Raw genomic sequence first — 235538 nt, 5'->3', positions numbered from 1 at the left:
TGCACTCTGGGTAGCTATCCCACAGTGCACGTAGCCAAGTGGAATTTTGGATTGGGCTTGCAGTGCCTTATGGGACCAAAACATTGGCACGGGTGGTTATGGGAAAATGGTGTTAGCCTCCCATAATGCACTTACCTCCCTCCTGTCCTCCCTCCCTGAAATCAACAGCAAACAAACCAAGCCTTTTTCGCACCTCTTTTCATAAGCCTGGGTTATCCATGCGGATGCCACAGCATGATAAGCATGGAGCCCGCTTAGCTGTACATTGTTGTTGTGAGCATTACAAACACCTCGCACCTTATCCTGCAGTATTTACACCACCAATACAGGAGCCGCTACACCGAACATTGTGATGCCACGCAGGCAGCCCTGCAGGAAGACATAGAGCGAAGCAGTTCGCAGTTGCTGGTGACAATCATGCATCATCTTGACACAGTTGAGCACCGTTTCTGGGCCTGGGAAACAAGCACTGACCAATGGGACTGCATCATTATGCAGCTATGGGATGACGAGCGGTGGCTGAAGAACTTTCAGATGTGTATGGCCACTTTCTAGGAACTGTGTGAAGAGCTTTCTCCAGCGCTGAAGTGCAGCAATACAGAAATGAGAGCTGCTCTGACAGTGGAGAAGCGAGTGGCGATAGCTCTTTGGGAGCTTGCAACGCCAGACTGCTACCGGTCAGTGGGGCATCGGGTTGGAGTGGGTAAATCTACCATGGGATCTGTTGTGATCCAAGTTTGCAGGGTCATCAACAGACTTCTGCTAAGAAGGGTAGTGACTCTGGGCAATGTGCAGGACATAGTGGATGGTTTTGCCACGATGGGATTCCCTAACTGCAGTGGGGCAATAGACGGAACGCATATCCCTATCTCGGCACCAGACCACCTTGCCAAAGGGTACATAAACCGAAAGGGGTACTTCTCAATGGTGTTGCAAACACTGGTGGATCACAGGGGCCGTTTCACCGACATCAATGTGGGATGGTCGGGAAAGGTACATGACGCACACATCTTTAGGAACTCTGGTTTGTTCAGAAAGCTGCAAGAAGGGACTTTCTTTCCAGACTGCAAAATAACCATTGGTGATGTTGAAATGCCAATCGTGATCCTGGTAGGCCCAGCCTTTCCCTTGCTCCCATGGCTCAAGAAGCCCGTACACGGGCAGTCTGGACAGCAGTAAGGAGTGGGTCAGCCATAGGCTGAGCAAGGGCAGAATGGTGGTGGAATGTGCCTCTTCCTCATCAACAATGTCCTCCTTGTTGTTGCTCGAGGTCACCTGAGGCTCCTGGAAGGTACCCACGGAGTGTTTTGCGGCAGTGAGCGGTCGCCACCAAGAATCGCATGCAGCGCCTCATAAAAGCAGCATGTCTGTGGGGCAGAACCCGAATGACTGTTCGCCTCCCTTGTTTTCTGGTACGCTTGCCGAAGTGCCTTTATTTTCACACGGCACCGCTGTGTGTCCCTGCTGTAGCCTTTCTCTCCCATGCTCCGCACAATCCTGGCATAGATGTCAGCGTTTCTTCTGCTGGATCGGAGCTCTGCCTGCACAGACTTTTCTCTCCACACAGCAGTAAGATCCACCACCTCCTGTGTACTCCACACTGGAGCGTGTTTGTGGCCTTGAGTCTCCATGATCAGCTGTGCTGGCGAGCACTCCAGGCTGATCAAACAGGAAATGAACATTCAAAAGTTCCCGGGGCTTTAAAAGGGGAGCGGCTGTTTCCTGTGTACCTGGCTGACGTGCATTGGAGTTGTGAGTGCTCTCCAGAGTGGCCACAGCAGAGCACGGTGGGAATCCTCCTGGAGGCCAATTCATTCAAATTACACAATGCAGTGTCTACACTGGGAGTAGACAACCTATGGCGCGCGTGCCAAAGGCGGCACGTGAGCTGATTTTCAGTGGCACTCACACTGCCCGGGTCCTGGCCACCAGTCCGGGGGGCTCTGCATTTTAATTTAATTTTAAATGAAGCTTCTTAAACATTTTAAAAACCTTATTTACTTTATATACAACAATAGTTTAGTTATATATTATAGACTTATAGAAAGAGACCTTCTTAAAATGTTAAAATGTATGACTGGCACGCGAAACCTTAAATCAGAGTGAATAAATGAAGACTCGGCACAGCACTTCTTGCTGACCCCTGGTCTACACTATCCCCATGCTGACCCGTGGATGTCGAATCAAGTGCTACACCTCTCGTGGAGGTGGACTACGGAAGTCGACTTTACAGGCCACTTAGGTCGGCGGAAGGGACTCGGTAGTGTAGACACACACATTATTAGATCATCTTAACGTGGCTTGTGTCGACCTATGTTTGTAGTGTATCCTAGGCCTTAGAGTCTGCAGGTGCAGATGCTACTTACCACTGGTGTAGGTAGTTGAAAGGGCAGCAGTGGGGAGCTCCTTTACCACATGTGCTGAATATCGCTGTTGTGCAGTCTACCTACACGCAGTCACTGTATTCCACAACCCTTGAGGGTTAGCATGGATGCTGGAGCTCATGTCAAAGTGACAGCTGGAAAAACCATTTGACAAACTGACACAGACACAAAGCAACAACCTTCCAAGATCGAAGTAGGCGAGGTTGCTTTTCCTCTACTAACAGGCAGTAAAATGATCAACTACACCCTGCTTTCAGTGCTAACTAACCCCTGTGAAGAGGCCTACAGTGCAAGGATTCAAGGATTAACATGTCAGCATCATTAACACATGCTGGGTTAAATTCACACCTGATGTAACATTAAATCAGTGGAGCTACACGAGAGGTGAATCTGGCCCAATATAACCAGGGTTTCCTTTCTTTTCAAGCATTCTAAGTGAACATCAGCTGTTTTATGTATCTCTGAATCCAAGGAGGCATAAAACCTACGAGGGATATTGATGACTCCAAGCATCTTAGGAACTGATTACAACCAGCTTTATCAGGAATCTATCAATCTATAACAGGACATTCTGCAGCCAGGCCTGCACAGTGTGTTTTGTGTCCTGGCTAGAACTCCCTTGATTTTTAAAGAAAGCCAGGGAGGATAATACATTGCAACCTTTTCTCTTTTTTCTTTTTTTTCTTAGCTAGACTGAATCGAACTCTCGCTGTGCATGGTGCCTACTCAGTTTTGATTATAATTCTATGTTTGTAATCTGCTTCAGTTTGGGTTTTCTGTGTTACAGCCTGGCAATCTAGCCCAAGCCGCTTTTTAATCAGGGTGCAGCATGCATGAATGATGCAGCCCAGTAGATGACTGTTTGTTTTTAAAAATGTGTTCTAATACACATCAGTTTTAAGCACAGACATATTAGTGTGCCTTCTCAATTGCCTGGCTACTAGTTCTGGCTGTAATATATATATATATATATATTAAAATCCCCATCCTTGTACCGTTTTATTTGGGCTCTAACAAGGGAATTATTTGGACTAAGCAGGTATCTTTGGACGTTTTTTCCCTCCCTGCATCATTCTGTTTATAAACTTTGGGTGGGGAGGGAAAGGGAAATGGCCTATGAAGTTGAATTGGTAACATCTGTCAAGCTATGCAAGTTTTTCACATTCCTTTTACGTACCGGGTGTGATGTTGCAGCTGGAGATTCCTGTTTTATAGCACCTTTCTTTTGAGGATCTTTTAAGCACGACGTATTAGCCCCATTTCACAGAGCAGTTAAATGATGGACTCAAGGTCATGTATCGAGTCAGTGGCAGCTTTGGGGATAGAACCCATTAAAAGTTGCACGTAAGCCCTTTAGTGGCACTCTGTCTTTGTTGAGAACTTTTCCAGAGCAGGCGTGTGCGTAAGTAGCAAGACTCTGTGTATTCTGTCTAGCTGATAGCCACAGTTATTTAACCCCACAGTGTAAAAAGCAAACACAACACTGCCCAGCCCCCACACCAATACGCTCTTCCTCCAGCCCAGGGCTGCTCCTCAGCCAGCCCTGCCAAAGGCTCTTCTTCCGTCCTCAATGGACTCCTTGAGCTTCTGCCTACTAGTACCTGGTGAATAGGCTCCTGCAGCACAGTCTGTTCTCAGTTACTCTGGATTTGCACCAGTGTGGCTGAGAGCAGCTTTTGGCCTTTGTTTTTTTGTGGTTAATGGATTTAGAAGAAGTTCAGTTTGGCCCCTGGGGATTGTGGGGGTATAAGATACGTGTGTGTGGTAGTCGTTTATTATACATCTTTCTGTTGCTTTTTCTGCTGTATCCCTTTTCCCTTACTCTCCCGTGGTGAGGAAAGAACACTTATTTGCACAGCCGCTGAATGCCAGATCAGTGCGGATTATGCTACTCTCCCACTTAAACCTATTTCAATGCGTGTAAATATTGGTGTTGCCACTAGATGTGGCCCAGGGACATCCATAAGTGTTTGCACCCACGCGCTCCAGTCTGATTTGTCCCTAGATATAATCCTTGGAATCACTTTGCCACCATTGGAGTGCAGCCACCTCTGGGGTGAAACATGGCCGCTGTTCAACACTATGCAGCAATGCTGCCACTCTTCATGACAGGAGGTGAAAAATTCCATACCCACCTGAAACTATAGAAGGAATTGAGTACAGCAAGCAGAATGTAATTAGATGAGATGGAGTTTGGCCAGCACATTGGGACTGACACCTCTACAAAGATTAAAAAGAGTTGACTACAAAATAAAAACAACCCCTGTATTTTGAATATGCAGAATTATGTTTTTTTACTTGTATAAAATAGGATTTTGATATCAGCCTGTGAAGATATGGAAATAAAGAGGTTTTTTTTCTTTTACTGCTTTGGCTTATGCTTCCCCCTGATCATTTTAAATCTTAAGTAATATCTCTTCTTGATGCTAATGATCTGATATAGGAACTCGCGCTCTGCAAATGTGAGTTCCACAGTGTATCTATTTTACTGTATGGCTTAATGTCTGTATAGGGAAAAGAGTAATTCCCTCATTTGGCAAAGCACAGCATAGCAAAGAGCTTCGACAACTTTTACTCTCCTCTGTAGGGAAAATAAATATATTTAGCTGGTGAAACATCTGCCCTGCTCCCCTTATCTGTTTTTTTCTCCCTCAGGCTCTTCTGGCCTCACTGAAACAACTTGAAATTCTGCTTACACTGGAAATCTCTGGTTCGAGTGCTCTTCCTACTTAACTCGACAGCATCCATGCAAAACATCTGAAGCATTTACTCTAATCGATACTCTGGCAGTTTGAGATCACTAAAAGAAAGAGGCTGCTATCATCTGAGCTGTGAAATACTCTGGAACTGTATATTAATCTTAATATAATTGCCCAAAGGGCACCGGCTGACCTGCATTGCCCTGCAGCAGAAGTTACTGTAAAGTTGACAAATGATTGTAACAGAGCTTTAGTGGTCACCTGAGGACAGTCACTATATAGCACTGTACCCTGGTATTTTAACTGCAGTGTAGGGTTTAAATGACTTTTAAGAAGTGCTGCTTTTTCCCTAAGATGTACTCTGGAATGGAAATATTAAGTCATCCCTTTTGATTGCCCCAAGGTACCTTGATTTCTTTTGGCATATATCATAGCAGTCGAGTTCAAAGCCATTAAGATTTAAGGGAAATAAGCTTTGCAGTTGAAGGGGGCGGAAAAATCTCTTTCTCTGAAAGATGGAGCTCATTGCATTGCAAAGGTGCAAGTACAGTGAGGCCGATGATCTCTCATTTACAGTATCTAGCGCCTTTCATCCCAGGTTAGTGCAACCCTCAACACCCCCATGGAGCTGGTTCAATGTTCCTTTGCTCCACTCAGGTGGCACAAAGGGACCTTAGAAGGGGCTGAAGTTGGCTTCATTGGACTTGCTCCTGAGTTATGGCACTGTGAGATTAAAATCAGGTACATAGACAGTAACACCAACTTCTTAAGGACAAGGGAGGGTGACCAGATAGCAAGTGTGAAAAATCGGGAGGTTTTTTTTGGAGTGGGGGCGGGGAGAAGATAAATAGTTGCCACTAATAGTGGGACGGTCTGGATAATATTGGGATGGCTACCCACCCTAGGGCAGGGAGACTAATCCCGGTCCCCCTAAATGGCATTTTAACATTAACACTAGTAAGACACAGATTTGACCCAAGGTTTTCAGATTTTGCCGTGTCCTGCTGAAAAACCAAGACTGCCTGTGTTGCAAAGTATGTAGGAACATAAGAATGGGCATACGGGGTCAGCCCAGTATCCTGTCTTCTGACAGTGGCTGGTGCCAGATGCTTCAGAGGGAATGAACAGAACATGGCAGTTATGGAATGATCCATCCTGTTGTTCAGTCCCAGCTTCTAGCAGAGGTTTAGGGACACCCAGAGCATGGGGTTGCATCCCGGACTATCTTGGCTAATAGATATTGGTAGACCTGTCCTCCATGAACAAATTCTTTTTTGAACTCAGTTAGACTTTTGACCTTCACAACATCCCCTGGCAACGAGTTTCTGAGGTTGACTGTGTGCAGAGATGAAAGTAAGCCAGGACGCTGTGCCGGACTGGACCAGCTTCCCCGGGGGCGCTTTAAACGGCCCAGGGCTCCAGCTGCTGAGGGGAGCCCCGGGCCCTTTAAAGCACCACCAGAGCTCCAGCAGCGGGGCTTGGGTGGCGCTTTAAAGGGCCAGGGGCTCCCCACAGTGGCCCAAGCTCTGGGCCCTTTAAATCCCTGCCCCAGCAGCAGTGGGGCAGCATTAAAGGGCCCGGGGCTCCCCGCAGTGGCAGGAGCACCAGGCCTTTTAAATCCCTGCCGGAGCCCTGCTGCCCTGGGGTAGCGGCGGAAGGGTTCCCGCGGTGATTTAAAGGGCCCAGAGCACTGCAGTGACCGGAGTCCTGGGCCCTTTAATTCACCCCTGAGCCCCGGGGCTCCCAGCCACCTCTGCAGCTGGGAGCTCCAGGGTGATTTAAAGACCCTGGGACTCCCAGCCTCTTCCGGTTGAGGCCATGCCTCAGGACTCCAGCATAATGATAAGTCCTTTAAATTACTTTCACCCCTGTGTGTTGGGTGAAGAAGTACTTCCTTATGTTTGTTTTAATCCTGCTGCCTGTTAATTTCATTAGGTGACCCTTGGTTCTTGTATTAAGTTATATGAAGGAGTAAATAACACTTCCTTATTCACTTTCTCCACACCATTCAAGATTGTATAGACCTCTCAAACTCTTTCATGTCCATACAGAGACCTGCCACTCCCTCTGACTTCAGTTGGAGTTCTGGGTGCTCAGCACTTCCAAAAAATCAGACCCAGGCTGTATGAAATGGGACCACCCCAAAATTGCAGCATCCAGATTCACCAGTCGCTTCTAAAAACGTTGGCCTTAGTGACGAAGAATCTTGCAGTCTACTGTATTTCTTGGAGAGAAAGAAATAATGCCATTTCCATTAATTCCTCCATGCAGTTTCCCCTGCTATGTACCAGGTTTTGCACAACTTCTGCATTGTTGTTTTATATTTCCTCGGGCACGGGACAACTTGGAGCTGTTGAGACACTGTCTTTCATCATATTTAAGCAAGGCTCCTCTTGTTACGAAAGCTCTTTGTCTGATTTCTCCAAAACCAGAATTTTGTAGAAGAGGAAGAGATTTTTATCTCAGCTGTTGAGTGACTTTTTTTCTTTTGCTTGTGAAATTGATAAGCCCGCTCAGGGGTGCTGGAACAATTTGTATAGTGGGGGGTGCTGAGAGCCGTTGAACGAAACTGTAAACCCTGTATATGATGGAAACCACTTCAAGCCAGGGGGTGTAGCAGCCCCCCCGCAGCTCCCCTAGTTCCAGCACCTGTGAGCCCACTCGGGGGAGACAGTAGGAGGGGTTGTTTTGTTTTTTGTTTCCTTTTATATCATGCAAATGTCTCTGTGTTCTGCTAGAAGAAAATGTCAATTTATATTTTTAGTGAGACTTGTACTGCATATCCCTGGACTTGAGTCTAAATTCAGACTATGGATTTATTCTATGTACCAAAGGTAGAGTGCAGGCATGTTAGCTCATGATAGTGTTGTGATGCTCTCCTCAGGGCAGCCCAGAAACTGAAGCCACTGTTACCTCTCTGCCTTAGCAAGATTGAGCTTTCTTGGAGATTAGACTGAGTGGCAGCTTCCTGCTACAGCCATCTGTCCACATTACCAGCAAACTCCTCGAGACTCTGCCAATCTAAACCTTGCCTTGCAGGTAACAATCAGTGAACCCCGGTTCCCAAGTTCTCCAGAGACGTCTCTCTGTAGTGTCTAGTCCCTCTCACTGTGACACTCACAGAAATTATTAAATTTGCTGCCTCCAAAGAGACAGCATGCACACCAGTGTGTCAGGTTATCTGGGGACTCACACTATACTTCGATATAAGACCACTAAGGTGGTTTGTAGTAACACTAAGAATACGTTTATTAATAAAGAACAGAGGTGTAAGTGATACTAAGATTGAGAAAATGAGAAAGGCCTTGTTACAAACAAAACAAAACATGCTTTCTAGTGACTAAAACTTAATTTTAGCAAGTTACGAACTTTGCCTAAGCGCTTTTCTCACTTACATCAGGATCCCAGCATCTCTAGCCCTCCAGGTTAAAGGATCACAGAATCAGAAGGTGCCAAACCCTTTGTTCCCTAGGTGATGGATAACTAGAATGTCTTTTTGCTCCCCTTACATTTCCCCAAAGTCCATTGTCTGCCTCAGGAGTCAGGAAGACTTCCTGCGGGGCAGATTCTGTCCCCCAATGTGCTCAGTTATTAACATGTAATTAGGCCACAAATTTGCATTACCTAAGACCCCCCTAATCACAGATTTGAGGGGGAGGGATAGCTCAGTGGTTTGAGCATTGGCCTGTTAAACCCAGGGTTGTGAGTTCAATCCTTGATGGGGTCATTTAGGGATCTGGGGCAAAAATCTGTCTGGGGATTGGTCCTGCTTTGAGCAGGGGGTTGGACTAGATGACCTCCTGAGGTCCCTTCCCACCCTGATATTCTATGATTGCTTTATTTACCTTATATGTAAATGTACTTTCATTATCTTCCACCTGTAATCAAGTCAGTTAGCCAGGTAAATCCACAATCCTTTTCTAGGGCAGACTTGAATTTTACACTGCCTCCAAAACACATTTTAAGAACATATTCCCAGCACAAATACCTAATTCTTTATACACAACCCGTATATCCATCACGCAACAATATTCCTGACGGCTGCGCTCCCAGTTTATATATACCTCACATGATATCTTTTGGATACATATTATGACAATAGAGCCTTGGGGTTAGTGAGTGTGTCAGTGAGGGGTTAGTGAGTTACAGTACAGGGCGTCCTCTGCAGTGGGCATTAAGGGGCTCTTAGGGTCACGGATACTCCTTAATTCACAGGTTCTGGTCTCATATATACTGCTTTCTGTTCTGTGAGTTGTCAATCTTTCAGACCCACTGGGCAAGATCCTCGGGAATGAAGATGCACTGATTTACATCAGCCCGTTGGTTTTCCCCTCTCTGCACATACAGCAAAGCATTTATTTCCCAGTCTACATGGTTTTTATGTCAGGTTAAGAAGAACCACAAAGAAACAATGAATATAAGGTACCTATGGGAAGAGAGAGAACACAGTGACTCATTCTGTAATATTCTTTAGCTAAAATACAACCTCAGGGCTGCTCCTCATGACTGGCAAAATGCTGTAGGAACGTAAAGGTGCCATACAGAGAACACCAAGTTATAACAGTTATATAACTACATACAAACTAAATGAATGACCAGCATATTTCTTGTAAGGGCCAGTTCTTTAGTTGGGTAGCTGCCTCAGGGCTCTAAATGCCAACCGTATTTCAATAACTTTGTTGGCATGACTATGTATCTCCCGTTGCCAAAGTTAATGCATCAAATATCCATCCAGGTGCCTTCTACTCTCTCAGTGGGTATAAACTTTCAGGGCTTGTCTTTCTAGTGAAACAGAGTGATCTTTCTCCTTCCCAGGGTGTCTGGATCTCAGTATTGTGGAAATCTTTGGCTGTGGTTTGCAGATACACCTCTGTCTAAATGGGTTGATTTCTTTATCCAGTTCCCAACCAGATCAAATTATGGACTCCATTTGAGATAACTGGGATGGACTGGACGGCCTATATCCCTCATCTAGGACGCTATACAAATATAGCCCTTCTACATTGGGTGGGAAGAAAAAGACACATTAGAGCTTCATGAAGGAGAAGACAGCTAAGTGGGTATGGTCCCCTCTGCAGCGGCTGGGCTACAGGAGAAAAGGAACATGAACTGGGAAGAGGATAGAAGCTGGGGAGCAATATGAATCCTTAATTCCCAGCAGGCGCTCAGCATCTCAGATGGCTGGCCCCCAAAGCTGAACCACAACAAAGTAGGCTGAACACCAACACAAAGAGAGAGAAATCTTTTAACATTGCACTGAAAAATGGCACCTCTTTCTGTCAGCCACGGTGGTGAGTGTCCTTTTAGAGGTAAAGGATGTTTTTTTTTTGAGGTGGCATTTCTGCCTGTTCTTTGTTGTCGTTACCTCTACATTGCAATTAATATCTGAACACTAGGTGTCTGGTTTACAGCGAGTTTTAACAAGGAGTCCTTCCTCGTCGTTGTTGCTGATGCAGACTAACACCGCTACCACTCTGAAACCAGAGAGTTGTAAGTATGTGCTTAAATCTAGTATCCCTTCCTTCCAGATGAAACAGGATTGTTTTGACAATACCAACAACAACACAACTAAAATTGTCTGACAGCACTACAACTCCTCTATTCCATCTGCCTTCTATAGCCTCTTCTTGCTGTTGTGCCTGGAAATCATAGGTTTTTAGGCGTTCTAAGACAGAGAGAGGGCTTATTGTCTACAAGCCAGAATGATATTCCAGCACAAGAGACATATCCTACCTACTCCTGCAGCTAAGACGGAAGTGCTTTCTAGAGTGAGAGAAAAATTCAGTCTTCTTTAAAAGATACGCTGGAGGCGCTACAAATAAACTTAATTATCCTGCCAAACTATTTTGCCGTGAGTACTATCCATCACACTCTAGTTTTCCTTCTATAACTGTAGATATTAAATTCTATTTTTCTAGTGGCCATAAAAGAGTAATTTTCTTTAAATTATTACTTCCAGTCTTGCTAAAAATAAGAATTATAATCCAACTGGACCCCATCTTTACAATAATTACACTTCTGCCTTATAACTCCTTCAATGCCAATTTCTCAAGTTTAGGCTGACTAGGCCTTGATTGAATTACGGCTGTGTACAGAGGCTGGGTTCTCTGTGTTGCTACGTGTGCTAAATTGTTTTAGAAATGTAATTAAACACTTACCTTGAAGGCAGTGCTCTGCCTTGAAAACCAAAAACAAAAAGCAGCAGATCTTAATTTAACCTAATTTTAAAAAAGAAGAACCCTTCAACTTCTCTGGTGTTATTGTTGTATAAAATGGAGAACTTAGCATGTCACATCTGTTTTGTGTTGCAGATGGGTGTTTTATTGCCTTTTCTGCTGTTCCCAAATCATCAAGCAAGGGTGTCCAGGTCCAGCCTTTTCAGCTGAAGGGGCAAACATAAAAAAGGCCAACGGGCCACAGTTGCTACCTTGGGGCACTTTCTGCGGTTTCATTCCCTTTGCAGCTTTCAGGCTGCAACAAAAGGACGGGAAACCATCCACAAGACCCTGGCTGGGAAGGATCTTGCGGGAGACAACAGTGGGTTTAGAACTGGCATAGCCAGCTCCACCTCCCAACCCAGGGGGATGTTTAGTGCATGGAGGAGGAGGTGTGGATGGCTATCCACAGGGCTCTGGCTATCCTCCTGCTGGGGCATGGTCCACAAGGGACTGTTGCCCAACTAGCAGAAGTTAGAGCAGTGCCCAGCTGGGCTGGAGCACAAAATGAAGGAGCTGTAAATAGTTGCTGGTTCTCAACTTCTTCTTTTTCCCTCTCCTGGGTACCCTCCACAGGCAGAGCCTGTTGAACTCATTTCCTGCTCTCTCTGGGGCTCCCACAGCCTGGTGGAAAAGCAGGCAATTGAGCTGCCCGAAATACTCCCTCTCCCCTGCCATGCAGCCAGAAGCCAGCTGCAGCAGGGAAGGGAGAGCAGCTGCTCAGAATGCTCTTGGCTCACACCAGAGCTGCCCCTGAGGCTTCAGCGGAAACAGTGGGAGGCAGTTGGGGAAATGGTGCTCCTATCTCTCCGGGTAGTGACGGGACTGAATCAGATGTTCCTGGAGGTACAGGTAATTAATAATAAAATGCAAATTTTCTTCTTAACACGGTCATCACTGAGGGCCAGAGAGTGGACACCACTGGTCTAAAACATGGCTCCTGTTTTTTAACTGGGTGAAATGCTGGTTAGGAGCAGGATTGCAGCCACTAGGTAGGTATTGTGAGGGAGAAAGCAGAATGGCCAAGTGTCTCCTGAGCCCTAATCTCAGGGATGCCTCACTTAACCTCTCTGTCTCATTACCCTTTTTGACCCAACTGGTTAGCCAAAATTCAGGGTCTTGCAGGTTGTTTCTGTTAGAGGGAAGAAACTGATCACAGAGTCAGGTATTTCTTTGATGCAGTCTTGTTTATTTACCAGGAATGTATGCAGGTAAACGGGATTTTGAACACAGTAGGAGTCAAAGTTTCTTTGTCCACAGTTCCAAGCCCCTTCCAGCTAGCACTTAGCCCAAAAGCTCTTTCTCTCTTATTTTTTTTTTGTCAGAACCACACTACCAGTCCTTTTGTGGCTGCGTTTGGTGCTTCATTGATGTCTTCTCTGTCCCCTCACACAAAGCTCCAAAATAAACAATACCCAGTGCCCCAAATAGATCAGTTGCTGCCCATCTGTGCAAGGCCTGTGTTTTGGATAGTGGCTTCTATTGTTTCAGGGATATAATCTATGAAGGAGCTTGATTATTTCTTACGTTTGTCCCGAATGAAAAGTGATGGTTATCCCAACCAGCTTTTACAAGGTTTAACCCAATCCCCAGCATAACCATAATATTTACCTATCTCAGCAAGGTGTAGAGAGAATGCATTAATATTTGCATGGTCCTTTGACGACAAAAAGGGCTTAATAATTTTTTTAAAAAACACCAAGCATTTGGAAGGGATATAAACCCCTGTGCTTTAAGATATAAGCCAACACCATCTGATGGAAATTAGGAAGAAACTTTCTATGGCAGAGTTTCTTGCATATTTTTGTGAAGTAGCTAGTACTGTCTATTGTCATAGACAAGATATTGGATTAGATAGCCCATTGCTGTGATCCAGTGTGGGAATTCCCTTGTTCCAAAGTATATTGCAGGCAGGGTATAGAAATATATAAGAGCTCAAATTTGTGTATTTTTTTTACTGTCTTTGAAAGATGAAGCTGAGGAGTCCAAAGCTGGAAAGCTCCCTCTCCATTCCATCTCTGCAGGCAGCTCTGGATCATGATTAAAAGCATTGCATGTTGCACCATTCCTAGGCTCCATTGAGGCAGGTCAGCTCATAATAAAGTATGGTGTTAGGGAACCAGATGTTGTCATGGGGGGGTCCAAATGAATGATTCATGCATGGACCTTCACATCTTTCCATCACCACTTAGATTGGGACAGAGTGACATGGGAGCCACTTAGAACAGAGCAATGCAGAGACTTCTTATTTCCATAGAAGCTGCTCAGACCCGAATGTTGCATGGTAGGAGCTGCCATCCCCTGGGGGCATTCTGAGTACCATAGAATCATAGAATCTCAGGGTTGGAAGGGACCTCAGGAGGTATCTAGTCCAATCTCCTGCTCAAAGCAGGACCAATCCCCAACTAAATCATCCCAGCCAGGGCTTTGTCAAGCCTGACCTTAAAAAACTCTAAGGAAGGAGATTCTACCACCTCCCTAAATAACCCATTCCAGTGCTTCACCACCCTCCTAGTGAAAAAGTTTTTCCTAATATCCAACCTAAACCTCCCCCACTGCAACTTGAGACCATTACTCCTTGTTCTGTCACCTGGTACCACTGAGAACAGTCTAGATCCATCCTCTTTGGAACCCCCTTTCAGGTAGTTGAAAGCAGCTATCAAATCCCCACTCATTCTTCTCTTCTGCAGACTAAACAATCCCAGTTCCCTCAGCCTCTCCTCATAAGTCATGTGCTCCAGCCCCCCTAATCATTTTTGTTGCCCTCTGCTGGACTCTTTCCAATTTCTCCACATCCTTCTTGTGGTGTGGGGCCCAAAACTGGACACAGTACTCCAGAGGAGGCCTCCCCAATGTCAAATAGAGGGGAATGATCATGTCCCTCGATCTGCTGGCAATGCCCCTACTTTATACAGCCCAAAATGCCGTGAGCCTTCTTGGCAACAAGGGCACACTGTTGACTCATATCCAGCTTCTCGTTCACTATAACCCCTAGGTCCTTTTCTGCAGAATTGCTGCCTAGCCACTCGGTCCCTAGTCTGTAGCAATGCATGGGATTCTTCTGCACTTGTCCTTGTTGAACCTCATCAGGTTTCTTTTGGCCCAATCCTCTAATTTGTCTAGGTCCCTCTGTATCCTATCCCTAACCTCCAACGTATCTACCACTCCTCCCAGTTTAGTGTCATCTGCAAACTTGCGGAGAGAGCAGTCCACACCATCCTCCAGATCATTAATGAAGATATTGAACAAAACCGTCCCCAGGACCTATCCTTAGGGCACTCTGCTTGATACCGGCTGCCAACTAGACATGGAGCCATTGACCACTACCCGTTGAGCCCGATGATCTAGCCAGCTTTCTATCCACCTTATAGTCCATTCATCCAGCCCATACTTCTTTAACTTGCCAGCAAGAATACAGTGGGAGACCTTATCAAAAGCTTTGCTAAAGTCAAGGAATAACACATCCACTGCTTTCCCCTCATCCACAGACCCAGTTATCTCCTCATAAAAGGCAATTAGGTTAGTCAGGCATGACTTGCCCTTGGTGAATCTATGCTGACTGTTCCTGATCACTTTCCTCTCCTCTAAGTGCTTCAGAATTGATTCCTTGAGGACCTGCTCCATGATTTTTCCAGGGACTGAGGTGAGGCTGACTGGCCTGTAGTTTCCCCGGATCCTCCTCCTTCCCTTTTTTAAAGATGGGCACTACATTAGCCTTTTTCCAGTCATCCGGGACCTCCCCCGATTGCCATGAGTTTTCAGAGATAATGGCCAATGGCTCTGCAATCACATCCACCAACTCCTTTAGTGCAGTGGATCCGGCTCCATGGACTCGTGCTCGTCCAGTTTTTCTAAATAGTCCCGAACCACTTCTTTCTCCACAGAGGACTGCATAGAGTAGGATGAAGCATTGAATGCTTGGAAGGTCCATCTCCTAAGGCATTCAGAGCCAAATGAAGTGATGCGTGCTGGGAGCTCAAGATAAGAAAAAGACCAGGCAAAGAGGAAGTGTTACAGTTTGAAACATGCCTTTCCCTTAAGGCATAGTCGGGGCAGCCTGGAGCAGTGCATGTGGGCAAGGGCCATCCCCATGACATAGGGTGGAATGTTGCATGGTGGGAGATGCCATCCCCATTTGGTGCTTGGGAGTGGGATGGATAGAACACTGCATGCTGGGAGCTACTGTGCTTGTGGGGATGCTGGAAGATACTACACCCTCAGGGTACCTAAGATGGGGTGGAATGTTGAACGCTAGGAGGTGCTGTATCTTGGGGTGCAATGCATGCTGGGAGCTGCGCATCCCATTGGCATGAGTCAGGTGTTGCGTGGTTTGAGGGACTCGAGAGCAATGGTGTGTTGCATGCTGGGTATTGCCATGCCCTGAGGCGGTGGGGGCAGGCTAGAACATTGCATGGGCGCTGGGACAAAGGTACACCCTGACTTGGGCCCTCACCCTTTTAAGTTCCCTGAGCTCACTCCATTTAAAGTAGCTGAGGCTTCTCAGCCAATCACAATGGAGCTGAGGCACTTTAACAGCCAATGGAATGCTTGCTGGAGCAACAGCCTCTCCCCCAGATGGAGCCGGGCTCTGTGGTAAACAAGTGGGAGGTGCTACCCGCCTGCCTGATGCATAGAGTAGCCAATAGACAGGGCAGACTCAACCAAAGACCCAATGACAAGTGAGGGAGGAGATCAGGGGCGGAGCTAGTCATTGCCGTGCGTATAACGGTTGGCTGCGATTGGTTTATGACACCTCCTCCCACTCCTGTAGTGACGGTTGGGCTGCCGCGGCGACCGTTGAGGCAAGGGGGCGTGGCCCGAGGGAGGCGGGTGTGCGGGGCGTGGTCTGTTTAGGGGGCGCGTCCTGCGGGGGGGCGGGGCCAAGTGGAGAGCTGTCGCAGTGAGCGCGGAGCCGTGGTGGAGGCAACAGCAGCTGCAGCCGGTGTGTGTGTTGGGGGATCGGCTGCAGCCTGGCAGCAGGGGCGGGGGGTTTTGGAAAAAGGGGATGTGGGGGGGTCGATGCATTAGGCTAATAAAATGCAATTGCATTGAACCTCTGGTTGTTTGATGGCCAGAGAAGGGGGGGTGAAGAGGGCTGCCTCCCCTGGAGAATGTAGCTGCCAGCAACCCTTTCTCTTAATTTAAGTGCATTGGGAGCAGCAAAGGGTATAAACACCCTGTGCTTCTATAGGCCCAGGTTGGGGTGACCAGACAGCAAGTGTGAAAAATCTGGACGGGGTGGGGTGGGGGTAATAGGAGCCCATATATAAAAAAGCCCCAAATATTGGGAGTGTCCTTATAAAGTCAGGACATCTGGCCACCCTAGCCCGGGTAATAGTGAGCGCTGAGAGGAGACTGCGATTTCTGAGGACCCCCGTGTCCGGGATCGGTCAGAAGGGTTGAGTGACTGGGGTCGGGAGCGCTGAACTGAATTGCACCAAGCGGATTGTGTTTGAGGCATTGCATTTCATAGCTACAGAGACAGCTACCGGGCTGCTCTTTTAACGGTCGCGTGGCTTGCACCGAGCTGAAAGTTGTGCCTCTCTCTTCTCTCTAGGGCAGAAAAGAAAAAACGACTGGAAGGGGGGGAACCCCACTGAGGATGAAATTTACCAGCAAGTGGAAATTAACTAGGATAGTTTTAGCAGGAGCAAGCGCTCTGGTTTCGCGAGGAAACTTCTTGTGTGGAAAGACTGGGGCGGGCTGGACGGTCTGCAGCCTGGAGCCCGTCGCCTGAGCAAAAGGCGATTCCTGCTTAGCAGGGGAGGAAGGGAGCAGCCCCTCCTCGTTTGCTTGCTCTTGGCCACTGTTCTTCCTGTGTTTTGTCTCAGTTGCTCCTCAGGCTGTGGAGCCTTCACCGCCCTCCTTGAAGGGGGCTTTCCGGCTACCCGAAGAGCCCGGGGAGGATGTGAAAGGTCGAGGAGCCAGGGAGGTGGCGCAGGGCCAGGGAGCTGCTCACAAAAGAGAGACTTGAGGGGGAAAGGAGCTCAATGGGAGCCGGGAGACGTGAGGCGGCTGCCAGGGGGGCTGCGGACGCGCTCTGGGACAAAGGCAAGGAGCGTCCTGCGTGCAACAGCATTGCCTCGTGCTGAACGAGCCGCGGGTCCCCTCCCGCGGAAATGCTGCAGCGTGAATCCCTCTTCGTCTACCGAGCAGGGATCGCACCTCTCCGGACTCCTGTCTAGTCCCGGAGCCAGCCTGCAACCGCCCCCTCCCGGCCTGGGATAGGCGCAGAGCGCGGCCGGGGAGCTCACCCCATCCCCGCACTCCGCAGCGGTCCAGAGCGATGGATTTGCCGGCACCTTCATGCCAGAACGGGCGACTCTGACTCGCTGCCCAGCGCCCTGCCGACAGACGCCTGTGCGCGGGGAAGGGACGGGGCCGGCCGCGGCCGAGCATCCCAGCCTGCCAACTCCGCTCCCAGCCCCTGGAGCCTGGCGGCGGCGGCAGAGCCCAAGCGGCGGGCGGGTGACGCTCCTGTTGCCCCCTCTGCCTCTGCCCTGAGCGATCCACGTGTCAGCCCGTCTCGCTGCCGCCCCGGGAGAGTGGGGAGCCCCCGGGCAGCGCCGGGGCCAGTGTCCAGCCCGCTGCACTGACTCCGCTGGACCCCGGGGCGCCTCTCCTGCCTTTGCCGGGCACCCCCGGTGCCTGCAGCGCCTCCCCCCCGAGCTGGTGCCCCCTCCCCCGGCCGTGCCCATGCTGCTGCTGCGGAAGCTGCCGGGCATGCCGGGCTGGCCGGCGGCGCTGGGGCTGCGGCTGCCGCAGAAGTTCCTCTTTCTGCTCTTCCTCTCGGGCCTGCTCACCCTCTGCTTCGGGGCCCTCTTCCTGCTGCCCGACTCCTCCCGCTTCAAGCGCCTCTTCCTGCCCCGCCGCGCCGCCGCCGCCGGGGACTCCGACCTGCCCCGCAGCCCCCCGGCCGCCGCCGCCGAGCCCCGCCATGCCAGCCCCGCCGCCCCCCGCCGCCTCCGGGACAAGCTCCGCGCCGCGGCCCGGCTGGGCGCCCCCCCGGCCCACACCTCCGCCGGGGGCAGCAGGCAGCAGGTGCAGCCCGGGGAAGGGGGCGCCGAGGCGGGGACGGACTCGGCGCCCGCCGCCCCCCGCCAGACCCGAGCCCCGTTCCGCTTCGACTACGACAGATTCCGCAGCCGCCTTCGCCACCCGGTGCTGGGCAGACGCGGCGGCGACGAGCCCGAGACCCGCGCCCGCAGGCTGAAGATCAAAGAGGTAAAAAGGCTCCGCGGCTGCTCCTCGTCTCCTCCTGCTGGTTCGGCTCCTCTCTCCTCCTGCCAGTCTCCATCACTGGCCAGTCACTCCCTCACCCCCGCCCCCCGTGAGCCCCCAGTTCTCCGACCCCGGTGCTGCGTTTCCCTAGGTGGTCCCCTTCCACCCCCGTGTCCCCTCACTGACCCCTGCCATGTCTCTCCGCGATGATTCCACCAGCCCTTTGCAAGCGACCCTGTCTCCTCTCAGTTATTGTTTGTGTTATCCTAGCCTCTCTGCATGCTCCCTTTATCACCCAGGGCTCTTGGCTTTTCCACCCCCAGCCCTGCCAGCTCTGTACCTCTCTCCCAATCCCTAAGGTTAGTGCGGACTCACAATGCCCCTTTCAACGGGGTGGTGTCTTTTTACCGTGCCCCCAAAGGCGTGTGTTACTTATAATGTGACACAAGGCACATGTCTCTGCATTTCTACACACTCAACAGAGGAAATGCGTTGGGGTAGCCCAATAGGTCTGACTAGGAGCTGTGAGATGAAATAATACAAAGGGAAATTTCAGGTTGGCTATTTGGAAAAAACTTCCTAACGGTGGGGTGTATTATAACATTGTGGAATAGTCTCACCCCTGGGAAATAGTGGAAACCTGGTCCCTTAAGATATTTAAAACGTGGAGTGGATAAAGCATTAGAAAATAATTATCAAACTTAGACTAGCCTGCGGGATGGACTGGCTGTGACCTACCAGGTCTTTCTGTCCCACCGACTTCTAGGTCCTCTGCATCTGTGAATCACTCTGGCATCTAGCTTAGGGAAGCAGGGATTCAGGACTTTTTACCTGGAAACAAAGGACCAAATTCTGGCCTTGAGTTAGCCCCATACAGTACTGGTGATATCAGCAGGGTTACCCGGGTGTAACTGAGGGTAGAATTTGGCTTAATGCCTACAGTTTGTGCATAAAGCCTGGCTGCCTTGCAAACACTGCAGTGTAATCTGTGACCTAGTTAACCAAGGGCTATGGAATCAATGTAATATTAGATTGAATGTATCCCGTCTTTTGCCACGACTGATAAACTTGGAGCAAATCTTAGTAGATCAAAAATGCCAATAAATAAAACACACAGATTTAATGATGCAGAGTATTAATTTCCTGGTTTTGTTCCTTAGTAAAGCTGTAGGCATTTAGCAGGTACTTAAACAGCCCCAAGTTGAACAGAGAGGGAAATGAAAGGATAATGGGATAATATCAAGGTTGATGGAACCTACGGTTTAAAAATATACTTTTTTTTTTTAAGCTCTCCTTTTGGTTCTGAGTGTGCTGTCCTCAAAACAAAGGCTGCAGTACTGGTAAAATTCCAACTTCTCTGCCAGGCAGCCAGACACAACACACCCAGGGGTGCTAGGTTTCTTTATGATCCCAGGCATGACTGAACCATCCTTTCACTCTGCCTGCCTGCTGCACTGTTGTTAGCCAGCAGGGTATCAAAATATCCCAGCATCTTGCTCTTTGAGGTAAGGATTCTTGTATATTTTGGTACCTTGTGGGCTCCCAGTGCCAAAGTACACTAGGACAACATGATGCACGCATGCAAAGCTAACATCAGTTGTTTTTAAAATAATTAGATGTGGCACTAGACCATTTATCTGTGTTTAATTTTTAATACAGGATTAATATTTAGCAGCCTGAACATATTCAGGCCTGAGTGCTTAGAATGTATTCATAATTAGTGCGCGATGGCAAAGTTAGGTATTCACGGGGTCAGAATTCATGAATGCAAGTTTCATGCCCAAGGATACTTTGAACAGCAGGGTACTTAATCATGAAAAGTGCTTGAACTAATTTTTCCCCCCTCTGTCCAAAAATGGAGCTAGAAGACAAAAGTGACTATACAAAACAGGAAGGGGATATTGCACGGACTTGTTAAGAAAAGGTTTTTTTTAATTTTCAATAGAAGAGACACAAGGAAGGAAATGAAAAGGGGCGAAGAAAAAAAATTATATATAAAAAGGAAAGGAGAAAGGGTAATAAATGGTAACGCGGAAACCAGCAAAGTCATGACACAGCATTTAGATTGTCAAAATACATTTCATTTGTACATTTCGTGGAAATGTGGGGTATAGGTGAGTGGTGATAGCGGTGGCATTCTGCAGGGATGAATGATCAAATTACTGCACATTCAGATGTATATGTTAGCTACAGGGCCCTGGATTTGACTGAGACATCATCTCTGGTCCTTGATGATGTCCCAGTCCCCTCTCTTTCTCCCAGAATTTCAGGCTACGCAATTTGCTAAAATCTGCTCCAGATTGTTCTAGTTGTTCAATTCTTTTTTTCCCAGCTTCTTTTTACAGTGCACTGGGTGCATTCTCCAGAACACAGGGAGGATAGGCTTGAAAAAATTTTTGGACACTGGTGAGCTGGAGGCCACGTGGCAGATGAGACAGAGAATTGGGACATCATCAAGGACTAGCAATGATGTCACAGTCAAATCCAGGACCTTCCCTTTCCTAGCATTGAAGGAAGGAGTGAAAGGCCTGCCAGGTTCTGTTCCTGGAACTCTGCTCAGGGGCTCCATCTTCTATTTCAGCTTTTATTATCATGATCTAGATTTAAATCTGGTCATCTTTCAGGCCACTTTGGCTGCTGGCAGTTAGAGTTGTCTCCTTCCTCACACCTCAGAGCCTCTTGACAGTTGGGTGAGTCCTCAGCTTCTCAGCTGTTGCGAGGGTGATTGTGCGTGCGTGTGTTCTACTCATGTCTTTCCAGCCTCTTCCCACTGTAAATGTATTACTGGCCACAGGGTAAAACTGCCGACATCGGTGTCATTTTAACTGTGCTGCTGTTTGGGAAAACTCTGAGCAGCAGCAGGGGCACTGAAGCTGTTTGCAGATCCAGGAGTCACACCAGCAGTGAATCTAGTTCACTGTCTTGCAGTATTTGAATCATGTGCACAGTGTATCTTGCTTGCTGATATTTTGACTCTCAACTTGGAATACAAGGGAGACTGCTGTTGGTGTTACTAATTAGAAGTAATTGCAGTATTGCAATGAACTTAGTTGGCTAGCATTTTTTCCCAATTAACGCCAAGCTGTAAACCTTAGCATAGTGCGCACGTTACAAAGGTTCTAATTTCTTCTTTTAATCCCAAAGTCAGTGAGCATCTCGTTCTTCAAAAAGAAAGCACCTGAATTGCACAGGCTTTTTACTGCAAAAGGTCAGTGTCACCTGGAAAATTGCCTAGGATGTACTGCTGTGTGTTGCTTTTGACAGTTGAGTACAACAGGAGTTCTGCCCTTTGGAGAAAATTGCGATAAAACCAAATCATAGATTCCCAGTGCTACAGGTTAAGAAATCTAAAGAGCCTGGAATAATTCATCTCCTAAACTGAGCTCTGAAAAACATTAGTTGTATAACTGATCAATCATGCATGGTTTCAGGGAATAGTTAATTTTTAACATGTGCCACATACTGATTAATGTTCAAAGTCAAAATGTGGTTATAGTCAGAAAGTTACTGTAAAAACAACTCTGTGGGATTCCATATGTATTCTCTCTCAACAATTTTCAGATCAAGTTGCCTCAATTACAAGTCAGAATGATTCTCCCTCTCCCCTAACTCCCCAGCTGCCATCACTGAAAATTCAGCCTGGGATCTGGAAAAATCAGGCTGTGTGGTTTCTGCCTCTTGCATCATAAATGTTTTGCAATTTGAGTTTAGCTGACAGTTTTGCTGATGATGCATGAGGCAAAATAGAATGCCGCTTGCTCTCCTGTTGCTGCATTGGCTCTGCAGGTCTAAATTGAGGGGGGACTTGGTGGGGCCTGAGAACAATGGAAAAGATATAGCTTTACCCTGAAGCATCTTCAACCCAACCAAAGCAGCCATGTGCTAGCGCTTGAGACTGGGTACCAATAACTAACTAGAAACTGGCCATAAACAAAAATGAAACTGACTAGCCTGCTTTCTCTCTCAAAGCTGTGAAAAATCCAAACAGTAAACAAGCAGCATAAATAAAGGAAACTTACAGCGTCTTCAGGTTTAATAAACAAAGGCATTAATAGTAACTTAAGTAAGGAAATGTGTCTTGACCTCATATAAGAGAATGTGATCTTAACCTGACAATGTCCTTGTACCTGAGTTTTCAAGGCGTGCAGAGGGAATGTGTCAGAGCCAGGATCACAACCCAGGAGTTCCTTGCTCTTAATTCTGTACCTCTCTGATATATATTCAGTTTCTTTTTATTCTTTTTATTTTTATTTTTTTTTATCTTTCTTTTTATTTTCTTTTATTTATTAAAATGTATTTGCTTTATATTGTAGCTCTTTTCATCATAGTTACTCCTTCTTTTCCCTCCTACTCACATTTACCTCACCTGACCTTCAGTTTGTCCTTTTTAACATAGTTCTAAATATGTATTTAATTTGACAGTTTTCTCCCATCCAGGTTCTTATTTTCAAGAGGCCATCCATATGGGTTCCCCCAGTTCCTCCAAACAAAGTCTTGCCATCACTGAAAATATTCTTTTTTTAATCGTTGTGACTAACAGTGAGACCATCACCAAGTCACACCACTACAATACTGTATTTTCAGTTGTTGTAGTAATCATTTTCAGATATAACATATGGCTGAACAGCAGACAGCTATCAAGGTAGATCCATTTTTAAACAGCTATTTTGGCAGTTTACTTCTAGCGGCTGATTTACAAGAAACATTAGATTACATGCTCAACTTCCATGGAAAGTCAGTGGTGTTGGGTGCCTAATTCCCTTAGATGCTTTTGAAAATCCTACCCAGTATTCCATTTGTGGATAAAATACAACGGGTGTATTACAGGTAGCTGCCCAGTAAGTGTCCTGTCTGAAAAAGTGCCTCAACACTGACCCCTGGTGGGAGAGGAGAGTTCAGTTCACATGTTCACTCAGTCCTTGGTGGCTCTGCAGACATGACCAGTGAGGCCCGTAATAGTAATGATGGTATTTGATGTATACTGAGCCACTAAGAACTGGACTGAGACCACCAACTTGAGTAACACAGAGCTCCTCACAGTTGTTGGTTTTAGCTTACAACTGGCCTGACAGTGAAATGCTCCATATCCCATGATCAGTTCTGGAGACAATTCCTCTGCCAATCCTGAATGTCTCAGCCCCTCTCTCTCCATATTCTTCTGTGTGGTGCAATTACTTCTTCCTAAATCTGAGGGCAGCCCTAAAACTAAATGCCATGTACTGTCCGTTCTAGTGCTTTCATAGTGCCAATAGCAACTCCAGATGGAAATGTACTTTTCTGAACCCATCTGTCTAGCTTGAACTCAGATAATTTAGTTCTTTGTGGTGGTCAACCGTTAGTCAAGTACCTTGTAAGAGAGGGACACGGGAAACTGATTAAAGAGAAAACTGCTGTAGTAAAACTCTTGATAGTGAAATAGAATGAAGATTCCAAACTGTTTCAGTATATTGTGATCAAATCATAATTCCAGCTGTAGAGGAAAAATAGCTTTGCTATGAGAGGATCCTGCCGTGTTTTGGAATTCTAGCTGGGTCAAGGTCTGCTGAGATGTTCCTTTATATTGCGTTCTCTTTTCTCATGCCTTATTTACTGAACCTTTCAAAAGGCACTGTACTGAGAATTCCCCAAATGGTGCGTACAGTATATTTTGTGCTTCACTAGTCTCTGGTGGATTCGTGCAAACAAAATTTAGCCCTAACCTGTGTATGATGAGACTGTGAATTCCTCATTCAGTGCAAATGGTGTATGGTTAACTGTATTAAACATATATTTGCACCATTGGTGCGTATGGTTAATTGACTAACAATATTTGTCCTATTGATGTGATGTATGAATACAGAAAATATTTTTACCTCTGTAACCCATTCTACAGTACAGTATTCTTCAAGATCCTAATGGTATAGGAGTACCCACTAGTGTTGCTACAGTTAAGGTTATTTCTGCATTTCAGGGGATTATAGCTGTCAGTAAATGTCTGCTCTTGGCTACAGAATCAAACACTGAGAGCTCTTTTTACGAAACAACTACATTTGATGTAAAGCTGATTTGTAAACTGCTGCTTAAAGACAGTAGTGCCCTGTTCGTACACAAGCAAAATTGCTAGAGCGTGGACCTCTCCAGACAGATTACAGATAATGACTGAACACAAGCTCTGGACGTGGTTAAACAGGTTTCCAGGATGCATACAAGTCTGTTATGCACAGGGCCCTACATTGCTGAATTAGTTCAGTAAACACATGGAAACTCATTGGGTTGCCTCAAATACAAAGACAAGAAGGATGGAGCAGTATAGTTAGATAATGGCTTCGCCTCATCTGTAACACTTTACCATATATTTAATCACTTAAATCTTCTCAATAATTGTGTGTCACAAATATTTGCTCAAACATGAGATCTTATCCAACTTGACTCATTCCCTGTGCAAAATATTTATAGGTTCTTGATTAATCTTGTAATCAACAATTAAATCTGCTCCCTTACTGGGAGGATTATTTCCGTTTGTTCTTTCATTTTGCTTCTTTGCAAGAGTTTACAGGAAACACTTTTCTTACTCTTTACATTTTAAATATGTATCTAATCCTTAAAATTAGCTTGTTCTTAAATTAAACGGAATGAAGGATGGGAAGAAAATACATTTTATAATCTTAGACGGGTCTGCGCTTTTGCTTCTAAACCTAACATTTACATGCAGTTGTCTAAATAATGTGAACTATTCACTGTTTTATTGTAGGGAGAAGGGAAATCTTGTATTTTGAATTTTATTGTATTTTTAAACTTAAAAAAGCAATGACTGTATAGATCCAACAAGTACCTTAGCATTGTAGACGACTTTTTTGTGTGTGGAGTTGACATGCATCCATAATTGTTGCCTGAGCTTATATAGTTTTATTGTATGATACAATATTCTGGAAGGGCTCCAAAGGCGCTGTCATGGCGTGTTGTATCATTGATCTTACATAATGGGTATATTGTGCATGATGGACCTAACACAAACTCAGGGAAGGAAGCACAGTGGGAACAGAGGAGGATTGGATAATGTTAATTATTAGACCTTCACATATTTATTGGAGACACACATCATGTCCTATTAAGGACAACAGAACACTGGGCTCTGGGTTCCATTTGTGGCTACAGATTCACTTTGTGGGCTTAGGCAAGTAATAAAAGGACATTATTGGATTAAATATGGCCTCAAATTTAGATTTTGGTTTTTTTGGTAAAAATAAGCTTTTAATAAACTTTTACATAACCTGTTATGCTAGATATTTCTATTTTTAAATGTCGAATGTAAACACTACCAAAACATTTCCCTTGTAGTTTTTAACCCAAACAATGCAAATATTGTTCTAATATAACAGAACCAAAAGGTGAAATTTACTAAAAATAGGAGTGAAATGGACTACGTCATCTTCATTGTCCACCCTGAAAGACATGGCAAAAGGAAACGGCAGAAATGGTGAAAAGTAGTTTAAAAAAATATTTCAGTGTTAACCTGAACAACCTGTGGCATTAGCTGCATAAAGAATCAAATCTTTAAAAATATATTATTTTACTCTTAATTTCTCTAGCTTAGGATGTCCGTCTATGAAATGGGTATTACTGTACTTACCTAATTTAGCTAGTGTGAGGCATAACTAATGCTTCCAAAGCACTTCGAGTTCCTTGGGGAGCTTTATAAGTGCAAATTATTTTTAGAGACTGTTCTAAACCAAAAAGTTCTTTACTGCTTTCCCTCTGCATACATTTATCTTGAAAGCTGAAACAAGGAGTCCCTTGCATTGTAACCAAGCTGTGTACTTGAGTCAGTGGAGAGGACTAAAGGGGATTAAAAAGAAAAGCAAACAGAAGTCCCACTAAAAATAATTCTTAGTTGCTTATTTGAGTTAATTGTTTTTTTTTCTGTGTGAGATTGACTGGGAGCCAGGAATTCATTAGTTCTAATCCTGCCTCTGACATTTCCACTCTCTGGTCTTGGATGCGTCACTTAACCTTTCTGTTCTTCAGATCATTATATGGTAGAATGGGGATAATCATAAGAGCATTGTGAAGAATAATTTATGCAGAAGGCGTGGAAAATGCTATAGCAGCACAACTGAGCGTGCTTTACATTTTCAGAGTGCTGTACAAACGCTAACTTGCTATAACAACGTTATCTTCGGTATTCTGTAGGAAATGTCAGGTTTTTAAGTACCCTGTCTTGCTTCAATTGAAGTCAATGAAAAACTCCCGTTGACTCCGTTGGGGGCAGGTGAGGTCCTAAATGCTTGTCAGTACTGAGAATTGAAGCCATGTTTAGTATCTTTCTAGAGTGCAGTGTTTTAAAACAGCGATCTTGCTATAATTGTGTTAACATGATTTCCCTGGGCAGTGAAGAAAGTGCATAGCTGTGTACTTTAGAAAGTAACAAAAAGACAATTATAATGCTGTAGTGCCTGCTCAGACTTATTTCTACCTTAATGCCACATGTATAAGTCAGCCCAGCTAGCTGATAAAAAGTCTCCAATAGAAGTACTGGGGTGTTTTCAATTCTCCAGTTCCTCATCAGAAGCCCCCATCTCAAATTTTAGTGCTGGCAGTCCTGAGTTGAGGAACAAATTCTTCTGGAGTTCTGAAAATAGAAATTTACGCTTCACAGCTATTTTAAGATGCGCTAGCTATACCCAGGCAAATCCCCAGCTAACTTTTCTGATGCTGCTTAACCATCTCAAAAGCCTTCCTCCAGCAATGAAACCAGGACGTGATTCTCCAATTCCTAAACATCGTGGTTGCTTTGCACCATGCACCCATCAGACCTCTGTGCTGGGTGGAATTACATGTAACCAGCATGTTGCTCCTCTGATATATATATTCTTCCATTCTCTATGGTGGATTGGTTCAAACTATATATTTTTGAAAGGGTTATTGATCTCCAATAAATCCTCCATAAGATGCAGGAAAAAGTCCTAGAGACCTTCTCTTCTTCCCATTCCTTACTCTCTGGTTTTCCAAAATGTAAGGACAGGAAAAATTTAAGCTGAATATTAGGAGGGAAATTCCTAAAAGTTAGATTTGAAATAGATTTCCACCCCTTCTTTTGGGAATCTGTTGACTGGGTTGTTTAAAACAAGAATAGAAAGAGCATTCGAAAATGTATTGTGGGAGACAATTCTACTGGCAGGGACATGGACTCACTGACCTAAAGGTCGCTTCTGTCTCTGATTTCTATGAATCCTTATGTTTGTTTGCCTTAGTTTATTACCCGTGTAATCTAACTTGCTTTTCATAGCTTTCGTCTTTCAGAAGTTCATTAATCATTGTAGTGTGATGACCGTCTAATGCAGTGTTGGAATGATGCCAGGGCCAACCCTTGGTACCTCTCATGATGGGAGGTCAGACTGAATGAAAGCAAGTCCCCTTAGTTCTGGCAGCTGAATTCTAACACTGTTCTAACATCCACTCCACGTGCTTTATTTTTTATTAAAGATCCAGTATTTGAAAGCCGATTTCTCTGATTTATTGTTGACCGAGAGACTCCTGGAGGAGTTTATCAGCCTCTGGCTAATACATTTGTTACTGTGCTCCAAGTATTTCTTAACACTTTCCTTGAGTGACAACTCAAACACTGGACTCTGGGACGGCTGCAGGATAACTTACTTGTATTCTTTGTGGGATCATTTTCTTGTATCTGTTACTGACTAGTACCTGTGATAAACTGTCAGATTACTCCTTGCTGACTGGTTAATGCTTGAGAATTGCTCCTTCCCCCTCTTCAGAAGTTCAAATCACAACCAACTCTTGAAAGGGAGGGGACAGCAATGCTCCAGTCAATGCCTTCAAGCAAAAACTATAAAAACAGATGGGCTAGCAGGTGAACCAGCAAGAAATCATTAAACTAAAGCTCATCCTCCAGATCACTCATATTAAGTATTTAGGATCTGGCTGAAGCACACGGGGGATACACCTGACTGTTTCAGGCCCATACTGGGTCAAAAGTCATGGGCTGTTCTGGGTTCTTCTCGCCCCACACTCCAGCATTTGGACTGGAGGCCAGGTGACTTCACCTCAGATGTTCCCTCCCTCCTTCTCCTTATACCGAACAGGAGCAGAGAGGAGGCAACTTGTTGCCTGTATTTTCCCTTCTTTCCTTCCCCTCAAATATCTCACCTGCTTGCACCTCTGTGTGTTTTGAGGCCATTGTTGATCCCATCCAAGAGCCAGAAGCAATTAACTTTTTCCCACTGATGGGGAAAGGGAAAATTAAGATGCCCAGTTCTAAAACAAAAGGGATGATCAACATAGATCATCAAACAGTTGGCTAATAAATATAATAATTAGTCCTGCGTTTACAGGCTAAGACCATGTTCTTAGTACCAGAAGCACTCAGTGTAAAGGAACAGGAGTACTCGTGGCACCTTAGAGACTAACAAATTTATTTCAGCATTTATTTCAGTGTCAAGGAAGATTCTGGGTCTCCTGCTTCCATGGGTTTCGTGGAGGGAACATGTCTAGCGTTGCAGAACGTTAACCCTCTGAGTGACCTGTAGGCCAGTTACAAGTCTGTTGAGCATGCTTTTCAGGACAGTCTCAGGTACTTCAGGGGCCCTGGGCTGTTCCATCCAGTATCGTCCTAACTGTCGTTCAAGAAGGAACTCCTTCCCTGTAATTTATAGCTCTAGTTCTAATCCGTGTACCTCCAGTGCTTACTGTTGGAAACCCTGTGATAAACTAGGACTCTCCTGTGGTTATTCCAGGCGGTGGGCTTAATTTCCTGAACCAAGCAGCCCAGACAGCAATTTTTTGTTTCATTCAATAGCAGTGCCCTAAGCAATGCTGCAGTGAGAGGACCATAGCTCTCTGGTTGCATGTTACGTTACTGTGATCTGGTTTAGTTAAAGCTAGAGAGGCCTGTCAGGACTCATCTGGTCTGAGGCCAGACAGACATTACTTACTTGCCTCAGGATGGCTCGATGACAGACTTGTGCATGGAGGCTCCAAGGGCCATGCTCTGTCTCTTCTTCACCACTTATGTTCAGTACCGTGGGAGTGTTCCTGCTGGGATTCTGCGGCTGAGGCAAAAGACCACAGTCTCCTGCTCCCTCTGTGTTGTTTCTTTAGGATGTTTCTTCTGTGTCTTATACACAGGTGTTAAGTAGTTAGGCCTGAAGAGTTTTAGGAGGCATAATTTCCCCTACCCATTTTTTGTTTTTAAAGGAAGAAAAAATTCCTCGGCATTTGCCTTTTCTTGTATCCTGCTGCTTTGTCCTTCAGGACATCTCCGGGGCTTCTTCCTCTCCAAAAGTGAAACTCCTCAGAGATGTCTTTAGGGAAGGGGAAATTTCTTACCTTGTAATAATGCATTTCTGAAAAAAAAATCATCCTGCAAGATACTCATCCACCTTTGCTAGATTTTTAATGTGGTTTGATGAGGAGGTGAAGTATTCTGGGCTTACCCCCTAAGTGATTGTCTGTTGCTCATCTGGGGTGTTGGTCGCGTTAGAGAAAGAACATTTGGTATTTTTGGTGTGTAGCTAGAGACTTAAGTGCAGAGCAAGAAGTCTTCTTAAGTCAGAGTCTTTAAGGAAGCCTATAGGTACATCACGGGGCCAAATATCTTAAAGCTGTGGGAATTTCCAGAATGACTTATGCTTCAGGCACAATACCCAGGAGTGATATACTCTTGCACGATGCTTTCAGCAAAGCACAATTACAAGGTAAGTAATTTCCTCTCTTTATTTTGTTCAAAGCATGTGGGAATACCAATGACTAGTAGCTAAGGGCTAGCACCAAGCTAAACAATTCATAGTTAAAAGCATTTGACAAATCTAAATAATAAAGCAGTCTCTGAAGTTTATCACTGCCTCTTGAGTCTGTCTCAGATCCCCGGCGTGTGCAGCCCCCCCTTCTGCACCCCGTCTCAATAGCTGTAAAAAGGGTTATTTTATGGAGCCGCAGTATTTTGCAAACATCTTCTAATTTGCAACTATGCCAGTAAAAAGAATAGGAGGACTTGTGGCACCTTAGAGACTAACAAATTTATTTCAGCATAAGCTTTCGTGGGCTACAGCCCACTTCTTCGGATGCGAGGTATAGCCCACGAAAGCTTATGCTGAAATAAATTTGTTAGTCTCTAAGGTGCCACAAGTCCTCCTGTTCTTTTTGCGGATACAGACTAACACGGCTGCTACTCTGAAACCTGTCATTATGCCAGTAAAATTAGTTTTTAAAAAGTGAAAGTCCTCTGTAAAATTTGGGCTGTTCGGTTAATGATTTGAACCGTTCTGCAGATATAGGGGGAAGGAACTTCTGTACATTTCAAAGTGCTTTATAAACTGCAGCTGATGTAGGGGCTCTTGAATGGTGAAGTAGAGCACTGTTGGGAGTAGCTCTGTCCAATATCGGGTGTGCTGGGTTTTTGTTGACTCTGCAGTGTGTGTGTGTGTACACGCACAACAGCCTCTTCAAGCATCTTTACCATGTTATACAGATGCATTTACAACCGTAAGGCCAATTTAGCAAAATGTATTTTTTGGGGAGTTGGGGGGGATAATTTCTGTACACTTCCTAAATGCATATGAGTGACCCCAAATCCGTGAGAATCCAGCACGTTTGGTTCAAATTCTGTGCTAAAGTAAGTATGTTGTGTGTGGTTGTGTGAAGGCAGCATTCGGCAAGCAACAAAAACCAAAATCAACATTCTTTTATAATGTCTTCATAACATAGTGGTTGCTGAAAGGGATACTTATCCAACCTTTCAGTAACTATAACCGAGGAACTAATCACCCTGGTGGTTTTTAATTTTTTTCTTATGAAGGAATAGGCAGAGAAGTTTCTCCTTGTCCTGAGTTTCTCTTGTCTTCTCCCAGTCATTCATATTCTGCATGTTGTTTGGCAAGAAATTTTCAGCTTCATCTGCATCACAGAAGCTATAGTTAGGTCTGATCTTAGCAGCTGACCCTAATTTTTGCAGCGGGCTGAATTACCATTTGAGCACCAGTCTGCGAAAGAAATCAGTCCTCCAGTTTAATAGGATCACTTCTTCCAGGCCTGTGCAAATTGGGAACACGTAAAGCCTCTTGTGAAAGTTCTCTAAACCTTATGACAGCAAGTACAAGTACCTGAAGAGGTAATAAGCAAAGGAAAGGAAGGACCATTGCTTTTATTCCTGCTGCTTTTGTGCTGAAACAGTGTTGGTCATGGAATCTGGTATGCTTGATCAGAAGCTTGAAACAAATAAGGTTTCCTTCTTCCTTTTGCTGTCCTGGAGAGACCTAGAACACAAATACTTTTACACCACTGCCTCGATATAACGCGACCCGCTATAACACGAATTCGGATATAACGCAGTAAAGCAGCGCTCCGGTGGATCAAAGCAAGTTCGATATAACGTGGCTTCATCTATAACACGTTAAGATTTTTTGGCTCCCGAGGACAGCGTTATATCGAGATAGAGATGTACTTCTAATAGAATCCTTCGTAAGCTTCAGATGGAGTAAGCGAGGGAGACCCTTAATGTAGCTCTCCCCCTCCTCAAGGATTAACGTACTCAGTTTGCCCTAGACTCAGCTTCATTCTCAAAAATCCATTGTCATCCTTTTGCAACCTGCTGTTTCATTAAGAAACTTTAACTGCAAAATCAACCACTGTTGCTGAGATGTTTCCTAATATAGAAGCAGCAGGACCCAGTGGGACTTAATGCCCCATCTAAAGATTTTTTTTTCCTTTTGATACAGTTAAACCCAGTTGTGTTTGGAATTTAATTAGGAGTTAGTTTAATTGTGTTTTGAGAAGTGTTCTCTTCCTTTTCAGCTTTCCTCGCAGGGGACGGTGAGTCAGGAGGACTCCTGGGTTCTGTTTCTGGCTTTGTTACTGACTTGGTACATGACATTGGGCAACTGAACGGTGTAGGCTTCTGTTTCCCTGTTTGTAAAATGGGAAGAATACTTGTCTCTCTCTCATGAATGAGGTAGGGCTTAGTTTAAATATCTGCAAAGTCCCTTTTAAGATATGTGCTGAGTATTATTACCCCTCTGCACCTAGTCTTCTCCTTTGTGCCTGGAGATATTTGCCTGTCTCAGTAGAAGTAGGGGAGTGGTGGTGAAGCTGAGTTTAATGGTTTGTAAAGTGCTTTGAGGTCCTCAGTTGAAAGGTGCTCTAAAGTTAAGGTTTCATAGCAAATCTGGAGCTACCTGGGGCTTCATTATATCGTGTGTATCAGCCAGTCAGAATATGACAGCAGCAGGAGGGATAGAATTTGGATCTTTCTGCGGCAGAAGTGCAACCCCTATCATCTAAACGAAAGGAGAACCTCAATTAGCAGTTAGAGCTGTATAGGACATAGGATACAGTTGATCATTTGAAACAGTCCAGGGTAGACATTCACCTCAGCTAGTTCATGATGGTGGAATTGTTGTTAAATTGGTTTATCTTACGTGTGAAACCAAACTCAAGAACTTGGTATCAGCCCTTGTCATGATGCATGTTCACCACTGGAGCGCCCCTTGGCATCAGGGGTCTGAGTCTCTTGCGGGTCACCTGCCTTTCTGCACAACTCAGCCTTCCAGTTGAGAAGCAGCTAAATCCTATCTGTCAGGCAACAGAAACTCACCCTAATGTCTAAAAGTCTCTCAACCAGTCTGCCCTTCTTCTGGGCTCCATCTTCAGTTTTCCTCTTTGCCGCTCTGTAACCTTCTCCGCAGATCCAGCCTTGAACTCTGGCCCCTCAGACTGCATCTGTCTAGGGTGCATGTTTTCCTGCGGCTTCTGGCTCAGGTCACCTCTGGTTCCTCCCTTCAGAGTGAATGCTCTCCCCTTTTATAAGGGCCAGATGTCCATTAAGTTATCACCTGATGCCTCCCAGTCCTGCCCCTCTGGCTGAGAAGCAACTCATTAGGTACATCTGTTGTACCTGTGTTGTAATTAACTGGCTATTAACCCCTGTCTGGCCCACGATCTCACCCCCTCACAGCCCTGCTTTTGCTTATGCAAAGTTAACTCTCTAATGAATTCATCTGGTGCTTCCAGTTGTAGATTTTTCCAGTTGTAGAGTCCAGCTGCAATTTTTGCCTTGCTTGTGTTTCCTATTCAGTAGAGATGAAAATGGTGGAAAAAATCTCTAATATAAGTAGCTTGACGATGCACCCTAAAGACACTGCAACAAAAGTCCTAGGCAGAAAGCTCTTCACTGACATTATTGTATTTATTTTATAGGTAATAAAGGTACATGTAGCAAACGATTTACAGTATCTACTTAATGTCTGCTAATAAATTAAAGTATCTGCTGGTGTATTTACACTTCAGCGGCAGATTTGGCAAAGTGTCAAGTTTCAGCTTTAAAACCCATTTCAAAGCACTCAAGGGCATGGGAATGGCTCAAGATTCTGGGCATGGCTATGTGATTTCGTGCTCAGTGATTGAGGAAGAATCAGCCGGATCATTCCAGAAGTGTCTATAAAATACTTGAGGCTTTCCCAAACATTGGGTGTCTTTCCAAAAAATACCTTGCAGATTCAGTCACCGGGTACTGGGCTTCATGTAGGAATTTGTGGGGTGAAATTCCATGGCTTATGTTATGCAGGAGGCTGGATAGATAATTGCAGTGGTGCCTTCTTTCCTTAACATATGTGAACAAATGCTATAATCCCAGGTGTTAACTTGTCGTAGATAAACTATTTGACTAGGGGTGTATCACTCTCTTGATATGATAGCATAATAATCCATACATTACCAATCAAGGACCCCATTATGCTAAGCACCTGTCTCTGCATTGACTCCCAGTGGAGTCCAGCTGCATCTGAATTAAGTTTTGAGCTGTAATCCTGACTCTGCCACTGACTTCTTGAGTAATGTTGGACAAGGTCCCTTCCCTCTCTGCCTGCTTTTTCCTCACCTGTAAAAGCTTTGAGATGATGATTTTTACTTTGTTGAATATTGAGAATTAATTCCTTTCGTGTTACTTACATTTGAACATGCAGAATGCTATTCAAATTCAGTTTAATAGTAGTAGTTCATTTTTATTTGTTATACTTCAACACCCCTGTGAAATAATGATTAGCTCTGTGTTTTAGATAGGTAAACTGAGGCACAGAGGAGCTAGAGTTAGTGGAAGAGTCGAGAATGGATTTTTCCACTGACATCAGTGGCAACAAGATTTCCCATCAGGAGTTCAAACTTCCATTCCCAGTTCTAATCCCGGGTACTCACCTCCTCAGTGCCAATAAAGATGAATGCAGTTTTTGTTAAAGTTAGTTAAATAAGAAAAGATCCAACTAATGACTAGAGAAATGACACACATTATGCTTGTCAGGAGCTCAAAGGCCTATTAAATGAAAATATCCATTCTCTTTGTGTTTTATTCAAGATTAGAAGCTAACATGACTGCTTTAAAACAGGTTAGCCAGGGTGTCTCTAAATTGCTCATGTTCCTGTTGGGATCTATTGGATTTACAGTAATCTTTAATTATAAAATGTAATTACTTTAGAATGGATTATCAGTGTTGCTGTCCATTTCTGCATGTTGCCTAGTAACTTCTTCGTGTGCTGTAGCAGTGTCTGTTCTGCTAGTTACAGGCTTTTATAATCACGAAATAAAGGCCTGTGGTTATTAGTGCCTGGTTAAATGAAACCTGGTAGCCAAGTGCCAAAACATTTAGCAATAAAAATATTATGTAGAATGACTTTTAAGCAGGGCTGGTGCAAGGATGTTTCACGACTCTAGGAAACTTCCTGTGCTCCCCCCCCCCCCCCCCCTCCCTGCTGCTGTGTCCCCCTCCCCCCCCCCCTCCCCTCCGCCCCTCCCACCCCCCCAGCCCCCAGCTCCCACTTGCCCCTGCCCCACCCCACCCCCACTCACCTGCCCTGCTCCTCTCTGAGCCGCCCGCCGCTGCTTCCCTTCTCCGCGCCTCCCACTTCTTGCGCCAATCAGCCTGGGCCAAGCCTGGGAGAAGGAGAAGAGCCGCAGCCTGCGCGCTCAGGAGAAGTGGGCAGGTGGGAGAGGGCGGGCCCGGGTGTGCTTCATCTCCCTTTCTGGGCTGCAGGCCCCCCTCCCCCGCCCCTCCCCCTACCCACTCCCATGCCCGTGGCCCCTGGGGGTGGCCAAGGGGTGGCGCTGCTGCGGAATGCCTGCCCGCCCCCCAAATGCATGCCCCCCCGATGCCCAGCCGCCCTAGCCTGCCTAAATGGCTGCACTGGCTGCACTTGCCCTGGTAGGAAGCTTTTTAATTTGAGTCCATCACTGAATTCATCTCTGGGGTTTGTGTGTATATATAACTGAGGGCCTGATACTAATCTTGCACTAGTTTACACTGGTACAGCTCACTTTGGTGAAATTACTCCTGCTTTACACCAGTGTAAACAAGTGAGATTAGGATAAGGTCTCACCCCTATCTTTTACGCTTACTGTGAGACACTGACAGCAAGTTACACCTTTTAGTACATAGTTTTGTCAGGAAAACTATTTGTTGCAGGGTGGGAAAAATATACCGCAATGTACTGCAGGTAAGAAATCTGCAATAGGAACGGGAGCTAATTTCAGTGACCTAAAAGGTTGGCGGCAGAAAAAGTCAGGTTTTGTCTGATGTGATCTACCAGGCTAGAGGCAGAAAAGGTCAGGTCCTATCTGATACTGCCACTGATCTTCACCAAAAAGACAAAGAGGGAAAAACCTACCAGTTTTGAGTAGCAAAACAGTGGGAAGCTTCTGTTAATAATAATTTAAAAAACAAGCACCAACAAAAAGAATTGCTGTTGGAAAATCCCAACTTGGAATTTTGTAGGTAGTGTGATCGTTTAAATGTTTTACAGGGCGCTGATGGGTAAGGATTTTTTTAACAGCAAAGGAGCCATGAAAGTGGTTATCTTGTAAAGATAATTGCTTTGTATAATGTTCATGGGAAGCTCTTGAAATGGACTGATTGGTTGGCATATTTAAATTTCATCTCTTAGGCATTTACTAATTATCCTAGCCTAGATGGATAAAACTAATCAAATAGCTGTTTGGAAATGCTCTGCATTTCAAAATCATACAGGGCTGACATGAGGAGGCAAATGCGAGTTTGATTTCTCGCTGATCCTCTCTGCTTTTACAAGCAGGTTTAACCCAGGGTTTTTAATTAGTTAAATACTGCATATATTACATCACATCTGAAGTATTGGGCATGCCCATTGCCATGGTAGAATATTTCTTTGGTAAAACATTTCTTTGGTGAAGTTTTTATCTTGGACCCTGTTTCTTCATCATATACCCTGAGGGTTCTGCTTCTGCATGTTAGCAAGCTGCCTAGCTCACACAACTGGCCGATTGCTTTTATTGTATAAAGTTCTGGTTATTGGCCGCCTTCTTTCCCTGCCACGATACCATTTGGAAGCCAGAGCCTGACTTTTCACGTATGTTGAGTGCCCTCAACTGCATTTGAAGTCGGCGAACCTACACTCTCAACAGTTCTGAAAATCAAGCTTCCTAATACTTAGGGAATCGCAAATGACACTTGTCCAGTGTGTTCTGTGGTATCCAGTCCTGGACTGGAGCCATAAAAGCACTGCTAGAGCAAGGAACCAATGAAAGCTTGACCTGGTAGGATTTTTAATAGAACTTCATTGTTAATTTGAGTGGGGCAGTGCTGGGGTGGGGGCTTGCAAGGGCTATAGCCACCCCAAAATTTGCCTTAGGCCTCCTAGCCCCCCCCCCCCGTAGCCACCTCATAGCAGAAGTAAGCCTGGGCAGTGGGTTGGGGTGCCCAAGAACAGCCCCCAGCCCATGTCCCCACCCACTGGGGCGGTGGAGGGTCTGGGGCTCCCCACAGCAGCCTGGACTGACTCACTCCAGCCCGGGTTCCTGGGCCCCACCTCCAGCGGTTGCATGCTGCTCCCCAAGGGCTCTGCCAGCGCCAGAGCTGGGGCCTCCCACCTGGGCAGCTCTTACCAGCTGCGAGCAGTCAGCCCCACACTGCCTGGCTCCAGCTTCCGGCCTCTGACGTGGCAACGGGGCGTGGCCACGGAGGGGATGGAACCATGGAGGTGTGGGGCCTTGTGTCAAGGGGGGGCACAGCCCCCCCAATTTTCTGTCTGGTCAATCTTGCCCACCCCCCACCGGTTGGCACTACCCCTGAATTTGATTCACTAAATAAACAGGCACAAAGTGCTGTGTTGGTTAAACTTTTCCAATCACTGCTTCTTGACCAGTGATCAGAGGGAGGAAATCCTGATCCTGGAGTCTGAGATAGAGCCACATTGTGGATCTTATCACAGAAATATACCAGAGTTTAAAAACTGCAAGTGAAATTTTTCTCACACAAAGGAGATGACGGAAGTCCTTCAATATATCTAGGCAGCATGCCGAATCTAGTCCATCCTCTGTCTGATTATCAGCCCAGAACATAACAGCAAAAGAAAGTTTCAGGCATTGCAGCCAGCAGGAAATCATTTTATACTGAGGCTCTTCAGAACTGCATGACAAATTTAACTTCATTTGCCTGGTCAACCATTTTGAAGGAGAAAAGAACCAATCTAGCCTAATGAGTGAGAGAGCTGGCTCCATAAACAGCATTTTGGTGTGGCATGTTAAAGTGAGCAAACCTTGGAGATTATTCCTGAAGTCCTCTGGCTTTACTTGTATGAAATGTCTGGTGGTGGAAGGGAGGGGGGGTGTCTCCTATAAAATTCTGCCACCAAATTGAAGGAGAGGTAATTGGGGCAATTTCCTTTTCTCTGCTGGCAGAATTCACCCTCTCTGGCTACTGTTAATCAATGTGCACCAGGGAGGACAGATCCTGGGGCTCCAACATACTTTGAAAAACAAAATTTCGCCTCTTGGAATGGATCAGAGAGACCTAGTAGCAGGTATTTAAAAATCCAGGGAAGGATACCCACTCTGCCCCCTCTCTGATTTTCATCCCAATCTTAGTTATGCACGTTGCAGAATATTCGTTATAACCATCAGTTGGCTCAGTTGTAGTTGGCTCAGTTTTCAGCAACAAAGCAGAAACGTTCCAGTGAAGTGGAACTTGCGTGTGTTTGCCAAGTGGGTGTTCCCTTCCTCTTTGGTTATGATTTAAAAGGGGAAACAAAAGGTCCTCAATCTCTCACCTCCCTTGTCTGCAAGCTCCTGCCCCTCTGATGTATGGGTTTTATCACTAGCAACAGGAAAAAAAATGTTATGGGAACCTGGCCCCTGGTAAAGGTTCTGGAAAAACATCCCTCTCTCCAGTGGAGTACAGGATCATACCCTTATTAGAAGAGGATAAAGGTGCTTTGCTTAGTATCATCTGGGAAATTATAGAATATCAAGGTTGGAAGGGAGGACCTCAGGAAGTCATCTAGTCCAAACCCCTGCTCAAAGCAGGACCAGTCCCCAGACAGATTTTTGCCCCAAATCCCTAAATGTCCCTCTCAAGGATTGAACGCACAATCCTGGGTTTAGCAGGCCAATGTTCAAACCACTGAGCTATCCCTCCCTCCCGGCTTTCCCCAAAAGCGTTACTACAAAAATAGTAAAATAATGAAACCCCCCAATTAAAATAATACTGTCACTGGAAAACAGCATCGACCTAGAAAAAATGAAAACCCTGAGTCATATGATTGATGCATACTCAAGTGCCTTTTACAGGAGGTTGTTGCTTCGTTGGTCGTTAAGTCTTAGCTTCCCAGAATCAATGAGCTCTAGTGACTAATTCATCCCACACAGAATTTATAAAGCCAAAATGGCTTCACTTATTCATCCAAAATTCCTCCTTCTGGCGGTGCTGGAGCCTGAATGTTATCAGTCAGCTCTGCGAATGTTTATCCTCATTCGTATGACCAGCCTTTTGAAACTTTACTTTGGAAGCTGGATGTTTAAAAAAGAAAAAAAAAACATTGGTGATGTGGCTTTTTGTGTGTGTGTGCTAATGAAGGCAGATGCTCGCTATGCTGGGTTTGAGAAATGTACAGCTGGAGAGGGATGGACAACAAGGGAATCAAAACAGCTGGAAGAATATTAGACTAATGGAGCCTGTATATTTGGGCAATAAATAGTCCAAGGATCCCTAATCTGGACAGATAGACATTGGCCACTGTTACATAGGCGGGACTGTTTTAATTGCTCCTTCTCCACAATTCACCTACAGTCTTTAAATCCCTCACTCTAACAAGAACAATCGTATCTGAGTTGGGCAGAGATAGAGATTACTGTTGAGCTTCCAAAGCCACCTTCAGATCCACCATATGACTTCACTCCAGGGCTGGAGTTAAAGAAAAGCATAGGTTTTAGACCAATCTGGCTGGAACGGTGTGGGTTTATAAAGGGAGGCATTGTTTAAGTGCCTGCTTAGAACCTGACAAAAGTCCTGCTTCTTCCCTGTCTGAAGGGAGGATACTTGTCAGTTTATTTTCCCTGCCAGCTAGAGCAAAAAGGGCAAGTGGAAGGAAGAAACTATGTTTGCATGTATGTATTGGAATCATACCAAACCCAGTGCGCTAGAATCCTCCCAGGAAGGCAAATTCAATGGCCTCTAGGAGGTTCTTCCCAACACAGGCAGCTCTGTGTCAGAGAATTGTTTGACTTGGACGGGATCTCTCAGACATCCGTCGTCCTGGGCTCCCACAAAACCATCTTGAGAAGATGCTATTGAGTCTTGTTTGGAAGATTTCAAAATGACATGGATTCCATCCTCTTCCTCAAAAGCATGGAGATCTGCTATTAGTAAAAATGAAGGTTCAGCTTGAACATTAGGGAAAGTTTGAAACTTTAAACTTTACCGTTTATTTTAAGATAAGATCAGCTTCTTCTCTTGCTCACTTCAGTATTCTTACGTGCATGATACACCCCAATCCTGCTTCCTTTTCAGTGTTGTATATATTTATATATCTGCGTTTGGCGAATGGTCAGGTGGGATTTTAACACTATTGTACCTGATGAATGGTTCGCTATCAATATCATAAGGAGATGTTAAAACTCAAAATGTGTAATATCTTTTGGAGAATTAATTTTGGACCCAGCAAGCTTAGCATTTATATTTTATCCATTTGTAATTAGCATTATGAAATCTTAGGAAGTTCTTGGCTGAAACGGGATAATTCAAATAATTTGATGTTCAGACCAAACTTTGACAACAAAGTGTTGGCTATTAAGTTAGAATCTGGCACCTACTATGTTATCACAATCCCAAATTATGCCCCATAACTGATGGGTCCATCCTGTCAAACTTGAAATACTGAAGGATAATAAAAGTATGGTACTGAATGTGAATTTCAAGCAGGAGTCTTATGTATTTAGAGCAGTGTATAGAGACTTTCATAATTAGTGGGTCACCGCGAGATGCAGGACTCCGCACTGATCGGGATCAAGCCCTGCATTAAATCTGAAATTTAGTTCTCTTGAATAGTCTTACTAATTACCCCTCCCCCCATTTCTTTGTAGATGATGAAGTTTGCTTGGGATAACTACAAACGATATGCATTCGGGAAAAATGAACTTCGACCGCTCACTAAGAATGGACACATTGGTAACATGTTTGGTAAGTTCCCGCCACCGTGTAAGTGCAAAGCAGTAATAATGCGGCAAACTCCCATTTCTTCTCCTTTCCCCTTGTTGCAGGGAAGAAGCCTGCGTAACCTCAACCTCCTTCCCCTTTCCGTTTTAACAAAATGGGTAGCTGGGATTTTCAAAGGAGCCTCTGGGAGGTAGGTGCCCAACTCTCATCGGTATTCTACTGAAGCTGGGCCAGAGGCAGATTATGGTTTTGTGGGGCCCTGGGCCAGGGTAAGTGGGGGCCCCTCCCCACCCCTTCTGCCTGTGGGTCCCCACTGCCCCCCCTTCTCCCCCCCCCGGTGCTCTTACTGGGGAGCAGGGTTGGGGCGCGGGAGTTTCCCCCGCCCACCCAGTGCTCCTGCCAGGGGGAGCAAGGTTGGCCCCGTTCTACCAGCCTGGCGCTCGTGCCGGGGAACAGGGTCATGGCATGGGGGCTTCCCCTGCCCGCCCAGTGCTCCTGCCGGGGCAGTGGGGTCAGGGTGCAGGGACTTGCCCCACTCCACCTGCCTGGCACTCCTGGTGGGGAGCAAGGTTGGGTTGTGGGGGGCTTCCCCTGCTCCCCAGTAGGAGCACTGGGCAGAGTGGGGCAAGCCCACGCACCCCGACCCCACTTCCCTCCAGGAGTGCCAAGCAGGGCATGGGGTGCCCATTTTTCCAGGGCCCCCCAATTGGCCAGGGTCCCTGGGCATGGGCCCCATTGTCCCAGTGGCTAATCCACCACTGAGCTGGGCATCTAACTCCCTTCAGCTCCTTGGAAAATCCCAGCCTTGATCACTTTTACTACATTCAGCACAAAGTGTGTCTTGGAGAGATGCAGCGCGATTACAAAACCTACCATTTCTGCACTAAAACATGAAGTTAATTTCAGCCTGAAAACGTTACTGTTTGTCTCAACTTGTAAATGTCAGGATCTGACCAACTTCTGTTTTCTCTCTTACTGCTCCACTGTTGAGTGGGGACGTAGACTTCGTGAAATATTGAAGAAGGGAATCAATATTAAAGACTCTTTACACTGTGTGTTTACTGGCTTGTATAATTTTTCTCTTTAGCAGATTAGATTTTTGAGGGGGGGGGAGTGGTAACTTGCATAATTTCAGTGCTAAGATATAGTGATAGAGCTGTGGGGGGATCTCAGTACTGCAGAAGCAGATGGTAGGAGTGGAAAGGATGGTCTTGTAGCTTCATTGCAGGACTGGAAGTCAGGAGATCTATTTGCAGTGCTGCCACAAAGTCCTTATGTCATCTTAGGCAAGGCACTTTGCTTTAGAGATAATACTTCTGTCAGGAGAGTACGGGAAGGGTTACTTCATTAATATTAGTGAAGTTCTTTAAATTTCTTGGGTGAAAGCCAGGGATGAACTGACAGAGCAGCTTGGAGATGCTTGCATTGTGCTTCATTCGTCCAGTCATTGCTATCCCAATCTCATTTTTCAGAAGCACCGATTTCACCCACCGCTCCCCCTTCCTCCCATTTCTCCAGCAATACCAAGAACATCCTGCCACAGCTTGGTTTTTAGTTTAGAATTTGCATTAGCTGCATCACTTAGTTTGGCATTTTATAACTTTTCCATTCTGATGAACTTGTCGGAATTCCTTAAGGAATGCAGCTGTAAACAGACAAAGGATATTGAAAGGTTTTAAATGTTTTTATCATGCTAAAACAATTGGTGGTGCTTATGCCTGCTTGTAACGGGTCTGTGAGGTCTCTCAAGGAAAACACTCTCTGGAGCAGAAGGGTTTGCAGACAATCACTGAAGAGATGCTGCCTTTCATACTGTTAATACGCTTTTTTTTTCTCCTCCTTTCTAACTGCTGCTTAGTAAAGAAATAAGCACTAAACAGTCCCTTGCCAGAGTGTGGCATCTCGGTCGTATTAAAATGCATTTAGAAATTAGGGGAAGACTGATTTTTCTCATACAATGCTTTTTTATTCCAAACCACAGATGTACCGTAGGCAATCCTGGTATTCTCCTGACCTGAGGTGTCAACATTCAGCTGAGATTTTTGCTGCAGCTGCTTGCTTCTGTGTGGGAGGAAGGACACCTTTTGGGGGCTATTTTAGAATATGTTTGTGTGACTGAAAAATATTCAAGTTCTTTAAGGGTGATAGATTTTCCCCTGTTCTGTACGTGATGCTCACTTACAGCTGAACCGTCAGAGAGCAGCAGCTTCACCCTGAGAAAAGCGGGGGAACTGTTTTTCATCAAATATGTTCTTGCAAGTCAAAATAGAAATACAAACTGAACAGTCACCTTCTGATGATTCTGTTTCTGTTATGGTAGAACAGCGATGTGTTTACATCTGCCTGACCAGCCACACAGCCAGTAATGAGCAGAGCAGAACTCTTCCTCTGCCGTCTCCAAACCTGTTACTTTCTTTCCTTCCCCTACAAACCAGCTTTGTTTAGGAGGGGGACGGTCAGGACTGTGAAAGGTTCTCTGCCCATTCCATATGATCCTTCTTCATGCATGGGGATCAGGGAGAGAGAGACTCCTTCCTGACCTCTAGAATTACACCAGTGGCCAGGTTTGGTGGTGGGGTTATCTTCTCTGAAGCATGCGTGGCATAGACATGGAGACAGGGTCCCAATCTTATTTAACCAATGGTCTGATCAGACATGGCAAATTATTCTTACACTTTTACATGGGTAGATAATGCACCAGATCCTTCTCTTATAATCAGCTTGTACCAGGGCTTTCCAATTTTCTGTGTACAGCTCATTTGTACAAATAATACCCCCATTGCAATAACTTATGATCGAGACCACTAGCCAGGGGCTATTGGTAAAGACTCTTTTTTGCTCTCCCAACCTTCCATGCGCACCTGGGGTGGGGAGGGGGTGAACTCATTTTAGAACATACTGACATACACTTGGTGGTATCACTGCCAGCGAATGCCATCAGAATTGCCGAATCACACAGCTGAGAGCGTGGAGAATGTTCTGTGGTGAAGGAATAAATCCCATGTCATGTTAAATTTCCTGCACTCTAATTTTTTTCTACAACTTCAGGTTTTTCATTATTCTCTGTAGTTTTTTCTCCATTCTTAAAGACCCTGAACTGCAGGTTACTAGCACCTCTCAGGATCAGACCCAAAGCATATTTGTTTAGAAAAAATGTCTGTGTAAGTATGGCTGGGCAAGAGGACGTAGCTAAGGCTACAAATCGATAGGGACAGGGATGTATTCTGTTCCCAACTGTGGCTTAGACCTGTGTGATCTAGTTACTTAACCCCTCTTTGTCTCAATTTCCCGGTGTTCCTCTCTTTGGTGTTACGAGTCCGAACTAATCACTATCTGTAAAGCATGTTGAGATCCTTGGAGTAAAAGTGCTGGAGAAGGGCAAAGTTACTATCTAGCGAGGCATTTCTGATGCACCTGTCACTGTAATAACTAGCATTAAATAACAGAATTATTATTCTGTCTGCTCCTGTGTCTGTCATACCTGCTTATTTTTTTGGACAAAATGTTCTTAAATCCTGTTAGTCTTGCAGAGTTTATATAACTGTGGAAAACAAGCTGGATTCCGTTTCTGCTCGTGCATCAACTTGAATTGTCAGTTAAGTTTTAATTGCAGAATCTTTATTACAGTGATAAGTTAGGAAGTTTGATTTTTAGATATTTCATGGTGTATACACTAGAAAAATGCCCTGAAATCACAGAAAGGAAATAAATGTGGAATCTCACAATCCTGTTAAACAGCCACTTTTCAGAATCTAACAGCATTTTAATATGCTAGTTTTGGTGCAAAAATAGCCATCTCTAACTCCATCTTTTTTCTCTAACTGGATATTGCATTTAGCACCTAAAATTGTCTTGTTAAGGCTTCTGCTGCTTTCAGCATCTCCTGAATTTGTGCATCTTTGTGAATCTGTGCAAGTTTCTCTGATGTGAATGTATGTGACAACTGTCGCATTGAGGACACGGTCAGGTCAGCAGTACTAGAAGGCAAGGATCTGACAGCAGCTAGGTCTAAATGATGTAAAACTTTCAGAGTTCATCCTTGAGGATTGCAGACAGCCCTGGGATTGCTCCATGTCCAACTGTTTGGCGACAGACTACAACAGCAAACCAGATACTGTATCAACAATTCTTGGAAAATGAGCGGCTGCATAGGCTCAGCTCATTTGTTTGGCTTGGAGGTTTGAGAGCTTCCTGAACTGTATTGACGGTTTGTTTTGCAGATGGGATGTTATCAGTCTCAGCTGCTCGGAAATGGTGCTGTTTCAAATCCCTGGGTTGAGCGGGGTTGTAATGACATGGGGGAGGGGAGAGGGTGATTGAAAAAAAATAGATTTTATTTAATTTAGTGCTTTAGAATGGTGCCCAAAAGAAGGTTCTGGAGACTGAAGTCCTCTAGATTTTGACATAATTACAGCATGGTCAGTGCCAGGGCAAGCTTTCTAACCCTGCCTTCTAGCATGCCTCAGCCCTAACCTGGATAGATTGATCACCTGGAGAGGTGACGGGGCTGCCTTTTGATCCTTGGTTCCTCTGAGACTGCCGGCTAAAGGATCAATGAATGCCAGTTTTATTGTGGGGGCCTGGGTGTTATATGGACCCTTCTCCACTGGCCTAAGACCACCAAACTCGTTCCACATGGACTCCTGAACAGTCGTGGAACGTAGCAACTTTTGGTCACCACCAACTTGAACTGCTGAATTCACACAGGTTACTTAGATATAAAAGGCTCCGTATTCCACTGTCACTTGATCCATCTTTTCTCCCCCTGACTGAACCACACATTTTTCTAATAGTTGCATATCTTGTTGTTTTGCAGTGTTGTTATAGCCTTGTTGGTCCCAGGATATTAGAGAGACAAGGTGGGGGAGTTAATATCTTTTATTGGACCAACTTCTGTTGGTGAAAGAGACAAGCTTTGGAGCTCACCCGGAGCATGTTTTGTTGTCAGTGACTTTTGCAGGAGACAGGAAGGGAGCAATCAGCCAATCAGATGCAATAGGCATTCAGGTATATGTATTTAATGCAGGAAAGGTAATTGGATGAAAATATTAACTAGAGACATTCGAGCGACAAGAAGAGAAATGCAAGCTCTCTCTGTGGAGTTGTTTTTGGCTCGAGTAGGTGCCTCTTTCCCTGTGATCACAAAAGTGCAAAACCCTGGAGTGTCATTTTATGTGATTAAAAAAATAATAGTTCTCTGAGTTTGCATCCAGAATTATTCCCTCTGACTATCACATTATGCAGTTTGCTTCGTGTGCTTTTTAAGGAGAGAAATATTCCACCACCACCCCCCTGCAGTGCTAATGAAGATGTTTCCGCTCTTCTGGAACACTGTTAGCCTCTTTTTTTTTAAGTAGCACATTACTCAGTTGAATGTTGTTTTTTAAGGAAGGACATTTTGTATTTACACTATTTTTGCTGCCACTGAAATCCGTAGCAACAAACCTATTTCCTGTCAGTATGAAGCAGTGATTCAGGATATCCATCCAAACAACAGAGTCGGTGGGTATTTGTTAATGATTCATATTGGAACTGACATTTATCCCTGTGTCTCTCCCCTCGCCCCCCAACCTGCCAGAGATTGCTCCTTCCAGATAAACAAGGCACATCTTTAACCTTCCAGCAGCCGCATACGGGCATCTCTCTTCTCCAGATTGTGGTGAGGGTGGTGGTTCCCTCAAACACACAAATGCCTTTTAAAAGCCCTGAATGTGCTCATTAGCTGATCAGCGTCCCACTGCCTCACAACGGGCTACAATCCTTGCTTTTGTGGCGCGTCCTGATGGTCCAGGGAGTAAAAGATCAGGCCTTCTTTGCTGTTCTGCGGTACATTGTAACTAAAATACCCACACACACACCTTTAAAACCAGTTCATATTCTGACATTGTGATCAGACCTTGTCCTTCTTTGGTAGTCAAAGGCCTTGAGACTCTCAATGCTCTGAAGGCTTCCCAGCACGATATGTGCCATGGCTCATTATACTGCTTAATTATCAAAGCGGTAAAGATCCATGTGAGGACAGTGCATAAATCAACTTGAATTGTTAATTTGTTTGTTATGGGACTTTTTATGCATATAAAGGCCATAAAATACTTCAATGCAAAAATATGCTGCGATAAACACAAACCAGTATCCAAAGCCACCCTGGCAAGCTTACCAATTGTCCCAGTATGGTGCTAACGTCACGTACAATCTTAGGGCCTGATCTGAAGCCTGGTAAGTCAAAGCTCCAGTTGACTCCAGTGGGCTTTGCATCAGACCCAGTGCAATTCTGTATTACAGGCAGTTGTGCAAACATTGGATCTGAATCGTGTGTCCTTCCCTCCCCTGAATTTAGCTTTGAATTTCAGGTTCAGACAAACCCCCAAAACCCAGATTCCTAAGATTTTGGCCCACAATGGAAAGTTCAGATGCAAATTCCAAAGTTCGTGCATGCTTGGCTCTAGAGCCAGGGTCGGCAGCCTTTCAGAAGTGCTGTGTCGAGTCTTCATTTATTCACTCGAATTTAAGGTTTCGCGTGCCATAATACGTTTTAAGGTTTTTAGAAGGTCTCTTTCTATAAGTCTATAATATACAACGAAACTATTGTTGTATGTAAAGTAAATAAGGCTTTAAAAATGTTTAAGAAGCTTAATTTAAAATTAAATTAAAATGCAGAGCCCCCCAGACCGGTGGCCAGGACCCCGGCAGTGTGAGTGCCACTGAAAATCAGCTCATATGCCACCTTTGGCACGCGTGCCATATGTTGCCTAACCCTGCTCTGGAGTGTTAGTTCAGCCCTTTAGATACAGTGGACAGCTAAGAAGTGTTGACTGCAGGATTTTGATAGTAGGAAACCAGGCAACAAAAACATCAGCATAAAACCATTAATCATCCCATGTTTCCTCAAGAGCTTTATGAACTATCCAATGACCCTGGGCTGAGTTTTCAATTTAATGAAGCCAAAACCCAGGAAAGTATCTTCAAATTCGCTGAAAACATTCTGCACAGAAAAAAAACCCTCAGAAAAACAGCTAGTAAGAACATAAGACAGGCCATACTGGGTCAGACCAATGGTCCATCCAGCCTAGTCTCCTGTCTTCCAACAGTGGCCGATGCCAGATGCTTCAGATGGAATGAACAGAACAGGGCAATTTATCTAGTGATCATCCCCTATCATCCAGTCCTAGCTTCTGGCAGTTGGAGGTTTAGGGAGCATGGGGTTACAACCTTAACCATCTTGGCTAATAGCCATTAACGGACCTGTCTTCCATGAACTTACCTAATATTTTTTATTCCAGTTATACTTTTGACTTTCACAACATCCCCCTGGCAACAAGTTCCACAGGCTGATTGTACACTGTGTGAAGAAATACTTCCTTTTGTTTGTTTTGAACCTGCTGCCTATTAATTTCACTGGGTGACCCCCTAATTCTTGTGTTATGTGGAGAGGTAGATAACATTTCCTTATTCACTTTCTCCACACCATTCATGGTTTTATAGACCTCGATCATATCCCCCTCCCTTAATTGTCTCTTTTTTTTAAGCTGAACAATCCCAGTCTTTTTAATCTCTCCTCATATGGAAACTGTTCCATCACCCTAATCATTTTTGTTCCCTTCTCTGCACCTTTTCCAATTCTAATACATCTTTTTGAGGTGGGGCGACTAGAACTTCACATAGTCTTCAAGGTGTGAGCGTACTATGGTTGTATATAGTGACATCAAATTGTCTGTCTTAATATAAACTTGCAGATAAAAGCCTCTCAAGGAAGAAATTCCTGTTCAAAGATTGCGACTAGAGAGTAGTATCCAGTCTCTTTTCTAGATGGCTGGGACATACTAAACAGAAGAACGTATACTAGTATGCAAGAAAGGAGCAGTGTTATAGCAGCCCTGCACTCTTGTAGACAAGGATATTAACCAATGCTGGGCTGTAATTATCTGTTTTTCTTTGTCTCAGCCCTAAAAGGCTTATTTAAAATGCAGTGAACCTGTTTTTAAAAAATATTTAAAGAAAAACTATCCTTTTATGTCTGTTTTGGGCCTCGTTCTGGACTCTAATTATGTAGAAATAATTGTCCAGTCTTCACCGATCTCAAGCCTGTGATTACAAGGTGTCCATCCGATAATGGGGATGGTTGGACTACGGACTGATTCTTTTCAGTATTATGGAGATGATGGTAGCGATTCTGGCAGCATTGAGATTTGCAACATCAGCGCCAGTCATATATACAGCACACCAAAGGCTGACTTAATTTTAATGCAGGATTTACAGAACTGAATGGCAAATGTAGAACAGTCACTGACAGCATAGATCACCCATCCATAGATTACCAGATCTCTTTTTTAAATGTTTAGGCAAACTTACCTTCCAGTCACTATGTGCAATCAGATGCCATACATCCCTAACTTACACAGACACAAACACACACAGTGTAGCTTAGGCAAGTCATAACAACCCTATATTAATCATAAAACACCACAGGCCTATAATTAGTGAACGTCAGAGTTTAGGCTGTACGATAATTGCTCAGCTTGGGGGCTGTGGGTAGTTGGTAGGGAGACAGTTGAGGTTGAAAAGAAGAACTGACGGGTGGATCAGGGTGTCTGGATCGGGTGGAGTGGATCGGGGTGTCTGCTTTTTACACATTGCATTGGTGGGCTAGGCACTTTGGCTGCCCTAATTCAGTGAATTAATATATTTTGTGTGGGGAAAAAGGAGTGTATGTTGTGTTATTCCACACCTGTAATTTGGGCCAGCCCTGGACCATGCACAGCTGGCTGTGCCAGGAATATGAGTGATCCCAGTGGGGGAAGGTACATAGACAGCTGATGATTCCAATGCAGTAAAACCAGTGGCATCTGTCCTGACCCATAAACCTTTCCCTGAAACTCTCCTGTGTGGTTTAGTCCTGGGAGGAGCTATGAAGTGTGAGCTCTTTGAATATTAGAGGAGCCATAACAAGTGTACTAACTGTTATACTCTGCTTATGCCTGCTGCCTTTCTCACTTGTGCGCACAAGAACCAGAACGTGGCCTCTGTGTGTGTGCATTTCCTCAGCAGGGACTGTATTTTTCATTATCTCTTGTACATTTCACTCTATAAACCCTAATCTGCAGTTGAATGTGCATGGATGGGCCTTTGCAGACTCTCAATGAAGTCACCAGGACTCACGTAGATCATTATTTATTATTTCTATTACTATAGTGGCTGGGAGCCCCTGTCACAGAGTAGGACCATATGGTGCTAGGCTCTGTACAAACACACAACAAAAAAAGACAGCCCCAAGGAGCTTACATGGAAGGAATGGTCCGTCCTGTGCAGATCTGACTGCATGAATGGAGCTGTAGCTTATGTGACGTCTGAGTTCCTGAAGATGAATTATGTCCCGAATGGTATTTTTAGAAATATGGGCATTGTGTGGTGCTCTCTTCTGCCTCCTCCCCTCCCAGAAAAGATGAAGAACACCAGAAACTCGGCAGAGAATTAGAACAAATTTAGGACATTATTATTTATGTGTGTGTGTGTGTGTGTGTGTATATATATATAATCTCGGAAATATCTTGTGGTCTCTGGCATTACAGCTTTTATTTATTCATTTTTAATTCTGCATTTGACTTCCCCTTGTCTACTGATAAAGAAGAGGTTGATATAAATTATGTAGCAGGAAGCCCATCTCTCCTCTTTATATTTAATTCACTGCTATCCGTCTTTTTTTCAAAAATGAACTTCTAAGAGACTAGGTAGGGTCAGAACTGATCTTGCTATGTTAGCTTTTAATTTTAGGGCTTAGCTCCTTTATCGTGTTTTTGGTGGTGCTACCTAAGTGCCTTAAACTTTAATTATTTTTCTCATAGAATATTCATCTAGATTAGTGCGAGACTTCGCCTGTTTTTCATTCACCCCCCAGGTGATCCCATGTAGAACTGCTTCTTTTACAGCATTGTGTTCTGTGTAATTTCTCTAGGTATCCTCCTTCATTCCCTGTATTCTCTCATCTTTCTGAAACGTGCCTTCTTTTGGCATGAAAGAGCTGAAAATCACTTGTCCTGTTTAATACCTATTTAGCATCATCCCATAGGACATCAACTTTCATATCTGATTTGTCAATGATTTCAAAGTTAGCTTCACGTGGCAGGCACTTTAATTCTAAGACCCTCACGAGTTCTTAAAAATATTCTCTTTCGAGATTAAACTTCTCTGGTGTGTTCTCTCCCCAAAAGATAAAAAGGAAAAAAAAATTTTTTGCGGAAGTTTGAAGAAAATCCCTTCAGCCTTTTCCTGAGTTGTCAGCATGGTTTTTTTGTTCTTAGTAAAATTGTTTAGACATTTTGTGGTACTTTGTTCTCAAAAGTTCTAATGTACCATAATGCATGCTGCATGTGATTCCCCAGTGGAAAAGCGGATTGTGCTGGACTTGAGTTAAAAATTGATTGAGGAAAATCAAGATGGTGTAAATGAAAATGATGTCATAAGGGCATGATTCGTTTTCCATACCAGTTGCGATGTATAGTGCATATGGTTGCTGAGATTTACAAACATGCAGTTAAAAGCACATAAATATATTTTCATTTTTTGCCACAGTGCTTTTATTTGAACATATGATCACATGTGGCTGTATTTTCTTCTGGGAGACATACTATGTGATTACAACATTCTGGTTGAAACTTTGTGCTCACTAAATTCCAAGTGATGGTGCTCACAGAAGCCATAACTCGGCCATATTGCACATATGAATCCCTAAAAGCCGTGTACATGGTGTTTTCTGCATGTGATAGCAAATAATTCAGGGATGTAGGAACTAAGAATTGAGTTTTCCTCTTGGCTAAGAGTCGAAGGGCTTCCATTGATTTCACTGAAGCTCTATCTATGTATCTGAGGACAAAATTTAGCCTGTAGGCATTAACATTAGCATCTTATAATAGCATAAAGTGTTTCTTATGCCAGGCGGGCTGAGTTCTGGTTGCTGTGGGAATCAGTATTTTGAATTTCCTGATGCCTCTGCACAACCAAAATTCTAATTCTAACATACTGCTTGTTAATGTAGCTTTTTGGTTTTGCAATTAGTATGTCCGAGCAGTCAGAAAGCCGTTTAAATAGAAGTTCCTTCTCTCCCCCTCACTCTAGTCCATCTCTAAGAGTCTGATCCTGTGAAATGCTTGTTGGCATGCCATGATTCCCATTGGCTTCGCTGAGTTATGAGGGTATTTGGAACCTTGCAGGGTGGGGCCCAAAGAACCATTTCTAATACTGCCAGATTTAGCCAGAAAGAAGCAGCTCATCTTTAAAGTGTCTCGCGTCTCCAGCAGGGCTGGCTCCAGCCTTTTTGCCGCCCCAAGTGGCAAAGGAAAAAACAAAAAGGAAAACCCGATTGAGCTGCCACCGAAGAAGAAGAAAGGGAGTGAAGGACCTGCCACTGGAGTGCCGCCCCTTTCTATTACCGCCCCAGGCACCTGCTTCCTTCACTGGTGCCTGGAGCCGGCCCTGGTCTCCAGACACTGCACCTCCCATTCAGCTGTACACGGAACAACAGAATTATTTGTATTTGAGGGGAGAGAGAAGCTTTATCCCTGCACCAGATGGTCTCTGTTCATTTATAAACCCATCACAAGGGTTGAGTTCTCAGGGCCCCTGGGTTACAGAGCATCACATAGGTACTTTTCCTCTCCCAAACTAAAATGCTCTCTCTGCTCTAAGAAGCGCCTCCAAATGAATCTTCTGTATCATTCACTGAGGGAGACATCTTGTCTAGAGTTACAAGTGGCTTCTCTCCTTTCCTGTCATAACACATCTGCCTCTGCCTTTTGGAAAATGTCTTTGGAAGTTGGAAGGGCACCTTCTTTTTGATTATTTTAGCAAAGTCTCTCTCTCTTGAATAATAAGATGAATTAGCAGCCTCTGCTCATTAACTGCTAGCTATGTCTCTTGAAGTCCATGGATAATTGTTTTAGATAGGATGTGTGTGTTCACTTGAATAGGCCTGCTGAGGCCGCTCTCATTAACTGATGCAGTCCCTCAGGGTGGCATATGAAGAAAAAATAAAAAGATAGACTCCTATTACCTTTAACCAGTCTAAAAGTAATTTCAAACAGACAGAAGAGAAACTAGAAGCTTTTCACTCCAATTGTATGTGCGTTGTCCCCTATCCCTTAACCTGTCTGAACCAGTGTATCCAGCCTTACTCCTCGCTGGTTATCAAATAACCTAACTTTGCAAGAAAGAATCATGTCAGTTTCACTGACATCCAAGCACTGTTGCAGAAATGAAACAGAAAACCTCTCTCCCAAAGGAGTATTTGTATCAATAATGCTTTCAATTTCTCGCTGAGCTCTCCATTGCAGATGTGCACTAGGCCCTTAACGTCCAATACAGCCAGTTTCTCCCTTCAGCAGCTCTCGAATAGAAAGTAGCTCAATTTGATCTCCAGGAATTTTGGAGTGATTTGATAATACTTTACACAACACACAATGCCTGTCAGCAGAAGATCTCCACACACCCGAAGATGAGTCTTACAGATGAAGAAACTGAGGCACAGAGGATTAAACTTTGGGATCAGACACCACTAGCACTGTCAAGCCATGCCTGGTAATAAAGGTACTGTTACTATGCTGTGCATTTAACTTTCCTATTGAGTGCCTCCCCTTTTCAGTGCACAATAAGAATCTTGTCAAATAGCTTTGGTCACCCGGACTTCCCATTTGTAGTTTACCTTGCCATAGTCAGCTTTTTAAATTAACTGAATATCTTTCTTTCTATTCCTCCCTGGCACCCAACCGCCCTTGTTCAGAGAGAGACAGCAGACAATTCTTTTGAACAACAGACTTAATTCTTTGGGGAAGATTGAGATTTGAAAACCATGAATGGTTTTTAATACAAAAAACCGATTTCCTCCCCAGCTGGATGAATCCACTTCCAGTTACCTTATTGAATTTGACCTTAGCAACCAAATAGCTAAATCTCATGGGGCTCTTCTGTATTTGGTGCCAGGTTTACCTGGTAACTGTGTAGCACATATGCTGACACACATTGTACAGTACAGGTGGCATTGTGATTCATTAACACTTCCTGTGAATTCAGAGGATCGACTCGTGTTAACAAAGAAAAACAGATTGAGATGTCTTGTGGCCAGATGTTTGGACAGATCTTATTAATGTGGTCTTTAGAATTCTTCTTATTCCAATGGGAAGTGGCGTATCCTCATTTGGCAAACAGCTGTCTCAAAGTTCTGCCGACATTCTGTAGCTCTGTACAATAAGACATCCCATTCCCAAGCCTCGTACAATAGGATTATCTACCCTCATGTTCTTTATGAGTGTTGGCAGGAAATGATCAGTGCTTTTATTTTTCTTCACTTTGGGCAAGAATAACATAATTATTTCAGAAGTGTGTATCCTTATCTCTTAGTTCTCCCCTTGATATAGGTGTGCACTGTTTGGGGCAGTGGTCACTTTTGCAATGTCTTGAGTGCATACTCTGTCTGGAGTGAAGCGGATGGATTTCTGATGAATCTGTTAGATAATTGTCAAGTAGTTGCAAGAAAATTAATATCCGCTGCTGTCACTGCAAATGTTCATCTATCTGATTGTATTTTTAGCATGTGGATAAGGAACTGGTTAAAGGGGAGTCTTCAACAGGTCATACTGAAAGGTGAATTGTCAGGCTGGAGGGAGGTTACTAGTGGAGTTCCTCAGGGATTGGTTTTGGGACCAATCTTATTTAATCTTTTTATTACTGACCTTGGCACAAAAATTGGGAATGTGCTAATAAAGTTTGCAGATGACACAAAGCTAGGAGGTATTGCCAATACAGAGAAGGACTGGGATATCCTACAGGAAGATCTGGATGACCGTGTAAACTGGAGTAATAGTAATAGGATGAAATTTAATAGTGAAAAGTGCAAGGTCATGCATTTAGGGATTAATAACAAGAACTATTGTTATAAGCTAGGGAGGCATCAGTTGGAAGTAACAGAGGAGGAGAAGGACCTCGGAGTATTGGTTGATCACAGGATGACTATGAGCCGCCAATGTGAAATGGCCATGAAAAAAAGCTAATGCTGTCTGGGGATGCATCAGGTGAGGTATTTCCAGTAGAGATAAGGAGGTGTTAGTACCGTTATACAAGGCACTGGTGAGACCTCATCTGGAATACTGTGTGCAGTTCTGGTCTCCCATGTTTAAGAAGGATGAATTCAAACTGGAACAGGTTCAGAGAAGGGCTACTAGGATGATCTGAGGAATGGATCATGTCTTATGAAAGGAGACTCAAAGAGCTTGGCTTGTTTAGCGTAACCAAAAGAAGGCTGAGGGGAGATATGATTGCTCTCTATAATATATCAGAGGAATAAATACCAGGAAGGGAGAGGAATTATTTAAGCTCAGTACCAGTGTGGACACAAGAACAAATGGATATAAACTGGCTATCAGGAAGTTTAGACTTGAAATTAGATGAAGATTTCTAGCCATTAAAGGAGTGAAGTTCTGGAACAGCCTTCCAAGGGGAGCAGTGGGGGCAAAAGACAGATCTGGCTTCAAGACTAAGCTTGATAAGTTTATGGAGGGGATGGTACGATGGGATAGCTTAATTTTGGCAATTAATTTGTCTTTGACTATTAGCAGTAAATATGCCCAGTGGCCTGTGATGGGATGTTAGATGGGGTGGGATGTGAGTTACTACAGAGAATTCTTTCCTGGGTGTCTGGCTGGTGAGTCTTGCCCACATGCTCAGGGTTTAGCTGATCGCCATATTTGGGGTCGGGAAGGAATTTTCCTCCAGGGCAGATTGGCAGAGGCCCTGGGAGGTTTTCGCCTTCCTCTGCAGCGTTGGGGCATGGGTCACTTGCCAGAAGATTCTCTGCACCTTGAAGTCTTTAAACCACGATTTGAGGACTTCAATGGCTCAGACACAGGTTTGATACAGGAGTGGGTGGGTGAGATTCTGTGGCAGGAGGTCAGACTAGATGATGATTATGGTCCGTTCTGACTTAAAGTCTATGATTCTATATTAAATATTTTGGGGTGGTATGTTTTGACTTATGCACAAAATATAGAGCAAGGAGGATCAATGTAGAGGGGACAGAAACATTCTGAATATGAGGTGTCTTATAACTCCAGCAGTGGTGTATATTTGGATTGGTTTATTTGGAAAGCAAAAACAAATGAAGTTACTCAAAAGCAAATAGATTTTTAGTTTGCCGAAGAATGTGCTGATAAGAATGGAATGGATCTTTTCTAGTTCTTAGACTAATTGTTGTCTCCTTTATCTCTTTGTAGTGGTATTTCATTGCTCTGATGTAGTTTGTGCTAGTGGCCCCATTCACATACCAAGCCTCTGAGTGTGACCCCCCCCTTACAAATAAAAAACACTTTTTTATATATTTAACACTATTATAAATGCTGGAGGCAAAGCAGGGTTTGGGGTGGAGGCTGACAGCTCGCGACCTCCCATGTAAGAACCTCGCGACCCCGTCAGGGGTCCCGACCCCCAGTTTTAAGGTAACGTAAACTGAACAAGGTTACGCAGTGTTAGATCTTTTAAATTCACAGACAAAACCACAATAGAAAATAAATTTGAGTTAAGGCATTAACTGTGATCTATTGTCATTGGGATTGTAGAATTTATGTGGTATGTAATATTGTTGCTGATGTGGTAGAAACAGTTATAGACTGCTGAAATAGTAGGATGTAAAGGGACAATTTTATAAGGCCTTAATTCAGAATTTCAGTTTATAAAGTCCTGTAAACCTTTTTGCTGCATTTACTTAGCTTTTCTGCTTAATTTACATTAGCTGAACTAGCACTGTGCCTCTGTTCAAGAAAGCTGGTGGTGGGGGAGAAATCCATTAGCAACTGATTTGATCCTTCTGATTATTGGATCACAAACTTATTTTCTCTTGCCCCACCTCTTTCAATTTTGGAATCTGCTCTAGAATCAGATTATATCACTCAACAATGGTTTATCGAAAAAAGTTTCCATATTAGAGGGTAATTAGCAGAGTGGAAAAGTTAAACTTGAAACAATGGAACCGTTGGACTGTAAAGCAAAGTTAAAACTGAAGGCTACAGAGTGTTTTATTTTAGCCAATATATGCCAGCATGGGGCGGGGCGGGGATGAGTAACTAATTTGCCAATCTTGAGGAGTTTGAGACGAGTAGAGTGAAGATTAGCCAGTTCAGATGACTGAGGAGTAAAGATGAGGAACTTGCTACTACGGTTGACCAGATTTTGGTAGCAAGCCAATACAAGAAGAGTTGTTTGGTGAGGGTCATGGCTGGTATTGTTCTGTGACTCCCATATACTGTTGAGCCTTATTTGTTGTGTTTTTGTAGCCAAAATTGAGTTTTAGTACCGTAATTATAATGATCAGAGAGCTACAGGCTCTTCCAAGGCCTCTTTGACCTGAGTTGACAGTCCCCAGGGTTCCTAGCAATACCTTCATCAGTGATTTAAAGACTAGCATAGAGAATACACTTACAAAGTTTGCGGATGATACCAAGCTGGGAAGGGTTGCAGATGCTTAGGCGGATCGGATTAAAATTCCAAATGATCTGGACAATCTGGAGAAATGGTCTGAAGTAAATAGGATGAAATTTATTAGGAAGGAACAATCAGTTGCACACATACAAAATGGGAAATGACTGCCTAGGAAGGAGCACTGCAGAAAGGGATCTGGGTCATAGTGAATTACAAGCTAAATATGAGTGAACAGTGTCACACTGTTGCAAAAACAAACAAACAAAAAACACATACATCATTCTGGGATGTATTAGCAGAAGTGTTGTAAGCAAGACTCAAGCAGTAATTCTTCTGCTGTACTCTGCTCTGATAAGGCTTCAACTGAATGAAGTGTTGTGTCCAGTTCTGGGTGCCACATTTCAGGAAAGATGTGGACAAATTGGAGAAAGTCCAGAGAAGAGCAACAAAAAGAATCAAAGATCTAGAAAACATGACCTGTGAGGGAAGATTGGAGAAGAGGAGACTGAGGAGACATGATAACAGTTTTCAAGAACATAAAAGGTTGTTACAAGGAGGAGGGAGAAAAATTATTCTCCTTAACCTGTGAGGATAGGACAAGAAACAATGGGCTTAAATTGCAGCAAGGGAGGTTTAGGTTGGACATTAGGAAAAACTTCCTAACTCTCAGGGTGATTAAGCACTGGTATAAATTGCCTAGGGAGGTTGTGGAATCTCCATCATTGGAAATTTATAAGAGCAGGTTAGACAAACACCTGTCAGGGATGGTCTAGATTAGAATAATACTTAGTCCTGCCACAAGAGCAGGGGACCTCTCAAGGTCCCGTCCAAGCCTACGATTCTATGATTCTGTGATTGTGCAGTGAGCTTTTGCAGAATTGCTCAAGGCCTAACAATCGTCACAGTTTGATTTGTTGCCAAAATAATCTTGAACGGAGTAAAACCATCTGTGGAGACCCTCCTCTTCTGAGTTCTGTAATGTGCTGCTACCACCTGTAGGCCATCTCCTGACATGATCTCAGGCAGCTACCAAAGCATTTTCCTGAGTCACTGGGCAAAAAGGTCAGAAGTTCAATGTGGTCTCAGAGCAATATTAATAAGCAAAACCAACGTAATGGCGTCTTTTCTAGATTTTATTCTATCAAGGCATTGATTTTAATCAAAACCAACTCAATCTTTTGAAGCCTCCAGTAGCTACAATTACCAGAAGAAAGGACGCTGGTGTATCAGTCTTTGGTTTCTGCCCTTTGTAGTGCTGCAGCACCCCAAGAAGTAAAGCTAAATAATGTTTCATGAGTGAATTCTTCTGTGACTAAGCAGTTAACAAGCTCATCATGTTCCATGGAAACAGCATCCTAATTTTTATTCCAAACAAGGTTTCGGTACTAATTTTTGTTTTGACAAATATGATTTGACATAAGAATAGTGGGAGTCAGGGCCTTTCATTTTTGATCTAGGTTTACATTGCTATGATCTGAATTCCTCTCCCTCTCTCTTGTTCCTTTCAGTTGTAAGCTTGGTTATTAAAGTTAGCAAGAAGCCATTTGAAAACTCTTTGCTCTATAGCATTTAAACAGCCCTGCTATATGCAAGACTAAGTATGATAGCTTTTTAATGACTTGTGCTGTTTGCTTTGAGCATTGACACAATGGATTACCGTGGGGGGCTTGGGGTTTTTGTTTTTTAAAGAGCCTTGCTGAAAACAAAAGATTCAGTTTCTGTTCAGTGAGAAACTTCAGAAGAGAATGTTGACTAGGAATTGAGTCAGGATTCTGGGTTTTATTCCCAGCTCTGCTGCTCATTCGGTGTATGAGATTGGTACAAGTCTCTCAAACTCTCTGCTTCCTCTCTTTTAGAAAGGAAGCAGTAGGCACTTGTCTCCAAGGGGTGCTGTGAATCTTAATTAACGGCTTTACCCATCATAAGAAGCTGCAGATTCAAGTCATCAGTATGCTGATGATTTCAGTGTTATGCATCTCTCTTAGCAGATGCGGCAAGGTGCTATAAAAACCTGCTAGATGTGGCAGCTAGATGTCACAATGCCTGCAAGAGAGAAACGGATGGCTGAAGCACACGTGGCTGCAGCTAAACTCAGACAAGACAGAGGTAGAGCTAATTGATAAAGGGAAGCGCTTCCAGGAGCTGGCTAAGATGCCATCCCATGCCTGGCCCTGAGGGCAAGCATGCCCCCTTCTCCACATTACAAAGGCAGTACGTAGTCTCAGCACTGCCCCTTCCACACAGATAGCAATGCTAGGAGAAACAGGCCATGCCCACTCCGGTCTGATGAAGATCTGATAACTGTCTTACCATGTCATCACTTTCTCTATGTTGAAGGAGATGATGCGACTCTGAAGTACAAGGGTGAGGCTGTTGAGAACTGGAGGCAGGGCATTTTTGGAGGAGGATCCTAGACGGTGAAACATCTGACCAGAAGAAATCAGGCCGAGCCCAAGTCTATTAGTGCCGAGGGCAAAATGCAAGATTAATTGTGGGAAGCTCGTGGCAAAATCGTGCAAGGCTGAAGAGAGCTAGCGCAGGGGAAGAAGAGTCTCACTTTGCATATACAAGTGCATGAGCACGTTCTTCATGTCCTCAGGAACAGCAGCCTGCTGGGCAGAGCACGGTGTTCCTGTTGGAGTGTCCTTGTGCTCTTTAACTATCTGCAGTGGCCCCAGTTTAGCAGGGTATTATAGCACCTTCATTAGTCACTAGATCAAATTGATACTCTCAGTGCCTCTCCAACACCCTTGAGGCAAGTGATCCTGCAGTCCATGTTCTGAGAACTTCCATGGAGGAGGAGTGGTGACCCCCAGCAGATCTGACCATGTATTTGCAACTACAGCAGACCTCTATTTAAATGTGAAATGCTCCGTTTTTCTGTACCCAGACACAAGCTCACATTAAGTAGCACAAGACAGAGAACACCTTGCTGAAACTAAGAGTAGCGGCCTTTGGAGTTGCCCCGTGGTGGCAATTCTTGGGGTCGTAAACCTGTTGTTCATCATGGTGATCTAATTCCTGGCATCAGCATCAAGTGCGGGAGCCAGCTGGAGTCTTTGGAAATGGCAGCTTCTCCTTCTTTGGCTAATAAGCGAGTCCTTTTCAGCTACACGTTTGCTGAAAGCCTCACTTGTAGATCTCCCCTAATGAATCTTGAGGGATAGACTCATAGTTGAGAGTCTCTCAATTCTGGCCTTTGTTGTCATTTGCTATAAGGAGCTAGTGGAGGACAGATCAGTTGGTTGTTAGCACCTGTGAGGATTGCATATGAAAAATAGGCAGGTTTCCAGGGAAGATAAATGGTTCAGATTGTGTGGCAGATATGAGGTATTTCCCTCTGTAAAGGGTCCCTGACAGCAGAACTGCTAAAATGAGGGGTCTTTTCCTGGTGGGCTGTTACTTTGCATCCCCGCCTAATTCAAACCTTCGGTGACAAAGGGGAAAGTGAACTTCAAGCTGTGTTGTGAACATATGACCTACTCTGTGTGCTCTCTTCTTGGCTAGCCAATGTCTTGTGCTCTTTCTTTTCCCAGTAAGGCAGGCACCATGTTAGACTAGCCAGCAAGGCCCAGGGAATTGGACTTGCTGTAGAGCACAAGCCAACCTCTCCCTACCGTGCAAGGGGTTTGTTTCGAATGCAGCCAAGGGGTTGGAAATCCTGCATCTGGCTGCACTGAAAGGCACCGCTCAGGAAAAACCAAAGGTTGTTTGCCTGAGCTATGGGCTGTGCCTTTTAACCGTTGGATCTGATAAGAAAGCTCCAGAGCAGGAGACAGCAGCCCTTTGGGTGCCACAAACACATAATACATTTTCTGGAAGCCTTGTGGGGCCAGGGGAATGTGTTAACGATCTCACAAGCACAAAAGGTTCTCTGTATTTCTCCCCTTTATCCCTTCATGTTCTCGCACCTTCCCGTCTTTCCTAGTTTGGTCCCTTCCTTCCACTCCTGCTCACTTCCCAGCCACATCCCTGCAAGTAAAGCAGCAAAGGGAAATCCACCTGTTACTGTAAATTACATCTTGCTGATCTGTCTGCATGTGGAGCATTGGAAGTAAGAAGCAGAGGTGCTTTGCATGGCCACCTTCTGACACTTGTGCCGAAGGTTGCTGAGCCTTGATCCAGAAGATAAAACAACAGTGCTCTGAAGGCTTGAGGCTGTCTTCGTGTTGTGTCTGCCTCGCTGTATGTCAGCTCCCAGAGAGATGGCAGAAGTGCTAAGCCAAGGGGATTGGCAAAATGTCTGGGAAAAGGGAGATGCTTTTGGGAAAGATTTTCTTCTTTTCTTTGATACGTTTTTAAAACTAGGACAGTTTCACTTTGCCACGGGGCTCTTTATAACCAGGGCAACCAACCAATTCATGGGAACACCATCAGAATGGATGTTCTAGCACAACAGGCTCTTGTGATAGCACCTTGTAATTCCTAGCGAGGTCCTGATTATAAACCTAAGCACATGCAGAGCAGTTTGAGTTTGCAGCGGTTGAATATCAGACCTGAACTTTGTGGTTATAAAAGCTGCTGTGACTGAGAAGTAAACCCCTAGTACGCGACATTATATTCAAACTAGAGGCTGCCTGGTGTGTGTGCCTGGAGCTGATGGTCTTGGCCTGCCCGTTTTTGTTAAAGTGGTGGGTTTTTGGTTTTTTGTTTGCTTGCTGATGATAGGTAGTGGAAAGGAGACTCAAGATGCAGTACAGGGTGTGATTGTTGCTATAGTTATCTTAGTTCAAAGGGCTTTTCAAGCCTTAATTAGTTCTAACACTGCTGGCAGGTGGCTGGCATACCTTGGGCAAGACACTTAACCTCAGCAGGCCAATTTAATTGCTGGTGTTGCTGCTTTAACATCAGTAGAGTTACACTAGGGATGAAGTTGCTAACGTGCGTGTCTAAGCCCAGGTCTACACTAGCGGGGGGGTCGACCTAAGATACGCAACTACGTTGCGTAGCTGAAGTCAGCATATCTTAGGTCAATTTACCTGGCCGTGAGGACGGCGGCGAGTCGACCACTGCCGCTCCCCCGTCGACTCCATTTCCGCCTCTCATGAGCTGGAGTTCCGGAGTCGATGGGGAGCACGATTGGGGATCGATTTTATTGCGTCTATACTAGATGTGATAAATCGACCCCCAATAGATCGATCCCTACCTGCCGATCCGGGTAGTGAAGACCTGCCCTGAGTCTGGCAGAGCCAGAAATAGCCTGGTTCCCAGGCCCAAGCTCGTTCCAGCTGCCTGTTTTTATACTGTACATTGCAAATAAAGCTGCTGTGTTCACTTCTCTTCTTAGCATTTATTTGCTGGGACCCCAAAGAAGAGCATGTTAGCAGCCCATGTACCAACAGTTGAGGCATGTCTGTACCAGGCAATCCCAGCTGCTGTTTCTGTTCTCCTTATATTTCACTTGGGTGAATGGAGCCTGTTTTTTTTCTTTTCTGCTTTGATTATTAGCATTTATCTTGCTATTAGGACGACACATCTGTTGCGTATTGGCCTACGTCCATGGGCTTATATGGGAATATAATCAATGCAAATCTCTGTCTTAGCATAAAAGTAAACCTTAGGCTTCACTGTTAAGCAACGGAAGTAAGAAAAAATATTGATTGTGTTCAGATACTGTTGCCTGTACCCCAGAGCACCCTGGTCAGTGGTTACTTAGGCCTGGTCTGCAGTAGAAAATGGAGGTTGATTTAACTACATCTAATAGGGTGTGAAAAACCCACACCCCAAGCAATGTAGTTAAGCCAACTTAAATCCCCATATACACAGCACTAGGTAAAGAAGAAGTCTTCAGTCAGCCTAGCTGCCACCTCTCGGGGAGGTGGATTACCTATGCCAATGGTAGAATCCTTCCCGCCAGGGTAGGTAGTGTCTACCCTGAGGTGCTGCAGTGGTGCCGCTGGAGCGTTTGAAGTGTAGACAATCCCTTAGAAGTTTAATGCTGTAGTTACATGACAGACATTTTAATTTGTTAGTGTCTTTGAATGCGCTGTTTGACATGTGTCTTCCACAGCATTCTCCATATGGCCTAAAGGCTACGTGCTAAACCTCCTAATGAGCCCTTGGCAGTGTATTCAGACCATCACCACTGCTGGCACTAACTGACACCTTTCTCGACAGCCTCAGGAGAGGCCAGCAGTTAAAGACAGTGAAACTGAGGGTGAAGAAGACCCATTAACTCGTCCAGTTCATACCCCTGCTGGGGCAGGACTGTTCTTATGGTATCGCTTACCAGGGCCTTGTCTAGTGTCATTTTAAATGTTTTTAAAGCGGGGGCTTCCAGCAAGTCCCATGAAGACTCTTCCACGATTGACTAGCCATGGAGATTCCACCCTCTTGTCCCTGGATTTGATTCCTCCAGGCTAGTTCTGAGGCATGTTAGCTTTGGGTGTTGCAGTGACTTTTGTACTGTTACTGCCTGGTGTGTACAATACTGGATCCTGTTTCCAGAGCTGTCCATTCAGCACCTGTCACAATCGTTGCATTAACTTAATATTTGTTGGTGATTTTTGCAACTGAATTAGCAAACTTAGATGAATGATTTGCTCTCTGGGTGGGTAAAAATAGAAACAGAGCTGCCTTGTTGCCTTCCTGGATGTCTCCATTCTTCTCTCTTAAAAGATTAAACACACTTGAGGCTTAGAACGGGGTGGTACAAGCTCTCCCTGGAAGTGATGAGCTGGAGAGTTGAAGCTTTGTATTACGACTGCACAGTACTTCTTCTGGACTGCTGTTTGTCTTCTCTCAGATGAAAACTTCAAACAGAGACTCTTGTAGTCATGAAAATGGCCGTGGCCTCTTCAGTGAGCATCAACTCAATTATTCTAGCCAAATTCGCTTGCATTCTACCTACGTAAAAATTCTGCCCATCATTTTCGTTGGAAGTGGTGTACTTTTTCACGTCAGTCCTGCACCTAAACTCTGTTGTGTGCTATTAGCAGTATTAAGTAGTTGTCACATTTCACCCCCCAGGTAGCTGCATTTCTCTCTGTGTGTGCGTGAGGGGGGGAAGATGTCAAATAGTTATAATTAAATTTTCATTCAATACTAAATATTAACCGTTGGTTAATAGGTGGCCACACCTTCACAAGCAATAGCAGTGCACAGCAACTGGACATTGATGATGGCTGTGGGGGAAAGAGGCAGCTGCAAGTAGCAGAAGGAATCTGCCTCAGGCCAACATTTAGCCCATTGGCTACCGACTAGTCCAGTCTATAGTCCACACCTATCTCTGGAGAGAGCCAAATTCCTCTTGCTGGAGGGAGAAGCCAGCTGGCCCCAAACACCTTCCCTTTCACTGTCCTGCGTGGAGCTGGATCTAGCCATTCTCAAGAGGATTTCTGGGTCAGAGGGCAGAGAGAGAGTCCACTAATGTCTTTTCCCCTCCTCCCTCTAACAGGAGAGGGAGTGCCTCAGTGTCTCCCCACGCTTTCCCAAAGAAGTGGTGGCTTGTTGCGTTGCATGCGGGCCGGATAAAGCACAACAACCAATATGATTGCAAGCTGAATCATTTATTATTTACAATGCATCATATTATATAGGCTTCTCCATATTAGCAAACGTCAGACACACCAACATTACATTGCTGATGGGTTCTTTGTCTACACACACTTCACACATGCATGGCCCTTTTTTGGGTTTTTTTTTTTTCCCATTTTGCAACTTATCTGATCCATTCCCAATTAGGGCACCTGCCTCTTGCCTGGCAGTACTTTCTTCTCCATAACAACTTTATCTCATATCTCATCCCTCCTGTCTGTAACTTGTAACTTTCCACCAAGGCAGCCAAGGGATGATAGGATGATGTCCCCCCCTTTTCTTAAAAAAAAAAAAAAAAAAAAAAAAACCTCTTCAAACTTCATTGCAAAAAGGCAAAAAAAAAAAAAAAACACTTCATCAATTAAATCATTATAATTTACACACATTTGCATGCTACTTTACAAAGCTTTAGCTATTCACAGCTTTCAGCTTATAAGTTCTAATTTTTATACTTTAAAAACAAAAAACACCACTTATATGCCCGTGATATACAATTACAATTACAATTATATAATATACAATATTCAAAATATGCAATAAAATTTAATGCAAACAATTAAAAACTAATAACTTAACTAAATTTTTTATCTGCAATCAGCCTATCTATTTTAAATATAGGCTACATCTAGTATCAAGCAATCTACAACAACCAATAATCAGCATACATAACACAAAATTAACAAAATCTAATAAAAATAAAAGCACTTTTTAAAAAAACTTCTTTACACTCAAATTCAAAAAAATTCTCCCAAATTAAAAAATTAAATTATTATGCATAATACCATAAACTCCCCCCCCCTAACAACAAAACCTTTTATTTTCTTTTTTCAAAAAAAAAAACAAAAAACAATTAAAAAAAAAAAACTGGGATTAGTAATAGGAATTTCTGGTCTTTGGCAATATCAACGATTGCAAGCTGAATCATTTATTATTTACAATGCATCATATTATATAGGCTTCATATTTAGCAAACGTACACACACACACATACATTTGCTTGCTGCTGATTCTTTCTTGATACACACACACACTTTTCATGACCCGACAGTGGCTTTTGTCTGGTGATTGGGAGGGTCTCAGAGTGGTGGTGGTGCTGGGGAATCCCAAAGGATTAATCACCATCTGACTCGCAAGGGCAGTAACATTAAAACATCTCCCCAGGGTAAGAATCGTCCCTTTCTTTCATCTTGCTCTCAGCCTTCAGCTTTGGGGCAGGATACCCCAATCTCCGGAGCTGTCTTTTGTCTGAATGTAATCTTCCTGTGATTACCCTGGAGCCAGCCGGTGTTTGAGTAATCAGATACTTTATCTCTTTAGAGTGGGTAGTTGATCTGAGAAGTATTCTCACTGATTAAAGATGACCTTCCACGAATGAGCAAAGCAGAGCCCTGGCTGGGGTCTGATAGGTTGCCCTGGAGGTGCAGGAGAGAAATCAATGGGAGTTGCAAAGGCTTTACTGCACAGTTGAATCTGGCCTGTCCAATTTCAGCAGGAGTTGTGCCTAGGGTTTTGATTCTGTCTCTTGCATTAGATTTATAGCTCTAGAAAGGTGAAATATTTTTTAAAAATGTCTCGCAGAGTTAGCCAAGATATCCCCTTTGGAAGTGTGTCTGTGTGTATTATAACAAACTGACTAGCATCTATGTAACACTGTCTTCTGTATATTGGATGGAATGACAACCACTGGACTGTGTGTCATAAGCCCTGTACAACTGACTGCTAATGAATATGCTCCTATAGGGCAGTGGTTCTCAAATGTATTTGATCGTACCCCCCGTCTTTGTGTCTGTAGTAATTTACACCCCCTCCCCCAAAACAATTACAGATACAGGTGCTTCACTTGAATCAGTTTCAGTTTGAGTTGGGGTTTTTTTTCTGTTGCACGAATGAGCCAATGATCCAGTGTAGTAAGAAGAAAAGCAAAACTATGATTGTGATGGATGCTTAATTGTGCACGCCACATCTCAGCAAACGGATTAACGTACAGATGGCAACGACTTTGTATAATGCTAGGCAGGCTTAACAGAAATCCGTCAAAATTCACAGCACCATGTAGAGTCAAATGCACAGCACCATAGGTGCCTACTCAGTGGGTGCTCCGGGGCTGGAGCACCCATGGGGGAAAAAAAGGTGTGGCAGCCCCCGCCATCAGCTCCTCCCTCTCTCCCCAGCACCTCCCGCCCACTATGGATCAGCTGTTCAGCAGCATGCAGGAGGCACTGAGAGGGACGGGGAGGAGCGAGGGCAGGGCACGCTCGGAATGGAGTGGGGTAGGTATGGGAAGAGGCAGGAAAGGGGCTTCCGGGAGGGGGTGGAGTGAGGGCGGGGCCTGGGGCAGAGAGGGGCATTGAGCCCCCCTCCCCTTGGCAACTTAGAAAGATGGCGCCTCTGCACAGCACCATCTGAGGACCTGATGTGTCTGGAGGAATCAGCTTTGCTAGTTACTCAATGCTGTGGGTAAAATATGCACAGTAAGTCTCCCACCGCCCCCCCCCCCCAGCATCTCACGCCCTCCCAGAATATATTCTGTGCCCCCCATTCGGAGAACCTCTTGTAGGGAAAGGTGATAGTGGCCTGTGTGTTTGGAACTAGAAGATGTGGGTCCCTCTCAGAAGTTCTGAATGGCCCTGTGTCATGACCCAGGGATCTCAGACCTCCCCCCCCCCCCACCGCAATGCTCCAAACCTCCACCTGACAGCCCACTGGCAATAGCTTACTTGAGACTCACAAAGCCCAACCCCAGTGTCAGACTCTGCCCCTGAGGTCCGAATGATGGAGTCCCAGAGCAGCTGATTGTCCCACCGGCCCTACGCCAGCAGCAGGAACAGAAAGCTGTCCAAAACTACTGCGCTCCACCCTGCAGTGGATTGTTGCCTTGTGCCTCCTGCTTTCCTGGCTTGATTTCCTGGCATTCCGACCCAACTTGACTCCTGGCATCTGAGTTGGGATTCCCAATCTCCGTTTGTCTCCTGCTTCTGACCTCCCAGGATCCCAACCCAGCCGATTCTTGACCCCTGTCTTGTGACTGCAGACTCTGGCTCCAGCTCCGACTACAGGGTCTGGGCTGCCCATGATCTGGCCACGAGACCCTGGTGTACAGCCTAGATGCAACTGTGAAGTCCTGGACAGCCATAGAATTGTTACAAATGTTGTTTTTGCTCTGAGATTTCCATTTACATGGTGCCTCTCATTTATTATTGCAATAAAGTTTGTTGGGTTTAGAGAAAAAGTCACGTACAGATGCTGCAGATCACTTCGGACGTGGCTCAGAAGACAGGAAACATCTAAAAGACCCTTGTACAAAACACATTTCTTCCGATATCCCTGTGTTCAAGGAATATTTAAACCAATAGTTTAATACGAGGCAAGGGAGAAATGATCAGTGAAGCACGCCCTCTTTTATAAAATACAGGGGCAGAAAGCCAAACAACTCGGAATCATACTGGAACGAAGAGCAGAGCCTATTTCTAAACCCTCAGAGGGTTTCATGTATTTGAAGGCAAACATAAAAGGCTCTGTAAATGCAAACACTATTTTATTTTTCATTTCGATGAATCATCCCAGAAAACGGTGACTTTGTCTCTTTGTCCCTATTTAGTTTCAGCAAATCCAACTCTTTATTATTGTCTCTTTGCAGATTATGAAAGGTTTGGTGGATTATATCGTCATATTAAATCGAGCCCATTAGTGTGTTACTCTCAGAAGATCGCAGTAATGGGCTGTGCCTGAGGCAGTGCTTCACTGTTTTTCTTCTTAAAGTGTTTTGCCTGTGTCCATGTCGCTCCGCGCTGGTACGTTTCTCCCTGCTAATAGGAAAGCGCATAAAAATCGCATAATCATTAATATTGCAGAATCATTAGGGTTGATAAAAACAGCTCTGACTGAGGCGATGTTGTTTTTCATGGTCATTGCATTTTGTAAACAAGCTACATAACCGTTAGTTCTTTTTTCTTTTTTTAAGACCAATCTTGTAGATCTGGTGGCTGTTTGACTCCATCTACAGCTCTTCTATAGATAGTGCCAGTTAGATGATCATTTTCCAAGTCTGTCAGAGCGAATGCATTTCCAGTGATTGGCTCCAGTGCATCTCCCCCCAATTTTTCTTGCAGACGGCATTTGGAAGCCGGCAATCTGTAGATGTGCAATCAAGTCTTGGTTTGGGTTTCATAAAGTCAATCATGTGCTGACTGGTTGAAAAGTGTCAAAACTACAATCTCGTAACATCACCAATGTAAGTCGGGGTGCCTTTCTTAAAAGGAAACAAGAATGTTTAAAATAGAAATCGGTCCAAACTAAACATCTAGAGCCGATCACCTGCCTTTTGGGAAATATGGTATATTGTCTGCCTAGGGGATTATTTTTTAAATAAAGAAAGGCTGAGATCTCAAGGTTTGTTGCTAATTATTCCCCATATTTCACTTTTTTCCCCTGCTCTCCAACTTACAGACATACCCCACGTCCTGTGAAGGTTTCTGGGTGTAATCCAACAGACGTTTCTTGTACTAAGTAGTACTATAATTAGAACCACCACTAGAGGGCACTCAAAATGTTCTGTCCCAATACGAATGCTTGATAGGAAAGTTCTGACCTGGACCTGGCGTTTGTGGCTGAGACCCATTTTTAGTTTAATTTAATTGATTTAAAATGTGAGAGGAAGTAGTTGAGCCAAAGCAGCAGTGTCCCTCATGAAAGCTCCTGGATACAAGTCGAGTATTTGAGGCTTTGTGGGTTGGGAGGGAAAGGGGAATGGTGGTACATAAGAACGGCCATACTGGGTCAGATCAAAGGTCCATCTAGCCCAGTATCCTCTCTTTCGACAGTGGCCAATACCAGGTGCTTCAGAGCACCTGGTATTGGCCACTGTCGGAAGACCACTTCAGAACAGGTAATCATTAAGTGATCCCTCCCCTGTCACCCATTCCCAGCTTCTGGCAAACAGATGCTAGGAACACCATCCCTACCCATCCTGGCTAATAGCCATTGATGGACCTACCCTCCATGAATTTATCTTTTTTTGAACTCTGGAATAGTCTTGTCCTTCACAACATCCTCTGGCAAAGAGTTCCACAGGTTGACTGTGCGTTGTGTGAAAAAATACTTCCTTTTGTTTGTTTTAAACCTGCTGCCTATTAATTTCATTTGGTGACCCCTAGTTCTTTTAGCAGTAAATAACACTTCCTTATCTACTTTCTCCACCCGGTCATGATTTTAAAGACCTCTATCATATCCCTCCTTAGTCGTCTCTTTTCCAAGCTAAAAAGTCCTGATCTCATTAATCTCTCCCCATATGGAAGCTGTTCCATACCCCTCATCATTTTTGTTTCTCCTTTCTGAAAATTTTCCAATGCCAATATATCTTTCTTGAGATGGGGTGACCACATCTGCGCACAGTATTCAAGAGAGTTGTCACCAGCAGCATCACCCTCTGCAGAAATTAACGCTGAATCTGGCCCACCCACCCCCCCTCCGCTGTCCAGTCCTCTTAGGAGAGTAGGTGTCAGGATTGAGGAGAGAGATGTGATAGCAATGGAGCAATGCTTGTGTGCCTCTAATCTTAATGTAAGGGCAAAGCAATAACGTCACACACAAGTCCTACTCCAGTGGGTGTTCAGGAAAATGCAGGAAATGATGGTGAAGCTTTAATTTGCCTTTTTGGGGGGCTGGGTAATGGGTAGCTTCCAAGTGAAGAGTTGTGTATATTGGGTTACAAAGGAAAATGGTGGCCTCCAATCTCAAAGTCCATGCCCATAGGGAAGTGACCTGTGTTCTCTTTTACCTCCCCTGCTGCAATGCCTTCCGATGACTAGAAGGACTTTTAGGGACTCGTAGCCACCAGAAATGAAACTGTGTCACTGAGATCCTTGGAGAACATGTCTCTGCTGCTGTTCACAGTACTAAACTATTTAAATCACACTGATATCAGCTTACATGTATCACCATTCCCCATCTCAGCACAGGATACCACATCACTGTCTTTTGTTGAAAGTCTTCCTGTGTGGTCCCAATTACTTTCTACGGAAAGTCTGACATGGATTTTTACATGGTTGACATGGCAGATCCAAGTACTTGTGAGGGACTGTGCTTAGTCTGCGTACGCTTCATTGCCCTCTGCTGGAGAAAAATGGGCACACTCATGGATAACCATTCTGTTAGTTAAGTGAGTGGAGCTGGCCCTTGAGCTCACCAGGTTTCTGTTAACCGTCCAAGGGCTTCATTTTTAATGCAAGAAGGAGTGCATGCCACGACCCTGCCTGGTGGATTTGCAGGATTGATCCAGTTCTAGGCACATCACCACATGGCGTCTGTTGCAACGTCATCAACCGTGGTCACTCTGGCTAGCACAATGGTCCCTAGTAGACGATGCATGTTTGATGATGAACTCACTGGGTAGCTGGGCAACTGTGTTTCGGAACCAGATTAGACAGAGACTGCAGTTTGGGTATGTAGCCAAGTCAGGGCAGGGCTTTGCATCTGATGGGCTGAAATGTCACGAGCTCTTCTGATTTCAGGCACGTTCCAGAACTGGAAAATAAGGCCAAGATTTTCAGATGTGACTAGTGATTTTGGGTGCCCAACTTGGGGCCCATTTTTCAGAAAGTGCTGAGCATCCGCCCTCTGAAAATCAGGCCCCTTTTAAAGATCCCAAACTCACTAGTCCTGTTTGAAAATCTCTGGGCCAAGCTCCTTTCACAGCCTCTGTCCATTTAAATTTAGGTCCAGATGCCAAGCGGAACATTCCCAAAGTTCAGCAGAGTTCCCACCTGAAGGTCTGGTCTGATCTGTGTCTAGTATACAGCCATGTACTGTTGCAGGTCTTTACCTAGCCTCAGCAATTTCTCTCATCCTGTCCTAACATGCTGTTGTTTTACCCCATTGTTAAAGATGGAAATGGAGGGAGCGTCTTAAAAGGTTGATACCTTCTCCAATGTGCACAGCCACCTTTTGTGTTAAAGGGTGAAATGAAAATGAACCTGATCAGTTGATATCCCAAAACGGAAGGTGAATAAGATTTAAACACGTTGTTCTTTGTTTGCCAATACAGGGGGCCTTCGAGGGGCTACCATAGTGGATGCCTTAGATACTCTGTACATCATGGAGCTTGGGGAGGAATTCCAAGAAGCGAAAAGCTGGGTGGAGAAGAGCTTTGACTTGAATGTGGTGAGTCAGTAATTGAAAATGTCAGTCTGTGCTGCAAACATGCCTGGTACGTCCCTTGGTGTGTCATAGTAACAGCAGCTGGATCCAGGGGTATTCTGCTAGGACAGTCTGTGAAGGGAAAAAATATAGTTTGCAAGGGACAATGAGTCAGATTGATAAATTGCAAGGCCAGAAGGGAACATTGTGATCTAACTAACCCTCTGCATAGCTCAGAGCACTGAACTCCACCCAGTGATTCCTGCATCCATCCTTAATTCCTGAGGTCTTCAGTAGAATGAGCCTGAACAGGGTGTAATGCTCTTTCAGTTTGAAAATTACCATTTTTAGACATTCCAAGGGAGTTTGATTAGTGTAAACGGGAGACCTCCAGCATATGTGCCCCAAATCGAACTCCCCCATGATATCTGTTTTTCTTTCTGTGTATTATAGACTGATCACCCTGCTCTTATGGAGGGAATTTTTTGACACCTCTCTTTACAAATTATTGATCACTATGTCTATGTCTTATGCAAAGGCAGCACAGGACCCTAAAGCTAATGAGAAGGGGGGGAAGGTACGATTGTGCCAGGGCCCTATGTTCTGGGGACCTCCAAATGTTTGTAACATCTGTGTAATAAGGGGGTGGGGCCCCAAATTTCTCTCGACGGGCCTGACCCCAACCACAGTGCTGGGACACTGGGTAAGTATGAAAAATGAAGAGTTCTGGCTACAGAATGGCCAGCACGCCTTCCTGTATGTCCCTTGAAGGGCTCCCATCTACATACAGAGTTGTTCTTTGCTTGCGAGATGGAATCACAGCCGGACGTGGTGGTCTATGGGGGCCATTAAACTCAAAATGTCATTAAAATTTTAATTTCCTTATGTCTGTCCTAGTTAGTACATGGGGAAAAATGGTTCTCCCCATGTGAAAAATGAATGCAGCTGCCTTTTTAGAAAAAGTCTCATTTGGGAATGGATGGCCGTCGTGGATTCATAATAGGAAGATCACATCTGATAAATTAGGCTGAATGCTTTTAAGTATGTTACTGAATCGATAAACAAGGGACAGAATCGATGGGGAGATAATTTATCTGGATTTGACAAAAGCTTTTACTCCTGGCCCACACAATAGATTGATCGGCAAAGACTAAAATGAATGTTATGGATTGATCACGGGAGTCAGACGTGCAGTGCAGGGAGAGAAGGGTTGAAATTAATTAAAAATTGGCTTTGAGACAAGAAGCTGACCTAGTCAGGCAGGGGTGGGATGGTGGCCTTGGCTGGAGAGGGGAATCTAGTGTGAGGCTTCAGAGGGAAATGATTAGGAAGGAGAGGGTGTCATTTCCAAAGCAGCCACATACGTTTCAGAGCTACAAAGCAAACAGTCTCAACAGAGGAAGCTCCATTATCAGCTGTCAGCAACATGTCACACCAGGGCTGTTTGTTCCACTGGCTGCCCATTAAACACAGTAAAGCTGGAGGAACTGGTCAGCAGGCTGGACCCAGACTCTCTGACAGATGGTCCCTCCCTCTGCACCCAAGATCCACCCCCCCCCAGGAGAGCTGCTGTCTTCAGGGATGGTGGAACTCTCAGCAACTAGATTGAGGGGAGGATGGGGCCTGACTCAGGCAATGGGGAAAAACAGATAGTTCAGGTCTGTGGCAGAGCAGCTGTTTGGATTTACTGACTAATGGCAAGTGTGGTGTAGATACCTAGACAGACCATTGACTACGTGGGACGTGCAAGTTAGCTTAGAGAAGTGTGAGACAGTGAGGCCGAGGGACCAAAATAATTACAGGACTCTAAAGAAGATGCAGCACGGATGCCTGTGTTAACCAGCATCTGTCTGTGTGTACAGCAGTGCGCCATGATCCTGATTAATTTATAGCCTAAGAACTGGTGCCCAGCAAACAAACCATTAGTTGCTAATTGCTGCTGTGTTAGGTCCACTGATGTTATTTCCCAACCTGGATCTTTTGCTTTCTCTCCTCCTTCCAGTCCAGCCTTTTCCAGGTTCTCCCTCTGTCTCCCCCTTTATTCCTACGTGATCTTGAGCTGCTTCCTTTGGCTTTTGCCTCCCTCTCTGGATGGCAAATTGTGTCTCAGATCCTTCCAGCCTTCCCTGGGAGAAGACATCTGTTTTCATGTGTAACCCAGTGGGATTGTTGGAAGGGACAGATTAATGCAGTGGGTAGAGAATTCCTGCCTCTCTAGCCCATTCGCTAAAATCGCTGCACTCTTGTGAGAGCCTCCTGTTGGTAGTTTTATGTGTTTATTTGAGGGGAAGGAATAATTTGCCTGGCAGGTTCACAGTCCAGGAGCACAGCTTAAAAAGCACAGTTTGAAGGCAATTGCTTTGACATTTGCTGATCGGGAGTTGGAATAAAATAGATCTTAACTAGTTCCAGGTGAGTGGCTTCCTAAGAGGTTCAGGGAACCACATCACTGCCTGTTCACCATCTCCTAGCAGGGCATGTGGGCACTGGTTTGTTTGTCCCTCACTCAGTGTGGCAGCAGCTGTGCCACCCTGGGCTGTGGTCCTGTCAGGTCTTACAAACTAAGTAGGGTTGAGCATGGTAAATCCTTGAATGGGAGACCTCCAGAGAACATCTGGACACTCCAGGAAGTCGTCGTGGTGATGCACAAGGTGGCATTCTCCCCGCTGAATCAGTGCTGAAGGAATGCTCCCCTATGGAGCAAGAAAGCTCAGTACAGGAGGGTGCCATCTTTTGGCCATTAAAAACAGTCCTGACTTCTTGTGGTCTCTCAAAATCCCTCTGCCCTTCTTTTAAGAATACAGATGTTAACTCCAGCGTCCTGTCCAGCTTTCAACTTAGGTACCTGTTTTCTGCCTACCTACATTGCCTTTGCATTTTCAACTGGAGAAAGTTTACTTTCTCACGCTTCCTTTCATACCCTGGTGTGTAGCGTTTCACTGCTATTAAACAGCTGCTGCGTTCTACCCAGAAACCATTTCAGTGGCGGCAAAGCGATCCTTATAGCTCACTTAACCCACCTCCTAGAGGGTTGTGAAGCTTCATGTATAAAGCTCTTTGAGATCCCAGATGAAAGATGCTGTAAAAGGTAAAGTGTTATTAAACCGTGAATAAGGATTGCAGAGTTTTGTGACCGTACCTAGAATTATTCCATGCCACTCTCATTAGCCCTACATCTGCATGGATGCTATGAGGTGTCACTTGTACCTTCCAGTTACTATCTGATGATCTTTTCAGAATGGAGAAGCTTCCTTGTTCGAAGTGAACATTCGTTACGTCGGAGGGCTGTTGACGACGTACTACCTAACCGGTGAAGAGGTTTGTTTCTACACATCCTGCGTATCCCTCACGGTCTCAAATAATGAATGTGCAGGTGTATTTCTGGATAGGGTGGCTCCCAGCAGTGCTCCACTGAACATCAAATAATCCCCCTGTAAGAAGAGGCTAAACCTGTTTTTTGTGAATATTGAACTCCCACTAAGTCTTTTAATTAAGTCTCACACAATTACCGTATGCTTTCCATGCCTGGCTCATCTATAAAGATCTTTTCTCCAACGGACAATTTTAGCAAGATCATTTTTCAGCTTGGTACATTGGTCCCCACTGAAATGCATTTGCCGCGATCTTTGCCTTTCTCTCAGTTCTTGTTACTCTGTAGCCTAAATATAGGCAATAGCGCAAGCTTTGGGCTCACTCCAAGTAGCCTTGCAGGCTAGATGTTAGCTTATTAGTGCAGCTATTTGTGAAAACCCCAAATTGTTGTTGTTTTTGTGTAGCAAAAGTTTGCACTGATAAAGCAGGGGGCCAGGTTGTGGCTAATGCCATCCATGTGCAAGGAGCCTTTCTTTAGTGTGCAAATGTCACGCACTAGTGAGTGTGTGTTACAGGCCCCACCCTGTGCCAGTCCGCAGTGGATATGAGTCTGTTACAAGCCCCAGCTACCAGGCCATGGCTCTTTAACTTAGACTGTCACAACTCACGCTTTTAGCTCTGGAGGTTCCTGATTCAGTCCCCATGTGTGAACCCAGAGGGCTGCCCATACGTGGGGATTCATCCGGGATTTGAGCCACCTGCTTCCTTTGAGAAGAGGAAGTGACTGATGTGACAACCACCCCCATGGCCAACACACTGGGGATCGAGCCAGAGATCTGCCTGAGTTGAAACAGCTTTGAGCTGAAGAGCCTTGGCTTCGTAGGTGGGGATGGTAACAGCTCCTATCCTATGTGGATCAGCACAGAGTGGGATTTGTAACACACGCTCACCACGGGGTTACACAAGGACTGATCCAAGCAAGTACGTCTGGTAGAACTGCCCCAACCCCTGGTTTCCCCACTCAGCCAGCGGAGCTGAGCTGACCTCTGCGGAAAGGCAACCCTTTCCGAGGGGGGTGGAGCAGCCTTCCAATGAACACTAGGCCTGCAAGGAATTCGGGCTAAATCAGAAGGTTCCCACTGAAAACACTGCTCCCGCCTTCTCCCCCCTGCCCCTCCCAAATGCAGGCCATAGCTGAACACACAATCTGTCTCATAGTATAGCTGTGCTGGAATTTTAAAACCAGATGTGAGGCGATCAAGAGATTACTCCTTTACCCTGAATATCTTCGGCAGACAGTCGGCCTGATCCCACTGATCTCAGTGGGAATTCTGCTGGCATACGGCTGCAGGACTGGGCCTTAAGCAATGAGTAAATAACCTTTTCAAGAAACTCCCCTCCAGCAGAAGCCAGCCTGGAGCAATATGGAGCTGCCCATGATAGGAGGAAATTACAGGTCTCTCGATTTGTGGAGACCTGGGTGAAAGCTCCATAATTAAGGCTGCATTTTGGATGAGTTACAGGAATTTGTTCCTCCTGGGATTTCCCAGCTGGGAACGCTCTCAGAGATCTAGTGCCCCGTGCTGCAGCCCTTCGTGCTCACAGCTTCCATTGACTTCGACTTGACAGAGAAGGAAGCGAGCCCACAAAACCATAAAGCCTGGGCAGCAGGCTAGAGAGTGAGCTTAGCAAACAGGTCAGTGTCTGTCCTGTATCGGTTCGGTGCCTCCCCCCTCGATAATCTGGTCACTTTCTCATGGATTTCCCTTCTGAACCAGATCCCTCTACCTTCCTGTGCTGTGACAAAGGCCTCAGAGCCCATGGACAAGCTCGGGTTTCCTCAGAGCAATCATTTCCTGCTTTCTTAGAACCGTTATGACAGCTTGGACTGAAATGGGGAGGTTAGAGGTAAAAGGCTTGTGCTTGATCTCTTGTCACTTACGGGCTTCTCTTGCTCAAGACTAATCTCTTGAGCGCAGATTATTGCTTGTATCAGTTTGTCCCAAAATAATTATGTCTGGTGGCTTTGTGCGGCCAGCCCCCATAAACTGTTATTAGCTCAGAATAATATAACTCAGAAATTAGGAATTGAAAGGGTGATAATTTAGCCACGACAGTCCAGTCTCTGAAAATTAGTAGTGCGTAAAGGAGTGTCTGTGTGTGTATGTATGTGTGTATAAAATGTGTACTTGAAATTAGAAGTCATGTGAGCTGTCAACAACCTGCTTTGTAAACCATAGCATGCTTCATCCTTAGAAATGGCCTTTAATTTTGATGTATTCACTTCTGTTTCCTCCATCCCCCCATAACAAGTTCTTAAAAGGGGACCCTTTGTCCCCAAAGACATGCGTTGCAGGATCAACTCAAATCAGCCCACAAAGGCATGTTCTTGTAACAATACTCTGAGCAAAGCTGCCAGCCAGCTGCCCGTCATTGGTGTTAGAGCAGCCAGCAGCATTAGAAGTGGAAACCTTTGATCTAAGAAACTGGTCTTTGCTCAGTAGGTTAAAGGAGCAGTTCCAATAGCTTAGGGAATGGAGATCTGTGCCACGTGGGCAGATCTCACGTTTTAGCGCAGCAAGATACAGATGCATAATCCAGTTTATCTACTATTCCCCCAGCTAATGCAGAACTTGGCTTCAAGTTCCAAGGGAAAGTACTTAGAAGGTTTCAGAGATTCAGGAGAACAGCTGGATGTAGCTATGGGTGGCTGTACATATACAGACACTAAGATCTCTAGGCAATGGGAAGCATACAGCTTTGAGAGTGGTTAGAGCTGTGCAGAGCTAGGACAATGAAACCCCAAGCCCAAGCCGAGCTCACTTAATGAGCCTGGGATGATTTTTCATGAGGAAGCCATGGAAAACATGGTGGGTTTGTCCCGTAATAGGGCAAAACTTGGCAGTTTTGGCTGTTTAACTTTGAATTTCTGGGTTCAAAGTAAAACTCACAAGGAGTGTGTCCATAAGAACCAAAACCAAGGGAAAAGGGTTCACGCAAACCCCAGTGCCCTGAAACTGCCAAATGTCCTATGCCAGGTATATTCCAACTGGGAACTTTCAAACTCATTAACCCAGGACTCTGTGTCAGAAGTTAACAGAACTGATCCTTGAACTTGGTTAGAAAGGGAGCTCTCCTCTACTGTAACAGGACCCAGCGTCGCAAAGCTCACATCCAGATCCAAAGTTTGAGGTCTGTTAGGCTCCAGGATTTTAGACTGGTCTGTTGTGGATCTCCAGGGGCCATCCATAAATTCTAGTCCAGATCAAAACTTCCTCATGGGGTTTGGTTCAGGCCCATCCCAATATGTAGGTGTAGGGCTACCCCACTATTTGGAAATGAAAGCCCTGTAATGTCCCCACTTTATTACTGTGTCTGTCTGGATGTGCATGGAAAAGTAAAGTGTTAGAAAACCAACATGACTGATACTAGCAAGCAATACATTGTACATTGTAACTCTCTTTTCCTCTTTTTGTCTAACAGGTATTCAAGAACAAAGCTCTAGAACTTGGAGAGAAACTTCTACCAGCCTTTAACACCCCGACTGGTATCCCACGAGGTGTCATAAATCTGGGCAGGCAAGACACACCTCATTATTTTCCCATCACTGGTCTTATGTATTGAATACTTGTAAAGGAGTAACAACTGTTCCTATGGGGCATTTTGCCTCTAAGAACATAAGAGCTGCTATGCTGGGTCAGACCATAGTCCATTATGCCCAGTATCCTGTCTCCAGCATTGTGGCCAGAGCTTCAGGAGAAGTGTACAGAACAGGGCAATTATGGAGTGATCCATCCTTTTCTTCCACACCCAGCTTCTAGTAATTAGAGATTATGGGTTGCCCTGAGCATGGGGTTGTGCCCCTGACCATCTTGGCTAATGCCGTCGATGGACCTGTTCTCCATGAACTTATTCATTTTTGTTCAACCAGTTATTCTTTTAGCATCTTTCTGTAGTATCTCCCCTCCTGACTCTTGGAGGATATTTGTTTTGGCAACTCAAACTCCAGGAGGCGTCTTGACAGTAACCAAGGGTGACTCACATGAAATCCAGCTGTGATTTATTAATTTTTAAGCAGTCCACAGTTTCTTCCTTCACTTCCTGGCAGAGCTGCCCCATTGGAATAGGATGTTCCCATTCACATTTGCCTTTGAATTTTATTGGTGGGCTGCATTTAGAACTCCGCTTGCTCTGCACATTTTTGCAGTGTGCCAGGCTAGATGCATGGTGCTACTTTCTTTGGATCTGTACAAGCTCCAGGCATGGGAGCTGAGAAATAGACTGGGGCCAATGACGGTTTTGTATCCAAATGTGTATGAATAGCCGTAGTCCATGTAGTTTTCTGCCTGCCTAGACTCCACAACATGCATGTCATTCACTTAGGCGACGTCTACACCTGAATTGCTTCAGTGGCACAGCTGCAGTGCTCCAGTGTAGAGACTCACCACAATGACAGGAGGGGCTCTCCCAGTGCTGTAGCTAATCCACCTCCCCGAGGGACAGTAGCTAGGTCGATGGAAGAATTCTTCCATTGAACTAGCACTGTCTGCACTGGGGGAGGTTGGCACAGCCCATCTCTTGGGGAGGGAGGGGGGAGGAATTTTTCACACCCCTGAGAGACACAGCTGTGCCCATACAAGTTTTCAGTGTAGACGCGACCTTAGTGCTACAACACCGCCTCTGAGGTATGTGACATAAAGCGGGGAGCTGAGGCAGATAGGTTAAATAACTTGCCCACGGTCACTTAGTGGAAGAGACAAGAGTAGAACCCAGGAGTATTGGTTCCCTGTCCCCAGTTCTAAGTACTACACAACTCTTCCTGCCCATCAGGACTCCTTGGTTCATTTTGATGCCAACTAGCTGAAGTCCCTGGAATTTTAAGAACTGCACACAAGCTGAGAATAGGACACATGACTTCACAAAAACCTTTCACCCTCCCCTCCACAACACTAAGAGCAGCAGACGGGGACGTTCTCCCCCACAACTGCCATTGGGTTCCTTTCCTTGTAAAGTGCGAGATTTCGTTGAACGTGTAACACGGGGTGATCCATTGCTCAAATGTCACTGTCACCCTCTGCTTAACTCTGCACGCAATGAAAACTTTGAATGTCTCCACCACCTTAATTGTATCCTTCCAGGAATGACATTCTGCACTGTAGCTTGATGATAAAGTCTCATGTGGTGCCTCTTTCGCAATACAAGCACAAGCACAGGCTAACCTTTTGCAGAAATGCCATACCTCTCGCTACCCTTTGTAAAGACAATCAAGATGACAGAGTGTATCTGCCCAGATATCCTGAAATATCTTGCTGATGACCTTGGCTAATACTGAAGAAAATCAAAATAGCCATAGGCTTCCTAAAACCAAGAATCTGCATTACTGGCTAAAGCTCTGAGAAGAGCATTGAAACTGGTTAGGGGGCCAGCAGTAACAATGTAGGAGCAAAGGTGAAAAGAGCTAAATGTATGTAGCTTGGCTATGGTGGGAACATACCGAACAGCCTGCATTTGAAGGGTGAAAGCTCCCCAGAATGAGAGGAGTTGTTCTGTGGGATACAGTACATGGAGGTGTAAGTAGGAGCAGTGGGATGACCTTGAAAGAGGGGCTGTGATACAGGAGGGCCAGGGAGCAGTGGGAGAGTGGTAGAGGGGAAGTATATAAGCCCTAGGCTAATTAAGGTGTGGTTCCCTGAAGTCTAGGGAGGGTCAATGAAGGCCCTGTTAGCAACCTAATTACCCCCCCTCCCCCCGCTTCAGGCAGTCAGGGGAGGAGGAGAGAGGACTGGAGCTTGGAGGTGTGCTGTGAGACTTGGAAGATCAGAAAACCAGAGTAAGGGAGACCCTGCCCCAGCAGGGGAGGGAGATTCCCTCCCCCAGCGTCTAAGGACTGAAGGTACCCACCCAAGGGGGAAGAGGGTAAGGATCCGTAGGAGTTGAGAGGGGCTGGGACTCAGAGTGAGAAGCAAACCCAGACCCCTTCCCTGCTTCCCTCCCCCTTTACCACCTTCCTGAGCCACTAGTGGGGCCCTCGGTGCCCCAAGAGCAGGGGCAAGGGGTGGCATCTTAGCTCCCCACCACCACCACCAAGAAAAGCACAGGACCCACCATACTATATCAGCCATCTTGTCACAGGGCTATTTAGTCTGAATATCGGGACAAACTTCCTACCAGTCAGATGCCAAAACCAACGGAAGGTTTTTCCTAACTAAAGCCCAGTCTCTCAACCCTTTTATTTCTACTTTTGCAACCAGGATCTGCTAACTCACAGAAACCCAACAGGGTCCAGGCCCGATGAAGTTTCATAAACCCTTTTTTGGAATGTTCTTTACTGAAGTTTTGAGCACAACAAACCTGAGACCTGGCACAAGGCCAGGTCTGTGTAGAGGTTCTAATGAAGTGAAGAGAAAGATCATGGTGCTTCTGTTCCGATGGGCGCTACTGCCTTATCTCCTCCACTCACTTCAGTGCCACCTCCTGCCCTTGCACTCTTGAATTCTGCCGTGTGTCTGCCCATTCCTTGTGCCATCAAGAATGCTCTGTCCAAGGTCCTAGAGCATGCTGTTCATTCCAGCTGTCTACACTTCCTCTCCTCCTGCACCCTCTTTGATCTAATGCAGTCTGCCTCCACACACTGTTCCAGAGAAATTATTGTCCAGTCACTAATAGCTTTCTCCTTCTAAGGTCAGGGAGCAGTGGTTCTTCTTGATAGCTCTGCTTTTGACACAGTTGATCACCCCTTCTTTAGCCTTTTCTCCTTTCTTTGCCTTCATAACTCTGCTCTCCTTATTCTCCTCCCACCTTGCTGGCTGCTCCTTCAGCATCTCTTTTGAGTGCTGATCACTCTTCCCTTGTCTGTTGAGATCCCTCAGGTTCTGTGCTTATTACCTTCCCCCCCCCCTCGCCTTCTAGCGCCATTTCTCTCTTAGAGATCTCATCCATTTCCACAGGTTTCTCTACATAGGCCATTCCCATAACTTGCTCTCTAGCGCCAACCTCTCCCTTTCTGTCTTTAATGTCTCCCCGTGGATGTTCCTCCACAATCTCAAACTCACTCTTTCTAATACTGAACTTCCAGATCCCTCTCCTACACTCCCCCTTCTCTGTTATTACCAACTTCCACCATCTTTCCCATGTCCCAGGTTTGTCACCTCTGTGCAGTCTTCAGTTCTTCTCTTTCCTTTCCCCCCATGATCAGACCCTTCCTAAATCCTGCAACTCCTACCTCTTTAATAGCACCAAAATCCAACCTTTCGTCTCTATTCCCACCACTGAAACCCAGGCCCATGCCTTGATCATCTTGATTACTGGAATATTCTCCTTTCTGGCCCTCCATCCTTCCCTTCTCCCCCCTCAAGTGAGTCCCCACTCTCCCTCCAGTCCCCTTTCCTTATTGATCCCTTGGTCTCTTTTTTGGACTCCAGGCTTCCTGCTTTGTCTTCTGCTGCCTTCTGGGCTTTTCCTGCTTCCTGCCTGCCAGACGCCAATCCCCCCTTCACATCTCTCCTCAAACCCACTGCTTCCAAAACACCATCCTTCCCTCTAAGCAATAACCTCTCTGAGTGATTAGCCTGTATCTTGACTTGTGTGTTTGCTTCTTTCCTACTTTGGCACTTCGAGGCAAGGACTGTGTCATAGTCTCTGTTTGCAAAGCTCTGTGGAAATGCCCAGCCTGATGCTAAAAGACTTTTGATCATTATTAAATACCAGTATGTGTTTTTTGGAATAAGGTTACTATTAGAGCTGCACGTCTTCCCTTCCCTTAAAGGCTAGTGTCATCATCAAGTCTTTGGAAGGAATGTTTCTCGGCTGTTAGGAGAGAAGCTAGCGAGGAAAACCAAGTCCATTTGAGCTCTAGTGCTAGAGCATGCTTTCTGCAGAGTGCCACTTCCTGCTTGTCTTCAGTCCAGAGGGCTGGCGAAGGTGGAGTCTGTTTCTATATGATGGTGCTTCTTCGTTTGATCAACAAACCTCTCCCTAGGTCCTACTTCGAATCTCTGGTGGACCAACCCGTAGCAGCCAGGGTATTTCCAGGCTGCACGACCCCCTGCCTACACTGTTATTTATCCAGTAAGCCCAATAACCAAAATGGCCAGCGGATGAACTGTGTGTTCTCCTCCAAGCCTATGAACAGTGCAATTTCCCACAGTTGTAAGGTACCACACAGCTTTTCCTAAGCAAGCACATTTATTCTCAAGGTGAAAAGCATTCCAGAGAAAACACATTTAAACAATAAAAGAATCTAAACACTAATAAGTGCTAATAAGCTGACCAGAGATCATTTCCATCCCCAACAAGGACTCTGGTTGGAGTCAGTCGTTCAGCCACACACAGAGATTTTTTTGTGGTGACGAGTGCATAACACCTTTTGCTCAGAACAAGAACCCCCATGAACAAGTCGGCCTGTCTTTTATATAGCGGGGGTCTTTGCTCTTGAGATTCAGGGAGCAGCTGGTCAGCAAACAATGGACCTTTCCCCAGGGCGTAGCTTCAAAAGGCTGGGGCTTTCCTAACTGGAGATGGGGGGGCTGCATTTGTGTTCACCTCCCTCAAGAGATTTCCTAGGAAACCCACATAACCAAAAGTTCATTCTTGTAGGGCACATTCTTTAAAAGAGTCCTTTGAAGCTCATTGCACATCCCTGGCTTACACTAGCTATCTCCCCCCTGGAGACATTACCTACAATCCCAAAATAATACGTAAATATCTGCATTTTGAAGACAATGAACATCTAAAGAACTTAAACTTCATCCAGCAAGGTTTGTACAGGAAGTTGCCCTACCTGCCACAGTGGCTTATTAGGTGATTTCTGTTTGTGAGGTCGTATTTTTCCTATTCTTTCAGTGCAGCAGTTAAAGAAAATATGATGATTAGGGTCCTAGTGGACAGATAAAGGAACACCCACGAGATCATTTAGTAGTGCATCCGTCCAACACCAGGATATAGTCTTGTACGGTAATATAGCCGATATTAAACTAATACTGCATTTAACCTCACTCAAAATGAGCTGGCATTTACTGTACCCTTCCTCCAAATATGGACAGTGGGATTCCCCCCACTGCTGCTGAAATACAGTCACTTTTGGGACAACTGTTCTAAGTGCACATAGCAAAGTTTGCAGCCCGTTTTGGACAGAAAGAGAACATGCTGTTTAAATTACAGGGGGAGTAGGCTGTCTGCTGAAAGGTTTGCTGCGTTTCTCTGGAGCCATAAGGAATAATTCAGCTCCTAAAAATGTTTTCTACAATTTCTCAGACAAGAGTAACATTTTTCTGGTGAAAGGTCATTAGTTTTAGCCTTTGATCAAGAGCAGAAATCCTTCTCTTCTGATAGAGACGCCTTCAGGCGCCATCTAGTGTTTTCCCTCGGTTTCAGCGATGGTTCTGGCTACCCTAAAAAAGGAAGGCGCCTGATTGGAAATACGTAATATTGTCAATATCTACCAAGAATCATGGTAATTGAGAGCTCAAGCCTGCATCACTGCTGGAAAGAGAACCGCTGAGCTTCCCTGGACCAGCAGCTGCAGCGGCTATTTTGGGATTAATCCCTCAAGATATAGGTCACTTTTCCTGTCTGTGTAGATTTGTGAGAGACAGAATCGCTGCAGAGAGCTGTAATTTATAGCAGTGGGTTGGGGCAGGGAAAGGGTCAAGTGAAAAAGCAAGTAAAGAGTGAGTGAGAACGTTAGTGATCAGAGAGCTCCCCCTTTGGCAATCCAGTGTGAGGCCTTATCACCACAGGACCTCCATGTGCTGTTTACCGTTCGAACACACCCTCCCCATTTACTCCCACCGTGCTGATGCAGTAACAGAGATGGGGATTTTTTCCTTTCTGCCCGGAGTTGGCAGAACTGGAGATTAGCATAAAGAATAGTGGCTTGTGGGAGGAGGGAGAGGGGAAGGGTCTGGTGAGAGTAGATCCAAACAAAGAACCGAACAAGTGTGTAACAGTTAGCTTTATACAGTGTCTGCTAGCTTTCCGTGGGTGTATCTGGCCCTCCGTTCTTTGCAAGGTCTGTAAGATGAGGCCCAGGAAGTCAGGGTGTCTCAGAGTAGAACATTGGGCTGCATGGATATTAGAACCCAGGATGGTTTTTGAATGTGTCATGTCTGTAGGGCAACAAAAATGATTAGAGGGCTGGAGCACATGATTTATGAGGAGAGGCTGAGGGAACTGGGATTGTTTAGTCTGCAGAAGAGAAGAATGAGGAAGGATTTGATAGCTGCTTTCAACTACCTGAAAGGGGGTTCCAAAGAGGATGGATCTAGACTGTTCTCTGTGGTGGCAGATGACAGAACAAGGAGCAATGGTCTCAAGTTGCAGTGCGGGAAGTCTAGGTTGGATATTAGGAAGAACTTTTTCACTAGGAGGGTGGTGAAGCACTGGAATGGGTTACCTAGGTAGGTGGTGGAATCTCCTTCCTTAGAGGTTTTTAAGGTCAGGCTTGACAGAGCCCTGGCTGGGATGATTTAGTTGGTGTTGGTCCTGCTTTGAGCAGGGGTTGGACTAGATACCTCCTGAGGTCCCTTCCAACCCTGATATTCTATGATTCTATGGTGTTAAATGTAGAGGCATACAAAGCATGTGAGGTGCTGTATAACTGTCAGATTAGAAGTAGTGCTGCACCTCAAAACTAGACTTTCAAGCCTCCCAAACTTCCAGGAATCTGGGGCGTTGGATTAGCCCATTGTAGGGATGAGCCATCTGGGAAACCTGGGTTCAGATTCCATCCTCCCTCTGTGCCTTCCCGCCAATGCAGCACTTGTGTGAGTTTGCATCGAGGGACTGGTTCAAGCCCATCTCTGTGTAGGAGCTTGTGGTTATTTGCGATTGCCTTGTCCAGTGGACCTGCTCAGTCGGCTTGTTTGCTTGGGCCAAACTACCCCTATAAAGCTAAGAACTCTTTGGTGCCACTAATTGTTCAACACACAAGGTCCCTGTAAACCGGCGAATGCCGTTGAGCCATACTGGTTAAAAGCAAAATTCTCCACACCGTTGGCATCTAGTAGGGGTTCCACACCGCAGAGTGAATGCAGGATCTGCCCAGGGCATACGGAGGGAGAGCTTTGCCCCGGGCTTGTAGAGAAACTGGCTGTGTTTGCTTGGTAATGAAGGCTCCCTATTTTGTCCTCACAGTGGCATGAGCTGGAGTTGGGGCTGGGCCTCTGCAGGGAGCAGTATCTTAGCAGAATTTGGCACCCTGCATTTAGAATTCCTGCACCTCACGGAGCTCTCTGGAAACCCAGTGTTTACAGAAAAGGCAAGTACTTAACTACTCATTCTTTACTGAACTGATTCTTATGTACCCGTCACCCGGGCATCTGGGCTTCTGACATAAAGGAGCATGTTACATGCAGCCGCCCAGAGCAGACAGTGCAGCTAGCCATCCTTGCTTTACCACCCCACCTCACCACAAGAGAAACCTTTCTGGTGACGATCCAGAGACAGACACGTGACTATAAATATGTGCCTTGCGAGCTGGGGAGGTCACTAACGGGCTCCGGCAGCCAGGGACTCTCCCCTGCAAATGCCTTGCCTCCAGCCTGTCAGCACAAGCACATCAGCTGACTGTCCCACCGTATGTCTTTACATCAAGTCAGTGTATCATGTGAGAGAATTTGCTGAATAACTCGTGTATGCACCATGCCTATGAGTCTAATGACTCCTTCTGTGATGGAATCTGCAGCACTGATTATATTTTTTAAGGACTGAGTGCCATATCTATGCACCAGTCTTGTGCATTGACCACACTCTTATCTGTCTGAGGTTCTGTTGCTCCACTTGGGGTTGGAAGACTCCTAAGACTTTTTTTTTTTTCCTATTTACATTTTTTTTGGCCCTTCCACATTCCTGCTTCCTGGTGGTGATGACTGGCAGATGCCTTCGTTTTTTTGTGCCTCGGTCTTAGTAAGTTGAGGCAAAAAGTAAGTCCTAAATACAGAGGCACAGGCTATATTAACCTGCCGGGTGCATCCCACAACAATAATGGTTAATAACTCAGGTATGTTAATATTACTGCACTGCAGCCGTGGAGAATTGCTGCTGTAAACTGACTTTAAATGCAGTGCTCCAGCCATCAGGATTTTTCGCAAAGGTCTCCTACGTGGGAAAGGTCTGACAGCTGACACACTGGATTTCTTTTGTAACTTCTAAATTTAAAATCTATGAATATTACATGTTACCTTGAGGTTTTTTTCCAAGTGATCTTATAGTGCATGTGAAAGCAACTTAATATACTGTAGGATACTAGCTATCATTAGCTTTCTCCACGTGTTCCCTGAGGAACTCACTCTGAGGGAGACAAATCACTCCAATTAGCATCAGAACCTCCCCTGTGAGTCTGATGAAAATGGATCACCCCCAGAGCACCGGTGTTGGTGAGAATACTTAGATAGTTCTCCCTGTATTTCCAGGGAAATAGCTTGAGAACAGATTGTTCGCAGGATGTTTCGCAGTGCTAGCCTGCCACCCTGCTTGCTCAGTGATTTTGGGGTCAGGGAGAGAGATGCAGAATGGAAAGGGGATGGTGAAGCGTGGTAGAGAAAAGCTAACAGAGACCATGAAAAAATAATGAGAGATACAATGTCGAATAGGAGAGAGAAGCAGAAAATGAAGAGAAGTGGAAACTGAATGGGAAAGATAAGTAAGAAATGGAAATGTGGAACGAAGAAGAGAGGCTAATAATACAAGAGGAAAATGATAACGATAAATTGCAGAAAGGGGAGAAAAAAGAGAAAGAGGGAGGGAAAGGAGAGAGAGATACAAGAAAGGAAAGTGGGTGGGGTGGGAAAGGGAGCTGAGTGAGCGACTGAAAGGCAGATGTGTGCCAAAAACACAAGGGGTGGGCAAAGGGGCGGAGGGGGGAGGCCGTGTTTAAATCTAGGATTAATCCCAAATTCCTTGTTGTTAAATTGTGCTGTATTGGGATAGTCTGTCCCCCTCATCTCTCTGGAAGCCAATCGAGTTCCCCTTTTCTGGCTGCAAACCCAGCAAACGAATTAGGGTGAGAACCTTCTCCCACCCTGAACATGCTCATTATATTCCACTGCAAATGCACGGGCTTAAAGATAACACCGTGCGAGAGAGGAAGCACAGGAGGATATGGGCTCAGCCAGCCATCCGGAGGGAAATGACTTCAGAGGAGCAAATCAGCTCATTAGCATGCAGCTTGGGACTCGTGTGATTTTTAATGGGAATAATGTCTGTCCATGTCTTTGTTCAAACAGGTCATTAATGTGCCATGCTACTAAACGTCAGTACATGTCGGGCAGCATGATAACTTCCTTGGAAACACTGATTTAAAACTGTGTGGCCAGCTTTTGGCATATAAATTGTCTAATCTTCCAAAAGGTTTAGAGTATATAAGCTGTTGTGTAGGTTACAATGGAATATATATACTGCATACAATTTATTTTCATCCGTTACATAAAAGTCCTGTTGTGTTTAATAGGGTTGAAACCAACAGAGGCTCTGTAGGAATTAAGTGCAGCTGTTCTAGGAATGAAAGGCTCTGATTCAGCAAGATATTTAAGCACATGCCTACATTTAAGCATGTGAGCAGTCCCATTGAATTCAAAGTTAAGCAAGTGCTTATGTGCCTTGTGGAATTGGGACGTAGGTGAGACTCTAGAAATTATTCTAAAAACCTATAGAATTTAATAACGAATCTTATCCCCTGGGCCTCAGAATTCCTATAGAAAGGTCAGTCTCTTGAGGACCCTTCCCTAAGGGGTATGATCGTTTTCATTTCCCAATCCTGAAACAATAGCAGCATTTACAATAAATGACACTCTCCTTGGACCATTGCTTGTCCAACTGGATGTTAAAACCAATAGAAAAAAATGGTTCTCATTAACTTCTGAAGATAGACAAGAAGCAATGGGCTTAAATAGGTTAGGGGTTTGTTATAGAAGTGGATGGGTGAGATTGTATGGCCTGCATTGTGCAGGAGGTCAGACTAGATGATCATAACGGTCCCTTCTGACCTTAAAGTCTATAAATTGCAGCAAGAGAGGTTTAGGTTGGAGATTAGGAAAAACTTCCTTACTGTCAGGGTGGTTAAGCACTGGAATAAATTGCTTACGGCTGTTGAGGAATCTCCATCATTGGAGGTTTTTAAGAGCGGGTTAGACAGACACCTGTTAGAAATGGTCTAGTTATTACTTAGTCCTGCCTTGGGTGCAGGGAACAGGACTAGATGACATCTCAAGGTCCCTTCCAGTCCTATGATTCTAATTGCGAAGTTTCGCTAGTTTCACTTATAGTGCAGAAATGTTGGATTTCTTACTGGAAAAATAGAAGTGTCTTGTCCATTTCCTCTTTGTAGGTGATGAACATCCGCAAAGTCCTGAACAGAATTGAGAAACCGCAGGGCCTGTATCCTAACTTTCTCAGCCCAGTCACTGGGAACTGGGTACAGCGTAAGTATCACACTCTCATTCCGAGCTGTGCTCAGGAAATGCTGCTGATGCCTTTCAGCATTTACGCTGTTCTTTAGAAGGTGATTTGTCACTGCAAGAACAGCGAGCCAAGGAAATTTCTCATCTGCCTGATAAAAGCCCTCACTAATGCTGGTCAAGGAACTCATTATCCATGGTGATTAGATAAAGGTAACCTTATTGAGAAGATGCAGTATAATCATCTTTCACAGGAGTCTTATTCCCAGCTGAGTATCTCACCTCCAGAGTGAGGGTTAGAACCCATAGGACATGGGACAGTATGGTACATGGTAGGATTATGCTACATGATTCGTTAAAAGTTGGCATGTCTCTTTAAGGCCCCCATCCTCACTTCAGGGATCCCATTGTCCTCCCAGGGAGTTACACATGAAAGCTACAGGATGAGACCAAAGAGATTTGGTTAGTTACTTTATTTAATGCAGCAAGTAAGAAGTCATCTGGAGAAGCAGTAAGAGAGTGGAGTTTGAGATCCTCCCCAGAAAACAACATGAGAAATATAAGGAGTGAAGGAAGCATGCCCTGCTATTCCTCTAGTCAATCTCATACATGCACTAATGCACCCATTACTATGGTACTGGCTGTTGGATTTTCCTATTGATGCAATGAGTGGGATGCGTGTGTGCCTGTCTGTCTCTTGCATCACTATTAGGAATGCAACACTGGTCCAGGAGGAAAATTCAGGTGTGCAAGAGGGAGGAACATGTGGGATCATGAGGACAGTAGGAACAGTGTCTTTATTCTGATCCTGCCTCTTCCTAAGCCACTTCACCCTTCCAATATCCGGAGAAAAGGCCGGGCAATGTCTGTTCTGTTGTTCAAAGGCAAAATATTGCTCTCCAGTATGTCAGTCCTGATGCCTCTGTTCCACTTCTCCCCATTTGTGCAGAGCCCCTGCCTCTGCCCTTCTCACCCCATTGCATTACTGGTCTGACAGCAGAATTTTACTCAGGGCATTGCTATTTACAATCAACCAGGAAGTAAAGTAGAGGCTGCTTTTAATTTGGCCTCCTCAGTGGATTCAAACTGGTCCCAGTTAAGCAAAGTTCATTGAAACAATTTTTGCCTCATGTCTCTGCAACTCTGTTCATTCCCCTGGATCACTTGTGACCTTTTTAAGCACGATATTAGTAGTGCTAATTGTAATTGACAGGGCAGTTGCCCAGCTGTTATTGTATGAGACAGCTGAGAGAGCACTAGCTGTGATCAATCCCTGACCTTTAACTGCCCTAGCAACAGCTCTTAACAGCAATCGACAAGGCTTGTGTTGAAAATAGTCCCAGCAAAACATCTTGAACAATTACAATTGTCCCAGTAAACCAGAACTTCAGTGAGAAAAAAGTCATTCCCCGGTTCGTCCCATTAATTGACTTTCTGAATTATCCACATTCCCTTGTAAGTGGCTTCGCTCGTCCCTTCACATTTGTGTTTGCAGAGTTATTGCAATGTTTCCACTTCAAAAATTAATCTTGCATCCTAGTGCTACATCCTTGTGATGATATTTTCTTTAGGTCATTACCGTTTGCATCAGCATGGTACATTTCCCCAGACAAAAGTGCCAGTCCTGCCTGCTTTGCAGCACAGGGGGAGGGGGGAATAATGTGACTCAGATTTGTCAGTCTTTCATTCCGATAACTGGTTGCTAATCCATCACTTCCCAAAGAGCTGTGCCCATATTCTTCTAAGTGTGTGACTAGATTTAAGTGTGTAGAACACCTTCTGTGTATTCAGTGTTAATCCAGTTTGGCCACCAGTTCAGTTCCATTTAAATCCACTAATTTAATCCATTTTAGACATCCTGATCCCATCTTTTGTAATGCTTGCAGGGCTCCCCAGAGGTTTGCTGGGGCACCACTCAGGTTAATAACTGCCCCTGTTTAGATGGTTTGGAGTGAGCTGGAGGCAGAGTTGACACCACAGGATTAGAGAAAAATTCACCAGCTGGCTAAGATGGCCTGATGGCACCTCAGACTTCTTATGGCAGCAGCATGTCAGCTGGCCTCATGATCCGAATCTGATATCCAGGGAGCCGAGAGACTGCTCAGCCTAGGAACTCGCTGATGGACCTAAGAGTCAGCTGGTGGCAGATGCCGAGGTAGAGAGAGACTGTAGCTGTTGTCTGCCACAGGGACTATCATAGGTGCCAGTCTTTCATTTTCTTTCTCTTTGTTAAAGCTGTTTGCGGTAAGCCCTTTTCCTTAGAATTGTCCTGTTTTCCCTAAAAGGTGTAACCGTGACTAGAGCAAATGATCAGACCAGCCCAATGAGGAGGAAATGCTGAAGCTCTGCTAGCTGCAGTAGTTGGCTTTTGAAAATTAAAGCACAGGCTCCCTGGTGAAATTAATGGCTTGTTTACGCACCGGGCCTGGGAGGCAAATTCTGGCCTTGCTTTTAACATGTGGAAAACAATTCTGCTCTAATACTCTTGCTTTAGTGATTGTTCTGACATGCCTAGGATCATACACCTTCCATTTAAAGACAGTCCGAAGCCTGTATTTGTCAAATATTCTATCCTCTTTCCCGAATCTGGGTTTCTAATCCCATTGTTTTGCCATGGTTTATTCTGCAGTTCATTGGCCACATACTTTATCAGAGATGTTGCTCTTCGGGTCAGTCAAATGCGTGGCTGTTGATCTCTCCTCTAGATAGGATTTAGTGTTCAAATTAAACCCCAGGACTTGATATGCACTCACAGAAAAGTGGAAAAACAGAACAGCTAATCCGAAAAATTTACTGTATCTTCTTAACGTTTAAAATGAAATCCATGCAGACCTGTAGGTGGGTACCCTAGTTACTAGGTCTAGTCCGTTCCATATTTAAATAGCTAGGAGAAGTATTTTTTCTTGCTCATTTGAAGGGTGAATTTGGCTGCTCCAGAGAAGTAGTGTTGGGTTTTCCCCCTATTGCATTTTAAAGATGGAAATCTGTCCAGCTGTTTCCCATGCTGATTCCCCAGGCAGACACCTGCCGCTGCGCTGTCAAACCTGCTTCCTATAGTGATTGCTTAGCATTCTCCTCTTCAGTGAGGTCGGACCACTATGTAGTCTGAACAGGCAGCCTTGGAAATCTGATTTCCCCACAAGGAAATATTCAGTGCACATCTCCCCACCTGGCTTTATTTTAATATACCAGAAACCTAGGACTTCCGCATGCAGGCTGTATCACACTCCAGGCAGGGATTAGAAACAGCTAGTCCCCTTTAGCAGCCAGGGTGCCCTCTGCTGGCAGTTCTGCCCAATCATCCTTTTTCTGCTGTGATGCCGATATCCAATTCGTATTCTCCCCTTCTTCCTTTTGTTATACCCCCTCTCCGTGAGGGGAGGAGTGAGAGGTAGGGCCACATCGTCAAAGGTAGTTAGGTGTCTAACTCCCATTATTTTCAATGAGCATTAGGCACCTAAATATTTTGAGGATCTGGCCCGTGATGTCCAGTGGACATGCATAGTTGCAGATCCATCCATGCTCTCAGTTTCTTAGCCCAGGATATGGTTTTTATGTCATAAACAGGAAGCGTCTTCAATTTATCATGTAAATAACCCTGGCAAGTAAAAGCTTTGAGTAGTTTTATTAAGGGCAACCAGCACGTGGTAAAAGACCAAATATTTTCCTTATGGTTACACTTTCCTTCTTAATTTTCTAAACAATTTAATGCTAGCTTCCAACAGAAACCCAAAAAGGGGGGAGAAATGTGTTAAGCTATTTAATAAGGGCGGAATTGTTCTGACTGGTAAAGCGACTGTGCATTGTAAATCGTGTGCAAAAGTAGTTATGCAGCAATCTCTTGTTGGCTACCACCATTGCAGACCACGTCTCCGTGGGAGGCCTGGGGGACAGCTTTTATGAATATCTGATCAAATCCTGGCTGATGTCAGACAAGAGAGACACTGAAGCTAAAAAGATGTATAATGATGCACTCGAGGTAAGTTCGATTGCTTCTGCAGCTGTATTTCTTACAAGGAATATTTTGTCCAACAGAATGTTAGTCAAAGCAGTTTGTTTTTCCTTCCTGCAAGATGTGTTCAGATATTGATTTTTAATACATTTTAGGCTATAGAAAAACATTTGGTTAAAAAATCTGCCGGAGGATTGACCTACATTGCAGAATGGAGAGGTGGCGTCTTGGATCACAAAATGGGCCATTTGGCTTGCTTCTCTGGTGGCATGATAGCCCTTGGAGCAGAACAAGCAGCGGAAGAGAAAAAGCAACATTATATGGATCTAGCTGCAGAGATTACTCACACATGTCATGAATCTTATGCACGCTCAGGTAAACATTGTGGATTAAAGTACTGCTGATAAATTACTGTGGTAGGTAAGGATTTACAGCTGCTAAAAAAATGAATCTCGCATGCGAAAAGGATTGAGTAATTCTTTGGCACTTCTGCAGCATCTTCCATCAAAATAAGAGGGCTTTTAACAGTCATCTGTCCTTGCCGCACCCCTGTGAGAAAAGTCAATATTGGTATCCCCCTTGTAGATAGGGAAACTGAGGCATAGAGCAGTTGAGTGACTTACGCAAAGTCATACAAGAAACCAGCGGCAGAGCTCGTAACTGACCAAGATCTACTGAAGTCCGGTCCTGTGCTCTAATCACAAAGCCATGCTTTCTCCCTATAAAAGGAGTGATCTGTGTTCCTATATATCAGCACTTTGAGGTATTGCCATAAGAAATGGAGTAAAGCACTGATCTGCCTTTAATTTCTCCCACAATATACAACTGAAACAAGCTAAATGAGCAGTTGAGCATTATGTAGGGTGTTAGAAACAGGGAATTGAGTTCTGTTATTCCTTCTTAAAACGCACCCAAACCATAAATCCCTACTGCAGCCTTCCTAAGAGAAGATTGCGTAAGTCTCTCCATATTTCCCCACATTCAGTAAAATCTTTCTCATTCACACAGCGTTCTTTGCAAACAACATGTGATTGAATATTTGCTTTCACGTAAGGCATTCAATGCAGGCATATAAAGACTAACCATGCTAACAACAGGACAAATGTGGCGACCCCTTGGCAAGTCACCGTTCAAGCTAGAAGTGCTTGTCTTAAATGTGAATGAGGACACTCACCTCCTTTATAAAGCACTTTGAGATCCACAGATGAAAAGCATTTATAAAAGTGCCAGGTATTGGTATTATTATAGTGTGTAATTTAGCAAGATCGTATAACCAAAAAGATCTTGCTGATGACTCGAGGGCTGTGGTTAGCTCTACACACACCCAGCTTCAACATGCTTGTAATTATTTGGACTTTTTTCCTTTCTTTATGAGCATTTGTCTAGCACATCTGAGTATATGTAGTTGCAGTCTGCTGTCCAGGAGGCTTGCCTGCAATGTGCCTCTCTTTGATAACTGGTCCTTTGGATTGTTTCACGTCTTAACTGCATCAACAAGCCCATATTTATGAGCTGCGTCGAGCTCATTTGCCTAAAGCAGCTCTAACAAACTTCAAGCCAAGCTGGAATTGTATTTTCAAACTCTTTTCACAGCGCTTGCAGAACTGCAGCTAGGCCGTCTGAGCTAAGAACCTACGGGCTGCAACTGCCTGGAGCCATTTTTCACCTTCAAGTGTATCCGTCACCATCAAAAGGACAGCACTAAGCCTGCCATCAGCAGCTACCCTGCTGTCGTATCAGCCAGCTCGCAGTGTTTCAGACAGCGGCTGTGCACTTAACCTTTTCCCTGGTGCTCAGGAAACAATGCGCGTTGATCGTGCTGTTAGTTCCCCGTTCTCTCACTCTTATAACATGGCCCAGGTAGGGCAAATAAGGTGTGTAAAGAAACAAAGTGTGTATGTGAAAGATAGTCTTTTGGCTACAGCACCAGACATGGGGCCAAGAGATCTGGATTCTGTTTCCAACTCTGTCATTGGTTCGGCTTGATCTCAGGCACCCCTGTGCCTCAATTTCCCCATCTGTAAAATAGGGGTGATAATTTTCTAATTCATAGGGATTCTGAGAGTGTGTGTTTCTTTTGAGAGCCTCACATGGAAGGCACTTGAGAAGGACAAAGCACTAGTCGTTTTTTATTATTTTGTAATCAGAAAATACAACTGAAAGTAACTCCATCCTATTTCATAGCGATCAACTTTTCTTTTGAAATGGAAACATACCAGAAGCTAAAGGACAGGAAAGGGTGGCGCAGACACAGTTCCAGCTAACTTCTGATCGTCCCTTTGAAAAACATCCCTCATGACTGTACAGTAATGATCATAGAATCGTAGGACTGGAAGAGACCTAGAGAAGTCATCTAGTCCAGTCCCCTGCACTCAAGACAGGACTGAGTAATAACTAGACCCTCCCTGACATCTAACCTGTTCTTAAAAACCTCCAGTGATGGAGATTCCACAACCTCCCAGGCAGCGTGTTCCAGCCCTAACCACCCCTGACAGGAAGTTTTTCCTAATGTCCAAACTAAACATGTCTCTTGCACCAGTTTAAGCCCATTGCTTCTTGTCCTATCCTTAGAGGTTAATGAGAACAATTTTTTGTCCTCCTTCTTATAACAACTTTTTATGTACTTGAAAACCGTTATCATGTCCCCTCTGTCTTCTCTTCTCCAGACCAAACAGATCCAATTTTTTTCAATCTTCCCTCACGGGTCATGTTTTCTAGACCTTTAATCATTTTTGTTGCTCTTCTCTGGACTTTCTCCAGTTTGTCCACATCCTTCCTGAAATGTGGCACCCAGAACTGGACACAACACTTCAGTTGAGGCCTTATCAGAGCAGAGTGGAAGAATTACTTCTTGTGTCTTGCTTACAACACTCCTGCTAATACATCCCAAAATGATGTTTGCTTTTTTTCTGCAACAGAGTTACAGTGTTGACTCATATTTAGCTTATGATCCACTCTGACCCCCAGATCCCTTTCCGCAGTGCTCCTTCCGAGGCAGTAATTTCCCAGTTTGTACATGTGCAGTTGATTGTTCCTTCCTAAGTGGAGTATTTTGCATTTGTCCTTTAATGATTGCTCCGTCTGGAGGGCCCAATGACCATGAAGTCAAACCTGTACCTGAGACAACATATAAACATGAGAAGCACTGGGATATCAACAGCATGGCTACATTGTCTCTGAATAGTTTCCTTTTCCAGGGCTCTGCTGTAGGAGATTTTTAGCTGATGTTGCTCACTAGGGCCTGATCCTGAGAATGCTGCTCAGTGCCTCTCAACTCCTGTTGACTGCAGTGGAAGCAGTGGGGGTTCCTGACCCTAATCCGGTGTGAGAGAGATGTCTCTGAGAGCATCCATCAGGCGTCTTAGGACCCAATTCAGCCCAGGCAAAAATCCAGTGCCTTCTTGCACACACTTACACCAGGGTTGAATGTGACCCTTTGATCTTGTTGCCATGGGCCAGGCTGCTATTTTCAGAAGCCCTTTCAATTTACTTTTCGTATTTCTCCACTTATTTTACTGGGCCATATTCAGAGCTGGGTTAAGTAAGCGCATTCTTTGAGTCAGCAGAGTTGCACTTGTTTGACACCGTATCTGAACTGATACTGATGCGTTGACATGACGGATTGCTTGTTGCACCCCATAGCAAGCCTCGGCTGTATTAATGCAGCATAAAAACACCTATCAAACCCGTTAGCGTCGGTTATGAATTTTGAAAGGTGATGATTATGTGTATGGGTTTTTCTTTCTTGCTCAGATACCAAGCTTGGCCCTGAAGCTTTTCGCTTTGATTCTGGAACAGAAGCCATGGCCACCAGACTCAGCGAGCGCTATTACATACTGCGCCCTGAAGTGGTAGAAAGCTACATGTACATGTGGAGGCTGACCCATGATCCGAAATACAGACAGTGGGGTTGGGAAGTTGTAAAGGTATGATCATGAATTACGTAGCATTAACCATTCTTACAGGCATCTTTTCCTAGGCTAGGAAAAGGATAAGCGGAGTTTTAATCGTATTAGCCAATGTCATGTCTTAGCTACCGCACAGTAATATAAAGAGAAACCTAATTTGCTTTTGTCTCTTTGCTGATCATTGAAAATGTTTGGGCTTCGTTTAAAAAGATGATAATAAACCTTACAGGGTTTGGAGGAAAAAAGAGCCGCAGACCTCAGACAATGTACTGGCTATGAATGTAGTAATGTCAGATGTAGTGGATTGAGCCTCACATTTGGAATTATCTAGACTCTGTGAAACCATAGTTTCATATTCTTGCAGGGTCGACTCAGCCCTGCTCGTATTAAGGTAGAGATATGAGCATCAAATACTCTGTTTGGATCTTCAGAATGAGACTGTAAAAGACAAGATCTTCTCTGTGCTGTGAGGATGTAAAAGATCCCAGAGAGACTTCCCGGCTAGTCTGTCTTCTCACTCCAGCACTGTTTTCTGGTCTGATGTGCACAGGGCTGCTCCACTGAGCCCCAGAGGTGGTTGCATTTCAGTGGCAGCATTCAGGCATTCATAAAGTGTCTTGGAAAGGGGCTGTGTAAAAGCAAAGAGTTACTCTTTGACACCTGTTGATATGGGGGGAGCATCAACGCCAAGCAATCGATAAGCTGTACATTGTTTACCTTTTTCCAGCTGTTTCATTAGAACTAGCATCTTTCCTGGACTCTTGGGTAATGATCAAACTCTTCAGTGAGAGTGAAGCTGCTATAAAACCTGAATCTGATTTGTAAACCTGACTTGTAACACAGCTGATGCCGATTAACGGATGACTCCATGTAGCTGTGTGTCGCTGAGATTTATTTTATTTTCTCAGGCACTGGAAAAATATTGTAGAGTAGAAGCAGGCTTCTCCGGGATCCGAGATGTTTATACCACCACCCCAAGCCATGACAACATGCAACAGAGTTTTTTTCTGGCAGAGACATTAAAGTAAGTCTAGCATCATGAGAGAGCTTTCAGAATAAATCTCCTCTTGGGGCACAAAAGTCTTTATGTTGTGGGTCATCTTCATGCAAAATACACAATAGCTTCATCTTAGAAAGCGCTGGATTCCCTGCAGAGCAAACTGGGGAAGATGATGGGATACTGCAGGCTTTTTGTGTCTCTTCTGCAGAACAATTACATAAAGCGAGGTGAACCTGCTTTGGGATCAATTTCAGCAGTTTCCCAAGTGCTCTGTCATTTTCAGCACATGCACTGTATTTAACAGGAGTTTTGGCCAGATTCTCAGCTAAATCCGTTTAAATCAACTTAGCTGTATGGATTTCGAGCTACGCCATTTACCGCCCTGAGGATCTGGCCTTGTATGTACACTTGGAATCCCATTAGAGTCTTTCTGTAACCCAACTTACCGGTTTTTCTTTTCTCTCTTCCTGCCATGTGGCTGCAGGTACCTCTATCTTCTGTTCTGTGACGATGATGTGCTGTCTCTGGAAGACTGGGTATTCAACACGGAAGCCCACCCACTGCCGGTGAACCACATGAACTTTAAAGTGAAAGCAAGCATGCAATAATGATGCTGTTACTCAAGCTCCCTACTTCGGTGGCACTCTATAGCGGGTTACTGCATTTCCTTTCCATTAAAGGAATTAGCGATGTTCCTAAAATAGTATTTTGGGGCACTAGTCCAATTCCGGACAGTATTATACTGGGGAGAATAAACTGTGACATGAGCACCTTGTTTTCCTCTATGAGGAGATCTATTAGCCTGGTCACAAGATGTTGATTCTGGGCCATATTGTAAACAGATCATGGACATTCCTTTATACAGAGAATTTATATGAAATCCACTGACTTTGTTTTCTAGTGGCCAAAGGATTGGAAGTTTGCCATACAATAGACTTTCCCCCCCTTGTTCTTCCTTTCATTTTTCTTTTTGATTTTTGCCTTTTATATACAGTTGGATTTTATCATATTTTTAATTACAGTTTTCAATATACTGTGCTTTCTACGTGGTGTCAACATTGTAACTAAAACAAAAACTGTCTGCAAAATTCTTGACCCAAATGTATTTTTATATATTTTTCCTGTGCTCTTAAAAACATATTTCCAGTATATTGCATCACATGTAACTTTCCTTTGTAATGTTTGTGTTTTTCTACTTTTATTTGGAACTAAATGTTATGAGTCACTTGTAATAAATTGCACTGCTGTAATAGTCAAATCTGTGAAATAGAATAAAAGGTCTTGTAAAATAAGTTGCATAATTGGGTTGATCCGACATTAGCAGCTATCCATCCAGAACTGTCAAAGACTTGCTATATTATCCTTGGAATGAACAGCTGACAATAACGGTTGATTTTTGAGAATAATTTACAATAAATGTTTATTTCAAGAAATAATCTAGCAATTGTATAGTCAGTAATTCCAACCTTCTTCGACTCTCCTAGATTGCTTATTCATTGTTCAACTATGGGGTAGCAAGAACTCAATTAAATATCTTATTTCCTAGCCAAAAAAAAAAATCCCCATCCAAGTTTCTTCCTCATTATATTGTAATTATCTCTGGGATGAAGTTACAGGAGAGAAGAAGGAGCCAGATTCTCATCCTGTTTCTGGCACTGAGAAGTACCTTACTTTGTAGGTTGACCCATTGACTTTCAGTAGGACAGCCCATGCAAAGTCCTTCAACATGATTAAGGGTATCAGAATCCGGCTCTGAGCATCACAGATCCTCTGCTTCAGAACAATTCTGGGCTCTGTTATGGGCCTGATCCTGGAAGAGGCTGAGTGCCCTCAAATTCCATAGATCGAGAACTCAGCATGATTGCAGGATTGGACCTTGTGCTCACTCACATCCGTGATTGTTTCTCCCTCTCTAGTAGCTGGTCCTAGCTGTGCATCCTCCCCTTCAGTTGTCCCTCTTCAGATTTATTCGTTTCATCGACAACCTTTCCCCTGCAGCTCTGGATCATTCAGAAGCTGCCTGGTGCTTTGCATTAGACACGTTCCTCTCTCATATTGTGAAATGCTGATTAGTTTCTTCAGCAACTCGGGAAAGGAAAAGCAAGTTGGAAAAGAAAAATGTGCTTTTAAATCTATGCCTGTCCAAGTCCCAAAGGGAAAGAATATTGTCATGTGAGGACTTAACCTTTATCCCAGGGATAAAGATACTGGATGGTAAGCTTGGCCCAGAGGGATGATTATTGTAAATAAGAGTCTTGGGAGTGAGTTATTTTATCTGAGGGATTTTGATGCTGGGAAATAAGCTTAACCCAAGAGAATTTTTGCAGTGGATTAAGAAATGTCATGAGTAACCAAAACTCTGCCCAGCAAGGTCTTAAAAAGCATCCTTCCAACTCCCGTTAACATGGATTCCTGGCATTTCATTCAGATTGTCTAGTTTGATTTTGTTCATGTTATTTTCCTTTCCCAAAGCACAAACCGCATTTCCTTTCTGCACAAGTGTTTAGATGTTGCAGTAAAAACAAATGGTACTTCTTAGGTCAAAAAGATTTCTGGAGAAAAGATTTTTCCCTCCTGAAATTCAACAGCTGCATCAAAAATAATGATCTTTCTGCTACTTGCCTGTAAATGAAAAATGTATTGATGTTTCCTTAATGAAGTGCTCTGACTGCTGCTCAACACCAGTCCCAAAGAAAAGTATTCAGTGCAAATGTCTGTCTCTAAAACCTTCTAATGATTAGAGCCCACAGTCCTGCAAACACTTGTGCTTCTGCTTAACTTTAGGCAAGTGAACAGTCTCTTGGAAGTCAATGAGACGACTCCCATGAACAATTTTAAGACCGTGCGTTAAGATCCTAAGTTCTTTGAGGCAGAGACCGTCTTTTTGTTCTGTTTGTACAGCACCTAGCACAGTGGGGTCGTGGTCCATGAGTGGGGTTTCTCAACACTACCACAATACAGTGATCTCTGAAGGACAGGGGCCTTAGATGTCTCTTGGCTCACTTTTCTCAGTACCCTTTGGATCTCATTTGGCAGGCTTTATTCAGGCAGAACGCTGACTTCAGCGGTCGTTTTGCGCGAGGAAGGGGAATTTTTCCCTTTGGGTTTCAGATGCTGTGCCTAGCAAATCTATTTCCACTTTGAGAAGAGAATTTATTTGTAATGTATTTTGTTTGTAGGATTTGTATCCTGTTTGTGATGATGTAGAAAAGGAACCCTTTCGTATACATACCTTTAAGCAAAAAAAGCAATAACGATTCATTTGAATTGTTTTCAGTTCTAAACATGCCGGGAAATGCGTCGGGGAAGAGGTTATGCCTTTGTCTTGCTCACCAACTTCACTCACAGGCGTGGGGTAAAATAAGACACACGTTTTTAACAATGAGAGTAATTAACCATTAGAACAACTTACTAACAAGGGGAGTGGATTCTCTATTGCTGGAAATGTTTAAACCAAGATTGGATGTTTTTCTAAAAGTTTGATGTTCTAGCTCAAGAGGTCAGACCAGACAATCACGGTGTTTGGTCTTGTAATCTCGGAATCCTGGATCCATTGGTGTCAATGGGAGTTTTGCCTTAGACTTCAGTGGGGCCAGAATTTCACCCATTTGGGGTTTCTGATTTTTTACATACTTGATTAAGAAATATGGTTCAACCTTGGTTATCTGAATGCAGTGGGGACCACTGAATAAATTCACATCATCAACATTTGTGATGATCACACAGATTTTCACCACTGGAAGATGTGACCCTATTTTATATAGCAGGAAGTTTCAGACAAATGAGACCCCAATAACGGTAAGCTGTACTGCCCAGTATAAATTAACTTTACTATTGACAAATGAGTGCTTGCAGAATGGCTGTCAATTGTTGCCTGACTTTTACATAAACCACAGAAAGAGATAATAAAAAGCTATTCAAAAAACAGATGTAGCTTCTGGTAACCCACTTTTCATTTTTTAAGTGTTATTACATTTCCTTGGAAGGCTTTCAGCAGAATTGGTTATTGAATTCCAAATCCTGGCAGTCTTTTATTTTTCCTGTATAATCTGTTGATTTTTTTCAGGTTTGATAGATTGAGTTTTTGCCTCCATTGTTTTAAAGTTTCAGATGTTACAGATGGTGGGTATTGGGATCTCTGTATTAATTCACCAGAGAAGACTAAAAAATCGTAGAATCATAAGACTGGAAGGGACCTCGAGAGGTTATCTAGTCCAGTCCCCTGCACTTAAAGCAGGACCAAGTATTATCTAGACCATCTCTGACAGGTGTTAGTCTAACCTCTCCTAAAAATCTCCAATGGTGGAGATTCTACAGCCTTCCTAGGCAATTTATTCTTAACCACCCTGACAGTTAGGAAGTTCTTCCTAATGTCCAACCTAAAATTTAAGTCCATTGCTTCTTGTTCCATCCTCAGAGATTAAGGAGAACAATTTTTCTTCCTCCTCCTTGTAACAATCATTTATGTACTTGAAAACTATCATGTCGTCCCGTTTACCCCCCTTAGTCTTCTCTTCTCCAGGCTAAACAAACTCAGTGTTTTCAATCTTCCCTCATAGGTCATGTTTTCTAGTCCTTGAATCATTTTTGTTGCTCTCCTCTGGACTTTCTCCAATTTGTCCACATCTTTCCTGAAATGTGGCACCCAGAACTGGACACAATACTCCAGTTGAGGCCTAATGAGCTAAGTAGAGCGGAAGAATTACTTCTTGTGTCTTGCTTACAACACTCCTGCAAATATATCCCAGAATGGTGTATGCTTTTTTTTGCAACAGCGTTACACTGTTGACTCGTATTTAGCTTATGGTCCACTATGACCCCCAGATCCCTTTCCGCAGTACTCCTTCCTAGGCAGTCATTTCTTATTTTGTATGTGTGCAACTGATTGTTCCTTCCTAAGTGGAGCACTTTGCATTTGTCCTTATCGAATTTCATCCTATTTACTTCAGACCATTCCTCCAGTTTGTCCAGATCATTTTGAATTTTAATCCTATCCTCCAAAGCACTTGCAACCCCTCCCAGCTTGGTACTGTCTGCAAACTTTATAAGTGTATTCTCTATGCCATTATCTAAATCATTGATGAAGATATTGAACAGAACTGGGCCCAGAACTGATCCCTGCGGGACCCCACTCAATATGCCCTTCCAACTTGACTAAACCATGAATAACTACTCTCTGAGAACAATTTTCCAACCAGTTCTGCACCCACCTTATAATAGCTCCATGTAGGTTGTATTTCCTCAGTTTGTTTATGAGAAGGTCATGCGAGACAGTATCAAAAGCCTTGTTAAAGTCAAGATATACCATATCTACTGCTTCCCCCCTATCCACAAGGCTTGTTACCCAGTCAAAGAAAGCTATTAGGTTGGTTTGACATGATTTGTTCTTGACAAATCCATGCTGTCTGTTACTTATCACCTTATTATCGTGTAGGTGTCTGCAATTTGATTGATTGATTATTTGCTCCATTATCTTTCCAGGTACTGAAGTTAAGCTGACTGGTCTGTAATTCCCTGGGTTGTCCTTATTTCCCTTTTTATAGATGGACACTATATTTGCCCTTTTCCGGTCAAAACGTGCTGCGCTGCAATTGGGATTTTTTTCTTTAAATAAAATGCTTCCATAGCACAGACTGTAAAAATGTCTTGTTATTTGAATCATAGGAAGTAGAGATGGAAAAGGCCCCACAGTTTCCTACTCCATCCCTCTGCCAGTGCAGTATTGCTCACTGCTGTATGTTATAGCTGAGAGTTTCAAAGGAACGTAGGGGAGTTAGGCAAGCAAATTCCACTGAAATTCAGTAAGATACCTAGCCTTATGGTTGATCTAATTTTAAATGTCCCAAGCAATGAGACATTCACCACATCTCCTGGGACACAGCCTAACCAATCTCCCTTTCGGGGAGTTTGCTAATAGTCACTGTAAATTATTCCTTTCTGAATTTCATGCAATACTATTAGTTCTATGTCCTAAAACGTTCTACCCTAATTAAGTCTTCTCTTTATCGTACTGGAGAATAGTCTTCAAATATTTGGAGAGTGTGTTCGTCCTTTCACTTTTGATTATCTGAACTACATAGTTCCTTTACGACTCAAGCCAGGAAAGTGCATAAACAGTGCTTTGAAGCCAATGGGATTACTCACATGCTTATAGTTAAGCACTTGCTTAAACACCTTGCTGAATTGGGGTCTTAATCTGTCATGTAAATCAATCCTTCCAACCCACTAATCATTTTAGTTGCATTCCTCTGAATTCCCTTTGATTTGTTCAGATCTTTCTGGTAATGACATGCTCAGAAATTGAGCCCAGAATTGCAGAACCAAGAACCCTCTTTGGCTGTTAATTAATCATGTTTATTATGCTACTGCTGAAGGACCAACCAAGATCAGGGGTCCACTGCGCCAGAGGTTGTACAAACAGAATCATAGACAGTCCCTGGTTTGAAGAGTTTACCGTGTAAATATATCTCACAATCTTTTCTTTTTACAAAGATTGGAACCACATTCTAGGGTCTTTGCTGTCAGGTGGAGTTATCTTGGATGTTTTTCTAAAAGACAAACTCTAGGAATTATTTCGGGGAAGCTCTGCGGCCTGTGTTATACAGGAGGTCAGACTAGATGATCACAATGGTCCCTTCTGGCCTTGGAATCTGTGAATCACAGCATCACAAAGGTACGTTTCCCAGACCTTAGGAAGAGCTCCGTGGAGCTCCAAAGCTCGTCTCTCTCACCAACAAAAGTTGACCCAATAAAAGATATTCCCTCACCCGCCTCGTCTCTCTCATATACTGGGACCGTCACAGCTACAACAACACTGCATACAAGGTGCTTAGTTGTCGAACTCCCATTGACATCTGGGGGAATTGGGCACCTAAATATCTTTCTGAATCTGGTATGTTCATATTTTCCAAGTATGCCCTTGCCTTTATTGGTACCATTTTCCCAAGGGTTTTATACATTTCTTTTTATTTTTCTTGAGTTTCTAAATTCACTCTGTCATTTTTGCCTAGTTTAATCTCCCTCTTCATTTATTAATACTGCAACCTGATAAATACTCACCTGCACCCCCAATATATTTATCAACATCCTGTTTATTCATGTTAGCCCCTTTGGCGGTTAACTCGGACTGTGTGCAGCTGCCCGTCTGTTTTTCAGTCAAACCTTTACTGACTCTGGGCTCTTCGTTGCCTGTTTCTTTTCCATTCCCAGTACAATGTGTTGAGGGTTTCCCCATGTGAAACATTTCTTGTTCCTTACGTTGTCCAGAGGGTCAGTGTGTTGTCCCTGTGTCTCATTTAGAAGTTCTCTACATTAGTTGGGACATTTCAGTCACTTCCACTCTTTAGTGTACGTACATGGGATTTTAATACAACTTTCCATTACATTTTTCTCCCTATGGGTGAAATCCTGTCCTCGTTTAAGTCAGTGGGAATGTGCTCACTCAGACGTCTTAATTCCCCCAAATGTGCTTTTCTGGAATCCATCCAATACCTTTGTTCTCCTGCATTTTGTAACTCGTGGTGAAGTTCAGTAGCTTGTCATCAGTGGCACCAATTCCATCCCTATTCTCACATTTTCAATGGGTATCTTCCAGTAAATAAATGTTAGATCCAGGAGGTTATGGCCTGTGATTGAATTTTCTTCTTAAAGATCTTAGATGTCTTCTATCTTGAGACTCAGCTTGCTTCAATTTTGGCTCTGTTACTCAGCAGATGTCTGGATATTTAAAATTCCTCCTGAGTGATGTAATCTGTCATTTCAAGAACTAGAAGTGTAGATCCAGGAATTTTTTTTCCACTCTCCTTTTAAGGGGAATTGGTCTCTAGCAGATGCCCTCTGTTTCTCCTTTTGTCTTCCATTCCTTGGCTTCTTCTCCAAAGAATTCACCACCATGCTCTTCATTGCTGAACGGCCTTTCTAACGCTTCTGATATATGATGCCTCTCCACCTCTTGTATACTGTATACCATCTGTGGCATTCCAGATCTGAGGCCTATCTCATCAGGCCTTGTTAATGCCCACTAGATCATTAAATATCACTTCTATTTCTTGTTTGTCACCCAAACACCTGAGTACATGTACTTGTTTCAGAACTCTTCCATCCTGTGTTATTCTGTACTCTACAAGTACTCACCACATTGTCTGAGTTAAGTGACAGCTCCCCTCGTCCGACTACCCAGCCAAAATGAGCCCTGGAAGTTTTAAACCACATTATCGAAACCATCTAATCCAACCAATAACCTCTCATCACAGATGTTATCTTAATGCTTTCTGAATCCAGCTCCTTCCCATGGGGGCAGACATTTGTTGATCACCAGTTCATTCTTCCATATAGCTAGATACTCTAGTATCTGAGGACCTGCCGTGTATATGTACATTGAATGGTCTCTAGAGGTAGAGAACAGATTATTATCCCCATTTTACAGACGGGGAAACCGAGGCATAGAGAAAAAATGTCCACAGTGTCACAGGAAATCAGTGGCAGTGATGGGAATAGAATCCATATCTCTTGAGTCCCAGTGATCACAAGACCATACTCCCTCTTCCACTCCTGTTTGGCATTTGAAGGAACTCTACCTTCTTTCCAGTTTTCTTCGTTTCCCTGAATTTTCTGGATGGTATAAAATCTTCCTTCTCTGGTGTCAGTTGTTCCCACATGCACTGTAATTGCTGGGAATTCCCTGTAACTCTGCAGGCTGTTTGGCCCCTGTATTTTGCCATCCTTTGCCCTAGCTCTCAGAAGGCAGAGCGCCCTCCTGTTTCCTTGATCTGGGCTACAGAAGTTAAGTTATTAGCCAGCGGTTATGTTCTCCTTGTCTCAGACAAAAAATGTTCCTTAAACCTAAAACAAAACAATTAAGCAGGCTTAGGAAATGGCGCAACTTCAAAGAATTCAATTCTAACGCTTCCTGGCACCCTTAGAGAGATCAAACATGCTGTGCGATTAGCCCTGAAGCAGAAGAAAATGGTACTAAATCTTCCTGAGCAGTTGGGGAAATCCAGAGGCTGTGCAGGATTGTGCGTAGCGAGAGTCTGAAGACAGTGATTTATGAAGAAAGATTAAAAGAGGTAAGTGTGGAGCACTTGGCCAAAGCACTGCTAAGGAGGGATGTGATAACCAGGTAAGGACCTGAAGGTATAAAGACCAAGGAGGAAGGAGGATTTCTGAGGCTGGTACGGAGGGGTTAGGAGTAATGGGATGAAATTAATCAAAGGAAAAGGCAGGCTGAATATCTGCAAAGGAACATTTCAGCTGTGACTGGGATAATCTCCCAAGGGAGGTCCCTGTGCTGTGGGGACGGTGTACAGTCCTTGAGCTGTACTGCACTGGCTGGTAAGATGAATGGACTAGGTGATTTACTAATCAGTCCCATCTCTAATTTCAGAGTCTGTGAACTATGACCCCGAATTCAACAGAGCGCTTAAATCCCACAGGAGGCATTGCCTGCATGATCGTCTAGTCTGCTGAGGGCTGCAATACTTCAGTCTAATTTCACTTGGTGGGTTTAGTGTGCGGCTGCTGGGTGGGGTTGGTGGCTTGTGACGTATAAACGGTCAGACTAGATGATCTGGTGGGCCCTTCTGGCCTTCAACTCTATGACACTGAAGCCATGACGCCTGCAAAAAAATCAACAGGCAGCAGTTAGTATGCTAAGACCACTGCCTCTCATGCTGGCCACCAGTCTCCTTATTTCCCTGTGCTCCAGCATGGTCTGTTTGTATTCACCTCTTGTCTCTCTGGGGCAGGGACCATCTCTGTGTTCTGTGTGTATGCAGTGCCTAGCACAATGGGGTCTTTGGTGCTACCACAATGTAAACAATACTACTACTTGGCACTTGCTTACAGTTCAGGATGGGCTTAGGTGCGCTGCAGAGTATGAATAGCTTTAAGCACATGCTTAAGTGTTTCACTGAAGTGAAGACCTATATAGTGAATAACACCATAGGGCAGTTAATTATGTTCTGCGTAGGCAATAGATAGGGACTGGGGTGGGGCTGAAAAGAGCTGGGTTCTACACCTGGCTGTACCATTGACCTGCTGTGTGACCAGGGCAAGTTGTTTCACCCTTATAGGCCTCGGTTTCCGCTGCCACTCTGCCTGTTTACCCTGTAAGCTCTTTGGAGTCTCTGACTATGTGTATGTGTATGTGTCCAGCACAGTGGGACTCTGATCTCAGCTGGGGTCTCCGGGCACCAGCACACACTAAATGTTGAACAATTCTGCTGTATTTCATTTGTTTACCACAGTTTTGTCCTATATCTCCGCAATTACATGGCCAGATTCTGCCACCCTGACTCACGTTGCATAGTACCTCACTCCGTGATTGGCTAAAGTTGGGACTGGTGATGGGGTAAGATCCCACCCAGCTTCAGTAACGCGTCTGGAACTGGCTCTCTGACGGCAGTGCTCTAGGGCCTGACTCTGCACCATTGATCACGCTCATCCATCCACACTCCTTAGCCCTGCGCTCCATTCAGTCATCAGTGGAATTTAAGAATGGTGAGACCAGGTGCAGATGTGATACCCTCCCGTATGACACTTCTGAGCCAGGGGACAGATTGCAATCCAAACAGCGTCATGGAAAAATGGATCCTTTCTGGCTAAGATGTGAGGGGAGCTGTCTTGCCGTTTAAGGGCAGTACTGCCTTCTGGTCAGTCCTCCCTGATACATGGCATGGCCCTTTTACGAGTTTGTGTGGTCTAATACACAAAGCCTGAGGCAATATGAGAAATGAGGTAAGGGGTCCTCAGATTTAGAAGGAATCCTGTTACTGTACCTTTAAGGGCCCAGGACTGGAGGCTTGCAGAGCGAGTGGAGCGGGACCCCTCTCACTCAGCCAATAAGAAAGGAGCTGAGAGAAGGGGCCAGTATAAATGCTGCCACCTCCTTCACAGCAGCCAGCAGGGTAGATGACTAGGGAGTAAGAAGGTTCTGGGGATGGTCTTGAATTAGCCAAGAGCAGACACCCCACCTGAGAAGGCTGCCAGCTCTCTGAGCCTGAGGACTAAGTGGGGCCAGCTGAGGGAGACAAATTTCAACCCAGCTCCAGGAGGAGAGCTGGGGATCCTGGTAAGGACAGGAACAATAATTGCTTAAGCTACCCAAGCTCCAGAAGGAAGCCAGGAACTCCTGCTGTAAGGAGAGACATAGAGATTGAAAGAGAATCCTGGGGGATTGGGAACAGAGCTTAGTGGGCCAACATCAGAGGAACCCTGAAAGCCTGAAGCACCTTTTGTTTATTTGGGATATAGTGTTATGTCTCCTTTTTGTATGAAGCTTTGTAATGAGCCCTAAGGGGGGTATTATTGAGTCAAGGAAGGGTGCCTGAAGTGAAGTTATTGGCTTTGTGAGAATGGAAACTGAAGCAGGGACTACATGCAGTGCCACGCTAACTTAGCAGGGGGCACTACAGGGCAGGCACACCCTACAGCATAAGGCAACACAGTCTCTTAGAAAAAAAAGCTGAATGAACCCAGACTTAAGATTGAGTTGGATCAGGGCAGCAGCCAGTCACATTGCACATACCTGCACAGCAGCTGGTCTGCACAGTTCTTTTCAGCTGAAAATGAAGGAGGAAAAAGTCTGACTGCAGATCCTCAAGCTACAAATGATAGTGATGAATTTGCTCTGGAAAATTCCTGTATCAGATGGTCTTAAATTATTCTAAATTGAGGCCAAACAAATGTAATCATTAATGGGGGTGTTTTCAAACAATTTCCTCTTGGAAAGGAAATGAAGGGAAGAGGGGCAATTTTCTCATCTATCTTTGTTTTAAATCCAGCCCCTTGCAGCAGCAGTAAAGACAAAATCAGCAAATGGGACTGAGAAGCTTGAGATCAATTCTTCAAGGAAATTAGTACACTATTATTTTTCACCAACTGACCCAAAATGAATCTCAGAACACTGAAAATTGTGGTTTGATTTATTATCCAATGATGAGGCTGGGAAACCTTAGCTATTAAGAATTTCAGTCAGGTGTTTCAAATGTAATTGACTAACATTAAATGGATTCTCTGTGTGTGTGCAAATATGCATTCACACAAAAATTTTCATTGAACCACACCGGATGTCTTCAGTATAATCCTATTGTGCTTAGATATATAATAGTTAAAATGTGATTTATGGTGGAAAATATTTAATTCAGATCTGTATTTTGCTCAGCGTTCTGTATATTTAACTCCCAGGGAATATAACTTAAATATTCATTTCTATAATGAACAGATGCAGAAATTTTATATTCATCAAAATGCAAAGTGGAAAAAGACAGGGGGAGAGCCTCTAGTTGTTAGTAATCCTGTTTATTTTCTCATCAATTCCTTCTTTCTTAATCAGTTTTCACACCCCTTTAGCTTTGCATTAGAATAGAATTTAACTTTACAATAGCATCTGTCATGCTAGAAGTGTCCCAAAGCATTAACAATTAGCTAGAAAGGGGTATTGCAGTGATTCTGTTGCTAAATGTAATGGCCATTATGCATTTGCCAGTGAAGACAAGGCAGTTGCGGAGAAGGTAAATGAATCCTTTTAATCAGTCTTCATTGCAGAGGATGGGGGGGGGAGGAGATTCCCAGACCCGAGCCATATGTTGTAGGTGACAAATCTGTGCCAGCTTGAGGTGTCAGTAGAGGTGGTTTTGGAACAAGCTGATAAATTAAACAGAGATAAATCACCAGGACCAGATGGGATTCACCCAAACATTCTGAAGGAACTCAGACATGAAATTGCAGAACTTCTAACTGTGTTGTATGTAACCTATCACTTAAATCACCTCTGTACCAGATGACTGGAGTATACCTACTGTAACACTGATTTAAGGGAAAAAAAGCCTCCAGAAGTGATCCTGGCAATTACAGGTCGGTAAGCCTAACTTCAGAACCAGGCAAATTGGTTGAAACTATAGTAAAGAACAGAATTTGCAGAAACAGAGATAATATATTGGGTGGGGGGGAGCCAACATGGCTTTTGCAAGGGGAAAACATGCTTCACTCATCTATTGGAATTGTTTAATGGGGTCAATAAAGCATGAGGACAAGGGTGGTCCAGTTGATATAGTGCACTTAGACATTCAGAAAGCCTTTGGCGAGATCCCTCACCAAAGTCTCTTAAGCAAACAAGAGGGAAAGTCCTCTCATCAGTAACTGGTTAAAAATAGGAAACAAAGGGTCGGAATAAATGGTCAGCTTTCACAACTGAAAGTGGTAAAGAGAGGGGTCCCCTAGGGATCTGTACTGTGACCAGTGCTGTTCAACATATTAAAAAATGACCTGGAAAAGGGGGTGACAAATTTTGCAGATGATACAAAATTACTCAAGATAGTTAAGTCCACAGCTGGCTGAAGAGTTACAAAAGGATCTCACTAAACTGGGTGACTGGGCAACAAAATGGCAGATGAAATTCAGTGTTGATAAGTGGAAAGTAACGCACACTGGAAAAAATAATCCCAACTATACATACAAAATAGGATCAAAATGAGCTCTTACCACTCAAGAAAGATATCTTGAAGTTGTCATGGCTAGTTCTCTGAAAACATCCAGTCAGTGAGCAGCAGCAGTCAAAAAAGCTAACAATGTTAGGAACCGTTAGGAAAGGATAGATAATAAAACAGAAAATATCATAGTGCCACTATATAAATCCATTGTACACCCACACCTTGAATACTGAGTGCATTGCTGGTCATCTCATCTAAAAATATGTATACACCTCTACCTCAATATAACGCTGTCCTCGGGAGCCAAAAAATCTTACCGTGTTATTGGTGAAACCATGTTATATCGAACTTGCTTTGATCCACTGGAGTGCGCAGCCCCGCCCCCCCGGAGCACTGCTTTACCATGTTATATCTGAATTCGTGTTATATCAGGTTGTGTTATATTGAGTACAGGTGTGTGTGTGTGTGTATAATATGTGTGTGTATATAAAATAGAATTGGAAAAGGTACAGAGAAGGCCAACAAAAATGATTAGGGGGATGAAAGAGTGGGACTGCTGAATTTAGAAAAGAGATGACTAAGGGGGGATATGATAGAGGTCTATAAATTAATGAATAGGATGGAGACAATGAATAGAGAAGTGTTATTGACCTCTTCACACAATGCAAGACCCAAGGATCACCCAATTAAATTAAGAAGCAGCAGGTTTAAAACAAATGTAAGGAATTACTTCTTCACACAATGCACAGTCAGCCTGTGGAACTTGTTGCCATGGGATGTTGTAAAGGACAAAAGTGGGTTCAGAAGAGAATTAGATAAGGTCCTGGGAGGATAGGTCCATCAGTGGCTATTAACCAAGATGGTCGGGGTACACAACCCCATCCTTTAGTTGTGTCTAAACCTCTGATTGCCAGAAGCTAGGACTGGACCACAGGGAATGGATCCCTTGATAATTGCCCTGTTCTGTTCATTCCCTCTGAAGCATCTGACCACTGTAGAAAGACAGGATACTGGCTAGACGGACCATTGGTCTGACCCAATATGGCCATTCTTATGTTAATAGTTGTCATCTAGTCATGATCATTAGAATAGGCCCTGACTCTAAGTAGTCCCATTTAGCTCAATAGGACTATCATGTTTAATATCAGAGGGGTGGCCATGTTAGTCTGGATCTGTAAAAAGCAACAGAGTCCTGTGGCACCTTTCGTGGGTAAACGCCCATTTCGTCAGACGCATGTGTCTGATGAAGTGAGCATTCACCCACGAAAGCTCATGCTCCAATACATCTGTTAGTCTTTAAGGTGCCACAGGACTCTGTTGCTTTTTACATCTGCTTAAGGTTAATCATCTGCAGAAGTCTTTGCAGGATGAAGTCTGAGGTCCAGAACCTCAAAGATATTTAATCACTTAACTCCCAATGAGAGTTAGACACCTGAATCCCTTTGAGGAGTTGGACCTGGCTGTTTCTACTGGGAAGGGCAAGGTTGATTCTTTTTTTTTTTTTTTTTTTTTTAAAGAGTGACAGGATCTTGACCATATGGAAACCCCTAGAGGCAGAACTGTTTATAGCTCCTGCTTTTTTTTTTTTTTTTTAATGTTTATTTCTTTTGCAGGAGGCACCTATGGCTGTTTAAATTAGTAAATTGCTGCTGTGTAAGTATTTGCTGTTGAAATTTAACAGAAACTCGAAAAACCCAAACTCCTATTTTAGCTGTGCAGGTAATACCTCAGCATATTAAAATGGAAAGAGTTCTACAAATCCAATCTCTTTCCCTGTTTTTGCACTTCATGTATTTTGGATAGGGAAGCCAGCCTGCTCAGTGTCACATTCTGGTCCTCATGCATTAGCAGAAGGGTGCGGTTGTGCGTTAGGTTATTCAAACGCTTTTTAAACTGCTTTCATTGCCATTTTAAAAGCAATATGAAAACAATCCTAGTTGGGATTTGCAAATTCCCTCCCATTTTGTGTGTGTATGTTTGCTTACGAAACCTGTGTGTCTTGGATTTGTCTTCCTTGGGGTTTACAGTCATATCCCAGAAACAGCCCCCTCAGGGTGCTAGGATTGTCCTAGAGTCTCCAGGCATTAAAGAATAATCTTTAAGGGTTATGTCATGTGATTAAACTTCCAAGAATACCTCCAACCAAAACTGGCAACCCCAGGGGAGAAACAGTCACAGAGGGAAGAAGGCCCAGGAGTTGCAGCAGCACGGAGCCTAGCTGGGGAGAGGGGAAGGCTGGAGGGAACGTGGCTGGTCCGTGACTGGTCTCCTTGCTATGGAGAAGCTATAGGTGCCCTGTGTTGTTATTCTCTGGCTAGTTTGCATCAAGTTCCCAAAACAATGTGATCTTCCAGCGACTTGCTTCCCCCCGCCCCATTAGCTGTTCCCTTTGGCCTTGTCTCTGTGCACCCCAGTGCCCAACCCTTCCCCTAAAGCCCCCACCCCCTCTAACCCCCACCCCTTCCCCTAAAGCCTCTAGCCCCCAACCCTTCCCCTAAGCCCCAGCGTCCTCTGCCCCTCAACCCTTCCCCTAAAGCCCCAGCCCCTCTGCCCCCAACCCTTCCCTAAAGCCTCCAGCCCCAACCCTTCCCTAAAGCCCCCAGCCCCTCTAACCCCAACCCTTCCTAAAGCCTCCAGCCCCAACCCTTCCCCTAAGCACCCAGCGTCCTCTAGCCCCCAGCCCCTCTAACCCCCAACCCTTCCCCTAAAGCCTCCAGCCCCCAACCCATCCCCTAAGCACCCAGCGTCCTCTGCCCCAACCCTTCCCCTAAAGCCCCAGCCCCTCTGCCCCCAGCGTCCTCTCCCGCCCCCCACCCTTCCTTTACAGCCCCTCCCCTCCGCACCGCGGGACCCTGCCCCAGCGCCCCCCCAGCACTAACGCCCGGGCGGGTGGTCGCTGCAGCCGGGCTCGGACGCGGGTCTCCCCAGTGGGATGGTTGAAAATTGCCCTTGGAAACCCCCCCGCCCCGGGCCCCTCCTGCCCCAGCGCCCCCGTATGCAGCCCGCGGGCCGGGCGCTGCCCCTTTAACGCCTCCCCCAGCCCGGCCGACGCGGCGGGCGGCCCCGCGCTGAGGGCGGCGCAGGGAGCCGGGCGGAGGCGCTGAGCGGCGCGGCCCAGCCGAGGCGCGGGGATGGCCGGGGGGGCGCAGCCGGGAGCCCCCTCGCCGCGGCTGCCCAGGCTGGGGCTGGCCCTGGGCCTGCTGGCCGCCCTGGCCGCGGTGAAATACTATCGGGACGCCGAGGCGGCCCGGCGGCAGGTACCGGAGCGGGGCGGCTCCGGGGGAGGGGACGCGGGGGCGGAGAGGGCGCTGGGGGTTGGGGACTTTGGGGGAAGGGCTAGAGGCTTGGGGGGGGAAGGGCTGGGGGGCTAGAGGCTTGGGGGGATAAAGGGGTCTGGAGGCTTGGGGGGAAGGGCTGGGAGGGCTGGGGGATGCTGAGTGATTGTGCTGGGGGCTTAGGGGAGACTTTTGCTGGGGGGCTCTGATTTGGAGGGATGTGGGGGGCTGTGGGGCCTGGGGAAGGCTGGGGGCGGAAGGGAGCCCTGGGGAGGTGCTTTTAGGGGGCTCTGGCTGCAGGCAGGGGGCCTGCCAACTTGGGCACCCACAGGATTTTCTCTTCTCCTCCTTTCTCGTCCTTTGCTGACTTGTTTCCGCACTGTGCATCTAAACACGTATTTTTATTTATATTTATCAAAGTACCATGGTCAGATCCCAGCCCCTTTTCCTGAGGGGGCCTGCAGGATCTCCACTTCTCTCTGAACTGTGACGTGACCCCCTCTCTCTCTCTCCAGCCAGGACATCTCCCAATCCAGATCTTCTCAGTGCCCCAAATCCAGGGGCGGCTCCAGGCACCAGCGCACCAAGCGCGTGCCTGGGGTGGTAAGCTGCGGGGGGTGGCCTGCCAGTCGCCGGGAGGGCAGCAGGCAGGCTGCCTTCGGCGGCATGCCTGCGGGAGGTCCACCGGTCCCACGGCTTCAGCGGCAATTCGGCGGCAGGTAAGCCGAAGGCGCAGGACCAGCGGACCTCCCCAGGCACGCCGTCAAAAGCCGCCTGACTGCCGTGCTTGGGGTGGCAAAATACATAGAGCCCCCCTGCCCAAATCCCAACCTAGCTTATCCATAGAGGGGGGAAACCTTATGAAATAAAACCAACACAGGTTCACACGGAGGCACCTATTTCAGCAGCGAACTGGGATTTGTGTTGAGGAGAGAAATAGAAGCACTTGGCAGTGGATTGTCAATAATACTGGACAAATATCCTATATCTTGTCATTTCTATATGTTCGTGTATGCTTAGGAGCCCCAGTGATACACCAGGACCCCATAGGTGCTGTACAAACACAAAACAAAAAGATTGTGCCTGCCCCCCAAAAAGCTCACACTCAAAGGCCGTATGTGCAGTGTGGGTGCTACAGTAGCATTGCTATGGTACCGCAGCTTTGGTGCTGTAAGCCCATGATGTAGGCACAAACTACAGGGACAGAAGGGGTTTTTCCATCGCCGTAGTGACTTCACCTCCCTGAGCGATGATAGTTTGGCCGATGAAAATAGGCTTCTGTCGACTTAGCTGCATCTGCACCAGGCATTAGGTTGACAAAGTTACGGTGCTCAGGGGCGTGGATTTTTCATGGCGACCTACGTTTTAAGTGCAGACCAAGCCTAAGTCCAAGACACGAAACAAGTGCAGAAATACAAGGAAACAGTGAGACGGTATTGGTCAGCATGACAGGCTCTGGTCTTCATCACACCAGTAGCCTAATCATGGTCAAGTTTTTGTAGATTTCATGGCAGAGGAGAGATTTGAAGTATATCGAGTTTGTTTTGGTGTTGTTTACTTGGAACTGCTGCCAAGCATGAGGGTCAGGATTGGAGAAAGCACAAAGGTGCTTGTTTGGAAGTTTAAGAAGGTGAAGATGTAATGTCCAGTAACGGTTCTGGTGACAGGGTGGACTGAGTGTAGGCTGGCAGGCAGGAACATACTCGTTATAATCCCATCTCAGACATTGCCCCTTTTGGGCCTTGGAGAGATCACTTCAGTTCTTTGTATCTTAGTTTCCCCATCTGTAAAATGGGGGTAATTTACGATGCTTACCTCATTGGGGTGCGTGGTCAAGGATTGATTTAGAATTTAGATGAAGTTTGTAAAGCGCGATGTAAGTGGCATTGTAGCTGAAGATGATAGATAAGTTCTTAGCATCTTAGACCCTGATCTCACAAACTGACTCAGGCAAGCAGCCTCTTGTACCCAGCCAGCTTGTAGCATGGTGGGCCTTATGATAGTAAACTCTTTGGGGCAGGGAATATGTCTTGCTCTGTAAAATGCAGAATAAATTATGAACCAAGGGACTGATCCATTGACATGGTGGGACTGCTTGTATGAGTACAGCTAACCATGTATGTTAGTCGAATCAGGCCCGAAGCTCATAAATTAGCAACAGGATGTATATGTGTAGATTAAAACCTCATAGTTAAAATCAGTTGCTATTCTGCTTGTCAGACCCTGAGTTCAGGATTCTCCTCCTGCTGCAGGAGTTGGGAACCTTGCAGACTGTATAAGGACACAGTTCCCTTAATTTGGGGGCATTCATGCTGAAAACCACTGCAAGACAAGCAGAGGCGCATGTTTACATTATGCCTGACCTTGGTTCCTGTTAGCTCAAAAGATTTTAACCCAACTTTAAAGTGGCCTACAAAGGAAAAATGAACTTTTGGGCCCTCTTGGAGTTTTGTTCTGTATAAAGAAGTTCTGAATTTCTTTTAAACTTTTTTTTTTTTAACACTAGAAATTCAGGTCTTGTCTGCCCTGAGGCTGTACGGTGATTGTAGAAGTTGTGAAATGACATTGCATGAGTGCAAGTTGTGCAACAGAGAAAGAAATAGAGCGTTTTTTATCAGACTGATAACTTTTTTGTTTTAACAACTATATAACTCAAATGACTAACATGAATCCTGGAGCAAGGTCATCTTTGTTAAAGATTCTACTCCCCCTGAATTCTCATTTAAGGTGGGAAAGCCTCAGACGTACATCTAGGAAGACCTCCAACAAAGACCAGACTGCAAAGTCCTGATATTTCAATGATAAAACACCCAACAGTAAACTTTAAAAAATCCTTTTTGGCCTCTGTTATGTATCACAAAGAAGCAAACAGAGTACAAGCCCATTGTATAAAAAACATTCTTTGAAGGTGACTGTAAATGGCAAATATGTCTGTCCTTTATTTCTGCGGTAGGAGATGCATAGAGAGTCTGAGAGGATTTCAGTTGATAAAACTATTTTCTGACTGTCTTTACACGAGAAATATCAGGTCTCTTCTACTCTGCTCCTGTGAAGGATTCAGTGGATGACAGGCAAACAGGTTGGATTGGGAACTGTAGGAGAAAACATTGAAATCTGAACAGCTGTGAGTGTTTTCTATTCAGACTTTTAAAAACTTTTTGTCCATTGCCTTTGGTAGCACCTGTCTAATTCAAAGGTCTAACAAACACTTGGGGGAATAAATCTTTGAAGACTCAGCTCCCTGCCACTATTACATTTACGGGCTGAGAAAGCTTCTGCTCTTTGCCCCGGCAGCAAAAACAGGGAAGGCAAAACTTTATTATTCCTGACATTTCCAAGGTTAAACAAAATAAATCTTAGGAGCCTTTTTTTTGGCTTGCTTTAACTATGTGCTATAAAAAGGCACAAATCCAATTTCTCTTTCTATTTGTCCTTCTTCACCATCTCTCAGAATTTCAGGACTGATTTGCGCTATACAGGAAGCCTCACTTCCATGTTCTGGATCATTATCTCCTATAGGGCAGAAGCACTGGGGTTTCCTGTTCAGTAGGACCATTTTGAGGAGCTGGTGCTGAACAGCACTGAGCTGGCGTGTCCGTGCTGGTATATATAAATCAAGAGTTCTGATGGAACAAGGCTGTGTGTGGAACTGTTGGAGTATTGCCTGGAAAAGTGCCTGTCAATCTCATTTACTAGATGAGCAGCTAGTTTGTCACCTCGCAGAGGGGAGTGTGTGATGGGTTGGGTCCTAGAGACCCCCTTGGGGCTGCCACCTGATGTGCTGAGACTACCTCTGAGCCCGTTTTCCCTGCCAGCTTCGGACTTCAGTACCCTGTCTCGTTGAGTGTCTGCTGTCTGCTCACGGTAATGTTGGAAGCCAGAGCCTAACCTTACACTGCCGCTCTCTGAATGGAATCTCTCGGGGTTCAGATCATGGAATTCTTGACCTGCAGAACTGGGGAAAATGAAAAAGGACCAGAGACTGGAGAGGGGCCATCAGATAGATGATTGCAGACAGCTGGGGAAAAGACAAAGAAGTGACCCTCTGTGACCATCTCTAGAGCTCTGCATGTGCTCAGGAGGGTGTGATCTGTGGAGGGAAGCCCCTGTATGATGCTATTTCCGTTTCTAAACTGTTCTGTCTCCTGTTCCTTTGTTAGCTGCTCCCTGCCAGACTGGCTCTTCAGGGGGATGCAGAAGAAAATTGTAAAGCAGTGGAATGGGCATTATAAAGCCTATGTCTTTGGATTAGGGGAGTGAACTCAGCACCTGGGCAATTCCCATTCCAGTAACGCCAGAACAGGGGTCGACAACCTTTCAGCAGTGCTGTGCCGAGTCTTCATGTATAAACTCTAATTTAAGGCTTCGCGTGCCAGTAATACATTTTAACGTTTTAGAAGATCTCTCCATAAGTCTATAATATATAACTAAACTACTGTTATATGTAAAGTAAACAAGGTTTTCAAAATGTTTCAGAAGCTTTATTTAAAATTAAATTAAAATGCAGATCTTATTAGTTTAGTGTGATCCTTGCCCTTGCTTTTCCTTGCTGAGTTTTCCAATGTCTGGTGGCACGTATTTGGATACTTTAAGGTGCACACAGGCTTCTGAGTGATCAGTTGTTAACTGGCTGGAACCCCAGATTGGCAGCTGAGGTGAGTGGAGCTGGCGGCTGGTAGGGCTGAGCAGGGCCAGAGGCCTGGACCCTGTCTGGCAGGGGGCCTGTGCTGGAACTCCAGCCGGAAGCAAGGTGAGTGGGGCTGCAGCAGGGATCTCGGCTGGCAAGGGACCAGCAGCCGGAACTCCAGAGTGGCACTCAGGCTGCCCCGCTCTGGGGTTTCAGCCGCCGGCTCCTGCCAGCTGGGGTCTCAGCCCGTGGCCAGCCTGGGGTTCCTTCCCCCAGGCCAGCAGCGGGTGCTGAGTGGGACCGGCGGCGGGACCCTGGATGGCAAGGGGCCAGCAGCGGAAACCCCAGAGCGGCAACGGGCTGAGCGGCTCAGCCTGCCCCACGTGCCATCAAAAATTGGCTCGCGTGCCACCTTTGGCACACGTGCCGTAGGTTGCTGACCCCTGCGCTAGAATAACGATATCATTGGTAAACGTGGATGTAGAGCCATAGGTAGGTGCAGGGCATTTTACACACACAGTAGAGGAACGGTCCCTGTCCAAAGGCGCTTGGGGTGTCTTAGGGGATTGATCCAGTGCTGGAAATAATTCGCTCTCTCATTCCCCTTCCTTCCATAGCAGAGCTGTTGCCCACCCTCTTTTCCACGTATCGGGTTCTCACCTTGCTTCAAACGGACCTTCCTCTCACCCCTCCGTGGTTCATGTTCCAAGAGCGTCTCTGCTTCTCTTTGTTTTTTCTTGGCCCAGGAGCTGAGCCTTCCAGGCTGCATTAAATGGTGTTTCAGGCTGGCAGGCAACAGATGGCACCTAGACTGATTCAGGAGCTTTGGGGATGTGAATGGTGCTGCAGGCAGCAGAGAACACACACAGCTAAGCAGCAGAATGAGGACTAGTCTCTTGCTCCTATAGGCTTTGCACTGGGGGGAGGGGAGTTTTCTCCCCTGCCAATAGAGCCCTGGATCTGCTGCAGAATAGCAATGAGGAATATGACTTGTCTGACTGCCCCACCCCTCCTTTCAGTAGAGCAGCTCTCTCCTTCCATCTGTGTTTTGTCTCTTTCCTCGGCTGGCTGCGTGCTGCAGAGTGGAACTGTCTGGGTCTGTTCCAAGCGAGAACTGCATTTCTGTAGCACCTGTAGGGAATGAAGCCATGCAGGCTGCCCCCTCTGCGATCTGAAGGGGTTAGTGTCTGATGGGGTCGGAAACTAAAGCCCAGAGTGGCTGTGATTGCCCACTCCCCAAGGTTAAATAGTATTGATGGCAGAGTAGGAATAGACCGCGTGAGTCCTCACTCCTGGATCAGTGGTAGAATCACGAGGCAACACTCCCCACGAGGAGCAGTGAGCTGGAAGTTCTTGACTAATCCCAGATTGTTTGTGATCTAGGCTGTGAATGTGGTTCTAGCTAGAGCTGGTCTCTGTGGCAAGCAATGTCTCTGGATATTGATCGGAATGTAAATGTTGATTTGGCCGTGTTCACTTCCTTTAAACATGGGAGGGCCCAGTTAGCGCTCTTCCTCCTTGTGAAAAGTGAATGCTCACTAGCAGCACAGAGCCTTCTGCTAATATCAGCAGTTGGCCACATTCTTGCAGGCCCAGAATTACTCGCTGCTGAAGTTGACAAGTTTCTTGGACAAAGACTCACTGAGAGAGAAGACAAAACCGAACCGGCGATTTGTTGTCAATTATTTGTTGTTCATCCAGATTTAGTTTTAATACATGAATGGAAACTGTTCCTGGACCCCAGTCACTATTGTTGATAGTGCAGGGTCTTGCCAATGTGCGTTACTCTTTGTATTTGATGGCTTTGTGTGCATAGTAACTCAAGAGCTGATGGGGCCTAGATGAACTAGTAAAACAGCTCCTGCCTTTCTTCTTCTCAAACCAGGAGATGGCCTTGAAGTCTCTGGGGAACGAGGGGCTTTTTCTCTTCTCCTCTCTGGACACTAACAATGATCTGTACATTAGCCCTGAGGAGTTCAAGCCAATAGCAGAGAAATTAACAGGTAGGTATCCACCTTGCAAGGTCAGTTGTGCAATAAAGGAAAGGAAAGCTGAAGATCTCCGCACTGCATGTGCACAATGGCTAATTATCTTCTTTTTGTGCTGGTCTGGGGCTGATTTACACAGCGAGAGGCTGCAAAGCTTTAAGTGTTTTTGGAAAGGCTTAAGCCCCAGACACCACTTCCCAAAGTGCACTTTTTATAAGACTGACGCTCCCATTGTTGGACTAGTAAAGTACATAAGTTACTCTGTGCGGGGCTTAGAGGGGATTTGGAATGGATGAATACAAGGGATATGGCTCAGCACTGGCTAGACCAGAGCTATTCCATTCATATTTTCCTCTGGCTTCAGAAGTCTCTGTCATACAGTATCAACATGTAGCAAATCTTTCTCAGCTATGCCAAAATGCATGAAACCCTGTGATGTCAACATAGCATGCAGGAGGGATTGATGTGCAACCGAAATACCAGGAATACTGTCTCATAATGTAATGAAGCAGCTAGAGTGTGTGTCTGCCCCCTGCTGGATGCAGCAAGAACCGCTCAACCATGTGTCAGACACTTTATATTGCGATCAATTAAGGGGAGAGTCTCCTTTAACTCAAGTAGCAGGGACTTGTGCCCTTGAAGCAGGTGGGACTGAGGTCTGTTGCTAAGAGCTGTAACATAGTGTAGCATAGTGACAGCTGTGAGGTTCCAAGTACCTGCCCATTAGACTATTATAAATGTATAATAATTTCCCTTGGTGTTAAATTATTGTTCTGTTTAGGTGTTACTCCTGTCTTTGAATTTGAAGAGGAAGAGACACTGGATCCCAGTGGGGAGACGCTATCAATTGTTGCTAAATTCCAGCCCCTGGTCATGGAAACAATGACAAAGAGCAAAGATGGTTTCCTAGGAGTAAGTATCGTACGCCATTTATATGAATAGAAAACCCAAATTCCCAGCAAAACCCATGCAATGTAGTAGAGGCTGTAACTACTCCCATTGGAGTGAACATATAGTGCTTATTGTGTCGGTTGTTCCTACTGTGAGCAGAGATCAGACTGAGACAGTGTGCATTGATGCATTATTTTGGCATTTTTGTGGTGGCATCATCAGTTTATGTAGCACTTAAATTTTTTTTTTAAAAGACATGTATGCTTCCAGCTCTTATGAACATGAAGAAAATCTTCTGTATGTGACCCGATGCAGTGTTGTCTACTGGAATTTGAAAATTCATTTGAAACTATAGCTTTGAGAAGCATAAACTACCCCCATTTCTCAATGGGGTGTTAACTCTGGAGTGTAACGGTGCGCACCCTATATGTAACCATTTCCATGGCATTTGTTGCCATGGTATCTGACTACTTGCATTATCAATTTATTTCACTGCTGGTCATTTTTAGCAGAAACTTCTAGCTACTGTGGGATTTTAGGTGGTGCTTGGGATTGTGGGTGGAGTTTAAAAGGAATACCGCTTTCTCTTACCCCGAAAATCTGACCTCTGTGCAACGGTTCATATCCATCTGCCTCCTATGGAACAGAACTCTTCAAATGTTATTACATCTCATTGGCTGGTTCTGATGTGTTTCACTTTGTAGATTTCTCACATTGCTCTGTCTGGCCTACGGAACTGGACAGCCCCAGCAGCCCCTATGAGCATGATGTTTGCCAGGCAGTTCAAAGCCTTTCTTCCCCCAAAGAATAAGATAGAACTTGGTGATCCCTGGTGGATAATCCCAAGCGAATTAAACATCTTCACCGGCTACCTTTCCAACAACCGGTTTTACCCTCCGGTCCCCAGGGGCAAAGAAGTAAGAGCACCACTTAATATGAAGCATGATCTCTCTCGGGTGGGAGGGTATTGCTTCTAACAGATGCTTCCGTAGTGTTAATTTTGCAATTTTCACATCTTAATGAGCAGCATGTAGCCAATATCACCTTGGGCTATCTATCATCTCCTCCTGTCTCACAAACCAAGCATGGTCACGTGGGTGCTTGGATGGGAGACCTCCAAAGAAAATGTGCATGTTACAGGGAGTGCTGGTGGTAAATCCGTAAAGCCTTTTCGAGGAGGTTCAGCAGCTCTTGGAGGGAACCCTAGTGTAGACAGTTCTCTGGCTTCAGCAGCTGTTTCCAGCGCCATATCAGTTGCATTTGTTTCTATACTAGGGTTCCCTATAGCCGATATTAGTGGAGTTGAATGAGTCTCAGGCCAGTCTACACTAGAAACTTTTGCTGGTATGGTTATGTTGTTAGGGGCGCAGGGATTTTATGACATTTCTTGACCAGTAATAGGCTTAGTGTAGACACAAATTATACAAGCAAGAGTGCTTTTGTCAGTGTAGCTTATTTTGACTGGGGACCCAGTATATATCTACATAAAGGGAGGGTGGGAGGGCGCGGGTGCAGTTTAGCCAGCACCACAGAGGAGAAGGAAGCAGCAGCAAATGACAGAGAGGAATGGAGGAGGCTAATTTCCACATGCGTGCCAGTGTTGGCCTGGGTAGGATGTAATATATAGTGTAGACTGGGCCTTACCAACTCTCTGTACAAAAATTCCCTAGTGTAGATGAGGCTGTAGTTTGTCACTTCTCTGTAAATCAATGTCCCAGTGCAGTGTTAAGGGAGCCATCTTTCAGATGAGAGGTAAAACCAAGAATTTTGTTTGTGGTCTCACAAGTTCCAAGGTATTTATAACAATAGTATGGGGTATCCACAACAGCCAGGCCAACTACTAATCAATTTAAATAACAAAAATCCTCATTTAGTCTGACTTGGGTAAGAGTCTCCACTCCCCGTCTAAAATAATTGTGTATAATTAATGTGCTTTGTCAAACGGTGACCTCCTATTCCACCCCACAGTGGTCAGTGACGTGATTCTTGTATGTGGTCTATAAAATCAGTCTGTAAATGCTCTGCCCTCATGGGTGTTTGGTTAGGCTTTAATACTTCCATATTTTGTATACTCCAGTGGGTGGTATAAGTGATCACTTCAGATTGAAAACTACATCAAAGTCTTGAACAAATGTTGTTCAGTATAATGCCCAACAGGTAATCTGATCCGTTTCCAGTATTCATTTGCTGTGCTCTGGAAATATTGGGTATATGGAAGACAATGGTTAGACAGTGGTTAATACACTTCCAGATAGAGGATACATTTGCAAGGTGGTGGAAAACTGTAAATTGTAGAAGGGAGTCCAAAAAATGGAAGATGGGAGTTGTTAGCCAGATCCAAGTCACATTAATTGTTTTATCTTCCTGGCCTTGTAGGGGAGTAGATTTAGAAGTGTAGCTGAACTGAGGTCTGCATTAAAGGCCATTGCCCTTTTTTTTTTTTTTTTTTTTGCTACCTCTCCAATTCTTTCCATAGATCGTGATCCACAAACTCTTGAGCATGTTCCACCCTCGTCCATTTGTAAAAACTCGCTTTGCCCCTCAGGGAGCTGTGGCCTGCATCCAGGCAATGAGTGAGTTCTACTATATCGTAGCGTTCAGGTAAGAACTTCCCAAATGGGACTGGGAGGTGCAGGGTGTTAAAGGTGGGGATTGGTGCTGTTTTAATTAGATCTGCATCTTTTTAAAGACCTAATTTCCCCCCATTCAAAATAGAATCCAAGCAACTACTATAACGTGGAGGTTGGGACTTTCACAATTAGTCTGTTAATTATGTTCAATCTGTTTTGGGGGTGGAAGAAACCTACGAAAGGGGCTGTCAAGCAAAGGGGTCGTGACACTGGGCCAGGCAGCCAGGAGTCCCTGGGGTTTGATAAGACAGCATGAGATCTGGGGAATGGGAGGGGGCAAATATGGACATGTCCAGCTGGCAGCAGCCCGGTGATTTCCCCATCCTCCAGGGAACATAACCCGGGAGCATAACTGTGATTATGCTCCGTAACAACATATGTAACTGACAGAGCTGCTCAGCAGCTTGCAGAGGAGAAGGGTGTGTCCTCCAGGAAGCGGCTTTGAATGTGTTACTTCCCTTACGGCTCTATCCATGGAGCCAACGCTCCTGTTTTTGTCTGAACTGACTGGGTGGGAGACGCTATTGCTCTGTAAGTCAGTCCCCAGTTCCAGGGCTAAGCAAACACCCTCTATTTGGTGATGTCCAGAATCGAAAGGGGGAGGATCTAACCGTTCTAGTCAACGGACGGAACAGTTCTCTAAAGCCAACGGTCCCTGGAAGAGTGACTCCTCACGCTGCTCTGGTTCATGTCTAGTCTGTTCTGTTCAGGTTCTTGTATGGCCGTTATCGTATGGGGAAATGAAAGCACAGGGAAGTTAATTGCTGTTATCACCACAGTATCTGAGTCAATGGCACCGGAACCAGGGGGCCATACCCTCCCCCTTTTTAACATGGGTGTAGTTGGGGGGGGGCACGCTGGGGGTGGTATTACCCCTCCCCCCCCACAGCTGTAAGCCTCGGGCAGGTGTGGAGCAGCAAAATGCAGCCCCTGCCAGCAGCTCTCTGCACCTCCCGAGACTTGCAGTTTGGGTGGCCCCCCGACTTATACAAAGGTTCCGGCACCCTTGATCTGAGTGCCTCCAGAAGCACATGAAACGACACGACTAGCATCCAGCATGTATGACCCATTCTCTTGCCTCCCTGGTTCTTGGCCTTGGTTAGGGCACCAAGGCTGATGATGATCTTCCTGTTTCAGGATCCATGCCGAGTTCCAGCTGAATGAACCTCCAGACTTCCCTTTCTGGTTTTCCCCTGGCCAGTTCACAGGCCACATCGTCCTCTCCAAGGATTCCTCCCATGTTCGAGAGTTCAAGCTCTTTGTCCCTAACAAGAGGTATCGCCGTCTCTTTTCAGTATACGCTGAGCAAAGTCCTGAGATTACACTAATTGGAAACCAGAACATGAGTGAAGCTCGAGGGGCTTTGCGATTCTGCAGCTGTGCTGTGTGTGTTGCAGATCTAGAGGATGTTCCTTGCACGTTCAGTGACATCTTCTGTCTGCTGATATCAAAATGCATTGACTGTTTTAACTAAGATTTGCATCTCTTTGAGCCAGGTATCACTATCCCCATCATGTATATGGGGAAATCAAAGCACAGGGAAGTTAAATGACTCACCTAAATTCACACAGAAATCTGTGTTCGGGTACGAATTGGAACCAAGGGGTCCTAGGTCATTATCCCATGCTCTGATTACCAGGTAACAGTCTCTCCCCTCCACACAGTACATAAATTACCATGCGGTTAATATTCTTTAGTCAGATTTCACTCTTGATCTCTTGGGACTGGACCCAAGAGAGCTAGAATCTGTTCCTGGCTCTGTCACAGACTTGAAGTGATTTGGGTTTTTATTGCCAAATTGCTTGAACTTCTGAGCCTGTAAAAATAAGGAATTTCTTCAACCTGTGCATGAGGCTTAATGAGCGTTTGTAAAGTGCTCGGGAAAACTTTGGATGAAAGTTACTAAATGCATATTCTCCCCTTCGTTGCTTGTGCTACTGCAAACCCATATTCCCGAGGAATGTCTGGCTAGCTACCCTTGAAAGAGTTCCAGAGATGGCTTAGTTTGCAATTAGAGGTGAGGCTGCTGTTCTGACTGTTGCGCATGCAGCAGGGGCATCGAAAGCCCCAGAAGAATCATGCAATGCCTGTGTTATATTGCACACCTCCGGGCGGTTTACATTTTGCAATAAATCCCTTGTAAATAAAAGTGAAACAAGCTCCACTGTCGTCATCACTAAAACAGAGAGAACCCGTTACTGCAGCGGCAACACGTTTTTAGTAGAGCCACTGAGAATGCTTATCTTATGCAAGGATCTGATTTGTTGAACGCGCTGTAAAATGGTAATCCTTGGAACATCAGGGGAGGGGGAGAAAAACCCAGGTGATCTCCACATGCGTCTTGGTGTGCTGGAGTCTGGCGTAGTGTGACTCACTTGCTTTGAAATATTCTTCACTTCATATTTCAAAGGCTAATGTATTGTGTGTATAGATTTACACTCTCTCATTATTTCTCTCTGGCATGTGGCTGGAAGCATTTCAGGAGATAAAAGCTTACATTTTTCTCAGACCACGGCGGCTTGAATCGAAATTCTATATAGAGCATTACCCTGGTGACTTGATACTAATGGTTCTGGCAGCATGTTCATTATGGGAGCTCTTTGCTTGCAGAAAAAAATGTTCTACGGGAATGGAATTCCCAAATTCTCAGGGTTTGGGAGGAAGCGGGGATACAAACATTCCCCCTTCCCCAAAGTGTCTAAACACATTAAAGCTCATGTATGACTCTGACTCTCCTTTCATCCTATTGGGCAGGCGCTTAGGCCCTGATCCTTCAGTGGGTTCCAAGAGTGATGGATCTGTACAGAACCCCCCTGACTTCAGCAGAGCTGCGCAATGTCCCTTGCAGCACCGGGCCTTTAGTCCTGAATCCGGCTTAGGGATGTTGGATGTTTAGGGAGAAATGGCTCAGGTTTAGTTGAGTTATCAAGTGCAAAGCTCTTTCATCTGCACAATTCTTAGAAATGGCTGTTACTGAATGTGCTGGGTTTTCCTGCTAGGTCTCTCAACGTTGACATGGAATGGCTGTATGGGGCGAGCGAAAGCAGCAACATGGAAGTGGATATAGGTTACCTACCTCAGGTGTGTACTAACTTTCTCTCCTTTATATGTGTGCAGCATCTTAGTTGGGATTCCTCGTGCTCCACCCCATGGCAGCGTTGCCTCTATCACTGTTTTTCATGTGACTTCTTGTCAGCTTGGATGTGATCCTGGTGTTTCCAGTGTATATGTGGGGCACTGTGCAGAAATGCCACCCACTGTTCCTAACTCATTATTTTTATCATGATGCTCACAATATTTAGTGTTTTTTCTTGAAGCCCAAGCTCCAGGAGTCATGTGATTACACAGGAATCTTGGCTTAAAAATTAAAGTTCTCTTATGACCCACATGGCTGCAGAGGAACAACTTGGGAGCCTGAAACATCAAGTGTCAAAACCCAGAGAGCAAATAAAAAAACACCAAATCTATTTGGCTTAAAATGAATTTCTTTAAAAATCTAATAACTGGGGATGAGAGGGGCTGATTCATGGTTTTTGGATGCCTGGGGTTGGCAATGCTGTTTTTCTCTGAGACTAGATCTTTTTCCCCCCCCTGAATAATTAAAAATAGCCGTGTTGTGACAGACACCCATAGTCCCAAGAAATATAACCCTGGCCTTGCCTGTAACACCTCAGCAGTGAAGCCTCCTGACAGCTGCCCCTATTGCATCCTCTTGTGGCAAGCTGCGGGCATGGAAAACTGCTTTCCAAGGACCCTGAACATCTGACTGTCTTGGAGTTGCCAGGGTGAAGCACCAAGCTGTCCCTGGAAACGTGACCGATCCTAGGGAATATTTGGATGTCAGGTGCCCAGTGTGGAAAATCTCCACATAAAAACTTAGCTGCAGCTTAACAAGGTGAACGTGTGTCTGATGTATTTTCCATCCAGACCGGCACAAAGCCGTCACTGGAGGAGAAACGGGGAGCTCAGGAAAACCGTCCCATGCATGCACATACAGAACAGACTAAATGGGGCTACAGTGAATACAAATCAAACGGACGATCTATCCTGTTTCCATTAAAATGACTCCGAGACACTCATGTGTGTACATCTTTGTTCCGGGCATAGGCCTGCACTTTGGAGGTGGGAGCTACAAATGCAACTTCCTATGGACTAAACTCTCTGACCTTGTCGTGTAGATGGAATTAGAATCTTCAGGGCCGTCCATCCCGTCCGTGATTCATGACGAAAATGGCAATGTGATGGACAGCCGAGACCCTGCGGGGGAGCCCATTCAGTTTGTGTTTGAAGAGATCAACTGGCAGCGTGAAATAAGTTGGGAAGAGGCAGCCCAGAAACTGGAAGTTGCCATGTACCCCTTTAAGAAGGTAAGAAAATGGCCCGCTCCATTGCTGCGTCAGCATTTTGTTTGGAGGGGGCACTCCACTGAGATGCTCCAGTCATCTGGGAGAACTATGAGCTATGGGGTGAGGCCCTCTGCTGGTTTGATTTAGAAATAAGAAGTGACTATAGACGTATTAATATTCTACCCCTCTAGCACCTGCCATCCAGGTGCATTGCTATTGGACTTGAATGAATCCAGCGTCACAACACTTCAGTTGCAATTGGGACCCGGGGAGGGGAGTGGCCACAGAGAAGCCCCGGGCCATGCAGGAAACCAGTGGTGGAGGCCGGTAGAGTCCTGATCTCACGTGTTCCAGGCTTGTACTCGGTGTTGGCTCCCTCCTCGTAACAACAGCCACTGGTGCTATTTTGAGAGAGGCGAATAATGGTGGTTTTCTTTTTGCACCAGCCTAAAGCCGCAAAACTATTGTAGGGACTGAATTTTCCTTATCAGCAGGAAATACACAAAACACTTATGGCTCTGTGTCTTGCAGTGAAAAGTGAATCTATAACACAGGGTGACCAAAATGACTTCATGCTCCAGTGGCAGCTAGAGCAGATCGCTGCTCCCTGACCCTGATTCCTTGGCTGAGGGAAACATAAGAGCAGCCATGGGAAAAGATGTCCTTTGGTGCGAATGTTTTCATAAGCTTTCCAAGACGTTAATAAAGTTCAGTGTGTGGGAATGATTGGAGCCATCTTTCTGCAGAGCGTCTCCGTGGCTTGTCATTGACATCTTTTCTCACAAATGCTCCTGGACATGTTTGGGTGCGTAGAGTGCACAGCTGTGTGCCAACACCTGCTCTGGGTGTGTAAATACAGACAAATAACAGCCCACGCACTCTGCTGATGCATCTGTAGAGGCAGGCTGGAAATCGGTCCCTAGGTGAAACCATTGAACAGGGTTTATGAGAAGAAAGTACAAGATGGTTAAAAATTCCCTGAAGACTAAGGTATCCTAGGTAACAGTGCCTCTAACCTTCCCAATACTTGCCTTTCCATCGTCACTTTCATCTGGGGATCTCATAGCACTTTAAAAACAATGAATTGAACCTCATCCCCCCACCACCTGGCATAGGAGGGAAGAGAGATTTCCTTTCATACACGTGAGAGTCACGGAGAGACCTTCCACAAGTCCAGGCAGAGCTGGGAACAGAACCCAGGAGTCCTGGCTCCCGATCGCTTATGATTTGGAACAGCCCTAGTGCAGATTAAAGGGACAGTATAATCCAGCGGGAGGCAGGGGAGCACAGAGGCTTAATCTTAAAGCCAGAAGGGGAGCTGAGAGTACCACTACTAGGGTTTAGTGACTATTTCTTTACTTGTATGTGTGCCTGATGTGATGTGGCAGGCACAGCATCTCTAAACCCTACCTCGCCCCATGGGCTGCTTTGGCATCAGCTTCTCCAACTGGCTCTCTGCTTGCAGGTTTCGTACCTTCCCTTTACGCAGGCTTTTGACAGAGCGAAAGCTGAGAACAAACTGGTGCACTCCATCCTGCTGTGGGGTGCCTTGGACGACCAGTCCTGCTGAGGTGAGCTGCTGCTGACCTGTATAGGTGTGTTCGGGGAACCCTGCAAGAGCGGCCAAGCCAGCTGGAAAGAGAGAGCAAAGAAATGTTTTGTCCAGGCTTCCGCGAGGCCGTTGGGATCAGTGGGGAAACCAGCTGCAGGCATCTCCTGTTACACTGCATTGGTAGCAAAGCCCTGGAGTAGATGGGTTTGAACTAGAATTGCTGCCCTGAAGTCTGGGAAAGGGCAGATCAGAACCCTGCAGCTGCAATCTATAATGGGCCCAACCCAACCTCCAAATTCAGATATCTTTCATCCCGGGGGAGGTTTGGAGCTAGGTCCCAATCTGGTGTTTAAGCCCAGCTTTAGATTTATCCTGGGGTAGCCCACGGTGTTACAGCATGTTTCTCTCGTCTCTCGTGACACCTCTCTCCCCCCATCCCTGCCCCACATCAGCCTAATCCGGCAGCTGCAGTCTCTGGAGAATACAGCACAATTCTCCCCCTGCCTGGCACCTTGTATCATCTCGCATCTGTGCATCCAGGTTCTCCTTGTCTGACACCCACTCTGCACAGGTGTAAATGAGAGCCCAAGCTGCAAGGCCAGGGAGAATCGAGCCCTGTACCTCCCAGAGTGCAATGAGCTGATCCAAAGAGCCTACTTTGCATGCCTGGGCCTCTAGTTTCTGCAGGCTGCAGACACACACAAGTGTCTGTGTCATTTTAATGAAAACAGGCTAGATCGTCCGTCTGTGTTAAAGGCTGCAGTGGTTAATTTACTCTTGGAGCACCCATTGCATAGGGGCTCACCTGCAGCGTAAATTACATAAAACAGCCTGTGATGGGTGTAACTAAACCCTCCTCTCCTTGCTCAGGGAGAAATAACTCTTCGTACCCAGTCAGGGGTGTCCCATTCAAGCTGCCACGGTAGCCCTCAATTGCCAAAGCATTAGCACCCCAAGTTACCACTGCAACAGTCTGTGTCAGGCAACTTGGCAACCCAATCTCTCTCTTTCTCTCGTTCTGTGCCAGGTTCGGGGCGAACTCTCCGGGAGACCGTCCTGGAAAGTTCGCCCATCCTTGCTCTGCTGAACGAGAGCTTCGTCAGTAGTTGGTCGCTGGTGAAGGAATTAGAAGAGCTCCAGGTAAGCTTCTTTGTAGCATCTGGCTTCCATGCGTGTCGTGCTGGTAAAAGGGACCAGCTCGACAGTCCTAGGGACTGAAGAATTTACAGAACAATGGTCTGGTGGCAAAGGTGCTAGAGATGTCTGGGTTCAATTCCCTGCTCCTCCGCAGGCTCCCGCAAGTCACGTGGCCTCTGTGCCTCACTCAGCATCAGTAAAATGGGGCTAATACCCCTCTCTATCCTGGAGGGGTGTCATAAAGATTGAGGGGCTCCCATGTCCTCAGACAGTGTTGCGTGGGCAGTGCTGTGCCTCTCTCCTAACCCGAAGTGACCGCTCCCCCTGGCCGCAGGAGGGTAGTGCACTGTTGTGGGTAGCAATGCCAAGAGTGTCACCTAAGGATTTATGCAATAGCCAAGAATGGCTGGATAAATAGCTGCCGGGTCACTGGATGGTCTGCGGAGCCTTTCGTCGCTATCTGTCCAGGTGAAGAGAGGCCATTGCACTGGCAGTTTGAGTCTCTGTCCACTTCCCAGGAGGACAAGTGGTTGTGCAATGTGGACACTAATTAGCTCCTGGATTGGCCTGGCTGAAAGAAGCAGTCGGGCAAATAGAACAGGATCCCTTTTTTATGTTACCGTATTGAACAGCTGTTCGGTCTTGCATTTGCTGCCCCCACCCTATGCTCCCCTTGGGGTTCCCATGTGCATATTGCATTTATTTTTCGCTCCTGGGGGTCCTTTTTTTATTTGTATTTTATTTTTTTTACAGACTAAGAGGCAGAATGAATTTTACAGCAGACTGGCTGACCTGCATCTAGAGAAATATAACTTCCCCGTGGAGATGATGATCTGCCTTCCCAACGGAACAGTGGTACGTTGGTCACGTCGGGAGGGCCGGGTTTTGGCCTTTCCGTCTGTACCCCACTCTGGCCTCTCTTCCTCCCCCTTTATAAGAGGGCATATCTCGGGGCAAGGCTTGAAAACCACCTGGCCTATGTTAGGCACTAAAATCTACATACCTGTACTTATTAGAGTGACTGTAAGGGCTGTGGGGTAAAATAAACTGCTGGTGATATGAACCATCAGAGCCGCTTGCAGTTACTAAATGACCAAGATGTTTCACTAACGGCTGAGCATTCACGAAGCGCTTCTTATTGTCTGTGAACTTAGCAAACGTTCGCTGAGCCTCACCTAGCCCAACAACTACACTTACCAGCTGCCTGCGAAGCACTCAGCATGCTCTTGGTAGAGCCAAATGAGAGATGGTAAATAGTACCATTTTACAGATGGGAAAACTGAGGCATAACGTTTTGTTCTCTGTCACAAGGAGCTGATCTCCAAGCCAGCATCAGGGCTCTCGAGTTCCTAGCTCCCAGTTCTGTGTCCACCCCTCCCTCTCGAACTGCTCTTGTCTGCTAACTTCTGAAATACCTGCTGCTGCAGCCTTAGCTGAGCTCACCGGGCTGCTGTGCTGGACCCAGGCCTCTGGATCCCACATGCCATGAGGCTGGGACTCTGCAATCTAGACATTATCTCTGGACATCTAGTGCGCACTCAGGGTTCAGTTCCTCTATCTGGCACCCAGCCTGAGATACAGCCCACCTGCCTAGGCCCTGAAACTAATGCCGCTCTCCCAAGCCTCCCCAGTGGCTGTTGCATGCTCCCATTGGGTTTCTGTTTCACCATTCAGGGGCTTTGAGACAGTTAAGGCAAGTAACTCGCCATTTGCAAAGGGATCTGAATGAATCACGCTCCACTAACACAAGCAATATATAGAGCTGTGGAGAAATAACTAAAACGGCATGCAGCCCAGTCTCTGTTTCCTCACCCCTCCGAAGACTCCTTGGGTTGTAGTTCCCATCGTTGAGAGCGCACTGGATTCTTCTGCTCCACTTTCTTCTCCTGCCTCGTCTTGTTTTCTGGCCTTGGTCTGTGAGAGAGCCTCTCTTTTAACAGCAGATTCCAACAGCTTTGTCCCTTCCTCTCCATCCTTCGGGTTTGTCACAGCGAATCAGAATCACTAGCAAGTCAATAGATTTTGTGACCATTGTGTCCCCCTTGGACTTGAACAGCAGCTCTGAACACTTGTTTTGGTTTGGCTAAATATTGGCAATTGAGATGTCCACACCCACTGTCTGCACCAGCTCTCCAGGACTAAGTTAACCCTTTGAAGCCAGGTAGCAGACACGTGGTAGTAACCACATAGAGGTGCATGTAATAATAATAGTCTCCCACACGTCTCATGTCTACTCCCTGAAGTTGACTAGTATCTAGGATTTTTCCTGGCTCCGCCATAGGATTCCTGTGTGATCTTGTGCAAATTACCTAGGGCTTGATATTTTCAGAAGCACTGAGCAGCCCCAGCACCCACCGTGTTTGATGGGAGCTGCAGGTACTCAGTGCTCTTGAAAACTAGGCCATCAATCTCTTGGTCCCTCCATTCCCCATCTGTAAAATGGGAGCCATCCTTGCCTTCCCTCCCATAGGGGGTTGGAGGCTTCATTCATTAACGGAGAACCTGGGACTTCAGGTGAAGGGAAAACTACCTAGTAGTTGGCCATAGGCTAATTCACTGGATGATGCGGTGTCCTTGTACCTGTGCTTATTAAACTCTGTCCTGCCAATACACCCTTCCTCTCCTTTCCCAGATTCACCATATCAATGCCAACTATTTCCTGGATATTACTTCTATGAAGCCTGAAGAAGTCGAGAGCAGCATCTTTAGCTTCTCAACCAATTTTGAAGATCCTTCCACTGCAACCTACCTCCAGTTCCTGAAGGAAGGACTGCAAAGATCCAAACGGTTCCTGCAGACCTAAAAAAAAAAAAAAAGGCAAGTGAACACCCAGCAGAGATGGCCAAAGATTTTAGAGTTCTTCTATTTTGATTAAGGCAATTGTTCCTAATCTATAGACTGGACATGGTACTGATACTAAAATGTAAAGGATTCTAGAACTGGAGTCTTGGTCTGAATAGTAGGGCTGTAGATTCTAGAATACATCTTTTTTTAATGCTTTAATTTCACTTAACTTACCCTTTTGAGTTTAGGAAACTTCTGCAGGAGCTGAAATACTTTAATTTATAAACTTAATACACTGCTTGTGCATATGTCTCAAAGTCTGATCTGTTACCGGTTCTCCTATTTTCTATCTTTGGTTAAAAGATTGTGTATAGTAAAACTCCTGTTATAGCTACATTGACTGAAAATCAGAAATGCTTGTTAGCTAGGGCCTAGTTTCAACTCTCATTACTCTTGCTGAACAGCACCATGCAATAGGCCCAATGAAATTAAGTGCTTATGTTAAGTGCTACTCCACATGAATAAGCATTACAGAATTGGGTATCCAGTGTAGAATGGTTTCTACAAGCATTTCGCAAATGACACCAAATTCTCTTTGCTTCTGGGTGCAATTCAGGGTGTTGACTCTGATCTATAAACTGTTACGTATTTAGGTCCTGAGTAGTTGAGATGGCCTCTCTGGCCGCTGTAGCAACTCAAAATCAGCTAGGACACCTTTGCTGACAATGTCTAGATCTGAAGGTAGGATGTTTTAATTGGAGAGCCTTCAGCTCTGGAAATAATCCACCCCCAGATGCTTCATGACATGGTGTAAGACCCATTTTATTTATTCAAGCTTTTGCCTTCGAAGGGGGATTATGAAATTGATATGGTGCAAGTGGCAGTGGGGTATTGGTCAACAAATGTCTTCAGTGTTCAGTGCCTTGAGAGTTCTTATTCTACGAGATGTCCTGGATGTGACTGCAAAGTGCCAGGGTCATCCAGAAGTTCTCCCATTTCTTGTATTGTTGCAACATGCTACTGTCCAGATTTATTTTTTTCCACGTGTCATGTTTCCAATTTGCGTTATGTAAAGTCCTTCTTCAAAAGCAAAATGTAAAAGTTGGGGTTTTTTTTAAATGGAAGGTTCATATTGTTTCTTGCAAGTTACCTCCGATAAAATTTAAGTGTTTTGTTTTGTTTTGTTTTAACTAGCTGCTTTGAAAACTGCACCTGAGAATTTTCCAAGTGCAAAGAATGAAGGAGAACTTGCCCAGACAAAATGCTTTTCATCCTTCGTCTCTAACCATCCTGCGCATATATATGCATTTACTTTATACAAGTACTTGGTCACAAAACAAACATGGTTTGAGAGTGGCGGTTAAATTTAGTTAAGATCAGAGAGATGAAATTTTAGATCACAAAACGCTTCTGTTATCAATGATACAATAACTATTGGATTTTCCATAAGAACATAAGAGTGGCTATACTGGGACAGATCAATGGTCCATCTAGCCCACTATCTTGTCTTCCAACAGTGGCTGATGCCAGATGCTTCGAAAGGAATGAAAAAAACATGCAAATTATCAAGTGAGCCATCTCCTGTTGTCCAAAGCGGCATCTGGTAGTCAGAGGCTTACGGACACCCAAAGCATGGGGTTGCATCCTTGACCATCTTGGCTAAGAGCCATTGATGGACCTGTCCTCCATGAACTTCTCTAATTCGTTTTTGAACACTGTTATAGTCTTGGCCTTCACAACGTCCCCTGGCAACGAGTTCCACAGGCTGACTGTGTGTTGTGTGAAAAAGTACTTCTTTTGGTTTGATTTAAACCTGCTGCCTATTAATTTCATTGGGCGACCCCTAGTTCTTATGTAAAGGGGTAAATAACACTTCCTTATTCACTTTTTCCACACTATTCGTAATCTTATAGACCTCTGTCATATCCCCCTTAGTTGTGTCTTTTCCAAGTTGAACAGTCCCACTCTTTTTAATCTCGCCGCATATGAAAGCTGTTCCATACTCTTAATCATGTTTATTGCTCTTCTCTGGATCTTTTCCATTTCTAATATATGTTTTGAGATGGCGTGACTAGAACTGCATGGAGTATTTCAAGTGTGGGCTTTCCATGAATTTATATGGTGGCATTATGATATTTATTGTCGTCTTTATCTATTCCTTTCCTAATGGTTCCTAACATTCTGTTTGCTTTTTTGACTGCCACTTTGCATTAAGCAGATGGTTTCGGAGAACTAGTCTTGACGACTCTAATATCTTTCTTGAGTGGTAACAGCTAATTTAGACCCCATCGTTTTGTATTCATAGTTAGGATTATGTTTTCCAATATGCATTTATCAACATTGAATTTCACCTGCCATTTTATTGCCCAGTCACACAGTTTTGTGAGATCCTTTTGTAATTCTTCACAGTCCGCTTTGGACTTAACTATCTTGAGTAATTTTCTATCCTCTGCAAACATTGCCATCTCACTGGTTACCCCTTTTTTCAGATCATTTATGAATATGTTGAACAGCACAGGTTCCTGGGGGACTCCACTATTTAGCTCTGTCCATTCTAAAAACTGACCTTTTATTCCTATCCTTCGTTTCCTGTCTTTTAGCCAGTTACTCATGCATGAGAGGACCTTCCCTCTTAACCCATAACCACTTAGTTTGCTTAAGAGCCTTTGGTGAGGGACCTTCTCAAGGGCTTTCTGAAAGTCCAAGTACACTGTATCCACTGGATCACCCTTGTCCACGTGTTTGTTTGACCCTCTCAAAGAATTCTAATAGATTAGTGAGGCAGGATTTTCCTTTACAAAAGCTGCGTTGATACTTCCCCCAACAAATTGTATTAATCTATGTGTCTGATAATTTTTAAAAAGGATTGTTGCTTTATAGTAGCCATAAACAGTTACTTTTGTGGCAGCACATTTTAATTTACATTCCTGTTGGTAGGTCAGACAGCATCCGTGGTAGACAATCAAAAACAGCCAATTGCCTCAGACAGATAGCAGAGCTATTGTCACCTTTTCTGCTCTCTCAAGCACAATGCTCTGTACTGTTTGTGTATCTTGTTTTTCTTCCTTCATGGGGTGTGTAACCTGTGACAAAAAGCTCATCCCAACCCACTTGTTGTAGTGACATTCACTCTTGGGATGTTTCCCACTGTTCGCTTTATAACTGTGTGTTTTGGCTCCTGCTGGCATCGCTGAAGCACTAGAAATTACAGACTCAGGTTTGGCAGCATTTTTATGGTGATTGTGACAATTCAATGTCTGTAAACAGTATTGTCTGAACAAAAAGAACCTGGATCGCTCATGGAAGCAGCCTTAGCCACACAGCAAACATGTAATATCCCCTGTGTTAAAGGGACTCTATTGCAGTGGCTCTCAAACTTTTGTACTGCCCCCCCCCCGCCTTCACAGAGCAAGCCTGTGAGTGTGACCCCCCCTTATAAATTAAAAACACTTTTTTTATATATTTAGCACCATCATAAATGCTGGAGGCAAAGTGGGGTTTGGGGTGGAGGCAGATACCTCGTGACCCCCCATGTAATAACCTCGGGACTCCCTGAGGGGGTCCCAACCCCCAGTTTGAGAACCACTGCTTTATTGGCTCAGGCTGTGATTTTGGTGGGGGAAAGTCCTGGCCTTGGCTTAGACCAGGGATGAGCAAACTTTTTGGCCCGAGGACCACGTCTGGGAATAGAAATTGTATGGTGGGCCATGAATGCTCACAAAATTGGGGTTGGGGTGCAGAAGGGGGTGAGGGCTCTGGGGTGGGGCCAGAAATGAGGAGTTCAGAGTGCAGGAGGAGGCTCTGGGCTGTGGCAGGAGAGTGTGGGGGGTGGGTGAGGGCTCTGGGTTGGGGCTGGGAATGAGGAGTTTGGGGTGTAGGAGGTGCTCTGGGCTGGGACCAAGGGGTTCAGAGGGCAGGAGGGGGATCAGGGCTGGGGCATGGGGAAAGGGTGCAGGCTCCGGCTGGAGGTGCGGGCTCTGGGGTGGGACTGGGGATGAGGGGCTTGGGGTGCAGGAGGGTGCTCCGGGCTGGGATCGAGGGGTTTGGAGGGTGGGAGGGGGACCAGGGCTGGGGCAGGGGGAGGCTCAGGGGTGCAGGCTTCAGGTGGTGCTTACCTCAAGCGACTCCCGGAAGCAGTGCCATGTCCCTTCTCCGGCTCCTGCGGCCAGGCGGCTATGCATACTGCCCTGTCCGCTGGTGCCACCCCTGCAGCTCCAATTGGCTGTGGTTCCCAGCCAATGGGAGCTGCGGGGGCAGTGCTTGGGGTGTGGGCAGCATGCAGAGCGGAGCCCCCTGGCTGCCCCTACGTGTAGGAGCCAGAGGAAAGAAAAGAATCAGTTGGAGGCAAGAAAAGAATCAACTGATGCTAAAGATAGTGACAATGTGATTGCATCATACTATTATGGTAAGACAATTGGTGCAAGTATTTCTCTCACTGTTGTGCTAAGGTGCATGAGTCACCACAGAAGCATAACCAGAATTCACCAGGAAGTGGTGCTGGGAACTCTGGGATACATTCACAGATGACAGAGTGTCACAGTTAGCACAGCATCAATGTGGACACAGGGTAAAACCTTCCACTGCTACAGCACTGAATGTGTCTACAGGTAGTGGAAATTAGAACAGTTGGATTGACGTGATGGATATGGTACCAGTGAATCTCTAAAGCAGACAGTGCCTACGACATTCCCAACCAAATTAGAACCAAAACCTAGATCTGTGGTATTCTTAACATTGTCCAAAATGACTATGTGTCCCTGGAATGGGCATTTTCCCCACCATAATTAGAATCAACTCATTAGAAATTAAGCATGGTGGGAAGAATTCTTCTGTTTCAAGAATAATCAATATACTCCAGGGGCTCAGAAACTTGTATGGCTCTCAAAAGGAGCTCGATTCCAGTATTAATCTTGCAATCATAAAGCTGCCTAAAAGAACTAATTGCTGTTTTTCTGTTGTTTAATCTTGGATCGAGTTTTGAGAGGTGGACTCTGAACAAAAGCCGTGTCTTAAACTTTCTTAATATGTGCCAAACTTTTCATATTTTTACTATATACTTCATAGGCTTTTGTAAGTGGTTTTGATATCTCTGAAGAGGATGAAGTAGAAGCTTTTTTTTTTATTATTATTCCCTGATCATCTGTGCTTTGTGACGGTCTGATCTTAAATCGTGAATGGGTCAGGGCTGATTTCTGACAGCTGTAATTCAGGGAAAAACTTATTTCATTTCCTCCTCCTCTGTGAGTTTTTTAATCAGTGTATGTAAAATATATTTTCCTCTAATGTTCTTGCCCAGAGACAATTCACGTTTAGAGGTGAACATTCTCAAATCGTGTATTTTTTACAAAAGTAAATGTTTCCGTTCTAATGTGTGTGTGACTAATTTTAATACATTGTAGTCAGGCTACGCTGGACAGTTTCTATAGCAGTATTTGAGAGCTCTCAAGGATTATTTAGTGTAGTAGAGGGAAGAAATACCTAACAAAGTAATACCAGCCATCCTATAACTCAGATATATACTGTGTGTCAGCCATTGATGCTCTTCTCCATTTGTGTTCCCTAGTGATCTTGGAATTAAAGAGCGGTGTGGTAATACGCTAATACACACAGAGGTCAATATGGAATGATGATTTTTGTTTTGTGCATACCTCATTCTTTCTAAAATGGTTTTACATATTTAAACACCTGATTATAGGTTTGTTCATAACTACCCCTACAGAAAAACCATGATATTAAGCATTAGCTCAGTGTTCTTATTGAGCTTTACAGGTAATTCTTGTGAGAAATGTTCTCAATTTTACCATCTGTACCAGCTTAGTTCACTCATTTTTGTGTAATAAAAAAAAAATCTGAAAAATAAATGCTTGTTTTGCTTGTCACTTTGATATGTTGGCAATTGGACTAAATCAAGCCTTGTTTCCCAGTGAGTAAGGTGTGAAAGGATTAGCAGGGTTGAAATGGCTGGGCACATACTGAAAGGTAGGAGGTATAGTGTGAGGGAAAGGACGTCAAAACTTTTAATGTCTCAAGGCCAATGTTTTGAGCCAGAGCCAATACAAAGGTCAACCCTCTCTGCATACTGCAGAGCCTCAGATCCCTGCAATCTCATTCTTCCCAGGGAAAACTCCCTTTGCTGCTGCTAGAAGTTTGGCAGCACGACACCTACATTGGAATATTGCTGTCAACTCTGAAGGTCACCAAGAATATTAGAAGGAACAGATGATGAAAGTTCTGGAACTGACAAAGGAATCCTAGAACAAAGCCCATTTTTAGACGACTGACTCTCCTGTAGCCTGGAGATGGATAGACTCAAATGCCAAGGTATTTAAAGTTTGACTGGGTAAGGCCAAAATAGGCTATGCTGCCATAGAGATGCGATTGGAGTTGAGATGCGCTGACTCCTGGACCATTCTTCATGGGGCAACTAGCATGTTTGTGTCACTTTTCTGCCAATGGCTCTAGTCTCTTCTTTAGCAACAGGCCTATGTCCAAAGCTCCATTGTAAAAGCAGGAAGAAAGTGAGTCAGGCAAGGTAAATTCCGTGTCGCAAACTGAATGTGCCTGGCTCCTCTCGGCGAGCTCTGGCCTGAAGGGTTACAGTACTGGTGTAGTGGGGGTGAAGGATGTTCTGAAATGCCAGGTTGAGTGGAGATCAAATATCTCACTGCTGAGCACCACCTAACAATCCAAAATCACTCTGCATTGTGTCCTTAAGCTAAATCATTCCAATCAGCTGTGAGAAGGCCCCTTGCAAAGTGAATAATGCTACTAAATTGCTACTATGTATATACCTTGGCCTTCTGGTCTTTGATTAAAAATTGTCCGGGCAATAGGAATTGGTGTGGCAATGGTATTTGAGAGCTCTGGTACAGTTGAGAGACTAGGTAACATCCAGCATGGAGAAATCGGTCTCTATATGGGGTGGAGAGGAGGGATACATTTTGCATCGCTGAGTTGTGCACCTTACCTATGGGAGCACCAACCAGCCCTGGGAGACGGATGTTTCCCACCACAGGGATGCAGGCATCTGTGTGTTGGGGGGCAGGGAAGGGGAGCTTTGACAATGCTCTCAAACCAATATGCATCCTGATTTGTGTCCCCTGTGGTCGTTCCTCACCCCAACCAGTCCCTGCATGTAGGCTTCAACCAAAGCCCTAGTTAGAAGGGAAGGAGCCCAAGGACAAGAGCAGGGTGTTGGGGTCGGGGCACTACTGAACCTGAAGGGGATCAGAGGGAGGTAGAGCTGGTTAGGAATTGTCCCATAAAAGAAACAGTTTAGTTGGAAAAGGTCAATTCATTAAACCACAACTGTTTTCTGGAAACATCACTTGGAACTACAGACATGTCCTGATTGAAACCTATCTGGGTTCTGGATGGGCTGCTGGGAACTCTGGGTTTCTAGAGTGTGACTGGGGCAGCCTTGACCTGGAGCCCATTAGCCTGAGAACTTCAGCTCTCAGTGGGGCTGGCTCCATGAGTCCCCAGGCTCCAGCCCACTCCTCCTAGGAACTGGGCACAGATGGCTGCTCCTCGTGTTTTGGGGACAGTTGAACAGACACAGTTTGATTTCTTTGGAACTGCCTCGTTTTGTTCCAAAACTGACTGAAAACTTTTGGGGAATTGCCAAGGAGACAGAAATTCTGATTTTTTTGACCAGCCATACAGGAGGAATTCCTAGGGGTGGCCTGATGTGTCTGCCTGCCTACAGGATGATGGGGGTTCCTAGGGCTTCCCCCTGTGTCTCTGCACCCCTGCATGGGGTGAAGGGGGCTTCCTGGGATAGGGGGGCCAGGCCCTTCAAAGTCCGGTCGGCGGCACAGCAGGGGCCTGGGGCTTAGGCAGGCTTCTTACCTGCCCTGGCTCTGCACTGCTCCTGGACGCAGTCACCAGATCCCAGTGGCCAGGGACTGGAAGGGTCCACATGCTGCCTTTGCCCCAAGGACTGGCTCTGCAGCTCCCATTGGCCAGGAACGGTGACCAATGGGAACTGCAGGGGGGGCGGTGCTGGCAGGTACCAAGGCAGCACACACTGGGCAGAGCTGCCTGGCTGCTGATGTGCCTAGAGGCCACAGGGATGTGGGGGCTGCTTCCTTGGAGAGGTGGTAATCGCTTTTGGGACACCCCACCCCACCTCCTGGCATGGTCCAGCACCCCCCTCTTGCACCCCAAACACCTCATCCCTGCCCCTACCCCAGAGCCCCCATAAGCCCACCCCCTACCCCAGCCGGGAGCCCCCTCTGGCACCCTGAACCCCCCAGTCCAGAGCCCATCCCCCCTCCTGCACCCCAACTCCCTGCCCCAGCCTGTGAAAGTGAGGGGGGGGGGGAGAGTGAGTGATGGAGGGAGGTGGATGCAGCAAGTGGGGGCGGGGCATGGGCGGGGCCTCAGAAGGGGCGGGGCAGGGGCGGGGCCTCAGAAGGGGCGGGGCGTTGGGTTTTGTGTGGTTAGGAAGTTGGCTGCCCTCTCCCCGGGGCTGCCCCAGGAGGACGGGGGTCGCTGGGGGGCCCCTCTTGTCTCCGCCCCCCCCCCCCGCGAGGGCCCCTCCTTCCCTTCACCCCTCTCCCCCCCCGGGGGGCGGAGTCAGCCTCAGCCCCCACCCAACAGAGCCGCGGTACGTGTCCCTGTGACGCCACCACGCACAGGAGAGCCCGTGGGACCCCGGCACTGAGCGGTGGCTCACGGGAGGGGGCGGAGTCACTCGCTCCCCCGCAGCAACCGGCGGGGCGGAGGCGCTACGCTCCGGCTAACCGGAGGGACGCGATACTGCGCAGGCGCATAGCGCGGTGGGGGGGTATGAGGCGCTCTCGGAAATAAGTAGGGACAGGTGCCTGAGTCGGCTATCGCGTTCTACTTCCGGGTCAGGGCCCGATGGCTGACCGGAAGCGGAGGTGAGACTGGGGGAGGAGGTGGCACCGGCACCGGCGGGTTCCTCCGTGGAGAGAATTTCAGGTGGGGGTGGAGGGGCGCGGCAGGTAAGGTAACCGCAGGGGAGCGGGGGGTGATTGCGGGGGGGAGCGGGATAAAGAGATTGGGGGGTTGGGGGGGAGCAGTAACAGGAGGTATGCATGCAGGGGGAGGTGTTTCACTCTCAGGTATTGCCTCTGCTACTCTGGGCTTCTTTGTAAAGTGGGTGAGAGACTGAGAGTCCCAGGTCTGGATTGGGGGGAATACAGGACCTCGCTAAGAACATCCCCCACTTGGTCTTTCTGCAAACCTTTCCTTCTCTAGTGCTGCCCTCGCTGGGTTTTAAACAGCAGGGGGGTCTCCTCAGGGGTGATGACAGTGACCTGCTTCCTATTTTATAAATGGGGAAGCTTAGGCACTGCGGGGTGAAGCTGATAATCTGCAGTAACGGTTGACAAGCCAGGAATAGAACAGAGGCTCCTGCTCTAACCACTAGGCCACATTCCCTCCCAGAGCTGGCACTAGAATCCAGGAGTCCTGGCTCTGGATTTGACACTCAACCACTTCACCACGCTCCCTCCCTAGTTCATCTTGCCCAGTATTTTTTAGCTGGAATTGAAGCTGCATCACTAATAGTCTCTGATTCTCTCCCTAATACAGACAAGTACACTCCAGTTGCCTGTTAATTTTCATATCACTTCCTCAAGGGTCCCTAACAGTAAAATGCACTGTGTCATCATCATTCCATGGTTTTTTTAATTAATACTATTAAAATAAAACTCCCCAGTCAACCCAAAAGGGTCCCTAGCCTTGCTTGGGACAAGGCTAGGAAAACCGATGGGCCTGGCTTTCTCTGATGGGCATCACGAGTTTCTTGTATCACTGTAACTCAAGAGTGAAGCTTGAGTGGTTTGTAGCATCTGTTGAGGCATGGGAGGTTTCTCTTCAATTCTGGGAGCAGCTGAGCTTATCCTGGAGCAATAGATTTCAATCTCTGTTCTGCAGTTGTTATCAATTCCTCTTAGGCTTCTCCCCCAGTGATTACGCTGTGGGCTCCTGGGTACACCAGTGTTTGTACTCTTGTGTAAATGACATGAGCGGGGGGACAGTTAATGGTGGTTCTGTGCATGCTGCAGGCTGAAGAACACTTTGGCGATGCCCCTCTCTGTCATGCGTAGTTATTTTTGGTTGACTGAGCTGTGATACTGTTAGCGTATGTCACTTAGCTGACCTTGGTTCAGTATGGAGGAGGGCTGTCATGGCTTGTTTTCTCTACATGGCTGACATTTATGTCCTTTGCCACACTTGTTGCTCTTGATCCACCAATGTTGTGGCAGTTATTGCTGGAAAAAAAGGTGGTGATTTTATCACAGCAAACCTGAGGTGAACTTGTATTTGTATATGAAGGCACCGGGATGCTACGGTGACTGCAGATCTTATTAGAGATGGTTGCTTGCTTCATGAAGTTCTCCATGTAATTCATACGGTACTAATGTTACTGCAAGGGAGGGGGGTTAATTTGCCATAGTCCACTTTCATCCCATGAGAAATCAAGGAGAGGAAATGAGCTGGGGGAAAAACAATCCCTTTCAGACAACTAACTGCTAAGTCTCAAGAGGCCTGTTTATGTAAGGGAGACGTGTCATTTTAAATGCCTTTTTTTGGCTTCTCTTTGGATCTTGGCAGTCAGAGCAGCAGCTTCTTGCAGCTGACCTCTGTCAGCATGAGACTTTGTCCGTTGTTTCGCTGGTGCTTGTTAAAACATCTTTGGCATGTTGAAAATAAGGAGCTTAAAGGGACACCATCAGCTGAAAGATAGTCAACTTCAAAAACCTGACTTAGATGTATTTCCAAGTATACGCCCATCCCTGAGCACCCCCCCAGCCAATCTCTGAGTTTCTAATCACATTTTACTATATTTAAATACCCCTCTCTGTTGTTGTGTGAGAGATTCCCCAACCCCACCCGCAACTAACCAGAGAAACTGACTGTATACAAAATCCTGTCAAATGCACAAAGTTGACAAAACAAGGGGGAAAAATTATTATTCTCCTCTGATGTGCCCATCACTAGAGGATTCTCTTTCATGGGTCTCAAGCATCCTCAAGGCCAGATGGAACCGCCAAAGCTTAATGTTTTTGGATGGTGTCATACTCTTCCCCCCGCCCCCCTTTTCAGGTTCCCCTACCAGTAAGTGGAATGTTCTGATCCTGTGATGTGGGTAGTACAGTGTTCAACTGCCTCCAACTGGCAGTTCCTTTGTCACTACTAGCAGGTGAGGAGCTCCCCTCTAGCTGCTCCTGTGCGCTGGGGGGGGGGGGGTGTTGTTTTTCTGCCTTTGTTCTTTCCACCCGCTGGGGAGTGTGAGTTTAGATGTGCAAGGGATGAGAGTCAGAGGCCTGTCTTTACAGAACCTTGCTAAAGACATTTCCTGTCCCCTTTATCTGCCTGAAAACCTGCCCTGTTCGCACCCACCTCTAAGGAGCTCAAGTAAGAGATGCCTCAACTTACCCACCTATCTTTATTTGGGAGGCAAGTGCCATGGCTAAGAGGGAGAAACTGCCAGTCACCATGGTAACTTCATGGCAGAGCTAAGAGTAGAACCCAGGAGTCCTAGCATCCAGTCTGGCTTTTGAACCATGTGATTACATACTCTTTAGTTCATTTTGTGCATTACTTCTCATCTGGGATTAAAACTGCTTTTTGAGGAAGGCTGCATGGTTACCATTATTCAAGGTCCAGAAAGACAACATCCCACTTGATGATCACCTCAGCTGTAAGGGTGGCAGAATTCCTTGGCCTTATGGGGCCTGTCTTAAAACCACTGAATGCCCCAAAAAGGGCCATGTTAACTACCCTTCTGATAAAGGTGGGGCTCTTTGTAAAGTTGACTTAGATATTGATGTTTAAATATACAAATGCAGAACTTGTCCACATCTAGGCTCATTGTGTTGTGGGTTGTTTTTTTTTTTTTTTTTTAGTGAGAAAATCTGTGTTCGTCAAGGTGAAGTAATATGAAGCTGCCTTATGTTTCTTGGCGTTACAATTTTTGTCTCTGATTTAATTGTTCATCCAGTTTGAGAACCTTCTCTACAGCCTGAGATGGAAACAGAGTCAGTAAGTACAACATCTCTTTGAAAAATACTTAATTATGCAGAGCGGGGGGGATCCCAAAACTTCTCATTCTGCAGAACGCATCATGAGAGAGACTGTCTCATTTGTCATCTCCCTTCCTAGTACCCCTAACCTTCATTGCTTGTGTAAGAGCTGCAAGGATGCCATTTCATGTACTCGCTCTCTGTTGGGTTTTATTATATATAAAATTTAGCTATTCTGTTTGAATTGTGAGATTACAAATACATTAAGGAACTTCATGTTATACCATAAAACAAGCGTTGCTTTGGCTTTCAAATCTGTATTATAGGTATTGGTGCATTTATAGCCTAGTGATTCAATTTCCTATTTAATATAGGAGTAAACAATTTAAATTTAAAACCAGCACTGTCAGGTAGCTTAGGTCCAAAATATAGACTTTGTGTGTCTTACAAAAAAGTTTTATCAACCAACTATTAATGGGGAGTTTTGCATGAACTGAAAAATAAGCTTGTTTGGATTTAAACATTTACCTCCAGAGTTTGCCGAAGTCTAGAAGATGACTGTAAACAGACATGAAACTGACTAAGGAGGTGATTTTTCAAAGGCACAAATGCCAGTTAGGCACCTCACTTCCTTTCATTGACTTTCATGTGTGTAAAGTTAGACATGGGTTTGTAGAAAGAGGATCTTAATTTGAAAATAAATATTGGTACTTCCTGGTACTCTTAACTTTTTATTCTTTTAAAAATAGCTTAAAGAGGTGCTATAGGTTTGAATTTAGTTTATATGGTGGCTCTTGACACTTTCAGAAGCTGCCTTTTTAAAATCTAATCTTTCTTTATTTGAAATATTTGATAAAATGTTGTCTTGATTCTCAGACTATCCCAATTTGGCAGAACAAACCCCATGGCTCATCACGCAGTGTTGTCAGGAGGATTGGGACAAACCTTCCTTTAAAACCCTGTCCTAGGGCATCCTTTGAGGTAAGGGAATGCATAAGAGATTCTGCAAATATATGCAGGACTCTTCAGTTCTTTAGCAACAGTAATAATTCTGATTTGCCATTCTTTCCCATAGCAAAGTAAAGTATTTTTGAAATTGGAAATGCACCACATGCAGCCAATAGGATTGTATAAATTATCGTCAGTTTTAACAATTTTAATTCTTCCTAGTTTTTGTAAATCCCTGAAATGATCAGTGGCAATTTGCTGGCATGATTGTATAGAACATGGTCCCAATCAGGAAGGAGTGTGAGCTAATGATTAGAGGAGACTGAGTCCAAGCTTCTGGGTTCTATTCCTAGCTGAGCCACTGACTGAGTGTGTGACCTCGGGCAAGTCGCTTAACCTCCCAGGGCCTCCGTTTCCCAAACCATAATATGAGGCTCATGATACATACCTACCTCATTGGGTGTTTGAGAGTTAGCTCAACAATGGTATCGCTTTGTAGCTGAAAAGTGGTGTTCATGTGCTCGCTAATTTTTCTTTTTTTTGGCTGCATTTCAGGCAATAGTGAGTACATTTTTGCAGGGTCATTTTCCAGTTTTATGATGCACATCAAAAAAGCTAAGAGGACAGTTTCATAAACACACACAGCATTTCATGTACTAGTTTATCTGAATCTATCTACACTGGCTTCATACAGTGAAGACCCAGCTATGAATCTGACGCAGAGAAGGCTTCATCGTCTTTAAATTGTACCAGACACATTAAACAGAAGAAAACCATTATATTAATGTCATTATGTTCTTTCTAGGTTCTACCAAACATTTCAGATCTGTATCTAAATGATGCACCTCCAGTCCCCACTCTGGCAGATATTGCATGGATAGCAGCAGATGAAGAAGAAACATATGCTAGAGTCAGGTATTTTTACTTTCTTTCTCACCCAATAGCTTTCCATTCTTCCTGTACAGTGGCTTATTTTGTGAAAGATAAAACAGTAACTGATCAAATGCTCATAATTTCTAGTCACTTGAGTTGTTCTGGTGAGATGCCGATTGATTTGATTGATTTATTGAAAGTTGTTCTACAGAGAGGAGGGATGAGATGTTTTGGCCAAGGGACACTAGGGCAAACTCTTACAGAAAGTGCCAGGGGATACTTAACGTTCAAGCAGAGTGGCTAGGCTCTTAGTTTTTAAGATCGTAACTGAAAGACCTCACCCTGAGCACCATGTAGTTTACTAGGTGATCTACTTCAGAAGGATGAAGGGCTGTCATATCCCTTCTGGGATTCATACCTGTTTGTCCAGGGAGTCCACGTCTATCCATTTCACTTTTTGAAGTTCTGGGGCAGGTCAGTAACTTGAATATTTAATGTGTCTTATGAAAAATAAAATACAGGCCTTTTGAAGTCCGAGAAACTATGTAATGGGGTCAGGTGACGCCCCCATGCATACACAATATCAAATGCCACTCCATTGCATAGAAATGTAAACCAGCCGGAAGAGAGGAATATCCTACTGGCCTCCTGGGTAAGGCTCTAGACTGAAAGTTCAGAAGCTGGCTTTTTGGTTCCTGCGTCTGCCACAGATTTTGGGCAGCATTTTTTGTGTAGTTACTGTGCCTCATTTTCCTCCTCTATAGAACAGGGATAATATCTACCTCCCATGAGTATCCTGATTTGTTGTCTGTAAAATGCTTTTCAGTTCTTGGGTGGCAGGCTGTGGAAACACAAAACATTATTGCCTGCGTGGGGTCTGTTCCGTTTGTATGACTGATGGGCTTTTGTGCTGCACTTTTTTAGGAGTGACACACGTCCATTGAAGCACAAATGGAAGCCCAGCCCGTTCTTTGTTATACAGCGAAATGCTTCAGTCCCCAACTTGAGAAAGCAGGAAGAGAAGCTGCTGGTCTTGAAGAAACCTGGTTTACCGGCCCTCAGTCGGACGACGGAGCTTCAAGATGAGCTGAGCCTCCTGCGGAGTCAAATAGCTAAAATTGTAGCTGCAGAGCCAGGTAAGAACATACCAATCCTTCTTTTCTAACAATAAAAGGCTTGAGACTATGAACAGTGATTCCGCTATAAAAAGCAGTGAATACTGGTCAGATACTTTATCAAAATATTGCCAGTTTTCTGGCTTTTTGCATAAAATACAAGACAATAGATATTTTGTCATCTTTGGATTCCTATCTCTAGCCTTTGCCTGGGCGATTTAATACAATATATACGTTTGGAATGGTATACATAGCCAAAGCTGTGCATACAGCTCACTGTTACAACTCCAGCTGAGTTGAGTGTTTATAGGAGTTTGACTAGTGGGGAGACGACAGCCATGCTGATCCTATTGCTTCGTAAGAGCTGGCAGTGGCTTAAATGGAATGCATCCATTTTTGGCATCCATGTAGTGAAACGCAAATGACATAAACAGCTGGAGTTACAGAATTCACAATGGCTGAGTACATTTCTTCTCTCCCCTTGTTGGTGCAATGTCATCTGTGATGTCGGTAGAACGAATGGTACTGTTTGTATGTATTGGCATTGGTTTGATTAGAAACCCCCAACACACACTTATTTTTAAAATCAGTACAACCAAAATCAACTGTAACTGTACTGGAGAGAGAGGGTGTTGAGTTTCCAGACTGAGTGCCTTCCATTGAATGAAAACGTTGGGGATTTAGTCTTGTCATTCTTGCCCCCAGGCCTGCTGTTGGTGTTTAAAAAGGGTTATTTTCCTCTTTCTTTGGGAGTGTGATGTAAGTGTTCTGGTTTTTCATGACCAGAGATGAGTACTAATTGTTCTCGGGCCAGTTAAGCTTTTTGAGAAGAGGCCGGCTGGAGTTCACAGATTAATAGATTATAAAGCCAGAAGAGTCCATTGTGATCATCTAGTCTGACCATGTGCACATCATCTTCTTGAATTAATTCTCGCTGGTTAATTGCTCCTGTCGTAAACACACTGATTTTAGTTGTGTTTTAAGCTAAAAAAATGCAAGTAAATTTAATGTGAAAGAGGAAATGCCATCCTTTAATTTGCTCTTGTGGTCTAGCTTCTGCTGGGTGGCTCTTTGGAAATAAACAGGATGCTATTTTTGGTGAAACTCCAGAGTACAAAATGGCATCACATGCTTGTTCGTATTGCTGACCAATCAGAGTCACAGAGCTGTGCAAGACCAGAAGTAGTCTTAAAACCTTTTAAAAGTAGCAACTTGGCATGTTACTGGAACTTGAACCTTCTCCAAAACAGCTTCTCTTGTAGGAAGCTGCATCTGATGGTGTACAACCAAAGTATAAAGGGCGTGGTTATGATTTGGCTTTCTGTCAATGGCATAAAAGGGGGGAAAATAACTTTGTTATGGCAAAAAATGCAAAAGCCTTTTCCATTTTTAAATAAAATGTCATGACACTATCTTAAATACTGCTTTGTCATGGAAAATTGTGGTAAGTGAAATATCCTTTATTCTGCAATTAAACATAGTTTGCTTGTTGTGTGTTTAAATTTAAAACCCAGGGCACTCTTCCATACTCGACTACAGAACCAAACCTAATCCTTTAGGGAGAAGGAGACAGTTGAGTAGGGTGACACTTTTTATGAAAAATACCTTGTCATAGGATCTGTCATAAGTCATCGCTGTGACAAACTTACAGCCTTATAAACAATATAAGCCATTGCTTATAGTTAGTTCATTGCAAGGGGAGACACTTACTCATTACATCCTCAGACTGTACTGGCTTTAGTTTGAATGTTGGCCTCTGCATTTCAGACATGAATCTAATGTATTAGGTTCAGCCCATTCTAACTTATTTTATCCCTCTTTAATATATTAGATGCCCCTTGGAATACATAGGATGTTTTTGTCTGGATCACAATGTTTAAATGCGATGCGGTACAAAGTAGACTATCTAGTGTAGCTATGATGATCCACTCGGGGCAGAATTTGACCACAAGTTTATAGGTCACCGGTTATATGCACAGAATACCTAGGGGAGCACTTACAGAGGTGGAAACTGAGGCAGAGAGGTTCTCTGGGACAAGACTACACAGGATGAGAGTGAAAAAGCTGCCTTTAGAACTGCAGACTTCTTTATTCCCAGGCTTGTATTCTAACCACTGGACATGCTGCCTCAAAAGTAACAGAAGGCAGAATTTGGCCCTTAAAATGTCAGTGCAAACTACCTCTGAATCAGCTCTTTGTACCTTTCATTCTGCTTAAGCCATACGGCGTCAGGAACAGCTTTAATGCTTCTAGTTCAGCAGTAAAATGGGGGGTGGTTAATAGAATAGATTACGGCTCTTGCTCAGACTACATGAGCCTTGTTTCATCCCCACCCCTTCCCTACGTCAGGTGACATATTTCTGTGTAACCGTCTCACTGCAAACTCTGGTCCAGTCGTCATTTTCCAAAGAGATTCACTCAATGATTTCATGCATGTGGGAATTGTTCTTGCTGGTTATTTTGCTAGGAAACTAGGGAATTGTCCGTGCCTTTGGGTAGGACATGGTGCATTCTTAGAGACAGGCACCCTCTGACACGGTGGTTGATACGATCTCACAGAAGATTAAGAATTTTTCTAAACGCTTCCAAGATACTTCATGGTCATATTTAGGTTGCATATGTAGAACAATAATTACTTTTTCCTGATCTCTGGCGCATTTGTGCTCTTACAAAAAAGACAAAATGCAGACGAAGGGGGAAAGGGATTAGCTGATCTGTATGGAAAACAATCCATAATTTAACACAGAATGTGCTGGGCAGAGGTCAGGTAGTTTAAGGGAGGTACATTTGTATCTTGTTGTCTATAAGCCATAAGGTATCAAAGCACATACACACTAAAAGGCTGAAAGAACTCCAGGGGTGGGGAAGCCATCTCACCAAGGTTCTTGGAGACCATGAAAGCGAAGGACATCTCCTCTTTGGAGAGACTGTTACCCTCATTCTTCCTCCTTGTGTAAGATCCAAGAGGAGCAATTGAATTAGAAACAAAGAATGGAGAAGATGTCATGTCTTGAGAGCAAGATGTCAGCTCAGTCATATAAACTGTTCAACTCGCCTTAAGTAGAGGAAGGTAATAATTGTGAGCGGACCAGAGGTCTGCATGGGAAACACTGATCATATTTCTCCCTCCCCGCTCCTTCCCTGGCAACGTTCCCAAGTTTGTCAGCTCGCTTGTAAGGGCCTTTTGCAAAGTCTGGAGCATGTTCTGATTTCAGTACTTTGGAATTATAGTTGAGAAGATAGTTGCAGACGAGTAATCTGACAATCCAAATAATAACTACAGTTCTCAATCGCATTTTGGAGGTGTTGGTGGAAAGTAATAGGTACTGTGCAATTGGCTTTTATCTACATCAACAAAATGACTCTGATGGCTGGGAACTGAAAGCGAGTCTGTGCGGTTCTGTACGCTCCTTTCTGACACAGAGAAGGCCCTTCTCGAAGATGCGTGTACTCTAACATGTTCAATAAATTAGGGAAAAATCCAGGGTCCCAAAGAGCATTGGTATCAGAGTCAAAATTTAAAATGAAGGCGTTGCTAGTTCCCAGTCCTGTGTTCATACTGTCATGTGTAATGGGTTTTCAGAACAAAATGGAAAGGAAGCAACTTGATAGAGGCATTGTATAAGGGGGACAGCCCTGGGATACTGCTGAAGGGGGACAGCCCTGGATTGGAAGAGGAAGAATGGCCTTTTGGTTAAGGAATTCAACTGGGATGCAAGAGATCTTCGTTCTGTTCCCAGATTTCACAGATGTCTTGTTTGTCCTTAACCATATAATGTAATCTCTGTGCCTCAGTTTCCCACCTGTAAAATGGGTATAATACTTCCCTGGCTCCCAGGGGGCTTGTAAGGATAAAGTCTGTCTCTGCGAGATGCATGGTAATATAGTGATGGAGGCTATATGTGTAGACAGAAGCATGGTATCAGGGGCAGTGGGGATGAGAGCTGTAAGGGAGGGCCGGGAGGGATGGAGGAAGCAGTGTGCATGTGGAGGGTAAAAGGGAAAGTCCTCAGTCATGTTTATTTTTGCATAACTTGGGGGAGGTTGGCCAAGATCTGAGCTTGATTGATATTCTTCTGCTTAGAAAAATAAGGTGGTTTGGCACTAGTTTATGTATCTACATATATTGTTTTCTTTTTCAGCTTCCGCTTCATTAACGCCAGATTTATTATCTCCAGGAAGTTCAAATGTATCTTCTCCCTTACCTTGTTTTGGATCCTCATTCCAATCTACAACTTCCTTTGTCATTAGTGATATCACAGAGGAGGCAGAATTAGAAATTCCGGAGCTTCCATCAGTTTCCATGCTTTGTTCTGCAACCTCTGAATGTTGTAAACCAGATCCAAAGGATGCTGACGAGGAAGATTCTGTGTCTCTTTCGAAGGCCAGCAGTTTTGCGGACATGATGGGCATACTTAAAGACATTCATAGGATGAAACAGAACAAAGATTTGTAAGTCCTTCCTGAACCTCTTTTATTTTCTGCATGAACGCTCCTGTCCTCCTTTTTTTTTTTTTGTTTCAAAGCATTGTAGACACATTGAATATTGTGTTCATCTGCTTGTCCTTCGTGCTATAATCATGCTTTACAAAGAAATATTTGTTGTACATTAGAACTGCTGCTATTTCTAGATCTGTTTTATTTGCCTCCCAAATGATTGCCTTTGGATTGAAGGGTAGAAAACAATGGAGAGAGGGGGGAAGTACTGGAAGTCTACTAGCACACTGCTTGACAGCTCTGCTTCAACCCGTCCACACCAAAAATCACCTTGCTTTTCTTATTGTTTAGCAAAATGTGTGGGGAGAGGAGACATCCATAAGTGAAGCCCTCTGAGACCCTATTGTCAGATATCTGCACACCCCTCACCTCTAAGCTCTGTGCATTCCATGTAATGTCTGATTAGGCAAAGCGCCCACCTCATGCTTTTTTCCTCATAAGCGCTGTCCTGAAAGCAGATTTATCGTACTGTTGTCGTGTAACCTGGGAATGTCAAGTCACTGACACGCTTACCTGTGCATTGTCGGAGACAGGACCCTCCCGAAGAAGAAATACCTTCTCTAATATCTCAGCAGGCCTTTGTATTGTTCTTGTTTCGCATGGACGACATGGAATTAGACTGATGATGCTCAGCCCTTTCACCGGCACACTCCAAAATCCATGTGGCCATTTCTATGGTATTGTGGGGAGCCCTATCCAATATCAAAATAAAACCATTTTGAATATTCATTATGTTCCTTCATGAATTTTATGCCTAATCCAATTAAAGAGAAATATACTTTTGTTTGGTGCCAGAGAATTACACCAAAAAATAAAACACTGAAATATACTCTGTACAGCTCAGCCTGCACTGAAGTATCATTGCTCTCAAATTTTCCAAAGAAATATTATTCAGAAGTGGAAATGTATCCTTCCTCCATTATAATTCTTGTCATTAATCTTTCTGGAGGCTGGAGTAGGAGTCAGAGCTTAAATGAATTTCTCCTGCTCATGAATACACACTGGATATGTGTCCTCTTTTGAATTGCAGATTGAAGTTTTTTCTTGCCTGTCCAAAGGAGCTTTTTTTACCATCCTTTGCAATGTTGATTTATCACAGTCAAAGGAGATGTAATTTTCAAAAAAGTACTTGTCATTTTGCAGGATTTAGTGGGGTTGCATCAACTTCCGTTGTCCGGCATTAGGTAATTCAGTCTGCGATGTCATATTTGGGCAATGTGAATCCTCGTCTTCTTTTGACAGGTTTCAGAGTAGCAGCCGTGTTAGTCTGTATCCGCAAAAAAAACAGGAGTACTTGTGGCACCTTAAAGACTAACATTAAATTTGAACCGCCATCAGAAATGGGCAAAAACATAGCTAAAGTGCCTACAAGCATGTCTTACACTTGTGTCACACACTATTTAACCTTAATCGAGTAAATTCATTTTCAAAGAGGTAAAGTAAACTTCCCCTGGAGGATAAACTCTTGTGTGAAGGGAAATTGCCAGACACCTGGGGCATATTGGGCCTGGGAATCGTGCACTAATGCAGAACAAGGCTGGTCAGGGAAAGACCTGCAATAATCACTTTTTCAGGTGGGAGTTTCAGGAAGCTCATTCCCCGGGTCAGAAGCTGCGGCTCTCACACCAGCATTCCCAGGATCACCAGGAAGGTGCTAGGTGAATAGGGATTGGTGCTGAGTCATTTCACAAGGTCTTTGAGGCGGACTGGAGCAAATCCGTGGAGAGTTTTTTAGAAACGAGCATGGTGACTTGTTTAGGCTTAGTCTGAAAATGACTGTTGAACCAGTGGATGCACTTGGGCGAGCAGCTTGGTTAGCGTGAGAATGCAGGTAGCAATATTATCCCCGTGCTGGACCTATTCGGTCATCTTGCGTAGGGCAGCTAGCTCAGTGCCTTCAACAGACGTCGCTGAAGTCCTCCGAAAAGCTTGTCATGGGTGGGATGGGGGGATTATGCTCTAAGTGCTCGTATTTTGACTTTATGCCTCCCTGGCCAAAATGCATAGGGATAACGAATGATGAATGAAAAGGACTGTTCATGGGATGTTTTACATCTTGTTCCTGAACCAGCCGAACAGAAGATGGCCACTGGGGTGAATATTGGGCGGGAGGGTAGGGAGAGAGAATGTCAGACATGACCTCTCCCTAGGATCAGCAGGAACGGAGCGCTGCCACTGAGAACAAGCTAGGTGAAACTGTGCCCCTGCCTGTGACTGGAGGATTTGAAGACAACTGCGGGCTTTAACTCTTCCAGCAACTCTCCTCTCCCCCCCACTCCTCATGCAGGGAGGGCTCTAATGTGAACCCTCAGGGCGTTTCAGATAAAGTTAAAGGACTTGTCCAGCACAGCGCGATTTGATGGTGTTGATGTATACGCGGCTGGTTATGCAGATAGTTCTATACAAGGGGTGTTTGACTTTCGGGGTAGCACCATCCCCATCAGTCCCAGTCATTCTATTTCCCTACATGAGATGGAATTGCATGATTCCCCAGGAAGTCAGTATACATCCACTGAGCAGTAGGGGAGTCTCAGTGCTGTGAACAGGCTCTGCGTAGGTGGGGTGCCATGGGAATGGATGTGCAGCCAGCTGTGATAACACACAGCTATGCAGAGGGTGGCACAGAGAAAAGGGCCCCAATTTTCTTGCTGCTTATTTATCTGCAGTTCCCATTGACTTCAGTGGAAGTCACTCAGCTGCAGGAGAAAAGAGAATGGGACCAGTGTAATTTTAGGGACTGGGGGCATGCATACACTGCTACGACCGTGCTGCTGTAGCACCACAACTTAGATGCTTCCCTTGTCGACAGAAGGGGATTTTCTGTTGCTGTAGTTAATTCACCTCTCCAAGAGGTGGTAACTACATCGGAAGAATTCTTCCATCCACCTAGCTGCCTCTGCACTGGGGTAGGTTGAGTTCACCATGGCACAACATTCTTCAAAGCCCTGAGCCCTTAACTAGGTGGATCTAATTTTTAAGTGTAGACCAGGCATGTAGCTAATGGTTTATGCCTTTCTCCAAAGAAGGGGCTTGTTCTCCTCTAGGTAGCTAGGTTCCATGAAGGGGCCATAGTACCAGTAACTATTAGCACAGCCGTCTATAAAGTAGAATACAAATGTCTTGTGTGAGGACATCGAACAGATTCTATCCCGCTGGGACTGGGCGGGCAGAGAGAAGGAAGAGCTCCGCTTTTCTGTTCTGCCAAGTTAGCCGAGGCCCGTTTCCCACAGGGGATAACAGCTCGCCTGGTTAACAGGAGAAGCCGAACCACATTGTATGCAAATTTGAGTGTCTTTAGCTGCTCTTTTTCCTGATGAGGTTCAGAATGAATGGCCCAGATATTAGGCAATTACTGCGGTAGCAATAACTGGAACTGCCACGTCTCCAGTGGATTTACCGAAAGATAACGGCATTCGTTTGTGGAAAGGTTGTGGTGATGTGTGTGTTCGCCAAGGCTGCCTCTGAGGCTGTATAACCAAATCTGTAACCATAGGCTTCACACCATGTATTGCTCTCGTCTGTCCCTCTATCTTAGCCTAGTGCCTTGCCTGCAGTGTGCACAGGACACTTGGAGACGAGGGTTACAATATCTGAATGAGAGCTGGGTGAATAGCCATGAATAATATATTCCATGCGACTGTGCAATTAACTGGTGAACAATTGTCTTCATTGTTTGACCAGCACAAATTGATGATTGCCCTCCAGGCCAGCCCCATACCATGGTGACGTGCCATATATCTGACGAGAGTTGGTTGGGACTCCCTAATATGCTGTGGGGGGAGCAGCTTGTACCTCCGTGACCGGCTGAATACAGCACTTCCTTATTGTTGGCCTGGAGAGCAACAAGACCCTACAAGCCTGGATTTCTTGTGGTGAATTGCTGGGCTTGAATCGCCCAGCCCTAGAATCTAATTGATACGGCTTTTGTTGTTTTATCCTGCTGACGTCCGTTCCGTATTTCACACACAATGTTTAGTGAACAAAAACAAGTGAATGTGAAAAGATCGAGTGGGGCTATTCTTAGAACACCTGTTATTTCACAGCTGATGTACCTTAATGAGTTGTGAAATATCCTTGCTGCAGCCACCTAGAGTAAATGATCTCAAGCAGCTTAGAATTGATTATAGAGTCATTGAGCTCTTTGAGGTTATTGCGGTGACTATATGGACGTCCCAGCAGGAGCAGGTGCAGAAGCAGCATCATGGGTGTCTGACTTAGAAGAATCATGAAACAGCATGAACCAAAGTTGTTTTCAAGAGGCAGGCTCCCTGGGGTCTGTCCCTCGTCTGACCAGTTTCTCGAACTCAAATGGTGCTAGAGCCAGCAGTATAAAGTGACTATGTGTAAAAAGGGAATTAAATGACACTTTTAATTTTTGTGGGTGGAGATGCCATTTACACCTAACAAGATGATTAAATCCGTGCTTTTCTGATGCTCCTGTTTAGGAACTGGTGTTAAAACCCACAGCCTGGAAGCTTCAGGAATGAGCATGAGACACATTTGCATGTTTCCACCATTAAAATCAGAATAGAGCCCTTTTAATATCTGCTGCCTTTTGGAAAGGAATTGTCTGTGTAGTGTTCCAGCTGATCCGTTCATTCAGTGTGTGGTTAAAAACATTTAGTGTGAGGATCTGCTTTGAATGTGAGTACGTTTTTATAAGTACTGGTCATGGGATTGATCTAATTCAGGTGTAATTGCGCATTGATTTGTCCATGATTACTTCCCTGGTGGTTGGCGTTATTCAGTGAGAATTTCTAAAGAATCAAGATGCCGAGATGATGTTGGTTGAAGGTACCGCCTCTGCTGCTAGTTGCCTGGTGTCAGTTTTCTGCAATAGCTGCTGGTTGTGCGCTGCTGCTGGAGGCTTGTTCTCTTGCTCTGATAGATTTCCCCCCCCCCCCCACACCTCTGTTAGCTACCCATGGTGGGAAATGAGCTTTTTTCCTTGTATTCAGTACAACTTCTGTCTTTATCGCTGCAGTCTCACTTTGCCTCTGCCCATCCAGCCTCTTCCTGCATCTGCTCTTGGCTTCCCTCCTACACCCATTGCCCTTTGGAAGCAATTTATTGGAACTCTGGGTGATTTTGGATTCTCTTAAGCTTCCCCAGGTGGAGGAGTGGCTTCTTCAGACTCCATGCTCTGAACCCTGTCTGTCTCTGCACTCGTATCAGAGGGAATCCTGCTTCTGGTGAAATCAGTGGAGTGTTTCTTTCTCTCTCTCTACGCTCGTGATTTAAGCAATGCATTACAATTGTGCCCCTGCAGACACTTCACATGGTACTAGGGGGTCAGGCCTGAAGCCATGGGTTACTTGTGAACTTCTTAAATCTAATCACTGAGTCTTGTAGAAGCTTTCGGTGCAAATTCGAGATTAAGTGGCTGCAGGTGTTTAAAACAAATACAGCAAACCGTCATTGTTTTGCTTTCATCTAGTTAAAAATAATTGGATCTTTTAGAGGCTTTTAAAAGATTTCAGAACTCATGGAATGTTCTCCAGCCTATAGGGAATTTTTACTCTAAAATATTAAACTCTGAAATCAGTGGCTGTTACTTGAAAATAAGGATCCCATGATATCAGGAATGACCCAATATAATTCATACCTTTTTGGTTTCTTGTGAAGTAAGACGCAGGACCCACTGCCTGCCATGCAAGAATAATGTTGGATTATGTGAGGAAAAGGGGAGGTAAAACTGAAGAATCCTCTTTTTATTGCACCAAGACATGCCAAGGGAGCAGTGTACCTATTTCACAATTACACCTCTACCCTGATACAATGCAAATTCAGATATAACGCGGTAAAGCAGTGCTCCGGGGGGGGCTATACACTCTGGCAGATCAAATCAAGTTCGATATAACGTGGTTTCACCTATAACGTGGCAAGATTTTGTTTTTGGCTCCTGAGGACAGCGTTATATCGGGGTAGCGGTGTAACATCAGATAATTAGTTCTTCTATTTCAGGTCAAAGTAATATGTCCTTTGGTTTTAACAGAGGAGGACAGCCTGCATACGGCTTGTATTTTGTACATTTCTTCTTACCTGTTGTTAACGCTTCAGATTTAAAGCAGGAGAAAATTTAATGTAGGCTGGGATTTTTTACACCACATGGGGCATTTAGACCACAGAGTTTCCCCTTGAAATTAATGGGAACTGTGTCTCTACATTTCCTAGGCAGCTTGCAAAATCTCAGCCTTAAGGTACTATTCACTCTGTCTTCTATTCAATTTTTGAACTTTACCCAACTCTGACAGACTGTCAGGGTTCCCAGTGCTGCAGGGAAATGTTGAAATAAAAAAGGGGTTTCAGTGACACACAATTTTCTCATAATTCAGTTTATAAAACAAATTTTTTAACAAAATCCTAAAGCTTGGGCCTAGCAGAGACAGTGTCTTCTACAGGCTTTGGAGAATCTCTATTGAAATTGCTGTTAATACATTTAATTTTTTATCTCCATCAGGAACCGAACTTTATTGAAAGAGGAAGACCCGGCTGTTCTTATATCAGAAGTGTTAAGAAGAAAATTTGCTCTAAAGGATGAAGATGTAACCATGAAAGAGAACTGACATTACACTTCCATTTAAATCTGTAAGCAAGTGTATCGTGCTCCTGAGATTTTTCTCCACAGTAGCTGCCTTCCTAAGGATCAAACTTTCTTGCCTCTTTACTAATTAGAAATTATTTCTGCACTGGAAACTTATTCAAGAAAGCAACTGTAGATTTGCAGAGTTTTCCATGTCTCTAAATATATAAAAACTTTTTAAGAAAGGAAATTTTTCCACATATTTTGAAGCATTACTGGTAACAGTGTCTTCTACAGAGTGATGCGAGTGTTGCTAAATGAAGTTCTCTTCCTATCTGTGTTTTTCCCCAAGGTGACTTTAACTTGAATCATTCATTTGGCTCATGATGGTCTTGTTGCAATATGACTAGCTACTAATTTATAATATAAATGGACATAAAGCATCTAATTCTTTCTCTGATCAGGGGAAGTCGGGTGCAAAGCTATCAATAAGAGTAAATTGCTTCTTCCTTCCAGGCTGTCAGTTTTTAGGAAGTTCTGATTGTATTGAGGGTGGTTTAAGAGCTCGCATTTTTTTCTCAAAAAAGGATTCCCTTTCCCTAAAGTTTCTTCCAATTACTTTCCTGTCCCATTTAGGACAAGAAAAATTAAAGTGAATTATCAGACCATTTAACCACACTCAATTTGCTAGACTGGTGTTGGCTGGTGAGTGACTTTTTAAAATAGTTTGTATGTTTGAAAGATCAAAATATCCCCAGAGTCACATTACACGACACTTGTATCCTGCCCTAAGGTAACTTGTCAAGAATTCCATGTATTTCATTAAAATGATCTCTTTATTCAGATTAACTTTATTTTATTAATGTAAAATTCAATAAGAATTTTGCCCAGTTAATGTGATTTAAAGTATATCTACTGAATCATCAAAGCTTGGAGTTGAGTCCTGTAGAAAACCATGTGGGGAAAAGGAAAGGAGAAAGTCAAGTCACTGTTGAAGTGTCATTCTGTGCTAATGTCTCTCAGCTGTATTCAAGGTAGATGATGATTCCTTGATATAAATGGATCCCTATATGTGGTTCTCCAATGATATTTGCAGGTTTCCTCGATAGTCTCAGCTTGGTAACTGTGCTGGGGTTTTTTGAGGATTGGTGCTGTCTGTCTCCTTGTACTGGTATCTGAAACATTGTTCATAGAAGAGTATCACTGTCTTAAGCCATAGCAATTGTTTTGGGCTGTTTCTGCTGCAGCAAAGGGCATGGATCACTGGTCTCCATGTTGACTCAGCTTGACATCTGTCTGCCAGCAATCTCTTGGTTCTTTGGCTCCCTCTTCCTGGTCTCTCCTGTGTTGCTTTTGAGCAGCTGGTGCTTTCTTGTGTCCTCTATTGTCCTTGCAACTTAGCAGAGAATTGAACATTCAGTGCATGCCTGTTTAAAATACTGTGTCAGGAATGTGTTGAGTGAGCAGCTCTCACATATATTTGTGCTGTAGGAAAATATACACTACATGGTTGTTCTGCCTGAAACACACCATATGCAGTTGATATCTAACCCCATTTGTTCTGACTTATCACCAGGGCTGTAATGGGATTGTCAGGCATGATTTGTGTCAGTTGTAGGATGGGATAATATTGGGAGGACTGCCTGGCATGTATTTTAGTCCTTGGTGTGAAATGATAATTCCAAAGATGCATTGCACAATTCCGTACACATACACAATCCTCTGCCGTGCCACCAGCTACTAGTCAATAGGGAAGATTAGTCCCCCTTTCCCAAAATGCCTCTGTATCCACGCATCTGTGGACATACTGTATTGTCAGAGGAAAATATTGGAGCCTGATCCCACATAATACAAACAATACTGGGTCAGCTACTGCAAGTGATTGCATTTTTGTATAATCTTCCTGCTCTGTACTAACATGCTGCCTTTGAATGGGGTGAATTGCCTCTCTCATAGCAGGCACAAATGTACTCAAGCCAGATTCTTCCCTACTCTGGCAGTGTGGCCAGTGGGGGAAAAACCACACTTCAAGTCCAGATTCACTCCAGTTGCCAGTAACTCCCTCAGATAGGGAGGACGCTTGCTCTGTTAGAACCCCCTGCTGGTAGGGCCAGCAAGAAAAGTTACACTGTGACTTCCTCCCTAGCCCTCCTTATGGTGGCAGTTGTGGGGTCCTGCAGATTATGAAGCCAGATCTGGCAATAGAAACCTTGAGACTACCACTATTTTTGAAATAAGTATACCTGCCACTGCCCTCTCTCACTTTATTTAAACACCCTGGTGGCAATCACAACTTGCACTGACAGCCTAGGATTTCACCCTGTACACAGCTACAACCTTTGGCTTTCACAGTCTGAAATGCCTGTTGTGTACATCTCTTCCTTCTCACACCAGCTACCTTTGGTAGGGATGGTACAACTACAGTTTCTGATAACTTTTGATTTGGCTATTGAGCCAAGTAGCTTAATCCTACTAATTTAATGAAGAGACTGATGCAGGAAGACGTGTATAGCTGACAGCTGTGCCCCTTAAGCATTATAGCTTTCTATATAGCACACATGCTCCATTTAACTCAAGATGATATTCTGTTGCTCTGGTAACATAAGAATTACCATACATCAGAACAGAGGTCCATCTAGTCAAGTAACCACTACTACATGTTCAAAGGAAATTGCAAGCAACTTAGTTCCAGTCTTCATAACACCTGTCAATTAGGGGTTGCCCTATATGCTGAAGCAAGAGGGTCTGTGTCCCTTTACAAACTTGTTCTTAAATAATCCCAGGGCTGTTCTTAGCTATATACATGTCCAGTCCATTTTTGACTCTTAAGTTCTTGACCTAAATTTTGGGGGCAGATAATCCACCTGTAGATGTGTTGAGACACTAGACTGCATAGCGTGGGCCCTCAGGTTTGTGGACTCTGGGGAGCTGATGTTAGGAAACCTTTAACTTGGACTTCCAGGCTGTTGAGCCATATTGCAATATTCAAATCTTACGAGATGAGTGAATGTTCTAAATCACTGGCAATGTGTCTTTTTTCCCCTTAAGTCTTGAATAGTAATGAGCCCTTATTCCTCAACATGTGGGATTGAAGGTACCCGTCATGCCTCCTTTTATATAGAACCACCACTAAGCAGAGCCTTGCCAAACATGCAAATTGATGGTGACCCCCCCCACCCCCCAAGAGTTTACTCACTCAGATACAATGTGTGACAACATGGTGCCTGTGTTCATCTGAGCAGGGCACTGGAAGGAACAGATGTGGAAACTCAATTACAACACATTTTACTATAAAACTATCACTTTATTTGCACACACAATCTCTTTAATCAAAGACAACCCTGCATGCAGAGTAAGGAGCCTGTGGGTTTGGGTCTATACCATTCATAGCCAAAGGCCGTATATGCAGTGTTTACACTTACATATTCCTTGTATCTTTCTTAAAGAAAGTGAGACACTGTGTAGGCTTTAGAGAAATTTTCATGTACATCTAAAAAATGTCAATTTTTCAGCATCTTTACTCAGAAAAAAATTACTACTGAATCAGTGTTTGATAATTCTATTTCCTTCTGAATCCTCAGTGAATAACAAATCATAGGATGACTCAGGCTCACTTAAATTCACGGCTGTAGTAGCTAAAGGAGTTCTGTCCTGTACCCCTGAAGAATAAACCTTAAAGCAGCCTACAGAGGGTGAGCAAGGCACTCTATGGACAAAGTTGGTTTTGTCCTGTAGATACTTTTTCTGCAAAGGCGATCTGACGCTCTCATAGAAGTGCTGGTGAGAAATGACTCTGTATCCCTCTGAATCCTGGGTAAACAACTGTGTGGTAGGACTACTGTTACTGGCCCCCTGCTCTTCTGCTGAACCACCCATATTGTGACAGTTTCTTGTCCAAAAGCCAGCAAAATTTTGACTACTGTCTCTCAAAAGCTCTGCTTTAGTTGTTTGCCCCTGGGATAGAGGACAATTGGTCTGCTGGCCTTCATTACCCTTGGGAGCAGGACATACATTCTCAACCTCTGAGAAATCCATAAAAGAAATTCCACGAGGAGGCAGGTTTTTGCATCTCCTCCTACCTTGCTTCATCAGGTGTTTAGGTTTGAGACCCACTCTAGTTCTCCCCCTCTCATGGCACAAATGGCCCTCTTTCTCACCTATACAGTAACTCTCTCTCTTCCTTGAAATTCTCTCATTTGCTACAGAAATTCTTCCAGTGAATGAGTCAACTGAATTCCTGTGAGCTAGAACCCTATTTCCCTCTGAATCCTGGGTGAAGTTTATGGAGAAAGAGTCTTCTGTCTCATCAGCAGAAGTCCTTGCAAGGGCTGTGCACTCACTCCTGCTGTTAGACTGTGCTTGTGGGAAGGTATAGTTCAGCAGGGGAATGTTCAAGCCTTGTGTGTCTTGTGTAGCCAGCCACCTGTACTCCTGAATGTTGTCCTCTGGAGGGCTCAAGATTAGTGCCTGGGCTTCCTCTAACTTAGCAGCCTCAGAGTTCTTCATAGAAGAGGCAGCCAAGAAATCCGAGCCCTCTCCTTTATTTGACATAAGAGGATATGTCTTTAAGTTTTTGTCATCATCCTTTTCACCTGGGAAAAAACAATGTATTTGAATAAGACAACACAGCTGATATGCAAACTCGTCAAACTCAAGATTAGTGACCACACAATTATGCCTCTCCCATGCTTGATTTAGACAACTCTTCTGTCCCCCCACCCCCGTTTAATTAATTTGAATGCGACCAGACTCTCCCCTGTTTCACAACATCCTAATAGCTCTACCTTCTTGTAGAAATTAGTGAGATAGCTGGTCCAATATATGAAGATGACAGTCAAGCAAGTTCTGCCTCCCATGAGGGAGAAGTGAAATTATATCTGAGCAGTTCCAAGCTCCCCTTGGTGCTCTGTCTCTTCTTCAGGCCTCCCCCAAATTCCAACTTCAGTAAAGCCATTCCACCTATCTTAAGTTCCCCATACACTTTCAATAGGATGTGCCTTTTAAGTTATGTAATGCCTCTGCTTTCCACCCCTAAGGTGGCTGCAATGATTTTGATGACACTGTATATTTGTGAAGTGCTTTACCAATGAACAGTGCAATAGAAATTAAGATTCTAATAAATCTTCCCCTGATACAAAGTGGTCTGGTTGCTGTTTAGTGATTAACTACTGGAAGATGCTTCACTTCTTTATAAATTAATGATGCACAAGGAATTGGAAAACTGAACTGTAAAATTTTCCAAACACCTCATCATCTCCTTGAAGGGAGCAAAGAAACAACAGAATAAGTCTTCTGCTTTTGAAACCATTTGAAATAGTGTAATTTCTAAATCCTACTCCAAGATTATAGCTTTTTCTCAATTTCAGAATCAAGAATTAATATTTACACAGCAATAGAAAACTTTGTAGAAATTACTGCAGGGAAGTCTCTAAATCTTGCAATAGGAATCTATAGTGAATGAAAGGATAGTAGCCTTCATACAGTAAACCCAGGGAGCAGGAAATAGCACAAAGCATAAGCAGAGGGTGAATGGCACTACTTCAAGCCCTGCCCACTAGACAAATAAAATCAGACTCACTCATAGTAGTGTGTGCATGTGTTCAAAAAAATATCATTCAAGATTAGTAGGCTACGCTCCCAAGGCCATTGTTGCGCTCACTCCAACAGCCAGAGCACACAAATGTAAAAGCACTTTTCATCATAAACTGAGCCATGGCTTAGCTCACAGTCAGCATTTCTGAGCTGAAATACTGTTAGATAAAATTCAATGACACTAGATGGACCCAGTTGACCAAACCAATTAGAGATGTGTCCACAGTATGGGTACACTCCTTCCCCTACCATCTCCTCTCAGCTTCAAGACTTCAGGGTTAACATGCTACCCTTCCCAACAAAGGTCCTGATGCTGTAGCCCTTCCACAGTACAATGCTCCGGTTTAAATTAATGGGAGTTTTGCACAAACAGTGCATTGTAGCATCAGTTCCAAATTTATAAAAACACATAGGATGAATTGGGCACCTAATTCTTTTAGGTTAATCCCAGCCTTTAACATTTGTAGGGAATGCAATCCAACAAACGTAGGAACAGAGATTTGGTCAATCTTTCTAGCGTACTCTGAGGAGGAAGACTACCCAGCCAGCAGGCCATAATTTTTAGCCAGGTTCTGTGAATATTAACCTGATCCTGAATAAGTAACATGATGTAGCACGATACGATAACATTTCACTCTAACTTCACCATATTAAAAAGTTTCATATGTGTGTGTGCAAAAATTGTTCTACAGTACCTGTTGGTTGAATGCTGAAGAATGAAGAGATGGTAGTTTGCCTGGTGTATGGCTGGGAAAGACTTGTCTGAGTAAAATTAACTGAAATGTGACTATTATAGTTCCTCTCAAGAAGTGGATTTGGCATGTTTGAAGTTGGCTTGGATACGAGAGTCTGGGTGGGGAGAGAAGTGCTAGAGTGAATTTAACTTGTTAACAGTGACACAACTCCCCTCTCCTTGTTGGTCCCTTTATCTCCTCTCATCTACAGTTGTACCACACTGCTTGAACAACCCTCTTTCCCCAAGAAACCACATTTCCTACCTCTTCACCTTTAAATCCTTCCTTGCTTCTTTGCACTGCTAGTCTCTGTTAGGATACTCCCCACTTGCACATCTGAGACAATTCAATGGCTCATTTAAAAAAGAAAAGGTCGGGGGGGGGGGGAAGGTAAAAATGCTCTTGGCTTCTCCCTCTGCCAATCTCTCTTGTTCCCATGCTATATCTCCTCATGTGAGTCCTCTAACTTGGATTGTAATCTCCTGAGGGCAGAGAACATTGTGTACTAGGTTTGTAAAGAGCTGTACAAAGCTATGGCATCACAAATAGTATAGATTTATTACCTGTATTTTGCGCTTCTTTAACTTTGCAGTGTCCAGCCAGATGCCACAAGTCTCAAACTGCTCAGCAGTGCTTCTTTTTCTTACACATTTCATGGCTGATCCTTTCTCTGTATACAAATAATGAGGGACCCGCTGCAGCCTGAAATAAGAAGGCAGCTAGAGCATCACCAGCAGTGTCCTTGTATATACTCTGTGTGAGGACAGGAACAATTTCCAGTGCATTAGTGGGAGAGTGGGCAACAGGGATATGAAACTGACTCACTGTGAGACGTTGGGCAAGTTATTTCATCCTGTGCATCTCATTTACCAAGGGATAAGTTGGTAACTGCTTGGAAAGCCCTTTGAGATCTACTGTGTAAGTGCCAAATAATAATTATGATGATGTGCTTTGTAACTGGCTGCTTGTAAAAACTCTTGCTGCTTCTCTTTCACACAGTTCTTAGCACAGCTGGATTTATAATTGCTGGAACCACTTGAAGCTATGGCTTCACTGCAGAATTAATAGGCGTTCTCTACACTGGAGTTAGCCTAGCTTGAGTGAGAATGGCCACATGGTGGGTATGTATATATTGCAATAACTGGGATGTACCCAAGCTAGCTTTCATCAAGCTAGCTCAGGTCCCAGAGCAGCAAAACCATGGCAGCACTAGCTGTACAAACCTGCCCAGAAACCTGGGTAGTTACTTGGGGGTAATGGGGCTAGTCCACACTGAAGTTTATACTGCTTTTGCTTCACTGTTCCAGGACCCAAACTACCTAGTTCAGGTATGTCTGCTCAAGCTGCAGTCACACTCCATACCTTGTGAAGTAGCACAGAAGCTGCATGTCTGTACTTGTGCTGCATGCACTGTTGTGTTTTAACAGGGCCAGGTTGAATGGTCAATAGCTGATCTGCAGGGAGGTGAGACAAGGGGCTATGGCCCAGGGCAATGTGAGAGAAAGGGGCATAGGAAAGCCAATAAAGCTCCATCCACAGCTCTTTAATGACCTGAAAATCAAAAAGGAATCCTACAAAAAGTGGAACATGAACAAATTGCCACAGTGGAGTATGAAAAAATAGCACAAGCATGTAGGGACAAAATCAGAAAGGGGAAGGCACAAAAGGAGTTACATGTGCCAGGGGAAATAAAACCCAAAAGAGATTCTTTAAATATATTAAGAGCAAGAGAAAGATGAAGGAAAGTGTAGGTCCTCAACTTAGTGGGAAAGGAGAGCAAATAACTGATATCAAGAAAGCTGAAATGTTTTAATGCCTATTTTGCTTCAGTCTTCACTGGAAAGATTAAGGGTGAGCAGATACTCAACACAATATTAACAACAATGGGGGAAGGACCATAAGCCAAAATAGGGAAAGAACAGGTTCAAGAATATTATATAAAGTCATATGTATTTAAGTCGAGAGGGCCTGCTGAAATTCATCCTATGGTTAAGAAACTAGATGAAGCAATCTCAGAACCGTTAGCAGTTATCTTTGAGAACTCATGGAGGATAGTTAAGGTCCCAGAAGACTGAAGAAGGGCAAAACAATCAATTTGTAAGTACCTAGAGGATAACAGTTATAAGGACTAGCCAGCATGGCTTTGTCAGGAAAAAATGCCAAATCAACCTAATTACCTTCTTTGACAGGTTTACTAGCCTAGTGGATGGGAGGAAGCTTTAGAGGAGAAGTATCTTGATTTTAATAAGGGTTTTGACACCATCTCACATGACATTTTGATAAGCAAACTAGGGAAATGCAGTCTATATGTAATTACTATAAGGTGGGTGCACAACTGGTTGAAAGACCACATGCAGCATGGTTTTCAATGGTTCACTGTCAAACTGGGAGGACGAATCTCATGAGATCCCTCAGGGGTCAGGGGTCAGTCCTGGATCTAGTAATATTCAAGGTTTTCATTAACAACTTGGAAAATTAAGTAGAGAGCATGCTTATAAATTCTGCAGATGACATCAAGTTGGGAGATGTTGCAAGTACTTTGGAGGACAGGATTAGAATTCAAAAGGACCTTGACAAAGTGGAGAAGTGATTGAATTCAACAAGATGAAATTCAATAGATAAGTGCAATGTATTTTACGTAGAAAGGAAAAATCAAATGTGCAATTACAAAAGGGGCAATAACTGACCAGGGTCGCAGTACTGCTGAAAGGGAGGCCGGAGGTTACGTGGAAGACATAGGCAGTAACTGTCCCACTCTGCGGCGCTAGAGTACTGGACCCAGTTCCAGGAACTGCACCACAGGAAAGATGGGGACAAACTGAAGTGAGTCCAGAGGAGCACAACAAACATGATAAAAGGTTTAGAAACGTGACCTATGAGGAAAGGTTAAAAAAAAACACTGGGCACATTTAGGCTTCAGCCTGAGGAGGGACAGGATAGCAGCCGTCACGTCTGGGAAGGGCCCTTATAGAGACCGATTGCTCTCAGCACCCTGTGAAGGTAGGACAAGGAGTAAGGGACTTGCCCAGCAGCAAGGGAGATCCAGGTGAGTTGGTGGGAAAGCTCTTGAACTCCCAGGACAGATGCTAAGGGAGGTGGGGGACTCCCCATCGCTGCAGATGTTCAAGAACAGGCTGGATAAGCCCCTTGCATGGTCTGCCCCGAGAGCCCACTGCCGCTTGCTCCCAGCCCCCCTTCCTGAGCCCCCAGCCCTCTCCCAACTCTCTTCACCCCCATCCCCTCTACCCCATCCCTCCTGAGCCCCCCCTGCTGTGAGCCCCCAGCCTCCCAACCATCTCACCCCCAGCCCTTCCTGAACCCCCCTGCTGAGCCCTCCTGAGACCCCTGCCGTGAGCCCCCAGCCTCCCAACCACCTCACCCCCACCCCTTCCTGAACCCCCCTGCTGAGCCCCCATCCCTCCTGAGCCCCCCTGCTGTGAGCCCCCAGCCTCCTCACCCCCAGCCCTTCCTGAACCCCTGCTGAGGCCCCAGCCTCCCTTGCTCCCAGCCCTTCCTGACCCCCTTTCCCCCAGCCTCCCTTGCTTTCCCATCCGCTCCTCACCCCCAAGCCGCCTCGCCCCCCGCTCCAAGCCCAGGGCGCCTCCCCGGCTCCGTGGGGCTCTGAACGGCAGCGAGCGTCCCCGCAAACACCCCTCGCGGGGGCCCCGACTGCTCCTCGCCCGCCACCGGCTCTCACCCGGCCGCGACAGGCCGCTCCCGCCCCAGGGGCCCGCGAGCCAGCGCGCGCCGCGGCCAACGAACTCTCCCGCCGAGCAACCCCCCTTCCCGCCTCTTCCCCGCAACCGGCACGGGGGGGCGGGGCTGGCCGGGAGAGGGGCCAATCACGGCGGCCGGCTCTGCCCCGCCCCTGCCCCGCGTGGCCGCAGCTGGGGGTGGGGTTAGACTCGGCTCTCCGCGCGCGCCCGGCGCCCCGGTCCCTAATTGGCCGCTGCGGAGCGAGGCGTCCCCGGGACGCTCCCCGTTGTGGCAGCGTCCAAGGGACCCCGCCCCCAGTGGCCGAGAAATGCGTAGTCAATAATCATGCGGGGCGGGGGGTGTATCTCAGGCCGCATGTGTTTGTACAGCGCCTAGCACCGGGGCTGGACCATGCTTGGGGGGGGGGGGTCCATGCACCCCCACACTGTGCATAGTCAATAATTCTTTGATGAGGCGGGAGGAGGGTGGAGCTCAGAATGGGTGTGTGTGTACAGCACCTAGCACAGAGGAGTCCTGTGCACGCCCACACGATGAGCAGTAAATAATTACAGGGTGTGGCGGCTCTCAGGGCAGCAGTAGCAGGTGGTGCCAGGTCCTGCCCTGGGAGCAGGAGAAGGGGCTGTGGCCCAGGCGGCAGCTGCGCTGCTGCAGTAAGCTCCCAGAGGGCTCGGCCAGGACTGCTGTGCGGGAGGAGGCAGATGGGGAGGCAGGACGGAGCAAGGCGTAGCCTGGGGGCACCAAGGCTCTAGCATGGTAGTGCCCAGTCCCCTCCCCTAAGCATGGCCTGCCACCACCCCCCCACACACTGTGCTAGGTGCTGTACAAAGACACCCATTCTGCCTGAGTTCCATCCTGCTCCCCCCTCACCATATAATTATTTACTATGCATATGTGGGGGTGCTCAGGCTCCCCCACCCCCATGCATGGCCCAGCCTTCCCCTTGTGCTATACCAGGGGTCAGCAACCGTTCAGAAGTGGTGTGCTGAGTCTAATTTAAGGTTTTGTGTGCCAGTAATACAGTTTAACGTTTTAAGAAGGTCTCTTTCGCTAAGTCTATAATATATACCTAAACTATTGTTGTATGTAAAGTAAAGAAGGTTTTTAGAATGTTTAAGAAGCTTCATTTAAAATTAAATTAAAATGCAAAGCCCCCCCGGACCCGTGGCCAGGACCCGGGCAGTGTGAGTGCCACTGAAAATCAGCTCACCATAGGGTGCCTACCCATGCTATACAGACGCTCCTGTACCTCCTGAGCTCCACCCCTTCCCCATCCTAGCATCATTTAGTACTCATAGCATGGGTGTGCACAGGCTCGAAGCATGGCCCAGCCCCGCTTTGTGCTACATGCTGTACAAATGCACTCCTCCTGAGATCTCCCCCCCCACAGTGTCTCATTATTTACTATTAATACTGTGGTAGCCAACAGGACCGCACCCCCACCCCCCGCCAAGCTTGGCCCAGGACCCCATTGTGCGAGGAGCTGTACAAATAATGGCAGGATTGACTAGAGTTTAGCTGCGCCCACATGGCTGTACTGTGGCACAGCCATCATCATGCCATTGGTGGGGGTACGGGGGGGGAGGGGTTTACACCACACACTAGGTTTGCATCTGCTTTTACTCACTCCATTTAACAAAGGTTATGTTTACCCCACGGCAGAGGGTGATGAAGCCCCCACATCTTACTTGTTAAAGCGTTCGGTAAGGCAGATGGTGATGCACATGCTTTCTGCCTCAGAGTGAATTTATCTTCTGCAGGATGGGCTAGCGCTTCGACAAATGGCTTCTATTTATTGTTATAAACAGGTAACAGACAAAGCCAAGCCCATCGCTGCATAAAGATGGGAGGGAGGGATTTCTCAATTGCTTTGCAGATTGGGTAAGGAGAGAACATTTGTAAATTAGGAGTTAAAAACTAGCACCCTACGCCTGAAGCGTGTTCCATCAAGGTGGATCTGTGCTCCTGTGTAACCCAATTATCCTCTACTGCGGGTCCATCATCATGTTCAGGGCAGAAATTTTTTCTTAAAGCTACTTGATTTTTAAAAAGTTTGTCAAAAACATTGCACCTAAAAAAGCAAATAAAGTGAAGTGTAAAGGGGAAGTTTTGTCATATGTTTACGATTAATGGCCTTGAGGTTTTTGTACTCAGCCTGTTGCCCAAGAGACCAGATTCTCCAAACAAACACCCAGTAGGAACCTGATTAGATCTAATGTAAACCCACTCAGCTGTTGTTTCCACCATTGGATGAAACACAAGTGCTGTTTATCATATGATGCAGCAAATTGGAATCTAACCTGGTAGATTGAGAGAGCGAGACAAGATGGATGAGGCCGTATCTTTTGTTGGACCAATGTGTGTTGGAGAAAGAGACTCGCTTTTGAGCGCCACACAGAGCTCTTCTTCAGGTCTGGGCAAGGTAATCAGCGTGTCTCCCAGTATCTTTCCCATACGTGAACAAGAGCTCTGCAGATCTTAAAAGCGTGTCTCTTTCACCAACAGAATTTGGTCCAACAAAAGATACTACCTCAGGCACCTTGCGTCTTTCATATTCTGGGACCACCAACATGGCTACAACTACACTACAAACATGATAGATCAAGACAATTGCAAAAGAAACAAAGTTGAATTGCACAAGCTTTTTATTTTGTGCTCACCCCATATAACACAGGATCGCCTGAACACCACCTGAGGGATATCCACATAAATGCTATGTGCCGTTACTGGGGCTTTGATTCCAGCCTGTCCTGATTCCCTTATGCTGCTCTGGAGCTGGCACAGCACAGTAGGGGATCTTTGACAATAGAGTTTGATCATTTCAATTGATTCCTTTGCCAAACATTATGGCTTGCCAGTTTTCACACCTCCTGAGCATGCCGGCTATTACATGTTTGTAATATGGTCACTGCTGCAGACACTATGGCAGCTGTGACCTTGTGATAACAGAAAAGAACGTCCATGGATGAGCTGCCCAACTTGTTCCGGTAACAAAACCTGTTTGCCAGACTACTACCACCATCGTACTAGCTGGTGACCGCTCCCCACCTCTTGGGCCTGCAGCCAACCACCTCTATTGCCTTCCCTTCCTTAATAGGCCACCCAGTCCCCACCGTGCTCTAGAGCTGGTGTGATACCGGCGAATGACCCCTGGCCAGATACAGCCAACAATAAAGTGGAGGATGGGCAGTGGGAAGGCACTGGGACCAGGCACAGAGGCTGAGCCCAACGTTCATCCTGAAGACAGTGAAGCAGTTGGCCACGAGGCAAAGAGCAGCTGATTAGCCAATGGTAACGTTTGCAGTACTAGTATTACTGGCACCCACTAGTGGGCACCACCAAGCGATGCCCCTGGGAGGAGCGGGCTAGAGGCATCGTTATAAAGCAACACGTACCCCATTGCCCTAAGTCTGTGGAGGCTTTTACCCCACTAAAGCCCAAGTCGTCAACATCATTGGGCATCAACAGGCCGCACGCCATATTTACAACAGCTGCTCAGCCAGCCTCCCTAGCAATCCTGAAGCCTAACCCCATAGTTACCAACCTCTGTTATCCCAAAACCTGAGCTAAGGGCTGGACCTTGCTCTGCACTCGGGAGGGTAAACTCAGGCCCAGATGAACTGATCGGGCGGGGGAGGGCTACAAAGTCAAGGACTCTTCACTGAAAATGTTTTGCGCCCAGCAACTCCCCTCCAGCCGGGGTCCAGACCTAGGGGCTGTTAACAGAAGCACCATGACCGAGCTCAGCGACAGGCTGAACTTGACCCAGTCAATGGGCGTTGCGGGAGTGCAGAATGGCACTGGCTCAGGCCATTAGGTACCACACAGGGCTTTACAGATGGACACCTAAGACAGCAGAGGCAAGCGGTGCTAGCAAGGCAACTGATCCTCAGTAGTGTAACTCGTCACTGTTATTTTTACTCTTGCCTCCTGCGGGGATTAAACAAACCCCAACGTTAACATGCAGTTCCTTGGGCCAAGGATGGAATCCGTGCGTAAGAGCAGCAGGAAGGAATGGCCTGCAGTATAAACAATGACGCGCCAGTAACATCTGCTTTGAGACATACCAGCTGGAGCGAGGGGGCTGAATCCACAGAGCGCTTTGGCAGCAGAAGAGCCTGATCATACACGGAGGCTGCAGATTGGTCAGGCCAGGCGAGGCATCATTGCCTCAAAGGACAAGGAGAAGCTTAGTATCCATGGAAGTGTTTAAATGAACATCATGACCTGGGAACGTCCCACACCAAAGCTCAGATCCGAATACCCTCAACAAATAGAGGTTATTTGAAACCTGCACGCACATCTGGGCTTGAATTTTACATGTTCCCCCACCTTTATACCTAGCCCGAATATACCCAAACTAGGAGGCTGTTTGAAATCTGGCTCCTAATTTTCATGGGCCTATTTCCAGTTGCAACAGGCCTGAAGATAAACTGCACAAGCTTTGCTGTGCTGCATTCAGTCCTGCTCCTCCTGGGACTGCTTGGCCCTTCAACACAACGCAACCAATCCCATGTGCTGCCCCGTCTGGGGCAAGCAGCAAACCTGCTGCAAGTGAGAAGATCTAGTCCCCATAAGAGGAGGCACCGGCTTGCCCGTGGTGCTGCAGCAGGTCTTACGGTGGAAGCTAGGAGCATTAGAGACATTGCTCACACTTGTCAGATCTTGTTCTTCTTGTTGCGCTATCATCTCCTCTGTGGCCGACCAATTAACTCCTACGAGGAGGCGTTTAGCAACACAAACTCTGCTGCCAGCAAGCACATGTGCAACTAAACAAAGATCCAGCTCAGCCGTGCTCCTATCAATAGCGGTTTGGCCAAAGGTGTGGCAGCAGGATCAGACCCCCAGGGCTTCTTTCAAAGCCCACCAAGCTATTGTCTACCTCTAGGCATTCCCTTCCCTGAGTCTTTCCAAGGTGAAAAGTAGCCCAAGTGTTTGCAAATTAGTGAAATAATTGTCAAGGAAGCAAAGCTTTTAAATCTGTCAAGGAGTGATCTCTGGTGAAGCACAAATCTTTGCTAACCATTGGTGCTAGGCCCTACCTTTCCCCCCAGACCAGGTAGCCCCAGTCTGGGGACGTCAACACAGCTTGGGCTGATAATCCACATTGCCTGATCTAGTCTATTCATATGACACATTAAATATTTTAATACTTTAAACAAACTAGAGATTGGTCCAAACCAAAGCTCATCCCGACTTTGAGACTGGTCCCTATTCCTGTCACAAGTTGAATCAAAATCCTAGCTCCAAACACACCCAAACATTGGAGAAGTTCAGCTCCGGATCCTTCCCCATGTTTGGAAGGCACATGGGTGTTAGTTTGTTGCCATTCTAAAATCTTAGGGGCAGCGAAATCCTGGATTCCCCAATAAAGTAAAGATAAACTAAAATTCAAACTACATCCTAAGGCTTTTTGTGTATCAATAGAGGAATAAAATATTTACATTCAGAAAACACCACCTACCAAGAGGACAAGCTTTAAGGAGAACTGAAGTCAACTGGCTCGCTCAAACTCTGTATTGTTCATGCTGGTGTGAAACTCCCTCACTTCAGGATTTTAGGAACAGAGAGGAACCCTTCAAGTGGGTTGTGGGGAACACAGAGCTGGTGAAGCCACTCCTCTCCCACTTGAAAGGAGAGGGAGAGGAGAGAGGCACTGACGCCTGTTAATTATATGATTCTCTAATCATTTTTAACATTTACACAGTGTCTTTTATCTTCAAAGCACTTTACACACATTAAACCGCCATAAGAGTTTGGCATCTGAGCCAGAAAAGTCCATTGGGAGCTGCAAGGGCTCAGCACCTCCCAGGATCAGCTCCTGTCTCCTTGCTTAGGTAAAAGCAGCAGAACAGAAATGCACTGATCAAAAAACTTTAAATATGTGGGTTGTGCATCTTAAAGTCAGTTGGTCCGGTGAGCACAGCTATGCTTTTTTACAAAGCTGTCTCATTAGCCATTAGAGCTCGCCGATGAAATCTGTGAAGCTTTAAGAACTATGCATATGGCCAATGCATTTTAAAGCTATTTAAAATACTGTCTACTTGACAGAACTTGAATTAGGCCCTGAGAGGTCTGTGATTCCTCCTGCAGCCCTAACTACGCAAACCAGATCAGGCAGCTGGATTCTTTAAGTTGCAGTAGGCACCAGCCCCTGGAAATGACAGTGTTCTGACACCACTTTTCAATGACAGCTCTTAAAAATGGTTTCAGGTGAACCTGCTTTGCTGAATGCTGTTGCCCAGCTTAGACAGGTCAGAACATTTATTTTTTACCATGGTTATTGAAAACCATCTTCAGGAGCAGCTGAAGTAACCAGAACCCTTTCAGACTGGACAGAGTGAGAAAGCAATTTCAGGACTTGGTCGATTTCGTCACTGTGGACAAGGCCTTAGTCTAGATCAGTGAGGGCAGCAGAGGGAAGAGAAACCGGAGGGAGGAGGGTGGAATGAGCTCAGGTCCTGGCAGGAACTGGAACCAATTTTAGAACCAAAATTTAAGTCTATATTCAAATCAGTTGTTTTAAACTTTTCTGTTCACCCCACCTCCCCAGCTGCCCTTCCCCCTCCCAGGCCAGAATCTTGGATCATTTTTATCTCGGCTTTCTTTCTCCTCCATAGCCAAATTCTTGCTAAATCTCAATCACTGCTTCATCACTAACATCAGCCCTTTTTCATTCTCCTGCACCCCCAGCTGAATCCCCCTGCCTTTGAACACAATCATCTTCGCCTCACTAGTCTGTCCCAAAAACTGCTGCTAAAGTCATCTTCCTGCCCTCCACCACACTCCAGCTGCTTCAGTTCAGCCCCCCCCCCCCCATCTTGAATCTTTCCCACCTCTTGACACATCGAGTCTAGGCTCCTTGTACTCACCAATCTCACCCCCCACCTATCTCTCACTGCTCGCATGTCCCCTTCCTTCTGCTCCTTTTCTCACCCGCAAATTCACCTCTGCATTCATGCGCCCCCTGTGCCTGGGACACACTCTGGCTATGTTTACAGGAGTGTCTCTCTTTACCACTGTTGCCAAGGCTGGTGTAACGACAGTGGTGGCAGCTGTAGTATAGACTGGCCGCCAGTGCTCCTATCACCCAAATCAGGTCTTCAAGACACAGTGGTTAAAACACCAGCGTTTCATTTACAGTAGCACTCACGTTATTGCTACCTGCAATGGAACTGCACCAGTGGTAGCAACAGAAGGAATTTTTAGGGGTACAGAGCCAGTATAGACAAAGCTTCCCTCTTCTCAGTGGCCTACTGGCCTCTTTCCTCCTTCAGATCCCTCTTAGAAACCCATTTCTTCCAGCTATCCTTCCTGCCTTCTCCTCTTCATCATTACTGATAACCTCCTCCCCTCTGCTGACAGGGCCTTGTCTTCAGTGCATCTTGTCTTATTTAGATAAGGGCAGGCCACATGGCTTTCGCTGTGTGTAAAGTGCCATGTAAAGTTACTGTGCTATATAAAGTGACCTGAACAGAAAAAAAATGTTTGTCTTGTCCCCTTGTTTGCTTCTCTGCGACATGTAAAGACAAGCTGGACTCGTTTTTTCTGTCTTAACTTCTGCCCGAGAAATATCAGAGCTGGCCACTCCTGGTTTTGCTAGAAGACTCACTGAGGATTCCAGTTATGCAAGTCATCTCAGCCTGTAGATGTCAGGGCAGCCGGATGCATATTTAGCAAAGAGAGTGTTGCTCCCAGCTCTTCATTGAGGCCTTTTAAAGACAGGACCTGAAGTTCTAAGGCAGAAAATAAGCAGAAAAAGAAAATGTTTTAACCCTTGTACACACATACACCTTACCAGGTCTTCTTTATACATCATAGAAAACCCAAAAGAGCACTAACTCCCAGTATTTTCCCTTTGCAGATCACTTAACAGTAGCACATTTCCAAGCATTCCATCACTCTTTACACTGCAGTCCACAGCCAGATTGTTATGGTGGCATCCCCTCAAACAGCCAGGATGGGAGAGATCAGGAGCATCCCCTCCGCAGCTTTCATTCTCCTTTGCAGTTCAGTTTGCACTTCACTTTGCTGGTCATGTAAGCGGCAGTGAGGAGGCAGCAGGCTACGGTGAAGAAGCACAGGGCAGAGAAATTGTGAGTCTGGTCACCGTGCAGACTGGTGTAAATCTCCCTCCTTGACTCATAGTCCAGAGCCACCGCCTGCACCTGGGCCAGGGTGCACAGCACCAGAAACACGTGGAAGATCTGATGCCCCTGCCCAAAGAAGTGACATTTCCCAGGAAACCATTTCTCTGGATAAGGGTACGAGAAGAAAAAAGCACCGATGAGGAAAAACAGCACTTGGCATTTGTGGTATAAAAGGGCTGGATCCGCCTGCTCGGAAGGCTGAGCTGTATAGAGCCGGTGAATTACTGGGCTAATATCTAGAGCGTACGCCAGGCCCAAGGGCATTTCCTGACACAGCCTGCTCAGATAGCGAGGAAGCTGGTGGTATCTATATTTAGCATAACAGGAACCTGCACAGGATAACCACGCTAGCAAAACAGACCCCGGCATGTAAAACCCCATGATCCTTGCATGCCAATCTGGCTCGATGGCATAGTAGTAATGCACCAAGGCACTGCTGTACTGGTAAATGGCTACTCCCACATAGTCCATGAAAAAGAAGCTGTAATGCCAGAACTCCGATTTGGCCTGGAGGAGGTGAGCCAAGGTGCTGAAGGTTAGGTAGGTGATAGAAGCAATGACAATGATGAACAGGGGATGGGCATGAGGATCGCTCACAAAATCCACCGTCTGGGAAAGCCGCCGGAACCTCAGCAGCAGGATCAGCGCAGCCACGAGGTGAGTCCAGACGTTGACAGCTTCGTTGTGCTGCTGGAAAAGCGTCAAGAAGTAATACTTCCAGGTCTGGTTGAGGGGTCTGTAGCCGGTGTGAATGTAGGGTTTCCAGAAGACCTTAGGCACATCTGAGGTGCCCACGGTGCAGGGAGGCGAGGGGAACGCCATTTCCAGCAGCCTGGGGACCTGCCAAAGCTGCTGCACGTTAATGAAAAGGCGGGTAAGTTTTTCCGGGACAATGGTTGCCATGACAAGGAGACCCGTACACTCAATTGCTGCCAAGCAAGCAAACCTTCATGAAGAGAAGAAAGGAAAATTTAGTTTGGTTTTAAAAGCAGCATTATAGGGGATCAACATGTAGGATTTGTTTTTTGTGTGTGTGTGTGTTTTTTTTGTTAAATCTTAGCAGATCTGCTTATCAGATATAAGGTTCTCCTGACGTTTACAAGGAATGAAGAATGAAAAGTAGCATGGAGGGGTTTTTTGTTTGGGTTTAAACACTATTATTTGTATTACAGTAGGGCCTAGAGGTCACAAGCACGTTTGACCCCATTGCGCCAGGTGCTGTAGAAATATGTAATGAATGACAGTCCCTGTCCCTAAGAGCTTAGAAAGCAAAAACGGCAAGACATAACAGGAGGAGGAGATAAATGAGTGGGAGGGGGTGAGGAAGATGGGATAATACCTACATATAGTAGGTGGTGCACAATTCTTAGCTAATGATCACAAATCTTCACCTGCTTAGCCAGTAGCGGGTTGTGACAGCCCAAGCCCCAACATCCTGGACAAACTTGTAACTCAATTAGTTACGTTCCACCACCCAACCCCGCCCCTACAAATGGGATTCAGCATCCCCCTTCACTCCCTGTCCTAAATGCTTGCATAGTGATGCTGTGAGTTGTTAAACAGCTGGTGTGTTCCACCTCAGAGGGGGCTGCATTTTAGAGTTGGTAAAGTGTTCTAAGTCTTAGCTGCTTTTTGCAGCTCTTAATTTTCCATATGGCCTTATAAAAACACTAGTTACAAAACACAAATAGTCCAAACACATCATTTAGCTTCCCTAACACATTCTGTGGGAGCAGACTGTTATGTAGGTGCAGTCTACTCAGAAACTACTGTCCCTGAGGAGACAAAAACCAGACTTCTTGGCTCCTTTTACCGCATTCATTTCATTGGTAGTGTATTAAGAAGACCCTGTTCTAGGCTAGAATGTTTTTTAAAAAATGTGTCTACCCCCAACTCTACTTGCTAAAGCCCTGTTTAAACACAAACTCCATTCCAGGCCCAGTGCAACTGGGCACTTTAGATTAACTCTTACATTTCAGACATGAAACCATTGGAACAGCTCAGGATACAGCTACACTGTGGTAAGAAACCCACTGCACCGAGTCTCATAGCCCAGTAGGGTTGCCACCTTTGGTTGGATGAATTCCTGGAGTTTTCATCACATGACATGATCTTTAATTAAAGATTAATCTTTAATGCCTGGCAACTCCAGGACAATCCTGGAGGGTTCTTGGGGGTCTCAGAGCCTAGGCTCCAGCCAGCCTGAGCCTGAACATCTACATTGCGATTTTATAGCCCTGCAGCCTAAGTCCTGGGAGCCCAAGTCAGCTGATCTGGGCCAGCTTTGGCCATGATGACACGGGTCTTTTGCCACAGGGTAAATGTACCCTTAGACAAGGTTGGGGCATTAATTATTATTATTGACCTGCTATCATTACCTCTACATCAAAATAGATACATGGCCCCCCCATGCTGATAGCTGAAGATAAACCACATGCATTCAGACGAAAAGATTGCTTACTGCTCAGCTTCTACACTGCATCCCTTTCCCCCACTGTCTGTCCAGAAGATTATTTAGATTGTAAAATCCTTGAGGCAGGGACTGTTATTCTAGGTTTGTTCAGCAATTAGCACAATGAGATCCAACTCTGTCCAAATATGACAGAACAAGGCGCAATGGTCTCAAGTTGCAGTGGGGGAGATTAAGGTTGGATATTAGGAAACACTATTTCACCAGGAGGGTGGTGAAGCACTGGACTGGGTTACCTAGGGAGGTGGTGGAATCTCCTTCCTTAGAGGTTTTTAAGGTCAGGCTTGACAAAGCCCTGGCTGGGATGATTTAGTTGGGGGTTGGTCCTGCTTTGAGCAGGGGGTTGGACTAGATACCTCCTGAGGTCCCTTCCAACCTTGATAGTCTATGATTTTAGGATTCTTGGTTGGGCCCACTAGACCCCACTGTGATATTGAAAAAATAAGCTTGGGGACAAAATAATATTTCCTAGTCTTTGCAGCTCTGATTAGTGCGGAAATCACATTGTAGAAAAGAATTCCAGGGTTCGAGACAGAAAACTCTTGGGGAGGCAGCCTCCAAACTCCAAGCCCAAGACGACGAAACCCAAAAGAGTGAAGGCTAAGAGGGCCGCGCCTAAGAAGAAGTGAAATGACGTGAGATACTAGCCATGACCCCCCCACACACACACTGCTCATGCCACCCTCCTCTCCTCCTGATGGGAATCACCAGAATGGAGAGAATGACAATGGTATGTGATCACCAGCTTCTTCCACCCTCCAACTAAACCTCAACAAAAAGAACTGAAACCGTCCTGATCCCTGCTAGGGAAGGCACAGGCAAGAAGGCAGCTGCACACGTGCTTCCTGACTCAAACACATTATGGTCACATACATTAAGTGATCTTCCACTGTTTGGTAAAAACCTCAAGCCTTGTCTGCACTGAGAATATGTCCTGATTCCAGCCATCAGTGTAGCTGCACACCAGTGCAAACCCCAGGTGGAGACAAGGAAAGCCACAATTTGCATGGGTGTTGCTTACCCAGCTCCAAGCTATATTGGTGGATGGGTGGTTCATCAATTGCTGGAATCGGTGCAAATTCCCAGTGAAGCTAAAGCCCCACTTTGCTACATTTTAGGAGACACTTCTCCAGGATCTACAAGGCAATAGAGAAATATTTATTTGAAGCAGTGGTAGTGCTTGCTAGGCATAAGCAGTCTAAGTATTTGCTTAGGGTCCCCAGCAGCTCAAGGGCTCCCCGATTTAGTATTACACCCAAAGTACCATTCATCTTATTTAATGTGGACTTGTTAACACAAGTGTGTTAGTATGTGTTGTGTTGGTATATTTTTTGGTTTGTGGAAACAATGCACTTAGTATTTTTTAGTGGGGGTGGTGAGAAGGGACCCAAAAATATTCCTGTACGTTAGCATCACCTCTGATTCAGAGCCTTAACAGTAGCAAGGCAATATATCATTCACGCTCTGACCTTCCATGTGGCCAAACAAAACAGAAGATAGGAAACGGATAGCAGCTTAAATCAGGCAGCCCCAAGACTGGTTTGAGCAGTGCTAATCTTTCACTAGTGAACTTCTTACAACATAGTGGGAGCGAAGAAATAATAAGGGCCCTGTATAGTACCTAGGAAAATATCAGTCTCATTTACACTCTTAATCAAGAATACCTACATATCTAACTAGATTGCAACAGTGCTGCACCAAATACCCAGGTCACCTCCAAGCGTGCAATAGTGCCATAAACTAACTCTCCTACGATGTATCCCTGATGCATACTGAGTAGCACTTACACTGGTAGTCCCATAGAGTGCTACTTAATGTAAAGCTTGCAGCATCTGGCCCTCAATGTTTACATGCTTGTGTACACACATGTAAACATCCTGTTAAAAGCACAAATAAAAGTGGGTTTATTTTAAATGTCAGTCACTATGTGGTTTCTTTTAGACTGGGGCAGGATCAGCAAAACTCACTTCAGTGGCTGGCTTAAACTCAGTGTGCCCTGTAGGGATCAATTTCACCTCCAGTGAATTTTTATCTTATTTCTCAAAGTTCTGAAAAACTTTTAGCTGACAGGCAAAAACTGAGCCAAACAGAGCTGTGATTTTTTTTGGACTTGGGGCCTAGGATAGTGGGGGAGGGATAGCTCAGTGGTTTGAGCATTGGCCTACTAAACCCAGGGTTGTGAGTTCAATTCTTCAGGGGACCACTTAGGGATCTGGGGCAAATCAGTACTTGGTCCTGCCTAGTGACAGCAAGGGGCTAGATTTGATGACCTTTCAGGGTCTGTTCCTGTGAGATAGGTATAGCTCCAACAGGACAAATTGTGCCAGTGTAAATCCAGCATAGCTCCACTAAAGACAATGGGCATTCAGCCAAATTACTGAGAGCAAACTCTACCCACCCCATATACCAGGCTCCCTTTATGTGCCATATATTAGGGGCCTCCAAAAGGCTCAGGGGAGTGGGGTTTCTGAGAATTTCCTAATATTAGGATCTATAGGATTAGGGTCTGCCCAGGGGGTAGTCAGTACCAGGGCTCCCCAGCAGTCTCCAGGTACCCCATAGAGATCTCTAGCTATTGGGGTTTCCACACAGGGTACCCCATTTTCTAGTGCCCTAAGGTTTTAAGTATTGGGGTCCCCTACAGATTCCTGTGATGAGGGATGCCCCAGGGTGTGCCCTATAGCTCCCCTAAAGGCTCTCGGAGGTTTGCAGTGTTCGGGAGGTACCCAGCACACTGGCTCCCCAAGCAAACAAGGTGCCGGGGTCTCAGAGGTGCCCAGCCCAAGGCTACTCCTAGTTCTAAGGGGTCCCCAGTACCGTGCGCTCCTGGCACTGCCCCGAGATCCCAGCCCCGACCACCCCTCCCTAAACAGCTCGGTCCCTCCCTCGCCCCGCTCGGGTACCTGCGATGCTCGAACTCCCCCGGCCCGTGTCCGATGCTCCGGCCTCTGCCCCGCCCTAGTCCCAGTGGCACCACGGAGAGAGGGGGAGGAAGGAGCTCCCCAGTCCGCCAGGGCCGCTCCTCTGCAGCGGCCGCCTCCCCACGCAGACCCGCCTCATCTGCTTCCCTTCCCCACCCATCTGGCAGGGCCGCCGGTGCCTCTGCAACCCAGGGACCCAGCCGCTGCAGCGAGGCCGCTGCGCCCTCTGGAGGCCGCGGAGACCTGCAGCTGGGGCAGGCGGGCGGGTGAGATGCCCCTGCGGGGGGCGAAGTGGGGCTGCAAAGGGGGGGATGCCAGGCGCTGAGGGTGGCAGGAGAGGGCTGCGAGGAAGAGCCGCCCCCAGCGCTCCCTCTTCCTGCTCGGACACTAATTGCCCTAAGAAATTATTTTAAAACCAGCAGTTTTAATCCCAGCCTCAGGGTGACCCTGACAGGGACTAAATCTGCCTTGATCAGGCGTGGGGGATTAGGAGCGTTTCTAGAAGTCAGGCTGGGGAGGGGATTTAAGATCCTTGACCCTTTCCTTCTGCCCATGGCCAGCAGCCTCGTCAGCCTGTATTTTCTCCATGAAAACGAAGTGACCATTGCATTATTGTTGTCAAACAGGCAGCTTCCAAAATCTAGTGAGGGGCATTTGCCTTCCACATGAACACACACTTCTCCCACCCTCTCCAATAGCAACCCCAGTCTGGATCCTTCTCAAAACCTTGGCAATCTCCCACCTTTCCCAGCCCAGCTGACCTATCACATTACAGCCGTGGCTTTTCTGGAACCCAGTATGTTGTGGCAAACTCTTTTCACTGGGTTTTTAAATACTGATTAATTAAAATGCATGACCATTGTCTTTACATGGCAATCAACATCCAATCACACTAGTGTAGCTTTGGATCAAGATTTAAATAGGCGCAGTCCCAGGGACACCTGCCTTTCTGCACGGTTCCTCAATAAAATATATCTCTAAGGTGTGAGCCTTAGTGTAGCACATTTCTGCAAATTCCCTGCTGTTTTCATGGCACAGCGCTATGTGCACCCATGTTACCAGGCACCCCATCTATAAAACAGGGTCAGTAATATCACACAAGTGGGTTATAAAGTTTCACTCTATCAGTAAAAAAACTTCAGGTGACATAGGAGTTGACAAAGGTTTTGTCTATTGTTTGGTCTTCTGATTCTTTGTGGTTTGGTGTCAGTTTTATCAAACAAGAATCAGGGATCAGTGGAATATCAGACTGTTGTATCTCTGATCTGAATTGTTCCCCAAATGGCTTCTCAGCTCTCCCTATTTCAGACATTCACCTCGATACCCAACCTGTTTCTGCCATGAAAAACACTTTAGTAGGACTATTAACATTTGTCAGTATCTGCGAGATCAGAGTGTTAGAAGTGCCCAGTGCATCTGGGTACCATTAAAAACCATTAATGAAACACAAGACCTTCAAAATAGACTCAGGTATGGAGGATGTGAAAAGTGACCCACAGAGAATCTTTAAAAATCTGGCTTGTGAATCTTTTGCTTCTTAGGCCTGGTCTACACTAAGGGCAGGGGTCGAACTAGGGTACGCAAGTTCAGCTACGCAAATAGCGTAGCTGAACTCGAAGTACCCTAGTTCGACTTACTTACCCGTCCAGACGCGGCGGGGTCGAACTCCGCGGCTCCAAGGTTGACTCCGCCACCGCCGTTTGCGGTGGTGGAGTTCCAGAGTCGACCGGAGCGCGCGGGGAGTTCGAACTATCGCGTCTTGATTAGACGCGATAGTTCAAACTCGGAGAAGTCGAACTCACCGCGTCGACCCGCGCGGTGAGTATGGACCTGCCCCTAATGATGGATAAACAGATGAGTTTTTGTTTTTTGATTTTGGAAATATCAAGTCTGGTCTTCTCTGGTGTTGGCAAAAAAATTATTGGATGCCTCAGAGGATGGGTATTTTACACTGAAACACCTTAACTTACCTTGAAGGGTTGGGAGTGTTCCTTTAACAAAGACATCCTTTCTCCAAAATGTATATTAGTCAAACAGGTTAAATAGTTAAAGAGGTGTTACACTTGAAAAAAATGTTTTAAAGTATGATTAAAAATTCCCTCCCTTCTCATTTGCTCAGCTTTCACTCTCTGGACTTATAATTTCACTAGATCTTCAATCATACTAGATCCACCCAGTGCAAACAGAATCTGGATTTCTATTTCTATTAGGAAAAAACTCCTTCTAGGTTTTCTTTATACACCATAAAGAGGCAAAAGAAGGTACAGCCCCCTTTTCTCCCCCTTCACAAGTCACCTTTAACATCATTTAAAATTCAGTCAAAAGCCAGTCTAGACAGGTAATTCTTACCTGCCAAATGCAGACTCTGGGGCAGTAACTCTCAAGCTTTCTAGACTACTGTAACCCTTCATCAGTCTGATTTGTCTTACGTACCCGCAAGTTTTGCCTCACTTAAAAACTACTTGCTTACAAAATCAGACATAAAAATACAAGTGCACACAGCACACTGTTACTGAAAAATTGCTTACTTTCTAATTTTTACCATATAATCATAAAATAAATCAGTTGGAATATAAATATTGTACTTACATTTCAGTGTATAGAGCAGTATAAAGAAGTCATTGTATTACATTTTAGTTTGTACTGACTTTGCTAGTGCTTTTTATAAACTAGGCAAATATCTAGATGAGTTGATGTACCCCCCGGAAGACCTCTGTGTATCCCCAGGGGTACACATACCCCTGGTTGAGATCCACTGCTCTAGGGGAATGGCCAAAGAAAAGGTTTGTCCTGGAGAGGTAAGAACAATAGCAAGTATGTCAAAGCCATTTATAAAGGAACATAGATCTTTCCAACTTGGTTGCAGACCATTTTGGGCTCTCTAAATCATAGCTAGAGCCCCTGTGTAATCCATGACTCAGTGGCTATGGAATTCACCCCTTGATGCATAATTGTGCTCCAGAATCTGAGCTTGCATTTTTTTTTTTTAAAAGATGTTTGTAGCACCCATTATTGCAAACATAACCCTGAAAACCTGAACAGAATAAAGGCTTATCTACACAGGGAAGTAGCTATTCTGTACTACCTCCCCATGTGGATGCTTATTCTGCAGTAAGTGTCTTTATATAGTTTAGCTTAAACCACTTTGGGAGTGCAATAAGATGAATATGCAAAAAGTCACTCAGTGTGGAATAAGAATGCACACACTGGGAACTAGTGTGGAATAACTATCATGTTTTAAATTCACACCCTAGCTTATTTTGCAATAGCTTCTCGGTGTAAACAACCCCTAGGGCCTATATCAATGCAGTGATGTCTTCCAGAGTCTGCGGACAACTTGTATCAATACCTGAAAGAGGTGAACTGGCCTGTTCATCTCCTGAGTTAACTCTAAAACCTAAAGATGACATTTTAAATCCCAACATGGTTAACTATTTCACAGATTGCTGTAGCAAAAACATCCAGCTACTACAGCGGTTCTCAAACTTTTGTACTGGTAACCCTTTCACATACCAAGCTTCTGAATGTGACACCCCCCCCCCCTTTAAAATGAAAAATACTTTTAAATATATTTAACACCATTATAAATGCTGGTGGCATAGCAGGGTTTGGGGTGGAGGCTGACAGCTTGCGACCCCTCATGTAATAACCTCATGACCCCCTGAGGAGTCCCAACCCCCAGTTTGAGAACCCCTGGGCTAATGTATTTATTTTACAATCCCAAATTGCCATCCATACCAGTGAAGGGGTCAACCCCAAATGTCCCCTACTCAGATGTCTAGCTTCCCCTAACAATCTCTACGATGTAATTGGACATTATCAATGCAAAAATCTGTGGTATATTGAAAACTAAAATATGAGGGCAGCATAAAATAAACATGGGAGCTTATAATACTGGCTGTATTCATTTTCATAGTTAATCCAATAAAAACCATATCACAGCCTTTTCCCACTTCTCCAGCCACAATTCTTCTAATATGGACCCAAGAATTATTATATAGCTTTGTAGTTTCATAGATACTAAGGCCAGAAGAGAGCATTAAATCATCTAGCATGACCTCCTGTATACTACACGCAATTAATTTTCAGTTATTACCTGTAATAAGCCCAGTAACTTGGGTTTGGCTAAAGCATATCTTGCAGACAGGCATCATCTTGAGCTGAAGACATCAAGAGATGGAGAATCCACTTTCCCTTGGTAATTGGTTCCACTGGTCAGTCACCATCACTGTGCCTTATTTCTAACTTGAATTTGTCTCTTAAAGCCTGGTGCTCTTTACAGGCTGGCTGGCCGGCCTTTCACTTTTTCCCCTGATGTCTTCTCCCTTTATTTCTCTCCCCTCATCTTATCTGTTCCATCCTCTCTCCCTGTAATCCATTACTTCACTTTTCCCCTCACTTGCTGTGTCATCCTCTCAGTTCCTCATGTTTTAATTCCCTCCTCAAATTCCTTTATTACCTTTCTTTAAAGAGCCTTTTCTTCCACCAGTCTCAAGATGGAATGAAACTAGTTCAGCCATATCCCCCTTGTGTTGTTCCTTTTGGAGATAACAGGATCAGGGTTAGGTGTGACCAGATCTTTAGAGATAATAGGTTGCCAGATGGGCCCTGGAGCTACAGGACATAATGTTGAGGTTTTAGTTAGCGGTGCTCTTCTTCACAGCATGGTGCTAGGTTACTGACAGGGTGAGGCTTTTTCCCCAAGGCAAAAATCAGTGTGATGAGTACTTTGGGGTCCCCTGACTTCCCCCCCCCTCCCAAGAGTGGTGTAAGTGCAGCATAGTGTATATCATGAGATGAGCTAGGCTCATAGTTGCCAGATCTGGGGTTCATTTCTAATTGGCTTTCACTTTGCCTCTGTCCTGTCTCCTCCTGTATTCTTAAGTTCCCCCCCCCCCATTGATGGAGTAGCACCCTACAATACTTGGACTAAATATGCAGAATAGATTCTTGATCTGATCAGACCTGACATTATACATGTAGCAGCTAGGAGGAGCCCCAGTCATTGACCAGGGTCTCACTGTTCTAGATATCATACAAACACTGCACAAAACCAGTCCACATTCAGAAACAAGGTTTCCATATTAACACCCCCCAGAAAACTGGAGGAGAAGCTTGGCATTCAGGTCGGCAATTTAAAAACCCTAGATCCCTGGCTCAGCTATCACACCATCTTCAGGACATCAGATGCCCTGTGACTTTTATTCCCATAAAGTGGAACTGGATTGTGAAGTAATTGGTGCAATAAGACTAAACAATAAGAGCAACAAATTAAAAAATAAATAGTATCCAATTTTGAGCCCTCAGCTGTTTTAGCAGTGCTGACCATCCAAAATTCCAGCTGAAGTCAGTGGGAGCTGTTAGTGCTCAGGGCCTCTGAAAGTCCAGCATTAGCAGTCTCACATTTGCTACCTGAATCTTCTCCCCCACCTTGCCTCTTACAATGGTGTCAAGCCATTCAATGGGTACTCCTGTATTTAGCTAGAAACATTCTCTGGGACAGATTATAGTACAAGCCTGAGTAACAGGGTCTCAGTTTAAGAATGAATCCTACCTATGTCTAGGTTGGAGACTTTATAGTCATATAGCTACTTACCTCATAATCAGCAGTATACATTCACAAGTGTCTACAAGATCCTCCTAGACTCCTTCACTTTGGAAGGAAAGCTACTGAGCTAAGTGAAATAATGGTCTTTCTCCAATTAGACTGGCATGAATTGAATTAAATAGGGACAACAATAATTAAGGAAGTAGTCTTTTGGGGAAACTATTTTGTAAGGACAGCGATGGAAGTTGGGTGCTTATCTCTCCCTTAAGTTCCAACTACTGTTTGAGTTAGAATAAACTATTTTTTACTCACAAAAAGGGTGGCTCCTCTTAATAGGTGTAGACTGCCCATGTACAGAAACTAGTACAGTGAAGTACTGGAAGTCTCAATAACATCCTCATTTTGAAATTTAAACCTATTTGTCATTGGATTAGAGAAGTGCAAGAACTGTGTCAAGTCTGAAATCACCATTTCCCCTGAAGTCTCTTCACAAAGCTGCATGGTGACAATTGGATTGCTCTCAGTGTTTTCTAAAAAGTTGTTTTTAACATAAAAAGTCAGATTACAGTCATGTGGTAACAAGGATTTATTTGTTGAAGTGTCAACGTCCAGAGGGAGGTGGTTCTGAATTGTTTAAACAAGAACCATAACAGCTGACAACTGCTGAGGTGCCACAACAAAGCTCTTATTGTAAGATTAAGACAATGAAGACAGCTCTAGGGAAAAGGATGCCATACAGTATATCCAGTAGCTGGGTGTAAGAAAAAGTGCTGCTTCAGGCTTTTCTTTCTAATGTTAAAGAAGATCTGTTTTAGACAGAGTCATCTATAAAAGCTGGATTTTGTTAATGTATTGTCATACTAGTTCCAGAAATAATTCACTTGTGATAATAGCACTGTGCAGTTTTATTAAGTCAGTCAGTTACAGTAGTATCTTATAAGACTGGGACAGAGTCAGATTTTGAAGTGTAACATATTCAGCATGGAATAGTATACTACATATTCCTTTCACAAACATGTCTTACAGAGCTTATACAGTACTAGCCATCAGCCCAGTAGCAAGTGCACTGGAGTAGAAAAGGATGCAACAAGAAGATAGCTACACTGGAAAGACAACACTTTAGAAAAAGTGAAACATGTAAGATCTCCCCTTTAGTCCCCAAAGCAAGTGTACAGTTTGGATCCAATTATCCAGCTCTACATCAGTTTTCTAGAAATTCAACAAAAAACCCCACTGGCCAATACAGTCTTTGGATATTTAGGGGAAGGGGAGAGTCATTTTCCAGAATGAAGTCAGTCAGTTTCGTTCTCACCGGGTTCTTTGCCTTCTTTGTTCTTTCGTACTTCTTCAATATGCTTGTCCTGAATAAAGGAAAGGTGATTGAGCAATTAGTTGTTTGAATTAATCTACTAAAGAAACCAAGACTCTAGGTTTGTAGCAGCACTCATGTCTACACTTCAGCTGCCACATCTTCCAATTCCACCTTCACATCTGACCCCGAACTGACAGGATGAATTGTAGCATATGCCACGGTTTTGAAGATCAGCAGCTTCTTGCTTCCTTTTTAAAAAAAGTGCATAAATTCCCTCCTATTCCTCTTCCCAAGAGAATTACTATAGGTCTTTTGGGGATTTAATAATAAGATATAATCCTCTTTAGTGACTGACCAAAAGATCCCCACCCCCACCCCAAGACCTCCAGATGTCTGTTAGGCAATTACCCCACTCTGCCATTAGTGGTTATGTTTAGCTGGTTAGCATAGAAAAGAACATAAACGAGTTCTTCCCAAGTGGGAATTAGAACTCTACACCTACTTTCTCCCTCAAGCGCTCCAGTTTAGCAGCCATTTGTGCCTCTCTGTTTTCTTTGTTAGCTTCCATTTTGTGGGTCAGCTTCTCTTCTGCCATTTTGCTGAAGTTATTATTTTCTTCAATTGCTTTCTGAAGCACTTCTTTTTCATGCTCTCGTTTCTCAGCTAATTGCTTCAAGACTTCTGCTTCATGAGACTAACAAGATAGACCATGCATGTTTAGACATAAGACAGATGAACTATATAGCAAGGTACCCAATTGTAGTTGTCTACATTGGAGACAACATAATGTTTTCTATTGACTGTTTCATTTGTGATTGTAGTCTTAACACATATCAGGCACAAATCCCCAGTGCTTTCCTCCTCTACTTGCCCAGATTCCATCACAGTTGAGTACACAAGAAAATAAGTTCTTGCAGTTAAATATAAGAATCTGGTAAACTAGATCGCTTCTGAAAGAAAAAGGGCACATTGCTGCCAAGTTTTCTGGATGATTCTATCCTCCTCCAGTCACTGTCTAGTGTCCATGGGTTTATGCTAAAACATAGACTATGCAAATATCAGCTGTTATGTTTATGTTAAAAAGCCTTTGCATTTATCACCCTAATTATTATAATTAGGAATTTGAAGCCATGTCTCAACAGCAGGTCCCATGTCAAGTCCAACTTTCAACCATGTACTTCGTATCAGGAGTTTCAGAGATTTACTAGTAGCCAGATTTTTCTGAGAGAAGGAGTCCAAGACTTTCCCCGTGAAGTAAGAGGTAGGAGAAGAATTAGATGGAAGACCAGCTTTCAGTAAACTTTAGAAGATCACAGAGTAACATTCTCTCTCCCTATTAAATGTCCCACCACCCCCATGTTTGGGGCAACCATGAAAGGTCACTTTGGGAATGAAGTTTAGGTCTTGCAGATATATTTAACACAACTGAGTAAGAGCTTTAGAAATTCTACTGCAAGCCATTTAACAAGCAAACATTCTCCTGCTCTTTTGCAGCACTGTGCTAGCATGTGAGTAGCTGGCTGGTTGTCCAAACTAACAAGTGCCTATATTAAGATTGAAAGTCCTGCAAGTTTAGATTTATCAGAAAGGGTTTGTTTATTTTTAAAAGTGAGCTTTACCTGACTGGCCCTTGTAGCTACTGTTAATTTGGATTTACCTTACGTCTCTCTTCTGCAGCTTCCAACTTCTTCTGAATTTCTTCCAGGGAAAGATCCTTCTTCTTTGGAGGGGAGAGGGGAAATTCTGGGACTGCTTCTTTTGAACGAGGACTGAGTATCAGCTCAAATGCCTGCCCAGAGGCACGCTTTTCCAGCTCCTTCACCTGAATATCTAAGAGAATGACAAGACACATTGGTACTTTGAGTCAACTTAAGTGTTGTCTTTACATCATTACACTGGATTCTAAGATTTAGATTCATGCAGCTGACTGATGAAGCAAGAGTTTAAAATAAGCAGATTAGCCTGTTTTAAGCAGCAGCATAAGCCAACAATACATTTGTTTCTTAAGTCACATAGCCACAACAGTATCTGTACAACTTTACACATAATTTATCCTCACATAACATGCTAGTTAGATGAGCAAGTATCCCCAACTTTATAGATAGAGAACTGAAGGACAAAGATTAAATAACTTGCCCCAGGTCCCACAGAAAGCTGTGGTAGAGCCAGGCACTGAACCCTGGTCTCCCAAGTCCTAGTACAGTGCTTTAGCCGGCAGACCAGCCTTCCTTCCAGAACTTCAGACTATATTTCTCAGAACAGAGCACAAATGGCTCCTAAACTCCTGCAGAACTGACTTGTCTGCTTATAGAATTTAGGGCATCACATCCACATCTTATAGTCACTTTCATCAACCATACTAGATAGCTTTCCCTTCATCTGCATGCTATCTGCTACCAGACAAAGCTTTTCATGTATTTTCACATGCATTTAAAGTTTTCTTAACCCCTGCATTAAGAGACAGAAGAATAGTACTTTGCTCACTGCTTATTTAACATCAAAATTAGGTTAGTGAAGAAGCTTCCCTTTCATTCAAAATATTTATAAATTGAGAAGATACAAGACAAGAACATTCAATAAAGTGTTAACAACACATTACATACCAGAAGAAGCCATGACTAAGAAGGTAGACACCAGAAATGTGCTCTGGAAAGACTCCAATCAGTGGAACCCCTAAGTAATTAATAATCATTAATTCTTTGAGTAAATAACCATAAGAGTTCATAAAAATTGCTTTACACACCAGAATGCAACTCCCATCAAAATCCCTTTGTGTTACAATAAGAGAATACTGAAGAGGTATTCATTACTACAACCAGATGACCCTTGTGGTCCCATCTAACCCTATGATTTGAGAGTTTGTGACCAATTTAGGCAGTTGGAGAAGTTTCCACTATTCCAGTGCCTCTAGGCCCAGTTGATTTCCTGAATATTTTCAGTCCTTGTTTGCACTTCCAAATTGCAAAGGCCACAATGTAAGTGTTTGGTTCAATAATTTCTCCGCCCCCACAAAGGGCTACTAATCCTACTGGGGAAAGTAATGTATTTTAAATTTCTGGGGAGGCACTGTAGTCCAAAGGAAGTGGATTCAGGACTACAGCCTGTTCCCAGTTTCAGAGAATTGGGGTGACAATTTAGACTTAGTCAACACTATATTTAAGACTACAAATGAGACAACTAGTCATAAGACAGCTGTCTCTCAAGATACTTTAAGTTTTGGTTGTGCTTGTGCAGATAGGGACTAGCCATATAAAAATAAGGGAAATTTGATCCTCTCTACTGAAGAGAACCCAAGCCACATTATATAGCATGCTTGGAGCATAACCATTTTGTAACACTTAGCTCTTAAAGTCATTTTTCCACCCATTGATCTCAAAGCACTTTACAAACATGGACAGTATCATTATCCCCATTTTAATGTGGAAGTGGAGGCACAGAGGGGGAAGTGACTTACCCAAGGACCCAGCAGTGCAGTAACAGAGCCAGGAATAGAACTCAGATTTGAGTTCCAGTCCAGCATTCTATCCAGAGAATCCACTGGATACAGGCCAGCTACAAGTGCCTCAGTTTACCCATGTACAAAAATGGGTACAATCCCACTGATGTTGACTCTGTTTAGAATGGTTATTTAGAAGTCATTGGATGAAAAGCACTACATGATAGTCTATAAAAGTGCAGAGTGACAGCTGAGCCATTTTCTTTAATGCCAGATTATGATAGCCTCACTAAAATAAGAGTAGAAATAATTTAAAAGCCACAAAAGCATGACTGATAGTTGAGGTCAGTGAGACAGCTATGGAAGAGCTGGATGGTTAAATAGGGAAGAACAGAACCCGATCAATAGCTACGGATGGGCAAGGCCTGGAATAGTAGGGCGGAGGGGGGGACCCCCTTTGCAGGCAGGGCTCTGGAGGAGGAGTAATGGTGGAGCAGTCTGGCTATTGTGGGTAAGCGGGGCTGGGGGGGGGGGGGGGCAGAGCGAAGAGCTGCCCCGCAGGCGGCACAAGCTCCAGACAGTGCGCGGGACCGTCTGTAGCTCATGGGGCGGGGCCAGGGCCGGCCCCTAAGCGGCCCAATCACACTACCGCGTACGGGACAGGCAGATGCCCCATACAGCCACTCAGAAGCGAGCGTGACGCAGGGCTCCCTTGAAGCCCCTCCCTCGGCACGCGCGTTTCGAACAGCACCGAATTCAAACCGCTGGAGAGCGCGCGCAGGGGCTGTGGGGGAGGGGGCGGGGCTAACTGTAACATCCGGGCACTTGGGTATCCCCCTCCCCAGCTACTCCTCCCGCCCGTTTCACCTGATAGGGGGCCCCCGCCTTCCGCGCGCCAAAGGTCCTCGCGCGGCGACCCCTTCCTCCGGGGCGCCTCCCCCCGGCTCGGCCCCTGCCCTGCGAGGTACGGGCTGGTTCGGTCCCTTCCGCGCCCCTCACCTCGCAGCGAGGCGGCCGCGGTCCCCACTAAAGCACCGAGGGCGGCCGAGCTCGCTGGGCACCGCCCCTTCCCCGCGAACAATGGCGGGGTCCTGTCAGAGGAGGGAGGGGACCGGGGACAGCCGCCGCCGCCTGAGCCTGATCCCACCCCCTCTGTAGGGAACCGCCCCGGCCCCCCCCGCCCACACGGCGGCGCGGACAATAGAGCCCGAGCCGGCGGGGTGGGGATGCTCCCTACCCTACCCCGCCCCCCGGCTCATTGTCTCCCACAGCCCCGTCCTCTTTGTCAGCCCCACTCCCTCCGCGCCGCGACCCCGCGGGCGGGGACCGGCTGCTCCCTTCACCCGCGGAAAGCGCGGAGCCACCGCCTCGCCCTCGCGACAAAGCGGCCGCGGCCCCTGACGGAGACTGACCCACTTCCGCGCTGTGGAGGACACAGCCCCCAAGGGCCCCCTCCAGCGCCGAACCGCACGGGGGGCCCGCCCGCGACCCCCGCCCACGGACCCCCACCCTCCCGCCAGCCACCGTGGGCTCCCTCGCAGGCACCGACCCGCTGCTTCCCCGCGCCTCCCCTGGACTCCCGCTGCTCTGTTCCGTCCTGTCGCCCCTCGCTCACCCACCTGCTCCGTCCGCGCCGCTGGCCACACTCAGCTCCCAACCGACCTGCTGCTCACAAAAGCGCCAAACAATGGCACGTGACCAGCCCCGCCCCGCCCCCATTGGCCGAGAGCGGCGGCACGTGTCGCCCAGTGGGGGGCGGAGGGGGCCTCGCGCGCCCCCTTCGCCTGGTGCATTGTGGGAGCTATAGTCCACACAACAGGGCGTGGGGGGGCCGGGGCCGGACCCTGGCGGGGGCGGGGGGAAGGTGCTGGGGGCCAGGGTCTGCCCCCGCTCGGCTCCTCCACGCGCCGCGGCACGCGCACCCCGCCTCTGCCTCACCGTCGCCACGTGTGAAATGGGGATAACGGGACTCCCTTTGTCTCCTTCGCCCAGCCCTGTCTCTGCCGGGGCTGGCGCCCCGTGCAAGGGCTCCGTCCCTCCAACCACCCCCTGAAACCCACTTCTCCCGGGAGGATCCCAAACTCCGAGCCACGTGCCGGCCCTCGCCCTTGCAGGGTCAGCTGCAGGAAGGCTCTGTCCGGCGCTGGGGCTCCCAGGCTGTCCGGGGCTTTGTCCATCTTTCAGAAGGGCAGGGACAGATCAATGCTACAAGGTGCTGAGCGACCTCAGCTCCACCCGGGGTGCTGCAACCAAATGCCTTGCTGGGGAGCAGGGAAGTCAGTGGGAATTGAGGCTGCTCTCACCCATTTAAAAGGGGTTCTCAGCACAGCAACACGCCCTATTTGTGCCTTGCGCGTTGGGCTGGGATTTAGCCTAATGAATACCTAATTCAGAGGGGAGTAGTTCGGCTTCATTCGGTAATGTATGTAAAATGCTTTGAGAAACCTTCATGGGAGATTGCTACAAAAGGGCTAATTATTATATGCCACGTGCTGTAATTTGTATGAAGCCATAAATGTACCTGTTACTTCAATGCAAGTGGAATACAGGAAAGAGAAATCGGAGTGAAACGTGCCCCCCAAACAATTTACAATCTAAATTGTACCAAGTACCAAGAAGTAGTATAATATGATAAATCCTTTGCACTTTCTTAGTATCTTTTAGCCAGAGGACTCAACATACTTCGTTGAAGCTTTCCCTAAACCACACAACCCTGCCTGTGAGGGACGTAAATATTATTAGGGTACAATACAGTTAAAAAATGGCATGCAGCCTTCATTGATGTTTTTTGTTACATGCAGTACACTTGGCCAATGACTCACAGATTTGTGCAGTTACACTGGAAACCCCTGCAGCCATTCCGCTAGCCAGCTAGTCCGATTTCTTCATCCATAATGATCATTTTATAATTACGTACATTTAGGCTGCCTTAAGAACCATCCCTATCTGTGTTAAGGGGTACATTAGGAACAATTCTGGTGCTGAGGTATTGAATTACTAAGCATAGCTAAGTGGTTCATTCCCAGACAAACTTTGAATGAACTGGCTGGGTTTTAGTGTGTTCTTTAAAAATTATTTGAATATGATTCCCTTGGTAATTTTTGTGATCCACTCATTTAAATTGCATCAAAAGTCAATATGCATGAGAGGTAAATGACCAGGGAAGAGCAGCCTTAATGTGTTATGAGCCAAGCTCTTTATTTCAAAGGCTTTGTACCTGAATATTGAAATACGAGGTTTTATTAAGGGGATCCACCCCTGTTGTGCATAATTTAAAAAACAAGGATTTTACACACAAAATCCCACCTTAAGGTAGGTTAATATTTTGACAGAAAACTATAAAGCTCTCAAAACACAAATTATTTTAAATGCTTTTTTTTCCCCCCTGATCTAACGTCTATTTCCATGGAAACAGCATCCAGCAGCAGAGCTGTTAGAGCTCGGTTTTCAGCTGGATCAGCTAGCTCAACACAGCAAGAGCCATTTTTAAGCAGTATTTTAGAGCTGATTTTAGGATCTAGTGGCTAGTATAATGTTTCAGTTTTGAAACAGGATCCATCTGCTTGACCATTCAATAACAGACCTGGTATACTGGGAAAAACATTTGGTCGGGTGCTGCCCCATCTAAGGAGTGAATCACTCTAAATGCTAGCAGCCACACGTTACTGTGCAGCAAGAAACAGCAGCCAAGGGGCTAGTTATAAAATATAACTGATCATTTTTAAATAAAGGAAATATCTTAAGTGCTGTGATTACACTGCTTTAAATGTTGTTTGGAATGTTGTTGACCTGCAGAGAGCTTGTGTCATTCCTAAATCAAGTGTTCTTCTTTTATTATTATGTATTCATCATTATTATCCATATGATTTCAACAGTGTGTTAAGTGTTTGTATTTTAAAGCCTTTTAGTAACAAAAGGGAGCTTGTCATGGGGTGATCTCAGGAGTCACAAAGTCAAGGACTTCCTGGGTTTGGGGGTTTTGACTGGCATTCCTGTCACTTCCTGGTGCCTGTCCCTTGGCAGAGACATGAAGAAATGTCCCCTGTACCCCCTGCAAAAGGGAGAGGGGTGGGATCCCACTACCAGTCACTTGGAGCCAGACTGTGTGCCCAGATTCTATACATCTTCTTGGCTTGTTTGCACATTGTAAATAACTAAAAATAAAAAAAGGCCCAAGACTAATTATTTTTCCTTAAGACTAAGATGCCTTTACCATATAACCTCTAATATTTAGAGGCAACATTGTTCAGTGGCTAGGGCCCAGTTCTATTTCCTTCTGTCACCTTGGGCAAATAACTTCACCTCTCTTCCCCTGCCAACCCTTTGTCTGCCTTCTTTATTAAAACAGCAGACTGTCTGGGCCAGAACTATCTTTGAGAGAGAGAGAGAGTGTGTGTGTGTGCAGCATCAACACAGTGGAACCCTGATCTCAGTAGATTCTTTAGCCCTACTGTAATGCAAAAAATATATAATACTCAACATGTATTTCCAATTTCTTACACTATTCTCAAATATTTAACTTTGGGGATAAAATGTCTCATTTTTGGTCTCCTGTCAGAAGTGATTTTAAGTTTCATAAAACCCATTCGTTTCTGTGAGGCTGGGCTTCGTCACTCCTTGGCTGGGGATCTCCCAGGGAAAATGGAGTATAGGAAAATCATGCATTTACTTTGCATTAGACCATTGTTTATAGGCAATGTTAGTGGGAGACCAAGCAGATTCCCCTTGAGCTCAGTACACAGCCCAGCAGCTTTTGGTTGCAGGATTCCTTGCAAATAAGAACAATTTTCCAGTTTATTTCAAGCCTTTCAAAAAAAGTTCACCTTTTGGAAGAGAAATTTCAGTATGAAAGGTCATCGTTTCTGAACACTGTAAACTACCAAAAATCAAGGCTCAAGAGTGAATATGCTATTTCAAGCCTAACTCTAACCAAATCAGCTAACAAATGTGTGCATCTTGGCAGAAAGCAAGCACAGCCTGAGGAGGAGACTGCAGGATGCAGAAAGGTGTCGATGGCCTTGTTTATACTAGGGATAAGACTTGATTTCAGCAACTGGTGGCTAGCAACCAAGGTCACTCCATGGGTAGCTGCATCTGCTTGAAACCAGGCTCAGTTCCATTCACGCATATCAAAGCTTTCCTTGTCTGATCTGGATGTCTGTACCAGTGCAACTACAGCAGTAACTGGCCACCAATAGCTGAGACTGGGGCTAATTCCCAGTACAAACAAGATCTCAGACTCAGGCCCCTGAGACGTTTATTGAACACTTTCCAACTTCATTGATTCAATGGAAGCAGGAGCAGGCTAGGCTCTTTATCTTCCAGGGGAGCTGACGGTGAGCAGGCCTCTCAATGAATCGTTATAATGGGTGTTGAGACATCTCTGCACTTGCACTCAGCTCCTGGCAGGATTGGGCCCTTGATTTCCCCACCAATCAACCTGTGAAGTATAAATCCCCATGGGGCCAGATTTTCAAATGTGTTTAGGGACCTAAAGATGCACATAGGCAGCTAGTGGGATTTTCAAAAGCACCTAAGCAAGTTAGGTGCCCGAGTCCCATTGAAATCACTGTGCTGTGTGACCACTGACTTCAGCCTGACAATGGACATAATTATACTTACCTCCTTCACAGAATCAATTAATGCTTGTAAAGCAAGTTGAGATCCTCAAATTATAAATGTAACATAAATACAAAATATTTTGAGGCAATTTACTTGGGCACTGCCTTGGGTAAATTCATACTATTTAGCATTTATAACCTAAGGGTCTCAACGTACTTTTAAAAAGGAAGGTAAGTACCCCATGAAGAAACTGAGTGGTTGAGTGACTTGCCCAAGGGGGCACATCAGGTCAGTGGCGGAGCTGGCAAAAAGAATCCATGTCTCCTGACTCCCAGTCCTGTACCTTGCCCACTGGACAACGCGGCCTCTCCTCAAAAATTGCCTAAAAGCATAAAAGACTGTTAAAATAATCAGATTTTTCCTGTAACTGGTAACTGCAATTTTTATTCTTATATATTTCAAGGTCTCAGCCGGAGGACTGCTTGTACATGGAAGTAGGACATGAAGTGATCAGATTTAGCATGAAGATTAAAGATGCTCCTGTGATGTACTTATCAAAACACCCCACAAAGGGACTGACATAATTAGGTGACAGCTCAGCCCACGGCAGTGCCTTTAACTTGCCAAAACATTTAATCTCCAACAAGAAAATGCACTTTTTGAGTATTAAATTGCCATCCTTAGTGTCCATGGTAGATGGACTGACAGATATTTGGTTTGTTATGCAGAGAATGCCTTAAAGCACCTTTGTAAGTAATGTCAATGGCAAATATTTTCTACATTTGGACATATTAGTAACAGCGTCTGAACTAGGAATGTTTGTTGATTTCAAAATGGAAATCCAGTACTTGATTTCTAATGTATGATTATAGCTGGTCTTAAAATGATCACCGGTGGTTTTTGATATGGTCACCTGCTAAGGAAGACATGGGCGCTAAAAGAGATTCAGCACCTGAAGCTGGAGAGAGGCATCGTGGTTAGAGCAGGGGACTAAAGTCAGGGTTTTATTCCCAGCTCTGCCACTGACTTGCTGCGTTGACCCTGAGAAATTCACTTAGGCTCATGTCAGCCTAACTCCCATTAAAATCAGCAGAAGTTGGGCTCCTAACTTTGAGGATCTGGGCCTCAATCTCCCCATGCCTCAGTTTACCCATTGGCACAATGGTTATAATAATACTTACCTAGGGTAGCTCACAAGGGTATTGAGAGAGTTAATCAATGTTTGGAAAGCACATTGAGGTCTTTGGATAACATACATTCCAGCCTACCACTGTACACCAGATAAAGCAATCAAAGAATCTGCAGAATTTGCCAAAGACTGAGACTTTCAAACAAGACTTTCAAGGCGTGATTCCCACTCAGTGAGAGTTCTTCAATGGGTGAAACAGAAATAGTTTGGAAACGATCTGTATATCCTAAACAGGATCTATTTTCTTATGTATATATTAATATTAGGTTATTTCTGTCTTAGTTTTTTGAGACTATTTGGTATCTTTATGCCAAAAACATGAGTATTAGTAACTAAATGCTTTCTTTAGGATTAAATTTTGCCTTTGGCAGTAAGGCAGTCAATACGCTTGGATATGGCCCTGTGGTTAGAGCAGCAGCTGGGGATTTAGGGTTCTAGACCCCGTTCAGCCACAGACTTGCTGTGGGCCTGTTGGAAACCCACTCGATGTTTCTGTGCTTTTCTTTATTCCCCCATAAAACAAGGATAGTCATAGCACCTCACAAGGGTGACCATGCCAGTGACAAAAGATATATAAATGCAAATCACTGTAATTATTATTATAATATATAGGCACTATGACCCTGACATTTCTTACCCTTCATAAAAAATAATCACGTGACAGCTGTTGCTTAACGCAGTGTTGGAAGGTGCTCAGATGCTTTGGAGGGTGGTATAAAAACCTGTATACAACAGAATAGAACAGTACATTTAGGGTTTTATTAAAATACTCTACTGCCTTTTCAAACACTTTCTGGCCCACAGAAATGGCTATTGGCAGAAAGTCCCTGTATGTTATATAATCACAGTAGGATCTTGCTTGTTCTCATATTCACCTTAAGTCTGAACTCTCTTGTTTTTCTCTTTGGATGAAATTCAAACCCTCCACATAACTCCTATGTAACTGGGCTCTACGCTCAATCTCAATGGGAGAACAATGGAATTCACTTCCCCAACCTGTAGGCAACCCTTCTAGCCCTGCTATGCCAATCTATATGGGATTCTACATAGTCACAGATTTTGTGGCGCCAATTGTCCTCAACCATTATGTGCTAGCCAATGCAAAGCTGGCATGGAGATCCCCTTCCACTGAGTGCATGGAGTACAGAGAAAGGGCCCCCTTCCCTTTCTTGGCTACTCCCCCTGTCCCCCTAGTCCTGGTCTTAGGAGATATGCAGGGGCTTGCACCAGCTCTCTACACCCTGGCTGAATTTCATCCTGAGCACTTCACTTGTCAAGAAAGCCCCTGAATAACCAGCTGCTGAAAGTTCAGAAATGACCACTTGGCTTGCAAGGCTCTCTAAATAACGGAGCAGCAGGAAGAGAAGAGAGGAGATAAAGTTTTTTGTGAGCCGACTTGAGGTGCACTAATTAGATTTCAAGAGTGTCAGTCTCCCACTTCACCTGGGATACAAAGCAAAGGAGACAATGTGAATTTGACAACATGCAGAATAGCAATGCATACAGAAGCCATAAAATATTCAACAGAGAAAGAAGGTTCCCGTAAGACATTTGCTCTGGCTCTTTGAAAATGAAATGAAATGAAATAAAGAGGTTTGGTGTAGCACTAATTATTCCCCAGTCTCTAATTAGACTCTGGGATTCAAAAGATGGGTTCAGCTATAGAAGAAGCTCAGCAAAACCCATTGTATTATTAATATCTTCTTGGCATGATACCATTAAAAATACCACCTCCCTTTCAAGACAGAAATTTACGTTGCAATAATGGGAGGAGTTTTTAGATGGAAACCCTCTTAAAGGTATATTCCTTGAAAGTAAGTTCATTCACATTATTGATCTGAAATGGCAGAAAAGACCCCAGACTGAGTCTACGCCAATTAAAGTAAATGGCCTAGACGCGTAGCTCTCAAAGCTATTTCACATGCAAAATTGGTGGTCAACCAATTGGTAACACAATTTGCTTTTAGTTTTGTTTTTTTTTTAACGTAAAGATCTGTGATGTGAGGAGCAGAATTTATTTAAAGTACTGACGTGTCTGACTTGCTCAAGGCAGACAAGGCAAAGTGAAATTTGGGCCACTCTAAGATTTGTAAAAACAAGCCTTTACATAACCTAAAAACCCATACACTTCTGCACTGTGGTAGTGCAGGAGAACCAGAAAATGAACTTATTCTTACTTGTATTGCACTAGCATCAAGGAGTCTATTCAGGGACCAGGACTCTCAGTGTGGTAGGTGCTGTACAACCGCAGAATGAAAAGTTGGTCTTGTCCCAGAGAGCTTGGCCATCTAAGGAAATCGACGAGAAGCTGCCTATAAAGAACGGTGAAATGGATGTCTGTTTTCGTTGGCCTAATATAAAATAATGAAACAGCACAACTTGTGGAAAGTACATTTGATCTTTAAAATGTTTTCAATTGTAATCCTGTAAGGTGTTTTAAATATATAGAATCATAGAATAGAATCATAGACTATCAGGGTTGGAAGGGACTTCAGGAGGTCATCTAGTCCAACCCCCTGCTTAGAGCAGGACCAATGATTTTATACTTTAAAGTTCATGTAAAAATATAGTAAATTTCTCTTTTGCTCCCCCCAAAAATTCTCTCTAAAGTGTTCAGTCCTTGGGTTGACTTGAGTATATATCTTAACCAAAATTATTTAAAACAATAATTGTCTGGAAACAATATATCCAGATCCCACTTTGTTTATTACTAAATTGGATTTTTTTTTAAATTGAGCATTTAATAGATCAATGCAAATATAAACAGTAGTCTACAAATACTGTAAAAACGTACAAACAAATGCAACCTTGGGCAAGGAGCACTGTCATATCTTGAGATCTTTACCTAGCAGATAGAAATGTTACATGGAATATATCAGCATACTGCTACTGTACAGTCACATAAATCATCCAGAAAGGCATTTACATGGTTCTGCATAGCACAGCATGAATGCGAGTGCTTCCTTTGCATAAAATATAGACAACCTGTGAAATTCAAAGAGGGTTCTGCCCCAACGTACGTATTTTAAGATGCAACCCCAGGGCCTTCCCAGTGGCACTCAACTGGGCACCAAGCGTGAGCGGTAGGAATTGAATCTGTTCTGTGCTTTGCAGAATTGGGCCCATAATTAATGGCTTTTTGGTGTATTTGAAAGAGACTTTTTTTTTTAAAAATCCTTCTTAGTCAAGTGAGCACAGCTGGAGAGACCGGACGTGTACATATCACAATACAATGTGCCTTCCCTCTGTCCTCTGCTGCATTAATCAACAGCACTAATCTTGGGGTGTCAACCGTGCAGGGGATGCTGGGGGAACCTAAGAAGTGCCGCACTGTCAACTCCCAGTGCACCGGAGCCCAGAAGGCACATTTCTCTTTTGGCCTGAAAGCTGCACATCATGCAGGAGGCAGGCTGGCGTCTGATGCTGTCGGTTTGGGGCAATCCCATACCATCTGATCTGCCTGTGGTGGCAGCAGCTTGGGCTGTCACTGCCATCCCTCCTCCTCCTCCTGCAGCTGCTGCCTGTCTGTCTCTATAGAAACCAGGGCAAAGGCCCCATCCACTGGGGCCTGGGTCTAGGTCTTAACTCCCACCCCCATCTCAGGCTGCTGGACCAGGAGCCTCGGCTTTTCCCTGGCCAGATCTGTCCGTCTCCAGTAGCAGATGGCCAGGAGCAGGTCGCGTGGTGAGTGGCCGATCATGTTTCCATTAAAAAAAAAAAAGACCTAATTAACTTTTCCTTCTCCTCAGCCCGAGATTTGGCAGCTCAGCCACTTTCAGGAATCACCTCGCTGACCTGTACGAAGCTGCTTTACTCTCAGACTAAAATGCTGGCCGGCCAGTATCGGCCTCCCTCCCCCACCTGACTGCCTCCCATCAGCAAGGACAGAGAGACACAGAGGCGAGGACAGGCAGGGTCACGAAGCAGCGTCCGTCCACCCCTTTTTTAAGAAAATGGACGGCCGGACAAATTGGCCAGGTGGGGAAGACAATCCGGCAGGGTTTTGAGCCTTGTACGTTTGCAGGCGTCTGACCACCAAGGCTGTGCGCATAAAGAGATGAAGCTAAGTTTCCCCGGTGCCATAAAAGATGTTAGGGAGGGACCCCAGAGAGCTAGATTCTATTCCCAGCTGTCACTGCCCTGCTGTGTGACACAGGGAAAGTCATTTCACCACTCTGCGTCTGTTTCCCCTCCCAACCACCCTCTAGCTTGTCTATTTCAGATTGCAAGCTCTCTGGGGAAGGGTCTGTCTTTTACCGCGTGCGCAAGTGCCTAGCACAGTGGAACGCCAATCTCAGTTGCGGCCTCTCGGCCCTACTGTAAAACTAATAAATAAATAATGCAATGATAATAAATGTTTTCGGATTATTTTAGACTCCTCTGATCCTCTGAAATGTAAAGAGAACCTATTCACCCCTAGGATTCTAAAGTAAGGGACTGGTGCTGAGTTGGCTACATCGTGAAGGCCACCAGATCCGGGCCCAAGAGGCCCTAAAGATGGAGTGAATTTCACAGTCTATCACTCAGAATTCTCTGCCACCCTTTCTTGGGATAGCAGCCTTGGGGACAGAGGGTAAGTGCATTGTGACTGATTGTAGCTGCTATGACACTGTATTGCAAAAATCTGGCTAGTATATGGGTGTCACTGGATGGAATCTATGCTGCCCACCCATGTGTCATAGGCCTTTTACTGCTTAGAGCTAAGAGAGATTCTCCTTTAACTCACGTGGTAGAAACTTGTGGTTTTTGGGAAAGAAGGATCTGCGTTCTATCCCCTGGTGATGCCTTGATATTCCAAGTGTCCAGGGTGTGTAACCTAGTGAGAACAGTGACGCTCGTACGATAGATGACCATGGATTTGATACCGATATCAATAAACAAGATTTTCTCTTACCTTTTCCTCTGTGTGATTTTCCAAGGCTTTAATGCTGTGGTAAAAATCAATATAAAATCCAGTTTGTAATCATTAAACAGAGAATAAGGAATTCTGCTCTGGGAAGATTTTTAAGGGATTCTGCATTGTTTTTAAATAGGTGCTACAATGCTAGATATTTGTCCAAACGGGCCCCATTCATGCAATCTGATCCATGCAAATACACTCGCAGGGAGCCCCTTTGAAGCTAGTTGGGATTTGCATGGGCATCCGCTCAAATCAGTTTGCAGCGTCAGGGCCTTCATATATTGTGCTGAATCCAGACCTCAGAGAAAGTCTTGTCTTAAAAAATAAAACAAAACAAAACAAAAACCCTCCCCCCCACCCCGAAAGACAATTAAAGGGATGTTTGAACATATATTTCAATTTATTTTATTGAAATCAATAGGGAACCTTTGGTTGAGTAAATCTTTGCCTCATTTCTCCTTTATAAAGAATTAAGCTTTCAAAGAGACAGGGGATTCTGTGGCGGGCACTGGCTGGTAGTGGGGTGACCAGATGTTCCAATTTGGAGTGATCTGACAAGGCTCAAAGGGGTGTCTCAGGGTGGGGGAAGGAGTACAAGATACCAGAGGTTAGGATATTAAGACCTTCAGTATCTAGTCTGTGCTGACACTGTCAGATTTCAGCTTCAGCCCAAGTCACAGCAGCTGCTGTGAGAAGCCTTTGAAGTTAGCATAGGTTGGGGGCTGAAATTGCTCTGCAAAGATAAGCCAGGGCTTAAAAAAAATGTATTCCATTCACAGCTGAGTGATGTCTTAAATGAGACTGTGAGGGGAATCTAAATAGGCCACTTTTTTTTAAGCTGCTTGTTTGAATATATTAAAGCATATATTCAAATATATTTGAATATTAAAACAGATCAGAAATCATTTTTAAATGTATAGCTTAACAGGGTGCTAATTCCAAAGCTGCGTCTATTACACAGGTGCACCCACAAGCTCTTTGGGGTAAGGGCTAGCTGTGGCCCCACTCCTGCAATCGGATCTGCTACTGCTGACCCTGTAAGGAGCCTCTGCACACCTGGGATGTTATTTGTGCAGCCTGTACCGCACTGAACACGGTGGTGTTTAAGGGCCTGATCCAATGCCTATGGACGCCAATGGCAGTTTTGTAGGGCTTTGGATCGGGCCCTAAATAAACAAACGCACCAAGGAATTTAAAAATCTCTGGGCTGGAGGGGGAATAAAACATGGCTCCAGGCCCACCCCAGCAATGACCAAGAGCTGACGACCCTGCGGTGACTGGCGTGAAAAGAGTTAGTGGCTCACCGCCCATTCCTGATGAGGTAGGTGAATGTTGCACAAACCCCATCACTACAGCAGGCATGATGTTTTTCATCTTGTTGGCTTTCTCAGCAGTGGGAGAGAAGGATAGCTCAGTGGTTTGAGCATTGGCCTGCTAAACCCAGGCTGATAAGTTCAATCCCTGAAGGGGCCATGTAGGGATCTGGGGCAAAAATCTGTCTGGGGATTGGTCCTGCTTTGAGCGGGGGCTGGACTAGATGACCTTCTAAGGTCCCTTCCAACCCTGATATTCTCTGGATCAGAGATGGGATGAATCCTTGCACTTCACTCTTCTTCCAATGTGACCATCTGAACTAAACTTTTTCTCCTTGAGGTGTTTCCTCTAAGGATGGGTTAAGACACACTGGCAGGGCAGAGCAGAGTAAGATTGCATTGCTGCTGCCTGCATTGTACCTGGTTTGCGGATACACAGAGAGCTTCAGTCTTTGGAGCTATGAGTCCAACACCTCATACTGGTATTAAATTGATACTAAAATCAAATAATAATAATAATACTTTGATATTATATGGCATCTTCCAGCAGCTGATCTCCAAACACCTTGCTCAGGTGGCAGTCAGCTGTATTGTACAGGTGGGGGAACTGAGGCACAGAGCAGTTCAGTAGCTTAACCAAGGCCACAGGGGAGACGGCAGCAGAATCAAGAATAGAATCCAAATCTTCTTGACACCCAATCTCCTAGCTCTAACCACTAGACATCTCTAGAGGGTACCTCCCTACACACGTGGCTGGCATACACTGCACAGCAGCTGTGCACACAGTTCTGCTGTATTGTCTGCAATCATTTGATTTATCTGAGGCTGAAATGTGAATGCAAGCATCTGTCTAATAACTGACTGATGGCGGACGAATTAAAATTCAAGGCTACCTTGGAGGGAAAACAAAGGTTTGGGAATAAACCATTAATCAAAGCAAAATACTCTGCCCAAAAGACTCTGGGCTGTTGGACCGTTTTACCTTTTCTCCTGGTTCGATTTCATTAGCCTTCAGGATTTTTGCCCTCAGAGACCTGCTTCTCCTTGCCACTCAACAAAGAACAATTCAAACATCATCTTCATCCACGAGTCCTCTTGTAAAATGCACCAGCTAATGAAGGTCTGTATTAGCAGGAGTACTTCAGGCCCATGGCGAGCTCTGAAAAATGAGATGCGCCTTCCACAGCTTTTATTTCAGAAGGTAACCCTGCCCTAGGAAACACCCACTACCTGAGAGCTACGGGACTAGGCTGTCTAGAACTTCTAAAGTGTCAGGATCAGATGCACGTAACTAGCGTTCAGGTCATTCCCTTGCTCTGTAACTGTCCTGGGGAATTGTTTGAGCCATCTAGATAGATTTCTCCGGCCTGGCGATGGGCACACTAGAAATGGCATGGTAGTTAGATTGGACACGCTCCTTTCTACATTGGTTTCTACAGCAAAGAGGTGTGTGGCCTAGGGGCCTGATCCGAAGCCTGTTGAAGTTAATGGGGGTCTTTCCAATAGGCTTTGGATCAGTTGGGGCCTACTGTTAATTATACCCTCAGCATCACTCTGGCCCTAGGTTTGGGGGAACCTTTTGTTAAGACAATCGGGAATGGATCACTTGATGATTCCCTGGTCTGTGCATTCCAAGGCACCTGGCATTGGCCACTGTCGGAAGATAGGATACTGGGCTAGATGGACCTTTGGTCTGAGCCAGTCTGGCCGTTCTTATGACTTGGGGTAGGTGTTGGGGTCTGACTTCTATAACCTCAGTAGCTCATGTCAGGGGAGTTGGGCAGCTGAGTGGGTCAGTGATGCTTGTCATTAGGGGAACATAAGAGGGTTCTAGCAGCTGGTGAGGATTGGGGGCTTGGGAGAGCCAGACAGCTGGGGGGAGAGAGGGAGGGAGGCCCTGAGTACTGGATGCGGGTTGGACTGCACAGCTCATCATTCAGGTGGAAGCACGGAGGGATGAAGACAGGGGTCTGGATGTGTGGGAAGGGTTTCCCTTCCTTGCACCCTCCAAAAAAGTGTCTGGAAGGTTCAGTGCATCTACTCAGCACAGATCCAGGCCAGCCTTGCTCCTCTCAGACACCTAACTGCGTGTGTCCCCCAACATCCCCCCCCAGCCATTAATGGAGTCACACACACACACACACACACACACACACACACACACTCTCTCTCTCTCTCTCTCTTCCAGGAGCACACTTCTGCACCTGCTCCTCAAGGCACATTATTGATTCTGCTGTATTTCACCATTGGCTTTACAGTCAGTTCTGCAGGAGTGTGGATGAAAGGGCAAAGAGCCAAGGAGAGCTGCTGCTGCAGCACAAGGATGGGGAGATGTACAGAGCCCTCCATGGCAAGCAGAGGGCTAAGCGTTAACCAGGCTTGTTGGGTGTTTAGCCTGAGGAAGGGCGACAGGATGGGGCTGTAGCCACAAACTAGGGGGCGGTTAGAAAAATCTCTCCTCTACCCGGGTCCTGTTCTGGATATGCCCAGGCCAATTCTGGAGGCCTCGAATAGTCCTGACTCAGCTGTCAGTGTAACTGGACTGGGGCTGACCTCTAAGTGTAGATAAGGGCAAACTGGGTTTTACACAGATTGAGCGAACCGGGCCTTGGTGCAAATCCCGCCTTGCCCTTGTCAGTCCAGGGGCAGCAGCCTCACTGGATGGCTGGCCAACGAGAGCTGCACTGGGGCTGTTTTCACTGTGGGAGATCCAGTGGCAATTACCCCATTGGTACTACCCCTTTAAGCAAAAGGAGTTAGCTGCTTGTGAATGGTTTACATCAATGAAACAGGCTCGATTCAGCCCAGCATAAGGCAACACCAGTTCCCAGGCTGCCTGCTTCAGTCAATCCCTCCAGCCTGGCTAGGAACTAAGCAGATGCCTCCTTTCTAGGTAATAGGGAGGATTCCTAAACAGCTGTATAACTCCAGCTTCCTGTGTAACCCCTCCTGCATCTCCATCTCCCCCTGCCAGCCTCTTCTCAGAGAGGGGAATGGCTTTATAGACACTAGAATCACTCCAGCTGAAGCTGACTTCCTGGTGCCCACATTAACTCCTTCCTTACCACATAGCTGCATAAACCCCATCCCAGTCAAGTACAGACAAGGCCTGTGTAAAATAAGCTAGTTTGACAAAAGGCCCCTGGGGTTCTCCCCTCCTCTTACTGGCCATGCCTGTAACATGGGAAGATGCTCCTCACTGATGCCACTGAACACGTATCTGCTCATCTAGCTGCCGAAGGTGCTAACTTCAGCAGGGCTGTCTCGCCCCCTTTCACTGCAGTGAAGAAACCTCTTGGGCCTGGAGGAGAAGCAAGCCAATCAAAACCCATTAAGAGACAGAAAATGTCTTCACTTCATGCCAGATAATACTTGGTTTTTTGTGCAGCACCTTCCACACAAACTGCATCCCCAGGCACTAGGGCTCAACAAAATCAAGAACGAGCATGTAGCTAGGGAGGACCAGGAGTGGGGTGTGAGTGAGGGGCCGGCAAAGGGGAGAAGAGATGTTTTCAGGCCAGATTTTGACCTGGATGGCAAGTCAAAGATACAAGAAAGGAGTTCTGGATGGGAGGAGCTGTAGAGGAGAAGGCTCTTGCACCACAAGTAGCCAGAACCCAGGAGAGAAGAGAGGGGAGGGGTCAGTGCTAGCTAAGGGGAGGGAGAAACAAGGAGATGCATGAGGTCAGCTGGAATCCAGAGCTGGCTCTTGTGGAGGGGGAAGGCAACAGCTGAGACAAGGGAGATGCAGGGACCAGTGAGATGCTGCAGCATGAATGAGTGCAGTGCATATCATCTATCCCACCCTTAACGCTGCGTCCATCACGACCCCAGCAGCGCTCCGGGAACTGAACGGTCAATGTGTTTCAAAGTCACCTTGTGAGTGAAACATGCTCATTCCCCCTCCCAGTCCAAGACGCCTCCCCCAAAAGCCCTTACATAAGAGTCTTGCACAATTAATAGCTCTTCCGGGTGGTGCATTGCTGGAGATGGATTGGACGCGAACTGTTCTCTGCACTCCATGTAACTGTCAGAACAAATCCTGGCCAATGTTAATTGAGGGAGGAAATGGAACTTCATTTCTGCGCCAGGCACCGTTGCTCGCTGTTAAAAAGCAATGAAGAGGCTTTTCCTCATTACGGTCTCCTCACCAATTAGCTCCCCAAAGCAATTCATTTCAAACTGGAGAGAACTCCCCAGTTAGCCCTGGCGTACCCGCCCTCCTGCTTCGTGGGCCCTGAGGTCCCTGCAGAACAGCCCTGGGATTCTCTGAAACGTGGCAGCCTGACCCAGTCCTAGGGTGCGACAAGTCTCTGGCAGATCGTGGGAATGGGTCAAGAAGTAAATAAGGACACTGGCTGTTTGATGATCTGGGTCAGTTCTGCAGCTCGATGCCAGACTACCTTACGGCTAGGTGCTCAGAGGTGCTGGGGGTTTTCAGTCCCACTGAGGTCAGGGAGAGAGAAGGCTCTTGGGGTCTAATCGAAAGGCCATTCAAGTTAACGAGAATCTTAAAACCTTAGTCTCCCTGCCACACAGAACCAAAAGATGATCCCTTCCAGGGCAAATCTGGAGCAGTACTAAGCACCTCGGACTCCGGCTGAACTCTATGAGAGTTGGAAATGCTTCGTACTGCTCAAGGCTTTGGCTCTAGCAGCATGTAACAGCCGCTCTCCCCATCCAAGCTCACTGCTGCTGGCAGGCTGTGGCGTGGGTGTCCATTAACAGGCAGGGAAATGGCCAATACCTGGTTACATAAACTCCTCGTTCATTCCAAGAGAGGGAGGAGGAGGAAAAATAACATGGTACATTTTCCTTGCGCCTTTCATTACAAAGGGTTTGATGGTAACAGCAGCCTACCCCGCAGGGCAGCTTAGAAACCACTCCTGAATCAGAGAAAGGGACCTTGGCTGACAGAAGTGGAGAATGGTCTATTGATGGGGTACAACTGAGCTAAAAGACTGGGTACCCCCCCAATGACAAGGCCACTCTCTGGGCTCTATGAACAATTCTCCTTGTATGGAAGGTTAGTGGAAGCTGGCTCTTCTATGGCGTGTTTCATCCACAGATCCCAAAGCATTGTACAATTAATATTACTCCCATTTTATAAAGGGGAAACTGAGGCCCAGAAAAGTGAAGTGACTTGCCCAAGGCCATTCAGCAAACAAGCAGCCGTGCCAGGAACAGAACCCAGGTTTCAGTACCAATCCAGTGCTCTTTCCACTGGACAATATTGCCTCTCCTATGATAAAAAAAACAAAAAAGAAAGCTTAGATACATGTTATGAACAATATTCTCCATCTTCATTTAATGCACATTTAAGAGAGAAGAAAATACAGTTTCTAATATATGCACCATTTTACAGACAATACCATTTTGACTGACATAATTACCACAGCAGCATTAATACCTCAGGTCATTCACAGGAGGGGCTTCTGAGGGTTTAACACAAGAAGAGAGATTTTCCCTCCGTTGTCTGAAACTAGTGCAATGTAGGCTCAGGTGTAGACAACAAAGTGCAGCCACACAAAGTGCGTGGGGTGTTGGTAGGAGTCAAAGGGGACCAAGGCAGGTCTCATGTGTGAAAGACTTTTGGAAAGAAATTTATTTAGAGGAGGGATTTGAAGGGGCAGAGAGAAAAGTTTGGGACCTGTCAAAAGGGGGCCCGCTAAGCCACACCTCACATCTGCTTCTGTCCAATAAGGCATCAGTTTTCTAGGTTCCAAAACCAGTTCTAGAGCAGCCAGGCGCCCCAGTCTGCTCTCGATGGTGAGTTCTAGACCAGAGGAGGGCCCAGTCTCTGGGTTCCATGGCCAACCCTCGACCAGTCAGGGCCTCTAAGTCTTCCGGTTCCAGCATGAATTCTGGCTCAGCGAGGGCTCCACGTCTCTGGATTCCATCAGCAGCTGCATGATTACACGTGCCTTTTGCAGAGTTATTGGAGTTGCTGATTGAAGGTGAAGCTACTATCTTCCTGGTACGTAGGATGCCTAACATCCATGTGGACGGACCAGCAGACAGTGTCTCTAAAGGCTGGAGATGCAGAGAGGCGCCTCTGGAATCACCGAGTCACCAATGCCTTCCAGGAGATTATTCCACTGATCAAAATCTTCCTCAAGCCCTAATTGGGGAAGAGAGATGACAAAAGGATTACTCCATGATTACTAACTGCTGGCAAGGCTCAGCCACATGCATTACAAGAAAGAGCCTCCTGGCCCCATTAGCTGTGCTAGACAATGGCAGGAGCTGATGAGCATTAGTATGTGTGTGTAGCTCTTCCCACAGACCACGAGGCTAACCTAGCCAAATGCACTTGGCTTTGCCTTGTCAGAGGAAGCTGAGGGACCTGTGCTAAGCCCATTTTACAGGGCACTGTCATAACACAGCAAATAGACGCTGCAGGTGTGGGGTAGTGTTTGATTTTTAATGTACCTCCACCCTCTTCCCCACATCTGGCATTCTTGTGGATTGCCCACACAGCAGGATTCTTCCAGAGGAGAGTCCCTCAGCTGGCAACGTGTTTGGTGTGGCCTAGGCAGTGGGCTTTGCAGACATTCCCGTGAGGTAAGGCAGTATCATTATCGCCATCTGTACATGGGGAAACTGAGGCACGAATAGAGGCGAACTGATTTGCCCCCATTCACAAAGTGAGCAGCTGGTAGAGCCAGCAGGGCTTTGCTTCCAGCCCCATGCCAAGTCCATTCGACCAGGCGGCGTAGCTAAGGTTTTCACAGCACCTTCGCAAAACTCATGGTTTTGCCTTTAAATCTGGCACTAACCATAGAAGAAGGCACTGCCTAACACAGCACAAGACAGGTCACTACACTCCCTCTAGGCTCTTGAGAATCTTGGCCAGCTCTGTGTATAGGGCAGGAAGGAGGCTCTCCCCAGAACACCACGCCCACACGTTGGCTAGCGTGGTCACCACCCAAGAGGGACAGAAATCCTTCTGCAAGCATCGCCTCCTCCAGACAATCAACCCCTCCTGGCCAAGGAGGCGAGAGCCTCAGCTCAGACGTCTGGGTGGACAGAGGGCCCCGCTGCACCATCCCAATGGAAAACATTTTTCTGCCTAGCGCCGTACTCAGATGTTTCTGCAGGAAAGCAAGCGCCGCCCTGTTGGTGATGTCCAAGCCTGCGTAGGGGTCCAGGGTGCCTCTGGTCTGGAACAGTCTGTTCAGGAGATTCCCAGCCAGAAAAGTGAAGTCAGTCTGACTCAGATGCACAGATCCCCTGGAGAAGGGAGAAGGAAACGACTCCTTTGGAGACAGGGATGAAACACTTTCATCAACGACTGGGTCTTGCTAACTTTACAGCCCTGGGCTGGGTCTACACTGGGGTTGGGAATCTCCCACTGGTGGAGACACAGATGCTGCATCAGGAATTACATGACCCTGCTCATAATACAGCTAGACAGCCTGGTGGTAAAAATACCAGTGGCCACGTGAGCTCTGTCTTCACTATGTCACTAATCTCCAGTGCAGTCACTGCTGGGAGATCTCTCAAAACCACCTAGGATAAATCCGGGTCCCATGGGCGCTTTGCCAGTGACTTGAATGGGAACAGGACTTCAGCCCCAGCGTAGACAAGGCCGAAGTAACACAATCCACGGCCCACCCTGACTCATACATCACTCCGTGGTATTTTCCATAGGCCATAGAAATGCACACAACTCTCTGTAAGCACATAAGACAAGATTCATGCCTGAAGAGCTGCCCGTCTAACTGAGACAAACAACCTGCAAATTAAAGGAAAGCCACAGGAGGAAGAGGTCCTGCCGGAGGGGAGATCAGTGTGGGGAAGGTGCTGGTGCTGGAGGTTGAGGAGGAATTTGTAGGAAGGTTTCTTGGGGCAAGAGAAAAGGGAGGCAAAGGGGGTAGCAAAAGGTGGAGAGCTGAACGTGGGAGAAGGGAGAGTCGGAGTGAGGACTGGGCATGGGAGACAGAGGCGAAGGGAACATGAGCTGAGCTGTCAGCAGGAGCATGGCTCTGAAGGTGAGGACAAGGAGTCCAGAGCGGATGCAGGCCAAGGTTGCTGCACACCAGTGGGACAATAAAACTCAACACAGAGTGAGCAGTGTTATGGGATTGTTCGCGCGCTGGTATAATAGTAACCCTTGGCTCATATCCAGCACTTTTCATCTGAAAACGTCAAATCACTTTACAAGGGATAACAAATAGCACTACCCCCATTTTAAAGATGGGAAGACTGAGGCACAGAGCAGGGCCGTGACCTGCCCAAGGTCAATAGCAACCCAGGATGAGCACTCCTGGCTCTCAGGCCATTGCCCTACCACTGCCCAGACACAGCGTGTGGACTTACAGGATGGTTATGATCTTGGTCTGCCTGTTTCTGGAGCTGAGTCTCTTCATTTTGGCGACACTTTCTGCAGTCTGGAATTTCTCCGTGTTGATAAAAAGCACCGGCTTGGTCACCTTGTGGTAGAGATCGTTCTTCAAAGGGAACATCCAGGCATCGAGAGCAACGGCGCAGCTGCAGCAGGACAGAAGACAACAGGTAACTCTGCTGCTACCTAAAGCCTTCTATTCCCATCTGGCCTGTTTCTAGAAATGCATCCCCAGCTCCCAAGCTGGTGGTGAGTCCTTGCTGCAAGTTTTACTGTTTGTTTAAAAGCAGCATCTGTCTGATACTCACCGAAAATGGTCCTCTTTAGAAAGGGCTAGAATTGCGGTTGCTCCTCCGAAAGAGTGGCCCATTACAGCGACTTTAGTCAAATCCACACTCTCCTGCAAGTAGGAGGAAAACTGTAAAGAAGCCAGTCCCCAAACCTCACTGCACAAAGCTCCTGCTGAGGAAGTAGTGACCTCAGGAAAAGCCAGCTTGCTACAGAGACTCTGAGTTGCATTCACCAGGGGAGTAGATGTTCGAGGGAGTAAGGGCGTCTTAGGGGTGACCCATGAAGTTCCACATCTCTCTGAGGCAGGATGCATTATCCCCATTTTACAGATGAGGAAACTGAGGCACAGAGTGGGTAAGTGATTTCCCTAAGGTTACACAGTAAGTCGATGGCACTGCTAGTAACAGAACCCAGTTCTCAGCTCCCAGTCCCATGCTCGTTCCAGACCATGGTGCTTCTCTGATTTGGAACCCTCATTTATCAGCGAGTTCCTGTTATGTTCTGAACTGACACCTTCCCTATTTGAGCAACAGGCTAATCAGCTCAGCCACCCTTGCTACAAGCCCCTGATCTTAGCCACATTCTTTGTCCTAAGGAGCCTGGGGACACAGTATTATCCTAGTTCCACTGTGTCCTGAAAACACACAGATCTCTCCTGCAGCATTTGGTGACACTTCAGGCACTTGTCATGCATGGCGCAGAGGATCAGTGCAGTGCAGCAGGAAATGGTACTCTGATCACAGCAGTGGCCATATTCAGACAGCACAACAGAGACGATGGGTGGAAAATAAAAACACGAAGGGCTTGTCTATGCTTGAAATGCTGCAGTTGCAATTGTAGACAATACCTATGCCAACAGGAGGGGTTCTCCCATCAGCGCAGGTAATCCACTTCCCCAAGGGGCAGTAGCTAGGTTGGTGGGAGGGAGACTTCGTATATCGACCCGAGCGACGAAGCTGCGTCGACCCAACTTTTTCGTGTAGACCAGGCCTTAGAGTATGGCTACGCTTAAAATGCCACAGCAGGATGGGTGTAGAGACTCCACCTCCCCGAGAGAAGGTAGCTAGGTTGATGGAAGAATTCCACTCTCAACCCAGCATTGTCTACACTGGGGGTTAGCCTGGCAGAGCTACGTCTCTCCGGGGTGTGGATTTTTCAAACCCCGGAGAGACGTAGCTACGCCGATGTACGTTTTCAGCATAGACCAGCCCATAGAATGGTACCCAATTCTGCAACAAGGGGCACCACAGTGCAAGTCCCCAAGCAGCAGATGCAGTTAGTATTTACAGGGGGCTCCGTGCGAGGCCCTGGAATGGGAGGCTGAAGGCAAGAGAAGTACTTGATCACTAAAGAATATCTTCTCCTGCCAGTCCAGGAGCAGCACTATTGGGCCCTGGGGGGGGGGGATCAGAGTCTCCTAAAATAGATATAAACAAAATATAAAGGGGTGGGGGGGGGGGAAAGAAGAGGCTAGTGAGAAGAAAGGAAGAAGAAAAAATGGGGAGGAGATGGAAGAGGTGCAGTTAAAGGGGACAAAGAGAAAAGGGAGGAAGGGCGAGGAGAACAAATGAGAGAGCAGAGCTGACAGAGGAGATGAAAAGGAAACGAGGGGGTGGAGTGGTGGGACAGGACAAAAAGGAAAATGAATCAGGGGCTTAAAGGATTCTGGTTCTGCAAGTTCCGCCCCCACACCTCCAATTCCAGGAGCGCAATCTGCAAATTTCACAGAACCAGGCCTGTTCCTGCCAGGGCAATGAAAGGAAGGTGCTGGGTGGAGGAGAGGCGGGTGCTATTGCCTTTATGAGATCAGGTTAAAATCACTGGCCAGTTCTGAAGGCCACCCTGCACGGGTTCCAGTGAATCCCTTCATAATCGGCACGGCCCAAAAATGTCTCTCCGCTGCAACTGAAGAGTTGGCTGGAAATACCTTCAGTGCAGACAGATCAAATCCTTTGTGCAAGACATTGGTGACAGCTTTGCCGCTGCTGATGTCCTGCACCAGCCTGAGCCCTCGCACACACTCGTTTGCTCTTTGATGAACCTGTAACAAAAGTGTCCCTGGTTAATTCAACCCCTTCTTTCCTCCAGGCTGATCAAGCATCAACACAGGAATGATGATAATATAGCATAATAATGTGCTCTCCCACAACGCCCTTTGTCTAAGCACATCACAGTGATTTGCCGAGATTAATAAGTCTCGTTACACCAAGTGAGGTCAGTAAGTATCATACCCCTAGCATGCACACACGGAAAGTGACCTGCACCGCTTTTACCTCTGTGTAACTCCACTGAGCTCAACAGGGTTACTCCTGATTTGTACTGCTTTAACTGAGCAGAAAATCAGCCTGTCAGAGACTTGCCCAAGGCCGCTCGGTGAGTTAGTGGCAGAAACAGAATCCAGGAGTCCCAACTCCAGTTTCAGGCTTTAAACCACACTGCCTTTCTTGGATCACAGCGAATGTGGAGACAAAGAGGAAAATACAGACACTGCAAGAGGTTCCCAAGGGAAATCGCTATAAATGTATTGGAAAAGCTTCTTAAAATCCAGTTAATTTAATACCATGAACTGCTGAAGATAAGCAAAATATTTCCACTATACGAATAAGTAAGGAGGGTAACTCAGAGGACCGATAATGTGTTTTGCTCAGTGGATCCACCATGGCCGAACCTACCAGCCAGAGGCCAATATGAAAGATGGAGACTTTCCCCAAAGAGGTCCAAACGCCTAATGAGAAATCCCATCCCCCCACAACCGGCCCTCCCAGCAGCTGGGAAGATGATCACGGGGATTCCTACTGAGGTGCTGTCCCTGGACCCTGCTCAAGGACTCAATTTTTTGTAATAGCTGCAAAAGATATTCTTAAATAATCTCATGAGGTTTTAACACACTGGGTCACAGTGAAGATCTAGTGGATCACATTGCCATAGATCCCAGTGTGACATCAAAAATACATGCATTGTGCAAAGTCTCTTCCCAAACCGCATTTGCTCCAATTCCTCAGAGAGAGACAAACACCTACAAGAGCTCTATCAAGCATTCTTAAAACTACAATACCCACCTGCTGAAGTGAAAAAACAGATTGACAGAGCCAGAAGAGTACCCAGAAGTCACCTACTATAGGACAGGCCCAACAAAGAAAATAACAGAACACCACTAGCCATCACCTTCAGCCCCCAACTAAAACCTCTCCAGCGCATCATCAAAGATCTACGTCCTATCCTGAAAGATGACCCCTCACTCTCACAGATCTTGGGAGACAGGCCAGTCCTCGCTTACAGACAGCCCCTCAACCTGAAGCAAATACTCACCAGCAACCACACATTACAGAACAAAAACACTAACCCAGGAACCTATCTTTGCAACAAAGCCCCATGCCAGCTCTGTCCACATATCTATTAAAGTGACACCATCATAGGACCTAATCACATCAGCCATGCCATCAGGGGCTCGTTCACCTGCACATCTACCAATGTGATATATGCCATCATGTGCCAGCAATGGCCCTCTGCCATGTACATTGGCCAAACCGGACAGTCTCTACGCAAAAGACTAAATGGACACAAATCTGACATCATTGTAAGAGCAACAAAACTGACCAGAGTCTTTGTCAATTTCACTCTGCCGGTTTGAGCTCCAGCAGCACTGGAGTGGTCTGTCTGCAGACTCAGGAAGAAAGCCCTGCTTTGGGGTCACATGTGGAAGGTGTTCTCCACTTGCAGAAGGGCAAAGAATTTAAACGTGCACATTTAAAGGGCGACCATCAACTTTAAAACAAAATAAAACAAAAATCTGTCTAAGCTTAGTTAAAAACTTGTTGTTACAAGTAAAACCAAAGATTTTTATAACTGAGATGGGGGGTGGGGGAAGCGGGGAGAGACCGAGTGCAAGTTGTTTTCCCCCCAGTTTGTTTATTCTGGACATTGGACATCACAGCTCATAGTTTCCTATGTACAGTCAGCCTGGTGCCCCTGTTTGTGTGGATTTTTCTACAGTGACAAAGGACAGAAAAACATGATTTTAAACCCACAAAAACTGGCAGGGGTCTCAGGGACAGCACTAGAAACCACAATTAATCCCGGTTTTTAAAACCACGCTACATTTCAAGTTGCCATTGTCCTTTTAAACTCAGCAGAAATTGAGAGTTTGGGCCCCTCACTTACCACGGGACTTTCCTACTTGCCTGGGGTGAGCAGGCAACTGGATTTTTTATGCCCTGTCCAAAACAGCAATGGGAGAAATCTCATCAAAAGTTAGAACTCGGAGTGCTGATAAGCACCTGGACGTTTGAAGGCTCATCTGAAGCTTAGCTCAGCCTCTCTAGGCTGCAGAACTGAGCTGGAAACAAGAACAGGTGCCCAAGAGTATTCAGGCAATTTTCTGTTTCCAGTGAGGCAGGAAATACAGCAAAACCAGCCAGGCTGCTGTCTGCCTTGCCCTGAGCTCAGACACAAAGAGGCCTGTAAAAGTGTGAAAGGCAAACGAGTTAACCGAACGGTTCGGCAGCTACAAAACAAGTTCAACTTTAGGTTCAGTTCCAGAAATGGCGAAAGGTCTGGGCAAAGCAAGAAGAGTGAGGTTATCCAAAACCCTGGTGGAATCTCCATCGCTGGAGATATTTAGGAGTAGGTTAGATAAGTGTCGATCTGGGATGGTCTAGACCAGGGATGGGCAAACTATGGCCCGCGGGCCGGATCCGGCCCTTCAGGGCTTTGGATCCGGCCCGCGGGATTACCCCTGGTGGTGCTGCTGCGGCGCTGCTCTCAGAAGCAGCCCCGGGGGGGGGCAGGGCCGCCAGGGCCGCCGCGCACTGCCCCCCCTCCCCCCCAGGGGCCACAGCACTTCTGGGGGTGGGGGGGGGAGGCACAGGCAGGCCTGAGCCTGCCCCTGCCTGGTGTGCGCCACCCACCACCCGGCCACTTTACTTTAGGAGCGCCGGCTGGCTCTCTCTCCCCCCCCCCCCCCCCCCCCCCCCCTCCCCCCTCCTCTGCTCCTCCCTCTCCTCCCACCCTGCCTGCCCTCCTGCCTCTGCTGCCCTTCCCTGCTCTCTGCACACCTGCCCTGCCTGCCCCTGCTGCCCTGCTCTGCCCCCCCCCCCCTGCCCCTCTGCCCTGCCTCTCCCCTCCTGCCCCCTCCCCTCCTCTGCTCTCCTGCCCTGCTCCTCTGCCCTGCTGCCCTCCTCCTGCCCTGCCCTGCACCCCCCCTGCACCCCCACCCCGCCCCCCAAGCCCCCCCCCCCCCCCCCCCCCCCCCCCCCCACCCCCTCCCCCCGCCCTGCCCCCCCTCCCCCCCCCCCCCCCTGCCCCCCTTCTCCTTCCCTCCCTCCCCCTCTGCCCCCCCCCCCCCTCCCCCCACCCCTCCCCCACCCCCCCCCCCCCCCCCTCCCCCCCCCCCCCCCCCCACCCCCCCCTCAACCCAAAAAAGTTCTGGTCTAGACAGTATGTGGCCCTGCCATGAGGGCAGGGGACTGGACTCGACCTCTCGAGGTCCCTTCCAGTCCTAGAATCTATGAATAGCCCTTCCCCCATACTGCCCTGTGCTGTGGCAGGCTTTTCCCACCCTAGAGCAACGGTGTGGTTTGCTCTAGTGGTGGGTAAAAGGCCAGGCAACTTCCTCTCTGGTTCTCTTCCAAAGTGACGTGAACACAGAAAATGTTCATAAAACACAGTGCTCCTCCCTCAGCCGGAGACTGTCAGCAGACTTCACTGCCTCCATTGCTCTGACTTAGCATTCTCAAGCTATTCTTTGCAACCGTGACTGCATTTCTTTTTTTAAATGAAAAAAGAGATTCTGGCATCATCATGTGACACTGGCAACTGAGGCCCTAGGCACATGCCCATCGCGTGTACACTGGCCCGGAATTCAGGTGTGATGGATTTTGCCCCTCCCCAAATTGATTCGGCCTCCTCCATCCCACAAACAGCCTTTCCCTGCCTTCCAGTCATTACCTGTGGGTTTCGATAATGAAATTCCTTCCGCCCTTCTTGGACCCTTCGAAACGGGATCCATTCCTCCTGCAGCGCAGCCTCCAGGGAATCGGACCCCCCAGCCTCTGCCTTGCAAAAGTAAGTTGCACAGGCAGAATGGTCTCTGCGGGAATAACAGGACAGCCAAGTTAAATCACTGAGCAGCAGCCACTACATCGGAAACACGAGGCATGCAAGGGAAAGGGGAATATTTAGCATTCGGTTCAGCTTCTGAATGCCCCCATTTCAAAGAAAAGATCAGAGACTGCACCTGAGTCCTAGGAGGAGAATTCAGATCACAAATCTGCTGAATTAATAATCAACCGGAAAACAAAATATACTAGGGGAGAGAGTGGGTGACCACCAGGAAACAGAGTGCATCATGCTGTTCCAAAGGGGCCGCCACCCACCTGTGCTCCAGCGCCATCACCAGAAAGCCACGGGAGGCCATTTCCGCACAGACAGCCGAGTAGACGGTTCTGAAAACACAAGGATGCAAAGGGAAAGCAGAATGAGGGCTTGATCCTCTGGCTCCCAGAGGTGCTGAGCACCCTCCACCCCCACTAGACTCAGCAGAAATCCAAGGCACTCAGCACCTCCCGGACTTGCTCTGCTCCTACAAAGTTTTGCTGCAAGTCTCCCTGTTGAAGAGAGAGTGAGTCATAATCTGAGCCCAGGCATGGGAGCGAGGGACTCCTGGGTTCTAATCCCGGCTCTGACACTGACTTGATCTCTGGGACTTGGCAAAGCCACAATTGCCCCGTTTTCAAAAGGTGCTGAGCACACACAGCTTCCATTGATTCCAGCGGGAGCTGCAGGCGCTCAGCACTTCTGATCATGGAGGCACAGAGAAGCTTGTGACTTGTTTTCCCCATCCGTAAAGCAGGGAGCATACCACCCAGGGGCGTTGTGAGGATGGGGTAACGTTTGACAAGTGCTTTGAAGATGAAAAATTCCAAGTGCTGTTATTACTAATAAAGCCAGATGCAAGACCACTGTTTGTGTAGCGGCTGAATGCTCGGAAAAGCTGCTTAGCTAGATCTATTAGATTGTGAAACAGTCTCTTATGGGAAGTGGTGGAAGCCCCATTGCTTGAATCATTTAAAACTAGATTGGACAAAGCACTAGGAAATACGCAGCAGGGAACCAGTTTCCACTGCCCAGCAAGAGGTGTGAGATGATCTAATAGGATTTTGCTGCCCCTAGCATCCAAGTTTATATATGCAGTAACTAGGGATGACTTTATACGTCTAGAGGAAGGTACTAAGCTATTGGCATGGTATTAAACATGGATTTACAGCAGACGTCAGTGGCTCTGACAGCCGGGGATCACAGGGTCTCAGCCTACAAGAGCGGAGTTTTTGCTGACAATACCTTTGCATATCCTGGTCTTTGGCTTTTATAAGGATCTGCTGTTGGGGAGGGAGAAGGGTTGTAATGGGACTGGGAGCCTTTCACTTCTAGGTCATCAATTTAAATCCAGCGAAATGGGCCAAAGGGAACTCTCGTCTGCTGGCCATCTAGTGTGAAACAAACTGGTGTGGGCCTCCGGCTAGCTCCTTGTGGGAGGTGTGTCCACACCGCAAAAGCCATCATCACAACTGGCACCAACTGAATCCCACTGTTGGCTGTCCCAGGACAGACACTAAAGATGGAATGGGCCGTAAAAACTAAGCTCTGCTCTTTGCCCTAGAAATGGTCCCTCTAAACCAGAGGTAAGATACTTCGGCCCAGATTCTCCGCTGATGTAAATGGGCAGAGCTCCACTGCAAATGCTGATTTACACCAGCTGAGAATCTGGCCCATTGGCCGAGCAACACGGAGGCAGCTTGCTCTGCCCCTGCTCTGTGCACAGCACTCCAGTCTCCAGAGCTGCAAGCCTGGCATCTTTCATCAGCATTCCAGTCACTTACTAAAACAATGACAAGAGACTTGCTGGGGGGCGGGATCTGGGCGAGTCTCAGCCTGGGAGCCTGATACCTTTTAGCCAATCCCTTGGCAGAAATGACTGAGACGTCCTAACCCCGGACTGTTGGCTTGTGTGCATTTAAACCAGCCCCCTGCTGACACTGCAGCCCTGCCGAAAGTTCTATTAGCATTATAGGAGAGGCAGCCTCACACAGTGAATATGCCGGAGACCCCTCTCCTCTTTCACCCAGGACCGTGGGAAGTGAGGCCGAGACTCTTACCGAAAGGCTCCCAGGCCATGGGAGAATATGATCAGTGGGTACCTGCTGCCACATGCCTTAAAAGGCCCGTTCCATCTCACTGGAACTCTGTAGGACCCTGCGGGAAGAAGTGACAGATGTGAGTGGAGTGAGCCAAGTTGTCACAGGGTTACAGCTCTGACTCCTGCAGTCGCTCTCGTTTGTTCTGGGGTTCTTCAGAATCCTGACCCCCCGTCCAGCCTCGTGTAACCTTCGGTACCCAGGGAACAACAGGAGATTGACTGGGAGGGGAGTGAGCATCTTCCCAAGCCCTCGCAACTTTCTGTACCCAGAGAACATTTCTAAGGCACCCTCCATCCCAAAGCACTTTGTCACCCTGCTAAAATGCAGCTGCCTCTGAGGAACAGGACAGCAGCCAAGCAGTACACAGCCCAGAAGTGACGGGGGAGGGCAATTTTGGATGCCACAGCAAACGTCCACACTAGGGGCTCTACTGTCCACATGGATCTTGCCTTTGGACGTCTCACCGGAAACTCTCTGCAGTCTGCATTTCACCTGCTGCAGAGACCTAGTGTCCCAGGGAGCCTAGTTAGTTCAAACCTGCGGCTGTGGACTCTAAGCCATCCCCTATGGTGTTATATTATCCAGTCCTCTCCCTTTCTTGTGACTAACCTGTAATCATGCTGCCTTATTAGCTTAGAACACAGAACAACCAGCTTCCTCTGACTCTGGAGCTAAGGTGGCAGCAGGAGGCCATTTTCCTATGACCCCACTAATAGCATGCTGTTATAACTGCCTCCAGGCATGCTCCCAGAAGGCAGAGTGTCTGGGGCAGCCCCCCAGGGGCTGAGATCTATCTGAAGCCATCAGTCCTCTCACCGAAAGTCACATTGAGCAGCGGGGTGCACCACTTCAGGTTGATGTATTCGGCCAGCCCATCGCAGTACTCACGGCGTGGGATCCAGAGAGGCTGCTCTGCCCCCTCCTGGGGAAGGCAGGGGTAAAACAACCGGAAGAAAAGCCCCTAAAGAAAAGAAGGAAGGATTATGGCACAAATATCACACGTGTGAAACACCCCATCCCACCTAGATCTGAACAGAGAATGTCACAGATTATAAAACCACTGTGATCTCCAGCATCCACCCTTCACACCCTCAATACAGAGGTCAAACCAGGTGATCCTCATCTAGCATGTGGCTATCTCAGCACCCGGCTCTTTGGCTATATCTTGGCAACGCTGTCAGTGAATTAGGGGGTTTGATTCACACAGCTCCCCGAAGGCCGGAGCCACTCCTCTCCTCACTCTGCCCATGCTACAGGCTGGAGCTGTGTGCACAGAGCCCCCACTGGGCAGAAGGCACATGGAAGAAGGAACAGACGGAATGGAGAGGGGACATACAGGAGGAGTGTGGACAGCAAATGGAGAGAGCGGATCGGAGTAGGTAGGTGGGAAGGAAAAGGAACAAACAATGGGAGGAGAAACCGGGTATTCTTCCTCTCAGGAGTTAGTGTCCCATCCTGTAGAACTGGGACCTAGAACACAGGCCTGCCCATTGACCGTTCTGGTTCTAGGACTCCCCAGACCAGCCAACCCACCCTTCTCTGTGTGCCCTGATCATCTTCTGCCTCCATTACTGCAGCCAGTGGTTCACATCCTTCTCCGGGACGGCTTCCATGTTGCACTTATGCATGGAACAACCTCCCCTGTCGGGTCATCAGGGCAACCCCCATGATTCAAATCCACCCTATTCCATGTTGTTATAGTGAGGCAGTCAAGGCTGAGAAGCTGATTTCTCTAAGTGCTCACAAATCCACGGGTATTTAATCGGGTTACCTTGCCTGCCCTTCCTCAACTCCACTGGACTTGTATTATCAGCAAAGGCAGGGGAGTTTTGTTATATAAAAAATCCTTAACGTTCAGCTGAATCGGACTCAAATTGTGCCCTCGCTGGACTATGTCGCCGGGCGATCTTCTCAATATTGCCTTTGTTCTTCCTCCCTCGGTTGGTTAAACTAATTTGCGTATCTGATCTGAAAATTACACAATAAGCTGTCGAGGAAGAGCCTATGTTGTAATGTAGCTGTACAGCACTGACCCTTGACTGGTGCCTATGGGTGCTACTGTAATACAGATAAACAATAATAATTCACTTCTGTGATACCAACAAGAAGTAAGTTCATTATGGCAATTTAAATACATCTCAAAGCAGCTCCGTCCCCAGGTTTCCCAGCACGTCCTGTCTACTCTGCATCTCAGGCCTTGTTGCACTGGGAAGGGGCCCTGATTCCAGCTGTGGTGCAAACCCCAAGCAGAGACTAGGAAAGCTCCGAATTGCAGCAGCTGAGCTCGCCCTCATCTTCCCCTGTGTTCAAGCCGGGGTTAGCTGGTGCAAATCCTGGCTTCCCTTCTCTGTGCTTGGGCTTTGCACAGATGCTGCTACATCAGTGGCTGGCCAGCGACTGCTGGAACTGGGGCAAATTCTCAATGCATACAAGAATTCAGACGGAGGCAGGGACACTCTTTACTTCCGCACCTTGTACAGCACCAAGCACAGTCATGTTTAGTAAATAATAACTGGAGACATGTGCAGTGTCAGCCTAACTAGTTTTAAGATGCAGCTTGGTCAGTTTACAAAGGGGATGATATGACGGGATTGGCTTCTATAGCAGGAGACGAGACTCAATGACCCAGGAGATCCCTTCCAGTCTCATATTCCTTTGTTCAAGTGTCCAGAGTCAGAGTTCAGTTTAAGGAGAGACCAAGAATCCAGTCGAGTCAGCAGGAAATGTGCAGCTGTAATCATCTTGCTCACATGCCTCCCCCCAGCCAGTCTGCAGAGTGACCATGAGTCACACAGCAGGCAATCTCAAGTACCACCCCCACTGCATTTACAGGGCTTGCTGCAAGATCAGTTCCAGCAAAACAAATAATCAAATAGCTTGAAACACCATTGCCCTCCTACCTGCTGATCCTCTGTTTCACACTGGCGCAACTAATGAGAAGCAAACCCCCGAGCAGCTAGCAGTGCTCATTACTGTACCTTCCGGTTGGGGCCCACCATCACATCCGTGCAGCCCACTTGGTGAGGCCCTTTCCCATGGGGCAGCCTGAGGGACTGCGCTCCCCCCATGCCTTCCTGAGCTGGAGATAGCACCTAGAAAGGGAGAGAGGAGGTTGCAGTGCTAGAGTTGTGTTACCCAATGGCTGGTGAAACAGAGCCAGTTAATCTCACTTCCTTCATCTGTTTCCTGTTGAGCAAAATCCTCAACCAAAGCCTAACCTCCTGGACTTGGAGAGCTGCATAACATTGGCTGGCGATCTTAGCCATCAGGCAGCAAGAGCAGAAGAGTGAACAGGATTTTATCAAGAACCCAGCGTGACCAGGGCAGTGCAAGGAAGCTGGCCTTTTGACTCCCAGAATTATTATGGGCAGCAGAGGCAAAATGAACTAATTGTTCCAGCAGGGCACCGGGAGCCAGGACTCTGGGTTTCAGTCACTGATTCATGGTGTGACGGCAGCTAAATCGTTTTTCTCCATGCTTTACTTCTGGAACGTGCTTCGAGCTCCTCCAATGAAAGGAAATGCAAGTGCAAAGTATTATTATTTGATCCTAGTGCCACAGAGATTAGAGATGGAAAAGACTCCTATCCATCACTGTAGTGTCTAAAGAGCCAGGTTTTGAGAGGCTCCTAAAGTCCTCAAAAGTGTTTAGGAGCTTAACTCGTATTGATTTCCATGGGAGTTGGGCTCCTTTCAGGGTCTGAGCCATGGTGCCTAACTCCCACGGAGCGGAGCACGACTGTTCCCTATTGTGTATTTTCTAGCACTCCATCCAGTCTTCAAGCAAAGGGGCTTTCACCACTTTCCTTCGGAGACTGCTGCACTGTCTTCACAGCTGCTTGTAACAATGGCTAACATTACAGCAGGATTTGACCTGCATCTAGGGCCAGGCAAAGCCCCGCTCTGCACTGATCCCTCTTCACTCAGCCGAGCACAGCTTGTGCATTCTGGTTCTCGGCAGGGCAACAGCTTTTTGTTGGGAGTATTAGCTCAGCTGCCTCTTGACACCGAACTTAGAAAACACTTTACACCAAGCAATGTCCTGCCCTGGCTGCTGTTTATTGTGGCAGTCGCCTCTCGCATGCCTTTTGGAGATTAATCTCACACCACCTGGACATCTGTAACATGCTAGGGACAATGGGGTTCTGGGACTCAGGCTGCCGGAGCTGATCCAGGAGGCAAGGCGTGACAGAGGGGGCTCGCTTTTTTCTTTCTCAATTGAGTGACATTTTCAGATTCTGGGATAGGGGGACCAGACAGCAAATGTGAAAAATTGGGACAGGGGGTGGGGGGTAATAGGAGCCTATCTAAGAAAAATACCCCCAAATCGGGACTGTCCCTATAAAATCAGGACATCTGGTCACCCTATTTTGGGAGCTTTACAAGAACAATACCTGAGTGACAACACTTGATCTTATATAAAACCTTCTGTGCCAGGATCTTAGGGGGCCGACAAAGCCGGGAAATATTATCCCAATAGGACAGGTGGGGAAACTGAGGCACCGAGCAGGACAGTGACTTGCCCAAGATCAGCCAGACCGCTGGAATCGGAACCCGGGCACGGCCACAGGCCACCCCTCAGCCCCGCTTCCTCTCTCTGTCCCACTCTCCCCCCAGTCTCGTGTGCCCTGCCCCACTGGCTGCCCCCCGTCACGCCCCCCCCCACCGGTGTCACCTTCCAGCCAGACCCCTGCCCCCAGCCCGGGCCCCTCTCTCCCCCCACAGCGCCCCCCGCCACAACCGGCCCCACAGGCGGGGGGAAGGAGCTGGCTCTGCCCCCCGGGAGCTCAGCGGAACCAGCAGGGGGCGCGCCCGGCCTGAGAGGGACGGTTCGGAGCGCGGGGGGGGGAGGGGGCTACCAAGGCCACCCAGGCCGGAACTACAGCGCCGCCACCTACCTGGGCTCCCGCCACCCCACGGAAAAAGACGCGGCAGCGCCGCCCGGTGCATCCTGGGACATGTAGTATCATTGCCACGCCCAGTGTGAAGGGTCCCCAAGCTCAGCACTACAACTCCCAGAGCTCCCCGCGGCCGGGACTGTGCGCCCACCTCCCCCAGCACTACAACTCCCAGAGCTCCCCGCGGCCTGGACTGTGCGCCCACGTCCCCAGCACTACAACTCCCAGAGCTCCCCGCGGCCGGGACTGCGCGCCCACCTCCCCCAGCACTACAACTCCCAGAATTCCCCGCGGCCTGGACTGTGCTCCCACGATCCCCAGCACTACAACTCCCAGAGCTCCCCGCGGCCTGGCCTGTGCGCCCACTTCCCCCAGCACTACAACTCCCAGAGCTCCCCGCGGCCGGGACTGTGCTCCCACCTCCCCCAGCACTACAACTCCCAGAGCTCCCAGCGGCCTGGCCTGCCCCTTCCCCCCAGCACTACAACTCCCAGAACTCTCTACTCCAGGGAGTCTCTCTCTTTTAACTACCTCTCATATTATTTCTCCTGGAATCTCTCCAGGGGGCAGGGACAGTGAGTGAATGGGTTAGAGCAGAAGGCTGGGAAATAGGGCATTGGAGGGGAGTATGGAATCCCACTGCCCAGGAATATAGTTCTTAGCTCCAGGGGACTCCTCCTCACCCAACCCACAGGACTACAAACCCCAGAGTTCTCTACGGCATGGAGCCTTCAGGACTGCGACTCCCAGAATTCATTGCTGCAGGCCATATTTATCTGCAGTCCTAAAAGGGTCAGAATGGGATGCATGGAGCCCTGCTCCCTATCAAGGCTACCACAGCCAGATGCATCTGAAGAAGTGAGGTGTTTTACCCAGGAAATCTTATGCCCAAATAAATCTGTTAGTTTTTAAGGTGCCACTGGACTCTTTGTTTTTGCGGATACGGACTAACACGGCTACCCCTGATACTTGACACCCAGAATGGCCAGCTATTTATGTATTTCCCCCCTCTTCCTCGCCTCTTTTTCCTACAACTCCTAGAGCTCTTTGCATGCCAAAGTCTGGGCTAGTGAATAACAATGCTACTAAGATGCCTATCTGCTTTTCACCTGTGGATCTCTCGCCTCTTTTTACTACAACTCCTAGAGCTCTTTGCATGCCAAAGTCTGGGCTAGTGAATAACAATACTAGATGCCTATCTGCTTTTCACCTGTGGATCTCTGCTGCCAGGGTTTCTAGGTGCCATGACACTAGTTAGGAGGGAACAGGTCGTGTTCTCAAAGCACTTCCTAGTGTTAGGCCTAACACTAGCCAGACATGTAATACGGGCAAAGGCCTTTAGGCCAGGCAAAGGGTGTGCGAATTGGTTAGCTGAGCTCGAGTCCTTATTTTCACATGCTGTTACCAAATGGTCCTGTGCATTGAGACACTGAGGGTACAGGTGTGCAGATGTTTCCAAATATGGCCTGCTTAGGAGCATCTTTAAAAGATGTGGCCCACAATATGCTCTGTCGAGGAATTTCCCCCTAAACTCTAGTACTTGGGCCCTTCCCCCGAGCTTGGAACATGCTTTTCATGCACCAACTGCCCTTCCTCTCCCATCCTCCTTGAAATCTCTTTTCAAGTCCCTTTCCATCACTGACTACCTGATCTCTCACTGTGTCTGCCTTAAGCAGACCATAAGCTCCTCAGTGCCTAGACTTTGCCTGTGTGTAAAGTTCACAGGACTTCTATGGTGCTACAGCCTGGGCTCTTATCAAGTTACTATAGACTTGGCCAAACTGAGCTTGATCCTGTAATTCTACTTGGCAGGTGGGTGAATCCCAGATCGGGCTCCTTGTCTGAAAGGGCTCTCCCCATAACTACAGACAGCATGTGGGATTGGAATGCCTGTATGCCCAGATTTATTGCATTGGTGTCACTGAGACTGAGAGTACAGCTGGAATTTCCTGGCCCCTTGGCTGGTTCTGGAGACCCAGTGACTGACAGGGAAGGTTTATATGTTTACTCTGCTTAGCATTTTTGTCTTGACTGAGAAACTGTTCATTTGAGGGAACAGCAGGAAGGGGCTCAAGCCACAGCATCCATCTTCGGCTCCAGATTTTTGACGATCTTGGGCGTTTTGGGGGGGATGACCTAATCCCTTCATTTCCAGCTCTGATTTTTATGATCTGAGATAATATTTCGAGCCCACATCCCTCTATTTGAACAGGCTGAATGTGGCCAAACCCAGGGCGAGTGGAAGACACAAATAAAGGAAAATGCTCTTTGAAAACCAGCCCAAGTTTTCAGCTTCTAGCGGCGAGGAGCTGTGCAAAAGCCCGGCAAACTCATTCTGTGCATCTGGGATCCATTTTCTCCTTTGGCAGCCGCTGTTGGATTCATTTTTTTGTGTGTGTGCAGAAAATGCTTAGCTCCCCGTTAACCAGAGCCCATAATAGAGTCATCATATGAAAGATGGCAAAACTAGTCAAGATAATTACATTTTGGACTTAATTAAAATCACGGCCACTGATGGCAGCTTAGCCTGAACTGGAGAGCTGCTCTTCCCCGCTAATTAATCCATTTCATTTTGCAGCTCAAATTGTGCCACCATAAACAGCATGAACACAGGCCAAGGCAGACTTGTCTAGTGCAGCGCGTAGGTTCGTTCTTGGTAGCGACCTTCAGTGATTATCATTATTCTGATTCATTCATTCATGCCCGTCACCCCAACCGGGGTATGGGCCGCCAACCACAGATCTCCAGAGTCTTCTATCCTGGGCCATTCGCTCTAGCTGGTTCCAGGTATAGTATAGCATTTTTTTTTTGCATCATCAACCTGAGGCGCCAGCCAGGTGGGTCTTGGCTTCTCTCTTTTTTTTTTGGGGTTCCACCGCCGCAGTGCCTAGTAGTGGCTTCCGCTTTCCACACCACCGCCCACATGCGCCCTTTGAGTTTCTTTCTTTTCTTTTCCAAGCTAAAAAAACTCTCTGTTGGCGTGTCTGTAGCAAGCTGATTTTTTTTGGTGGAGTTAGCCCCACCCACGCCCCCCCCTCCTCCCTCTCCTCCTTTATCCTGACTTGGGACAGGCAGATGGCCCCAAAGGACCTCTCTGGTGGAGTTATTATTCTGATTATTTACTAGTTATCTCACTTATGGCTCAGTCAGTGATTGTGCCCCATGATGTTAGATATCACCCCAAAGAGTGTGGTACAGCCACTTTGAAGAGGACATTTCAAACTTGTCACGTTTTAACCCTAAATGTTTGCGAATCTGGCCTTTTAAAAAGAAAAGGTACAGAAAACGCAACCACACACGACCGTTAATACAGTGATAGCACAGCATTATTATACATAGATTTTTAAGGCCAGAAAGGACCATTATGATCATCCTGTGTGATCTCTTGCATAACAAAGGCCATCAAACTTCACCCCATAAGTACTGCACCTGGCCCGTATCTTGTAGCTGAGCTGAATCAGGTTTTTTAGAAAGACGTCCAATCTTGATTTAAAGAATTATACACATGTAAAGCTGCCACCTTATCCTCTCTTAAATCCCTTCTTAAAACCTACTTGCGCTGCGCTATCTACAAATCACTCCCGTCTGGACTGGTTAGGCAAGCAGGGAGCTGCGTCTTCTGCATTTCTGAAAAACTCTGTTTGGTTTATTGTTATCTTGGCCGCCGATCTCCCACACCCTCACCCCGTTTGTCTGGTTCATCCATCTGTTGCATTCTAACTGACATGTAGATTTGTGAGCTCTCTGGGGTCCCTGATCCTTGGCTGGGGTTCCTAATGCAAATCATTAGCAACAACAATAGCAATGACCATAGTAACTGATGCACAGAAAAGCTCATCAGGGAGTGGGGGCGTCTGAAAGAATGGGAAGGGTGTAGACGCCAAGGTAGGAGGGGAATTGTTCGGGGTGGTACATGGGGGTGTGACTGGGAGTAATGGGATGAAATTGAGCAACCAGAAACTGAAGGGGAAATGTTCTGCTGTAAGAGGCTGAAATTAAGAGGAAGAAATTTAGGCTGATTATCTGGAAATATCTCCTGGCAATTGGAGGCCCTAGACTGCAGATTCACCTCCCATTGCATGGCTACATTTAAAACAGCTCTGGAGAGAACACACTTTGTGTGGGGGGGCTGAACCTACTCGGTCTTTTCCTTCTTTGGCTTTTATGGTGTCATTTCTACTTTGCCATTTGTGTAAACTCTGCCAGAGACAGCAAAGTGAGGATCAGATCAGTAGCTGGGTATTTGCCATGTGACTCAGGTATTGCGTAAGCCCCTCTGGCCCTGCGGTGAATGGTGGCAGGGGTGGGAGCTTGTATTGCGGGGAACGATTCGATGAACCTGTACGGGGTCTGATAGCCAAAGCAAATGAAGAGAGAGACGCGCTAGACATAGAAAGAGGTGGAATTAGGACTATTATGGTAGTGGCTGATGAGTGTAGCTACCGTCTGATGGCTGGGTTGGAATTAACTGATTGGTCTCAGTCTACTTCCTGCCCCCCCACATGGGTCCAAGGGTGCCCTCAGTCCCCACAACTAGTCCTTTAAACACTCCCGTTAGAAAGCAGCACCTGCCCCTGGCTGTGGGTTCAACAGGAGTTCAGGGTTTTCAGCACATCGCAGGATCGGGATCACAGAGATTAGAGATGGAGAAGGCCTGTTAGGTCCTTCTGGCCAATTCAGGATTGTTCACCACAGTCTGCTCTCCAGGGCTCTGTCCATTCTGGTTTTAAATGACTTGAGTGATGGGGCTCCCACCCCTTCCCTTGGGAGTTGGTGTCCCAGCTGCCTAACATTCATCTTAAATGTTCCCTTTCTTCACTTGAATCACTTACCCCTACTAACACCTCTCTGTGCCAGGCTCCATCACGCCTCTCCCTCCCTGGTGATGAATCCCTTCAGATGCATGTAGACGAGGGATGTCACATACCTGGATCCAGCCTGCCTGTCAGCAATTTGTCAGTCACAGTGTGTCTGTGACACTCTTATATTTTTATATCTGATTTTGTAAGCAAATAGTTTTTAAGTGAGGTGAAACTTGGGGGTACAAAAGACAAAAATCAGACTCCTGAAGGAGGTGCAGTGGCCTGGAAAGGTTGAGAGCCACTGACAACCTAACCAGACATATGTAGCTTGCTGGCTTTAATCTTTCCTTGTTAATCCATTAAGCCTCCCCACCCCACTCAGATGTACACAAGAATTATTATAAACGTAGGGGGAACCGAGGGAGGTTGAGTCCAGATTATACAGCCAGTCGGTGGCAGGACTGGGTGTTCCTTCTGCAAGTCCTCTCCTGCTCTAACTACTAGATAACACTCCCTCCCAGAAGAGAGTCTAGAACCCAGGAGTGTTGGCGCTCAGTCCCTGTACTAAACTCTGGACCTGTCTCCCCGTGGAGGGAAGAGAATGCAGGATTCCTGTCTCCCACCCAGCCCCCTACTCTAGACCTCCCGCTCACAGCCTTGGCAAGCGTCAGGAAGGGTTCCAGCTCCATACAGACGCGTCTGCTGTTTTTCCTGGAGCAGACAGGGTTCCAGAATGAATCGTTGCACGGGAACATGTACATAAAGGGCAGACTGAAATGAATGTTTACTAATGAGAGCTGCTTGGCTCTCGGGAGACCAGTTTATGAAAAATAAATCACAGTGCCCTTGCTTTGGAAAACAGGCTGTTAATTACAGGCAGCCTCCCTTTGGGATGT

The 235538-nt window shown here is 45.7% G+C and overlaps 7 protein-coding genes and 2 long non-coding RNA genes across 30 annotated transcripts; 3 read left to right on the top strand and 6 right to left on the bottom strand.

Moving 5' to 3' along the window:
• The first annotated feature begins 16095 nt into the window (after positions 1–16095).
• MAN1C1 (mannosidase alpha class 1C member 1) lies at positions 16096–99943 on the top strand. Of its 2 annotated transcripts, none has more exons than XM_039511414.1 (13): positions 16096–16240; positions 16856–18522; positions 40889–40985; positions 71995–72110; positions 75324–75404; positions 78882–78976; positions 86532–86655; positions 89722–89815; positions 93655–93770; positions 93899–94118; positions 97497–97669; positions 98560–98675; positions 99136–99943. In XM_039511414.1, the coding sequence occupies exons 2-13, from the start codon at positions 17995–17997 to the stop codon at positions 99257–99259; spliced, it is 1884 nt and encodes a 627-aa protein (XP_039367348.1). In that variant the 5' UTR covers positions 16096–16240; positions 16856–17994; the 3' UTR covers positions 99260–99943. The 2 variants fall into 2 exon arrangements, with proteins under 2 accessions (XP_039367348.1, XP_039367349.1); XM_039511415.1 differs by having other exon boundaries at positions 16217–16240; positions 16861–18522.
• Positions 99944–109563: 9620 nt separating this feature from the next.
• SELENON (selenoprotein N) lies at positions 109564–137055 on the top strand. 5 transcript variants are annotated; one of them, XM_039511848.1, is made up of 14 exons: positions 109564–109722; positions 111433–111506; positions 113695–113734; positions 121869–121986; positions 122753–122883; positions 123567–123779; positions 125339–125463; positions 126630–126767; positions 128492–128573; positions 129671–129859; positions 131304–131409; positions 132418–132530; positions 133281–133382; positions 135160–135362. In XM_039511848.1, exons 4-14 carry the CDS (start codon positions 121872–121874, stop codon positions 135328–135330), a joined length of 1485 nt encoding a protein of 494 aa, XP_039367782.1. In that variant the 5' UTR covers positions 109564–109722; positions 111433–111506; positions 113695–113734; positions 121869–121871; the 3' UTR covers positions 135331–135362. The 5 variants fall into 5 exon arrangements, with proteins under 5 accessions (XP_039367782.1, XP_039367783.1, XP_039367781.1 ...); XM_039511847.1 differs by lacking the exons at positions 109564–109722; positions 111433–111506; positions 113695–113734 and adding exons at positions 115185–115338; positions 136506–137055 and having other exon boundaries at positions 135160–135344; XM_039511849.1 differs by lacking the exons at positions 111433–111506; positions 113695–113734.
• On the bottom strand, positions 129855–135416 carry LOC120389339. The gene is made up of 4 exons (XR_005590876.1): positions 135277–135416; positions 134340–134441; positions 131313–131470; positions 129855–130757 (listed from the first exon to the last, which is right to left on the bottom strand). It is a non-coding gene; the product is annotated as an uncharacterized LOC120389339 (long non-coding RNA).
• A 4464-nt stretch (positions 137056–141519) lies between the features above and the next one.
• Positions 141520–162114, top strand: MTFR1L (mitochondrial fission regulator 1 like). 6 transcript variants are annotated; one of them, XR_005590744.1, is made up of 8 exons: positions 144070–144199; positions 147197–147332; positions 148190–148294; positions 149067–149176; positions 150059–150270; positions 154392–154701; positions 159192–159390; positions 161207–162114. XR_005590744.1 is itself a non-coding variant. In XM_039511231.1 (7 exons), the coding sequence occupies exons 2-7, from the start codon at positions 147318–147320 to the stop codon at positions 161310–161312; spliced, it is 858 nt and encodes a 285-aa protein (XP_039367165.1). In that variant the 5' UTR covers positions 141520–141632; positions 147197–147317; the 3' UTR covers positions 161313–162114. The 6 variants fall into 6 exon arrangements, 5 of the variants coding, with proteins under 5 accessions (XP_039367165.1, XP_039367166.1, XP_039367162.1 ...); XM_039511231.1 differs by lacking the exons at positions 144070–144199; positions 159192–159390 and adding an exon at positions 141520–141632; XM_039511232.1 differs by lacking the exons at positions 144070–144199; positions 159192–159390 and adding an exon at positions 141701–141843.
• A 2438-nt stretch (positions 162115–164552) lies between these two features.
• LOC120389060 (aurora kinase A and ninein interacting protein) lies at positions 164553–171415 on the bottom strand. Of its 7 annotated transcripts, none has more exons than XM_039511218.1 (5): positions 171293–171415; positions 170283–170386; positions 168159–168297; positions 167557–167710; positions 164553–165861 (listed from the first exon to the last, which is right to left on the bottom strand). In XM_039511218.1, the coding sequence occupies exons 3-5, from the start codon at positions 168249–168251 to the stop codon at positions 164813–164815; spliced, it is 1296 nt and encodes a 431-aa protein (XP_039367152.1). In that variant the 5' UTR covers positions 168252–168297; positions 170283–170386; positions 171293–171415; the 3' UTR covers positions 164553–164812. The 7 variants fall into 7 exon arrangements, with proteins under 7 accessions (XP_039367152.1, XP_039367157.1, XP_039367159.1 ...); XM_039511223.1 differs by having other exon boundaries at positions 168159–168265; XM_039511225.1 differs by lacking the exon at positions 171293–171415 and adding an exon at positions 171158–171268 and having other exon boundaries at positions 168159–168265.
• Positions 171416–173936: 2521 nt separating this feature from the next.
• Positions 173937–184939, bottom strand: PAQR7 (progestin and adipoQ receptor family member 7). Of its 2 annotated transcripts, XM_039511226.1 has the most exons (3): positions 184833–184939; positions 182951–183065; positions 173937–180405 (listed from the first exon to the last, which is right to left on the bottom strand). In XM_039511226.1, the coding sequence occupies exon 3, from the start codon at positions 180360–180362 to the stop codon at positions 179304–179306; it is 1059 nt and encodes a 352-aa protein (XP_039367160.1). In that variant the 5' UTR covers positions 180363–180405; positions 182951–183065; positions 184833–184939; the 3' UTR covers positions 173937–179303. The 2 variants fall into 2 exon arrangements, with proteins under 2 accessions (XP_039367160.1, XP_039367161.1); XM_039511227.1 differs by lacking the exon at positions 182951–183065.
• A 6030-nt stretch (positions 184940–190969) lies between these two features.
• Positions 190970–196850, bottom strand: STMN1 (stathmin 1). Of its 2 annotated transcripts, none has more exons than XM_039511311.1 (5): positions 196766–196850; positions 194314–194383; positions 193368–193540; positions 192213–192404; positions 190970–191759 (listed from the first exon to the last, which is right to left on the bottom strand). In XM_039511311.1, the coding sequence occupies exons 2-5, from the start codon at positions 194324–194326 to the stop codon at positions 191691–191693; spliced, it is 447 nt and encodes a 148-aa protein (XP_039367245.1). In that variant the 5' UTR covers positions 194327–194383; positions 196766–196850; the 3' UTR covers positions 190970–191690. The 2 variants fall into 2 exon arrangements, with proteins under 2 accessions (XP_039367245.1, XP_039367246.1); XM_039511312.1 differs by lacking the exon at positions 196766–196850 and adding an exon at positions 195165–195183.
• Positions 196851–200340: 3490 nt separating this feature from the next.
• On the bottom strand, positions 200341–210210 carry LOC120389093. Its single transcript, XR_005590761.1, has 5 exons — positions 209093–210210; positions 206792–206825; positions 204075–204209; positions 202535–202619; positions 200341–201090 (listed from the first exon to the last, which is right to left on the bottom strand). It is a non-coding gene; the product is annotated as an uncharacterized LOC120389093 (long non-coding RNA).
• A 3008-nt stretch (positions 210211–213218) lies between these two features.
• On the bottom strand, positions 213219–229970 carry PAFAH2 (platelet activating factor acetylhydrolase 2). Of its 4 annotated transcripts, XR_005590760.1 has the most exons (12): positions 229841–229970; positions 227922–228035; positions 225760–225904; positions 224902–224998; positions 223123–223191; positions 222695–222836; positions 218676–218789; positions 216766–216857; positions 216433–216603; positions 215195–215343; positions 213521–214231; positions 213219–213352 (listed from the first exon to the last, which is right to left on the bottom strand). XR_005590760.1 is itself a non-coding variant. In XM_039511308.1 (11 exons), the coding sequence occupies exons 1-11, from the start codon at positions 229910–229912 to the stop codon at positions 214137–214139; spliced, it is 1260 nt and encodes a 419-aa protein (XP_039367242.1). In that variant the 5' UTR covers positions 229913–229970; the 3' UTR covers positions 213398–214136. The 4 variants fall into 4 exon arrangements, 3 of the variants coding, with proteins under 3 accessions (XP_039367242.1, XP_039367243.1, XP_039367244.1); XM_039511308.1 differs by lacking the exon at positions 213219–213352 and having other exon boundaries at positions 213398–214231; XM_039511309.1 differs by lacking the exons at positions 213219–213352; positions 229841–229970 and adding an exon at positions 229337–229540 and having other exon boundaries at positions 213398–214231.
• Positions 229971–235538: the final 5568 nt, after the last annotated feature.

The sequence above is a fragment of the Mauremys reevesii genome, linkage group 23, assembly GCF_016161935.1.
Source record: "Mauremys reevesii isolate NIE-2019 linkage group 23, ASM1616193v1, whole genome shotgun sequence".
Taxonomy (NCBI): Eukaryota; Metazoa; Chordata; order Testudines; family Geoemydidae; genus Mauremys; species Mauremys reevesii.
This window is presented reverse-complemented; position numbering and strand designations above follow the sequence as displayed.

Excerpts from the sequence above, each read along its gene's own strand:
- STMN1 (XM_039511311.1), bottom strand. Across the intron at positions 192,405-193,367 it reads CTGCAGAAGAGAGACGTAAG|TCTCATGAAGCAGAAGTCTT; the intron begins GTAAATCCAAAT and ends CTATCTTGTTAG. Across the intron at positions 191,760-192,212 it reads TGGAGCGCTTGAGGGAGAAA|GACAAGCATATTGAAGAAGT; the intron begins GTAGGTGTAGAG and ends TCCTTTATTCAG.
- MTFR1L (XM_039511231.1), top strand. Across the intron at positions 148,295-149,066 it reads GTCCTAGGGCATCCTTTGAG|GTTCTACCAAACATTTCAGA; the intron begins GTAAGGGAATGC and ends TGTTCTTTCTAG. Across the intron at positions 149,177-150,058 it reads GAAACATATGCTAGAGTCAG|GAGTGACACACGTCCATTGA; the intron begins GTATTTTTACTT and ends GCACTTTTTTAG.
- LOC120389060 (XM_039511218.1), bottom strand. The coding sequence starts at position 168,251 with ATGAAATGTGTAAGAAAAAGAAGCACTGCTGAGCAGTTTGAGACTTGT. Across the intron at positions 167,711-168,158 it reads TAAAGAAGCGCAAAATACAG|ACTCTCGTATCCAAGCCAAC; the intron begins GTAATAAATCTA and ends CTCCCCACCCAG. Across the intron at positions 165,862-167,556 it reads CTTCAGCATTCAACCAACAG|GTGAAAAGGATGATGACAAA; the intron begins GTACTGTAGAAC and ends GTTTTTTCCCAG.
- PAFAH2 (XM_039511308.1), bottom strand. The coding sequence starts at position 229,912 with ATGATACTACATGTCCCAGGATGCACCGGGCGGCGCTGCCGCGTCTTT. Across the intron at positions 228,036-229,840 it reads GTGGGGTGGCGGGAGCCCAG|GTGCTATCTCCAGCTCAGGA; the intron begins GTAGGTGGCGGC and ends CTCCCTTTCTAG. Across the intron at positions 224,999-225,759 it reads GCTGCTCAATGTGACTTTCG|GGTCCTACAGAGTTCCAGTG; the intron begins GTGAGAGGACTG and ends TTCTTCCCGCAG.
- PAQR7 (XM_039511226.1), bottom strand. The coding sequence starts at position 180,362 with ATGGCAACCATTGTCCCGGAAAAACTTACCCGCCTTTTCATTAACGTG.
- MAN1C1 (XM_039511414.1), top strand. The coding sequence starts at position 17,995 with ATGCTGCTGCTGCGGAAGCTGCCGGGCATGCCGGGCTGGCCGGCGGCG. Across the intron at positions 72,111-75,323 it reads AGAGCTTTGACTTGAATGTG|AATGGAGAAGCTTCCTTGTT; the intron begins GTGAGTCAGTAA and ends TGATCTTTTCAG. Across the intron at positions 93,771-93,898 it reads TGTATAATGATGCACTCGAG|GCTATAGAAAAACATTTGGT; the intron begins GTAAGTTCGATT and ends AATACATTTTAG.